Source organism: Camelus ferus, chromosome 1 (genome assembly GCF_009834535.1).
Source record: "Camelus ferus isolate YT-003-E chromosome 1, BCGSAC_Cfer_1.0, whole genome shotgun sequence".
Lineage (NCBI taxonomy): Eukaryota > Metazoa > Chordata > Mammalia > Artiodactyla > Camelidae > Camelus > Camelus ferus.
The window spans coordinates 57,363,243-57,630,984 of record NC_045696.1 but is presented as its reverse complement, the minus strand read 5'-3'; the positions used below and the strand labels follow the sequence as shown (position 1 = coordinate 57,630,984).

At 37.3% G+C, this 267,742-nt stretch overlaps 5 protein-coding genes across 11 annotated transcripts; 3 read left to right on the top strand and 2 right to left on the bottom strand.

Moving 5' to 3' along the window:
- The first annotated feature begins 18,701 nt into the window (after positions 1-18,701).
- Positions 18,702-64,335, top strand: ILDR1 (immunoglobulin like domain containing receptor 1). Of its 3 annotated transcripts, none has more exons than XM_032480240.1 (8): positions 18,706-18,917; positions 30,595-30,765; positions 32,110-32,259; positions 35,569-35,688; positions 35,981-36,127; positions 41,892-42,023; positions 42,243-43,028; positions 53,054-64,335. In XM_032480240.1, the coding sequence occupies exons 1-8, from the start codon at positions 18,863-18,865 to the stop codon at positions 53,071-53,073; spliced, it is 1,581 nt and encodes a 526-aa protein (XP_032336131.1). In that variant the 5' UTR covers positions 18,706-18,862; the 3' UTR covers positions 53,074-64,335. The 3 variants fall into 3 exon arrangements, with proteins under 3 accessions (XP_032336138.1, XP_032336131.1, XP_032336121.1); XM_032480230.1 differs by having other exon boundaries at positions 18,707-18,917; positions 42,243-43,069; XM_032480247.1 differs by lacking the exon at positions 35,981-36,127 and having other exon boundaries at positions 18,702-18,917; positions 42,243-43,069.
- Positions 63,746-95,270, bottom strand: SLC15A2 (solute carrier family 15 member 2). Its single transcript, XM_006189865.3, has 22 exons — positions 94,688-95,270; positions 92,794-92,881; positions 92,082-92,223; positions 86,332-86,424; positions 85,081-85,180; positions 83,169-83,259; positions 82,835-82,912; positions 78,011-78,093; positions 77,503-77,589; positions 77,249-77,338; positions 77,112-77,156; positions 75,885-75,917; positions 75,082-75,170; positions 73,865-73,946; positions 73,153-73,287; positions 72,044-72,208; positions 71,845-71,891; positions 70,194-70,304; positions 69,408-69,504; positions 66,719-66,865; positions 66,027-66,131; positions 63,746-65,691 (listed from the first exon to the last, which is right to left on the bottom strand). Exons 1-22 carry the CDS (start codon positions 94,823-94,825, stop codon positions 65,515-65,517), a joined length of 2,223 nt encoding a protein of 740 aa, XP_006189927.2. The 5' UTR covers positions 94,826-95,270; the 3' UTR covers positions 63,746-65,514.
- Positions 95,271-111,809: 16,539 nt separating this feature from the next.
- On the bottom strand, positions 111,810-150,181 carry EAF2 (ELL associated factor 2). The gene is made up of 6 exons (XM_006189867.3): positions 149,970-150,181; positions 142,605-142,699; positions 132,702-132,838; positions 130,804-130,949; positions 119,132-119,389; positions 111,810-112,270 (listed from the first exon to the last, which is right to left on the bottom strand). The coding sequence occupies exons 1-6, from the start codon at positions 150,076-150,078 to the stop codon at positions 112,224-112,226; spliced, it is 792 nt and encodes a 263-aa protein (XP_006189929.1). The 5' UTR covers positions 150,079-150,181; the 3' UTR covers positions 111,810-112,223.
- Positions 150,182-150,292: 111 nt separating this feature from the next.
- IQCB1 (IQ motif containing B1) lies at positions 150,293-189,704 on the top strand. Of its 5 annotated transcripts, none has more exons than XM_032480185.1 (15): positions 150,293-150,399; positions 150,885-150,967; positions 154,848-154,959; positions 155,193-155,355; positions 157,311-157,440; positions 161,049-161,142; positions 165,166-165,265; positions 168,294-168,472; positions 170,374-170,483; positions 171,079-171,188; positions 176,550-176,692; positions 178,314-178,462; positions 182,052-182,183; positions 183,665-183,821; positions 184,667-189,704. In XM_032480185.1, the coding sequence occupies exons 3-15, from the start codon at positions 154,860-154,862 to the stop codon at positions 184,894-184,896; spliced, it is 1,797 nt and encodes a 598-aa protein (XP_032336076.1). In that variant the 5' UTR covers positions 150,293-150,399; positions 150,885-150,967; positions 154,848-154,859; the 3' UTR covers positions 184,897-189,704. The 5 variants fall into 5 exon arrangements, with proteins under 5 accessions (XP_032336076.1, XP_032336106.1, XP_032336080.1 ...); XM_032480189.1 differs by having other exon boundaries at positions 150,295-150,347; XM_032480215.1 differs by lacking the exon at positions 182,052-182,183.
- A 5,520-nt stretch (positions 189,705-195,224) lies between these two features.
- Positions 195,225-266,848, top strand: GOLGB1 (golgin B1). Its single transcript, XM_014563608.2, is given in 25 exon segments — positions 195,225-195,374; positions 210,190-210,284; positions 211,036-211,188; positions 211,381-211,533; positions 213,590-213,718; positions 217,089-217,214; positions 219,078-219,200; positions 220,335-220,448; positions 221,913-222,315; positions 223,870-223,985; positions 233,292-233,406; positions 236,044-236,117; positions 239,118-239,813; positions 239,815-241,731; positions 241,733-244,317; positions 245,202-247,116; positions 252,547-252,725; positions 258,080-258,242; positions 258,444-258,581; positions 263,309-263,464; positions 264,210-264,307; positions 264,745-264,879; positions 266,215-266,320; positions 266,562-266,597; positions 266,599-266,848. Coding segments are annotated over 24 exon segments (9,822 nt in total). The 5' UTR covers positions 195,225-195,374; positions 210,190-210,191; the 3' UTR covers positions 266,698-266,848.
- Positions 266,849-267,742: the final 894 nt, after the last annotated feature.

Genomic DNA, 267,742 nt, shown 5'->3' with positions numbered 1-267,742 from the left:
TGAAAAGATTGCAGAGTAGGAAGCACCAGGAATCTGTCTCACTAGACAACTATTGCACTGGCAGAATGTGTCTGATGTACTATTTTGGAACTCTGTAGTCTATTGAAGTCTTTCAATTTCCATAGGAAGGCTTGGACTATAAAATGTGGTTAATTTCAGTCAATTTCAACTCTTGGAAGAGGAGCAGCTGCCCATCTCCCACTCCCAGGTCCACTGCAGGTAGTTGTGCACAAGTTCCTGGAGCAGCTGCATACAGCTTGCATGATTCAGGGTGGACAAAATAACCCTGTATTCCAAATATTTGGGATCTAAATTCTGATCCCTGACTGCTGCTTCTGATAGGAAAGTGCAGACAAAGAGATGAGAAGCCATTGTTGTTGCACCTGCCCCCATTGTTGAAAGTTCCTCCCCTGCCAGTGAAAGTGACTTAGAGGGGATTTAAAGGGCTGGAGCCCTTCCTCTGCCTTTATTTTTCTCTTCCCCCACTTTGTAGAGCCAGGCATTAAAGACTAGGAAGTTCAAAAGCAATAGTGTATGGGGGAAATTAGAAAGTGACCATGCATGCCTAGAGAAAGGCATAGACTCACAAAAGACCTGAGAAAATCCTAAGTTTATACCTCAGTCTGATCCTTGGCACAGAGATAGCCTACAACAATCTAAAAACCAAAAAGAATAATGAAAAGCAAACACTGGGAAAGGTGGATAATCTGATTTCCAGAGTTACCACATTATTAGATTTAAATGTCCAGTTTCAACAGAAAACAATCACAATGTATATAATGAAATGGAAAGTATGGCCCACTCAAAGGAAACAAAAAATCGACAGAAACTGGTCCTTGATAAAGACTTGATGGCAGATCTGCAAGACAAAGACTTTAGAACAACTATCTTAAAGATGCTTAAAGAACCAAAAGAAGCTGTGAAGAAAGTCAATAAAATGATGGATGAACAAAATGGAAATATCAATAAAAGAGATAGGAAACCTAGAAAAAAACCAAAACAATTATAGAGCTGAAAAGTACAATAACTGAAATGAAAAATTCACAAGAAGGAATCAAAGGAAAATTTGAGCAAAGAATCAGTGAACTTGAAGATAAAACGAAAGTAATTATCAAGATGAGATACAGGAAGAAAAAAATGAAGAAAAATGATCAGAGCCTAAAGTACCTATGGAACATCATCAAATCAACCAACATATTCATTATAGGACTCCAAGAAGGAGAAGAGAGGGAGAAAGGGCAGAAAACCTTTACAAATTTGATGAAAGACATGAATATAAACATTTAAGCAGCTTAACAATCTCTAAGTAAGATGAACTCAAAGAGACCTACCCTGAGACATATGATGAAACTTCTGAAAGCTAAATACAAAGAGAGATTCTTCAAAGCATCTTATGAGAATCACTTGTCATATACAAGGGATCCTCAATTAGATTATCACCATATTTCTTGTTAGAAACTTTGGAGGCCAGAAGGCCATGGGCCAATATAGTCAAAGTGCTAAAAGGAAAAAAAAAAAAAAAAAACCACACAGTCAACCAACAATCCTATGTATGGAAAAACTATCTTTCAGAGGTGAGGGAGAAATTTAGTTATTCCCAGGTAAACGAAAGCTGAGAGACTTGGTTACTACTAGATTTTCTCTTCAAGAAATGCTTAAGGGAGTCCTGCAGGATGAAATGAAAGCAAACTAGATAGTAACTCAAAGCCATGTAAAGAAATAAAGATGTCAATAAAGGTAAATACATGGGCAATTCTAAAAGCTGGTATTATTTTAACTTTGGTTTGTAATTCTACATTTTGTTTTCTATGTAATTGAAGAGACTAATACATTTAAAAGACTTATTAGTTTATGTTTTGGGGCACACAATGAATAAAGATGCAATTTTGTACTGTCAACAACTGAGTAGGGGTGGTTACACAGCTATAAAGGAACAGAGTTTCTGTATATTACTAAAGTTAACCAAATTAATTCAAATTAAAATACTACAACTTTAGGATGTCTAAATGTAATCCCCATGGTAACCACAAAGAAAGCAGCTATAGAATATATATAAGGACATAAGAAAGGACTTTAAACATTTCACTACAAAAAAAAAATCAACTAAAGGCAAAAGAAGACTAATATAGGAAATGAGAGACAAAAAAAAAATCTATGAGGTAGATAGAAAACAGATACCAAAATGATGAAAGTAAGTCTCCTTATCAATAGTTACTGATAGTTGGAGACTTCATTAGACCACTCTCAATAATGGATAGAACAACCAAACAGAAGATAAGTAAGGAAATAGAGGACAAAACAGACCAACTAGATCTAACAGACGTACACAGAACACTTGGCCCAACAATAACAGCATACATCTTCTTTTCAAGTACACATAAGACATTTTCCAGGATAGACAATAAGTTAGGCCACAAATTAACTTTCAATAGATTTTAAAAGGTAGACATCATACAGAGTATCTTCTCAGACCACAACAAGAAGTTAGAAATCAATAACAGAGACAAAACTAGAAAATTCACAAATTTGTGGAAATTAAGCAACATAATCTTAAGCAACCAATGAATCAGAGGAGAAATCACAAAGGATATTAGAAAATACTTTGAGATGAATGAAAACGAAAACACAACACCAAAACTTGTAAGACACAGTGAAACTAGGTCTTATAGCTATAAACACTGACATAAAAAAAAAACAATGAAAATCTCAAATTGACAATGTAAGGGACTAGAAACTTTACAACATAAGAAACTAGAAAAAGAAGAACAAACTAAATCCAAAGATAGCAGAAGGAAGGAAATAATAAAGATTAAAAAAGAAATAAATGAAATAAAGAATAGAAAAGCAATAGAGAAACAAATCAAAAATTGGTTCCTTTTTAAAGATAAAAAAATTGACAAAAATTTAGCTAGATGGATTCAGAAAAAAAGAAGACTCAAATTACTAAAATCAGAGGTGATGAATGGGTCAAAGAAGAAATAAAAAAAGAGATCAAAAAGAATCTTGAGATAGACAAATGAAAACACAAAATACTGAAACTTATGAGATGCAGCAAGTGCAGTTCTAAGAGGGAAGTTTATAGCAATAAATGTCTATGTTAAGAAAGAAAAGAAGTTCCTTAACTGAATCTTTTAAGAACTTACAAGTAAATTTTATAATTGTGGTATTTTTGTCATCTATTTTACTTTTATTCATGCTTTAAACACAGTACATTATTATTTTGCTTTACACAGTTATTTCTAGCACATTAAATTTAAGGGAAAAATATTTTTTTCTTTCATTTATTCCATTTCAAAATTTTTTATGTACAGCCATACCTAATTTTATTGTGCCTTGATCTATTGCACTTCAGGAATAGTGTGGGGTTTTTGCAAAATTAATGTTTGTGGCAACTCAGAGTTGGCAGATAATGGTTAGCAGTTTTCAGCAATAAAGTATTTTTTAAGGTATGTACATTATTTTTTAAGACATAATGCTATTTGACACTTAATAGGCCAAGTATAGTGTAAACATAACTTTTATATGCCCTGGGAAACCAAAAAATCTTATGTGACTCACTTTGTTGAGGTGGTTTGGAACCAAACCAGCAGTAGCTCTAAGGTATGCCTGTATTTTTTAAACAATACATATTCCTTCTACCTAAAGGGTTTTTTTTTTGTTTGTTGATTGGTGGGTTTTGGGGTTTTTTATATTTCTTGGGGAGTATGCATACTGGCAATGAATTTTATCAGTATTTGTCTGAAAAAGTAATTCTCCATCATTTCTGAAGAATATTTTTTGCTGGGTAAAGAATTGGGTTGACAATTTTCTTTCTTTCAGTACTTTAAGTACAGCACTCCATTATTTTCTTATTTGCAAGGTTTCAAGGGGGAGAAAAAGTCTGCTGTAATTCTTATCCTTCTTCTGTGGGTAATTTTGTTTCCCTCTATGTATTTTCAAGATTTCCTCTTTGCTTTTGGTTTTCAACTTTGAATATTGGCATGGACTGAATTGTTTCCCCCTAGAATTTATATGCTGAAGTCTTAACCCCAGGTACCATTGAATGTGACTGTATTTGAAGATATGGTCTTTAAAGAGGTGATTTAAGTTTAGATGAGGCTGTTGAGATGGCCCCTAATCCAGTCTGACTGATGTCCTTATAAGAAGGGAAAGTTTGGACACAGAGACACTATGAATAACATCCATGGACAGAGGGATGACTATGTAAAGAGACAGCAAGAAGACAGCCATCTGCAAGCCACAAGGAGATGCCCCAACCCTGCCACACCTTGATCTTGAACTTGCAGACTTCAGAACTGTGAGGAATAAATTTCTGTTGCTTCAGCCACCCAGTCTGTGGTATTTTGTTATGGTAGCCCAGCAAATTCATATAAATATAGGTAGGGTTTTTTTTGTTTGTTTGTTTTGGTTTGGTTTGGATATTTATCTTTCCTCTGAGCTTCTTAGATCTGTGGTTTGAGTTATGGCATTAATTTAAAAATATTCTTGGCCATTATTTCTTCAGATATTTGTTCTGTCTCATGTTCTTTCTCTTTACCTCTCCTGGGATTCCAGTTACATGTATATTATACCATTTGGTGTTTTCCTTCAGCTCTTGGTTGCACTGTTCTGCTTTTTACCCCCATCCTATTTTTTCTTTTGTTTATTAGTTTATGTAATTTTTATTGACCTATTTTCAGGTTCCATGATTCTTCTTTGCTCCGCCAAGTTTATTGATGGGACTTTTTTTAATTTTTGGTTTTTCCTTTGATTTGTTTATTTCTTTGTTCACCTTTCTTTAAACATTTTTTTATTCAGTTATATAGTCATTTTACAATGTTGTATCAAATTCCAGTGTAGAGCACAATTTTCAGTTATACATGAACATACATATATTCATTGTCACATTTTTTTTGCTGTGAGCTACCACAAGATCTTGTATATATTTCCCTGTGCTATACAGTATAATCTTGTTTATCTATTCTACATTTTGAAATCCCAGTCTGTCCCTTCCCACCCTCCCGCCCCCTTGGCAACCAAAAGTTTGTATTCTATGTCTATAAGTCTGTTTCTGTTTTGTATTTATGTTCTTTTTTTTTAAGATTCCACATATGAGTGATCTCATTTGGTATTTTTGTTTCTCTTTCTGGCTTACTTCACTTAGAAAGACATTCTCCAGGAACATCCATGTTGCTGCAAATGGCATTGTGTTGTTGGTTTTTATGGCTGAATACTATTCCATTGTATAAATATACCACCTCTTCTTTATCCAGTCATCTGTTGATGAACATTTAGGCTGTTTCCATGTCTTGGCTATTGTAAATAGTGCTGCTATGAACAATGGGGTGCAGGTGTCTTTTTGAAGTAGGGTTCCTTCTGGATATATGCCCAGGAGTGGGATTCCTGGGTCATATGGTAAGTCTATTCCTAGTCTTTTGAGGAATCTCCATACTGTTTTCCACAGTGGCTGCACAAAACTGTATTCTATTGATGGGACTTTTAAGGCATTTTTCATCTCTGTTACTGCATTTTTTTTCTGGCTTTTTCATTTGATTCTTTCTTATAATTTACATTTCTCTGACAGAATTATCTTTAAAATATCTTTTCCATTAGATCCTTTAACCTATTGAATATAATTATTTTAAGTCTTCTGTAAAATAGTTCCAACGTCTGTGTCATATTTGTTTCTGGTTCTGATTATTGTTTTGTCTCTTCAGATTTTTATTTTTCTTGCCATTTTTTATGTCTCTGCTATATAAATTCATATGTTAAGGCCTTAACACCCAGTGTGATAGTATGGGCCTTTGGTGGTAATTAGGCTTAGATGAGGTCATGAGGTCTATGAGGGTGGGGCTCTCATGATGGGATTAGTGCTCATATACAAAGAGACACCAGAGAGCTTGCTCTCGCTCACTCTTTTAACATATGAGAACACAGAGAGAAGACAGCCATCTGAAAGCCAGGAAGAGAGCTCTTACTGGTACCAAACCAAACTTTGTTCCACTTGCCCGATGCAGTGCAAAGCCAATCCACTGACACTGGGTTGTGGTGAAGGAAAGTATAGCATTTATTGGAGGATGCCAAACAAAGAGAATGGGAAGGTCATGTTTAAAAGACCTGCACTCCCCAATGGCTTTCAGGGAAGAGTCTTTAAAGACAGTGTGAGGGAAAGTGTTGTGGGGTGTGTGATCAGCTCATGCACAATATATGCACAGTTTTTTGATTGGTTGATGATAAAGTAACAGGGTGGTATTTCAGAAATCTCAATCATCAACCTTCTGGTTCCAGCCAGTCTAGGGTTTCCTTGCTGGTGGTCAGCATGCAGCTAATTTTTTCCCACCTGATGGGGTTAGTATCTGCAAAACAACTTAAGGATGTGGCTCAGGATATTACCTATATAGCCCTTGAGGAGGAACTAAAGGTCCTTGACTTTGATTTCTGGCTAAAATAATTATTTTGTTTTCCTTGATTGTTTTTCTCTGTTTTTTTCATTTTCTCACTTCTCTGATTAAATTTATTCTTTGGAACTCAGGGAAGACCTAGGAAGCTAAAGCAGTTTTACAAAGAAGAGGTGGGTGACACAGGGGTGGAGCATGACCCCAGGAAGGCCCCACAAGGTTCTGCTTGGTTTCATTATCAGAACCCAACTATGCTAGCATCCTGATCTTGGACTTCCCAACCTCCAGAACTGTGAGAAATAAATTTCTGCTTAAGCCACCCAGTCTATGGTATTATGACAGCCTGAACAGATTAAGACAGCCTCATATATTTTTTTTGTTCAAAATCAGATGTGTTATATAAAATAATAGCTACTGAGGTAAATATGTTTTATTTATTAAATAATATATCTATTAGATATATCCATTCTCTTTTAGGTTGTCTGTTAGAGATAAGCATGCTTTTCTTTCTACTAGGTCCTTAGCAATGAGGGGATTTGTGTCAGTTTTGTCTGGAGTTGAGTTGGGTTTGAAGTTTGTTGTTGGTATGATTAATTAACCACAGTGAACTACAGGCTTCAAATTTCTCTGATGATACCTTGTGTGGGCTATTTGCCAGTGTTTCTCTCAATATCTTCTCTACACTTGGCTTTCTCTCTTTCTGCTTTTTGTTGCACCTTCCCTTTGAACTGCTCCCGAGGAAGAATCTGTCTTTTGCAGCTCTCCTAGCTATGTTCCATTCTTATTGTTACTTGACACTTATCAGAGTGGTTGTGGCAGAGGGGACTGAGGAAGGCAGAGTTCTCTGATGTTCTAATTGTTTCAGCTTCAGTCAGACATTGTGACCCTGCTCTTGTGGGCCTTCATAGTGTTCCTGTCCCTCCGCCAAATCTAGTGCTAGGCCAGAACCTATTCCTGATTTTTTCCCAGGGTTAAACATGTTTTTCCTGTTTTCCTCCCCCAGTGGCAATGGGCTTCCACCAGTGCCTTAAAATGTAGTTTTTGTTTCCAAAATCTCTACAGATTAAGCCTTTTGTTCCATAAGGTTTAATCTGATAGATAGGATAGATGGGTTTGGGCAGAGTTTTGGCAGCAATTTTTTGTCCCCATCATCTATCAATCCCTATGAGGAAAATTTCCTCAGAATTTTCTCCAACTTTCCTTGTGAGCTGTTGGTGATGTTCTCACAGAAAAACCGTGCAAGAAAGTGCAAACCCCCAGGGGGCTTCATTGTATCACACTAGCCTATACTCAGCCTTTAGCAACTTATTTTCCAGCTGACTCTTGTTACTGACATGTGGCATCTGGAGGCCTCTGCCCAGGTAATCGAATGCTTTGATCCTGTTTTTCCATATAGGAGCTTGTCTCTCCCTAAATTTGGGGTTACATTTTTGCCCTATCATAGCAGTTCCCTAAAGGATTCAAGAGTCTTCATTGATTTGCAGTTTGTCCTGCATTTTCTTGCTGTTAGGGTGGGAACAACTCTTATATAGCTCTCTATATCTCTGAGTTGAAACCAGAATTAATCTCTATAATTTTTCATGTACAATTTCTGGGGCTTAAAAAAATGACCAGACACACAAGTTTGCTGAATACAAAGTTAATATACACAATCAACTTAATGTCTATATAGCGGCCACAAATAATAGAAAATAAAAAATTTTAAATGATGCAATTTGCTATCAAACCATATCAATACCCAGAAATAAACCACATGAAGATGTGTGGAATTTCTTTAAAAAAAAAAAAAACCTTTAAAAATTATTAAAAGAAATTGAAAAATACAAAAAATAAATAGAGATATACTAAGTTCATAAATTAGAAGACTCAATAATATAAAAATGGCAATTCCCCCCAAGTTGACCTATTGATGTAAGGCAATCCCAATTAAGATCCTAGTAGATTTTTGTGGAAATTATCAGGCTGATTCTAAAATGTGTGTGGAAATGCAGAGCTAAAAATAGTCGCATCATTCTTGAAGAAAAAAATGAGGTAGAAGGACTTGTTCCAGCAGATATCAAGACTTGTTTTAAAGCTCTAATTAAAAGAGTGTGGTATTGGCACGAAAGTTGGCAAATAAATAGGCCAATGGAAAAGAATAGTGAATCTGGAATCAGATACACATGTGTATTGACACTTGACTTTCGGAAAAGTTGACACTGCTGAGCAGTGGGAAAGGAATCAATTTTCAATAATTGGGCTTGGTCAGTTGGATATCCATATGAGAAAAGGTGAAATGTAACCCCCTCTACCACACACCTCAGTTCTATGCAGACTGAAGACCTAAATGTAAAAACCAAAATATAATTCTCCTAGGACACAATAGAGGAGAATATCTTCATGATCCTAGGGCAGGCAAGTGTTTTATCTTAAGTGAAAAGCTAAAATCTTAAGGACATTAAAGGAAAAGATTTATAAATCAAACTTGATAAAATAATAAAATATTAGTTCATCAGTATCATTAAGAGAGCAAAAAGGCAAGTTACAGATTGGGAGAAGATATTTTCAACCTATATACCACAAAAAGGACCATATCCAGGATATACGAGAAACTCCTACAAATCAAGAAAGTAGTAGAAAACTAAATAGAAAAATAAGCAAAAGAGTTTACCAAAGCCAAAAAGAGGATATCCCAAAAGTACAAAAGGCTAGTAAACATATGAAAAAGTGCTCAACTTCATAGTCTTCAAGGAAAAGAGTTTACCAAAGCCAAAAAGAGGATATCCCAAAAGTACAAAAGGCTAGTAAACATAAGAAAAAGTGCTCAACTTCATAGTCTTCAAGGAAATGCAAATTAAACCACAATGCAATACTATTACACAGCCACCTGTAGAGCTATACTTGAAAAGACTTACCGATTCCAAATATTGCCAAGGATATGAAACAATGAAAACTTTCATACACTGGTGGTATATAGGTAAATTTGGGGAAAAATTGTCATTTTTTACTAAAGTTCAACATATGCTTACTTTACTGGTAATCTATTGCTGCAACATTGTAATATTGTTTTAGTGGATTAAAATAATAAATATACATCCTCTCACTCTTTCTGTGGGGAATTTGACAGTAGCTTAGCTGTAGGGTTTTTGGCCTAGGGTCTCTCATGAGTTTAGTCAAGATGTCAGCTCTTTTGAAGACTTGACTGCAGCTAGAAAATTTCCTTCCAAGATGGCTTACTCACATGACTATTGGTAGGACGTCTTAGTTCCTCAGTATGTGGGCCTTTCCATAGGACTACTTGAGTGTCCTCGTAATATTGCAACTGGTTTCCCCCAGAGCAAGCAAGGAAAAAGCTGTAGTGCCTTTTATGACATGGTGTCAAAGGTAACACCTTGTCACTTCCGTTATTCTATTCAATAGAAGTGAGTTACTAAGTCCAGCCTATACTTGAAGGTCATGAATTTACGCTCCCCCTTTTGAAGACAGGAGGTCAAAGAATTTATGGACATATGCTAAAATCACCACACATACCCTATGACCAAATAATGTGACCCTAAATTATAGAAGCAAAAATGGGCAGGTGTATGCCCCCCTAAACATTTACTGGTATGTTTATAGCATTATTATTCATAATAGCCAAATAGTAGGAACAAATCAAGTGTCTATCAACAATAGAATGGATAAATAACTTATGATATATTCTAACATTGGAAAACTATTCAGAAATGAAAATTAATAAACTACAAATTAAGTATACTACAGGAACATGCAAAAACCATGGATGACTCTCACTAATTCTTTCGGTCACTAATATTGAGCAAAAGAGACAAACTCAAAAAAAACTGTACTACATTCTTTCCTTTATATAAATGTTAAAAGAGGCAAAACTAATCTATAATGTAAGAAATCAAGATGGTGGTTGCCTTTGGAGAGGAGGAAGGAGGGAATGACTAAGAGGGATCATGAGGGAGAGCTTCTGAAATGGTATTAACTGTGCTATAACTTGCCCAGAATGGTGGTTGCAAAGGTATGTTTACAACATGATAGTTCACTGGGCCATATACCTCTTATTTGTGCAGATTTCAGACTTGTCTTACCCTTCAAATTTGGAAAATTTTAAAAAAGATACCAAGGAAAGAAAAAAGTACTCTTCAGGCAAGAACAAAACAGGACTGTGTGCTGAATTTGGCTTGCAACTAGCCTTAGTTTGTAATATCTGCATTAAACCAGGGTTGGTAAATTTGATCTTCAGCAGGCCTCAAAACATTTGGGTTATGGTAGTCTTTGGTGGTGGCATAAATCTATTCCTGTAGAATTTAGAATTGTTGACTGTTGTTTCTGGAAAAGACCTTTTGGATCATTTGACACAGTGATTTTTTAAACCAACCTCTGGCAGAGGCAACCCCTTAGGTGTTCCACAGAATGACAGGGTTTCTCAGAACACAGTTTAAAAACCACTGATCTCGTCTAACTCCCTTTGCTACAAGTAAAGATACTGAGGCTTAGAGAGACTCAGTGTTACCTGTTTAGAGTTACAGAACTATTACTTGGTGGTAATGACCTGAGAGTCACTGCCATCTGAAGGTAACATTATGCTGCCCTGATGGAGAAGCCAGAACAGTGTTTCATTTAGGGGCTGCCCTGGGGAATACCCTTTTTGGTAACAAAGATGTGGGGCATTTTCTCATCTAGCTCACCCTTCAAGTAGTTTCTCAACTCTGGCTGCACATTAGAACCATCTGGGAACTTTTTTAAAAAATACTGCTTCCTGGGCCTCCCCATAGACTAATTGAGTCAGACTCTCTGGAGTGGGCTGGAAAGAACTGGATATTCTCACCCTTATTGGGCATTACTGAGATGTTCATGGACTGAGCTCATCATCTCAGAGGAGCTCTGAGTCTGAACAGTAAACTGGGCCCTGCCACAAGAGGAATAAACACTAGAGAGAGAGAGAAAAAAAAAATCCCAGTGATGGTAGCAAAACTCCAGGCTCTCTGCCTTTGTTGCTATGACCTGAGGATGTGGACCTCTTCTCCGTGGCTCCAGGCTCAGGAATGCAGCCCCCTATTTGTCTCTAGCTTTTCTCTTTGTAAAAAAATATTGAGGTAACCAGATCCTTAGGACTTGCATGACAAGTGCAATTGAAGTACATTGGTTTCAGGCATGGTTTTGGCAGAACATGGATTTAACCCCTCTGCTCAAGAGCCCAGCAGGACCCTTCTCTGAGGGAGGTCACCCTTAGAGATGTGTTAGTTCTGTATTCCTCTGTCCAGCCAAGGGACACTGACATCTTCTTAATCTGGGTCCTTTTCACCTTTGAACTGTAGAATTCCAGAGGTGGAAGGACCAAGGAGGTTATCTTATCCAGTTTCCCATTTGATAGATAAAAACATTCTAGGCCTAAAGTGACTTACATAAGGTCACACTGAATGTCAGTGGAAATGTCCTGACACAAACACCCTTGGTCTGATTCTACACCCAGTACTCACTCTTTTTTTTTGGTTTGTTTGTTTCAAAAGTATTTTAAAATATAAAATATGCCCAAGATACAGAAAAGCATACAAAATACACAATTGGCACCACTTATACCACCCAAATTTAACTGATTTTACATTTTTAGCATATTTGTTTCAGATATTTTTTTTTAATGTTACAGATTCAGCTAAAATCCCTCCCAACCCATTTCTCTCCTCCTTCTCTCTTGGGAGTAACAACACTCTAAGACTGGTGAATCCCATTCCCATGAATGTTTTTATGCTTTGTTCTACATATATGTGAACCTTCCATAACACTAGACAATATTGTGTCTTAACGTTTGACAAAATAGTATCTTGCAACTTCTTTATTCATACAACATTATGTTTTTAATACTCATTCATGTTATAGATCTGGTCAATTCATTATAACAGTGACAGATTATCTCAACCACTGATAAGCTCCATCTTATTTATTTCCCTCCAGTGGAAAGTTGTTTCCAAGTTTTGCACAGATTGCTTTGTAGTGAACATCCTTGCACATGTATCTGTGTACACAAGAGTGAGAATTTCTATAGAATGGAGACCTAGAGGGGAAATCACAAAGTCCTAGAATATGTGCACCTTCAGATTTATGAGGTTTTGTCAAATTGTTTTCCAAAGTAGTTGAACCAATCTGTACTTCTCACATCTTTACCAACACTTGGTTGTCTCAGACTTTTATGCTTTAATCATTTGGTCAGATGTGAAACAGCATTTGTTGTTTGAAATTTCCAATTTCTGATTACTAGTCAGTTTGAGCATCTTTTAATATATTTAATAGTGAACCAGATTTCTTCCATGTGAATTGCCTATTCATCCCCCTTACTATTGGGTTGTCTCTTACTTGCTTTCCAAGGGTTTTTTTAAATTTATGCTGGTTATAATTTTTTTGCCTTTGAAATACATGGCAAATATCTAATTCCAGTTTGTGGTTTGTTTTTTCACTTTGTATATGTTGTCTTTTGTTTATAGAACTTTTTAATTTAGTATAGTCTGATCAGTTTTCCTTAATGAATAATTCTTTTTATTTTCTGTTTAAGAATATATTCTTTTCTTCAAGGTTATATGGGTATTCTACCATATTTTCTTATAAAAGCTTCAAATTTTTGCTTTTAGCATTTAGAGTTTAATCAGTTTGGAATTTTGTATGTGGTATGAAGAAAAGATAGATATTACATTTTAATATAATAGACACTAATTGTCCCAGTATCACTTATTGAATAGTTTATGACTGTACCATTGAAATATAATGCCATCTCTGTTATGTATCAAGTTCCCATTTATACGGATGTCTATTTCCAGAATCTCTTTTACGCTCCACTTGTTTGTCTATCTGTATGCCAATGCTACATGTTTTAATTGCTCTAGCTTTATTGGGGCAAATTCCCCCCTTCCTCCTTATTGTTATTCAAAATTATCTTGGCTAATTACCACCTTATAATTTCCACTTAATTTTAGAAATGGCTTGTGAAGTTCTGGGAAGATTTTTTCAGAAATTTGTTTTGAAATATGTAGAATTTATTGATTAATTTGAGGAAAATTATCATCCTTAGTGATATTGAGTGTTCTTATCCACAAACATGGTGCATCTTTGCATTTGTTTAAGTCTTTTAAAAAGTGTTTCCAGTAACTTTTTTCAAATTTCTCCATAAAGCTATTCCACATATATTGTTAAAGATTTATTCCTAGTTACGTTATCAATTTATTGCTATTGCAAATATATATTTTAAAGTCCTATCTTTGAAATGGATGTTGCTGGTATATACAGATGACATTGGCATTAATATATTGGCCTTGTTTCCAGCAATCTTTCTTGTTAGTCCTTATATATAATTTGTAGATTCTCTTCAATATTCTATATAAGTAATCATAATACAGTGAATAACATCTTCATTCTTCATTTTCAGACTTTTAATTTTTATTTTCTTATTATACCAGTAATAACATCCTGTAAAATGTTGAATAGAAGTGGTAATAATAAACATATTTGTTCCCAGACTCCTTTCACTAGATTCTACCACCTCTTGCTTTTAGCCCTACTCCAAGATAAATTGTCTTGTTCTATTCCACTAACCAAGAAATAGGTCTCCCAATCTCTACTGACCCAGACCTCCCTAGACAAGTGTGCAGCTCCTACACCCCAGTCAACCAACTGCACTTAATAAAGATGTCCATTCGTCCACAGGAGTTTCCTTTGGATGACCCACTCTTCTCTCAGGTGCACTGTGTTTGAAGTGGTTCAGAACCTTTCTGTATTCCACATATAAGTGATTAAAAAAAACCACACCCTGTTTATATGTCTATATTCTTTAAAGGCATCACCATCCACCCAGGTGCAATAGTCAGAAACCTATATTCTTCTCTCAATTCCCACATCTAATTTGTCACCAATCTTGTTAATTCTATATTCTAAATATCTACCAGAGTATCCTCTCCTCTCCATGCCCAACACCAGCGACTGGCTTAAGGGTTCAGTATCTCCCACTTTGACTACAGTGGTCTCCCTGCCTTTCATCTCAATTCCTGCCTATCATTCTTCTCACTGCTGCCAAGTTTATCTTTCTAAAATGCAAGTCTGATCATGCCTCACCTGGCTTAAAACCCTTCACTGGCTCCTCCATGTCTAATGTATGAAGTCTTAGTTCTCCAGCTGGTCATACAAGGCCCTTTATTTACCCTGGCTGGCTCTCTAATATACTTGCCTACCACTCCCCACCTTTCTCTATTGTCTGGTAAAACAGAAGTGCTTATTATTCAGCTATGCTATTTCCTGGTGCCATGGTTTTTGCACATGCTGGTCTCTTTGGTTGGATTACTCTGGCAAAATCTTACTTGTTTTCAAACCTAGATCACATGTCACTTCCTCCAGAAATTATGGATAATGAGCTCAACAAATATTTATGGAGCACTACCTATATGCCAAGTACTATACTGTATGCTAGGCATACAAAGATAGATAAGATATACTCCAAATGATGTAGCATCAGTTAGCTGCTTTCATTTCTTGCCCTCCTTTAAATTTAACTGCCTGAAGCATAACTTTTATTTAGATGTTCTTTTCTCCATTCTTGATAAATACACATATAGATGTACAAATATCACATTATTCTCAAATACAGATACACATGCACCTTATAGACACAATATTCAGATACATTCATGGATACAGTTTCAACTTGGAAGTATGATTGTAAATGGTGAGATCATAAGCTCAGTACTGTATGGTTAGACCCTTGACCAGTCAACACAAAGCAGCACAGGATGCCTAGGGTAGGAATTAAGGGTGTGTTCTCTGAACACGGATTGCCTGAGTTTGCATCTCAGCTCTGCTACTTACAAGCTGGGTGACCCTGGGTAAGTAACTGAATCTTTGTACCTCAAGTTCCTCAGCTATAAAATGGGGACAATGACAGTTCTTGCCTCACAGTGTTGTTGAGGGAATTATTGAAGTTAAAACAAGAAGTGCTTAGAGGGGGAGGATATAGCTCAAGTGGTAGAGCGCATGCTTAGCATACACAAGGTCCTGGGTTCAATCCCCAGAACCTCCTCTAAAAATAAGTAAACCTAATTACCTACCCTGCTAAGAAAAAAAAAAAAGTGCTTAGAATATAGCCTAGCACAATGGAACCATTTAAAATATTACAGTTATTATCATTTTGTATATGTGGACACTTTTGTCTCAGTCACTATCAGCAGGTCAAGTGATATTTTCTTCTATATCCAGCAATGAAAGAACTGTTGTTCTGAGCCAAATGTACACTCCTATCTAATCTCTATTGAATAGTGGCACATGTTGGCAGAATGACTGGCTAAGGAGAGCTCATGGCACTGGAATAGAGTTTTTCTTTGTGTGAAACTAAATGGCATACGTGGGAAGAAACTGCATTAACACACACTGATAGAATCAAATAGCTGTAAATACACATTGAGGCATAGCTAGATGAGGATGTATGATGTAATAACTAAGAGCACAAGGTCTGGAATCAGACTGCCTCACTTAGACCATAACTCTGCCACTTACTGGCTTTGTGACTTTGGACAAGTTACTTCTTTGTACCTCAGCTTCCACATCTGTAAAATGCGATTGATAGTAATAGTTCTTATTTTGTATATTTATTGTGGAAATTTAATAATATATGTACAGCACTTAGAACATTACTTGGAATGCAATATATAATAGGTGGTGAAGAAAAAAAAAGGTGCATGTAGTAGACAGAGAACCATATAAAGTTAACCTAAGTGTTCTTTCCAAGAGAAGCAATGGAGGTAGATATTCAACTGAATGAGTAATTCCCAAGAGAAAAAAAGGAAATTCTAATTCTGCTGCACTTGGAATAACCTTTTGAAAAGTCATTTTTGTTGTTGTTCCTTTAGAAGTCTCCAGTATAGCCCTCTAGTTATGTTTGGTCTAGCCACCAGAATTTCCCAAAGAAAATTCCTTGGGACATCTGTCCTAAGATACGTATGAGGAAAATAGGTTTTGTGGTTGAATAATGCTGGGAAATACTCATGACATATTCGCTTAGAAATTCAAATGTATCGTAGTACCTTAAGGGTTTGCTGGATCTTGAAAAAATGCTCCATTTAGTTTAATCCAGCTTTTCTTGTATATATTTGATCAAAGAGTCCTTTATCCATATGCTAGTTATTAACATTCCAAGGAACTACTGTTCCATGGAATAAACATGGAGAAATGCTGCCTTCAATGAATATTAAAATGACCTTAATACCAAAGCAAGGGCTAAAGGAGGTAGGTGAGGGAAGATGAGGGCTCATAGTTTTTTAGACTGGGATTGGAAATTTGCCTAGAACCCCTGGACTTAAGTCAGAGGACATAATGGACTCTGGGCGAACTAGGTGTGAGAGGTAACTGAAGGTTAAAGCGATGTAGTGTTTTTAAAAAGTCTGATTTTGCTGTGTTGTCTAAAAATGTCAATAAAATAAATTATCACATGCAAGCTTTGAGTTGCCACTGTCATTAGCCTCTGGACATGTTAACCAAGAAGCTAATAAATATAATAGATGAATAGTTAGGTTTTACTTTCTGGATGCATTTTTAAGTCATTAAATTATAGGATATATGTCTTGAATCCTCAGGCATTTGCTCTTTGAGCCAAGTGTGTGAACTTTATGATGAAAGAAAATGGTTGCAGGTATGGTGGAGCACTCTTGTCCATTTTGTCCCTCAAGTTTTGGGGAAATGTTTAAGTCTACATAAAGTTTTCTCACAGCTATGTATTGTTTACTTACAAAATCCTGTCATGTAGAAGTCACCTTCACTGTCATTGCCTAGTTATTGTAAAGAGGCACTAGGCCATTCAATGACTAACCAAAAATTCTGAACAATTAAAAAAAAATTTTAATTAAAAAAAAAAAGAAAATTTGCCTAGAAAATTCTCAAAGCCAGGAACCACAAATCTTGCAGGGTCACAAACACTCAGATACATACAATGTTCCTGGGAGCATGTGCAGGGTCTCTGGAAGGGGTCGGGGAGCACACCCCACTCACACTGTATCCTGCTACTGCTGTGGTGCAGGGACCCCACTGTGGAAGATTCAAAAGCTCCTAAACATATGATGCCATGTGTCTTCCACCCTGCACTTCCTGATCTTACTTCCTACTCTTTAGAAGAAAAGAGGCTACAAGAAAAACATTTAAAGTGGAGAAGCTCTACTGGAGAAACAGAGGCCACGCCCAGGAGTGGAGGGGGAAAGGGGGAGCTGAAGAGAAGAGACAGACTGGTTTGAGACCTCCAGTCAGATTCAGGACAAGGATACTTCCCTGGGCAGAGGTGAGATGAGAGGCACACTAACTAGCACCAGGCGAAGAGGACCCTTCAAGGCAGAGCTGGGCAGGAGATACACTTATGAGAAATAATATTGACTTCTAAGGTCAGTGACCAGAATGGGAGCTTTCTGAGGACAGAAACCATGTTTAATGCATCTTTATAATTATTTTCTTCAGGAAAAAGGTGGTGGCTGGAAGGAAGGGGAATTGTGTCTGTTACAGAACAGGGAGCACAATGAGAAATCCCTGATAGGGAGAGGTGCATAAAATGGCTTGCTGTGTATTTTCATTGGCCAGTTTACATGTGACTTTCCAAATTAATGTCATTGGTTGGCTGCCTGAAGGCAAGTGAGCCTTCCTTCTCTGTTTTGCTTTACCCCTCCCTGTGGGTTCCTACCAAGGAAGGAGACTAGGATTACATCTTAGGTGGCCCGGTGCAAAGAGACCTAGAATCTTTGACCTTGAGGGGCTGCTGAGCTACATGCAGGATGGCAAATAATAAAAAGGAATAGACCAAAGTTAATAATGCCTAACTATGGATTTTTTTCTTATTTCCCTAAATTTATATTTTTCTAACTTTTCTATAAGAAGTATCTGGTTTTTTTTTTTTTTATAATTACGGAAAGTTAAGTCTATTGCTCTAGTTCATATCCTACATATCTAGTTCATATCCTCAGAAAACCTGAACAATCATCATGTGTAAATTTCCTATTAGTGTGCTTTTCGTGGGAAAAAAAGCTTTTTCCAAGCATGTATAATTGCCTGGGAACTAAGGCAGGAAATACTCCCTAGAAAGTTATAGCCACGTTTTTCTACGAGGAGAGTTGGGGGAGAACTTTGCTTGGGGTGAGATTTCCTGAGAACTGCTGGGTTAAATGGTTACGGGCAGTTTCGGCGAGGAGAATCACCTGGCAGCCTGCAAGGGGGCGGTGGCAGATAGGAAAGGTGGCCGCGGCCCGGGCCCAGGGGCGGAGCAGGAAACGGCGGCGCGCGGAGCGGGAGGCGGAGCGGCGGGCAGCGCCCCAGGTGGGAATGAGCCGGGCGGTACCTGCCCGCGGGCCGGTCCTCCCGCCGCGCTGCCCGGAGCGCGAGGAAAGCCGAGGGAGTCCTTGGGGAAGTGGTGCGTCCTGGGCCGGCCGCTGATGAAAGAAGACACAGTGTCCCCGGCGCCCCTGAGCTGAAAGGGGGCGCAGAGGGGCGGCATGGGCCCCGAGCTGCCCACACCTTGGCTGCTGCTCTTCACCTGGCTCCCAGCAGGTGAGCCGGGGGAAAATGGGTCCCGCCTCGGGCCGAAGGAGACAGGAAGCCATTGTTGCCTGGCCTTGCGGAGCTGGCCACAGGCAGGACGGCGGAGGCCTGGGCTGCGCTCTAGTGCCTCTTGGCTCGGGTGCCAGGAGGTCCGGGGACCGGATCGAGTTTCCGCCTGTGGGAACCTGTTGTTTTCCTCTCGTTAGCCCAGCCCCTTCTGAAACAGGTGCAAGAAAGAAACCCAGAACCTCTGGGCTTCTCATCCTGCAGTCTTTAGGCACTTCTTTGTCCCTGAAGCGGAATCCGTAGCGGCGGAAACATCACTCTTAAAATTCCTAATTACTTTTTCCTTTCATCTGATACTTGCTCTAGGTTTTAGATATGGTGAGAACCATACTGGCCCAGGAATGCACTTATTTCACTCCTGAGAGGTATATGTCTCCTCAGTATATGATGGAATGTTCCGTATGATTCACAATCCATTTTACAGGATCACAGCAGGAGGCTCTTTGCTAAACAGGTTCGGTGTCACTTTTCGGCCTTGTATCCACTCACTTCTCGAACTTTCCCCCTTGCTTATTATCTCACCATCAGGTGCCCATCCACCCACCCTTTCCTTCATGCGCTTAACCTCCAGGCCAGTCCCCTGTCTGCTTTGGAAGCTTGGTTTTGTGCGTCTCAGTGTATCACTGAGAAAAATGGCAGGAGACTGTATGTGCATGGGTGAAACTAGATAGGAAGGACTAGCTGAGGGACAGAAGGTCTTTCATGCCGTTTCAGTTAGGATGTAGGTGTGACCTTGCAAATCAGAGTGTATGAGTTCTCTTGCAAGGTCTGCCGTTTTATTTCATTTTACCTTTTTGCCTTCCCTCTTTTAGGAATAGCTGCTCTCACCTCTAAGTCGTCTGTGGGAGATCAGCTCAGTCTGCTCACAGACCAGCTTCGGTCTTGTATTTTTCTGTGGGAAAAGAAGTAATAGGAAGGCACAGGTAGAATTCCATTTTTACAAGCTTGATAGGCATGAAAATAGCTCAGGTGTAACCAAATCTCACTCAGACAAGATGCCACAATAACTTAAGCTTAAGGCTGAGAATAAAAGGGAGGGAGTGTTGCAAAAGGCTAGGAAAACTAGAAAAATTGGTATCCCCAAGGTCCTCTGGATTACCACATTTCCTGTAGGATGTAGATCCTATAAATTATCTGAAGCTGACAAGTCTGGGTGTCAGACACCTATGGTACACAAGGAAATGGACTAAAACTCACCTTAACTGAAGTGCCCCAAATTCCACCAGAGCAGTCAGCAGCTTAGACTGTGAAAGCAAATTCATAAAAATCCCACAGCTTTGCACAGTCTTCTCTCCTATGCCTCACGTGTTTAGCTCCAGCTCCACAGTAGCTAGGCATTTCTGAAGCTGCTTGAACTGACTTTTCAGGAAAATAGAAGTCTACTCCCACCTCTGCCTTGGGCACCGCATCCTCAGAATTAGGACTTCGTAGCCAACAGTCATCTACATCAAAAGAATAAGAAAAGAAGCCTTATAGACAAAAATCCCATTAGGGTGTAAACCCCAATCCTTAAATCACTGGCATGATATTTTAAAAGCTGTTCCAAGATTATACTGTATAGCACAGGGAAATATATACAAGATCTTATGGTAGCTCACAGAGAAAAAAAATGTGACAATGAATATATATATGTTCATGTATAATTGAAAAATTGTGCTCTACACTGGAATTTGACACAACATTATAAAATGATTATAAATCAATAAAAAACGTTAAAAAAAGTTTCCAAACCAAAACTACATTTGCATTTGAATAGGTGGTATATTAAATGCATGCTCCAGATAGTAGAATAAAAATTACAATCCAGAAATAAAATAAAATAAAATAAAAGCTGTTCTATTTTTATGAAGAATATTGAACACTGAACATTTTTCAAATATAGTGATTATAACCAACGGGTATATTCTTACAGTAAGCAAATTGCTAAATGGACAGAGACTTCAAAAAGTAGAGCTCCAGGTGTTCATGAACCAGCCATGCAGTGTGAGTAGCCAGGATGTTGAGGGGGTCAAATAATACAGACTGCTGGGTTTGCCTGGCATTTGTTAAATGGAAGCTTACCTGCATGACACATTTTAGAACCAGAGAATGCTGAACACACAAAAGTCCTAAGTCCAGTAAGAAATACAGTTTATATTGTGACATGTGCACACATATATAAGATTTATAAATTAGGAACAAAGGGTACACATACACACAGTGACTATGTTGGATAAAAGAGTAACAAATTCACATCAAATATTATTTTAATAAAATTTCAATCCATATAAAACCATCCCCAAATTAATATTATTAAATAGAAAAATCCGGTAAGTTGATTTTTTTCAAGATCTGCTGCAAACTTTAGATAGGAACTTTGGAAAACCCAACACTAGAATGTGTTCATTTTGGCCCATCATCTTGTCCTTTTCTGTTTCTAAAGAAGAGTCAACCCCACCCTCTGATTAGCACCCAAGTTTCTGCAATTGCAAAGTGTGGGCCAGTAGTGAAATGATGTCAGAGGTGAGTACTGGCTGGTTAGTGTGGCTTGGGGCCTCTCATGGAGACTCTGGGGTCAGGAGGTCCTGTGAAGTTACATAGTCTGTATGTTTGGAGCAGTGGAGAGATTAGTTGTCAGAGGGTTTGTGTGTGTAATTCTCCAAACTTCATTCCTTTAAAAAGAAAAAAAATTTATCACACAAGCTCCTTAAAACAAAACATTAAGATAAGGCTAAAGTAAGTTCCTGTAGCCCTTTGCATTACTGGCTAATAACTCTGGTTACCTTCATCCAACCTCAAAGTTTATTCCTGGAATGAAAGTTTATGTTTCCCCCCAAATTCTAAAAGGTTGTGTGTCATTTTGTGCTTTTGGGGATTTTAAAAAATATCTTAGAGTGATGTTAACTTATAGATCCACACAGCTATCAACCTGTATTATCATTCTTTGGGAAATCAGACAGCTCTCTCTTAAGGGACAAGAATTTTTGGAGAGCATCTAGATCAGTAGCTCTCCCTTAGTGGTGAGGGTGAAGGTTGGGATCATACTGACAATTTAATGACATCTTGGTCCTTGATATAGTAGATAGTAAAGTGGAGCTTCTCAGGGGGAGGGGGAGGTCAAGGGTGGAGGACGGAGGACTGTCCACTCAGTGCCTCCCTTGCCCCTACAAGGCTCCCTGAAATACCTCCCAGAATCCCAGTGCTCTGCCAACACAAGGAGGAATCACTCCCATTCCCTATTTCCACCTCCCAGCCAGTTTTACAGATAAAGAAATCTGTGTCCAGGGAAGTCAGGTGTCTCAGATTGTCACGGTGGAGTTGGTTTGAGAGCTGGGACTAGAACCCTGGCATCTTCACTCTTAGTTCACTGCTCATTCACCTGTTTCATACCTAGAGCAGGTTTGTTTTGTCTAATCGAATCCTGGTAGAAATAGAAGTTGACTACCTCCTGGATGTCTAACTAGATGTTAATTATTAAACACCTTGCCCCAACAACAATGCAGTGGGGTGAGATGCTGGGTTGTTACTGCTGTACTGTCTGCCTGGGTTCCTTTCAGCCTAATACTTTATTTCGTTCTTTGAAGTCCTTAGGGGAGAAATAAGATTGTGTGTTTAAGAATTGGGAGGACTCTAATCATGTCTCATCTTTCTCTAGTCCTCATTTCTGCATCTTCTAATCTCCAGATCTTAGGGTAAGGTGGGGTCAGAGGAAAGCATTCAACACTTCCTTCATTTCTGAAACCAGTTACTCACTGTGTTCTGTTGCTTAAGCCCAGCATCTTAACCATCTCCTTGCCTCTAGGCCTGCTGCCTCTCTGTCTAGTTCCAACCATCCTCTACCTAGATGATAGGTTAACCTACCTGAATTAATCTTTCCCACCTTCACTTTAATCCTCCAAGAACTTCTACTAGATCCTCATAGTTTATAAGAGTGGACTAAAGCTCTTTGTTTGTTTCAAGGCTCCCTCATTCTGGCCTCACGAACTTGGGCACCCTGGTGTCTGCTGCTCTGGGCATGCTTTTGTACCCCTTCTCCCTCCAACACACACCCTTCTTCCTTGCCTTTTGTCTGGCTGTACCACAAGTAGTTAACTTGAACCGCTTATTTTCCTTACTTTCAGAGAACTTAAAATTTGTTCTAAGCAGTTTAGACTGTCTCGTATGAATTTATTTGTTCTTTTATTCAGCAAATGTTTAATGCACACCATGTGCCAGGTGTGCTGTCAAATGAAAGTGGACATGGCCTTGGTCCCCATGGTGCTTACGATCTAAAGGAAATACAGGCAAATATAGAGATACAACTATGACAGGGACCATGAGGAAGAGATATAAGGTAGCCCAGGAACATGTAATAGGTGGGGTTTTGCTCATTTGGAAGGCCCTCCCTGGAGTAATGATGCTGGAGTTGAGAGCTGAGGAATGATCGTCCCAAACTAAAGGAACAGCATGTGCAAGTTTGCTGGATGGGAGCTCAGTGATAGGAGAGGTGGCAAGAATGTCAGCATGACTGAGAGGAGGAAGTCAACTGGCGTGCATGTGGTGGAAATGAGGCTGGGGTGGGTAGGACCAGGTCTGCATGGCTTCATGGTAGGAAGCTTTGTATTTATCCTAAGAATAACAGACAGCTTTTGGAGATTTTTCAGGAGAATGAGTTGGGAGACTGACAGCAGCAGGTGGAATCCACATGGAGGAAAACCAGAGTTTGCGCTGGTACAAGTTAAGCTGATGCACTCTCCAGACTAGAAGTGATGGTAGCTTGTGCCTGGGCAATGGTGATGATGGAGAGAGAGAGAGGATTCCAGAATTACTTAGGAGATAAATAAATCCAGTTTGATAATAGATTGTATATGGAGAGTGAGGGAGAAAGATGTCCAGGACACCTCCTAGTTTTCAGGCCTGCCCACCCACCAAGATGGGAAGTGTGGGAGAGGGCCAGGTTTGGATAGGATGAGAAGAGCTTAGAGCCTGATTTAGAATTGGAAACAACCAAGAAGAGCTGTGAGGAGGATTTGGACCCATGTATCTATCTTGTCCTTTATTGTACATTAGTAGGATTTGCTCTTCAAAGCTCTGGCAGTTTCTGAGCAGTCCTCTGAAGCTTAGCCATGACCACAAGTACTTGTTGATGGGTTTACTTGTTGACTATTGACTTTCTCTCCAAGAGTGCAGGGACCTTGTCTCTCTCATTAGCTACTTCACCGCCATCCTCTGGAACAGTGCCTGGATCATAGCAGGTATTCAATAAATGAGTGAATAAGTGACCGCTGAAGGTCCAGAGCACATAGAAATTTGTCACTCTGGTGAGACTTAAATTTGCATATGCTCTGAGATTAGCATGTGGGGACACAGATGAGTCACTGACCTGAGCGACTAACTTTGGGAAACCCCAAGCATCTGCCTCTCAGCCAGGTCTTGTTGTCCTCTACCTCTTATAACCAAAGGATATCAAATTCAAACCACCTAAGGGGCTATTTTTTTCACCTAGTAGTTTATCAAAATTTTTTAAAGATTGATATTTTCCCCTGTTGGAAAGATTGTGGTGAAACATGGGAGTGTCACGCAGTGTTCACAGGAATATAACTTCCTTTTCTGTATTATCTATTAAAATAGAAAAGCCTTATCGCATTTGGCCCAGCAATCTCACTTTGAGAAATACATCCTCCTGGAATAAAAGCACGCGTGTGAAGAGATACTTCATATAATATAAAAGTATTCATTTCAATAAGTTATTTCAACATTGTAGTAGTGAAAAATCAGAAACAGGCTAAATGCCCATCATTAGGAAAATGAGAAAATTATGGTTCATCCATGTAGTCACTTCATGCAACCACTAAAAAAGAAATTAAATTTATATATACTTATATAGAATAGAGTGGTATCTTATTAACTTGAAAAAAAACAAAGTTGCAAGTCAATGTACTTAATATGATTAATTAAAAAAAACAGCATAGGAAAAGATGTGGACGACAGACACCAAGTTATCAAGAGTGGTGCCTCTGGACAGTGGAATTCATGGTGAGCCAGGAAGAACTTTTTACTTTATTCTCTTCTCTATTGTCTTAAGTTTCTTATTATTTAGTTTATATTTACAAATTTTAAAAAGGAAAAAAGAGGTTTCTATACAGAATGGTATAAAATAAATTTGTGAATGTCCCTTAAATTTGTGAATATCCCTTAAAGGGTTAAACCTCCACCATTAGAAAACTTATCCAGAAGGCAGGTGGTGCACTGGAAGCTGTGGGCTTTGGAATTTTAGAGGTGTAAGCGTAAGTCTAGTTTTGCTATTTACTAGTCTAGTTTTGCTATTTACTAGCCGTGTGCCTTCAAACCAGGTACTTAATCTCCCTGAGGATTTTCCTCATCTATGAAATTGAGATAAAAATAAGGCTGATCTCAAGGGTTTCTTGCAAAGGTTAGTGAGATACTGTGTAAAAAGCACCCAGTACCCTGCCTACCAGCATCTAAAGTGCTCAGTAGTTACCAGTTTCCTCACCACGGTCACCATAGGCTTCTCCCACCCCAAGCCTAGTGCTGTTGAGTAGCACAGTCAGATCTGTGTTTAACATGTCACATGGAGATGTAATTCCTCCCCGCCACCACCCCCACCTGCTTCTCTTTGTCCCCTTTTCTCTGCTCCTAATTTTCTCTACCCCTTACTTCATATATGCACATTGCCAGGCCCTTTTCCCCTTGATTCTTCTGTTTGCACTGTTATCAAAGGAAATGTAACAAGCACTGATGGTAAATATACTTGGGGAGATAACTTGCCCTGACATAAACTCTGATAGGATTAAACCTGTGTACTTTTTGTTAACCGGCTTAGTGGAGCAGAGGTGCCTGGGTCCCTGAAAACCGGGAATCAGCACCTCCCATCAGAGGCAGCATTAGGCCACTGCCCCTCGCCAGGAAAGGCCTTGCTCTCCCTCCCTGACTGCCACTCCCTTCCAAGCAAGGCCCTTCATGTGGTAAGGAGTGGAAATGCCATCCGGTCCCCTGAAAACGGTTCTTAGTTTAAAAAAGAAAAGAAGTTTTGTACCTATATACCTACGCTGTATGGATAATATGTTCTAGAAACTAAAACATCTTGTCCACACTGATGCTACACAGGGAAGGCAGGCTGAATAAATAAATGTACGAAGATAGGTATCTATTTGGGAACACATGGCGCTTAGTCGTAAATATACTCTTCTTTCGTTGGTATATTTTCCTTCCACTTTAACGCAGAATGGTAGTCCCCACCCTGCACAGCAGTGAAGTCTTGGAAAGTACCTCATGGCGGGAAACAGAGAATCCCCTTCCCTTTCCCTCCTTCCCGTGAGCTTTGATACCTCATCTGAAGTCACTTTTCCACCCTTAAATGACAGATCTCCCTTCCTCTTTCAAAGAGGGGACAATCTGAATGGGTTTGCCAGGTAAGACACAGTTTTAAAAGCCTTTAATGCACTAATTCATTTTGCAAAGAGAAGACAGTAATGATAGCTTAACATTTGTAACATTTTAATTCTTTCAAAATGCTTTTACATGCTGTTCTCAGTTGACCTCAATTTCTCAAAGTATGATACAAATAATCGCTGATGTTCATTGAGTATCTATTATGTGCCAGGCTGTTTGCTGAATGCTGGACATATTTATCTGATTTAATACTCACTATTACCCCATCAGGCATATATTATCATGCCAGTCTTGCCTATAAAGAAACAACTGTAGTTTGGAAATAACTTGTCAGGTTTTTTAGCCAGCGGGGGAGTGGAGGCAGAATCTCAACTCAGAAAGTCAGTCTCCAGAACTTAAAATTTTTGAGAGAAAATGATAGACACAACTAGCAAATTAGATGGTGATGAATTCGGGAGAAGGAGATGCCATAGGATGAAAGGCATTTAAGAACAAAAAGAAAATTTAAGAATTTGAAAACACGTAGTATGAGGTTTAAAAGAGCAAAGATGCAACCAGGACATCTATAAACAGAACACTTCTCTTTTTGAATCTATTCATATTTTCAGCCCACCTTCTGCTGCCCTTAATCTCTTCTTGAAAACTTTACCTGCTAAGTAGTGTGTGTAACCAGTTTGGTTAGTTGCACAGAGAAATTAGAAGCTAAAGGAAAAGAAAGATGGGAAGTTTTTGCCTTTGACATGAGCTGTCTTACTACTTCCTTTCCCTTCCTCCCAATCTGGAAAGTCCTCCTGCTTTTTGGGAGTCTGGTGCTTGACTTCTACTTGGAAGGTCAAGCTTGCCTGCTTGGGCAACCTCTGGTTCCAGCCAAGTTCCCTTCTCTGACTCCCAACAAACCCACACTACATCCCTGCAAATATTCCACCTCTATACGAGTAATGTTGACAAGAGTCTTTTGAATAGACTGCTATTTGTGTTGAATTACCGTTCAGTTATAAAGGACATCTAGTTTATTAATCAAAGTATCAGAGTGACTGCTGCCCATTGTATATTAATTATTGCTCCTATGGCCTGGCCCCATGCTATGATTATTTGCAAGTTAATGAATCCCAAACATCTTCCTTTATTTAAAGAATAGACAGGGAGAGGACAAGAGCCTACTCAGGGGCAGAATCCTGACTTTGACCCCCTTAGAAAATAAATGACCATAGACAAGCCACTTAATCTTTTCCAACCTCAGATTTGCTATGTATTCAATGGCACCATTTTCTCCTCCCAGGGATCATATCTAGTGAGTCAAAGAAAATATATGGAAGTGCTCTGTGAATCTAGGATTTTGTTTAGACCACAAATCTGTGTTTTTCTCTCTATTCCAATCCATACGTGTTACTGAACAAAATAAGCTAGTGTTGACAATACCATCCTATTCTTTGCCAAATCTTACCTGTAGCTGCTTCTACTATTCAATTAAAGCTGTGTTGGGTGAATGCGCCAATGTCTATTTCAGGTCAGTTGTAGAAAAAGGGCAAAGGGTGGTGAGGATGGAGAAGCAAAAATAAAAAATCAATTATGAAATAATCCACGTTAGGCTTGAGATGCCAGTCATTGGCTCTTGCATTCAGACTGGACTGATTCCCAGGAACTCTATAGCTGGGAGAGAGAGCAGCTATTTTACCCCAAACTCCTCAATGCTTATTTTCAAAATGATGTTCTTTTTCTATTCACAGCTAAATAAGGAAGTCATCCATCTTCCAAAAAACACCACTTCACCTTCTCCTTCCTTCTTTCTTCCTCTGCTTCCTCCTCGTCCTCCTTCTTCTTCCCCTCCTCCTCCCCTTTAGTGATTATCCATTAACTAGAAATAGACGCTGAAGTGCAATTTACGCTCCACCCCATCTCCCCACTCACCACCACCAGCTCACTTTATCCCCTGTCTCCCATAAAGTCAGAGGCACCAGCGAGGTTGGTTCCCTCCAGATTCCCCAAGGAACTGCACCTTCCTCATAAGGACCTTGGCTCACTCTTTTCTTCCATCCTGAAGCAATGAATTTCTCTGCCCTCTCCCTAGTTTTCACGTGGAATCTTAATCCTACCTGGGTTGTAGGGCCTAGTTTAAAATCTCTTCCCTCTGTGACATCTTCTCCACCCACAGGTCTCCCCCACACTTCTGCAGGCCCACCCACTAGCACGGCTGTCCCTGGCACACCCTCTTTACAGCCCAGCCCTGGAAATGGCTCAGGTCATTCCTGGGCTCCAGAGCCTGCCCTGAGCAGCACCCTGCTTTCTCTCTGTGGCCATGAGAAAAGTGGGTGCTGGGACCCACTTTCACAAACTGCCACAAACCACAGTGGACTGACTTTTGAGGGCTGTGTCCAAGAAGCGAGGCAGGACCCAGAACCGTGTGGCTCTGACCACTGAGCCAGGCTCACACAGCTGCTCTGTAAGGGCGTGACTCTATCTGTTTTGTTTGTGGAAGTAACTCGGTCAAAATGAAGGCAGCTCCACCTGAGAATATTGGAGAGAATCCCAGCTTGAACCCCTTTCTCCTTGGCCCTCATAGTAAGGGAAAAAAGGAAGGAGACATGCACTGACACTAATGCGGCAGCATACATGCCAGCACCAGCACCATGGAGGTAGACATCTCATTGCATTGTTGCCAGGATCTAATGCGGTTAGTACTATTATAATCTTCATTCGTAGCTGAGGGAAACACAAGCTTAGAGAGAATAAATAACTTGTCCAATGTCCAAGTAAGTAGTAAAGTTTGATTTGAACCCAGTTGTGGGTTCAAATTTGAACCCAAAGCCTGGGTTTATTTTAGCTAGTCTACACCAGTGGTTCTCAAAGTACACCACCCAGAGCAGTAGTGTCAGCATCTCCTGGGAATTTGTTATAAACGTAAGTTCTTGGATCCCACCCAAGTCCCACTGCTTTTGAAATCCCTGCTGACAGTGATCTGGGCTGGCACGAGTCCTCCTGGCGGTGCACGCTCAAGTTTGAGTCCTACTGTTCTACACTAAACCTCCTAAGAGAAGACCCCCATGACAGCCTAGAATTGGTATTGACATAGGAATGTTCAAAGATGCTGGTTACGTGTGGACCTCTGACCATGCCAGAGTCACACCTGACATTTCTGTGCCACCTGGTTCCTTGTCAGCACGGAGCTGGAGCTTTAAGTGTGTCTGTAGATTTGGTGGGGAAGGGTGGGAAGTTTTTAAAAAGTGAAAAGAAAAAATTTTAATTCCTTCAAGTCTTTTTTGATAAAACTTGTTACAGTCTGATCATTTTTGTTTTCTTTGCTTTATGCTTATGTTAACCAGCTGTACTGCCAGTTTGCACTGGTTAATGTATTCTTGGTTATTCATTCCATCATTCAAAGATATTTGTTGGGTGACAAGGAGGTGACAGGCACAGTATGAGGCTCTTGTGTTTGAACAGTGAGTCAGAGACAAACCCAGCCAGCTTTCTCAGAGCCTACAGGAGCCAGGCCATTCCCGAGAATTGTGAAAAGCACTGCCTGGGCATCAGATGAGGCACTTTGGGAAAACAGAGGGAGGCCCCTTTCCCAGGTTATCAGTCAGGGAAGGCTTCTTGAGGAGGTGAGGGCACAGCTGAAGACCTAAGGAGTAAATAGTACTTGGCCTGGTGAAGGGAGTGGAGTGGTGGCTGGTGACATGGAATAGTGCTCCGGCTGAGAGGTCCCCATGTGGGGAGACCTGGGGAAGACAGCAATCCTACCATGGGAAGGACTGAGGCAAGTTCAGGGTGGCTGAAACCCTGAGTGTGGGGTGGTGCGTGAGAGGGATGAGGCCGCAGAGAAAGGCTGAGGGCAAACCTGACTGGCCAGGGTACAGAAGTTGAACTTTACCCTTAGGAAAATGGGAAAACATTTGAAGAGTGACATGAAAAAGCACAAACATTAACAAATCATTCCAATACGTATATGGCCTTCTTCTAATATCATTTCTTGATCACTGTTGGATGTGGTAACACTCCCTGTGGACCATGTGCAACTTGGGAGTCATCTTCCTTTCCCGTTTTCTCTGCCTTCTCCCCGAGGAGTCTGTGCAGTCTCCACCCCTCATCCTGCCCAGGTTCAGGAAGAACTCAGACTGCCTGTGAGCTGCTCCCAACCAGTCAGGCAGTGTGTTTGCTTGTGTGCACTGCTTTTATTGCCCCGTGTATAGAAGTAGGTCACCCTGTAGAGACTTGGTCTGCCTTCAGCATTTTCTTCTGCTCTTGGCTGCAGGGTGTGTGTCCTTGCTGGTGACAGTCCAGCACACAGAGCGCTATGTCACCCTGTTTGCCTCCGTCGTCCTCAAGTGTGACTACACCACCTCTGCCCAGCTCCAGGATGTGGTGGTGACATGGCGCTTCAAGTCCTTCTGCAAGGACCCCATCTTTGATTACTACTCTGCATGTGAGTCCCCCCAGCCTGCTCTCCCAGGGCCCCTCTGTGAAGTACTGCCCTTAGGGTGTAGGAATTATTTAGGATCACAAATTCTTACAGTAAGAAGAAGCCAGAAAGATCACTTAATGCAAACCCCTCATTTTATAGATAAACAAACAGGCCAGGTAGATGAAGTAACTTGTTCAGGGTCACACACTATTTACTTTAAAATTTATGACCCACCTTGTTCTAAAATGATTTAGATTTAGGTCAGCTTAGACATTAAGTAAAAGCAGAGTGAGTTCTGGTTGCAGTGCTGAGGACGTAGCCCTGCCTCCCATGCCGCTCACCACCTAAGAATGCAGACAAGAAGACTCCTGCACTCCCCAGGATCCATCAGTGGTCACTTGTGAGCCTCCTGCCCCTGCCACATTCCCTACTATAGCCAGCCTTCCTGATGGGTGGTCATTCCTCCGCCGACTAAACACTCTTGGTGATGGAGTGCCCTCTGGCCACAGGCAGCCCGTTCCTTGTTGGACATCTCTAAGTGCCGTGCAGCCAGGTCCTACCTCCCAGTAACAACTGCCCCACTCCCGTCAGTTCTGCTGTCTGGACCCAAAGCCTTTTCCTAGCCTCCCACCTCTGCCTCTTTCAAGGATCAAAGGAACCCAGATCCCCACCACCAGCCTGGAACAATGAACCTTTAGACATTTTACAAACAGAAGTAGACAGCCTGTCTGAGCTTCCTGACATGAGGAAAAGGAGGGGGAGGCATCAGCTTTACCTTTTTCAGCCCCAACTAATATCTTACAATGTGAACTCCAAAACTTAACTCTCTGAGCCACCCACTGAGCCTAACGTCCCCAAAGGGGACATGCCTCTAAATTGAGGAATTGCTTGCTGGGGGATTACTCTTAAAATGCCTGGGTTAAGTGGGAAGGTAGGAGGGACTAGGGTGATAGGCATTTGTCACTAGCAGATTTGACAGCTCTCAAAACTTTTATTGTAAGGGCACATGGATGAACAGTATGGGAGCAGATTCTGGGATTACTTTGACAATGAGGCAAGGGAAATTGAGGTGAGAGATGGGGATACAGTCAGGATTTGGAAATGAGGGCCTATCAGAGGGGTTTGGAGTCATGCTGCTCAAAGTGTGGGTCATTGGTATCATCTGGGAGCTTATTAGAGATGCAGAATCTCAGATCTCCGCTCCAGACCTACAGAATCAGAATCTTCACCTTTAACAAGATTTACAGGGGATGCATAGGCTCAGGAAAGATTGAGAAGCATCACTGCTCCAGGGACCAGTAAGGACACCTTTCTTCATGGGAATTCCCCACTGCTGTGTGACTCAGGTGGGTCCTCTTTCCTCAGCATACCAGGCGGCTTTATCCCTGGGCCAGGACCCATCCAACGACTGCAATGACAGCCAGCGGGAGGTTCGCATCGTGGCCCAGAGACGGGGGCAGAATGAGCCCGTGCTGGGGGTGGATTACCGGCAGCGCAAGATCACCATCCAGAACCGTGAGTGTGGAGGAGGCAGCACGGAACTGGGGGGTGGAGAGATGTGCAGACACCGCACCCAGGAGGCTGAGTCATTGTGGGGATTTCCCCTTTTTTTTTTTCCCTGCTGCCTGATGGTCTGCTTGGTCACTTTCATTGTTTGAGGAAAGTGCCAGATGCACAGAATGTGCTACACCGTCTGAAGTCACTGCCCTGGAAGTTGGTCTCTGGACAAGAGGGTGTCCTACAGCTTTGGCTAAAGATCTGGAAGTGGATGGTTTCCTTTGCTTCCCTGATACTCAGGGCTAAGGTGTGGCTCAGGTTCCCTAGATTCCTTCCACAAATTGTTCTGAGGCCCTAATGGAACCCCAAATCCCCGAGTTCCCCTCTGGCTACTCCTGTTGCCCAAATCTAAGGAAATAGGAGCTTCCAAGTAGATGGCCACCTTGAGACCATCACCCTTCATTGGTAGAAGAAAGAACATTGGGCTTAGAATTAAAAGATGGGGGTCAGGATCCTCATGCTCCCACTCCCTTGCTTAGTAACCAGCGGCAGACCAGTTGTCTTCTCTGGCCTCTGCTTCTGCATCTGAAAGATGGGCATAAAGGTCTCTGTCTCCCACACTGAAGTGAATATCAAATGTGATATCTGAGAGCCATGCCTAAAGCATACCTACTCTCTGTGGGAGCACAGAGAGCGGTGGTCAGCCCCGGTCTGGAGTTAGACTCAGGTGTAGGTCCCCGCTCTGCACTGACAGGGTGTGTGAACTCGGGCAAGCCCCTTCCATGTTTTCAGCCTCAATTTCTGTATGATGGGACTTGCCCTAGTACCTATCTCGTGGAGAGTTGTCAGGATTGAGATGATGTGTGTAAAGCACTCAGTGAGCAGTAAGTGGGCAGGGAACTTAAGTTGTGATGGATGGGTTAGGGCCCCACATTCCTGTCTTGTAACCCAGGACTGCTGCAGTGGGTTACTGGCACAAAATTCAGAGCCTATTTCAATGAGCTTTATGTGCTGGTTAAATAAAAAAACTGAAAAAAGTGGGGTGGGGAACACCCAGTAGGCCACCCAGGGAACCAGTAGCAACAATGTGAGGAAATCAGTGCATATTCTATGATTGTTCAGAGGTAGATCATCCCACCTTACAAATTACTTCCAACTTTGTGTATAATACTTTGGCTGTTAAGTCTGATCCTTTTACATTCAACCTCTGATTTTCCCAAGCCTGTCCTTGAACTCTCGGCCTTAGGGAACATCTATCCTTTTCCAATCTCTAGGTGTATCCTCAGAGATTCAGGGTGGCTCTATTTTCTCCAGAGCCTGCAGAATTAGCTCTGATTGACCCCAAAGTTTAAAGTCTCTTTAATTAGCAAGTCTCCCTTACAGTTTTTGAAGGATGAAAGTCCCCACACGTGACAGTCCTGATTTTCTGTCTTCTAATTTTGAATAGCACTGCTTACTACCTCCACTCCCAACCGCCTTTGGGTCAAACTCTGCCGCCTTTTCACTCCCATGGGAAAGTGGTATTCCCCTCGGTTTTAATTCCTACCTCCAGGCTCACTGTAACTTCTTAGAGCCCTTGTTTTCTGATATTTTTATGCCCTTGCTTGCATCATTTGAGATGACCCTGTCAAATCCGTTCTTGGATCATTTAAAATATTAACATATCTGATATCCCTAAAGTAATTTTTTTGTCTCTAATAAAAATTGGGTCGGATTTATAATACACATTAACCTTAGGGGGAAATTCCTCCAAAAGCACTTTCACCATTCTTCCAAGTCTGGGGTAAGCTTGTTTCTGGGAAAGGCAGTGGGTTTGGAAAATCATGGGTAGGAAAAAATCATAGGGATTGACGTAGAAAGAGAAGAAACAGAAGTCGAAGTTAGCTCCAGTGGTGCATGACCTTGTGTGTTTGTTTCATTTCCTCAATAAATATTTCTTGACAAACAGATAGTAAAGAATTGCAGCTATGACTGCCAACTAAGCAGGAGCAATTCTATAATGCTACGGTCTTTAAGAATTTAAAGGTGTTCCCTGGTCCTTACTGTGGTCAAAGTAGCAGGGACGTGGGGCTACCCTGATGCCTCTGACTGGACTTTAAGCCCTTTCAGGACAAAGACAGGTCTTACTTGATCTTCCACAAGAGTCTGACATAGTGCTGAACCCACAAAAGTTCTTTAGTGAGCATTTATTGCATTTACTAAGCGTGAACATAACATTCCTCTATCTTAATGGGGTAGCACAGCACTTGGTGCTCACGAGAACTGAAATTCTTTTCCTGAGTAACATTTACTCATAAAATATTGGCATTTCACCCTGACTCAAGTTCATCTTATAATCTGTCCCTTCAAGATTCAGAAGTATGTGTTCACAACTGGTGAGGAATCCAGGCTGTGGAGTTTTCCACTCAGCTTGGGGAGGACAGTAGAGCTTAGTGGTTAAGGGCACCAGGTTTGAGGCATAGACATGAGTTTGAACCTACCTCTGCTACCTACCTCTCTCTGTTCTAGCTTCCTCTTGTCTTGGTTTCCTCATCTAAAATGCAGCTAATAGTCCTACCCACTGGATCAGGATTAAATTTGATTGTGAGTAAGCAAAAGCCTAAAATATTAGTGGCTTAAACAATAAAGAACCTTATTACTCCTCATGTATAAATTTGGAGGTAGACAGACTGGAACTAGTGTGGTGGCCCTGTTCCATTAAGTTCTCAGGGACCCACGCTCCTTCCAGCTCACCAAGAAAGAAGGTCATCTTCTTCCTCATGGTCCAAGATGGCAGCCAGCACATCTGCCTCCCAGATAACAGAGTGGAAGAAGAGGTAAAGAAGCAAAGGGCAAAGGAGTTCCCACACTGTTTTTAAGAAAGTTTCTGAGAACCAACCTGTGACATGTCTGCTTACATTCTGTCTGCCAGAACTGAGTCACATGTCCATGTCCATCTGTAAGAGAGGAAGGGAAATACTGACTTTATTCTGGACGGCCAGGTACATGACCAGAATTCTGTGACCATGAGAGAAAGAAAGAGTAGACACTGGGAGACAGCTGGAAATCTCTGCGTCACCACTTAGGGAGTCATGGTGGGAAGTAGTGAGGTGCCACATCTCAAATCTTTTCAAGGTACCTAATAGGGCTCAGTGAATGGTCAATTCTATCACCATTATATCATTTGGAGAAAGAGGGTCTGAAAAGAAGGAATTGAGGCCTTTCTCTGAACTACAAGAGGCCCTCTTAGGATGTGGAAGTATAACGCTGGGGTCTGGAAGCTACCATAGGTCAGAAACGATGTGCCCTCTCCTTTAACCACTGGGTCTCTCCCCTCCCTCCTTGCAGGAGCAGATCTTGTGATTAATGAAGTGATGTGGTGGGACCATGGAGTGTATTATTGCACCATTGAGGCTCCAGGGGACACGTCAGGAGACCCAGATAAGGAAGTGAAGCTCATTGTCCTGCGTAAGTTCTTCTGGAGCTTTTTCTTTTGCCACCCCACTATGACACTTCTACATACAGAAAAAAACAAAAAGCAAAACAGAAACAGAAACAAGAAAACCTAGGCTATTGTTGTCAACTGCCAAACTCTGGAGTTCTCTTACCAAAGCTAAACTCTTTTTTTTTTTTTTGGCCTGTATATTGCCCAGCCTTAACCTGTAGCTCAAGAGCTTCTGTGTTAGACCTCCAGAATGCTCCAGCCTGAAGCATGCCCCTGCATATGTAGTTCAACCCCTGCTCGGCTTCTCCGCTGCAGACTGGCTGACGGTGATCTTCATCATCCTGGGAGCCCTCCTCCTGCTGCTGCTGATTGGGGTGTGCTGGTGCCAGTGCTGCCCTCAATATTGCTGCTGCTACATCCGCTGCCCCTGCTGTCCCACCCGCTGCTGCTGCCCCGAGGAAGGTGAGAGGGGACGAACGGGCCGAGGGATGGGGTGGTGCAGGAGCCTGCGCCCCAGACGGATCGGTTTCACATGCCCAGCTCAGAACCTCGCGTTCTTCCAGGTTCTCCTCCATGCCCTTCTCCCATCACAGGCCTAGAGGTCTTTGGCCTCAGACCACAAAATGATACTCATGGAAGCTGTAGAGCCAAGGGGAGGGCTTCTGTCCTTTCACATCCTAGCCTGCCTGAGGCCTTCTTCAGATGGCTCTGCACACCACCGGCCTTTCCTCAGCAGCCCTGATACACCTGTGCTCCGGTATTTGCTCCCAGCACTGACCTTGCTTGGACATGAGGTGGCTGGAGGGAGTGGTTTGCATGTAGCAGTGAAAGATAAGTCCACTCCTTAGAGATGACTGGAAAAGAACAGATCAGCAAAGAGAGGTGTTGGAGTGGGGGTTCTCAAACTTAAGCATGTCCAGAGATTCTGATTTCACCAGTCTTGGGGGAAGGGGCTGAGAATTTGTACTTCTCAGGTGATGCAATGCTGCTGGTCTGGGGGAACCCTTTGAGAACCTCTGTTTTAGACAAAAGAAAGAGGGGGCAGAAGATCTTGCTCTAACGTGATCTGTCTTTGAGCTGAAATTTGACCTTATAAAACAGAATTATGACATGTCCTAAAAAATGTGGCTGCAGAATGCATGGTGAGGGCAAAAGAATAAAAATTACTCTACAAAGATCTTTTCTTACTAAATAGATGGAGCAGAGTCAACAGCTTTAAATGGAAGGATTTTTTGTGTGTTTAAAATGATTTTTTGTGTGTTTAAATAATATTTCCCTTTCCTGATGATGTAAGTAAAGTGTTACATTGTATAAAATTTGAGAAATTCAGGAAAATGTAAAGACTAAATCTGAGCACCCAGATATAAGCACTCTTATTATTTTGGTCCATTTGAAAGGAAATTTTTTAAAACAAAAAATAAGAAATTGTCTCTTAAGATAGAAACAAAATCTAATCTACAATGTCAGGTGGGTCAGTGGTCTGAGTCTGGTTTCAGGCCTATGTTCTGAGGTTGCTGTGTTACAGGAAAAGAGAACTAACTTTTATTGGATGTCCGCTGTGTGTGGGCCCTTTGCATATATTTCCCTTTTGAATCCTCACAACCCTAGAAGGCAGGTATCATCATTACTTAACAATGAGGAGACTGAAGGTCAGAGGAATCACACAGCTGGTAAGTAGCAGAAGCAGTGCAGTGTTGCATTCATGTGACTTACAAGTGCCTGAATTTCCCACCAGGGAGGCTGCCACAACCTCTGTGGGTAGGTCACTGTGGGACTGGCTGAGATAGCAGTGAACTCCTTAAAGAGACAGAAAACAGCAGAGAACTCAGCATCAGGCCAGGGAGCTCTCTACTTTTCAGGGGCCTCTGGGAGAGCAGCCAGGGAGAAGCCACTGTCACTGGAGTAGTAATATGCAGACTGAGATGAGAAAAACCCTCCCAAGATACCTTCTTAGAACCCCTAGGTCAGCAGAGCCCTCAGAATAGGCAGCATTAGGGATAAAGTCAGCACAAACAATAAACGTATCCACTGTCAGTAAAGCTGAAAAACAGGTTCTGGGAGAAAGTGGTTTCTCCTAAGTGGTTAGAGTTCTTTTAGGAGAACTGGTAAGATAAAGAAAAGTAGGCCACAAATAAAGATCCCTGAACTTGAGCAGATGAGATCACTTTCAAAGTGAGTCACTTGAGGAGACTGTCCTGAGAAATTTGGTGACAAGAAGAGATTACACAGAGGGGGCAGAAGTTGTAAAGGAAAGTGCTTGGATGGGGAAGAGGGTGAGTGTATATGATTGTTGATTTTTTTTTTTTTTGGAATAAGGTAACCCTAAGCATATTTGTAGACAAAGAACCAAGGCCAATAGGAGAGAGAAGTGAAGCATTATGAGTGAGGTGATGACTGAGGAGAGATGGAGCCAGTGGGAGTGACATCAGGCTTGCAGTGAAAGGACTGCCTTTAGAAAGGAAAGGAAAAGGAAGCCTGACCTCTGCCAAGGAGATAGAGGAAGTTGTTAAAATGTGGAAGATGATTAAAGTATGAGGAAAGAGACTGTGGGAGTGAGCTCACACTGGCCTGTCTCTATTTCAGCAAATCAAAATTCTAGGTGCAAAGGACAGCTTCGAGGATGTCAGTGGTTCTTGAACTTTCATGATCACAGCCCACCTCCCAGCCTTCTCCCACTTTCCAGTGAGAGTTAATAGAGGACCAGAGAAGAGAAGAATGAATATGACACCAAATTTTAGTAGCCTTGATAATTCACTTAATACTAGTAGACAACCTGCAGTAGAACTCCAAGATGAAAGTGATTGACACTGAACCTTATCTTTTTTGTGAGAACTGGAGAGACAACTTCCATCCCTAGGTCAGTTGCTGGCTCTCCGCCCAACAGAACCTCTGGGCACACCCTGCAGTGGGCCAAGGGCCACAGGGAGAATGTCTGACCTACACCACCCACTTCCCCAACCCCTCACCTGAGGGAAGTGAGACCTCCAGAGGTTTTTCTGCAGTGCACAGCTTGTTAGTGAGCCCTGGACTAGACCTAGAGCTCTTGACTCCATGTCCAGGGCTGGTTCGTCTTCCTCAACAAAGATATGCCATCAGTTCATAGGGAGGGGAAGACATGAAAAGTGGGGAATGTCTACACTGGTCACCAGGTCAGTCAAGGAAAGGCACATTGGGAGAACGAGGGTGGTTGCCTGCCTGTGCAGCCAGTGTGGTTCCAGGAAGCATCAGCTGGTGGTTCTCTAAAGCTGAAATGGCAAGAGTTCAAGGGACATGAGATTCTAGGATGCTCCTAAGGATGTCACTGAAAGGACCGACAGTAAAGTCAGCAGGGACTACTACTATATGTAAAAAAGCAAAAGAACTGTGACCATGGGTCAGAGAGGGCAAGGACACTCTGTAGGAGTGGAGAGGGGGTGGTAAGGAATGGTAGGAAGTTGGTGCCCACAGATGATGCTGGCTGTAGGGGAGGAGAGGCGCGGGTCTCTGGAGGAAGGGAGGTGTTGAGTGTTATTTCACGAAGGGGACATCTTAAAGAACATCCCCCAAGTTTTCCTCAGAAATGAGGATAAATATGCTTTTGGTGGTTTAGTCTCCAAATGTGTATGTTTTGTCTCCTGTGGGATCTAAGGTGAAAGAAGCAATTATTTTAGTAATTTATTAAAACAGTGAGAGCCACCACCTATTGACTGTCCTGTATTAGGCATTTCATGTGTATTACCTCATTTAACTTCAGCCACCTTCTGAAATAGGTATTATTATCCCCAGCTCCTAGATGAGGAGATTGGGCTCAGACACTCTGGAAATTCACTCAAAATTACCCAGATAATATATGCTGGGATTCAAGTTGAAGTCCATGTGACCCTCAAAGCCTGTGTGTAAGGAAACTCATCCCTGAGGACCGTAATTCTCAGAATGTTGTTGCGAATCCACAACAGTCAATTCCAGTTTTACTCCCTGCATAGAAGTCAGGGTGCTTGTTGAAAACATGGATTTTCACATGTGGTATTAGATTGAAGGCCAGTCTGGGAGTGGGATCCAGGAGTCTGTATATTTAAGTAGCTTGTTAAAGGTGACCAAGGCAGACTTTACCCCATGGCAGTTCAGAGGTAACTTATTAGGAATCTTTTGATGCTTTGTTCATTTCTCCATGTTTCTTATTTTATTGCCTGTCTGAGTCCCCATTAGGTGAACAACAGAAACCCCTGATGGTCTAGACTTCCCACAGAGCTGTTTACAGGGACAAGAGGGCAAGGGACAAGCTCAGATGCTTAATTTTTCTATTCCCATCTCATCAGTTCTAGTCCATCAGGGAAGGAAGGGGCCCTGGGAAAGTTTTGTGGCAGCTAAGAAGGGAGCAGGTGGGTTAATCTTGGAAGTGCATAAAAATTTGACAAGAGAGCTCATAATGGATCTGGAAGGGTCTCTAGGGAGTCATCTGTGCAGGGGGTCCCATTAATTTAAAAGTTATTTGGGGAGCAAGGAGTAAGCCCAACTCTCCCTTTCTCTCGTATTGAATTGGGGCAGTTGGAGTAGGAAGTGGCCAAAAGCGGGAATGGTACCATCTAGAGGAAACCAGGATTCAGTTAGAGGGGTTGGGGGTGGGTAGGGTTGTCCCAGTGGAACCAGATCTTGGCAGGTCTTTGCAGCAGAGGTTAGTCTGGAGTGGGTTTTGAAAGATGTGGTGCTGAGGGAGAGAAATGAAGTGAGGAAGTACCACTGGGGAAGGTTTTTTGGGTTTTGGTTTTTTGCTTTATCACATAAATAAAGGAGTCTGGGGACTCTGTGGTTTGGCAGAAAGACTACAGGCTTGGGCGTCAGACAGACACAGGGTCACACGCTGCCTCTGCCAGTCACCAGTTGTGGGACGTTGGGTCGGGAAGGTAGCCTCTCTAAGCCTAACTTCCTCATCTGATTCTCACATTAAGAGATTTCTCTGAGGATTAGCTCCTGTGAAGTGACTGGCACATGCTAAGCAGGGCCTTATGTGTGCTGAAGGCAGCATGTGTAGAGAGCTGGGGGAGGCATCTGTTAGCAAGAGGGAGAAGAAAGAGCCGGGCGAGTGGACTTTTCTGCAGAGGGCCTGGAGTACTGTCCGTTGGCAGGAGGGTGTGGCAGCTCAGTGAGCTGCTCTAAGTTTGCATCTGATTTCCTCCGGGCTGGGCTGTGACTCACCATCAGGGCTGGAGCTCCAGACATTTCTGGGGGCTTGGCTGCAACCACTTCCTGTTGTGCTGGAAGTTGGTCTCATACTGGAGCCACTGGGTAGCCTTCCAGATGGCCCTCTAGCTGCTGGCCTCAGCAAATCCCCTACCCTATGCAGCTGGGTCCAGAGTGCCTGTCTTCTGCCCCCTCCTACAGTGGCAGGAGGCAGCCTCTGGCAGAGCCTTGCTACTTTAGGGATGGCCACAGGGCTTGAGGAACCCAGGAGGAGTGAGAGTGCCAGGCTGGGGGCACCTAGGGGACTGGAGAAACATGTCTATGGATCCCTTGTGCTGCTTTTTCATATCATTTTCTTTGCCCTGAAAGGAAATGGTATCTCTCTTCTCCCTTCTCAGCCTCTACCCCACCCCTGAGAGTCCCCCTACTTAGGGAAAACCCCAGTACTTAGTAAAGTGAGGAGAAGAGCAGAGAGGATCCACTTCAGCTTTTTGCATTCTCTGCCTACTTCCCCCTGGTTTTCTCCCACCCAGGGCTGGCATTACCAGCTAGAAGAGTTCCTCAGTCCCTCTCTCTTTACCAGTAATTCGGCCCATTGACCTCAGCATCCCTCTTGTTTTCTTTTTCCACTTTGAGCAGGCGGTCCTGAGCTTCTCTGGCAGCCCCTGACTCACAGCCTCCTCCAAGCCCTTTCCTTCTCTATTTGGCCTGTTGCCTGAAATTTTCATTGCCTGCTAATGTCTATGTGTCTACCTATACATTTTAGGTGACTTTTGGGATGAGCAGGATGATGAAATGTTTTCAAGACTAGGAAGCCAAGCTTTAAGAGTGTATTTTCCTAGGGTGCAGGAGTTGCATCTTGCTTAGGGAATTTATTCCCAGCTCCTTCCCAGGGGAACAGTTGATTCACTACTTCCCTTAACTCTTACTCCCAGGCAAGAGAAGTCACAGTAAAACTGGAGGAGAGAAAGTGGCCTCTTGGTAAGGCTACTAGGTGGAGAGAAGTGAAGTGGGAGGTGTGGGCCTTGCTGTGGCTGAGGGTCTGCATTTCTCCTTTTCCCCCCTGCAGCCCTGGCCCGCCACCGCTACATGAAGCAGGCTCAGGCGCTAGGCCCTCAGATGGTGGAAAAACCCCTGTACTGGGGGGCGGACAGGAGCTCCCCGTTTTCATCTTATCCAATGAACGCACTGCTGCAGCGAGGTAAACCTTGCTAGAGATTTGGGGTGGGAGAGGGCAAAGGGCAAGGGTAGAAGCATGGGCTGCATCGGGACCTTCATGACCAATATGGTGGGCATCTTTATGACTGACGATGGGAGGGGGTGTATGCAAGCCAAATAAGGTGGCATTTTGGTGCCCTGATTCTGAGGAGCGTGTTTTAGGCCAGAAGTTCTGCATGTTCTTATCCTTATTTTCATTCAGATTTGTCCCTGCGATCCAGCCTCCCAGAGATGCCGATGACCCAGACCACTGCTCACCCTCCCATCACCAATGGTGTCCTAGAGTATTTGGAGAAAGAGCTGCGGAACCTCAACCCAGCCCAGCCTCTGCCCCATGACCTCCAAGCCAGATCTGGCCATCCTTGTAGCATGCTGTCCTCCCTGGGGTCTGAGGTCGTGGAACGCAGAATCATCCACCTGCCTCCGCTCATCAGAGACCTGCCATCTTCGCGGAGGACCAGCAACTCCTCCCGCCAGCAGTGGCTCCCCTCGCCTTCCCCTGGACCCTGGGATCTGAGAGAGGGGAGGAGGCAGCACCACTACTCTGATTTCCACCGGGAGTTTCAGGACCGGGAGCCCAAGCGCTGGGCGCTGGAGCAAAGGGAGCTGGACCAGCCGCGGCGTGGAAGGCACCGCGGCTCCAGGCGGCGTGGGTCACCCACGCCCTGGTTGGACAGGGACAGCCTCAGCGACGGCTCCTTGTCCAGTGAGGCCCGCTGGCTGCCCAATCGCCCCCCTCTCCGGAGCCGCTACCCAGAGAGAGCCCGCAGGCCCAGCCCTCGGGGGAGCTTCCAGGGGCATCCAAGGCGCAGGCACCGCAGCTACTCCCCGCCCCCGCCCTCGGGCCTCAGTTCTTGGAGCTGGAGCTCGGAGGAGGCGAAGGAGGAGAGGCAGCCCCGGAACCGGGGGGCCCGCCGCCGCCGCTCGCGTTCGCCAAACTGGCCTGAAGAGAAGCCACCCAGCTACCGCTCACTGGATGTCTCCCCAGGCAAGGATGGCAGGAAAAAGGGGAGTGTGGAGAGGCGCTCGGTGAGCCTGGGGCATCCTGCAGAGGGTCGGGCGTGGGCGGAAAGGACACCTCAACCAGGCTGACACAGGCCAGCTCACTTGCCGCCTCTGCAGAGGGTCCCTCCTCCCTCCTTTGCAAGCTCGCCCCGTGGGCTTGGTGAGACGCCTCCTGCAGAGCCAGAAGGGAGCAGGGGGTGCCGAGGGCGGAGGAGCAGCTCAGGGCTTGATGCTTAAGAAGCGCTTTCTCACCCTTCGGCTCACCCCAGCCCTCATCAAAGTCCCCAGAGGCCAGTCGGGCAGGGTCACCCCATTTCACGGGTGAGGAAACCAGGCTCAGAAAAATTTAAGCACCTTGTGAGTAGTGGAGCTGGGACTCAGCGGGTCTTCGCGGCTAAGGCGCTACTTCCTGTCTTAGCTGCTTTGCTTTTCTTAGCAGCAATTTCCATACCCCAGATTAGAACACCCCCTGACAGGACATTCGTGCCACTTCTCAGCGCTGCAAGTCAGTGTGCAAGGGCCTGTTGTATTAAAGGACGAGGCCCCCCACCCCGGAAAGTATCATTAAAGTGATTTAGAAAACAAACAAACAACAAACAAACAACCCCCCCACACACACACACACAAACCCTGCTATCCCAAATATGGGTCAAAACTAGAATTCTGTGAACAGGCAAGGTGCCAGTGTCAGAACTTACAAGCTTGAAAGGGGCATGAAGAAGGATGTAGTTCTTTTGGGCCTCTGAATATAGGCCTTTTTTCCCTTTAAGATGTGATTTTAAAAAATCATCTTGTAATTAATATACCCCAATAATGGTATTCCTTCTGTGTTTTCACTTTGCAAAGTTATGCTGGCCATTGCTCAAAAATATTCATGAACTGCCTTCAAAACCAACTTATAAGCTACCCACTAAAATCTGTTTCTCTATTTGACAAAAAAAAAATTTTTTTTCTGTTTTGCTTCTGTTGAGATAAAGGGATATGTAGTAGGTTCTGAGGGAAGTTCCCAGCATAGAGCGATATCAGAAGAACAGGAATTTTAATCTCTCACACGCTTTGAAGGACACAGCTCTCATTTGGAAATGTAAGTTCTGCTGTGATTTGTTTTAAAACGAATCGCCTGGATAGTGTGTGCAAAGAAACAGGCATCTTATGAAAGCCCCGGTTCTGGTCTTTCTAGGGAAGAACCTTGGTGAGAGTGATTCGTGAGGAAGGTAAACAAGGCCCACAGGCGTTTCTGAAATAATCAATGGCAATTATATTCTCACAGATATCCCATGAGAGAGGCAAAGACCAGTAATAATGAAACCTGGTAGTATCCTTACTAAGTGGTGCTGAGCCATGGACATTTATGCAACGTCTTATTTAATCCTTTCAGCGCCCTATGAGGTTTACACTATTACGTTCATTTTACAGTGGATACCTCTCTTTCTTCCATGTTACCAGTAAGAAAATTACATCCTGAAAGAAAATACAGAATCAACCAGAGACAGGACAGCCGCTGTTACTTTGGTTATATGGTGACAACATAGTCTCTTATCTTCATTTTAACAGAAAAACGTAATTTAAAAGCCAGCTTTTGGCCTCAAATCCAAACCCTATTTTCTTGTAAATCTTTTCTTTATAGTCTTCTAAATTAAATTATGTGGTTTCTTGTAAGTGAGACTAGGGAACACCAGTTATGTTCTGGATGCTGGGATAAGCCCTTTCTAAGCCTTATTTCATTTCTTCCTTGAAACAGCCCTGTGAGGCTCAGTGAGGTTAAGTAACATGCCCAAGGTCACACAGCCATTAGAGAATAAAGCCAGAATCTGAACAAAGCCCTCTGACTCTCAAGCCTTTGCCCTTTTCAGTAACTCATGCTGCCTCATTAGAGAGAAGAAAATCACGTGGGGAAATGATGTTTTCTTGTGACTTTATTTCTTCCTTATTTTCTGAAACTATTATAATTTCCTTTGTCATCAAGTTGTACCCACCCATAATTCTATCACAAGCAAACCAAATTTTCTATTATAAAGTTGCTTGTGAGAGGCAGTTTCACTTAAGATAATTTTAAAGGCCTTCATTGTTTTGGATCTCTGAGCTTATCTCCAAAAGAGTTATCACTTTATCACATTCAGCTGTCCACTCATATTCTAAGTGACCAGCGGCCCAGGACCAAAGCTTGATTTGGAAGATTGATTTGTTTGAAGGGCATCCTGTTTCATTTGTAATTTGAACTTTGAATGCCTGTAGTGAGCTCAAAATCACACTCCTTGCTCCTCTCCTTGGTGGGGCTGGATGCTTTCCACACACCTTCCTAGCCTCTGAAATCTTTGGAGCTTGTAGCTAACTGTAGAAGTTATAATACAATTGGGCCACTAGATGGTGATCTTTGATTATGTATAACTTGAAGTTTCTCTATTTGAATTGGTAAGATGTATCATTATTTTCTTAAATCAAGCTTTCAATAGTTACAGCTTTACAGTAAATGTTTACAAAATACTTATTAAAATACTTTATTAAATATTTAGAGTAATTATCAATTAATAAAAAAATCTTTTGGCTCACATGAAATCTTCTCTCTCAAGAGTAATGTTTAACAAGTAGACACCAAAAGACAAGGCCTTCCATGTAAATAATCTCATGGGAACTGAATTAGGTAAGGAGTATTCTCTGCCCAGTGCCCATGAGAAAAGGGAGGTTGTGTTGAGGCATCTCCCATTTGACTCCAGAACCAGGACTCCAGCTGAGATCTCACTGTGGGTCTGGTGGTCTTTTCATTCCACCAAAGGCTACAACCTCAGAAATATAAGCAGTGATAGCAAGCTTTAAACTCCAGCTGTTTCAGACTGAGTTCCTGTGTTCCTGGTCTCCTTCAAATTGATTATTTTTCTCTCCGATCTTGTTCTATCAGAAAGGGCTTCCCAGGGCATTTCTGATTTCTGCCAAACTTGGCCTGTGCACACCTCTTCTAACACAAGAGAAAACTACTGCATTCTTTCCTTTCCAAGCTAAACTGAAACTTTCTGTAGAGAATCTAAGATTTTGTTTTCTTTTTTCTTGACTTTTAATTTAATAAGAATTTTTTTTTACGTTGGGATGCTTTTTTCTACTTTTAATAAAATGTCTATTCTTTGATGTCTTTTCTTCAGAAACCCCTGTCCTTTTGCCCCATTTTGTTGCTTTCCTTTGTGGCAGAGAGCATTCATTCAACATTTCTTTCCGAGAAAAACTTTTTACTGAGTATAGTTGATTTACAGTGTTTCAGTTGTATAGCAAAGTGATTTAGTTACATATATATATTTTTCCATTTCAGATTGTTATCCTTGTAATTTATAGGTTATTACAAGATATTAAATATAGTCCCCTGTGCTATACAGCAGGTCCTTGTTGTTTATCTATATAGTAGTATATGTCTGTTAATCCCAAGTTCCTAATTTATCCTTCCCCTCACTATCCCCTTTGGTAACCATAAGTTTGTTTTCTATGTCTGTGACTCTATTTTTGTTTTTTAAGTAAGTTCATTTGTATTATTTTATAGATTCCACACGTAAGTGATATGTGATATTTATCTTTCTCTGTCTTACTTCAATAGTATGATAATCTCTAGGTCCACGCATATTGCTGCAAATGGCGTTGTTTCATTTTATGGCTGAGTAGTATTCCATTATATATATATACACCACATCCTCTTGATCCATTCATCTGTCAGTGGACATTTAGGTTGCTTCAGTGTCTTGGCTTTTGTAAATACTGCTGTAAACATTGGGGAGCATGTATCTTTTTGAATTGGAGTTTTTTCTGGATATATGCCCAAGAGTGGGATTGCTGGATCATATGGCAGTTCTATTTTTAGTTTTTTGAGGAACATCCATACTGTTTTCCATAGTGGCTGTACCAATTTACATTCCCACCAACAGTGTAGGAGGATTCCTTTTTTTTCCCACACCCTCTCCAGCGTTTATTATTTGTAGACTTTTTGGTGATGGCCATTTTGACTGGTGTGAGGTGATACCTCATTGTGGCTTTGATTTACATTTCTCTAATAGCGCTGTTGAGCATCTTTTCACGTGCCTGTTGACCATTTGTATGCCTTTTTTTGAGAAATGTCTATTTAGATCATTTGCCCCCTTTTTTTTATTGAGCTGTTTAAGTGGTTTGTATATTTTGGAAATTAATCCCTTATTGGTCACATTGTTTGCAAATATTTTCTCCCATTCTGTAGGTTGTCTTTTCATTTTTCTTATGGTTTCTTTTGCTATGCAAAAGCTTTTAAGTTTAATTAGGTCCCATTTGTTTATTTTTGCTTTTGTTTCCATTACTCTATGACACAGATCCAAAAAAATATTGCTGCAATTTATGTCAAAGAATGTTCTGCCCATGTGTTCCTCTAGGAGTTTTAGAGTATCCAGTCTTACATTTAGGTCTTTAATCCATTTTGAGTTTATTTTTGTATATGGTGTTAGAGAATTATTTTTGGTGGGGGACATAATTAGGTTTACTTATTTGTTTATTTTATTGATGTTTACTGGGATTGAACCCAGGACCTTGTGCATGCTAGGCATGTACTCTACCACTGAGCTATACTCTCCCTGAGAATGTTCTGATTTCATTCTCTTACATGTAGCTGTCCAGTTTTCCCAGCACTACTTATTAAAGAGACTTTCTTTTTTCCATAGTATATATTTTTGCCTCCTTTGTTGTAGATTAATTGACCATAAGTGCATGGGTTTATTTCTGGACTTCCTATAATGTTCCATTGATCTATGTGTCTGTTTTTGTGCCAGTACCATACTGTTTTGGTTACTGTAGCTCTTTAGTATAGTCTGAAGCCAAGGAGCATGATTCCCCCAGCTCCATTCTTCTTTTGCAAGATTTTTTTAGCTATTTGTGTTTTTTTTTTTGTTTCCATGCAAATTTAAACTTTTTTTTTTTTCTAGTTCTGTGAAAAGTGCCATTGGTAATTTGATAGGGATTCCACTGAATCTGTAGATTGTCTTGGGTAGCATGGTCATTTGAACAATATTGATTCTTCCTATCCAAGAACACCAGTGTATCTCTCCTTCTGTTTGTGTTGTTTTCATTTTCTTTTATCAGCATTTTACAGTTCTCAAGAGTACAGGCCTTTGCCTCCTTAGGTAGGTTTATTCCTAGGTGTTTTGATGCAATGGTAAATGGGACTGTTTCCTTAATTTCTCTTTCTGATATTTCATTGTTAGTGTGTAGAAATGCAACAGATTTCTGTATATTAATTTGGTATCCTGCAACTTTACCAAATTCATTGATGAGCTCTAGTAGTTTTCTGATAGTGTCTTAAGGAATTTCTACGTATAGTATCGTATCATCTGAAATAGTGACAGTTTTACTACTTCTTTTCCAATTTGGGTTCCTTTTATTTCTTTTTCTTCTCTGATTGATGTGGCAAGGACTTCCAAAACTATGTTGAATAAAAGTGGTGAGAGTAGGAATTTGTCTTATTCCTGATCTTAGAGAGAATGCTTTCAGTTTTTCAGATGGAATACTCTATAAATCTCAATTAAGTCCATTTTGTCTAATGTGTTCATTTAGGCCTGTATTCCCTTATTGATTTCTCCGTCTGGATGATCTATCCATTGATGAAAGTGGGGTGTTAAAGTCCCCGCTATTACTGTGTTACTGTCAATTTCTCCTATGTCTGTTAATATTTGCTTTATATATTGAAGTACCCACATGTTAAGTTCATATATATTTATATATTTACCACTGTTATACTTCTTCTTGAATTGACCCCTTGATCCTTATGTAGTGTCCTTCTTTGTCTCTTGTAACAGTCTTTATTTTAAGGTCTGTTTTGTCTGATATAAGTATTGCTACTTTGGCTTTCTTCTGGTTTCCATTTGCCTGGAATACTTTCTCCCACATGCTCACTTTCAGTCTGTATGTGTCTCTAGATCTGAAGTGAGTCTCTATGTAGGCAGCATACATACAGGTCTTGTTTTTTTTTAATCCTTTCAGCCAGTCTGTGTCTTTTGGTTGTAGCATTTAGTCCATTTACATTTAAGGTAATTATTAATATGAATGTTCTTAAGCCATTTTGTTAATTGTTTTGGGTTTGTTTTTGTAGGTATTCCCCCCCCCACACACACACACCTTCTTTTTTTGTCAGTTTGATTACTGTGTGTCTTGGTGTGTTCCTCTTTGGGTTCATCCTGTATGACACTGCCCTTACTGGACTTGCATGACTGCTTCCTTTCCCAAGATAGGGAAGTTTTCAGGTATTATCTCTTAAAATATTTTCCCAGGCCCTTTCTCTCTCTTTTCTTCTGGGATCCCTTTAATGTGAATATTCGTGCACTTGGTACTGTCCTGGAGGTCTCTTAAACTGTCCTCATTTCTTTTCACTCTTTTTCTCTTTTTTCTGTTCTGTGGCAATGATTACCACTAGTGTGTTTTCCAGCTTACTGATTCATTCTTCTGCCTCATTTAGTCTACTATTGATTCCTTCTATTTTTCATTTCAGTTATTATAGTTGTCATCTCTGTTTGATCTTTGTATTTTCTAACTCTTTGTTAAAAACATGTAATTTCTCACTTTGTGCATCCATTCTCCTCCTGAGTTCTTTGGTCATCTTCATAATCATTACTCTGAACTCTTTCTCACGTAGATTGCCTATCTCCACTTAGTTCTTATTCTGAGTATTTTTTAAACACCTTTATTGTGGAATGATTCCTATACAGTAAAATACACATATTTCAGATGTACAATTTGATGAATTTTGATAGATGTATATACCTATGAAACCACCACCACAATCAAGATAGCTAACATTTCCATCACTCCCTAAGAGGTGCAGATTTCAAATTCCCAATTTATCCCTTCCCACCCCTTTTCCCACCTAGTAACCATAAGTTTATTCTCTATGTGCGTGAGTCTGTTTCTTTCTTTTTTTTTTTCTTACTTTTTTTGGGGGTAGGGGTGATAATTAGGTTTATTTATTTTAATGGTGGTACTGAGGACTGAACCCAGGACCTTGTGCATGCTAGGCAAGCACTCTACCACTGAGCTATACTCTTCCTCCTAGTCTGTTTCTGTTTTGTACATAAGTTCATTTGTGTCCTTTTTTTTAGATTCCACATATAAGCAATATCATATGGTATTTTTCTTTCTCTTTCTGGCTTACTTCACTTAGAATGACAATCTCCAGGTCCATCCATGTTGCTGCAAATGGCATTATTTTATTTTTTATGGCTGAGTAGTATTCCATTGTATAAATATATCACATTTTCTTTATCCAGTCATCTGTCAATGGACATTTGGTTCGTTTCCATGTCTTGGCTATTGTAAATAGTGCTGCTGTGAATGCTGGGTGCATGTGTCTTTTTGAATTATATTTTTCTCTAGATATATGCCCAAGAGTGGGATTTCTGGGTCACATGGTAAGTTTATTTTTGGTTTTTAATGAACCTCCATGCTGTCCTCTATAATGGTTTTGTGTGTGTGTGCGTGTGTGTGTCTTTTCGAGGGGTTGGGGAGGAGGTAATTTGGTTTATTTATTTATTTTCAGAGGAGGTACTGGGGATTGAACCCAGGACGTTGTGCGCTTGTGCATGCCAAGTATGCACTCCACGACTTTAACTATACCTTCCCCTTGGGGTTTTATCTTGTTCCTTCATCTGGAGCATACTCCTCTGCCATCTCATTTTGTCTAAGTTGCGAATTGTATTTTTATGTATGTGGTAGGTTAGTTACGTTTCTTGACCTTGGAGAAGTGGCCCTCTGTAGGAGGCATCCTATGTGTCTTACTTAGCAGTGCAGCCCCATCTTAATATCCATGCTATATGCTCTAGGGGTACCCTTTAAGAGGACTGTGAGTCCTGTTGTGGTGGGCTATGTGAGCGGTCTGGTAGGCTTGGTTGGTCCCTAGTCTGATTGGTTGCCAGGCTGTGCCTTGTGCAGATGCTGCTGGCTGCTGTTTAGTGGGGTCTAGTCATGAGGTGGCTGGTTGCAGAATCTTAGGGGGCCCTGGGGCTAGTATTGGCTCACTGATGGGTGGGGTCAGGGTCCCAAAGACTCTGGGGCTGTTGCCCACCCATTGGCAGGTAAAGCTAGATCCTGGGGTTACTGCTGGACTGCTGGCAGGCAGAACTGTTTCCTGGAGTCTGGCTGCAGGACCCAGGAACACCAGAGCTCATTTTAGATTGTTGATGGGGGAAGGTGGTTCCTGACACAGTTGGGTATGGGGTCCAGGATGTCCCGAAGGTTGTGTTGGCCTGCTCATGGGCAAGGCCAGGGCCTGGCTGGTCAGAGTGGGGTCTGGCCTGTGTTGCAGGATTGTAGTTTTCTTGCTTGTGGTGTTTGCCCGTTGGTGGGTGAGGCTGGTCTAGAGGCTTGTGCAGGCTTTCTGGTGGCAGAGGCCAGTGCCTGCCCACTGGTAGGTGGAGTTGGGTTTTGGCCTCTGGTGGGCTGGGCCATGTCTACAGGTGTGTCTAGAAGTGCCTGTGGGCTCTTCAGTCTTTAGGCAGCCTGTCTGCTGATGGGTGGGGCTGTGTTTTCACAGTTAGTTGTTTGGCCTGAGGCATTACCCTGGATCCTACAGGTGGTTAGGTGGGGCCAGGTCTTGATGCTAATAAGCCAGTATGGCAGCTATCACGTGTTCACGCAGTTGAATGTTCCCCAGCATGTCTGCCACCATTGTCTAGGTCCCCAGGGTGAGCTGCAGCTGCCTTCTGCCTCTGCAGGGAACTCTCCAAGATGAGCAGGCAGGTCTGGCCCAGGCTTTACTGCCTTTACCCTGGGTCCTGGTGCACGTGAGGTTTTGCGTGCACCTCTTAAGAGTGAAATCTCTATTTCCCTCAGTCCTGTGGGGCTCCCGCAATTAAGCCCCTCTGGCCTTCAAAGCCAAATGCTCTGGGGGCTCGTCTGGGGAGCCTGATACAGGGCTCAGAACTCTCACTCCTGTGGGAGATCCTCTGAAGTATAATTATTCTCTAGCTTGTGGGTCAACCACCCGGAGGTTATGGGATTTGCTTATGTTGCGAGTCTGCCTCTCCTCCTCATCTCATTGTGGTTCCTACTTTATGTCTTTAGTTGTAGAAGATCTTTCTGGTAGATTCTAGTTTTTTAAAATCAATGGTTGTTTTGCAGATGGTTGTGATGTAGTGTGTTCATGAGAGGAGGTGAGCTCAGGGTCCTTCTTCGCTTTCGTCTTGGCCACTCTCCCTCATCCTACAGCATTTTGATCAGAAACCATGTCCCCCTAAAACTCACTTTCTTGATAAAATGGAAATACACAAAAATTTTATAACAACATGAGTATAGGACATACATATACAGTTTGAACAGTATGTTCTGGGACACATACCTTATCTCACCATTTCAAACAAGAAAGGTCACATTCATTGACTACAGCTGTAGATGTTCAAAATTGAAATAAAAATATCCTATAATATATAGTTATAAAAATATGGGAAATGTAAATTATAGTCCTTGAAGCCCTATAGATCAAGATAAGAAAGCTGAAAGATCAAGTGTAATAACTCCTGAAGAAAAGGCACTGAGTTTGGTCAGGAAGAGGTAATTAGTGATCTTTGAAAATAACTTCAGAGAAATGCCAAGGTATGAAGCTAAACCTTTTAGACAAGGGCTGAGAACAAATGGTTAAGGAGAATATAAATGGGGAAAGGAGATCTGGGCCATGTCTTTATGAACAAATGGTAGAGCAGGACTGATGAATGAAATAGGGTACCTTCTTTTTCTAAGAGAGACTTAAAGATATTAAAAATCAGCAAGAGGCTGAGTGAATGAGACTCTAAGAAAGTTTCAGAAATTAAAGGTGTTTGAGGGAGGCTCCAGAGAGGTAGGAAAGATGAGAAACCTAAGCCAGGGGGCTTCACAAAGAATCAAGAAATAATTTTTAGATTCAGATCTGCTGTCCCAGAAGCCACCACTCAACCAAGGATTTGCACCAAAATCAAGCCCACATGTGTACTGTATACCTAGACAGCAGAGCCCAGCTGACTGGATTTTCTGTGTTCTTCTATTCCCCAGGAGAGAGAGAGCTCCCATAGTGGAAGGAGTGTGGTCATTTAGTCACTGAACACAGCACTACTTCTGCGGCTGCTTCTCAGCTCCCGAGTGTCATCAGCATCACCGAGATGTCCAGCTGACTTGGGAGGGACTTTCCAGCTGACTTGAGAGTTTGTATCTAACCATAAGTTTGTAGCTAATGGTTTTGGGTTAGATTCTGAGAATCAAATAGAATTTTTTTAAGAAGTTTGAGGAATTAATGGTTCTAGTTTTATCCTTGTTTCACACTCTGATATTTAGATAGTCTCTGACTTGTAATGAACCCTAACTGGGATGTGATCCCTCAGGAACTTAGTAGCCTGGGTCTTCAACTACATTACACTGCTCAGAACCATGGCCATTCTCAAAGTGAGGAATCTTTAAGAGGAAATCTATGGAGTATGACAGGGAGATTTCCATGGAAACTTGTCTCTCCCTATAGCATATCTAGAGGATCCTTCCATGTTATGAGTCTACTGCCCCCAAGACTGGTCCTGAGTTCCTCTGAGGGTCCACCCAGAGATGGCGCAGGAAATAACTCCAGCCATGTGCCCTCTCATGGGCTACTTCTTATAAGTGTAGAAAGTCACAGAGGAGCAATTTTGTACCAGTCTTATTCCTGTCCTTTGTTTTCCTCTTTTTTTCCCCCTACATCTAATTTATATGTTCTTATATAGTATTTATCCACTAAAACCATTTTAAATGCTTCTTGGGAGCAACAGTCATTAAATTGTACACTTAAAAGGAGTGACTCCTATGATATGGCTACTATACCACAATAAAAATCTGAAGTATAGTAGATGAACACCATTCCAAAATTTTTTCTCTGCACATATAGTGATAAAAATCCTTTTAAAATGTGTTCAAATGAATTCTAATTTTAATTAAAAACTTTTTTCTTTAACAGAAGACAAGAAATTGAAGTGAAAGAAACTAGAGGTTTTGTTAAAATCTTTCATTTCCAGGATTTTTTCTAAAGAGCCCCCCTCCCCACCTCAGACTATGAAAAAAGATAAAGGAAAATGGTGAGCAATTGGCATCCCTGTGCTTTAAAATCCCAGGTTTCAAATGGACTTCTTGGTATAAATATGAGAATGCTAGCAACTCTCATATTTCCTCTAATCTCTCTGCTCCTCACCTCCCAATTTAGTCTTGTCAGAATAAAGTTCCCAGTTATATTTAATTTATAAAACCTGAAAAAGAAATAATTTTTATTCAGGATGTTTTCCAAATTCTGCAGAAGGATGACCATATTAAATCAAAAGCTGTTCTGGTCTTTTATAATTCTGTAGAGATAAATGCTGCACTTCTGTTGGGGTGTGTCATGGACAGAGTTCTTAAAGTTCATTTTAAGTTCCAAAATATCAAGACAGGAACTAGCCAGGTGTTTGGACTTTTCATTATCTCAAACATATTTCATAATTCTTGACAAAGATTTGCATTTCAGATTAATCATTAGACAGTTTGATAGCACAAGAGTCTTCATTTCCTTACCTTGAATAGCAGGAAAATACAGGAAAGAAATCGTAGGTAAGATAGGGCGTAGTCAGGTTTTGTATTACTGGAGACCTCACCTGAACCTGAATTAGTAAATACAACCTTCCTTTCGATACTCAGGTCATAAATTATATATCGTTCCCTCTAGATTCTATTAGCAGAAAAAAAGTGATTTACAACATAGTGTCTGAATTTAAAAAGTACTTTTAGGACCTGTTATTGATCTTGTTTAGTTTCCTTTTAAGTTAAAGTTGATGATGCCTTTCTTAAAGAGAGGCTCAAATTTTGGTTTACATATTTCATCCCTTATAGATGAGATATATTATTCTATCTTCATATACATAAGTATTATTTTACCAAAGTTTATATTTATAACCTGCTTTACAGTCATCTTTCTCATAATTAGTATTTGTTTTATATTTAACACAGCTTCTCCATCCCCGAGTTCTTTATTTTTATTCATCTTTTCTTATCTGGATTTCATCACACACAGCTTTTGCAAGAGGTTCTCTCATAAAGGCAATCTTCCTTAAGTTCATTCATGTTTATGAAAGCTGTCAGTGACCCTAAAAATTCAATCAAATTTTGATATAATTTTTTTCTTTAGAATATTGTACCAACTTCTCCATTATGTTTTGGTATTGAATGCTGCTGTGGAAAAACATGAGGACAGTCTACGGGGATTTTTTCTTTTCTTTGTAGATCAGTGGCTTTTAAAGTATGGTCCCTGGATCAGCAGCATTAATATTACCTGGGAATTCATTAAAATGAAAATTTTCAGTCCCCACTTTGTAGCTACTGAATTAGAAACTTGGAGCATAGAATCCAGTAATCTGGTTTAACAAACCATTCAGGTGTTTCTCATGCATGCTAAAGTTCAAGAACTGATTAAATATTTACTTTTTCTGTCTGAACACCTGAAGATTTCTTACTTTGAAATTTAATAGCCTAATCCAGGATATCTTAGAATCGAGAGTTCTCTATCAAAATTTCCTGGATTCATCTTTCAGTGTGCACTGATTGGTCACGGACACGTAGTAAACAAATTAATCATTTGGCTCTTATGACTCTGGATGGCCATACAGCTCAAGATAGTTTTAATTTATGCCTGCCTGTTGTCCCAGGATACTTATTACTAGTGTCTCCTTTTACTCTCAGAACTGTCCTAGTTTGGATGATAGACTGCGTGGTCACCCCATTTATGACCATTGAGTCCAGTGGCTTGCAAAATACCTATGACTGATCAAGATGCTGTGTGGACTCTGTGGAAGCCCTGATGGGAGATGCAGAGTAGAGGCCCAGAGGATTTTGGAGCAAAATCTTGCCTATTTTGAAAATTATCCTTATTTTGAGAGGTGGCTCTTGGCTTGCTATTGGGCTGTGGTAGAGACTGAACACTCACTTGGCTGTAGAATACCAGCTGCCCGACATGGTCTACCAAGCCATAGGGTCAGGCATGCCCAGGAACACTCTTTCATCATGTGGTATATTTGGGACTGGGCTTGAGCCAGAGTAAACTGGATGAGCAGGTGGCTCTCACTCTTGGTGTGCTACTCCAGTTGCATTGCCATCCTGCCCTCATTTTATGCTTAAGCCACATGAAGTGCTCTCTATGGCCAGTTGACTGAAGAAGAAAAAAAAATCTGAGCCTAGTTTATAGACAGTTTTTCATGACAGCTAGAGCTGGCTTCTGCAATGCAGCAGCCGTACCAAGGAGTGGCTCTTTAGTAAAAGAATAGGGAATTCCATCCGGTGGGCAGAATTTTAAACAGGACGACTTACTGTCCATTTTGCCCACAGGAAAGCTGGCCTGTGGAGCAGCTCTAGACTAATACATGGATAGGGGCTAATGATTTGGCAGGACAGCCAGGGCCATGAAAGGAATAAGCTATGAGGATTGGTAACAAGTTGGTCTTGGGAAAGAGGTATGTGAAGGGATCTCTCAGAATGAACTTGGAGTGTGAGAATATGTGTGTCCTGTGTAATGCTCACCAAAAGGCCTTTACTTCAGAGTTTTTCTTTACCCAGGTAAGCATGATGACCCTCCTAATTTCAGTGCTAGGGACCTTATGATCAATTATTCAGTGCCAAATATTCCTGTGGGTCAAACATTATGATTACCCACACCAGTCCTTCTTATTAAAGTAACCAGCCCAAGTTGTCTCTGGTAATTTGGTGCTACTTATCTCTGCCAACCCAAGATGTCATCATCCTTATTGAAATAATAGAACCTATTTCAATATCAGTATTTTCCACCTTCATCTCTGACCTACAGAAGACAGCCACTGTGGTGCTTTTCAAATATGTTGGTACTACCTTCATTAATGCATTTCTCAATGTTCTTCTGACAGCTGTGTCCTCAAACTGGGATGGCTTGAGTGGCTAATACATAACAAGTCCACTTTGACATTGTCATCTCCCTAAGTCTTTCTGTTCCTTCTTTTATAAGGGATTTCTGGTATTTCAACTCATCATAGGCCAGAAGTGAATCCAATTTTCAGTCTACAAAAAGATAAAATAATTAGAATTCTACCAACTGCATGTGATAGCACACTGAATCCAGAATCTCTGGTAAGTGCAACTATGTAATAATGTCAGCCTAATTGAAATGATTTTCCTCCATTTCTGGTGTAGTAACTTCATAATTTGGTTCCATATACTTTCCTCCAGGTTTTTGCTGATAAACATTAGTGCAGTTTTGTAACTCGTTTATCATGCAAGCCTTTTGCTCCCAAATTTGACTTGGTAATTGGTCCCACAGGCATTTCAGGATCTTCCTCTGGCCGCAGATGTGGCGGCAACAAAGGGGAGTTGGGTAGGGCGTGAAGAGAACTGGCACTCACTTGCCCGGTAATTACCTCAAGTAGGGTCATTACAGGGTCTTCAAGCAAGGCGGGATCACCATCAATCAGGAGTGAAGGGGCTGCTCTGCTGGCAACAGAGGCTCTCAGTGTTTGCAGTTAACAGATTCCTAGAGTCATCTGAATTCTTCTAGGATAACCGTTCCAATTCCTGGGTCCCCTGTGTTCCTGACAGCCTGTCCCCTTTTCTTTCTCACTGTTCCCTTGTCTGTTTTTGTCTCTTCCTGTTATTGCTCTTTTTGTCTCGCTTACAAGCTGTGTGCCTTCATACTTCAGCTTTTCTCTCTGTATTTGCTCATCTGTCCTCTCAGCTGACCACCTTCTTTTACATGATTCTAATCTCACCCCTGTGTAACTTTTGCTTACACAAAACTAGCTATGCTGCCAACACCCCAGCCCCCCAACAACCTACGCATCCTTCAGTTTGAGTGCCCTACACCATCTGACTGGCTCTCTGAACCTTTGCCTCAATTCTAAACTCTTGAGAGATTCTGATGAGCCCTACTTGGGCTGATGTTCCACCCTTGGTCCCATCTCCAAAGATGGCAGAGTCACTTAATACCTAGGGCTTCCCTTCCTCTGGGTCGTGGCTGGTGAGGTTCTGTAAGAGAGGTTTGGGCTGGGAGGATCCTGTGGAGGATGTGAAAGAAATATGATACAATCCTTGTCTTTAGGGAATTTAATACCATGGCTGACAGCCTGCTGTGCTTCATTATTAGTATTCTGCCTCCTTTTGAGTTTCTGTAATTGAATACTGTAAAGATTATAGTTGGAGTTAGGTAAGGGTAGATTTACAACAATAAAGTTCTAATTTACTGAAGATCTGAACTTCCTTTCCTACGCGTTAAAGCTTAACATAGTAGATTGTAGTATTTATGGAGTCCCTACTGTATCCCCAAAGCTTTGCACATATTTTATTCTCTGAGAAACTCTATTAACACTTATTATCACCCTCTACTCTAGTCTCAGAGAGACTAAGAAACTTTGCAAAAAGACCCACAGTAGTAAATAGAGATTCAGACTAGAGTTTGTCATTCCAGGCTCCGTGGTTTTTCTAGTAACAATACAAAGCTCTCTCTCCAACCAGAGCAATAAGGAGCTTACCTTTAGTTAAAATGAAATCCACTTCTTTTAGAGATCCTAGTGTCTCAGAGGCACCAGAACAAAGCAGAAAACAGGCATGTTAAAGGAGAATTGCGCTGGCGTTGTCTGTTATGGCGCAGCCTAGAAAGGAGGCCACTCCTCAAGCTGCACATTGCAGCACAGTCTGTGTGCCACCATACAGGACGTGTAATTTCTCAGGGACCATACAGGACCTTATAAATCCTCCCCAGATGCCATATGAAGCGTTAATCTTACCCTTGTGAAGACCTGTACTATAGTCTGTGGAAAAAAGAAAAGGTCAACAAAACAAACACATTGTGCTTAGATTTCTAGAAAGCAGACTCACAGGAATTCCTAGGTTTCTTTTTGTTGCCTATGTATCTCAGACAGGATGTAGAGAAGCCTACGAACTGGAACCACCAATAGGTGCAACCGAAAAAGTCCTCCATAATGGCTGTCCTCCTTAGCCAAAGAACCACCAGAAAAAGAGCAGTATAGCAGAATAGAAAACTTTTTTTTCTTCTACTACCAATCCTACTTCAGCCAAACACCAATGGAAAAACTATCTCCCCCATTATAGTTTCTGTGGGTCTGAGCCGGGAGTTGAACGTTCATCTGTCAACCAACGACAGCATTCTGATTCCCCCACCACAGCGGTGTTCACAAGGTCAAAGTCCCAGAAGGAGAGAGAAAGAGACAGGAAGGGAAGGAGAGGGGGAGAAAGAAGGAATGGAAAGAGAGAAAGAGAAATAAGACAGAATCAATAGTCAAAGAGATAATGGCTAAAATTTTTCCAAAACTGATGAAAGATATCAAGCCCCTGATTCATGGTGACCTGCAAACCCCAGGCAGGTTGAGCATAAAGAAGAGCACGTCTTGGTACATCATGGTAACAAGAATAAAAACCAAGATCAAAGGATAAATTTTATAGCAGCTAGGAGGTGAAAAATACTACCTTCAATTTAAGTTGATTTGATGTTGACTTTTTAACACGATGATGGAAGTTGGAATATAAGATGTAAAAGAAAATAACCACTAATCTGGAAATGTAGGCCCTCAAAATACATACAGCAAAAATATTCTTCAATAATAGAGGATCTGCAGATCTGCAGATACTAACTACTATATATAAAACAGATAAAGAGCAAGGTCCCACTGTATAGCACAGGGAGCTATATTCAATACCTTGTAATAGCATATAATGGAAAAGAATATGAAAAAGATATATATATATATATGTCTCTCACTATGCTGTACACCAGAAATTAATGACTCCAGGGGATAGGGGGAATAGAGGAGAAATACTTTTTTCAGACTAACAAAAAATGAGAATGCATTCCCAAAGAAATTGCACTAAAAGAAAAACTAAAGAGTTCTTCAGGAAGAATGAAAATTATCTCAGATAAAAGCATGGAAATGCAGGAAGGAATGAAAAGAGAAAGAGTAAATACATGAATAAATCTAAATGAATATTGAGCATATGCAATGATAGTAATAATGTTTTGCGGGGTCCAAAATATATGTAGAATTAAAATCCATAAAAACAATACAAAAAGAAGAGAATAAATGGAATTATAATGCTCTAAAATCCAAGAATTGCCAGGGCAGTAGTTAAATTAATCATGTGTATTTACTATAAGAAGCCCAGGGTGTATGTAATAATCTGAAGGGTAATCACTAAATACATTTTTTAAAAAAGAATGTACATAACCAAAAAAAAGCCAATAGTAGGGGAAATGGAACAAAAAATATTTGATAACTCAAAAAGGAGGCAGAAAAGGAAAGCAAAAGAGATATTAAACAGGCTAATTAAACAGAAAACAAACAAAATGGAAGACAAAATCTAAATATACCAATAATTATATTACTAAATATGAACAGACTAAATATTCAACTGAAAGACTTAGATTGGATTTTTTTTTAAAGCATATGGTACCTATAAGAGACACATGTTAAATATAAAGCCAAAGAAAGATAGAAGGTAAAAGGATGGGAAAAAATATCCCATGCAAATGTTAACCAAAAGAAAACTGATTTAACTATATTAGTATCAGACAGGGTGGATTTTAAGGCAAGAAGCTTTAGCAGAGATAAAGAAGGACATGACATAATAATAAAATAACCAATTCACTGTAAATAATATAATAATTATAAATCCACATGTAATACAACATAGCTTCAAAATATATAAAACAAAATTAAAAGTAGACAAATCTACAATCACAGCAGAGACAATTGCTCTGATATTTGTAGAGTATAGCATCTGACAGGACAGAATGTGTATTTTTTCAGGTGTACATGTACTGTTTACCAAAACCGAACTGGATCATATACTGGCCTTTATACAAGCCTCAACCAATTTCATTTCATTCAGAATATATTCTCTGACTCCAGTGGAATTAAGGTAGACATCGATAATGAAAGGATAATTTAGACTATCTTGAAATGTATGAAAATTAAGCAATACTTATAAATAACCCATACGTTAAAGAAGAAATCACAAAGGAAATTAGAAAGTATTTTAAACTGATAAAAATGCAACTCACAGGATCCTGCAGCTGAGCAGAGGAAATAAAACAACACAACATACCTGTGCTACAACATAGAAAATGATAACTATCTTCTACAAAATAACACACAGACCACTAGTTAGGTTGAGAGACTGGAGCAATCATGTGTATCCCAGTAGTGCATCAGAAAAGACCTCACCTAGATAAAATGGAGATCATTGGCATTAAAAAGGGGTTAAAGAATTGTGAACCTTGATATTAATGTTTATGTCTATGGATGTGGAAGATGCCAAAAGTGATTGCAGAAGATAAGCCAGAATAAGACTGAGAGTCAGATACTACAATTAGGAAGACATAAAGTTTTTGAAGAAAAAAATCTGAAAACTGAGAAGTTATGTGTTCATTGATGGCAAGAACTGTGTTACATTTATTTTTACGTCTTTCATGCATATAGCACATTGGGAACATAGCAAGAGCTCAATAGATATTTGCTGACTGAACTAACTCTTGTGTCCTCAGAAATTCATATTTATACATGATATGCTAGATGACTATCTCAAATTGAAAGGTCAGGTGATGTAGAGGTGACATATTAAGAACTGAGTGACAGAAAATGCCAGCCAAGATCTGGGGAAGAACTTTCCACACAATGCGAAGATCCTAAGGCAGGTTCAAGCTTGATATGTTTCGAGAATCAGAGAAAGTCTGAAACAATGCATGTGAAAAGTAAGATGCTAAACAATTACGCTCATTTTTATTTAGATGATAGTTATTGAGGTACATGCCTTATCTTCCTTCTGCAGACTTCTTAAGAGTAGGGGACTCTTTTTATTCATACCCATTTATTTCTCCCATAGCTTCTGATATGCCTTTCAGGTTTAAAAAAAAAAAAAAAAAAGGTCCATTAAATTAAATTAAATTGTGGAGGCAAAAGGATTTGGGCAGAACTTACATAGGAATTACCAGAACCCAGGTTTCCTAATAGGAACATGTGCTTCCTTTAGGTCAAAGAATTTTTTTTTCCATTTTAGTTTTGTCTAATTGTAATAAAGAATGTATAATTAAATCACATGCTCCTGGTTTTCCTCTTACTTCATAAATCACCCATTCTCATCACCTTTTCTGGATCTTCTTCCTCTTACAGATTTTTAATGTTGGAAAACCCCAGGACTAGTCCTTGAACCTCTTCTCTGCATACATTCACTTCCTAGAACATCTCCTCCAGTGTCATGGCTTTAAATACCATTTAAATGCTGATGACTCTCAAATTTACATGTCCAGCTTCAGCCTCATATCTGAACTTCAGACTCATAAAACTGCCAGCTCAACATTTCTAATTGGATACCTTATTGGCAACATGCACAAAACTCTTAGTTACTTTACACTCTAAACCAATTCTTACCCTAGTCTCTCTGCTCCCAGGAAATTGCACCATCATTCTCATTACTAAAGCCCCCAAATCAAAGGGTCAACATTGATTTCTTTCAAACCATATATGCAAACCATACTCAAATCATGTCAGTCCTACCTTAAATTCCAAGTCAAACCACTTCTCCCTACCTCCACTGCTACCACCTTGTCCAAATAACAATCACGTTTTATTCCTGGACTATTATAAGCATCTCCCAATTGGATTCCCTGCTTCCATTCTTTCCTGTCTACAGACAGTTCTCCACTGAGTAGCCAGAGTGATCTTAAATAGAGAACCAGATTATGCCACTCCTATAGTCTAAACCTCCAACGGTTTCACATCTTACTTAGAATAACATCAAAATGTCTTACCATTGTCACAAGGCCCCCCATGATCTGGCCCCTGGCTTCCTCTGCCCGCATCCTCCACCACTTCACACCTTGCTTACTCCAGTCCTGCCATCTAGTCCTTCTTGCTCTTCCTCCGTGTATCATTACTTCCTCAAGCCCTTTGTACTCTCTAAAATCTTAACAGTCAGTCAAGATTAGTGAGGTAAATTTGCACACAGATATAGTAGGTTATTCATCTTTGTTTTTTCAATATCTAACTCGATGAATGGCCTATAGTGAAACACAAAGATGTATTTGAATAAAAATATGACTCTCCTTTAAAAAAATGAGGTTTTAGCCAACCATATGATTAAAATGTAAGCCTTCACTGTGATGTAGTTGCCAAAAACATCTAAAGTTACCTAACGCTGCATTAACAGAAGTGCATTGTTTGGAGACAGGCAGGTTCTAGTTCTTCTGGTCTGATCATTTCTGGAATGTTGTACATATCTGGCTCCAGATACCACATATTAAGAGAGATTCTGACCCACGCTTGCAGTTCAGGCAAAGGGTATTTTTCAGAAGAGGTAAAAAAAGAGTGGTCAAAAGACTAGAATATGCCCTGTGAGGGGCCATGAAAGGAACTGAGAATCTTTAGCTTGATGAATACTGACTCGACTGGGGAGGTGACATGAAAATTCTCCCCAAATAGCAAAAAGTCTGCTACATAAAAGAGGGGTTTATGCTTATTCTTGTTAGCCATGAAGGAAAGAAGCAACGGTAGATTTCAAAGAGGAAGCTTTTAGTTCAACATAAAGAATTGTGTACCAGTTTTTCCCAAGCCAGTATTCTGCAGAACATGTGCCATATTAGGCGAAACAAAGTGTCTTTACTGCAGGATTTCTCAGAATCTTTAATATGCAAATGTTAAGAAGAGGATATAATATGCTTCATTCCCAAAATTCATTTATCCATAGAAACTTTTATTCACAGAACACTGTTAAGATCTCTTGAAACAATAGTTCACAGAATGGATTGAGTTAAAGCTGCTCAAAAATGAATAGAATATCTTCTAAAGAAGTATGGTCAAGTTCACATCAAGATATCTGTGGAAAAAGGATGGTGGTGCTGCCACTTCAGTACTTCTGAAAACTTGGTAACTAAAACTAAAGTATTAAAGCTTGGGAAACTGGAGCAACTTTTCTCATTACGTTTACAATGGGAGACTGACTCAACACAGTTCTAGATGAGAATAATGGAGCAAAACCAATGGAAATGAGACTGTCTAGGACAGAATATTTTTCCCTAGAAATACACTGTAGAGTCATGATATTCCCATATCTGTCCACTGATTCATTCATTGTTTGCAAGGTAGTACTTCTCAACTTTTCTCGCCAACACAAACAAAAACCCCTCGTGTTCTACCACTCCTTCCTTCAACCCCCAGATTTTGGCAGAATCCTGATATGGGACCATTCCCCCCACCCTCATTGAGCATTGACATTTTAGAAGCTCAAATCTAGAGTATTAATATAACTTTTTTTTTAATAAACAGGGAAATCCAGGCCTAAATGAAGAAATGGCATTTTAAAATTATGAGAAAAGTAAAAATTACCAAAACAGATCTACTACTTTGAGGCTGAAGGGAATACTACTAAAAACAAGAGTTGTATTCATGAAAATAATGTTATTAAATATTTGTTGCAATAAGCAAGATGATATAATAATAAGAAAAAGCTGTCTGGAGGGAGTATGGTCCTGCCCACCCTTGATTTGGGCACAGTGACAATGATTTCAGATTCGTGGCCTCCAGGATGGTGAGGGAATAAATATGTGTGGTTTTGAGTTTCTAAAAAAAAAAGAAGGAAAGAAAAAAAAGAAAAAGCTGGCCCAACAACATTGAAAAGCCAGGGTTGGAAAATTATAATTAGTTCCTGCACAATTGTCCACAGGAGGGCGTAATCTAGGGCTGAAACATCATAGTCCCTAAGAAGACTATACACTGTAGAATGGCTCATCAGAACTTGCACAATTTATACTTGTTGTTTTCCAGAACCATGTTTACTATCTTTAATTTAGTTTCCAAAGATCTGTCAGTACTGAAAAGGGGGTGTTTGGGTTAGTAGATAAAATACTGTAATTATCAGAAAGATGTATCTTCTGTGTGTTAATAAAATGTCATTTTGTCTCCTACTATCTGTACTGAAGCATTTACTAAGGTCTTATCAAACCTGGATAAGCTGACAAGCCAGCCCCTGGGCCAGATCATACCAGACATATCAATTCTTGAGGTCCTTGTAAACAGAACACTTGCAATGGTAATGAAGAAAATTGAAATACCATTTCTCTGTTATCTTGCAATTTTGCCCCTAAATCAGCACTTCAAAAAGTAGTGTCACCAGTTCTGAATGGCAGGTAAATCAATTCCCACATACTTCTGATAACCAGGGACTAACCTCAGTTAGACATTTGTGTTTTTCTTGGCCATTTGGAGATACCAGGCCAGCTTCAGCAACACTACACAAGGTTTACTGAGTTCACTGATAGACGGGGGGACATGGAGTCTAAGTGGCCTAGAAATGCCTCTATCATGGGAGAAAAGTGGAGGAGATCAGCCCAGATATGATTCTACTTCTCTCTTCTAACCACATCGGAGTGAAAAAAGGTTGAAGATGGGTAATGGCCAAGGCCAGAGCCCGGAACTGGGGTCTAGGCAGAGTCCAGGGGGCCATTAGAGCTTTGTCTTCTTGGTCTCCAGGTTGATCATGTCCCCTTGGATATGAGGAATCTGCTTATCTGCTGAGCCCTGAATATCCTCTGGCTTTATAGGAACATAGTAGTAGCCCATGATGGAGAAGATCAAGCAGACCACCAGCAGGAGGCAGGAAAACAAAATGAATTCGGCCCACTGCAGGAAGAAATACATAGAAGAATATGGGGAACCTGACACTAAAGATATCTTCATAGGACGAAGACTGGGGACAGAGACCCAAGGCCACCAGTTTAGGAAGAGGTTTGGTAGGAGAAAATGGGACTCACTGGCCTCTCCTCACGTTGGCCCAACATGGACTCTACTGCCACTTACATATGCCTATTTCCTTGGCAATGTCTGTGTGTATCTAATCCCACGTCAGAGGGCTGAGTGGGGAATGAGGAGGCAGAGAGTTGGGGGAAGAGGGGAAAAAGGAAGCTGGACAGAAATCCTTGGGTAGTCACGAGCTCCTGCTTCCATCAGATGCATACCTGTACCAGGCCACTGAACTGGGCCACAATAAGCACGATGATATTCCCAACTGCAACTGTCAGCAGCCAGGCTGCCTGGAGTACAGACTTCATGCTAGAGGGAGCCTGGGGAGGATACGGATTTGTGAGTACTCCTTCCTCAAACCGCATGCATCTATCCAGAAAACTTCTCCCACAAAAACTTCCAGATTTGAACTTCCCCCAGTAAGTTCAGCTGTCACATTGATTCATGGGATGGTAAAAATGTTAATAGTAATATAAGATGGGGCTCTTAATTGAGTATTTAAATTCATTATATCATATCATCTTCATTACAACCCTGAGATAAGTCCTATTAGTATTATTTTATACATAAAGAAAAATACCATTAGAGAGATGACAATGCACTTGCTCAAGGTTACACAACATTTGTGCAGCCAAAATTTGAACATGGGCAGTTTGACTCCACAACCCTTATTTTTCATGTTAAAGTATCCTTTGCTGGATCACGGACACAGGGAACACAGCATAGGGATCCATCCTACCAAGATCCTGGGAGTCAAGCTTACACTCTGTTCAGGATCATGAGGAATCGAAGGCCAAAAAATATGCAGGTCTTGGCCAGGGTCACATACCTAACTAAGGCAGTGCCAGTATTAAAACTGTTTTCTGAGCAATAGCTCCCCCTCCACTTTCCACTTGCAAAAACCTACCTGAGAATAAGAGAACTCAAGTCCTGTGACAGAGAACATGACCTCCCCAGCTGTAACAAGGGCATATTGTGGTAGCTGCCATGCAATGGACATTTTGTTGGCTGGGATGTATTCCATCTTCCAGGCCTGAGGACCCTGACTGGTGCTCTTGGTGAAGGAAAGAAGAAATGGGCTTGTTAGCAGTCTCAAGTAAATATTCCTGGCCTACAGCATTTTATGACCTTATATCTATACCCTCTTTGTATTGTCACCCTTTTGCCACCATCAAGAGATTAAGCAGTTTCTACACAATTTCAGTTTCCTGAAATTCATTTTGTAACCCTGCACTCATTTACCTGGCTTCAGTCAATCAGAAACCATTACTGCAGAGTCCTTAAATGGCAGAATATTTTGATACTATAGTTTGGATACCCACCATTTTGACCTATTGGGTAGTTTGATCCTGGTAAACATTTTAAATGTAAAACAGCATCTGAATGATACAAACACAATGACTTTTCTGAAAGCATGTACTTAAGAAAAGTTTAACTCCTTGTTCAATTTTCTAGCTAAGTACAATTAAACTGTTTCTAACATTTTCTAATTAAATATTTATTTTATTAAAATTACTTTTATCAGAATGGATTATTTTCTTGGTAACCCTTACATTGAAGATTTTCTTGATCAATTTTTAAAAATACATATCAAATTCTACCTGCTATTTTGAATTCTATTTACTGGCCATTATTTTTGAACTCAAATCTTACACATTCAAATTATGTCAAAAAGGTGCAATTTTTCTGTAAAATTTTGGTCAGAATTTTTTCAAGTTCTCTTTTTTGGTCACTAATGTTACCAAGTATACATGATTCTACAATCTTTTTTTGTCTAAAATTACATTTACTATATGCAGGCTTTTAGTTATAGTTGGTCTTATTTTATATAGATTATATCTACTAATATTTCTTATTATAAATGGAATTAAATTTTTGAAATTATATATTTTTCCTGAAGTAAAGCCAAGTTATTAGGTAGTAGGTGTTTCTAGGTATTAGGTATAATATCTGGATATATCATGAGATAAAAGTGGCAGAGTTGAAACATCAGGGTCAAAAGTCCTTGAAATCAAAAGTCTTTGATGCCCAATGCCCTTGATTCTCTGAGTCAAAGGGCCACTGTGTTCAAAATATGTAAAGCAAAGTTGCTTTAGTTCATATTGTGAACAATACCTGGGCATATGTTTGGGTTTTCTTAGCCTAAGAGAAGACCATGACCTGAGCTTCTAAACCAGAGCCACATTCTCAAATACCCACAAGCAGGTAATTGAGTAAACAAAGTGGGCTGAATAGGAATGAGAGGGACCATGGTGAACTGGACGGTACAGGCCCCATCTAAGGGTGCAGCCACTACAGCACCAGCCAACTGACATGGTAATACCTGTTACAAAATCTTCTGATTTTGCTTTTAAGAAATGTTTGGAATCCATCTTCTGAGGTGAAATCTTTTGAATTTTAAATATTGTCAATTAATATTAATAATGACTATTTTGGTCAAGACTGCAGAATGAAGAATACTGGGCTACGTGAGGAACTGGGCCCCCAGGCCTCTAATTTACGACCTCTACTCTAGATAACATATTAGATCCTGGCATTCAGAAACAATACATATGGCCTGTTTCTTGAGCAGTATATGAGAGACAGAGTAAATAAAAAATGGAATAACACCAGGAATGCAAGTGGTATGGGTTGAGTTGTGTCCCCCTAAAACTCATATGTTGAAGTCCTAATCCCACAGCACCTGAGAATGTGATCTTATTTGGAACCAGGGCTGCTGAAGATATAATTAGTCAAGTTAAAATGAGGTCATTAGGGTGGGCCCTAATCCAATATGACTGGTGTTCTCACAAGAGAAATTTAGACATTGACAAACATAAAGGGAGAACTACAAGAGAGAATGAAGGCAGAGATTGGGGTGCCAGAGAAACACCAAATAATTGCCAGAAAACCACTAGAAGTTAAAGGAAGCTAAATCAAACAGGTTCTTCCTCATAGCTCTCAGAAGGAACCAACTCTACCCACACTTGATCTTGGACTTGTAACCCTTCATGACTATAAGAGAATAAATTTCTCTTGTTGAAGCTACTCAGCTTGTGTACTTTGTTACGGCAGCCCTAGAAAACTCATACATCTAGGTTGGCTTAATATCTGAAAATCAATTAATATAATATACCATATCAATAGGAAACCACACTAATATCTCAATAGACACAGAAAAACCACTTGACAAAGTTCAACACCCTCCTTCATGGTAAGCAAACAAACACCTCAACAAACTAGAAACAGAAGGGAATTTAACCTGATACCTGATAAATGACATCTATGAAAAACCCATAGCTAACATATTTAGTGATAAAATATGTCTACCATTCCCCAAGACCCCTGTGCCTGTGGCCAATGTGTTCACTTTTAACATCCCACATGGAGACCTTAGTCTAAAGTCACTACAGAACCTATCACCTTACACTAGAAATAAGTATGTAATTCTGTCTTGCCACAGAATCTTCTTTGTATCTCAGTATAGATACAGATGCAGATATACATAGACTATAGATATAGATACATATATATATGGTATAAATACTGTTGTATAGATATAAATATAAATACAGTTATACGGAAGGAGATGGTGAGGGTAGCCATGAGCTACTTACATTAGAGATAACAAACAGATAAGCTGCACCGAAGTCTAGTAGACCCAAATTGAGTGAAAAGTTCTCATCTTTTGTTCTACAGCGCACCGCAGGATATCTGGAACAGGACAAGTTTAGGTTAGAATAAACATGACAATTTAGAAAAGCACTCCCACCTCTGGGGGAAAGAGTGATTTCATCTCTCCACTGATGGTGAATCAAGCAGAGAAGCTACCATTTCTCTTTGAAGAGAGGAGTCTCAGAGTAAATTATTGTCATGCCAGGTTTTTCTACCCCTGATCTGAGCTCTTCAGTGCCTGGTCTGGTATTCTTTTTTTAACCTTAAACCTGAATGAAGAAGGCACAAATTGCCTTTTTTTTTTTTGTGAACTTCAGACTTTTAAGTCTTCTCATCAAAATCTGAATTTTTCTCTTCTAGGTCTTATGAATTAGTGCAACAGCATAAAAACAAAACAAAACAGTGAACCTGAAAGGATAAGCTCGAAGTGATGAGGTGCCAGTAGGAGTTCCCAAAGGGCAGGGGAGGGAGCCAAAATAAATTTGGCAGACCTCCCATAGGTGGCCTTGTTAACCATACAGTATGGCCTTCACGGCAGTCATGGCCTCAATGTATTGGCGCCGAAAAAGGTGAGACTGAGGGAAGGGGGCAAGGGTTGAGAAAGAGCAGGAGACTGTAATGTTCAAAATTAGCTGAGATGTACCCAATCCTCCCACCCATATGCAAAAAAAGCACTTAAAAAACAGTTGTTGCTAAAAGTAAAATGTCCACAAGGGTAATGCTCTTACTCTCCTCTTCGCACAGTCCTGTAAGCAGACACGCCGTAGTCTTCATCAACACTAAGGAAGGTGTCTGTACTGAGGGAGATGTTGACCTCTTCATGCAAAGTGTTAACAAACCTAAGTGTGGAGACATTGTTACAGATCAGACAAACTCTCCCAAGCAGGGACACGTGGTAAAAGGGCAGGGGCCTTTTCTGTTTTGTTTACCACTGTATCTCTAGTGCCTAGAACAATGGCTGGCACATAAAAGGTACATGATATATATTGTTAACTGGGTGAATAAATGAACTCACACATAAGAAGTAATCAGTAGTCTTAGCTGTCCCTCACATTCTCTTTCCTTGGGTATTAGCTTTTTATCTGTCATATTCTCACCTGATCTCAAGCTGGGATGGACACTACCATGATCACCCACGGCAGTCTGAGTACCCTCACTAACCCATCTTAGGTGCACCCAATTTCTCTCCCTCTTATAATAGTGGAATTCATCAACTGAGACCCTACTAAGAAAAATAATTAGGTGTATATAAATGTATACTGGTATTTACATAAAATTGATACTTTATTCTCTTACAAATGAAGTCTGATTTGACTTTCACAAAACTCAGACTCTCAGCCCACAGTAGGTTGAGTTATCATTGTTTGGCGTCTGCAGACAACCCTGGACTCTTCCAGAATCATCTTTCTAGTTTTTGAACCTGTGCCCCTAAATTGCTTCCTCAGTTTGGGTTTTTGGTAGCATTTGCCTTGGTCCCTGACCCATGTGGATTAGAAGGGCAGTTCCCTCTGGAATCCTTGATATTGATTCCTGGATTTCTGATCACCCTGCACTAACCTAGAAATAGCCCCCTTTCACCCCTCTGGAGGTTCCTATTGCTCTCTGACCCAGGGAAGTCCTGTCCTCATTGTTGTCTTACTTCTTTTGATTTGTATACTTTTTCTGAAGCATATTCAATAGCAAATGATTATGACTATTCCACCCATCAGTGAAATTCTAATTTTTCATTTAAAGTTCTCTAAAATACTATTCTCAACAGCAACCATCTAACCTTGATGGCCACAGGCACATGCATCTATTTCATGTCAGATTCTTGCCACAGAGAGCAGGTGACCTCTCAGGGCTCCATCTCTCCAACTGTTCCAGGCTGTCTAACGAGACCTTTAGCCTTATCTAGATTCAAAAACAAATCTTTTGACTCCAAGTATGTTATCTTTACTATAGCATGATGCCCCTATAGGTTTATTTTAAGTTTTAAAAACATGGTAACTATACAAGATATTGAACTACCAACAATGAAGGGACGAATATTTGCTCACTTCTGAATTTCTCTCTGGTGATCACAGAGAAGAAAGTACTCAATTATTTTCCTGACAGCAAGATGAGCAGATAAAATTCAGCAGAAGGGATTTAAATACCAGAGCACAGGGGGCATACCTAGATACAGGGTCATCTTTGAATATCAGATGAGAAAGCAAGCCTATTTGCCCCTCACAGTCCTGAAATGGCTTCTGACACCAATGCCCCTAACATTCTAGGAGAGAGAATCCCTGCACAAAACAAGTAGAATGTAAGGCCTCTTCATGTGAAGCCACACAGATTAGAAGAGACCCAAGATTCAAGAGAACAGAGTGGTCTGGGTCTCCTTGACATCCGAACCTCACAGCTGTCATCCCACTGGTTGTTTGGTTTTCTGCATCCTTCACCTACAAGAGAGGGAAGTAAAAATCAGTTACAGCTGAAAGAGGGAACTGATAATCAGAAAATCTGATAATCAGGCATATCCTTGGTAAGATATTAATCAGCCAGTCATCATACTCTTAAGATAATTTGGACACTAGGCCATTCTTCAACTTACCATCATGCTAGAAATATTTTTTCCATCTTCTCGAATGATCAGACTGTACCATTTTTTCTCCTCCACGGAATGCTCAGTGTAGACAGACAAATTTTGATATTTCAGTTGGAAGTGGAAATTCTGGCTTTTTGTCTTCAGGTGGAGTTTGGAATAGTGTGGCATTTTCTGTAGAATGAAGAACCTGTCACACTCAACTTCTACCCTATCTTGGACATCACAATCTCATAGCATCCCAGGGCAGGTGCCCTCATCAGATACTTTCACCATTACCCTTTAACTTAGTAATTCTATTTCTAGGACTATACCCTAAGAATAATTAGAAGCTTGTATGAAGATTTATGAGTAAGGATGTTCATTATAGAATTATGTATAATAATAAAAAAAAAACCTTAAATACCTACAAGGAAATATTTTACTAAACCGTGGTATATCCACAGAATGTAATATTTTGTATCCATTAAAATTAGGTTCTCAAAATTTATTTAAGGACATGGAAAAATGTTTATAATGCAATTAATGTTAAGAAAGAAATCAAGGTCGATACAGCATACAGTCAGCACTTTAAAAAATTAGTTTATTTACGTATTTATACAAAAATGTGAACTATGGTTATCTCTGGGTGATGGAGTTATAAGTGGTTTTTAAATCTTTCTACATACTCCCCAATTTTCACAATAAATGTATATTACTTTTATTATTTAAAAATATTTTAAAATAAATATTTCAGAATATGTATAGCATAGTAGTGAAAATATACAAGCCAAATTCTTCCAGAGGATGTGTGATTAGGAGGCAGTTTGAAATATTAATACACATTACAACCTATTGATAGCTTATAATGTCCCAGATACTATGCTAAGCACTTTACATATAATATTTATCTTTACAGAAGCTTATGACATAAAAATTATTGCCATTATACAGATGCTAAAACTGAAGACTAGAGATAAAAATAACTTGTTCAGGGTCCTATAGCTAAGGAGTGGTAGAACCAGAATTGGCGTGGGGAAGTCTGACTCCACAACAGCATGCTTTTAACTGCAGTATTACACTGCCACCTTGGTGCATAATCTGAATGTGTTTCTAATTCATTCAAGTCCATACATCACCTGAAAGGGTCTGATGGACTCTGCTGACAGAGAATTGTTTTTATCTCCCAGCACTGTCACCTTCACCTCATCATCTGCCAGATTCAAGACTTGTAGGAACATCTCTTGGGAATCTGGCTGGAGTGGGGCCATTTCCTTAGGACAGAGAACACATGTCAGAATTACCAATAAATAACCCTTCAGATACAATGAGAACACATACCTCAGTCCTACCTTGACAGCCTAGCTCATCTAATCAGGAGGACACAGTTTTCTACCTCTAACGAGCTTTTGGCTTAGAAAACTGTAAAGGCAATTTGGAGGGGGAATCACCAGCTTAATGTAGCAGGCACTGATGTCAGGTAGCAAACTCCATGATTTTTGACTCAACTGTGGCCTCATACATCATTCCCCAATAGCAGCAATTCAATAAGCCAAAAGGTATTTGTTTCAGTATCTCATAAGGTAATAAAGATACGGTTATATATCTTGGATATTGGTGTTTTGGAAATTCCTTGACAATATATTCTGAATCACTCAGGTGGGAGGTGGGCCTCATTTTGCACTGCTGCTCTACCCCTGTATCCACTCATTTGCCTCAAATACTTCTCATGCACCTTCTTTAAAACAGGTACTGTGCTAGGGCTCAGGGAATCAAGATTGAATAAGTCAGAAGAGTGAACAAAATAGACATGGTCCTGCTCTCATGAAGCTTAAGATTTACTGAACTCACATTAATTTTTATCTCTACAGCTGCAGCAACTGCAAATGCCAGGCATGCTAGGATCATGCCAACAGCCATTTTCCTAAGCGATCTGTAGAGGAAAGGGAGAGACAATTAAATCTAAATTCTAGACTCTAAAAGATACAATCTAAACCCCCTAAGCCTACCTAATTTGGTCCCAATTACTTTTCAAAGTATTTCCTAGAACTCCCCTTCACACATTCTTCCTTCTACCCCTGCTTAAGTCACATTGTACTGTTCTCTGTAATACACTACATTTTCCCACCTCTACCTTTGTTTATGATGATTTTTCTATCCATTATGTCATAATAACAAAAATAATAGTAATATACCCAGATTTATTAAACACTAGCATATACCAGTCACTATATATTATTATCTTCTTTTCCTAGTCTTCAGAAGCCTTTCTTGAGCCTGGCCGCAGGGAGCACTCTCTTCCATCTCTACATTTCCTTGGCACTTTGCCCCCCTTCTTAGGGCACTTAACATATTTCACCTTGTGCAATAATTAACTGCAGTATTTTCCAGCTCCCTTCCTAAAGAGTAAACTCCTTAAGAGCAAGGTTTGTGCTCTTACATCTGCATAGCACTTGGTGCTGGATTAAAAAAATCTGCTCCATGAATGAGTGAATGACAAAAGGTCATTTGAATATGACAATGGTTAGCAAAAGGAAATTGTTATTAAAGCAGAAATTAGGAGACTTAAGACCCTCCTCTGTCAAACTTCACAAAGAATAACACTTCTCTATTTAGAATGAGGGAAAGCAGTAATTAGGGACAATTCTATCCCACTCTTAAGAGGTCCTCCATTTGTTTCATAGGGACAATAGGAGATTTAATGGAATTAGTTATCATCAATGGCTTTAGACTTTGAAGAGGCAACATTCAAGAACAAAGTAACAAGTTGGTTTCAGAGCCTAATCTCACATAATGTTGACTTTCCACCAAGCTTAGTCTTGGTCCTAACCCTTCAACATCATGCAGGTAAGTCTGCAGTAATGGCTCGGGCTCTCTATAATAAGAATTAATTAGATTCAATTCCCATCCTCCACCATTAATAGGCATTTAAACTAACATGGATAATAAGAAGCAGAAAAATGATAAACCCAAACAAATCATCATGAAGTAGAAAAGACATTGAATCTTTATCAAACTGGGCAAGTATTGAGTCAGTTTGGAGAAACACAGACATAGTGAACACTTACGTGAAATTAATTCCACACTTGGAAACCAGACGATAAATGACAAGGTCAAACAATGGGATGAAGATAAGAACCAGAAAGGGATTTAGTACCTGTAATGTCACAGTGAAAAGGGATTAGTCACAAGCTTTCTATGAGTGTGAATATGTGCTCTCATTTGCACGCGCACACTCTCACATCCAAACACACTTTCATCATACTAAGCACAGAAAGATTCCACGTCTCTCAATCCCTTTACACCCAAGACTGTTTCCCTTGCATAGCACATTAGCTTCCAAATATTCCAAGGAACTAGTTTCACTCTGAACCTGTTTTTCTGCCAATCAGTTGGGAGTTCTCCCCTTCCATTTTCACTTATCTTCTCCAGTTCCACAGCTCAGGGGAAAATGTCATGGCCAGGAGAAAGGAAGGAGAGAAGGAAGAACTGGGCACTGTTGAATAAGGGGTTAAAAAAATAACTGGGAGTCACCAACAAACAGAGATTCCCACTTTGCTGCTCACACAACAAAGTCTTACAATTTCTTTGACAATATTTCCATGATACTTAACATGGGGGGAGGGGGGAATCCAGTGCTTATACTCTTCCTGTGAGCTCAAAACTCAGTCTCCCTGAAGTTGGGCAGGATGTAACAGAGGATGTAAAAGAGAACTGTGGAGGTTAAAGAGAATATTTTCATCCATATGTTTACCCCTTCTCAGCATACAAGGGAAAAAACTTCAAATTATGGCTAGTAATCCTATTACTACTGGTAGAGGTATAGATGAGGAAAGAAACACGTCCCAATGACTATGCACAAGTCTCCTACCTGCATCTGGTCAGGCTGAAGCACAAAGAAACCCTGAAATGTTACAACAAATCACAGTTAGATGGTGGCCTGAAGACAGAAAGGGCCTAGATCAACAATCTTGCTAATTAGCTGGTGAAAGGCATAGGATAAAATCCAACAGATCTTCGCTTCAGGGCCTATTGTCCCTTGTAAGGATACGTGGGGAAACAGACTGGGAATAGTTTAAGGCTATGTTTGCTGAAGGCAGATGGGCCTAAGGGAGAATCTTATTTTTTGTGAACCATCCTTTCCTCAACTTGAGAGAAAATAGAGTCAGTGTGTTTTTATTAATCACAGTAACTGCAGTCATAGGTGATAATGATGTGAAGGACAAGACATCATGGCTGGGGGAAGACTCCCACTGACACATATTGTTTCTGAAGTTTTTCTCCAGGGGGTCAAAAAGAGGACAACCATGGTAAATCCTGGACAACCAGAGGAAGGGAAAAGGTGAAATTATATTAGGCAAGCTCCAAATAGATGGTTTATAAAACCCTGGCATCATTCCACCCTCCCTCCTCACAAATAGTAGGAAAACAATACAGTAATCTAGGAAGTGGAACAACTGAGGGCAGACTTTGCCAAAGAATGGAAATTGGAAAAAGAGAAAATAATGTTTACAATTTTCTCGTTATTTCCAAATCCATGTACAAAATATCCCACTTCCGGTCCTCTGCCGTGAGCCCTGCCTGAGAGATGGGGACAATTGTGTAGGAGCAGCAATCAAACCTGTCCCTGCTGTGCCCTGGTCAGGTTTAGATGAAAGAAAACAACCACTCCCCCAGGTACTCTATCACTTCATTTGCTATCCTCTCAAGGCTTCCTTGTATATGTTTAAATCTCCCCCCACCTTGGGGGTGGGTATAGCTCAGTGGTACAGCCCATGCCTAGCATGCACGAGGTCCTGGGTTCAATCCCCAGTTCAGTCCCCTGTTTAAAAAAATAAATAAACAAATAAAATCTAATCAACTTATCCTACAAATGAATAAATCTTTCCCACCCTATGTTCCTGATTTTTAAAGATAAGATTCTGGCTTTTATTTCTAGACTAGCTTTCTTTACTTTGCTTACTCAGTACTTTCATGCTAATGGCATCTCTCTTATGACCTTATGTCAGTTTTCAGGCGATAACACAAAGAAGTTTTTTCTTAATATGGATTATAAAGAAAATGATAGGACTTCTCTGGAAAAATCTCTTCTACTCACCAAATTCCCATTCATCCTGGTGGCTTGCAGAGTCCACCGTGAGCCCTAGGGCAAACAGACGCTATTATGAGAAAACTCTTTCCTGTAAGAGGGAAGGAGTTAGAGGAAGGGGTAGCTTTCAAAAGAACTATTCTTACCTGCTGATCCAAAAGAGCCCAGAACATAGGCAGTGGGATATAAAGGAATAGTACCCTGGTCAGTGCCTTCACATCCAAAATGAGCTGCTTCTACAAGAAGAGGGAAGATGGAACAGGTTGAATTGCCAGATAGGGTTTTCTTGCTTAGAGTAGAAGTGGCCCAGAACAGTAAAAGAATATAGCAGGAGGGAATCAGTTTGGACATTAGGAAAGATTCCATGGAGGCATCAGATGTTTCTGCAGTTCCAACTTACTGGGTATTTCTCAGCTGCCCAGTCCAGCCAATGCTCTCGCTTTGGAACGTCCCCAGAACGGTTCTTGAAACGGTTGGAAATAGCAAACTAGGGCAGAGCATAGATATCAGAGGAGAGACACAAAAAAATATCCCCTGCCTTTTCTAATTTATTATCCCTCCCTCAAACACACATACTCTGACTTGCTCCAATCCTTTGATTTCATCAGACATTGAATTTCAGAATATTTCAAATATAATTTTATCTATCCTTATTTTCTATTGGCAACATATATAACTACATTTCAGAAGACTTTTGCCAATTAAAAAAATAGTTACCTTATCTTTTTAAGTTAGTGGTTAAGTAGAGGCACATGGGGTAAGACCAGTTAATCTGTTTTCCAAAAGGCACAGAAGTAGAACAGAGATCATTGAGAAAGGTGTATATCCATGTTTGAAGGCCTATATGCTCATCACACCATCTCTTTCCCTTTGATTGAGAAAGGTAGGTAAATGATTCATGGACTTACCCAGATACATTTAACAACTTGAGTCACTATGTTTCCTTCAGGAGGTGGTTTTTTGTATATTTTGCTTCCCACGGCAAACACAACTGCAGTTGATACACAAACAAGGATCTTAGCTTCTCATTCAGCACATTCAGTATGTCAATGCTAAAGACAGACTGCTGAAGTGTAGGAATGACTGGAAAATCTCATAAAGGGAGGAAACTGACTTACGTTCCCTGACTTTGGAGTTACAAAACTATGGGAGCCAAGAGAACAGTAACATTGTTGAGATTCTCTTATAATCACAGAAACGGAAGTCATCTCTGAATTCTCACTCTTCTTTCTCCATCTCTACATCTGATATATTACCAGCTTTCACTGATCCTCTGTCTTCAGTGTATTTCCCTTCTACCCGCTTTTTTGCATCACCATGACTCCTGTTTAGGACCTCACAATTTCCACCCTACATTATCAAAAGGGCCATCAACTACTTTCTCATTCCCTAGTGTCTTCTCCTTCTCTCATCTGATGCCAAATTAAAATCTTTTTTCTAGGACCTACTTAATAAGCCCAAACTCCTGGCATGGAAAGCCTTCCCAAGTTTATTATTATCCTGTGGTTATTGTTATCACTAACCATCTCTTGAAGGTTTATTATATATGTAAAGTGTTATGCATTTTACATACAGTACTGATTTAACCTGACAAAATGTGTATTACTGTCTCCATTCTATACATGAAAAAATCTAAGATTAAAGAAACTAAGTAATTTGTACAAGATTTCACAGCTAGAAACTACATTTTTGACCTGAGGCCAGTCTGAGTCAAAAATCGATGCTCTTTGCGGGGCGGGGGGTGGGGGGGGGGAGTAGTAGCTCAGTGGTAGAGTGTATACTTAGCATGCACAAGGCCCTGGGTTCAATCTCCAGTACCTCCAGTTAAAAAAAAATCTACGCTCTTAACCACCATAAAGCACCTCATTCATTCATTCTTGCATTACACACCATGCTAGACACTACTGGGAATAAAGATAAAAAAGACATGGCCATTGTCTACAGTGGAGCTCCCCTCAACCCACTATGTTCACTTTACCTTCTTTGCTCTCCATTAGGTACCCTGTGCTCTAACTACTATTCATCATCCCCTCAAAAATTTCTTTTCTGTACTATTTCTATTCTTGAGCCCATTCTCTTTCCCTTACCCCCCTTGTTTATTCTTTAACCACATCACCACAGCTATCTATAGGTGAATTTAATTTTGTTTTTTCTTTTATTTTCCAAATTACCAATAATGAGATGTTACTTTTCTAATCATAAAAAAGTACAGTTTTTAAAAAGGATTATTAAATGTAATTAAAATCAGTGGGAGACCTCCATCTTGGTACCCTCCCAGATGTACTTTCCTCTTGAACGGGTTTCCCAGCTCCAGCAAGATGCCCCTCTCAGAGATCTTCTACCAGAGATGCCTTTCTCAGTGACCAGTAGCACTTTCCAATATCCTTACATACCAGAATGCCTGACTTATCTTACTTTTCTCTATCTTAACCTTCTGATTTCTGCATTCCTCTCAGTCAGATTCACTCTATCACTTTTTCTTTATTTATCCTCTCAGTTTCCCAAAGCTTCTCCAAATAGTACCCTTTACTTACCAAAGCCTTTTTACTGTTGACAGAAAAAAATAGTTCAGAGCAAGAATGCCAGACCTGGGAGACTACTGGGTAAATAAAGCGGTGTCTAGACAAGAGGAAGATTTTGGATCAGAAATAGGCTGCTCCTGAAACTTGTTTTTCTTCAGTTTTCTAGGAAGAGGCTGGAATTCTCAGGAATTCTGGTCTAAAAAGTGACAGTGGAGTGATAAAAGGCCAGGTGATGAACTTGACAAGGTCACACTTAAATTTCAAAGCCACTTAAGATGAGTAGGGACCTTGAATTTCCCTACTATCTCCTCCCATTCGTATGGATTGTTGCCTCCCACTTCACAGAGAAAATAAAAGACTTCAAATAAAAACTCTCTCAACTTCCTGCCCCACCCATCCTTTCCTCCATTTAGGTTAAGGTGAGACTCCTCCTCCTGTACAAAGGCAATTCTGCCATGTGTGCTTTCACAATGATTATACTGTCTTCTCTTACATCTTTAACTTCTTTCTCTGCTGGAGTCTTCCTAATAATATTCAAGCAATATCCTCTCGGTTCCATGTCACCTTTCAGCTATAAATAGGTACTGTTTTCCCTTTCTTACCTCTTATTCACTGCCCAGTTGACACTAATTAGTCTTGAATCTTTACCAGTCTACCATAACTGACATCACCAAATCAATGACCTTGTTGTCACTATATTTAATGGACATTTTCTACCCTGTCTCACTTTCCTAGTCAGTAATATTTGTTACTCTGAATGTTTCTCTTCTTGAAATCCTCTCGGTATCCAAGACAGAACTACCATGAGTTCGGCCACTCCTTCTTAGTTTCATTTGTGGGCTTTTCCTCTTTGTTTGTCTCTTAAAAACCTCAGGATTCTATCCCTGCTCTCTTTTTACCCGACTCTTATTATCTCTTAGTTATTCCATCTATTTTCATGACTGAATTGCTATCCATATACTAACAGCTTTAGATCTTATTCTATAGCCCAAACATTTTTTCTGAACTCTAAACCTGTATTTCCAAATAAATGTCTGATACTCCAGTTGGATGTTCCAAGGACATCTAAAATGTGACATGTCCAAAACTAAATTAATTATTATTGCACCAAACCTGTTCTCCCTTACTATCTCAATTAATGACCCCCCCCCCCCCATTCAACAGTTTGCTCAAGTCACAACCCTACATTCAATCTTGGCTTATCTTCCCCTTCAGTTTCATATATCTAATCATATCAAGTTTGTCAATTCTGCCAGGGCCAACTAGGGTGAGCTTAGTGAGGCACTCACCTTGAGCACAAAATTGAAGGGAGTACCAAAAATTCAGTAATCAAGACAAATATATCCATGTCTCACTTTTAACCCATTCTTTTACCACATTATAGTCAGAGATACCATTGAAAAATAAAAATCTAACATTCCACTATTTGAAATCCTTTTGTACCTTTCCACTATCCTCCTGATAAAGTTCTAATTCCTTATGATGTAAACGGTCCTTCATTATCTGGTTTCTGTCAATTTCTCCTCTTTATCTTTTTTATTTCTGTCCCAGGCAATCTGAATTCCTTTAAGTCCTTCAAATAGGTCATACTATCTCTCATCTCCTTGTGTTACAGATACCATGTCCTATTTCTGTTTCACTTCCCCATCTCTTCTTTGATTAACTGCTGTTAAACCTTTAGGTTTTATCTTAGATATCATTTCTTTAGGCAAACCTCTTCTGATCCTCAAAGTCTTAGTCAGACATCCCTCCTGTGTGTTCCTATAGCTTTCTCTGTTTCCCCATTTGTGACACTGATCATACTGTACTGAAAGTTCTCCCTGTGTACTTGTCTGTCTACCTCCTCCTGCTGGACTATATAAGTTCTTTGAAAGCATGAATTCTGTAGCTATCTAACTCACCAATGTGACACCACTACCTAGTACAGAATCTGACACACAGAAGGTTCATTAAACAAATGTTTGCTGAATGAATTAATGAGTGAAATAAATCAAATGAATATTTTAAATTATAGGGAAAAGCCAGAGAATTGAGTTATTAGTACCCTGAAAACCGAAGCAGCTGACTAATGACAGCTAATACTTGTTTAATGTTTCATAATTTATACAACATTTCAGCATCTCTTTTGATTTTCATAATCATTCTGGTATTATAAATATTATTATTATGCAGTAATCCAGAGAAAGAGACACAGTATTAATCAGTAGAAAACAAGGAAAATATTTAGGAAAATGTTTAGCTTCTAAGGGAGAAGGAAGCAGAAAATGTATTATCACAGGTCTCCTAGAAAAACACATAAACCTCCTTAGAACTGGAATTGCAGTCTGAGTAATACTATGAGCCCCCTCTCCCTGGTAGAAAATAATCAGATGGGACATTGAGTCCCTGGGCTCCTTTTCCTCTATTGAGCTCTTTATACATGGACTGGATATCTTCCAGGGGGAGGTGCTACCCAAAGGCCCAGTGTGAGAACAGGTTTCCAGGTCAATGATTAGAAACAATCATGTCCAAGTTTCCCCTTAGACTGTATAAACTAAGCTACACACACATCCCCCTTCCTCCTCCATTGCTGGATTCTTGGCGGTAAAGAGACTGCCACTTGATTTAAGTTGCATCAGTTTCCACCTACTTATCCAACTCCTCTTATTCTCTTTGCTCAAGAGCAAACTTCTTGGGAGCATTGTAGAGCGGGGCAGAAATAGCTAAACTTGGAAACTACTTGAAAAGAATCAAAGAGTTTTAAAAATCTTCCAATTACCAGATAAATAACTATCAGATGAAATAAACTAGTTTGAGAGAAAGGATTAGTTATTTTCCTTGCCTCCTTACATATTATAGTGTATATCAGTACATCTCATATTATGACTGCACATTTGACTACACATTAGGATCACCTAGATATTCAAAAAATTATAGATGTCAAGGCCCTATCCCACCATAAATCTTGATTTAATTGGTCCTGCGTGGGGTCCAGGGATCAGTCTTTCTTAAAGCTCTCTAAGAAAGTTCTTATTAGTTGTATAACCTTGGGTACTTTCTTTTTTTAAGGTTTCTGACTTTATTAAGTTAATTTATCGCCAATATCAATAATGTTTACCTAATATATTAGTGTGAGGACTGAATGAAATAGTTTGTGTAAAGTGCTTACATCATGCTTTACATGTGGGAGGCATCAGTGGTTATTGGTTTCCTCTGCCCTGCTGCACTTACCAAGAGCTATCACCATAAGCAATCCTGGAACTCCAAAAGCCAACGCATAGCAGTCTTTCCCAAAACATTGTATATCTCCTAAAGAAAAAAAAAAAAGCCATCCTGAACCTCGAATCTTTGATGTTCTATTCTGCCAGCTCAGGTTTTTGAGGTCATAGACATGACCTTCCATCACCTGATCTATAATCCTTCTTTTGGGCCAGACAAATCAGGATTAAAAGAAGTTCTCTCAGATTTTCAAACACTTATAAAAGGAGAAGATGGACAGGAGGAAGCCTTGAAGGGATTTCTGGGCCAGAATAAAGCCCTCAGGCCCCTCAGACAAGATCCTAACCTCTCAGCATGGGGGTGACAAATGTAGAAATCAAGCTCCCTGCATTGATGGAGAGGTAGAAGACTGAGAAGTATCTAGTCCGTTCCTCTGCCTGAAAAAACAAAACAGAAACAAATACAGGACAAATCATCAGTGCCATGTGCCTCCAAGCTCCTACCCCTCATGTCCGGACTAACAGAGAGGTACATACACAGAGACAGATTCAGATATTGCCTCCATGGTATGTGAATATTATATTAGATATTTTAACACATATCTGGCTGACCCCATCTTTCTTTCAGAACCTACAACAAACATCTTTAACATTCTTTTACCCTTTTATCTTGGCAAAAATGATCATCTTATCTTACCGTCTTATCTTACAGACTATGCCACTACTGTGTTCTATACATATCCATTCTAATATTAATTTATTTGCATTAAATGTCTGTTCCTTTCAGTGGGTTGAGAGTTCCTTTAGGACACAAATTGTATCTTACTATTTTCTGTAATCCTCACTATCTAGTATAGCACCTGACCTATATTACAGACTTAATATTTACTGACTGCATTAATTAAGTGAATAAATAATTGAATTAAATAACAGATTTTGTGGAATATGTGGTAGGAATAGGACCAGAACATAGGACAGTGGAGTAAACTGTTGCTCAAACAGGGTAATTTACCCAGTGTTTATGGGGAAGTCAGTCAGAGAATATAAAAGGAAATCTGTGAGCTTAGAAGTGGCTGTCCTGTTTTTGAAATATCTTTGTGGAGTAGTTACCAAATGAAGCAACCTGCAAGTAAAGTTGCTGATGCTTTATTCATTAGGAACTTCTGTGCTTTATTCTGGGACCCCAGATCTTTTCCTGACACATTAATACAATCTTCATTTTCTATTTATGGTGTGTTTTGCTTCCTCTTCTAGTCCTCATTTAAACCTATTCCACTCATCTATGTGTACAGTTTATTGTGGATAGAACCCCACTTGCCAAAGGTTGGTTATTTCTCCAAAGTCAGCAAGCAATTATGATCTATGGATCTTCGGGCAGATAAAGAATATAAAATAACTCAAATGGTCTGAAGGGTAAGAGAAACACCAGAAGTCAGGACACAGAGGAATAACAGAGAGGAAAAAACCAGAAACATGATAAATAGCTGTAGAAGAGGGAATAATACATGAAGACAGACAAAAAAGAAAACTAAGAGGAAAAAGAAGAAGCTAGAAATGTTGGCTGGTCTAAGAATAGACTATTTCCCTTGTCTAGTTGTCACTGCTCTTCATTCAGGCCCATTTTTACCTTTACTCATACCAGGTCTCCCCCCACCCCCACCCCCATTGACAGTGAATAGTATTTAGGAAAAGAAGGAATGATCATCCAGACAGATTCATCTATAGAAACTCAATCTGTTTTATTCTTAATGGTCATTTTCCCTGTTCACAGAATCTGAAAGCTAGAGATGCTTAAGTCACCTCTACACTACTCATCACCTCCCATCCCCAGAGAGACCACCATGTTTCTTCTTAAATACCTCAAATGAGAGTAAACTCACTGCTTCCAACTCTAATTATTTAAAGTTTTTCTTCCCATCAAGCAAAAAGCTAACTTCCTGTAGTTTTACTCATTGATCTCTGGTTTAATTACTGACGTCTTTCCAATATCTATGGACAGCTATAATATTCTCTTTATTTCTTATCCAGGTTAAATATATCCATTTCTATCAACCTTTCTTCATAATATGTGTCTTTAGTCCATCTACCATCCTGGCCATTTTTCTCCATATTAATGACCAGTACCTGGCATTGAACACAACTTCTCAGATATGATCTGACTAGTGGATCACTTCAATCTTGGCAAATGGCTACCTGCCAGGTACCTTATTTAATGACTGTTCTACATTTTTGAAAATACAGAAATAACAGAATTCTTACATGTTTCTCTTCAAACTGGTCTCCACCAAAAGCTGCCACACAGGGTTTGATACCTCCTGTCCCCAAAGCTATCAGACTCAAGCCAATCATTGATAGGACTCTGAAACAGAGAGGTGAGAATACTAACCATATTGATACTAAACACAACTGTAGAAATTGAATATAGAGCTACAGGTGGAAAAAAATGTACACAAGGGTAAGGACCTCCTTCACATTTCTATACCGTGGGCATTTTCCACATGCTTTCACTCCTAGGGGAGAACCAGGGGCCATGACATTCTTTACAACTCTTGAGCTTCTGCCAGAAAGTATACATTACACGGGAAGATTTTGTCCCTGATAGTTTCATTTGCCCTTTGTGTGCAACAGATAGAAGCAGATACTGCAGGAACTCCAAAGGTAAAACACTGGTTCCGAATCTTGTCTTAGTCAAAGGTACACTTCAATGGAAAGACCTTATGAACCCATATCCCATATATCTTTACTAATCACAAAAGAAAATGTTGAAATTAATCATAATTAATAGGAGAATCAACAGTAATTTTTGATGGAATGACAGTAAGGGGGTATCTAATATTTATCAAATTTCAAACAAAATTCTTAACTCTTTGGAAAATGCACATATAGGCACATTATAAACATGAATATATATGATCTGCTTTTTTTTAATTAAAAAAAAATTTTAATCATCTGCTTCTTGAACAACTCTAACCCTCCCTACTAACTACAGCAAGAGACATGAGAATCTGTCAAAAGGCTCTGGCATCATAACGTCAATAGCTTAAGTAAAGAGGAAGAGAGCAACTGGAATATGGAGAGCTACACATAAATGGAAATAATCCAAGCTTTGAATATAAATTCTACAACGTATTATAAGCAAATATTAGAGATTTTTTTTAACCCAAGTAAAGTAAAATGCATGGGTAGGTGAATAGGTGAGGGAATATGGACGGCATGAAGGTTTTAATGATTGTCTTCAAGTATATGAAGAGTTTTTATGAGAAGGATACTAACTAGGCATTCTACAAGTCCCCAAATGTTTGATAAGAACAAATGAGCTCAGACAAAGCAGGAAAGAGTTCAACTGGTCACAATCTTTTCTTCTTAACCAATTTTGTAATAAAATAGTGGGTTGGAAAAAAAAGGGACATCTCTGGTAAGAAGACAGAAAAACATCTGTAAAGAATGCGTGAGACATTTACCTATCCAATGGAAGAAAAGTGGTTCAGTTTATTACATGGTTTTACTCACGTGTGTACCACTGGTCCCCCCAGTATTGGTAAGGCACCCATGGATTTGATCACATGGCCAAGCACATACACCAAGGAGAGATAGATGATTGTCCTGTTGAGAGAGTTAAGCCAGTCAGTCTACAAACAGAATTTAGAGATTTGAGTAATACAAACAAGGAGTTCATACTGTTCTCAGTGCCAGGATAAATGAAGTGAAAGGAGAAAGGGGTGGAAGAGGAAAGAATTACCTGAGAAATACAAATAGAAATAATAATGGTGAACAAAGCAAATGGACTAGAAAGGTAGACAGCAACTCTTTACCCTCTAGTGTTAGAGATAATGGACATTTCTCACACCTGCTCTCTCCTTTTCCCCCCACTTACTCCACACATACACAGAATTTCCCTGATCTTGTAGAAATATGTCAAGAAATGGATTTGTAGTGAGTGACAGTGTTTGTACTTTGACCTGATTTATTTTTTCCCCAAGGAATGTCTTTGGCTCTAAAAATCCATAAGGGTCAAGGAAGAATGTCATGTAGACATCAAAAAAAAGGATTGCTAAAACAAAGAACTTTCTCCAAACACAATCACTGGGATATACAGAGATGTAAAGGGCTCACAGGTTCAGTCTGGTCTTGAACTCTTGGGTTAATTGCAGTCCCTAACACAGTTTCCTCATGGACAAATTACCAAGGGTAAAAAAGGAGTCAGGGACTTTGAATAGACTGTCCAGTGATATAGCTCATGCCATTGGTAGGGACTTCTTGTGTTGTTTTTCAAAAAAAAAAAAAAAAAACTGAATGGCAAATAGGGAGTAGAAGAGTGAGGAATTCCAGTAAAAACATATGTAGAGATATACACACTGAAACGTGGCACACTACCACATACACAATATGCTCCTTATGTGTATGACCACACCAGCAGTCTTTCTCATATAAGTAGGGTATTAGTATAAGAAGGAACCTTGAAAATTATACAGTTTACTTCTGTGATTTTTAAAGTGATATATGCTAATATGGAATATAAAGAATGGAAAGGAGGTAGTGGAGAGACGCTGGAGGTGCCAGAAATCTCAGAAAGCGGATTTCTCATTCTAAATACTTAATCTTCCTAGGTTGGCTCTTCAGGATGAATAGATCTTACAGGGTTTATAATGGCAAGCAGGGGATAAGAAGATGAATGACTATTTCAGGGGTAGTTAATACCAGGGGAGGGGGCAGGCTTTCCCAGAAAGCCTTGTAGTATCTTCTGGAGAAAAGTTCTCTTTGTTGGAATTTAAAAAATGAGTAGAAAGAAAGAGAATAAAAAGGGACTAAAACAAGGCCAGTTATTATGAACCCGAAAACAAATGATTTATGCTAAATCATCACAGAGAAAAAATAAAAGAATTCTGAGCTGGAGGCATAGAGTCTGAATAGGGAGATCAGAGCGATACCAGCTTGTTGGACTAAATGAATGAGAGAAGTTGGACTAAATGAATGAGAGAAGTGTAGATGGCTTAGGAGGAAAACAGGCAACCTTCTAGGTGAAGGATTTGGGGAACTAGTCTAGAATATGAAGAATGTAAGAGAGGAAGCTAATGACAGGAAACTTTAACAGAAGGAAAGAGCAGTCAAAAGAGGCCTGAAAATTCTGCATTTGAAATGGAGTCATTGGGGTCATTATAATCCCAACCACAGGACACAGAACTGTTTTAGATAGACCAGACTTCCCATTTGCAAATAAGGAAAAGAGAAATCCAGAGAAGTCAAAGGATATTTCTAAAGTGACATTCTAATTAGTGTTAGAATTAGGTCTAGAACTTCTACTTTCTTACAGCCCAGTTTTCCTTCAGCTTTATCATGAACAAGTTTTTTTTTTTTTTTTTAATGGAGGTACTGGGGATTGACTTGAACCCAGGACCTTGTGCATGCTAAGCATATGCCCTCATATGCCCTACCACTGAGCTATACCCTTCCCGCTATCATGAACAAATTAATGTGGAAAAAAGAAAGCGAAGAGGAAAAAGTTTTCAGTTTTATTTCACAATAAGAATGTCAAAATCCAGAGCCATTTTTAATTAGAGCTTAGGAGCTGAGAGGACTATGTGCAGTGATGGCAAAGGAAGAGGCCTAGCATAAAGAGGGTCAACTCTGACCAGATAAAAAAGATATGAGAGGGAAAGGTCATGGGACAGAGCCCCATGGAGAAAGAGAAAGGGAAAGTGTAGCAAGGACATCCAAAAGTACATTTGGCAGCAAACATATTGAAGAGAGTGGTTTTAAGGGCTTGCCAAGATCAAGCGTCCAGACTGATAGAGATGGGTCACAGGGTATAAAAACCAATACTAGGGACTATGACTAAAAATGTTTTTCTCTCTTAAAAGTAACTTAGCATCAAAAATAGCAACCTAGCATATAATTAACCCTCTTAGTAGATTTTTAAAGAAATCATGAAAAGCCAGTATCCATGCTTAATAAATTTTGTTTTCTATTGTCTATCTATTGGCTACTCTTTCCTACATGTAGCCCAGGAGGAAGATTCACTTCTCTCCTGATACAGGGAGTTCCTTACATAAGAGTCAGGGGTCCTGGGTGCCCATTTTCTCTGAACAAAACTATGGTTCTGGGACAACAAAGAGAGGAAGAACTTTTAATAGAAGTTGTTTACTAAATTGAGAAAATTGACCCTTGAAGGTGTGAACAATCTTTCTAACGTTATAGGATGTTTTTCATCCTGAAAATAACATCTGAAGAAAAGTAAACACATAGATGCAGACTCATGCAGGGGAGCACAGAAAAGGTGAGGAAAAACTTTTAGTTTGAAACATTTAATCTACACCCTTTTTCCTTTAGCTAATGAAGAAAAGAAGACTATAGGTTCAAATCAAAAAAGAGAGTGAAGACAAAACCTGCTGTTTTCCTGATTTTCCGGCCTAAGAAAGCAGGGTAAAGTATGATGGCAGGGTAGTTGTAAACACTTATTTTCTTATGTTGCTGTCATCACTGTCTTTGTACATGTGAACTTGTACATACACACATAAGCTATTCCTGTTTTCTCAAACCCACATCCTTTCTGAAAGAGATACCAATTCATCCCCAAAATAGTTCTATTATTTAAAAAGCAACCATAATACTCACTACAAAATAAAAGTCATCTTCATGCCTGCCCACACCTACCCTCAGACGTGTGCTTACATTTGAGTATCTGAGAGTGATAAATTTATTAACTGAAACACTTATTGCGGGCCTGCTATGTACCAGGCACTGTTCTAGGTGCTTTGGATAAAAATATAAAGGAGATTTTGTCTTCTAAGTGTTTGGAAGAAGACAGTAGATTCATATACAGGTAGTTATTAATAAGACAGAATTGTTAAATGTTACATTTACCAAGCAAAGAGTAAAAACAAGGGTGAAAAAACAAGGAGTTCAGAGAATATTAGATTACTTCCAGCTAGTGGTGAAAGGTGAGGGGCAGAGAATACCCCATAGCATAAGTAACATTTGAATTGAGCCTTAAAGAGTTTGCACGTGGAAGGCTGGCAAGGAAGGAGATTCCATGAAGTAGAAACTGCAAATGGACATACAAAAAATGGCCTGGCTATCATTAGGGAAATATTAGCATTCCATTTTTCTCTAGTGAACATTCTTGAAAGGGAGTAAGTTTGACAATAAGAGCAGAAAGGTAAGTTGGGATGAGATTAATTAGACAATGGGTTAGTCAGCAGAAATTTTTGAGCAGAGTAGTAATGTGAACAGGGATTTCTTTTAGGTAGATTAATTTGGGTGTAGGGCATAGCCCCAGTTGTGAAAAAAGGATATAGAAAGCAATGAAAACATTTTAGGTGTCCATTTCAATAGCCCAGTTTAGTGGCTAATGAAAAACAAAGCTAGAGTAGTGGCAATTAATGGCAGTGGGATTCAGTGTTGAAGACGGATAAATGTGTCAGATATTATAGAAAAAGTAAGGTAGAACTTGAGAACTGATTGGATGTAGGAGTATAGGGAAGCCAGGAGAGAGGATAAGGTGTAATTGCTAGTGTGCAGTTTTAATGCATACCAGGGATAGGATTACAGATTTCAAGGAGCTATCAGCATAGAGCTAAAATTGACACCTCAGGGCCTGCTGAGGGAGAATCTGGAGAAAGGGAAGAGGGTCAAAGGTAAACACCAGGGAAATGCCTACATTCAGGAAAGAATGAAGTAAGCCAAAGGCAAAAGGAAAGCCAAATAAGAAAGAATCCAAAAAAATAAGCAGAAAAGAACCAGAAAATACAGTGCTAGAGAAGCCCAGGAAGTTTCAAGAATACAGGCGTGATAAACAGACGGAAATTTTAAAACAAGTTCAGAGTGAATAAGAATATAGAAAAGACCTCTGGAACTTGATAACAAAGAGATCATTATCAGTGATTTTAGAGAAAGGAATTTCAACAGGATAAAAAGATAACATATAATACATTTTTGTACTTACCACAATCTGCTCTGTATTAAAGCTAGTTGAACATGAGCAATGTGAAGCAGGTATTATGTCTCACTCATCACTTTATCCCTCATGGTTCTTTGGACAAATAGAATTTACTCAATAAACTTTTACTGAATTTAATTGGACTCTATTGCATTGCATTATATTACTCTGCCCTAAGGGGTGATACTGAAGAGTGAGAAAGGATGGTAACAAACATAAATAAACCTTTGTAAGATCTGGAGGTAATGGTCACAAAGGAAGGTTAACAATAGTTTTGTTTGTTTAAAGTTACCAAGAGATTTTCACATGCTTTAGATACAGGAAAAGACTGTCTCTGAGGAAGAATTTAAAGGCAAGAGAGGAAAGTACTAAGGTTACAAAGACCCTAAGGAGAGTGATCTAGGTGATGGTGATACATATGTAAAAATTCATCCAGCTGTACATTTAAGACTTCTGAATTTGTGTACTTTACCTTCTTTTGGCGATTTTACAGTGTGAATTAGCTTTTTAAAGTCTATAAGAATTCATCCAGTAAAGAAACCTTTTTAGCTTTATTCAGCCCTGCATTTCTCAAACTTATTTGACCATGAGAGCTTTATGCTCCAACATAATATTCATTCGATCCTATACAACCAATTTTCAACACTTTGAGAAATGCTAATTTAGACAATTCCATAAATGACAAGTCCGTAGAAAATAAGTGAGCGATGGGTATCCAAGATCCTTCTCCAGCCTATGAGGAGGATGTTGTAGGGAACAACTATAACATTATCCCATAGACATCTCTTGGTGCTATTTTCAGAGACATAAAAGATACTGAACTGAATAGACCATTAGTCTAATTCATGAAAATACTTACTATAGTCTTAAGAAACTACAGAAGGAGGTTAGAGAAGAGAAACAGAGATGGCAAGAGAGCTGAAAAGAGAGACACCTAAGAAGATACTAAAAGAGTTAGGATGGCTCAATCTGGAGAAGAGATGGATAGTATACCAAATAACTACACTGAATTATAAATTTTCTTGTGGGTAGTAGCAATCGCTATCACACCTGAGATCAGAACAAGAATTGGTCTTAAACTACCAAATGGAGGATTAAAATTAGATAAAAGAAAAAAAAAAACCCTCCCAAATGAACAGGATGTAAAAATACTAGAAAAACTGATAATGAAGAGACAAAACCTTTCTGTGTTGTCTGAGAGAGATTCTTATTTGTCATGGATGACATAAGTATGTTCTTCTTTGGAAGCAAGAGGCTAGAAGTGATAGCCTCTGCACAATTAATCTGTGAAGCTTCTTGGGTTGAGACCTCCCATCGTTCTTACTTGAATTTCCCCAGCCATGAGTCAGCAATGGCTGCTCCCAGGATGGGAGTGAAATAACAGAGGCTGCTGAAGGCATGGTATACAGATGTGGAAGTGTTTTCACTCCAATGCAGGAAATACAGGAAATACAGGGTCAGCACAGCTGAAGCAAAAAAAAAAAAAAAAAAGGAGACAAAACAAGATAGATGCATTAAAATGACTTATGGGAGAACATTTGATCTGGTCTTTGAAGGTGATCTTGACCTTCAATACTCCTATCAGTGAAGCGACTTTGGATTTGGGGAAAGTGAATGGGGCTATGCATAGTGTATAAATGCAATATTCCTCCCTTTAGTGTATGTGTACAGAGCATCATTTAGCCCAATCCCAAAGAACATGGGGTTTCAATATCCCTTCCTTCTCCTTCTCAGCAGCAATATAGTTCATAGACCTGAAGAATAGAAATGAAGAATGGAATGCCGATAATGCGAGTTTTTCCACTTACGTTCTCATAGGCTGTGTTCTGGTTTCCATTAGGCCTTTCTGTCCTTGGCCTGTGTAAGTTAGTAGGTAAAATCCTATGAGGCATTTATTGGAGGTTTTGGTGAAAGAAAAGGACCAATTGGGTGAAGGCAGAAAGAGTGGATAAGGGAAATAAGTGCATATAAGACCAGGTTGTTACAAACATGGGATGAGAGTGAAGAGCAGGACTCTGGGACACAAAATTACCTACCTTTCATGCCATAATAGGAAAATCGCTCACAGAATTCATTCACCACAATGAAGGCAATACTCAGTGGATAGTTGGAGCCACAGATTTTCTATGAAACAAAAAGGCAATGGTTCAGCTGTGAGATATATTTCCCTATTTAAACCATTAGATTGCTCCACTGAAAAATTATTTAAGTCACCATGATAGGTAATGTGAATCAATGGTCCCTACTCTTCATGAAACAGACAGTATCATACTAAAAGTGCTTGCATTCTTGATTTAGGAGTAAGAGAAACTATTCTGAATATTACTTTATTCCTCGTTCATTTAACATGGAATTGCTCAGGCATTCCTTGATTCTGGACCCAGGACCTATTCATTGTCCCACAAGTCCTAAATGAAAAGCTTAGGGTCCTGGGCAGGAGAATAATCATTCTTATTTCTAGGAACAGAATGAGAAGTTGACTCCTGGACATGAATTCATGTCCAAGCAGCTATACTCAGATGTCAGTATCCTGTTTAGCTCCACTGTGCAGATTAACCTCTGTCCCCACCTGCCCTTTTCACCATGCTGGGAGGAATCCTGGCAATATGAAGGTTTACCATTTAGAGGCTATTGGAGCTGGGCACAGAGCTCAATACAGATTCCTAAATGTAAGCTGACAGATCACTCTGAACTTGGGGAGAGAGTTCTTACATCTTGTTAAATTAAATGTCCATTTTTTCTACGAAAGAGAGATTCTATAACATTTTCATGCTAATCCTATTGGGCAATAAAAGGACTAAACTATTTCATGTACTGTATCAGTCAGAGTATAAGGAATATCATGTTTTATTTCAAATCCCTACCCCTTATGACAGCCCAACTAACATGTCAGGGAGATGGAGATATCCATATTTGGTTCAATAAAATTTTATCATGAGATTTTTATTGCCTCTTCTTATTCATAACATGTATAGACATCTTTGTGAGCAACTTTAAATTCTGTGGGACCAGATGATATAGAACTAAGTAAATAATGTACTCATTCTTTTATCCAATGGATATACATAAACATCCCTCCTAAATATTAATACACATTAATGTATGGTTGAAAACTTGCTTGAAAGATACAATGAATTAGGCTTCTTACCTTCCCAGCTCTCAGCTTGAGAATTATGCAACCTGGAATTTAGTTGACATACTTTGACTAGCTATGTAACACCGTCACTGGCTGTGTTAACATACTGACCCTGGCCATGTCACTATACCTGTCTTTATACTTCAGTTCTATTATTTCAAAGAAACAACCACCTCTAGAATACTACCACCTCTTTGCGGAAAGTAAGAACTCAGTAAATATTGGCTAGTTTTACTATATCCTCTCCACTTACAGGATTTTGATATGAGGATATGAGACAATGAATTTGATAGTGCTTTAACAAGTGTATAAAGTAAAATATTATTATTACTTCTTCATTTCTCTGTCCTTTGTCCCACTGTAAACTGGAACATACAGTAATAGAGACTAGATCTATTCTAAAACTTCTCTTGGTGTCCAGCATAGACTCTGCGCACCGGCGGAAGTTTTTAAGTTGGTAAAGAAAGAACAGTCACACACAGTTCTCCAGAAAGGAGTGCCTGCCAAGTTTCCCTGGACATTCAAGTAGCTTTTATTTCCACCCCAGAGAAACTCAGAATTTACAATGAAATACAGCAGAATCCTGGATACCAACTGAAGAACTCTGACGACCTCTTCCTGCTGCTTCCTCTCCTAAACAAAGGTTTAGGTTTAGTTTACAGGTTAATTCTAACTCCAAGCGAGAATAGCTTCTAATACTCTAATACAGCTCAGCCTGAGCTCCAGAGGCCAAGGAAGAGACCAAAAGAGCAAGTCTGTTCCTGTCAGAGGCAGAACTGAATCTGGGAACTCACCGGAGATGGCTTCTTTGGAAAGCTGGGGGGTCGAGGTTGTACCTCTTCAGTGGAGACAGGTGAAAAAAGAGTTTCCTTGGACTCATTTTTCTGGAAGGGATTCATGGCTAGCTCCTTACTCTCTCTCTCTTCAAGCATTTGGCTTCGGTAGGCAGTTGGGACAGCTGCCAGCCTACAGTGAAAAGGGGGACTTGGGAGGGGAAGAGGGGGTGGCTTCAGCAACTAGGTTTAACCCTGTGGGTGTCAGGCTTCAGCAGCTGCCTGGCCCAGAGAAAAGCAAACAGCTACAGAAAAACAAAGGGTTGGGCCTCAGAGAGTGGGTCAAAAGAATGATTATGTAAAAGGTAGAGCATGGGGAAGTGAGAACACATCATGAGATAAAGCTGGGGAATTGCAAGTGAATGAAAATTAGTTAAGACTACAATGCCTGGAGCACAGCCTAGAGCACAGATTTAAAAATAAATTTCAAAGTAACAATAGCTGCCATTTATTGCACACCCTATTATAGGCAAGGTTAATACATATATATCTATATGTTCTAATTCTTACTACTATTCCCATTTTACAGAAACTAATGTCCCAAGAAGTTACATAATCTGTCCAAAGTCATGTGGCTATTAAGTGGCAGATCTGGAATTTTTACTATGCCTTGACAGAGAGATTAGTATCAGTAATGCCTGTGGTCATTACTCAGGAATGAAGACTATGGGAATGGAAACACAGGAATATGGGGAAACTGAGATGCACTGAAGAGGAAAAGTCATCTTCAAATTGAATTTGCAGAGACAGCAACAAATTTTGGTTTTCAACATAACTCAGTTCAACTAGATATTTTAAAATGTACCTATATCTATATCTCTATATATCTTATATCAATTAAAGAGGCAGAGCTCAAAGAAATGAAAGTAAACAGTTGGTGATGTACATTTGTGAATCATTCTTCTCCTTTGCTAAATTCATTCCCTGTGTTTTCATTTTCTCACTTCAAGATGAATCCATCATTTCATTAGCAAGTAAAATTTAACTTGTGTAAAAATTATAAACCAGTTATTTTCTAGGTACTAATATAAACATCATTTTCCTTAATTTTCAGTGAATGAACTCCCAAATGGCTCCAGAATATAATATTTAGTTCTTATCAGAGGAGGAACAAGAACAAACATGGCAGTGACAGATGCATTTTATACAGTATTATTTTTGCTAAGTCAAAGAGGTAAAAGAAGAGTAAGTGGCTTGTCTAGCTGTCAGTCAAAAGAAAAAGGAAAATAATGGCTAGAGAGTGATAAGAAAAATGAGAACTAAACCAACAAGGAAGCCAGAAACAGGAGAATGAATTATTTTATTTAAGAACACAAGAGAGAGAGAGAGAGAAACTGTGACTATCTCTCATACTATTTTAACATTACCTGTTTGAGCAATTTATTGACAAAAAGACCGTGATAAACTCTACCCTTTTCTCCCTAAACTCTATCTCAGACTTTGACCATGTTTTCTCAGCTTCTATTACACTCCTCGTCCCGCTTCTATCCCACCAACCTTTACCCAAAGAAGAGTCCAGCTTCATTTCTGACTGAGACATTAATGATTAAGCTGTAGTTATTCTTTCAGAAAGCACTGCCCTTTCTGACATAGTTTGGTCAAAAACAAATGAACAGTCAGAAGTTACTAGTCAAGTTAACCACTAGAGGCACAGATGCCTTTAAAATCTAATTATGTCAGTGGCTCCCCCTGCTCTGGCCTCGTACCTCTAGAATTTGATCTGGCAGAGCAGATGGAATAGCACATGTATGCAAGGCACCAATTCATTTGCACTCATAGGTGCCCTGAATACCAAACTTTAGATAGTTGACACTAGTTCTCTGATACTCCTTTGTTTAGATAAAATTCTTCTTGGGTTATGGCAATACAATGCTAACATTCATAGAATCAAATAATGTCAGAGAGGGAAGGAATCTTAATCTTGTCCTATGGAAACTAAGCTTCCCTGATGATAGAAATCATTTAGGGATATATATATGTATATTTATATTTATATAAATTTACAGAGCAAATCACACACACACACACACACAAACTTATAGGCCTTTCCTTTGAAAAATCTTATTCAATAGATCTAAATAGGGATCTAAGAATTTGTATTTTTAATAAGCATCTCCAGTAATTCTTACAACATGGGTTTGGTGAACACTGGTTTGAAATCCCTCTGCTAGTCTAGTCTGAAGAATATTGCATAAGAGTTCAGAGGGACCAAGAAAGGACTAGAACCCCAGGCTCCAAGACCTATTCTAGAGCCGTCCTATCTTATCAAGGTGGCTCTTACACACCATTAGTTTTGCCAAGTTGAATCAGATAGCGGATAAAAGGCAAAAGGCCAAAGAGAAAAGCAAGTCTTGAAGAGAGTATAAACTCTTCAGAGACAAAAAATATAAGAAAAGTAGAAGAACCTAAATCAGTGAGAAAAGTAAAAAATATTTGTGACGTCAATGATTATGATAGTCTACAGTTGTGTACAAAAAGGAGACTGCGGCTCTAAAATGATAGTGTTGGCTGAAATAAAATGCACAACCTAAAAGTTGAGAGTTATGTTTTATTCTGTGGATATTTCTGAGGACTCAGCCCAGAATGACAGCCTCTCAGATCGCTCTGAGGGACTACTCCAAAGAAGTAGGGAGGAGCCAGGATATACAGGAGTTTTACAACAAAGACCAGGTAGTCAGAACATTAAAAGATTACTGTCAACAAAAGAAAAACAGACATCTCAAGGTAAAGAATTTAGTGCTTTTCTGTGTATGGGAAGGAGCAAATGTCTGGGCTCACTGAAATCATTCCTTTGACAAGCACCTAGCTATCTAAAGCCAGTATCCTGTCCTCTTACATTCTGAGTCCCCTCAGAGGACCACTGTGGAGGGCTGCAGAGGCTGGGCTGCCTGCTTGTCTGCACCCTGAGCTGACTGTGGGGGGTGGTGGCAGCTTGATGACATGGTGGAGTCAGCATTTTGTTTACTGATGTTGCTTGCAGTATTTTTCATTCACGGTGCTCCTCCTTGGTCCTAAATTCGACCAGTATTTTGGGAGACATTTCATGACCAATTTTGTCCCATGGCACTAGGAAGTCTCATTCCTAGATTAAGTGAAGATTCTGTTGACATGCCACTCAAAGTGCCAAATTTTGGGATCAGTCCTGTTGATAACCAAAAATTCTCTGGATCATCTGTCTTACTAGTTTATTATGATCCAGTAAATGTTTTCCCCTCACTGTTCCTTCCCATACCTAGAATCACACATCACAATTATACTATGCAGGGTTATAAATGTGATCTATTTGCTCAAGGTGTTTAGCCATTGTTAATCTTGTTGGAGGTCTAGTTACACATTGGGAAATCTGAGAGAAAACAATCTTATAAAATAGACAGGATGTAAGTAATACAGCTAGTAACGTTAATAAAGTCACATGTAGGGATTTAAGCCATGAGCTTCCAGAACCAAATCAGCTTCCCAAAAGATCACCAAGGCTAGGAAGTGGGTCATCTTAGGAGCAATCTGATTTTGCATGTGGGTCATTAAATGTGTTATGTTGGAGGACTCATCTGGTATAAAAACACAGCATTCAGTTTGAATTATGGCACAGGTGCCTCCTTGAGATGCTGTAAGGATGTCAAGGGCCATAAGATTTTGTAACACAGCTTTCCTCATCATAGAGATCTCAGAATTCAGTAAGCTAACAGCCTGACTGCTGTCATTTAAGGCCTTTTGGGTGAATTCTGTTAAGGCTCCAATATGAGAAATCACATCTTCCAGTCTTACTGAAGGCACAAAAATAGCTGCTAAATGATCATACCAGTGAAATACAGATCTCTTGATCCACTGGGCTTGCCTTGATGGTTAAGTTTGATGGGGTTGTATCTAAATTATCAAGTAAGTGGCCTCTAGCCCAAGGGAATCCTAAAGTACATCTTCCTATCCACCCTGGTGGAAGCCAGGGCCAAAGTTGGACTCACAAAGCCATTGAGTTCCATTAGGTGTGACCCAGTGTATTTCTGGTCACCTGACCCAATCTGTCCCATACCAGTCATTACCTTTAAAGGAAATGACATACTGGCATTTTTCATAAGGCACCCAGGCTAGTTTTCTACTGTTGATAGGCTGATTATCTTTAGTATGATTTAACTCTACCCAACAGAGTGGGGCTTTTAAACTTAGGTGACCATGGCCTGGTGTTAGCCAAATAAATTCATCCCATAACTAAGGGAAGGTCCCTTCTAATAGATAAGAGGTTAAATTTGGGGGTTGAAATTTAGCTTATTTTTCTGACTAAGCTTGAGTAAGGGAAAACTCATAATTATGGCCAGGGTCAGAATAAGTATGAAGCATGTTTGACTGGCCAAGTAAGGGGATCTCATCTAGTTCTATCAGCAGTGGCCCTGATAGAACTGTAATTTCATTCTTCTAATATAAATTTTCTAAGGGCCATCCAATCAGAGCCTTGGAGAGGAGAAACCCACCAAGGTAACCCAGAAGTACTGGATACTGGTAATTGACTACAAGCCCAGCAGTTAGATTGATTTCTAAAAATTGCATAGGATCATGACCATGATAGAAAAACATTTGATTTGTGTGCAAAGGTACAAGAAATTAAGAAGAAAAGTTTATAGATAAACATACGGGTCAGGTCTGGCATCTTGGGATAGCTGTCTACTTCTGATGTCTTCTTCTCATCCAGGCATTGATGTTTCTTTTCTATTAGAGAGTCACTTTAAGATGAGTTTGAGGTCAGCAGTTCTCTATACAGATCAGTTTGGTGCAGGGGCTCTTTTCAGGTGGGAAATACAAATCCAAGAGTCAACTCCCTTTAGTTTTGCTGCACATGAGCTAGTTAAGAGAACCTGATAAGGGCCCCTCCATTTAGGTTGGAGGCAGTCCTTTAAATGATGTCTTTTCCAGTATACATAATCTCCTGGCTGCAAGTCATGAGGTATCTGATCTTCATTTGAGGTAGATTAGCTTCAGAAACAAACTTAGAATGTCTAGCTAATAGACATTTGCAATAATGTCATATATCCCCCTTTAATAATATAGGTTTATATAATCCTTCATCTAATCTCCCCATGATAATCTCAAAGGGAGACAAATGATGTTTTCCAAAAGGGGTGGATCTGAGGTCGAGGAGAACCAACAGAAGGGCCTTAGGCCAATGTGAGGAATAAGCATCCATAATTTTATCCAATTGGGTTTGAATTTTTCCGTTTGTCCTTTCTATTAACCCAGAAGGCTGGGGATGATAAGCACGATAGAAATGTTGCATATTGGCCAAAGCTTGCAAATTTCTTTAAAAATTTGTCCAGTAAAATCAGTTCCTCTATCACTATGTAGTTCTGAACGGACTTCCCAAATAGGAGTCACTCTTTCTAAAATCAGTTTTCCTACTGATTGTGCCATGGCTCTTCTGCATGGGAATGCCTCAACGCAGTGTGAAAACATACAAATCATAACAAGAACATACTGATGACCCTGGGAGGGAGGCATTTGTACAAAATCAATCTGCCGCATTTCAAAAGGAAATGGAAAATTGGTAATGGAAAATTTCCTTGAGAACTATGTAATGGCTTCCCTGGGTTATATTTTGGACAAGTATTGCATCTCGAATAGACCTTCCGAGCTATAGTGAGAGAAGGTTTCCAAAAATATTTGTTACCCCAAAACACCATCATATCTGGGTTCCAATGGGTTAATTCATGAACATATTGTAAAATATGGTGAGTACTGAGCTCCAAATGGAAGGATAGGCTCCCTATTTGGGCCTATCCATAGCTATTTGTTGGAATTGAATTTTCCTCCCTTCTGCATCCAGATGTCCTTTTCTTAGTTGGGTGCCATACTCTGAAATTTTAACAACATATCAGTAAGGTTACTGGGAAGCTGAAAGGGAAAGATAATGGTTAGTTGGTCATTGTTGCTTTGTAAAGCTGTTGTCCTTTTGCTTCTGCAGTGTCAGCCTTTAAGTAACCCAGCATCTTAATAATAGCAGGTGCAGTTGGCAGCAGAATTGCATCTAATAACTCTGCCACTTGTTCCCCTTTTTTGTTGGGCTGTCCTGAGGATGCTAAAAATCTCCTTTGTTTCCAAAGCCTAACAAAGAAAGTCATGTTCAACTCCAAAAGCACAGCGGTTGTTTGTGTAAATACTAGCAGATTTTCCTTTTGCCAACTTTTTAATATATATTTTTATAGTATAGTCAGTTTGACAGTCTCTTGTCAGAGCTATTAATTCAGCCTGTTGGGCAGAAGAGACATTAGGCAAGGGAGCATTTTCAAGGATGGACACTAGAGAAACAATGGCATAGCCAGCCTGGTACTTTCCATGAGGTCCTCGCAGATATGAACCAGCAATAAATAATATAAAATCAGGATTATCTATTGGGCTTTCTCGAAGATCAATCCTGGGAGATAAAAAAGATTGTCAGTTACAACAGTACAATCATGCTTTTCATTATTGACGTCTGATTCTTCTGGGAGCAAGGTGGCTAGATTAAGTTTGTTACACCTGTGGAGAGTTACGTTTGGTGAGAGCAAGACAATCTCATGGGAAGTTAAATGGCTTGTTGAATAATGTTGTGTGTGATGAGAGTTTAGAAAGGCTTCCACAGAAAGGGGAACTTAGGGAAGGCTTCCACAAAATGGGGAACAAAGACTGAGAGGGTGGCCCATGACTATCTTCTGTGGTCTGACACAGCATAGCTGTTGCTGTGACAGCTTGGAGACGAGGGTGGAGGCCTTTGGCTACTGAGGCTTGTTGCTGGCTGTCATATCCTATTGGTTGGTAGTAACCACCGGGTTGTTGGGTTAATACTCCTAATGCAGCATCCTTGTTTTCATGTACAAAGAGAAAAAACAGGTAAATCATAATTTGGTTGCCCCAAAGCCAAGGCCTTTGCCAGGAGGTCCTTTGGGGTCTCCATGGCTTTAGAATGTTCTGTTTTCCAGCAAAGAGGTTCAGTTTGGTCTTGTTTAAGTAAACTATATAGTGGTTGAGTCACTAAAGAAAAATTTGGAATCCAATTCTTGCAGTGACCTGCAAGACCTAGAAATCCCCTTAGTTGTCTTTTTGTTTTAAGGTCAGGGAAAGCTAAAATGCCCTTTACTCTGTCTAGGTAAATTAAAAGCCCCTCCTGACATCACATGTCCTAAATATTCTGCATTAGCTTTACAAAGTTGTAATTTTTCTTTGGACACTTTATAACCCTTAGAAGCTAACTTCTGAAGCAAGTATAGGGTATCTTGTTGGCTATTTATCAAAGAATCTCAACATAACAGCAAATAATCTATATATTGTATCAAAACTGATTTATGAGGAAAAACTAGATAATCTAAGTCTGCTTTTAATATCTGAGAAAAATAAGTGGGGCTTTCAGTGTAGCCCTGTGGGTGGCATCACAGTCCACATATATTGTCATTCATTCCAAGTGAAGGCAAAAAGATACTGGTCATCAGGATGTACAGGTACACTAAAAATTACACAGAAGAGATCAAAGAAAAGAGATCACTTTTTTAGGGATATAGGACAGTAAGGTATGGGGATTAGATACTACAGAATGACGAGGAATAATAATAGCAGGAATAATAATAGACCTCAGATCTTGTACAAATCTCCAACCTTTGCCATTAGAATTTTTAACTGGCAGGATGGGAGTGTTACAAGGGCTGGTGCAAGGGACAATAAGCCCTTTCTTAATGTAAGCTGATATTAAGGAGTTTATTCCCTCTATAGTCTCTTGTCTCAATGAGTACTGATGAATATTCAGCGGGGGCATATTTTGATCTATGGTAATTTTAATCGGTGATGCAGAATGTATTCTCCCTATGTCAGTAGGATCAAATGCTCATAATTCTTCAGGTACTAAGCCTAACAATTTATCTTGTTCTACATCACCTTCATCATGGGTCACAGATACTGTATGATGAAGAAAATCTGATTGCTCTTTTAGGTCTAAAAACATTCTCCCTTAGGAGTAAAAGAGATATGGACTTCATAAGTTTCTAATAAATCTCTGCCTACTAGGTGAATAGGGACACTTTCTACTAGAAAAAGTTCTCCTAAGTAAAATTCTAAAGATAATGACTTAAAAGTCTTAATATTGCATTAGAGACCCCCACCATTTGCATTGAAGTATTACTCTGAGGGAGGGAGCCTTTGATTTTGGTAGGGTTTAAAACTGAAAACGTGGCCCCTGTATCTATTAGAGCCTTAACTGTTTCTCCCTGTATTTTCATTTCTACTTCTCCCAGAGTGTTAGAGAAGATGAAAGCTCCCCAGTGTTCCCTTGGGGCAGCCCTAATTTTGTTCAACTCAGTATTCTGGTCTGAAATCTAGCCTGTCCTCAAAATCTTTTTTCATTTTTCTGCAGTCGTTTTTTTGGTAGCTTGTTTTTTTACAGTAAAAGCAAATGCTAGTTTCCTCTGTCAGTCATGGGGATGGGGGTTTGTTAATCATCGACTGACCTTGCTACTTAATTGGCACAATTGGAAGTTCATAATTTTTATAGATGTATTCTGTTGGGCCAACTAACGTCCTTCAAAGTCCAATGACCCCCATTTCTGGGCTCTCAGATAAAGTACATTCTTAACTGGGCATGTTTCCCCTAACGAACTAATAGCCTCAGGTAATGCCTACCTTATCAGAGTCAAATCCCACTGCCCTTCACGGACCCTAAACCTCTTACTTCACCTACGGCCATTCAGAGGCTTGGGCACAAATTGATCAGGCACCTTCTGACCCTACCTTATAAAAGACCCCAATAACCGACCCTTGGTGCTCATGCAGGCACCCCTCGCCTGTGTGGCCCGCTGTTGCCTACAGCAGCATAACTACTGAAGCTTTCCCTTGGTCTTTACCCCGACACTCACACAGACACCTCTTGTCTGTGTGGCCCACTGTGGTCTATGAGAGTGTACCCTGATAAACTCCTTTCTATTCTTATACTTAACCTCTGGTAAATTGTTTTTACTAAACTATATGTCACCATGCCACCAACTGGCCCTGTTGCGGCCCACAACATTTGGTGCACACATTTGGTGACCACACTGGCTCCCTGAATGGGCTGCCATGTTGTGTCACACAACATATTCCTTTCCTTCCTCCTAATGGTTTTGGAAATTTGGTTGGCCAGTGTGACAAGGGCATTTGTATGTAATGCAGACCAACCTAAATTGTGTCTTTTAATTAGAGTAGCCAATTCTTCACCTATGCCTTCTAAAAAGGAAGGGTTAAGTAAAGGGTTGTTTTGGTGGTTAGAGAATGATTCAGGTGTCATACCTGAATATTGTTTATAAGTTTTCTCAAAACTCTTATAGTCATCCGGAATTGATTCATCTAGCCTTTGTTTGCATTGTTGAATCTTTGACCAATATATGGCTTTTGGTAAAAGCTCTGGGATAAGTCTAAGTAATTTATGAGCTAATTCCTTGCATTCAGCTCAAGCTTGTGGGCTATGTAAATAAAAATCTGTTAAGGGATCTTTCCACCCTGCTTTCTCTACCCATTCCTTTGTTTTACTTTTAGAAACTAATAGCTATATTAATTTATATATATCTGAAAACTCAGGCTCATAGGTTTGGATGGTTAGCTCAAATTCCTTAGCAAATCCTAGCGGATCTTGGCTAGGTTCGGAAAATTCCTTAGCTAAATCTCTAAATTCTGCTTGGGTCCGGGGTGTATACGTAAGCACTGAGGATGATTATCCTCTTCCCGTAATGGGTTTCTCCCTAAAGGGAGCTATGATTACCTCTGATTTTATGTCTTCCTTTTCTGGGGAAGGGGGAGGGGCAGTAGGCAGGGTTGATGGAAGAGAGAGGGGAATAGCCTCTGGATTGGGCAATTCAGATAAAAGAGATTATACAGGAGGAGCAGAGGGAGAGACAGGGTTAATGGTAGTGACTTCTTAAAATTCCAATGTTGTTTCAAGCAACCTTTTGCTGGTTTCCTGCAAAGAAGTCACTTTATCATTTCCCCTTTTAGAAGCTTCTAAATATCAATGAAAATAAGCATTCTATTCAGTCTTTCATTTTATAGCTGGCTTTTTCTAGCTACATATGCAAAAATATTAGTTTTGGAATATCAAAAGAGCCCCAATTTGAATGTAGCCATTATGGAAAACAGTATGGAGATTCCTCAAAAAACTAAAAATAGACTTATCATATCATCCAGCAATCCCACTCCTGGGCATATATCTGGAGGGAACTCTAATGTGAAAAGGTAAATGTACCCCAATGTTCACAGCAGTACTGTGTACAATAACCAAGACATGGAAACAACCTAAATGTCCACTGACAGATGACTGGATAAAGAAGTAGTGGTATAAAAAATGTTAAAAAAAAAAAAAAGAAGTTGTGGTATATTTATACAATGGAATACTACTCAGCCATAAAGAAATAAAATAATGCCATTGGCAGCAACATGGATGGATCTGGAGAATGTCATTCTAAGTGAAGTAAGTCAGATAGAGAAAGAAAAATACCATAGGATATCACTCATATGTGGAATCAAAAAAAAAAAAAAAAGAAAGGAAAAAGAGGACACTAATAAACTCATCTACAAAAGAAACAGACTCGCAGACATAATAAACAATCTTATGGTTACTGGAGAAAGGGGGTGAGAAGGGATAAATTTTGGAGTTTGAGATTTGCTCATGTTAACCACTATACATAAAAATAGATTAAAAAATTTCTCCTGTATAACACAGGGAACTATGTTCAATATCTTACAATGATCTTTAATGAAAATGAATATATGTATGACAGGGATATTATGTTGCACACCAGAAATTGACACATTGTAACTGACTATACTTCAATTGAAAAAAATAAAAGCCCCAATTTGTCCATTTTAGGTTGAGACCTCCTTTAATATAATTTCCCCAATCAGGTAAGTATTTACAAGTATAATTCCCATATATATTGTATATGAACCTGGCTGGGGTGTTAGCTGGAGGCTGGCAATCTGTTGTTCCTTTTTCTTTGGTTTTGAGAACTTTATTACCCATTCTGAGGTTGGTTTGTTGAAATAAAATTGCTAGTGACGATGGTGTGATGGGCTCGTGTGCTGCTTGAAAGCTTAACTCCTCTAGGTTTTTACCCAGAGTTGTCTCAGCTCCCTCCTATGTCTCAGGTTCCCCCTTTGGTGGTATAAGACCACCATGGGTGCTCAGATCACTGAATGACCAATTATTATTCGAGTCCCTGGTAGAGCAAATTTTAATTAAAATGAGTGGGTTTCCCTACAGGGACAGTTGCATGGCATGAGGTCTTTGCCTCCATCACTCCTGCAAGTTTCTCAGTCACCTGAGAAAGCTGTTGCTGGCCAGAAGGAGGAGTCCCATCTTCAGAGGTGAAAGGCCCTCATAAGATTTCAGTTTTATTTCAACAAACTCTATTAAAGTAGCCAGTTCAAGGAAAAATGACAGGCCAGCCTTCCTTTATTTACTCAGTCCAACCCTACTCAGTGTTCTCTTAACTGAGCAAAGTCTTTTCAGTCTTTTAACTGAGGATAACCCACTCAATGTCTAAACTGAGCACAAATCTTCCTAGTGGCTTTCACTGAGGATAACCCAGGTATCCCTTATTGAAACTAAGTTTCAAGGATAACCTACTCCTCCAGAGAGGATTTTAACACCACCAAATAAAACTTAGGATCATCAACCAATAACGGGAGAATCTAGAATCAGGACTCACAGAGGAGGAGGATGGGTGCAAGAGGCCTCGGCTGGTACCAAGGTTCTGGATCCTTGTAGAGTTCAGGTGAAGGACAGAAGTCTGCTCTGGGTCCCTTCACAATGGTCACCAAAACTGCTGACTGAAATAAAACGCACAACCTAAAAATTGAGAGTTATGTTTTATTCTGTGGATATTTCTGAGGACTCAGCCCAGAATGACAGCCTCTCAGATCGCTCTGAGGAACTGCTCCAAAGAGGTAGGGGAGAAGCCAGGATATACAGGAGTTTTACAACAAAGACCAGGTAGTCAGAACATTAAAAGATTACTGTTAACTAATGAAAAACAGACATCTCAAGGTAAAGAATTTAGTGCTTTTCTGTGTATGGGAAGGAGCAAATGTCTGGGTTCACTGAAATCATTCCTTTGACAAGCACCTAGCTGTCTAGGGCCAGTATCCTGTCCTCTCACATTCTGAGTTCTCTCAGAGGGCACCACTGTGGAGGGCTGCAGATGCTGGGCTGCCTGCTTGTCTGCACCCTGAGCTCACTGTAGGGGGTGATGGCAGCTTGATGACTTGATGGTTTCAGCATTCTTTGTTTACTAATATGGCTTGCAGTATTTTCCATTCACAATAGATATTAATATAGTCAGAGAGGGGAGGCAAATATGAAATTAAAAGAGAACATGTGCTTAAGCAAGGTGTATGAATGTAAAATCACATAAAAATAAACTGTAACAAGTATCAGCAAAAACAAATAGAAAAGGGAATTTAAAAAATACCAGCTACAATAGCATAGAAGATACCTAGGAATAAATCTAATGAAAGATGTTTAAGAGATCAATACCAAACACTCTAAAACTTTATTGAAAGAAATTAAAGATCTAAATAAATGGAGACATACCATGCTCATGATTTGAAAGGTTCATCTTGTAAAAATGTCAGCATTTCCCAAACCAATCTACAGTTGCAACACAAAATCCAACAGGGTTTGTGAGTGTAGAAAATGACAAGTTGATTTTAAAAATTCATATGGAGATGCAAAAAAACCAAGAATAGCAAAGGCAATCTTGAAGAACAATAATGGAGGATTTGCACTACTCAGTAGCAGATCTACTGAAAAGCTACAGTAATGATAATAGAGAGAAATTGACCCAAACATAGATACGGCAGTCAATGGAACAGAACAGAGCACAGAAAAAGACCCACACATACACTGAGGCATCATTTATGACAAAAGTGACACTGCAGTGCAGCGGGGGAAATGATGGTGTTTTCAATTTAAAAAACAGTATCTGGATACTCATATGGAAAAAAATGGTTTTACTCTCATCTTACACCATGCATAAAAACCAGTTCTATACAGATTACAGGTCTAACTGTTAAAGTTAAATAAAAATAAGGCTTTTAGAGGAAAATATAAAAGAACATCTGTATGACTGTGGAGTAAGCCAACATTTCTCAAATAAGACATAAACAATGGCAATCATAAAAGAAAAACAATTGATACATGACTATTAAAATTAATAATTTTGTCATTCATCAAAAGATACCATTAAGAGTAAAAAGATAACTCACAATGTGGGGGAAAATATGCATATTACATACGTCTGTCAAAGGGTTTGTGTCCAGACTATATAAATAACTTCAAAAATCAGTAACAAAAAGATCGATATTCAGATTTTTGAGTCTTTTGTAATTATAATACTGCAATAATAACCTTGCAAGTAAGTCAAATGTATCTGTAGAATATATTTCCAGAAGTGAGACTGCTTGACAAAAGTATGTTTCTATAATTTTTAGAACTGCCTATTCATTTCCTTTGTCCACTTTTCTATTGAGTCATTTGTCCCTTTCTTATAAGTTTGTAAGATCTACTTTTATATTAACGCTTTCAACCTCGACATTGCAAATATTTTTTCTATTGATTTCGTTTGTGGATTTTAAAAGGCACAAATCTTAAGTGTAAAACTCCATCATATTTTAAGTATGTGTAATTCACACAACCACCACTCAGGTAAGATATTTGTAGTAAATACTTATTTATAATAAATACATTATATATAACATTATATATTTATAATAAATAAAATAAACATACATATTTGTAATAATATAAATAAATATGTATCTCTAGCACCTCAGTGCTGGAAGCCCTTCAGAGTAATAACTGCTGCTTCCCTTCCGTCTCTCAGCCAAACTATCCTCCCTCGTGGTAACCAGTATTTTGACTTCTATCACCATAGGTTTGCTTTGTCTGTTCCGAATTTCATAAAAATGAAATAATGCCATTTACAACGTTTGTGTTTGATTTCTGTTACTTAACATTACGTCTGTGAGATTCATCTGTTGTTGCCTGTAACAAGATTCTTTTCTCCATTGTTCAGTAGAACTCACAAATATGCCACAATTTATTTCTCCATTTTTTTGTTGAAGGACATTTGGTTTGTTTTCAGTTTTAGGGTTGGCTATTGTTGTCTTAGTTTAAGCTAGGAATTATGCTTCCCAGAATCATCTAGATCAGAACTTGAGTGAGATTTGGGAGGTAGAAGTGAAGTAGCAGGTATTACTCTGAGTGGTCACAGACTGGGTGGAGGTCATGGTCAGATACCTTGTGCCAGTGAGGCTTTGTCCTTTGCTGATGAATCTGAGTGTATAGGAGAATGCATTCAATGTACAGGCTGTTTATATAGCCTCAGGGTTGGGCAGGAGCGTGTGAATAGGTTGGGGCATTTTTGGTCTCTGCTGCACATGTACACAGCCTGAGCCCGAAATACCATTGCCTTCACTAGGACTGCAACCTCAGACTAGTAGGGCTAAACTCTTGGCCATTCCCCTCTGGTCAGCACTGAAGAGGTCATTCCTACATACAGCCTTGCTGTGCATGGGTGTTACCTACTCCTACCAATTGAGAGAGTCCTCATGAAGGAGCGAGCTCTCAATCTTTTTAGAATACATTTTTTATGATTTTTTTTGATTCTTGAGCTGTTAATTTTGATTCATCTCTTAAGAAAACTGGAAATTACTGGAGTAATTATTATAGGAGTAGTATGTGAATGATATAATTCCTGAATTCTGACATGTCTAAGAATGCCTTCTTACCAAACTGTGGATACATAATTCATAGGTCACACTCATATCCTTGTGCAGACGCAGCTTTACTAACTTCAGAGGTATGGAATAGTTCAGAGCCCACTGATTTTTGTTCCTTTGTAGCCAACTTAATTTTCCTACTTACATGCTTATATTATCATCAGTCTCATCAAACCACTCAGAAAGGTCAAACTGAAAGAATATGAGCTTATGTTAACTAACCTTACTTTAATAATCATTTCATAATATATTCACGTTTCAAATCATCACACTGTACACTTTAAAACTTACACAATGTTATATGTCAATTATATTTCATTAAAGCTGGGAGAAAAAAAGATATGTGCTTAGAGTCATGTTAGGATGGTTCTGACAGAGAACCTCACATCTGAGAACTTGTCTCATCCATGGCTCCCTACATTTCAACATCCGAAAATGCATCAAATAAGGAGATAACATGAGCAAAGGAGATATTATTTCATTATTCTCTAAACTACTTATGTTTTCCCTTAAGGGGTATAGAGAATGATACAGTAGGTATTCAATCCATAAAAAAAATCTTTAAGAACATGTTTCATTTATGGGGGAAATAATAACGGGGGAAAGAGTGGAGCTGGGCTTTTAAAAAAAATGTATGGGTGAAATATGTTTCATTTATTAAAATTTTTTTTAATTTTTATTTTTTGATTTACAATGTTGTGTTAGTTTCTGGTGTACAGCATAGTGATTCAGTTATACATAAATATATATACATATTCTTTTTCATTACAGGTTACTACAAGCCATTGAATATAGTTCCCTGTGCTATACAGCAGGACCTTGTTGTTTAGCTATTCTGTAATAGTAGTTTGTAGCAGCCAATCCCAAACACCCAATTTATCTCTCCCTCCCTCTCCCCCTCCCAGTAACCAAAAGTTTGTTTTCCATGTCTATGAGTCTCTTTCTGTTTTATAAATAAGCTGTAAATCTAAATAGCTCAAGGATGAGCTGTTTAGATTGCAGGAGGTATACTTTGAGAACATAATGTGTGTTATGTATTCAGCATTATCAGCTCATATCAACATGTACTCATTTCTGGCAGAGTAAACACTAAAAAAAGAAATCAGCAGTAAAAGCTATTATAATTTGTATTCCTGTTAAAATGATAAGCATGTTTTACTAACACTTTGAATACTCAAGCTTGCTTTAGTTAAGAAATAAATAATACAGTTGTGGTATTGATGAATAAATATATATAAAAGTGAGAATACAAAGAAATTGTAACTGAAGGTAGGCCAGAGAGATAAAGGGAGAGAGAAGACAGTGGTAGAGATTAAAACTAAAACTTAAGAATTAAAAAAAAAAAATAACTACAGAACTTCCTATAGTAAGAGGTGAAGTTGAATAAAAATTTTTTTCATAGTTGCCAAAACTTGGAAGCAACCAAGATTCCTTCAGTAAGTTAGTGGATAAATAAACAATAATACATCCAAACAATGTAATATTATCCAGTGCTAAAAAGAAATGAACTATCAAGCCATGAAAGAGATACGGTGGAAATTTAAGTGCATATTACTAAGTGAAAGCAGTAAATATGAAAAGGTTGTTTACTGTATGATTCCAATTATAAGACATTCTGGAAAAGGCAAAACTAAGGAGACAGTAAAAAGATCACTGATTGCCGGTGCTGGGGTGTGGAGGAATGAACTGGCGGAGTACAGGATTTTTAGGGCAGTGAAACTATCTTGTATGATACTGCAGTGGTGGATAAAAGTCATTATACATTTGTTAATACCCACAGAACGTACAACACAAAGAGTGACCTCTAATGTATAGGACTTTGGGTGATGGTGTGTGAATATAGGTTCATGAATTGTAAAAAACAAAACAAAACAAAAAAAACCCGTACCACTCTGGTGCAGGATGTTTATATTGTAGGGGAGGTTGTGCATGTGTGGGAAGAGGGGTATATGAGGATCCTCTGTACTTTCTGCTCAGTTTTGTTGTGAACCTAAAACTGCTCTTAAAAATAAAATTTTAATTAAAAAAAAAAAAGACCTTGCTGCTGGTCAGTAGTTTTCAACTATAATATTTATCATTTCCTACAAACTCAAAAATGTTATAGGTATAAATATTAATTATGTATCTCATTAACACAACTGCTTATTTTTACCTCAAAAGCAAAATAAAATAAAAATATCTAAGAGATAAAAGAACATGATAAAATATGTGAGAGATAAGAGAACAACTGTTTCATTAAAACAATTACTTAGCTTCACCTTTACCCTAAGTTATAACTTACTTTTCGACTAAAATTTAAGAAGCAACAGATAAAAAGGCTCAGAGATATAATTAAAACAATGGACATTTATTATAAATCAACAATTTTGACATTTCACAATTGAAAACAGCAGTGTGGTAAAAAAAGAACACTGAACTTGAACTTTAGAACACCTGATCTGCCACTTGTTAACTAACAATATGTGGGCAAGTTACCTAACCTCTGGGTTTGTTTTCTTATCTGTTAAACTTCATAAAAGTTTTAAGATTAAATGAAAACAAATGAAAATGCTGGTACTCATAAAAGGTAAGGGAAAAAAAGTAATATTAACTGAACCAGAGTTCAAAAACTCTGAACTGGATTTAATTTCTTATCATCAAAAGTTAAGATTCCTTTTCCTCAGTCTTAGGAATTTTTATTCTTAATATAAAATAAATTATCACATGTCTTGTAAATTTATACTTAGAGCTCAATATTTCTTCAGTCATCACTGTCACTTCCTGATTCACTCAGCTGCAAATCATTTCCTAAAATAAAAAAAGCAACACTGTAACAATATTTTAATATTGAATATTTTTGGAAAACATAGATATTATGCAAAATATAACCCCAAAGTGATCCTCATTGGCCAGTATTTTGTCTTTAATAATCATAGATGCTTATCCTATAATTTAGTCACATCATTAGTAACTCAAATAATACTGCCTATAAAGAAAAAAATAAACCATCAATCTTCAGTATAGTTTTAGTATTAACTGACATCTATTTTAATCTTTTTTCATATACCAACATCACCTCTTTTTTATACCACTGATTTAATTACATCAGGAAATGAGAAGAAAATGTGGTTTAGAAGATCATTCTATTTTGAAGAATGAAATAAAGTTATATAATTTTTTAAAGTTTCAGCCAAAATCATTAAGTAGTATATGTTAAGAGTAACTCACATTGATTCTTTTGTAATACATCCATGTGGTTATAGTCATGGAACTTACAGTCCAAATGGGGAGACAGATAGTAAACAAGTAGACAAACATATAATGTAATATTTATCTCAAGTAGGGATAAGTACTATGAAAAAATGAAGATGGGTGTAGGGGAGTGGTGGAAGGAGCTATTTAGACAGAGCAGTTAGGAAGGCCTCCTTGAGATAGAACATTTGGACAGAGATCCAAATGTTGAGAGAGAGTTGTGAAAATATGGAGGCGGAGAAACTGCCCAGGCTCAAGGAACAGAAAATACAAATGCTCCAAGGTAGAAGCATGCTTATTGTGTTCTCTGACAGCAAGAACACCACTGTGGCTGGAGTGGAATGAATGAGAAAAGAACAGTAGGAAATAGGTCAGAAAGATACCTAAAGACCATGCTGTAGAGGTCATGGTTAAAAAAAAAACTTCAGATTTTGTTTGAAATGTAATGGGAATTCAATTCATTGGAAAATTTTAAGCAGGCAACTGAATTGAACTCTATCGCATATCAGTGAATAGGCTATAATAGTGTGGAAGAAACATGGAATCAAGTAGAGCAGTTATGAGCCTATGTAGTTTCTTACGCAAGAAATAATACTGGCTTTGAGATGGACAAACACTGTATGATTTCACTTATATGTGGAATGCAAAAAACAAAGCAAATGAACAAGCCGAAACAGAGTGATGAATGCAAAAAACAAATAGGTGCCAGAAGGGAGAATGGTAGGGTGAGGAGAGAAATAGGTGAGGGAGATTAAGCAGTACAAACTTTCAGTTATAAAAGAAATGAGTCACAGGTATGAAATGTACAGTGTAGGGAATATAGCCAATAACTATGTAATATCTTTAATTGATGACATATTATAACTAGACTTATCATGGTGATCATTTTGAAGTATACAGAAATATCAAATCACTATGTTGTGTACCAGGAACTAACATAGTGTTATAGGTCAATTATAGTTCACAACCAAACAAACAAGCAAGCTCATAGAAAAAAGATCAGATTTGTGGCTACCAGAGGTAGGGGGTTGGGGGTGGAGATCAAATGAAGGTAGTCAAAAGATACAAACTTTCAGTTATAAGATAAATAAGTACTAGGGATGTAATGTATAATATGATGAAAAGAATTAACACTGCTGTATGTTATAAAAGGAAGTAAATCCTAAGAGTTCTCATCACAAGGAAAAACATTTTTTTTTCTATTTCTTTAATGCTGTATCTATATGCAATGATGGATGCTCACTAAATCTATTGTGATCATTTCATGATGGATGTAGTCAAACATTAGTTGTACACCTTAAAATTATACACTGTTGTATGCCAATTATATCTCAATAAAACTGGGGAAAAAAGAAAAAGAAATAATATTGGCTTAGACTCAGGTGGTCCAGGTGAAGGTAATGCTAAATGGTCAAATTTATAATTTGCTTTGAAGATAGAGCTTACAGGATTATCAACAGTATTGGATTTAGTGCATGAGAGAAAGAGAAAAGTGAAGAATGACCTCCAAGGTTTCTGGTCTAAACAACTGAATAAATGGTGGTATCATTCACTGAGATGAGAAACACCAGAGGAACAAGACTGTAAGAAAAATCACAAGTTCAATTTTCAACATGGTACATTTGAAATAGCTAATAAACATTCAAGTATATATGGTACAGGCAAATGGATATATGAGTCTGAAGCTCAAGGTAGAGGCTAGAGCTAAAAAAGTGGTGCTGGGAAAACTGGAAGCTTCCTGTAAAAGAGTGAAATTAGAACATTCTCTAACACTATACGCAAAAATAAACTCAAAATGGATTACAGACTAAGTGTGAGACCAGATTCTATAAAACTCCTAGAGGAAAACATAGGCAGAACACTCTTTGACATGAATCACAGCAATATTTTTTTTGAACCAGCTCCTAGAATAATGGAAATAAAAGCAAAAATAAACAAATGGGACCTAATTAAACTTAAAAGCTTTTGCACAGCTAAGGATACCATCAACAAAATGAAAAGACAACCTACAGAATGGGAGAAAATATTTGCAAATGATGTGACCAACAAGGGACTAATTTCCAAAATATACAAACAGCTCATACAGCTTAATATTTTTTTAAAAAAGCAATCCAATTAAAAAAAATGAGCAGAAGACCTAAATAGATATCTCTCCAAAGAAGATATCCAGATGACCAACAGGCACATGAAAAGATACTCAGCATCACTAATTGTTAGAGAAATGCAAACCAAAACTACAATGAGATATCACCTCACACCAGTCAGAATGGCCAACATTAAAAAGTTCACAAATGATAAATGCTGGAGAGGGTGTGGAGACAAAGGAACCCTCCTACATTGTTGGTGAGAATGTAAGTTGGTGCAGTCCACTATGGAGGACAGTATGGAATTTCCTTAAAAAACTAAAAATAAACTTACCATATGATCCAGCAATCCCACTCCTCGGCATATATCCAGAGGAAAATATAATTCGAAAAGACACATGCACCCCAAAGTTCACAGCAGCACTGTATACAATAGCCAACACATGGAAACAACCTAAAAGTCCATTGAGAGATGACTGGATAAAGAAGATGTGGTATTTATACACAACGGAATACTACTCAGCCAAAAAAAATAATGAAATAATGCCATTTGCAGCACAATGGATGGACCTGGAGATTGTCATTCTAAGTGAAGCAAACCAGAAAGAAAAAGAAAAACACCATATGATAAATATGGCTTATATGTAGAATAGATATGGCTTATATGTAGAATTGAAAAAAAGGACAAAAATGAACTTATGTACAAAACAGAAACAGACTCACAAACATAGAGAACAAACTTATGGAACTTATGGTTACCAGTGGGTAAAGGGGGTGGGAAGGGATAAATCAGGAGTTCAAAATTTGCACCTCTTGGGGAATGATGGAAATGTTAGCTATCTTGATTGTGGTGGTAGTTTCATATGTGTATACACCTATCAAAATTCATCAAATTGTATATCTGAAATATGTGTAGCTTACTGTACAAGAATTATACCACAACAGAGGTGTTTTTAAAAAGTATTCTTTTACACAGATTTAAAATTCTCTGAAACTTACAAGGATGCAACTATCATGTAAACTGAAAGACTTTACCTTTTTTTTTAGAACTTTACAAGGATTTTCTTTTTTTAATCATTTTTGAAAACATCAGTGATATCAATGCTGCTCATTGTATTTGGATCAGCAGTATAGTACCTCAACACTTCTCTGCGTATGCAATTCTATGAATATATATGTACATACTTTTCCAGCCCTTATTTGAACAAGTTAAATAAAAAGAAAAATTATCGACATACGAGTTGAATGCTGTCTTGCTTCTCTTAGTTTCAAATTTATTCATTAAAAGTAAGTGCAATTTTCTGGCACTTTGTTAGGTCTTCTGGTCATACCTGAACATTTTCAAAGTAGAATATATGCTATTTTTATTTTGTCTTATTATATTAATTATTATCAAAGATGTATGTGCCTAGATGATACTTAGCTATGAAATTCATTTCAACATAATAATACCATAACATAGTATGTTATTAAAGAGAATTCTGAGTCTGAAAAGGTTGAGAAATGAGATGACTGCAGTAACAGTAAAAAAAAGAAAAAGGAATTTATTTCCTCTTATTAGGAAACTTACAGTTTGGATAAAATGTATCAGGAAAAGAAATTCACTAATTTTTAAAAAGAAATCCTAAGTGGTTATTACTGGTATAACAAGATCACTGCTAATTTTTCCATATCATTTTTTAAAATATGCCTATGTTTAGAAAGGGAAGATGTTCTTTCTTTGGATTTTTTTTAATGTAGTAGTGAGTTTACAATGTTGTGTCAATTTCTAGTGTACAGCATAATGTTTCAGTCATACATATACATACATATATTCTTTTTCATAATCTTTTTCACTATAGGTTACTACAAGATATTGAATGTAGTTCCCTGTGCTATACAGAAGAAACTTGTTTATCTATTTTATACATAGTAGTTAGTATCTGCAAATCTTAAACTCCCAATTTATCCCTTCCCGCTCTCTTTTCTCCCTGGTAACCATAAATTTGTTTTCTATGTCTGTGAGTCTGTTTCTGTTTTGTAAGTAAGTTCATTTGTGTGTGTGTGTGTGTGTTGTTGTTTTGTTTTTTTTTTAGATTCCACATATGAGTGATAATTACATGGTATTTTTCTATCTCTTTCTGGCTTACTTCACTTAGAATGACATTCTCCAGGTCTATAAGCACCATTTAGGTGTACCCCCAAACTGCTGAGATATTTCTGATACTGCTTACTTATAAATATTTTATAATTTCATTATAATTTCCTTTTAACATGTAAGTCACTAAGTCTATGTGCTCTGACAGTTTCTAAGCATGTATTTTAAATTATTTTTGTTATTTATTTTTATTTTCATTGTATTATAGTCATATGATATGATTGATAAAATATTAATTCTTTTAAATGTGTTATTTCCTTTGTTCTAATGGAAAGTAATTTCTATAAATGCTTTATATTTATATTCTTAAAAGAATGCCTAGTTTTCCTTTTTAGACTGTAAGATTCTGTGTATTTACTATTAGAATGGGCATGTTAATTATGTTGTTTGAAGATTTTATACCCTTACTAAATTCTATCTGCTTGATTAGAGATACATTAAATCTACTATTATGATAGATTTGTCAGTTTCTCCTATTTCTGTCAAATTTTGTTTTAAGTATACACACATATGTAACTACATACTTTAATATATGTACATAGATTATGAAGGTGTATTATTATGGGCATACAGATTCATAACTGTTTATCCCTCTGGTAAATTGAACTTTCGTCATTTGTCCATTCAAGAAATCAGATGCTAAAATTTCACCTCTCAGGTTAGGGATAATAGCACTAAAGACAAATAACTAGAAGCTCAAAAGACCTCTCCTGGTCCCTAATTAACTCATAGTTTTATATTAACTCTCTACCACCCATTTGTGGCTCCTCCCTTGTTTAGTTCTGTTATTAGGCTACAGCTATTCAGTCTTTCCTAGCTGCTCACTTTATCATTATTAATTAACATAGTGAAATTAGTTTTAACCAAACAGAAAGTCCCATTCTCCCCCAGAGTATCAGCCTGCATGCCTTCATTAAAAAGAATTTATGGAGCATCTACTATATATCAGGTACTGTGCTAGGTGTTAGTACTAGTATTCAATGATAAGCAACATAAACAAGATCACTGTCCTTCCAGAACTTATACTTTAGAAGAAAGCAAATCACACAAATATAAATGTATAATTGTGACAACTGATATAAAGAAGACATTGCTCTGAAGGTCTATAACAAGAGGGATTTGACCCTGTCAAAAAGGTCAAGAAAGTCTTTGTTGATAAAGTAAACCTTAAACTGTAACCTTAAGGAGAAAAAGTTAACACATGAAAAGAAGAAAGTGCTTCTGGCTGAATGGACAGCACATGTAAAGGCCCTGGGGTAGGTTAAAGTATTTGAGAATGGTGACAAAAAGAAGGCAAATGTTGCTATAACAAAAGGAGCAAGACCATAATGTTAAAATGTTTTGTTTCTATCCTAAAAGAAATTATAAGCTACTGAAAAGCATAAAGTAGGAGAGACAAAATATATTTGAATTATGCAAAATACATTTGACATGGCTGCAATGTACTTAGTGATCAAAAATGGGTTTGAACTGATAAGAGGTGAACTGGTTAAGAAGTCACTGCATAGTTTAAAGCAAAAAAATAATAGGTTTAACTACAGTGACAGTAGTTGAGATGCACAGAAGTAGATGAATTTGAGATTAAGGAGGTAAAATAAATAAGACTTGGTGAAAAATTGACTAAACTATATAAAGGGAGAGGAAGTCAACCCTTGGATACAATCAGGCTTCTGGTTTGCACAATTAGATGAATTCTGCCTTTCACTAGAAGGAAACACAGTTAGTCAAAGATTATAAAATGGTTTTGGACAAAGTGAATTTGAAATGTCTTTTAACATGAGATAACGTTGGATTTATGTGCCTAGAGGTCAGAGGTCTGGTCATAGATGCAAATTTACAAGTTATTTACACATAAGTATTAACCAAAATAGAAGTATGAAGATTATCTGGGGAAAGAAAATAGAATAAAAAGAAACAAGGAACTAGAATTACACCTTGAGGAACCCCAGCTCCAATGACCGAGTTGAAAATTATAAACCAGCAAAGAAGAGACAGAAAAGTATCTAGAAAGATAGGAGAAACACCAATAAGGCGTTATGCCACAGAGTAAAAAAAATGAATAATTCAATAAGAAGGTAATGGTTAATCTTGTCAAATGAATAAAAAAGAAGTCTTCCTTTTTATCCAGTTTTTAGACCATAATGGCTCCACTGTGAATTCTTACTTTTCCAGTTACTCACGCTTATGTATACTTACTTAAAGTATTCATCAGAAGGCCACTGTTGTCATATTTATTATGACTGGCATCTATCTCAGGAATCCTGGGCTGTGGCATGGCAGACATGGTAGGATGTCCTGAGATATAATTCCCTGGATCAGAAGGAGAGGATCTGCACTCTTCATCTTCCGAATCACTGGAACTATCCTCACTGCTTGATGATGATGAACTTTTGGAATCTGATGAACTATCGCAACTACTCATCTGGTCCATTAGACTAGCCTCTGCCATCAGTTCTGAAAATAAAAGAAAAGATAATAGAAAGGTTAAATAAATGATACTAACTGTAAGGGGACAGGGTATAGCTCAGTGGTAGAGTGCATGCCTAGCATGCACAAGGTCCTGGGTTCAATCCCCAGTACCTCCACCAAGTAAATAAATAAATAAACAATTACCTCCCTCTCCAAAAAAAAAAAAAAAAAAAAAAAAAAAAGATGAATAATATGAGCTGTAAATATTAAATAAATATAATAAAATTTGAATGTATGAGTTTCTAAAAAACTATTTATGAGGCATAAATAAGACTAAACACACATTTACAGCATTCAAAGCATTTTATTTAAAAAGTTCCCCTACAAGTACAAAAGGAAAAGCAAAAATTGCTCTTTCCTAGCCCCTCCTCAAGTTTCTTTAATCCTACTCCCCAGGAATAATCACTGCTAACTTTTTTGTGACCATATGCTTTAAAATTCTGCTTGGAAAATGGTATTTTAGATTTTGACACCCAACTTATCTATTGTTAGAGATTGAGCGTGCTCTTTGTTACCACCCAACCAAGAGTTGAAAAAAAATGGGGGTGGGGGGCAACTTTTCTAGCAAAAATTGCAGCCCTGGACCCAAGTCTTCCTTTCTTTCTCAGCAGTTCTCTGGTAGTACTTCTTTCTCCCTGTCCCATCTCTGGACAACATACATGCACAGGCCTAGGACCTCCCCCACCACCAAAATAAAATAAAAACCTCATCTACCATTAAGTGAAGCCATATTCAATTTTGGGATTATGAAAGGTAAAAGATATAGGCAATATCTAAATGTTAACACTAGATTTATACCATTATACTTAAATACACAAGTAATTCAAATAAAATATACAAAAAAGGAAAATTAAAAAAATGTAAAAACAGTATGGAGATTCCTCAAAAGACTAGGAATAGACTTACCATATGACCCAGTAATCCCGCTCCTGGGCATATATCCAGAAGGAACCCTACTTCACAATGACACCTGCACTCCAATGTTCATAGCAGCACTATTTACAATAGCCAAGACATGGAAACAGCCTAAATGTTCATCAACAGATGACTGGATAAAGAAGATGTGGTATATTTATACAATGGAATACTACTCATCCATAAAAAAGAATAAAATAATGCCATTTGCAACAACATGGATAGACCTGGAGAATGTCATTCTAAGTGAAGTAAGCCAGAAAGAGAAAGAAAAATACCTTATGAGATCACTCATATGTGGAATCTAAAAAAAAAAAAAGAACATAAATATAAAATAGAAACAGACTCATAGACATAGAATACAAACTTGTGGTTACCAAGGGGGAAGGGGGGTGAAAAGGGACAGACTGGGATTTCAAAAGTTGTAGATATTGACAGGTATACACAGAATAGATAAACAAGATTATACTGTATAGCACAGGGAAATATATACAAGATCTTGTGGTAGCTCACAGTGAAAAAAAAAGTGACAATGAATATATGTATGTTCATGTATAACTGAAAAATTGTGCTTTACATTGGAATTTGACACAACATTGTAAAATGACTATAACTCAATAAAAAAAGTTAAAAAATGTAAAAATTAAAATCTATTCTGATAGAAATCATCCTCTAATACTTTTCTTATTTCCCCAATACATGTAATTCAATGCAACACATACAGATGAATTTTTTTCAACTTTATTGAGGTATAATTAGCAAAAAAACCCTTGTATATCTCTACAGTGTACATGATGCTTTGATATACATATACACTGTGAAATGATTACCATAATCAAGTTACTTAATACATTGGTCACCTCACATGGTTACCATTTTGTTTGTGTGTGTGTGTGTGTATGTGATGGGAACACTTAAGATCTCTCTCAGGAAATTTCTAGTATACAATACAGTATTATTAACTATAGACACCTTACTGTACATTAGATCCCCAGAACTTATTGACATTAAAACTAAAAGTTTATACCCTTTGACCAATAAGCTCCTCTTTTTCCCTTACACCTGGCTCCTGGCATACTTTCTACACTCTGTTTCTATGAGTTTGACTTTTTTTCTTTTTTTGGATTCCACATACAAGTGATGTCATACAGTATTTGTCTTTATCTGTGTAGCTTATTTCACTTATTTCTCTTTCTGATAGCCTATTGTTAGTAATAGAAATGCAACTGACTTTGTACGTTGATTTTGTATCTTGCACTTTGAGTTTATTAGTTCTAACAGGTTTTTTTAGTGAAGTTTTTAAGGTTTTCTATACAAAATTGTGTCACCTGCAAACGGAGACAAAATTTATTTCTTCTTTCTCATGTGAATGTCACTGAATTCTTTTTCTTGCCCAGTTGCACTGGCTAGAATTTCCAGTACTATGTTCAATAGAAATGATGAGAGTGAGCACTCTTGCCTTGTTCTTGATCTTAGAGAAAAACCTTTCAGCTTTTCACTGTTGAGTATGATGTTACCATACATGGTCTTTACAATGTTGAAATACATTTTTTCTATATATAATTTGTTGAGATTTTTACCATGAAAGTATGTTGAATTTTGTCAAATGCTTTTTTTCTGTGTCTATTGAGATGATCATATAATTTTTATCCTTTATTCTGTTAACATGGTGTGTTACATTTATTGATTTGTGTATGTTGAACCATCCTTGCATCTCAGACTAAATCCCACTTTATCATGATGTATAATCTTTTTAATGTGCTGTTGAATTCTGTTTGCTAGTACTTTGTTGATGATTTTTGCATCTATGTTCATCAGAGATACTGGCCTGTAATTTTCTTTTCTTATAGTGTCCTTGTCTGGTTGGTACCAGGGGAAAGCTGGCATCATAAAATCAATTTCAAAGTGTTCCTTCCTCTTCACTTTGTTGGAATAGTTTGAGAAAGATTAATTATTCTTTAAACAGTTGGTAGAACTCACCAGTGAAGCCATCTGATCCTGGGCTTTTTCTTTGCTAGGAGTTTTCTGATTACTGATTCAATATCCTTACTAATAATTGGTCTGTCAGATTTTCTATTTCTTGATGATTTAGTCTTAGCAGGTTGTGTGTTTCTAGGAATTCATCCATTTCTTCCAGGTTATCCAGTTTGTTGGCATATAATTATTCATAGTAGTCTTATGAATATGTGTTTTTCTGTAGTATCAATTTAATGTCTCAGTTCTGATTTTACTTATTTGAGTTGTCTCTCTTTTGTTCTTCATTAGACTACTTAGAGGTTTGTCAATTTTGTCTTTTTAAAAATTCAACTCAGTTTTATTCATTTTTTGTATTGTTTTTCTAGTCTATTTTTATTTTATTTCTGCTCTGATTCTTACTGTCTCCTTCCTTCTGCTAACTTGGGCCTAGTTTGTTCTTCTTCCAGTTTCTTGAGGTATAAAAGTGGTTTCTTTGAGATCTTTTTTCTCATGCAGGCATTTATTGCTATAAATTCCCTTCTTAGAACTTCTTTTGCTGCGTACCATAATTTTTGGTGTATTGTGCTTCCATTTTAATTTATTTGAAGATATTTCAAAATTTCCTTTTTGATTTCTTCTTTGACCCACTGGCATTCGGGAGTGTGTTGCTTAATTTCCACATTTTTTCCCGGTTCTCCTCTTATTAATCCTAGTTTCATACTGTTGTGGTTGGAAAAGATACTTAATATGATTTCACTCTCTTTAAATTTCTTAAGATTAGTTTTGTGACCTGACATAAGGTTCCACTTGTCATAGTGGGATTCCACTTATGAGTGCCTTCTGGCCATGTGGTATCTCTGATTGAGGAGAGGAGTATCAGGCCAGGCAGAGAAAGAGAGAACTTCCAAGACTGGAGCCACTCGTGGCATGATCTCCCTTGCCAGTACTCCTCGCTGTATGGTGTCTCTGGGTGGGGGAGGGGAGTCCCAGGCCTAGGAGAGAAGAACAACACTTCCCATGCCAGGGCTGCTTTTGTGGCATGATCCCCTTTGCTGATAAAGTAGCCCACACAGTGTCTCTGGTAGGGAAGAAGAGTCTCAGGCCCACAGGGACAAAGAAAATTCCCAAGCGGGTTGCTTGCTGTGGTATGACTCCTCTGCCACTAAACATCTCTCTCCAATAAACATACACACAAGATGTCTCTGGATGGAGAAGGGGAGTGTTTCTTGGGGTGTACCCTTTTTATGGTGGGATCTCCCTTGCCATTTTTGTGGTGGGACCCTACACTATCTTTTGCCAATATCCTCTGGGTAGGGAAATGGAACCTCAGGCCTGGAGAGAAAGGAGAGTATTTTCCCTGGTGACAAGTTGTCAGCAGATCTATCCCTGCTGTTTGTCTTGTCTGAACTAGCCTAGTGTTGGATACTTCTTTCAATCTGGGGGAAGAATGAATTTGGGATGCCTTATATAGCTAAGTTGGGGGTCAAGACATGTTAGGCCTGAATTGTCATCTTCTGGGAGGGGAAGGTTATAAGATACCCTGACTATACTGTTCCTCTAGTCCTTCCTGGGGTCCCTAACCAGATTACCTTGCTCTTTCCACCTTTCAGAGTTCTCCTTTGGTTGTCTTTTGTGTTATTTCCAGGGTTTATAGTTTTACTTAGTGGGGAGAAGCAGAAAGAGATAAGTCTACGCCATCTTGTCCCACAATACATTTTAAAACACTGGATTTATACAGAGTATGTCCTCTACCAAAACAAAATAAAATTTAAAATTTATAAGTGGAACGTACATAATCCCCAAATATTTGATAAGTAAATACACTTCTAAAAAACCCATGGGTCAAAAAAGAAATCAAAAATAATTTAGAAAATACTTCTAATCGAATGAAAATGAAAACACAACTTATCAAAATCTGTGGAATACAACTAAAGTATAGCCTAGAGAGAAATTTAAAACATTAAATGATTATATTGGGGGGGGTCTCAATTACATGAAATAAACTGTACCTTAAGAGGTTAGAGACAGAAGAGCAAATTAAAACTAAAGTAAGCAAAAGGAAAAAAATAGTAAAAGCAAGAAACAAAGACAACAGAGAAAAGTAGTGAAAATAAATGAAACCAAAAACTGATTGCTTGAGAACATAAGTAATATTGATAAAACTCTACAAAGTGTGTCAAGAAAAAAGATACTAGACATGAATTACTAATATCAGGAGTCAAAAGGGTGACTGCACAGATCCTACAGAATTAAATGAATAGGAAGGAATACTGTGAACTACTTTATGCCCAAAAACTCAACAAATTAGATGAAATGGATCAACTGCATGAAAGGCACAAACTATTAAAGTTCACTCAAGAAGAAACAGATACCTGAAAATTCATAAGTTTTCTTTAGACAGTTGAGTTATAGTTAAAACCCTCCCTATTCCCCCCACACATATCTCCAACTACAGATGACTTCACAAGTGAATTCTACACTCATTTAAGGAAGAAATAATACCAGTTTGATACAAACTCTTCCATATAATTAAAAAGGAAGGAATACTTTTCAACTCATTCCTTAGGGCTAGAATTACTGATACAAAATCCAACAAAGACATTACAAAATAAATTACAAATCAACACTGTCTTATGAACACAGATACAAAAAATTTAAAGAAAATTTTAGCAAATCAAATTTAGTAATACACAACAGTGGTTCTCAATCAGGGATGATTCTGTCACCTAGAGAGACATCTGGTAATGTCTGGAGATATTTTTGGTTGTCACAACTGGGCGCAAATGTTGATACTAGAATCAAATAGGTAGAACCTAGCAATGCTGCTAGACATTCTACAATGAGTGAGACAGCCCCTGACAAAGAATTATTCAACTCCAAATGCCAATATTGCTGAGGTTGAGAAATGCTAATATAGTAAAAGGATAATACAACATGACTAAGTGGGGTTTTCTAAGGCATATAGACTTTCAAAAATCAATGAATATAATTCACCATATTAAAAACTGGAAATTAAAAGCCATCTCAAAACAGTAGAAATTTTAACATTCTTGATAAAAAAACTCTTAGCAAAATAGAAACAGAAGGGAAGTTAATCTGATGAAGGACACCTAGGAAAAGCCTACAGCTGAAATCATACATAATTGTAAGAGGCTAAATATTTTCCCTCCAGCATCAGAAATACGAGGCTTCTCAATTTGACCACCTCGAGTCAACATCATGTTGAAGGTTCTAACTCATACAGTAAGTCATGAATAAGAAATAAAAGCCATCCAGATTGGAAAGAAAGAGGTAAAATTGTCATTATTCACAGATAACATGACTGTGTATGTAGAAAATTTCATGGTATCTACAAAAAAGCTACTAGAATAGTGAGTTTATTAGCAAGGTTAAATATATAGGAACAATATACAAAAATTAATTGTATTTCTATGTACTAGCAATGAGCAATTAGAAATCAAAATTATATAAATAAGAGCATTTATAATAGCTTCTCAAAATTAAATAATTATAGATAACTCTAACAAAATATTTGAAGAACATGTATGCTGAAAACCATAAAGCACTGCTGAAAGAAATTAAAGATCTAAATAAAGGGAGAGAAATATTCTGTTCATGGGTCAGAAGACTCAATACTGTTAAAATATCAATTTTCCTGAAATTGATCTATGGGTTCAATGCAGTCACAACAAAAATTTCAATAAGATTTTTAAGAAATTGAGAAGCTAATTCTAAACTTTATATGAAAATGGAAAAGTCCTAGAATACCCAAAACAACACTGTAAGAGAATAATAATGTAGTAGGACGAAAACTTCCTGATTTCAAGACTTATTATAAAACTACAGTTATCAAGATAATGTGGTGTGCCTGGCATAAAATAACAAATGTATCAATGTAATAGAATAAAGAGTCCAGAAATAGACCCACACATATATGGACAACTGATTTTTTTAAAAAAGGTGCGAACGTAATCCATTTGAGAATAATTAGCCTTTTCAACAAACGGTGTTGGAATAATTCAATCTCCACATGCAAAAAAATAAACTTTGATACAAAAATTAACTTAAAATGTAACTTAGACCTAATTGTAAAACTATAAGACTTGTAAAAGAAAACATAGGAGAAAACCTTTGTTACTGTGACCTTGGTTTAGTCTTCAAAATTTTTTTTCAACATGACACCAAAAAGACAATCTAGAAAAAAAACTGACAAAATGGGTGTATTCAAAAGTAAAAACTTTGGCTCTTCAAATGTCACTGTTAAGAGATGAAAAAATAAAATTCACAGTCTAGGAGAATACATACATGCCTTCTGTTTTCAAAAATGGTACACACACACACACACACACACACCCCACACATTATATAATATGCAAAAACTAACTTTTTTGCTTCACAATATATCTGGATATCCTTCTTTGTTCCTAAAATGTAGTCTAACCCCTTTTTTAAATGGATGTGTAATATTGTAATCCCTTCTTGATGGACACTTAAAATTTTTCCATTTTTTCCCTTAGAATGAAAAATGCTTCACAGAACATTCTTATGTGATTGATACTGATATATCTATGTAGATATCTACCTATCTGTACAAGTTTCATTATAAGAGGAATTTCTAGATAAGGAATAGGCACATTTTTAATAGTTATTAGCAAATAAGTATGATGATAATGATAGCAAAACCTTTTATAGTATTTTCTAGGTACTAGACACTGTTCTAAGTGCTTTGTAGAAAAAATGCCTCTACAAAAAATAAGTATGTGCCAATTTATACTTCCTCAAAAATGTATGAACATATTTGTTTCCCTTTATATCCTCACCAGTACTGGCTGTTGACAAAAATTTTAGCTACTGCCAAGCACATAAATGGAAAAATATGTTTCCCTATCAATATACCCATGGCATTTTCCATAGAACTAGAACAAATAACCTAAAATTTATATGAAACCACAAAAAGACTCCAAATTGCCAAAGCAATCTTGAGAAAAGAGAACAAAGCTGGAGGAATCAAGCTCCTTGACTTCAGACTATACTATAAAGTTAAAAAAACAGTAATCAAAACAGCACGGTACTGGCACAAAAACAGACACATAAAACAATGCAACAGAATAGACAGCCCAGAAATAAACCCACACACTTACGGACAACTAATCTACAACAAAGGAGGTAAAACTATACACTGGAGAAAGGACAGTTTCTTCAGGGAAACTGGACAGCTAAATGGAAATCTAAAAGAATGAGATTCAAATGTTTCCTCACACCATCTATTAAAATAAACTCAAAATGGATTAAAGCCCTAAATATAAGACCTAAATCATAGAACTCCTAGATAAGACTATAGGCAGAACAGTCTTTGACATAAAAATTGCAGCAATATTTTTTTTTTTGGATCTGTCTTCTAGGGCAAAATAAACAAAAGCAAAAATAAATAGGACATAAACTTAAAAGCTTTGCACAGCAAAGGAAACCATCCACAAAATGAAAAGACAATCTACTGAATAGGAAAGAATAATTGCAAATCATATGACTGATAAGGGGTTAAGATCTGAAATCTATAAACAGCTCATACAAGTCAGTATCAAAAATAAATTAAAAACCCGATTAAAATATGGGTGGAAGACTTGAGTAGACATTTTCCAAAGAGAAGATATACAGATGGCCAAAGGCACATGAAAAAATGCTCAGCATCACTAATCATCAGAGAAATACACATCAAAACCACAATGAGAAATCATTTCACACTTATCAAAATGGCTATCATTAAAAAGCCTACAAATAATAAATGTTGGCAAGGATGTGGAGAAAAGGGAACCCTAGTACACTGTTGATGAGAATGTAAATTGGTGCAGCCACTATGGAAAACAGTATGAAGATACCTTAAGACAGAACTACCATGTAATCCAGCAATTCCATTCCAGGGTATATATCTGAAGAAAACAAAAACACTAACTCAAAAAGATACATGCACTCCAATATTCATAGCAGCATTATTTAAAAAAGCTAAGATATGGAAGCAATCTAAGTGTCTTTCAACAGATGACTGGATAAAGAAAACGTGGTATATACATACACAATGGAATATTACTGAGGCATAAAAAAGAATGAAATTCTGCCATTTGCAAAAATGTGGATGGACCTAGAGGGTATTATGCTTAGTCAGGCAGAGAAAGACAAATACAATATGTTAATACTTATGTGTGGAATCTAAGAGATGAAATGAATGTATATAAAAAACAGAAATAGATTCACATACATAGAGAACAAACTAGTGGTTATCAATGGGGAGAGGAGAAGGGGCAGGGGTATGGGATTAAGAGATACAAACTACTATATATAAAATAAACAAGCAAAAAGGATATATTGTACAGCACAGGGGAATACAGCCATTAATTTATTATAACTTTAAATGGATTATAATCTATAAAAATATTAAATCACTATGTTGTACACCTGAAACTAATATAATATTGTAAAGCAATTAAACTTCAATTTAAAAAAAGTTTTTTTTATGAGATGCTTTGCTATATAGCACGTGGCCAGTTTTTTTTTTTTTTTTAATTTCACGTGGACTTGAAAAAAACTGTATATCTCAAACTGTTCATGCAGAGTTCTATATATGTCTACTTAAGTCAAGCTTCTTAATGATACTTTGCAAACTGTATTAATTTGGGGTCTCCTGAATCTATCAATTTCTGAGAGGGGTATACTAGAAATCTCCTACTATGAAATGAATTTATTAATTTCTCCTTGAAATTATGTTAAATTTTTGGCTTATTCATGTCTAGGCATACTCATGTAACTCCTTCATAGTGTCAGATACTGTAGGAATGAAACTATTAAATTATTAGAAAAAAATCTTTTAATCTTAAAATTTGCATTTTGAAAGCATTAGTGGGTCTGATCAATTTTTCATATATTTACTGGCCATTGCATATCTTATACTGTGAGACAGACTTAAATCCAGATAGAAATTTTGCAGGTGATAAAAATGGCTTTTTATACCAGAAATAGAGGCTTATTCAATAAATGAATATTGATATACACTCTTTACAAATACCACATTTGTCAAGTCTCTCTCAATACCTATTTTAAATATACTGCTGCAGAGGAGGGAAATTTAGATTCTTAAATCCTAAACTAAAATTCCAGACATCTCAAACATGAAAATGTAAAAATTAAACCACAGAAACACTAGTACAATTGACAGACATCTAAAGATAAACCTGAAAAAATAATTCAACCTGAGCAGTAAGCACTGGCATAGCAGGGTCAAGAAAATATTCAAAAGAAGACAGTCTAAGGAACATCCTATACAAACATCTCAAGGTAAATTCTTATTCAAAGTTAGATCTTTATGCTTAGATAATGTTAACTTATCCTCCACAATACAATGCTTCAATACAATGTTTTTATTAAGATCTCTGCTAAAAAACTGCCATATAGCGGAACCTCTTTTTGTATTGTAAAATTATTGTTGAAGATACTATATAGTTTAATGCTCCAAACAACAGGTTCTATATGACAAATTCCTTTTAAAATTTAGTAGGAGGAAAGAGTCTTGAGTCTTTGGAACCTATCTCTTAAATAATACAAAATATGCTACTTAGGTCTTCATTTTTGCATTAGTGGATAGGAAGCTCAGATATAAATTCAATGTGTTAATAATTGGCAAATTTGCTTCCTCTTCCCCTTCAAAATCTTGATTTTCTGTTCTAGTATTTTATTATACACATGCATAAAATGACACCATGATTCAAATCCATTTTGGAAACAGATATGATATAATAATAAAATAAAATTCAGGATCCCTTCTAGCAAAAAGGTTCTGAACTTATATCTTCTTTTCTGTTTGTAAAGGGAACACTAATATATTAGGGAACTAATACTACAGTGGCCTAGAAAGGGGCAAGTGGAAATAGCTATATGCAAGTTATGAAGGAAAAATTTAGAAGCAAATACACTTTGGTGACCAGGGTCTTACTCTTACTACAATTACCATAACACCAACACCCAAACTGCAGCTAGGAAAAAAACGGAGATTTAAGTTTTCTTACTTTCAAAATGACTGTGCCTCTCTAGAAACATCTTCCTTCTGAGAAGTAAGCAGCAATTCAGAAGAACTTGCCCGCTGCTTCAGCTTACTACATCTCCTACTTCACTATTGGTTTGGTGACATCTTAGACATCTACAGTCTGGCTCTACACAAAAAACTTCAATAGGAAGATGCTGTGAAGAACTGAATTTGAATCATCACTACTGTCAAAAGGAAGAAAACTCCAGTTACACATATCTAAATAGTTACTGTTTTCCCCTGAATAATTAAAAAAAATATAAATTCTCATATAGGTATAGGCTTATGCACATAATACTCCAAATCATAACCTACACTCTTCCCCAGGAAAAATCCATGAAAAAGACATTTTGCTCTCAGTAGAATTTTAGATTCCTTGTCAATTAAAATGAAAATTTTCACTTAACATTTCTTAATAATTTCTTGTAAAGGGACATTATATACACATAGATTTTACCTCTTTCAATATCATCCATTGGAGATGCTGGGGACATCTTGTTTTCGGATGGAGAGTGTTTTACAAGGTTGGGAGTCCTAGTTGAATTCCTCATTTGTTGCTGCTGTTGCTCTATACGATACTGCATTTTACTGCTTCCTTCAACTCTGCAATTAAGAATATCAAAAGGTCAAAACAAGTATAACAGCAATATAACAACAATTTCAATTCACAAAGTTACTGAAGTTGACCACTTATTCTTTTCCCTAGAGATCTTTAAAGTGATATTCAAGGATTAAACATTAATTTAATTCATTATTTAACAAATATTTATTGAGCCTTGCTATATGCATAGCACACACACAAGTCCACTGAGGGATACAAATGTGAATAAACGCAAAATCACTACTCAAAATTGAATACATAAGACATACACAAGTGACTAAAATAAAATGAAATTATACGTAAGTGTATAAGGTATAAGATAGACCTTAAATTCTGAAGTTATCATTTCTGTTAAAATTAAACCATTTTACCATTTTTCATTCATAACGTTAAGACATGTTACTAAAGGAGAGTCACATAATTTCCCTTCAATACTTTTAAGAAAAGAATATGCAATACAATTATATTGAATTTGCCTCTCCCATTATCAGTCACCACATCCTCTTAGTTCTTCCTTCACAAGGCATTTAGAACTTCACTTTTCTCTTCATTCTTAATCTCAAAAACCATGATTTATGCATTTTTGTTTCACACATTGTTTCATTTAAGTTAGTTTGTTTGGTGGATTCATACTTTAAAACAAGAATTAGATTCTTGGTAAAAAACACTTTAACATGTAATTACTGCCAATAAGGCAAGGTCCTAATTTCATAGTTAATATTGAAGGCATTAGCCTCAACCTACCTTAATAACCTCTAGTCTACTATCAACCACGATCCCCACTTTCTAATAGTCTACAAAGGCACAAAAACAAATCTGTGCTCTATTCAAGTAAGTCTTACTCATAGGCTCCAAGTAAGTCATATATATCCCTGCCTTCAGGCCTTGCTTACATCCTCATGGTCTCTCTGATCATTTAAATCAGTAGTTTCCAAACTTTCCTACAAATAAAAATCACCTGTGGAAATGGGTAATTTAAAAATAGAGCTTCCCAGGTTCCTTCTCCGGTCTGTACTTAGATTTGGGAACTAATATGTTTAACAAGCACTCAAAGGTAATTCCTACCATTAAATATATTTGAGGGGGGAAAAAGCCCTAAATTTTAACTTCTTCTCAAGGTACATCAATAAGGGCTCTCTGAATGCTCCAATCAATCATAACCTCTTCCTTCCTTTAATTCCTAGAACAATTTTTGTCTATACTATTTGTATGGCTTTTAGAGCGTATCCCTCATATTACATGTTAATTAATGCACTGCCTATTTCCAAAAATTTTTTTGAGATGGCTATATTCTCTTATTGTCTTTTCTAGTGGAACTGTCTGTTAATCCAATTAAAATGTTTAAGATTTGAGGTTAGTATTTGTAAAGGAAACTATCCTTTTTCTAGTGCCTTACATATCTAGATGCTTGATAAATTTTTACTAATGAATATGAAATTATTTAAAAAAGTATATAATGACTTCTTTCAGTCCAGTTCTATGAAAGCACCTACAACAGAATAAGAGATACACCTATACATACAGAAAATATTCAGAAGCAAAACAAGCTTTGCATTATCACAGGGGGAAATGGTTAAAGCTTTTGGATATAGATCTCCATCAAATTTAAACTTAGAAAAAGATAATAACATTTTTATACCACACAGAAATAATCCTTATATAATAATGTGACTTAATCCAATAGCTTTTTCCACTGACATTTCCTTAGCAATTTATGTGTTGATAAAATAAAATTTATTTTATTAACCACATACCTTGTTTTTTTAACAGTGATGTTGCTGTTGAGTTTTTCTAGTCGACATTCCCCAGTATCATGGTTAATAATCAAAATGCATTCTTTTAAATAAGGTTTCTTTGAACCTTTGAAAACAGTTACTGGTGTAGTTGATCCCTGTTTAAAAAGTTAATTATTATTACTTGAAATTTATAATAGAAATTCAGTTGGGAGGGCCACTGAGATCTTCTGTCTTTCTCAATCTATTTTATACTTCAAGTTACCTAACTACCTAAACTTACTACTCTGGCAACAAGTACTACAGTAAAAAATACAGATAAAGACAGGCTGAGATCTCAAAGCTGCTGTCATTGAGGAAAGAAAATAGAGGAAGTACTTGCCCTGAGGAAGAATTTGCAGATGTGTAGATGTGATCTGCAATAGGCAATTGGGATTCAATTCTAATGCAACCAATATTTCTTACAAAAAAGGGAAAAGAAACCCTGAATCATATTTCCTACCCCTCCTCTTCTTCCTTCCTAAGTTTAATTTTTTAAATCTGGCATTTCATTAAAGTGGTGCTTCCCTATGCAGATTAAGGAAAATGAATGTATCAAGAAACATGTTACACTAAACCTACTGGTTAATTTTAGCATCATTAAAAGTGGGACAATCAGACATTATATGCTTCATGATGTGATATAAAAGGTATGCAGAATCATCTATAAAAGTATTTTTGCCTAAAAAATCCCCACAAAGAATCTAACTCTCGTCAAGCCTTTAGATACAACTACCAGTTTATAGGAAATATGAGGAATAGAGGAACAAGTTGAATAATACCAGAAAGAAGTAATTTGAAATCCAAAATGTGGATATTTTCTCTGGGACAAGTAACCTGATTTCACCAACAAACCAGTGGCATGAAAGTGGGGAGGGACTTTTACAGAAGAAAAGAGACTTAAGAAACATAATATCAAAATACAATAATAGGACTCTTAGATGGATTCCGAGGGGGAAAAACTGAAAAAAAATTTTTTGAGACTATCATGAAAATATGAATATGGACTAAATTTTATAATTAATTCTGCTATGGGTGATAACAGTCTGGTTAGTATGGTAGTTAGGTAAAAATAAAAATATCCTTATCAGTTAGAGATGAGTATGTAAACATTAATGTAATGGCATGTCTGGCTGGGATTGCTTTAACATATGTCAGGAAAAAAAAGTAGTAGGAAATGATATAAAAAAGATTAGCAAAATGCTGATAACTATTAAAGGTCAGTGATGAGTACCTGGTGGAGTTCATTATATTATTCTATTTTTCATAATAAAATATTTAAGAATCCTAGATTCTTACTAATAACTAACATCTACCTACATGCTCCTCCTCTGTCCTTTGTCTCTGCCTCCCTTAACCCTGAAGGAATTTTATGTTTCTCATTCTCTTATTTTATCCCACATATAAGTATCCCTAAACAATATATCATTATATTTACTTGGTTTTGAAGTTTACAAAAGAACATTAAATTTTTAGAGCACTGACCGATTATAATAATTTTGTCAAATACAATAGTAATATTAGATCAGGTTAGAAAAAGGTGATTTCTAAAAAGATTAAAGGGCATATCATATTTAAAAGTTTTTATGATAAAAACTCTCACCAAAGTGGGTACAGAGGGAACATATCTCAACATAATAAAAGCTATATATGACAAACCTACAGGCAGCATAGTACTCAACAGTGAAAAACTCAAAAGCTTCCCACTAAAATCTGGGATGAGACAAGGTTGCCCACTATCACCACTCCTATTCAACATAGCCTTGGAAGTCCTAGCCACAGCAATCAGGCAAGAGAGAGAAATACAAGAGAAATCCAAATTGGAAAAGAAGAGGTAGAAGTGGCACTATATGCAGATGACATGATACTATATATAGAAAACCCTAAAAGATCCACACAAAAACTACTAGAAATAACTGAAGAATTCAGCAAGGTAGCAGGTTACAAGATTAACGTTCAAACATTGGTTGCATTTCTTTACACTAAAGATGAATCAACAGAACAAGTAAAGAAACAATCCCCTTTAAAATAGCACCCAAAGTAATAAAATACCTAGGAATAAATCTAACCAAGGAGGTGAAAGACTTATACATGGAAAACTATAAAACACTGATTAAGGAAATTAAATTAGACTTTAAAAAATGGAAAGATATCCCATGCTCCTGGATTGGAAGAATCAATATTGTTAAAATGGTCATACTGGCCAAGGCAATCTACAGATTTAATGCAATCTCTAACAAATTACCCAGGACATATTTCACAGAAATAGAACAAATCATAATAAAATTTATATGGAACCACAAAAGACCTAGAATTGCCAAAGCATTACTGAAGAAAAGGAAGAGGCTGGAGGAATAACTCTCCCAGACCTAGACAATACTATAGAGCTACAGTAATCAAGACAGCATGGTTTTGGTACAAAAACAGATATATGGAGCAATGGAATAGAATAGAGAGCCCAGAAGTGAACCCACAAACTTTTGGTCAACTAATCTTTGACAAAGGAGGCAAGAACATACAATGGAATAAAGACAGTCTCTTCAGCGAATGGTGTTGGGAAAACTGGATGCGGCATGTAAATAAATGAAGCTAGAACACTCCCTCACATCATACACAAAAATAAACTCAAAATGGATCAAAGACTTAAACATAAGACAAGATACAATATCAGTGGTTTATAGTTTTCTGTGTATAAATCTTTCACCTCCTTGGTTAGATTTCTTCCTAGGTATTTTATTACTTTGGGTACTATTTTAAAGGGGATTGTTTCTTTACTTTCTTTTTCTGTTGATTCATCATTAGTGTAAAGAAGTGCAACTGATTTTTGAACGTTAATCTTGTAACCTGCTACCTTGTTGAATTCTTCTATCAGCTCTAGAAGATGTGGTATATTTATACAATGGAATACTACTCAGCCATAAAAACTGACAACATAACGCAATTTGCAGCAACATGGATGCTCCTGGAGAATGTCATTCTAAGTGAAGTAAGCCAGAAAGAAAAAGAAAAATACCATATGAGATCGCTCATATGTGGAATCTAAAAAAAAAAAAAGGACATAAATATAAAACAGAAACAGACTCATAGACATAGAATACAAACTTGTGGTTACCAAGTGGGTGGAAGGTGGGAAAGGACAGACAGGATTTCAAAATTGTAGAATAGATAAACAAGATTATATTGTATAGCAGAGGGAAATATACACAAGGTCTTATGGTAGCTCACAGAGAAAAAAATGTGACAATGAATATATATATGTTCATGTATAACTAAAAAATTGTACTGAACACTGGAATTTGACACAACATTGTAAAGTGATTATAAATCAATAAAAAATGTTAAAAAAAGACAAGATACAATAAACCTCCTAGAAGAAAATATAGGCAAAACATTATCTGACATACATCTCAAAAATGTTCTCCTAGGGCAAGCAATAGAAATAAAAGCAAGAAAAAACAAATGGGACCTAATGAAACGTACAAGCTTCTGCACAGCAAAGGAAACCATAAGTAAAACAAAATGACAATCTATGGAATGGGAGAAAATTTTTGCAAACGATGAAACCAACAAAGGCTTGATCTCCAGAATGTATAAGCAGCTCATACGACTTAATAAGAAAAAAAACAAATAACCCAATCCAAAAATGGGCAGAAGGCCTAAATAAGCAATTATCCAAGGAAGAAATACAAATGATCAATAGGCACATGAAAAAATGCTCAATATCACTAATTATCAGAGAAATGCAAATCAAAACTGCAATGAGATATCACCTCACACCAGTCAGAATGGCCATCATTCAAAAATCCACAAACGACAAATGCTGGAGAGGCTGTGGGGAAAAGGGAACCCTCCTACACTGCTGGTGGGAATGCAGTTTGGTGCAGCCACTGTGGAAAACAGTATGGAGATTCCTCAAAAGACTAGGAATAGACTTACCATATGATCCAGTAATCCCACTCCTGGGCATATATCCAGAAGGAACCCTACTTCAAAAAGACACCTGCACCCCAATGTTCGTAGCAGTACTATTTACAATAGCCAAGACATGGAAACAGCCTAAATGTCCATCAACAGATGACTGGATAAAGAAGATGTGGTATATTTATACAATGGAATACTATTCAGCCACAAAAAACAACATAATGCTATTTGCAGCAACATGGATGTCGCTGGAGAATGTCATTCTAAGTGAAGTAAGCCAGAAAGAGAAAGAAAAATACCATATGAGATTACTCATATGTGGAATCTTAAAAAAAAAAAGAACATAAATACAAAACAAACAGACTTATAACGTAGAATACAAACTTGTGGTTGCCAAGGGGGAGGAGAGTGGGAGGGGACAGACTGGGATTTCAAAACTTGTAGATACTGACAGGCATATGTAGAATAGATAAACAAGATTATACTGTATACCACAGGGAAATATATACAAGATCTTGTGGTAGCTCACAGCGAAAAAAAAATATGACAATGAATATATGTATGTTCATGTATAACTGAAAAATTGTGCTCTACACTGGAATTTGACACAACATTGTAAAATGACTATAACTCAATTAAAAAAAAAAGGAAAAAAAATTAACAATCAGTAGAGATTTAACATATGACCACAAGGAGGAGTATGAGATAAATTTGGTCATTGAGAATGCCATAAAAGAGGCGTAGGTTAGACTTCTGAGAGGCTGGGAGAGAAATTGATGAAACCAAAGCAAGGAACAGGTTTTCCCCCTTATTTCTAAGATGAAAATGATCTACAGGAAGTCAAGTACGCATAGCACACAGATGAGGACACATCCAGAGCAGTCCTAGAAGAGGGAGATGTGGAGTACTTAGCTGAAGCCCTGGTCAGGTAGAGAGCCAGGAGCACGATCATGACAAAACTAAGTTGGGCCTACCTGGCTGGTAAGCTTATTTTTAAGATGTCTTGACTGAAAACAAGTAAGAACTCCAAAATAGCAATCCAAGGACTCCAAATTACATTTAAAAGACTCATACTATATATATATCTATGTATATATATAAATACACACACACACACACACACACACACACACACACATGTATTTTAATTTGTATTCTTACCCAGAATAGGATACTTTTTTAAATTATAATACATTATTGTACTCTGAGTTTCTGAAGAATAAGTACTGGATCAGAATTTTTTTTTTATTGCTCTTAGCACCTAAAGTACTAAGCTCTTCACAGATACTCAATGAATGCCAAATATGAACAATGTGAACATTTTTATCATAAATAACAAATGAAATAAACCTTTCATATACTCTCTACCTGCCTTTTCCACTTTGAACAAGTTTTTTTTAATTAAACTTTTTCCTCATTAAAGTGAGCATCTTCTTATTTTAAACTTCAATTTCTTGCCATGTCCCTGATTCAATTCTCCAAATAAAGAGTATTAAAATATCAAGGTACCAGGAAACTTCTAAGCATATGAACTTTCCTTGCCTCTAAGTAACCACTGAATACATCCTACCATCTCCATGTTAACTGCTATAACCCAACTTCAGAACTCAATCATTGTCTCACCTAGATTACCATCATCCTCCTTCCTACTCTCCTTCCAATTTTGTTTCCTATCTGTTGACCGGCAAATCCTGATGATGCCTGATTATGAATACCACAAAAAGAAATAATCATAATGGAATGGAAGAGTACAGTAGCGCTCCTAAACATGAGGGAAAACAAAAAGAAAAGAAGAGATGTTTGATGAAACCAATAAAGAACAAAAAAGAGAAAACAAATTCAAATAACTAATACATATAAGATGATAGAAATAAAAATCAAGTATATTGACTTTGAACTAAATGTGGATAGAATTCTCCTAACAAAAATGGAAAGCATTACACCGGGTTTAAAAATGAAACACAGAATATTCTGTCAACAAAAGATATACTTAAAACAAAATGTAAGCTAAAAAAAAGTAGAGACACTAAGATTCCATGAACATGCAAACAAAAAGAAAGCAAAAGTGGCACTATTAATATTAAATAAGGTGGTATTAGGCTTAAAATCACAAAAACAGGATAAAAAAGGTTTATTATACAATGATAAAATATATAATTCATTTAAAAGTATACTAGAAATAGACTTACAGACACAGAAAACAAATTTATGGTTATGGGGGAGCGGGTGGGACGGGATAAATTGGGAGTTCAAGATTTGCAGATACTAACTACTATATATAAAATAGATAAACAACAAGTTTATACTGTATAGCACAGGGAACTATCTTTAATATCTTGTAGTAACCTACAATGAAAAAGAATATGAGGAGTATATGTATGTACATGTATGACTGAAACATTATGCTGTACACCAGAAGTTGACACAGCAGTGTAAACTGACTATACTTCAATTTGAAAAAAAGGGGAAAAAAGTATACTGTAACAGGACATTAAAATAGGATTCTGGTCCTAAAATAAGCTGAAGTCCCAAGAATGTGTTATGCTATCTTCCCATGTGAGCTAAGTAAACTCAATGGAAAGAATCAGACTAGGTTCACCTTGGATTGGAGGGTTGTCCAGAGTGGTATAGCAATCTGTCAGACATGTGGAACTCTCACAAGTCCAGGGTTTGAGGGCTAAAGTTGTTAAGCAACCACTAGAGATGCATTCGTTGCATAACAGGAAGTATAGTTGGAAGGCTGAGGGCTATTTAATCCAGGCCCACAAAAGTACCCCACAAAATAGAGAGCCAGCACTAACAATATGACAAATCCTAACAATCAAGTAAATTTTTTCCTTTCAAAATTCAACATTTTGAGATTTTATAGCAGTCAACCATAGAGAATTGTTTGTAAAAAGGAGAGATTAGCAAATGCTCATTATTAATCCCCTTAACAGTCTTCATTTTTATTAGTTTCTTCTATTCGATACTACCAAAGAAAACCTAGAGGAATGAGAATTAGAAAATCTACCCTATCAAAGAACCACCAGAACCTGAAGGTACTCTTAAAAGTATAAAATTTCTATCTTATGGAATGTCTCCAAGCATCTAGGCATTTTTACCAAGATATGAAGGCAAGTTCATAAAGAGAATCAGAGAATCTAAACGCTTCAAACTAATGATCATTATATTTCCACAAAATGCCCACAAAATTAGTAACACTGAAGAAATGTAAACCTCCTACTTATTTAAAGAAGTTCTTTAATTTAGGGGAAAAATCCACAAAATTTAAGAATGTAATTTCTATTCTTATTTACAATTGTTTAAGGACTCTAACGCCCAGCAGGAAAAAAAAATTGCTCTTAACAGGTAGTAATTTTAACAGTTTTCTTTCATTCCAGCGATCTGAAAGAGTCCCAGGATAAAATTCAAATTTTTCTGCATTACACATTAGGCCCTTCTTTATCTGATTCCTAAATACCTTTCCATCTCTCACTATGTCCCCATATGTCCCCCTTCTTACCTAGCCACTGTTTCTTACCTAGCCACATATAAATACAAGAATACTTATATGTGGTTCTTCAAGTGTAACAGACTCTTTTGTTGCTTTGTCTTATTCCATGTCTTTTTCTTTCTCTGCCTAAAAGGTTCTTCCCTCTTTCTTTCACATGAGTAATTCCAACTCATCTTTAAGACAGCATATCCTGATGTCTCCTCTCTCTCCCCTCTCCCTCCCACCGCAGGCTGAGTTACCTCTCTTTTATACTCCCATAATATTCTGTGTATTCTCTTATGATAGTCCTTATATTACAAAATTTTTCAGTTATCTCCTGCCTTCCTCATTAAATGGTAGTATTTTTTAGGACACTGACCATGTCTAGTCTACCTCTGTATTCCCAAAAGCTACCTAGCAAAGGACTTGCCACACAGAAAATACATGTGTATATGGTCTAGCTATCTGTCTCTTTCTCATGTACACATATACACACCCAAAAATATTGAGGCATATTCATTTTGGACATATGTCTGGTGGGCTGGGGAAGGAGTTACTTTTCCACAAATGATTTCTTTGCTGTTTCAAAAATTTACAATTTGTAGGCTTGAAAATTTCCTCCTATAGTTGTCATTCCTTTAAGAAGTATTTTTAATTGAGACCATAATCAAACACATGGTGGATAACAACTCTGGATTATAGCAGGATCATGTGTGAATGAAAAAGGTTTATTAATAAGTGTAAGAATCCCCATCTACTTGGAGTAGAAAAGCAATGCAAGAGATGAGGATGGGAGGAATGTTATTTTAGAAAACAATATTCTACATGGCAAAGAACTCAACTAAGGTTCTGCAAACCAATCATCACTGGTCAATAATCCTATAATCTGAGACTAGGATAAAAGGTGGTACCTGTTATCTACTTGATGCTTTTTAATAACTTTTAAAATTAAATGAATGATTTAGGTTTTCCTTTAATAAACCTCATAAAGCAAAAAAGCCTTAGATTATTAGGTACTTAATTTCCAAACTATTTAAGAGGCACCAGAATCTGAACACTTTTTCATAACACAGTAATACAAAGGCTAACTTATCTACAATGTCTTGTACTGAATTGATTTTTCATTTCCTTCAATTTCAAAGGAAGCAAATGAGAAATATACAATAAAGTGCCCCTGCAAATTTAATTAACCTTAGGGAAACCGTCAGAGGCAACTGATACACTCTGACATAAAAGCAGGGTCTCAATATATAGTGTTGACTGATAAAAATAAGAAAAAGATGGAAGACTAGATAGAGAATAGAGTTTGTTTGCTATATCTCTGAACATGACAAGCCATCTCATAAATGCTTACAAGAGAATGTGGATGATCTAGCACAAAACCATTCCTATTACAAAAATTAAACAAAACAAAGGGGAAAAAAATCTCAGAAAGTCCAGTGTTCTCTACAATAAAGTACAAAGTTAAGTCTTGGTTTTCTCTGAGAACAGATCAAGTCAATACAGAAGGAAAAAAAAGAAACAACATGAAAGCTAAGAAGTTTCTAACTCAAGGACTGAGGGAAAAAAGCATACAACAAAGAATTTGTGTATTTATGTAAACAGTATTGAACAGTGTTACTGTGATACACCGGAACATTTTAAAATGGGTGAAAATTTTGGTTAAGGCCTCCCTGACCTAAACTTTCTTTTCCAACCCATTCCCCAAATTATTGCTAAAATCACTCCCAAAGCACGAATCTAATCTTGTTAGCTCTCTGCTAAAAAACATCTAATGGTTCTCTAATACCTATGAGATAAACTCCAAATTCTGTATTATAACATAAAAGATTCCTCATAATATAATGCCCATCTACCTTTCCAGTCACTATTCCTATCAGTCATTTTTTCATTACCCTGTAATTTACTACATTAATTCATTTATTCCACAAAATTCTTGTTCTTTCTCATTGGAGTCTTTCAGATACTGTTACTTTGGCCTAGAATATTCCACTCCCTTCTACACAATGAAATTCTACTTGTCCTTTAAGTCTCAGTCAAATAGCATCTGCCTTTTAAAGCCTTTCAAGATTCCACCAGGCAGAGTATTTAACTCCACTTAGGTGCTTAAACAGAATTTGTCTATGCTCTAATCTATAGCACTAGATGTTTGTGTCTGTCTGCTGTGACAGATTAGGACTAGAAGGTAGGGGATATGTTATTATTCCTAGTTTGGAATACAAAATTGCTCATAATAGTGATTTAATAAATATCTGTTTAGACCTCTAATTATTTCAAATCACTTAATATGATAGTTCTCAAAACTTACAAAGTAGAGTTTAAGTATTTTAAGATTGCTTTACCTAAAATAGTTGAAAATAAGATTTTTTGCTGTTCTGTTTAATTACTTTAACTGACTACACTACATGAATTGTGCAATTGTTTTCATTTAAATTTAATGGAAATCCTGCAAAAAGATCTCTTCAATCTAAATATATAGAAATACTCACTTCTATATTTGGCAGAGTAATTGTCACTTGTTCACCTTTGCCGACTTCAAGCTCTCCTTCACAAGAAGTGTCAATAGAGGCAGGTTTGAAGTCATCTAAAAATAGATACAGATACAGATTTTTATGAGATGGAACAATATCTGAACATCTGTATATCAAAAATATGAGCATGCTTCAGAGTGATAAATCATTTTTCAACAGCCAGTAATTAAAAAGGGTTAGAAGGGTCTTAATGTTACAAATAAAACACAGTACAGTTTATTTCTGTATGTGTAATTCTGAGAAAAAAAGAAATAGCTATACTCTAAAACAATATTCCTCAAATCATGATCCCTTGGGATTCTGTTTACATCAAGATGAACTAGACTAAGGTGTTCTACTGCTAAAAACTAAATAATGTCAGTATCTTCGCAATTTGCTAAAAACTGTTATCAGTAGAACATTTTCAATTTTCAGCCTTATTCTCCCATACATTTTTAAAAACCATCTTCGGCACCTACTACCACTTGCCTGTTGTCCTAGCAGAATACAAAATGAGTGAAAACACAGCACACACATACTTAAGGGGAAACTTTTTAAAAAAATTTATTTAGTTTAACAGCTTGAGTTTTTCATAGAAATATATGCCACTAAAAGATGTGTAAATTTAACTAAATCTGCCAGAAGAAATTAAAAGAAGTTTTTGTTTTGAATTAAATCATAATTCAAATGATATTAAAATATATCACTGAGAACAAATTTAGGGTGCTGAGATACTTCATATGCTGAACAAGCTTAAAAACCACTAAGATATGAAAGTTACTTGAAAAATAATTCACATCAATATGTATCAATGACTAATAATAATTCTGATATAGAATTCCTTTGCTATTGCCAGATTATCTTCTGTTTTTTTAAAGAGAGGCCGGTAATCCAGATTTTTGTATAAAAGATCTTGATTTTGGGGTATTTACAACTAATTCATGTTAAAACAACTGTGTGAGTCAAAGAAAGCATCTCTAAATTCAAAATCAGCTGATAGGCTGTTAATCTATAACCTCTGTTCAGTGTTTAAAAGCTGATTCTTTTTCTTTATATCATTACTTTTGATTTTTATAACAACTCTTTGAGTTGAATATTCTCATCCATATTTTACCAATGGTGAATCCCTCTAAAGTAATGAACTCAAGTCACATACTCTACCCACTCCATATTATATAGTCTCTTTGCCTTAGATCCACAGTTCTTTTTTAAATATTTATTTTTTTTTTGAGGGGTGGTGGTAATTAGGTTTACTTACTTATTCATTTATTTGTTTAATGGAGGCACTGGGAATTGAACCCAGGACCTCATGCAGGCTAGGCACATACTCTACCATTGAGCTATATCCTCCTCCCTTGATCCACAGTTCTGAATTTGTGTGTGTATGTGTTGGGGCAGCAAGGGTGGTGTTAGATGAGGGACAGTTATAAGTCCCTATGGGAATCTGAAGAAATTATAGACCAGCCATAGATCCTCTCTGCAGAAAAATGCATTTATTAACATACATATCAAATACTATGTAATTTCAAGGGATTCACAAGCCCTTGAAGCCCATGCCATAGATGTTCATAGGATATTATAAGATACCTATAACAGACAGAAATGTACTCAAAGTATCTGCAGCTTTACTTAATGATAAGCAGTAATTTATAACCAGTAAGTCTAGCAAAATTATTCTGAATCTATGTTTCTAATTATTTTTACTGTTAGAATTAATAAATTCCAGTTTTTATTACTTGTTATATTAAGTAGTGTTGTCTTCTATTTACCTTCATACAAGTTTCTTTTTAAGAATACAACTTATGAAACTGTACAGCTACCTGTGAAAGACAGAAATTAGAACATTCTCTAACACCATGCACAGAAATAAACTCAAAATGTATTAAAGACCTAATGTAAGGCCAGATTCTATAAAACTCCTAGAGGAAAACATAGGCAGAACACCCACGGACATACATCACAGCAGTATATTTTTTGAACCAGCTCCTGGAGTAATGGAAATAAAAACAAAAATAAACAAATAGGACCTAATTAAACTTAAAAGCTTTTGCACAGCTAAGAATACCATCAACAAAACAAAAAGACAACCAACAGAATGAGAGAAAATATTTGCAAATGATGCAACCGACGAGGGACTAACTTCCAAAACATACTAACAGCTCATACATCTTAATGTCAAAGAAACAAGCAATCCAATCCAAAAATGGGCAAGAGACTTAAACAAGCAATTCTCCAATGAAGACATATGAATGGCCAATAAACACATGAAAAAATGCTCAGTATCACTAATTGTCAGAGAGATGCATATCAAAACTATGAGATATCACCTCACACCAGCCAGAATGGCCATCATTGAAAAGTCTACAAACGATAGATGCTGGAGAGGGTGCAGAGAAAAGGGAACCCTCCTACACTGCTGGTGGAAGTGCAGACTGGTGTAGCCACTATGGAGGACAGTATGGAGGTTCCTTAAAAAACTGAAAATAGACTTACCGTGTGATCCTGCAATCCCATTCCTAGGCATATAACCAGGGAAAAATAAAATTCAAAAAGACATGTGTATGCCAATGTTCACAGCAGCACTATTTACAATAGCCAAGACTTAGAAACAATCCAAATGTCCATCAACAGATGGCTGAATAAAGAAGATGTGGTACGCATATACAATGGAACACTACTTAGTCATAAAAAAGAATAAAATAATGCCTTTTGCAGAAATATGGATGGACCTGAAGATCATCATTCTAAGTGAACTAGTCTGGAAAGAGAAAGAAAAATTCCATATGATATCACTTACATGTGGAATCTAAATAATAATAATAATAATAATAATAATAATAATAATAATAACTAATAACAATAATAATAATAATAATAATAATAATAAGGATACAAATGAATTACTTATTATTTATAACTTAGATGATTGATTTCTTGAATATGTGTAAGCACATTTGACTGTCCTGTATGATTGGATCACCACATTTTTGTTGATTCTAATTTTATGGTTGGCTTTACTCCTTTGATAACTATGTAAGTTTAAAAAGCTAAAGCTCTAATCTTCTCTTAGAAACAACGATTAGTAAATATATATAAACTAAAAAAAGTACAGTATATTGTATATATTGTATTTACATGCAATATAATGTATATGTGCAGTCAAACTGTAATAATTCTACCTAAAAAACTGAAAAAGGAAAGAAAAGAAAACAAAAGAATACAACTTATGAGTGTCAAGGGGTTAATAGCTCTAGAATTACAGAATTTGTTGAATGATTTTCATGTTCATGCTTTCCAAATGCTTCCAAATGTCAAATATATTTTCTTCTAAGTTGCTGATTCCAGGCCAAATAGTTTATTTCTTTTAGTTTTTCTTGGTTTGGAAAACTCACCACTAATTTTATCATTTATTTATTCTCTCTGGCTTTCCTTCATCTATATTATTTTCTTCAGGTTTATAATATAATTACTTATATTACATAAAGAGTAGAAAAACATTTCCTGCTTTGTACTTAATATTTTTCTGTTAGTGTTGCTCACTTTTCTGACTACTTGGCTGTAGCATCACACAATGTCAATATCTTCATGAAAGAGTCCACAATTAGTATCATAAATTTATTTCCTGGGATTTGAATTAATTTAACTAACTCTAAAACCCACACCCTTTCCAATATACCACACTAATCAGAGAACATTAACTGTAAATATAATTTTAATCCTATATTTCATTAGCGTATTTTCTAATATTTGCTCACACCAAAGCTTAACAACCACTTTTTTTGGGAATGGCTCCCCTTGATGTCCCAGACAATCTTTCTGTAGTCAATGCCCATGAGCTCATTATTTTGTGACAGCAAAAAGTGGTGTCATTTACAGCCTTAAGAATTTCAATCTTTATTCCCTTATATGATATAAATTGTAAAACTAGTATTAGCCCAAACCAAAATTTATTTTAGTGAGTCCTGTTGCTCAAGGTCTTCTACTGAGTGAGGCATCTGCTGCTAAGCATTTATTTTATCATTTATGGAACATCCCACGTCCTCCCTACCACACGCCAAGCTATCTTTTTGATAGGTTTTATTGCAAAGCCCTGATAAATGCTTTTTGAAAGTCTAAGTAAATTACATGTATTGGTACTCCTTATACACACATGAATATAACCCTTCAAGAATAATGGTGACTACTATTTATTCTGTCCAAATACTGTGCTAGGTTGTCAATACTATCTTATTTAATCCTGAAACTCTGAAATGTAGATATTATTATCACTATTTTACATATAAGAAAACTGAGGCTGAAAGCTTAGATAATGTTACCGAAGGTACACTGCATATATAGGTGGTAAAGGTCAGAATTCATACCCAGGTTTTTCCAAAGCCTCCGCATACTGAACAGGTACAATTACCTAAGTACATAAAGATAGGATATTACTTTCTTTCAGGTAACACTGTTTTGAGTGTTATAAATTAAATCCACCCTGAACGGGATTAAGAGGTACAAACCTCCAGTTATAATAAACAAGTCACAAGGATGTAATACACAACATAAGGAACACGGTCAATAATATTGTAATAACTCTGTGGGGACAGACGGTTACTAGACTTATTGTGGTGATCATTTCATAACTGTATGCAAATGCCAAATCATAATGTAGCACACCTGAAACTAACATAGTATTGTATATTAACTATGTTTCAAAAAAATTTAAAATAAATAAATGTCATGCTAAAATATATTTGAATCATCCTTACGAATTATCATGATACTTTCAATATTTTCACACCCTTCCTGTTAAAAAACTTAGATTATAACAATATTTACATTGAGTGAATGAATGAAAATTGTGAGCATTATGTAAAACTGATACTGGAAACACTGTATTTTTCACATACCTATCAATTTAAAGGCATTTAATAATTTTAATAAAAAATGAGAATGGTTGAATTTATTGCTTCATTCTATAGGTAAGATGAACTTAGCATCTTAAAGTGAATTGTCTAAAGTTCCACAGTCTATAGAAAAGCTGAATTAATGTATTTGTGTATTTTCTGTTCTACTTCATTACAGAGCTTAAACATGAATATATTTTTTAAAAAACAGAAACAAGGTCTTATTTATTCTCCCTGAAGAAAAACATACTTTCACATGTAGTACTGATAAATAAAGTAAAAATAATAAATATTCTTTGTTTCCAGAAAGAAAAATGTACAATTAAAAGGAAACAAATTAGGTTCACCTGTATCAAAGTCAGAACTCCTATTCTATAGTTTCTATCCCTCACTCTGAGTCTTTAAGAGTAAGAATTATATGGGAAATGAACCTATCCTCAAGAATAATGATTGGTTTTATTTTAATAAATCTAGAAAAGTTCTATCTGCTTCAACAAGAAGAATAAAACTAAGGGCTGAAAACTTTTATAATGTCTTCCATAGGACTAAAAGTGTATTCAAACATCTGGGTTTATTGTGGTTATTATTATTGCTGTTCTATTTTCATTCTTGTAACTAGATCATCCAATTCTCTAATTCTGAAGACACAATTCCAGCATTTTGAAAATTTTTGTTTCTTGAGCAAAATTGTGTAATCTTAAACCTTGTAATTAAAAAAATTAATACTAAGACTACTGCATACCTAAGAAAGAAGAGGAAAGGAGAGAGAGAAGATATTATTTAAGAGAAAGGCACGGAGAAACCAGATAAGAACTATATCATATTTTTGGAAAACGAGACTGAAGAAAGAGAGAAACTGCACAGCCAGCACTAGCTGTCTCACTGTGGTAAGCCCTGGACCACAAAGTATGGTAAAGAAGAACAAAAAGGAACACTGTTGAGATCTGTTTGCAAATGTCTTCCCATTTATTCTATCAATTGGATATCAATTTTGCTAAATAAAACCCTTTTATAAAATGTAAATATATCCATAGAGAGTTAAACCTATTGGTTCTTCATACCTTTACTGTGAGTTACTGTAATTAGATTGTGTCGAACTTAAGTAAACTTCTGTAAAATGTGAATTTTAATTGGGTGTTCTGATTGAAGCATGAAATACTTCAGAATAAAAACCATAAAGATCTTTGAACAGTCTAAGGCCAGAATAACTGAAAAAGGTGGAGTGATGAGACACTAAGGAAGGGCAGGGCTAGCAAGAGGAAGTGAAATAATACCTACTTTACAATTTGCCACAGAAAAATAAGAGGTTATGATTCAATGATCTCAAAGTTTCCTTCCCACTCTATAATTCTATGAGGGCAAAGAATGAATGTTTTACATACCAAATCATAATATACTATATTTTTCTTCCTGAAACTTACATCATCCAATTATTAAAGCAAAAGAGCTCCATTTTCTACTTCAACAACATAAAATACAAAAATGTATCAAAACTAGTTCCAGAAGACAACCAAAAGGAAACCAAAAGGATAAATCATAGGGGGGAAATATCTTTCTAATAAATTAATAATACATCCTTCAATACTTTGATAACCAGTATTTGATGATTGACTGAAATTGGGAGTCCAAAAGAGATACAGATTATTAAAATGGTCCAGAATCTCTCTCTGGGAACACACTTAAATAAGAACCCTCATCAGCCAGAAATACCTAAAGTAAAGAGACTATTTCCCCACCAACCTAAAGGCAATCCCTTTCCCCAGCATAATAATAGTTCAGTCCTTCGCTCTCTTCCATTTGTCACCTTATTACTGTTGTCCCTTGAATAACAAGGGTGTAAACTGCAAGGGTCCACTTCCTTGCGGATTTTTTTTCAATACATATAGTATCTGTATTTTCATCTTTAGAGATTTTAAATTAACGAAGTGTGGGAAAAGTTTGTTCGATTAGAGATCACAATACGCGGAATTAAAAGAACTAGGGGTTGAGTCCTGATTCTATCCAAATGGTTTCAGCTTCCGGACCTTGGGTGAGTCACGTATCAATTCTTTAGTTTTTGAGGCAGAGAGAGCAATATGTGGATTTTCCACTGCGCGGGATCCACGCCCCTAACCCCTGCCTTGTTCAAGGGTCAATTGAATTTTCCCTTCCATCTCTGCATCATCCACCCGTCATGTCTATCTCCTATCCATAGTCACTCCTGCAGACCTCCACAAAATACCCCTTTCTGCCTGTTGGTCTTAACTTAAATTTCTGCCCCAAATTACCCACAGCTGCTCCACGCAGCTGCTTCCACCGATACCCTAGGACGCGGGACAAGGCAGTGGATCACGTTGGGCAGCCACTTTCCTTCAGAATAAGAAGGTATGTGCGAACACGACTTGGGGAGGGTTGTCTCTCTGCACCCGCATAACCAGAGCTCCCCCTTTTCCCTCCCGGCGTCGTCCGTACTCACAGCGCACTGTGTGGAAGGCGCAGCGCGGCTGCTTCTCAAAACTCTCGCCTAACTTGAGAATCCGCTCGCGACTGTCAATATGCGAGGGTCTCGCTACTCCATTCATCATTATCCTCCAGCTCCGACTTGGCTTCGGCCACCAGCGCTCATTACCATCTGCCACCTCAGCCTAAAGCAGCTGCACTTGCTGCAGCCGGGGCAGCCACCACAGACCCCGCCCCGCGCCGGACAAGCGCGGCCCCTCCGGCGCCCCTCGCGTGCTGATTGGCTGCCTGGAGAGGGCGCCCCGCCCCTTGGCCCCGAGGCTCCTGGTCCCGTAGCCCCGCCCGACTTCCCGCGTTGAGACGCACGCCGCCCGAAGAAGGCCGCGCTTCTGAGGTGCGCGGTGGGAGTCGGGTCCTTTGGTGGAGGAACGTGAAGCGGGAATGAGGTAGCGGACCTGAGGTGCCAGTTAGGGAAGCAGAGGGTCCCGGGGTACCGGGAGGCCCGGATACTTGGCTTCTGGACCAAGTGACCTGGCATTTAGGCGTTCTTAAGAGAAGAGTCGGCCTGCTCCACGCCCTTTCTGTGGAGATCTGGGGTGGAAACTGAGGCCTGGGGAGGGGCGGGGCCTGGGCACGAGGCCTGGTGTCTTGCCCAAGGCCTCGCAGCGCCAAAGCGGGGTCTAGAATCTGGAGTAGAGCTCCGCGGTCCTTGGACCTGACCCGAGCGACGCCGTTACCTCAGCAGTCGTCTTCTGACTATGTTCCAGAGCAAGTTCCCGGTGGTATTAGGACCGCGACAGAGAGCAGGGGTGGGGGTGGGGGTTGGGGGGTTGGGGGAAAGACGGGAAAAAGGTTCAGAGTTAGGAGCTGCAGATATTTAGGCTCGTTTGCAACTAGATTGGGTTGCCTTCTTCACTTCTTTCCTTCACAGTGATCCGTGGAGGCAGTAACCGCACGGCCACGGAGACAAACTTCCCAGAAGGTCAAGGCCGGAGCTTGTGCTCTGGCAACAGGGTAATAGCATTAATAATTGAAAAATAATTGTCTTTTTTTCCTGTCAAAAGTTCGTGAGTTTAAGGGTAAAGATGAGAAAAGTGCTGTATTAGAGGAGAAGCACCCAAGAGAATTAGTTTACAAATGGTTGCCATAGCAGTGGTGGTTTTTCAGGGTAATCACAGAATCAGACTACTCCCTTACTTTACCTTCGCGTATTGTAATTTATTATTCCAAGTAGGTAGATGAATGAGTCTCCCTCAACCTATCTGTTTGTCTAAATTCTACTCTTTTAAGGCGTATTAAGACTGTTTCCTTGGTAGTTAAGGGCTCAGGTTCTGGAGCCAGAATCTCTGAGTTAGTACCCCAGCGTCATACTCTACAGTGTGACTTTGTGCAAACCAAAGTTAAATGTGCTCATCATTAAAATTGGGGGAAAAATAATAGCACTTATACCTTAGAGTTGTTGAGAGGATTAAATGAATAAACACATGAAAGCATTTAAAACAATTCATGGGCATACAGTAAAAGTTCTCCAAATGGTTATTGTTTTTGAGAATTTACTGTCATGCAACACTTTAGGACCATCCTTGGTAGCTGCCTTCTATTCTAACTCTTGAATTATTCTAAGAGGTAGTAATTATTATTTTGTTTACAGATAGAAAGCTTGTTCAGGGAAGCCCAGTCCTCTGACTTTGTGGTCTTTATCCTCATCATCTGTGTCATCTTTATGACATTTAACATATTTTACATAATTAAATATTTTATTTTACATATGAGTATATATGGGTATGTGTGTATACTTTTCCAACCAGAACATGAGTGAGGAATCTGCTGTATAAAATCTTTGTGACCCTTGCATCTAACATAGGATTATGCACACTTTTGGTGATGATGATAATGTTTCAGTGATGTTTTGTTACATTAGCCAGTGGGCAAGAACAGAGTTTTAAGCCTGTTTTATCTTAAAAAGGCTTTCAACTAGAAATCTGAGGTTTCCATTTACTAACAAGGAGAAAAGCAGAGCATCAAGAAATTGAGGTTTTGGAATGCCCAAAGTTTGTATATTTATTAATTCTTTCAACATTTATTAGTATTAAATACCTACCACATCCCAAGCACTAGTCTAGCCTTTAGGAATATACCAGTGAACCAAAGAGATAAGAAGGTGGCCACCGAGGATGGTATGAGTTTTGCCCTCATGAAGCTTACCTTCTAATGAGAATTTTCTCTCATCATATGTTGAAATGAACTATATTGTACTAGCCCAGGAATAAACAGATACATTAATGAACTAAATAGAATCCAAAAATATACCCAAGTGATGTTTCAGGTTGTTTCTGTTGTATGCATTCATGATAAGTTACCTCAGGAATTTATGACAGTTACGTGCACTTGTTCTTTTCCACCAATCTGTAACCTCATCTAACTTAAAAAATTTAATTAGCTTCCTTACACCATTCACAAAAATAACTTACATGTGAATTGAAGATATAAATAAAGCTATAAGTAAATGAAGATATAAGTAACACAAAACCATAAAAACAATTTAAAAAGTGAGAATATATTTTAACTTTTAAGATAGAAAGGACCTTTCTAAACATGACATCAAAGGCAAAAGCCATAGAGGGAAAGATTGTTATACTTGACTACATAAAAATTGTAAAACTATGGTAAAACTATAATCAGACTTAAAAAAAAATTCAGGCAAGGAGAAAATGTTTACAGCCAGTATAAAAGATTAAGGGTTCACATCCATCTGTGAAAAGCTTAAAGCTTCTACAAAATAATAAGACAAGCCAATAGAAAAATTGTTGGGGAATATGAATAGAAAAATATATAAAAGAAGAAATGGCCAGTGAACATGAAAGCTTCCTAACCTCCCAATTATCAAAGAAATAGAAATTAAAACAAGATTATAACCATTTTTCACCCAGCAGATTGGCAAAAACATAAAATATAACATTATGTATTAGTGAAGGTATAGTAAAATGATCACCTTTGTACATTGTTGGAAATATAAATTGAAACACTCATTTTGGAAAAAAATTTGGTATCTAATCAAAAATTTCAAAATATGTATCCTCCTACCCAGCCACCTGACTTCAAGGGAAATTCAGCCTGCAAAGTACTATCATGAGTACGTAAAAACTTGTACTTTGATATTCATTGCAGCATTGCTTGTAATAGCATACACTAAATGACTTCTAATAGAGGAGATGTTTAAATATATTTTGATGCACTCTAGAAAGAATGCAATATCCATTCCCTTGGAAAGTTTTATGCCTACTATGTGCCACAAGTGGTGTTGGGCTTGCTTTAAAAATATTTCCAAAAAACTTGTTTTTTGATGATTTATATTTTACCTATTAAGGAATGATCTTTGGATCCATGTATTATGGTCAACTCTTCAGTATAAAGAATGAACTGTAGTACCAGTTATGAAGAATAATAGCTTAAAAAGTGAGTTAGGGAAAACAAGTGAGTCAGAAGTTGGTCATTTGGGAATATGTTTTGTGTTTCTTACTCTTTTACATGGGAGGCAATATAATGAACATTATATAAAATGGTAAACTAATCTGGATTTGTATACTGACTCCACCACATCATGCTGGTAGAACCATGACAAGTTTATTAACTTCTTTGAGCTTTACTTTTTTTAAATCTGTAAAATGGAGATGATTACAGGCCCTACCTCATAGTCCTGTTGTGAGGGCTAATAAGATAATGCATTGCAAAGCACTTAGCACAATGCTTAGTTCATAGTAAACACTTAATACATGTTAGCTTTCATTAATTCTAAGTAAGTAAAGATTTTACTTTTTAAAAAATGATGGTATCTTTGAGGTTTGAATGCCTTAAATTAAAACTTTTATGAAGAAAAATTTTAGCAATAAATTAAATTGTAATGTGGATTTTTTTAAAATTTTAAGACAATTGATTTTATTCATTATGCTATTTATAAACAAGCTTTGGTTATCTTTTAATAACATTTATGAGTTGTGTGTTGGAGATCCCCAAGACCTACTCCATGTTCAGTGATTTGCTAGGAGGGCTCATAGTTCCCAGGATATAATTACATTCATGGCTATGACTTATTACAGTGAAAGGATAAAAGCAAGATTGGCAAAGGGAAAAGGCACATAAGGTGAAATTCAGAGGAAATAGGTGCAAACTTCCACGGGTCCTCTTCCAGTGGAGTCACATAAGACAGCTTAATTCCTCCTACAATGTGTTGTAATAACATGTTGAAGTGTTGCCTACTAGGGTAACTCACTAGAGACTCAGTGACCAGAGTCTTTATCAAATGGTGGTCATGTGGGCATCCTCTGCTACCACATACCAGAATTCCAAACTTCAGGAAGGAAAGCAGGTGTTCAGCATAAACCATGTCGTTTTTACAAACGGATTAGGCCAGTTGGTCACTCTTACTAGGAAACTGGTGGAAACAGTTCTGAAATCCAAGTTCCTAGACACCAGCCACGGGCCAACCTTGTAAGGTGATCTTTAAAAAATGATAGCAGTCTTAGGCTTGTGTTAGCTCTTTTCTGTACACTCAGTTTCTCTTTTATGATAAAAGAAAATTAATTCCTAACCTAGTATTGTTGTGCAGATTAGAGAGAGTGAATGTTAAGCACAGTTTTTGACTCTTAGTGAGTGTATAATAAACAGTACCTCCTGTAGCTGTTATGACAAGGTATGATGATCTCTAGCTCTTTTACAGATACACTAGTTGGGAAAACCAGAGTTTGCTATAAGGAAGAAATGAGAAAAATCTACCCTTCACTTCTCAACCAAGCAAAATGGTTTTCATTTATACTGAAACTGTATTTCAGATATATAGAGGGTGAATATATGAGGGCTGTTTGATCTTTATTTTTCTGATTCTGCTAAAATATAGGTGGTATGAGAAATGAAGCCAACAGGTACAGACCCAAGGATCTTATCTCTAGCTGCTGAAGTTGCAAACAGTCCTGAGCAGAATGTCCCTGTTATACTGTTGAGGTTAAAAGGTAAGAAAATCTTTCTGTGATTGTCTAACACTTCTTAAGTAACAGTTCCATCATGGATACAATTTTAGAATTTGTTTTTAATTTGTTCAGTGAAATCTTAAAGTTGAGATAAAGCAGTGATGGCTTTTTCCTTTTTTAGTGTATTTTTAGTTATTATTCAACCTATAAAAATACAGATAGCTCTTGGTTTTATTGAGCAAAAAATAAGTATATCTTATTTCCTTTTGCCTTAGAAATAATGAATAACACACCTTTAGGAAGCTCAGAGTTGAAGAAAATCAAACAAGATATATATTGTTATGATCTCATTCAGTATTGCCTCTTGGTCCTCAGTCAAGATTGTTCTCGAATCCAGGGTGGTTGGACTACTATTTCCCAGCTTACACAGATATTAAGGTAAAATGATGTAGTAAGTTAGCTTGTTCTTGAGGGATATAGTAGTATATTCTTACGTTCAACATTTTCTTCCTTTTCTTCATCTGCCTAACAAGCATTGGCAACCTTCCATGGTAGGTTATGGTTGTACTTTTCCTTCATACTCTGTGTTATTTTTCCTAGCTGTGTATGGGAGTATGCCACTGTCTAAAATTTTACTCCATGTGCTGGATGAAGATGGTGATCTTGTCTTTTGCTCATCACTGAATCTCAAGTGCCTAACAGACTCTTTATTGACTAAGAAATATTGAAAAAATGAGAAGATTAAGGCACTGACTCTTATACTGAAAAAATTTACAATAGAGATGAGATGACAGTCAGTCATGTGAATTGATCATACAAGGCCGAATGAAATAGGTGCCGAAATGAAAGGCATAGCAAAGTACTATGGGAGAACAGCTACAGAAACGATTCATTTCACAATATATTGATTTAGCTATCTTAACTGTATATTTCATTAAATAACCCAAAATCCTATCAATAAAATTTAGAAGCATCATTTACCGATCTACTGCCATTCTAGAAATTAAGATAAAAGAGATCAAAATCTTTTTTTTATAAGAAGCAATAAAATAAACCAGCTGTTCTCAGTGTCTAAGCCACTTCCTAATTAACTGAAAATGTACATTACTAATTGGATCTTAGCTTTCGAAAGCGCTTACTCATAATTTGTTTTAGATAAAGGCCAGATTCAAGGTGTACAGTTAGGAAAAACAGTTAACAAATGTATATAATATTTTTATACTTTAATTTTCAAGGTTAATTATTTCCTTAAGTAAATAAAGCCTTATGGCTTTGTTTTGTTAGATATGTTTGCTCATGAAAATATTGATTGAGCTTGGCTTTCAGAAGTGGAATCCAAGTCTTAAATCCCCATGTTTGTGAATGTACAAAGAACATAATTTCATTTATTAATGTTCTTAATCAAAATAGATATTCTTAATTAACTTTCAAACCAAAGAGAAAAGAGAAACTGATACATGTAAGTCTGTTGACCTTGGGAATTGATATGCAAAAAAAAAAATGACACATTGAGCATTAGTCAGTTTTTAGCATACTCAATATATAGTCAATGTTGCTCATCAGTGTCTGCACATTTTGTGGAAGAGCCTTAAACAGCAGTACCTACTCATTAGAGTACACACATAGAGACCATTCTTTGCATGGGGACTTTCTTTGGTATTAGTCTGTACAAATTCTTTTTATTACTGAAACTTCTGAATATACTCATTTCATGTCCAAGGAATGACTACGTGTGGTTTCCAGAGGACTCATTTCTCTAAACGACGTATATTGTACACCTCTCTCTTCTCTTTTTCAATGTATAGTCTCTCTTTCAATGTATATTGTAGAGTGTTCTACTAGAGTTTTTGCCATTTCCTTTTCAGATGTAGGGAATATGCAATCAAATATTTTGCAGATTTTAGGAAAGTAGATCTATTGGAAAGAATTGGTATAAAATTAGAGTTTTTGATTTCCTAATCTATCCCTTACAGACTAATACTACCCTATTTTTCAGCTAACAGATGTCTAAAATGTATCAGTTAACACAAATGTTATTCCTGAATTAGACTTTCAAGGTATCCTATTGCTTTTAGGTGTTTGTATGCCATTCACTGAAAACTTGCCTCTTTCTCTTTATTGTGAGCCAGCTGTGTTTTGTTTCCTGAAGGATTGACAAGTAGGTTTTTAGGACATACGAATTCTGTCTCTAAGTACAGGCATGGTTCACACCACTGTTTACTTTTCTAGAAAGTTGTTGTATTGATTTTCCAGCAGAAGTTCTTTATTGCCTTGGCAACAAAAGAGAGATGCTAAAAGTTCTCATTAAGGCATGGTGTCTATAAAAACTTTAGCATTCAACTATAATTTACAATTAACATAAACTGAGTCACAAACTTGTGCTCTCATTTCAGCCATTGCTGTGTGGGCTTGGAGCCAGGAGAAGATGCAGAGGAATTTTACAATGAATTACTTCCATCGGCTGCAGAAAATTTTCTGATTTTGGGGAGGCGATTGCAAACATGTTTCATCAACGCATCTAAGGTATATGTATTTATTTAGGGTTTTGTGTCTTGTAGAAAAAAACAATTGAATTCTTGAGAAGATGTTCCACATTGTTTTTCAAATGTGCAATATTTGGCTGAAAGTACAATTAGAGTAATAGATTCAAACATTTTTAAAACTGCAACCAAATAAAAAAAAATCTTTACATTTGAAAATTTTGAAGTGCTGACTGAAACATCCTGTATAACAGTATGCTTTTTGAAGGATCTGCTTTAGGACTGAATTTTGAGCAGCACTCATTAGACACATATTTCCACAGCATCTTCCTAAAACGTACTTTCTACTTAACAGTAGAGGAAAATATTGTTCTCTGGGCCCAAGGCTTTTCTTCATAGTGCCAATGGTGAAGAAGAAAAAAGGTGAACTTTCTGTTTGATCTTTCAAATCCTCTTTAGTCGAAATATTTCAACCCAAACAGGATTCATTTCAAGCCAAGAAGTATTTCTTGGGTGAATTGTGCTGGATGCTATGTTTCCCTTTTTTTTTGCGGGGTGTGGGGGGCATGGATTATTTAGAAGTATGTTGCTTAGTTTCCAAATATTTGAGGATTTTCTTTATGTTTTATTGTTATCAATTTCTAATTTTGTTCTGTCATAGTCAGATAACATACTCTGTGTCATTTCAATCCTTTGAAATGTTTCCAGACTTATTTTATGGCTCTCCATATGTTTTATATTGGTGAATGTTCCATTACAAACAGTCCTTGATATCCAGTGCTATCTTAACTGGTATCAGAACCATGTAAAGGTTTTGATATACACAAATTTCGTTTAATGTGGTACCATGCAAAAGCAAGGATGCCCTGTATACTTGAATGTGAACTCTGCAGTTGTTGTGTATAATGTTCTGTGAATGTCAATTAGATCAGTTTGGTTATGTAGAATTTATAAGGGGTGATAAGTCTGCAAGGATGAAACTCCTTTACTTTGAAAGAGTTCTTGGCTATATATATTTATAGGCATATTGCCACCTCAGAGATTGAGCAGATTGACAGCTTTTGTGAATTATGAAGGGAAATAACTTGTCACTGTGGGATGTTAAGTTTCATTTGAGATGCTTTGAGTATATAAGGAATTGACAGTCTTGCATTTAAAAAACTCTCAGACTAATGAAGTAGGTAAAATCTTTAGATATTTCTTATGGAAAACCTAAGACAGATATATTTTTGATTCAAAAACAATAAAAAATTGTAAGAGTGAAACTGAGCAAGATGTACAATAATATGGAGAAAAAAGTGGTTTGAGTGTGAGAAGTATTGTCAGCAGAGAATTTAACTTAGTGATAGAGCATACAGGTCCCAAATACCACTTCTAGCATCTCCACTGACATTTTGAGGGAAGCTAGCAGTAAATAAACATTTGCATATTTGCTGGGCTTAATTCAGTTCAGTCCAATTAAAGCAACGTGAACTATGGAAATTGTGTTGGGCTTGATTTCTTTTTCTGGCTGTGTCACCGACTGACTCTGGGTTCTGAGGCAAACTACTTGATTTCACTGTACCTCAGTCTCCTCCTTTGTGAAATGAATTTCCATCTCATGAATAGTTCAGACCATTATGAAAACTTTATGTTTTTCTCAAAGTACTTTTATTTAATATTCTCCACTTAAGAGCAATAATAATTATATTCTTTTCATTTAAATAGTCCTTCAGTACTTTTCATAATACTTTCCTACTCTTTATTATGGAATTTGTGGAGAGATAAAAAATCTTTAGTATATACATCAAAGGGAGTAAATCAGCTACAAAAAAGAGGGCCACTTGACCCCAGAGCAAAGTAAAATGGTGGATAAAAAGATGAGAGAGGATTCAGTGCACAGACACAGGCCGGGCACAGGGAAAGTGTCCAGAATCCAGGCAGGAAGCTGCTTTCTCAGTTCATGACTCAGGTTCCTATGGAGCAGGTGCTGGTGTGATGGACAAGCTGGTTGGGCAGGAGGACCAACTCTCCTTGCTCTGTAAGCTCAGTTTCTGCCCCTGAGCCCATATGCTTCCCCCCATAGCACTCATTTCTTGATAGGTTATCGTGGCAAAAGGGAAGCACAGAAAAAGTTAATTATCAATACAGAATAAAATAAAACAATTTGGACTTTGGATTACAGGTAATTAAAATTCTGTTTCTAATGTTGAAAAAAAAGATGACAAGAAAACTGAATTTATCTAGTAGTTCTATCTACCTAGGTGTTTCCCAGTCATAAATGTATTTTTTAATTGTCTGGCATATAGGTAAGTAGAGCGTATGGTGGGACATACACAGGATGTTATAGCCTAAATTGCAAACTTATTAAAATATACTTACATGTATACATGCACACACACACAGACACACACATACAGACACACACACACACACACACACACACACAGTCTATCTATAAGAATAGAAGAATACCCATGCCAGAATTTTGAAGAGGCTTAAGGGTAAATTTTGTTAACCGAGTCTCAAAGGCTGTGAATTTATGCGTGACATTATCTAATGGGTTTTTAAAGGAAAGTATTAAGTATAGGAGCTCAGCACTATCTTTTGAGGTTATCAGCAATGAGGATAGCTGTGCCCTTTCTGCTGCTTCCGTGAAACTGGCTAAGGCAGTTTATTGGACTAAAGGGATTCTTGGTCTAATCTGACACTTCTTTCTTTTTAAATTATTGTAATATTTGTTAGTACTTGTCTGTTAAAGCACTTATCTAATCCTGTGCTAGAGTAATAGAAAGAAAATACTTTGATTATTATGAGGAGTAATCATAGCAATCATGTTTTTGCTGTTGTCACTACTTTTGTGCCACAGTACATTCAGGACATGGATAAGATTGGTGGCCTTTATACAGCTTTCCACTGAAGTTTCATGGCCAGAAAAGACAGAATTGTGAATGGAATCTGTTTCTTATTTCCCATTGTGTTGCATACTCTAATCTAGAATAATTTCTGACCCTACTTTCCAGAAAGAAAGAAGCAGAAATAATTGTCATTTATTTATTGGATAAATATTGATTGAACATTTATTGTATGTCAGAACTGTTTTAGACACAGGGTGTATACTGGAGAGGTAAATAACATGGTCTCTGCCCTCATGGAGTCATAGAGTAGAAGCTGCAACTGAAATGCACTAATAATAGTGCTTTACATGCTAACATCTACGTTTGCATACTGCAGTGATTTTCAGCCTTGGTTGCATAGCCAAATCACCCACCTAATTCAGTAAAAATTTGATGTCAAGACTTTTGACTTTGGAGATTCAGATTTCAGTATATTTGTGCTAAAGCCTTTACATAGGAATATTTTTTAAAGCTCCTGAGATGATTCTTATGTATAGCTAGTGTTGAAAAATCCTAGCATATAAACTTGTATTTCTTATACTAATATTGTCTTATTTGACCTCTGGATAACAACCATTTCTGTTAAGTAGAGCAAGTATCATAAGCCTGTAACCACAGTTTTTTAAATTAAAAAACTAAAAGCTACAAGGTCATGGACCTCATAAATAGCTACGATAGATCCAGAAACCAGGTCCTGTGATTCCACAGAGTGGTCTTTAAAAAAAAAAAAAACAATTACAGAAAAGTAAATTGGGTTTTTTGTGTATATGTTAAGGGTGAAGAAAAAGATGCATTACTACACTTTTTCCAAATTGTGACTGATTCTCTCTTCTGGCTATTGGGAGGCCATGTTCAACTCATCCAAAATGGTAAGAGAAAAGATTTTTCATATAACTGATAGTCATTGTAGAGTCACCTGCTAACAGTTTGATTTTTTTTTTCCTAAAAATAAATACCTCATTAACTACAGATAACCACAGTTAAATGAAACCACATTGAAATAACCCCACACACAAAAAAATAAAAGCGCATTTGGAGGTTCCAGCTTTAAATAGACGACATTAACAATGTGAATATTATATTAAGGGGAAATTTGCTAAAGTATGACTTTCTTCTTAGCTTTTTCTATTTAGCAAATCTAAGATAAGGATTAATAATTTTATGTCCATGAATGACTGAAAAATTGCGCTGAACACTGGAAGTTGGCACAACATTGTAAAATGATTATAAATCAATAAAAAATGTTAAAAAAATTAATTAAAAGAAAAAATATGACCAACATAAAAAAATAATAATTTTAATAATTTAGGGAAAATTTTTTATGTTTCAAAGATTACAATTGTGTTTTAGACTCAGTATGAGGGTGAGAGAAATCCTTATGTACAGAGTATATATATGATTTAACTCACAGCCTAACTATTGATATAAGAGTAAGCTTTTATATAGTGACATTTTACTGAACTTCAAAGTTCCTTTCTATACTTAGCATATTTCTATACTTACACAGAGAAATGTAAATATATGTTAGTTTCCTTAAGACTGAGAAAGTAATCCTTAATAATAATCATGATAACACTCCTACCTTCTTGGGGGGGGGTTATAATTTGGTTTATTTATTTAATTTTTTTTTTTTAACGGACGTTCTGGGGATTGAATCCAGGACCCCATGCATGCTAAGCATGCACTCTACCACTTGAGCTATACCCTCCCCACAATTCCTACCTTCTTGAAAGATTTAATCTAAGAAAAATGTAACTATATATGAATAATAAAAGAACATTGATTTTTTTAGAGAGTAAAAATTGAACTAAATATTACTATTTTATTTTTCACTCAGAATTATGCATGCACACAATTTAAAGAGTCAAATAGTTCTATAAAGATTGTTTAAAAAAAACGCAATCTCTGGCCCTTGGGCCTCACTCCATTTCCCACTTTCCAAAGGCAGCAGTTTTCAATTAGGATAACTAATATTTTTGGTAGTTATATCCAAAATCTATATATGGATTCTATCTATAGAAATCTATCTATTATAGAGCTAAGTAATATGCTTAAATAGTCCCTTTTTTAAAAGCATTCTCTTTTCATTTCCCAATATGGAACAAGTATATAAAGTTCCCAATTTAAAGAACTATTTTAACAAAAATATAAAGTACTTAGACTCACTGTAGTGAGATATTAAAGACCTAGTAAAAAGAGAGACAGGGACAGAGAGAACCTTAAAAAATTTTTTAAATATACCATATTCCTTTTCAATGATAATAATTGTAACAAAAGTGACAGTACTCCTCAGATTAATCTGAGGAGATTTAAAGTATCAATAAAGTACATATTAAAACTAAATTAAACTGGGTACAAAATTAGGATGTCCAATAACCTTTTCTCTCAAAAGGGTCACCTCCTTGGGGAAATGGCTGACTATAGGTCTGGGGTCAAAAATATGCAAGATAAGCCGGAAGTATCTTCAATACTAGATAGGAAGGAAGCAGTCAAAGTCTATTAGGATTCTGTGAAAAGGACTCAGGAGCCAACATAAGAAGACTTCTAGCCAAAAGTGGGAAATTTGAACAGTAGTAAGGATAATAACTACAGTTGATTAGAACACAACAAATATAGTGAGGCTATTAACCTTTTATGGAAAAAGTAGAGTAGTATAATGAACCCCCATGTACTCATCACTGAATTTCAACAACTATCAGCACTTTGCTAATCTTTTTTATATATTCCTCTACCACTATTTAAAAAAATTACCATTAGAATCTGCTAGGGAACCAGTTCATTTTGAAAACTGGTAAATGAAGAATCCAGCATTTATCCTGCCTTTTCTTACATAATGATGAGGAGAAATTTCTGTCTATAAAAATATTCCAATAAGTGAAAAATGTATGATAGAATAGAGCCATTTTGCAACCTTCAGTGAATTGACAGATCGAGGAATTAATTATCCATCACTGTCAACATCTCAAAAGGAGAGACAACCAGATATTAGTGCCTCATCATAATGGCTCATCACAGCCTCACATATGAAATGTATATGCCAAAAAATTCAAACCTGAATCATTTCAATCCTTCAATAGCTCCAATTACCAATTTACAGAAGGTCAGAGAAATCTTAAATTATACCCCAGGAATGCAGTTAGCAAAACTAGACTTTAGGAAGCTTATAGGACAATTGTAAATTGCAAGGGGGAAAAAGGTAGAGTAGGAACCCATAGTTTAAAAGAAATTTAAAAGATAACCAATTACAATATGTAGGTATTATTTGGATCTTGATTTAAACAGACTTATAAAAGTTTACAACAAAACAGTTGGATATGGGAGCACTGGCTAGATATATGATGAAATCAAGGAATCATGATTATTTAGGTTAAATAATGGTTATGTTTTATTTTTTAATAATTCATAGCTATGGGGAATATATATTGAAATATTGGTGGATATGAAGATTTGATGCCTTGTATTTGCTTCAAAATAAAGTAGGCAAAAAGTGGATGGGGCGGGCGAATCAAGATTAGCCTTGAGCTGATCATTGTTAAAGTTGAGTGACTGGTATATATTAGGTCATTACACTATTCTCTCTACTTTTATGTATGTTTGAAACTTTTATGTATGTTTGAAACTTTTATTTAAAGAAGTGAGCAAAAGTACCAGTTTTTGTTTGGGGGACCAAATAGTTATCTGACTGCACTTGAAAAACATAATAGGGGCTCCAAAAATAAGTTATATAAGACAACTAGTATAAAAAGTAAGATGGAATGACTTTAATAAATTATTTTATCATAATCTTTTCCAATGTAGAAAAAAGATAAACTTATATACACACTACATACTACATGATTTCAGTGAATCCAAAATGAAGAGTTGTTAATAAAATATCTTTAAGGAGACAAAAGTGGAAAAATATACTTATCTCAGCTACAGAAGAGAATTTTGCTATTGAATAATAGAAAATAAGAAGCCATAAAAATATTTAATAGTAGTAGAATTGTTTTTTGAAGTTGTTAAACATTAAAGGAAAATTGGTGTCTGGTGAAATATTGAAATATTGGACTACGTAAATACAAATGAAGAACAGTAGTTGATATGTGAAAGAAATCAAATATATTCACCAAGGAGATTGAAAGAGGAAAGTTGTTTTGTAGAAGCTAGTGTGGTATTCACAGAGCTGCCTTGCTAGCATCCCTGATCCCACTTAAATTTAAATTCTGATCCGCTAGTGCAGAAGGGAATAGAAACAGACATTTACTGGAAGTCTGCCCTGTTGTAGGACATTCTACCATAGCCTGTGAGAGAGCTGTTTATTTTACAGATGGAGAAATAGATGTTCTGAGAGGTTAAGCAATTTGCATAAGCATTTAGTGCCAAGTCTTCATAACTGGCTGCTTAGAGCCTAAAATTTACAAATCAATTAAAAAAATTGTTCTGTAGTTAATGATTTTATTATTGCTTAAGATACTACCAAACATGACATATTATATAACAATTAAATTTTTTAAGTCAAGAGCCACTGATTATAGGTATCTGTATCATTTCTGTTCCTTCATATTCTCTGTTTTTCACAGAAAATTTGATTTTGTTTACTGAAATTGACTGCTAGAAAAAGATTCAGATTTAGGATGTGTTACATCTTATTTTTAATTTAAAGGGAGATAACAATAGATTCTTAACTTAGTATTTGTGGATATTCTTTATTTGTTACTGTTTATAAAAGTGGAATAACTGTCTATTTTTGGTTATTGAAACTATCTTAAAATCATCTTTTTATTGTAATGAATACAAAGGTAGGAGGTTTAGCTGAAATAATTAAACTTTGGTTTGGTTTTGAAAGGACAAGTAAATCCCAATTGAATCATCATAGAATCTTAATCTTTTTTTTTTTTCTCTTTATTTAGTATTGCAAAGTGATCATTTCTTGCACTTACTGCAAACTGACAATGTTCAAATAGGATCTACAGTCATGACTATGCTACAGAGCATACTACAGATCAAAAGGTGACTTGGTTTTACAAAATACTTAAAATTTTTTATGTTTAATCAGAAGCATTACCAGTTTTATTCCAGTTTTCCTGAAATCATTGATTGCATATGACTTGTACTTGATGTTTAAAAAGCTCTATTATTACCATTGTATTTCAGAAAAAAAAATGAATATACAATAGTATAAAAGACTGCAGATTTACTATAAAATTGGTATCTTATCTCAGTGCTTAACAAGATTTTAGACCAAATCTCAGGCTTAGAGAAGAAAAATTACTGTGATATCTGAAGAAAAATACTGTGATCACAATAAACAATGCTTTAATTGTGTATTTATTTAGCGGTCTACAAGCTCAGTATTTGACAGGTGATATAAAAGGGCATAAAAGAAGTAGTAGACAGTTCTCCCAGGTTAAAATGGGAAGGCAGAACAAATCATTAAAATCATTGATTCTTTTAGTTTAATATGGATTTATTAGGCATCTGCTATATGCCAGGTATATGTCTGTCATTGGGTTTACACAATTGATCAAAATATGAACCTCTTTTTCAGATAGCTTACAGTATAGTGGAAGAGATCAACACAACACAATTATGTTACAGTGTATTAAGTTACAATGTTTGAGGGTGCACAAGTATTAGAGCTCCTAATCCAGACTGAGGGGGGGATGCTTTCTGGAGAAGGTAACACCTGAAATGAAACATTAAGCATGAAAATTTGGCCAGAAAGGAAGAAAAGAAAGCAGTATTTGTAGGTAGAAGTAACAATATAAGCAAAAGTACAGAGATAAGAAACAACATGCTGAGGGTGAAAAGTAGGCTATAGTTCACAAGACAGAATACCATGGAAGAGAGAGCTCCAGAGATCTGCAGAGTCCCCTTCAAGTATTCAGTAGTGTACTGATTGGCACATGCGTTTGAGGAAACTACCTAATGCCAAGAAAAACAGTAATCCAAAAGGATTTAGAGGAACAGTACCAGAAACACACAAAGCCAGGGGTACTGCCTGATTCCAACAGCCAAACTGGAAAACCTCATGAATAATGGAGCATTGGGTAGAGTACTCAGGTTTCATCTCGGTAGTGGGGGATAATTAACATTAGACTGAGCACTATTCTGAACCATCCCAACAAAATGAAAACAAAATCTGAAAGGATCAAATTATTTCCAAGCCAGTTAACTGCATCTGGTAATTGAAACTGCCTACATCTTAAAATCTTCTTTATTCTAAAGTATACAAAGGCAGGAAGTTTAGCAGAAAAGGTCATACTTTGATTTGGCTTTAAAAAGATGAGAAAACCCCGCTTATGCCATCATATAATCTCTTTGCTCTCTCCCCCTCTCCCTGCTTCCTCTACTAATACAAAGTAATTATATCTTGCAGTAATAATTTCTGCAAACTAATGATGTTTAGATAGAATCTATAATCATAACTATATGTAAAATTCTTGAAGATGTAAACTAATTTATAGTGACAGCAGATCAGTGGTTGCCTGGGAATAAGGTACCAGGGAGGGCAAAGAGGGAAGGACTGCCGTGAAACAAAGGGAAACTTTAGGGGGGTGATGGATATGTTCATTATCTTGATTGTGGTAGGGAAAAATATCAGAACTTATCAAATTGCACTTTTAAATATGTACAGTTTGTTGTATATCAATTATAATTTAATGATGCTGTTCAAAATAAAAATCATCAGGCCTTGAGAAGTATTTTGATAAGGGGTAAGATAAAAGATGCATTCAGGTATCACAAGTTTTCTATATTGGGTAATGAGACAGTGGTATAACCAAAACAAAGAATATATAAAGAGTTGATTTGGAGAAACAGGTGATAAATTCAGTATTGGTTTTGTTGAACATAGATATGTTCAGCAGGAAGAGAAATAAGAGTCCATGCATAGACTTGTATACAAATATTCATAGCTTTATTTGTAATACCAAAGACAAGACAACTTAGATATCCACTGACTGCTGAATAGATAAACTGTGACTTCTGGAAAAAATCTGGACTAGAGTTATAGATTTATGAGTTATCAGCCTACAAATGATAGTTAAAAACATGAGAGCTTAGTGGAAAGTATGAATCCAGTGAGAAAGGAAGTAGGCTGAAAATGAATCCTGAGGAGTAGCCTTTAAGGGGTATGTTGGGGAAGGGGAACCCATGAAGAAGACTGAGAAAGAATGGTCAATAATCTGTAAGCGGAGGATGGAGGGGGACCAGAAGAACATTGTATCACAGAAGTTGAATGGTAGAGTATCAGGTAAAAACTTTATGATTACTTTTTCTAACTGAATGCAAGTCATTTATATTGTTGTTGAATAAGAATCTATTTGCATTGCTCTCAGATAAGAATCATTGCCATTATTCATTTTCTACAGGCCAATATCTATTTTTACAGAATTGCAAAATATCCTAATAAGTAGTAAATAGATAGTCAAAGGTACGCACCCCTAGAAAATGACATGTTCCTTAATGGGATGAGTAAAAGGACGCTCAGTAATCCCTTTTGATTATTTCTAAGTATCAGGTAATTTTTCACGACATCAGTAATGCAAGATGAGGTTGCTAGTATAATAAAGGAAATACCAAAAGAAATTAAAGTTCCTTCTACATTAAGTACATGATAATTAAATTCCTGTAGCATGTTTGTCTTCATACATCATTAAACAATGAACCATGTATTTACTGTCTTGTGATTTTCCTCTTATTATTACCTTGAATTCTTTTGAATCATCTATTTAATATTTTGTACATTTATCTTTCCTCCCCAATTTGATTGCAGGTTTCTCTGAGGAGAGGGCCTTTGGCTACTTTGTATTCCCTATTTTACTTAGCATGGTGCCTTATATACAGTAAGAATTCAATTAATTGGTTTAATGTGGTATATTCTTGGAACTAAGCTATGCACTTAAAATTTGGTTATCTTCTTGGATCAAACCACAGTCAGGCATCAAGTTGCTGAACGTTTTATGTTTAATTTGTTGTAATACTTATGCATCAAGCAGTAATGGTACTTTTTATTTTTTTTATTTTGTTCTATTAGTGGTGATTTACTCAGAATAGAAGTGAAAACTCTGCATTCAATTTTAGATGAAGTTGTTTTCAAACTTTTATCAACAACTAGTCCGGTTATAAGAAGTACTGCTACAAAACTCCTACTGTTGATGGCTGAATCCCATCAGGAAATTTTGATTTTACTGAGACTAAGTGCCTGCTACAAAGGTAGTGCTTATATATTCTTTTTTCTCTTGAGGTTTTCAAAAAGAACATTTTTATTGGTGGTTTATGGAAAAAAAATACCTGTGTTTTAAAAAAATACTGAAATGTGCAGATAAAACTGTCACAACAGGAAAAATGAGGAGAAAAATCTTGATGTTATCCACCATCTTCATGTCTCAACAGATGGCATATGATACTTTATTGATGAGGTTACAATGAATATTGCTCCCTCTCTGACAAAAAGGTGTATTGAATATGCCACATAGTGTAGTAAAATAATGACCAAAAAGATTAGTGATCTTACCTAACTTTACTGAGAAAATAGAGCTATGCTTGAGAGATTGACAGCCCTTTTGATTTTTACATCAATTAATAATTACTCTTCAGCTCCTATACTGCCTTTCCTCAAAACAAACAAAAACTTTCCCTCACCTCCAAAACCAAACGTATATGTGAATAAAAAGTCAGAAAACCTAAGAAGGAAAGGACTCAGTGTATGACCATTCCCATATAATAGTTTTCTACTATTCTACAAACTTTACATGTGTTAAACTATTTAATCTTCATAACAATCCCATGAGATGTTTACTCTTAACCTCATTTTATAGCAGTAGAAACAGAGGCATGGAAAAAGTAGGTAAATTACCCAAGATCACTCAGTTTTTTTTAAATTACCTAGTAAAGTTATGTGTTAGCTTAATTTTATTTTTTTTGCTAGCCAGAGCTGTGAATTCATTACAATATATTTTCTTATTCAGTATGGTCAAGGACTAGGTTTCTAGTTATTATATGTACTTATTAATACAGGGTTATATGTAAATTTTCAAACATTAGAATATAATGTGATGCATTTAATACCAAAACAATTACAGTGGACTTCAGTCATTCCTGATGATTTGGAAGGCACTTTAGTGACTTAGCTTGCATTACTCATTACTGTGAACATAATTATTTTATGTATTATAGGAATAGATAGGGAGAGAAAGTGCCAGTTAAAAAATTCTGTACATGATATTGTGCCAGATACATATTTTTTATCTTTGTAATTAGATTTCTTCTATAGAAATGTGACTGTCCAGCAGATTTCATTATAAAGGAATTTTATCTTAACAATATTTCTCTTTCTTAGCAGTAGAACTTACTCAGTTTCCTCAAGATATTTTACAGTTGTTAATGCTGCTGAGAACTTGAGTCTTGAAGAAAGTATTAGACATGGAAGGATCTATACAGTGGATTCCCCAGTTGTATACTCCAAGGCCATTTTCCCTTGTATATTGAATACATACATTACAATGCATCAGTCCACCATGCCCTGGAAATAATACTTACTTTGTACCTTATATTATTGCTCGGTTTTGTTTTGGGATGAAAGTGTAGTATTCTAGTGTTACAGCATTTCTCCTATAATATATATGCTCAGGGAACCTATTGATTTGCCCCAAATTACATACATTACTGTACATTTTTGTTTAATAATAACTTCCTTTAATTAATAGTAACTAGTAACCTGCTTAAATGCTTCCATAGGATAGGCATTTATTTACTCAGTATGTATTCATTATCTTTTAAAAAATGTTTTGGTTTAAGGTATTTATGTTCAAACAGGAAAAAAAAACCTGTATAATTCTGTTCCTTGACTTATCACAATGATTTCACTCCCCTTCTTTTTTTTAATTAAAAAGAATGACTAGACAGATTTTGCATCAGATCTCAGTTAGCACATAAAAACTTTTAGGATAGAGGAATATCCTTAAAGACCTCGGTCTAGAAGTTTTTGAGAAAAGGAAAAAGAAAAATGATGTGATTAGTCTTTTTATTGTGTTCATTTGTTTCTAAACTAGACTTCTTAACCTCAAATTAATTCTGGTTAGATAACAAAATCATATTTTGTTATTGCATTTCAGGACTCAGAAGTCTACTAAATAAACAAGAGCCTGGGACAGAGTTTACTCAAGAACTTAGACAGCTCATTGCTCTTTTAAGCCCTAACGTCTATCAGGAAGTAGAAGAGCAGGTATCAAATTATAAAAATAATTTGCACGGTATTTGCTAACATTTCAGTAAACATTTTAATTTCAAAATATTGGAGAATGGTAGCCTCTTGAATCTTTTATTTGCTCTCTCTCCCCTTTCCTTTACTTATTTCCCCCAAACATCCAGAGCAGCAATAGTTTGATGGGAGAAGGAGTTGTTTATGGACTAAATTCTTAACCCTAGAGCCTTTTTCTATTTTTAAGCATGTACAGAGTCCTTCATACCTTTGAATCCTTGATTAAGTGAAGCCATGCAAAGAAGTCAGGCAAAGATGTTAAAGCATTAAATAAGCAGGACTAAAAAATCCTTGTAATGGGATTGGAAGTGAGATTAGTCAGGAAGAATTTGGAGCTAACCAGACTATCTTGAATATGTTCTAGATATTGCCTAAGTGAGCCTCCTTTGGGAAGTCAGGTTTAACATTCTTAGGCCTTCCCTGTCCTGGACCTATGAAAATGTTGCCTTCTGCCCAGCTTATTAGAGGTGGAGATTAATACCTGATATTTTAAGAAGTAAACTTCTAAAAAAGACTTCCCTAGAGATGTCTGTAAATTAATTCTGGGCTTTAATTTCAGAAACTGCATCAAGCAGCTTGCTTGATTCAAGCTTATTGGAAGGGTTTTCAAACTAGAAAGAGATTAAAGAAGCTTCCATCTGCTGTGATTACTTTGCAGAGGAGTTTCAGGTAAAAAAATTTTGGTGAGAGGAATGATGTTCTTGAGAGGGCTAGATATGTTTTATTAGAGCACAGCTGAGTGAAAACTTAAGAGTCTGGGGTTCTTTTTTTCTTTTTCAGTTTTGGTAATCTATTTTATTCTTGCTTTCATTCTTGTTCCATTCATTTCTGAGTACCAGCATTCCATTAACCAGATGTACTTTCAAAGCAAAGGACATACTGTAAGACAGGAATCTAATGTAACAAATATATAATCCTGTTCACTTAATAAGACTTTTTTTGTGTGGGCCAAGCCTACAGAGGGAGCCAGTGATGGTCAGTTACCTTATTAAACCCTTAAAACTTTAAAGTTGCCGTAATCGTTCATATGTTAATTATGGTAAAAATACATATGAGTATATAAGTATGTCAACCTGATTTTCCTCAGTAAATATGGCATGGATATATATGGTCATTGAGATATGACATAGTTTGTCATTTATCTCTATTTCAAGTGGACTAAAAGTCAAATACTGAAGACATAGCTCAGTTTACATATAACTAACCCATCCAGATTCTTAGAGGCACTAAAAAGAACACACACACAAATGAGTTATCCCCTCATTGATGATAAAGTAGAGCCATCTCAGAGGTGATTTTTCATGCAACCTAACTTAGCTAAATTTTAATTCACTAAAGTGAAACTTGCATATTCCAAAAGTCAGTGTTTTTTTTTTTTTTTAAGAAAACTGAAACCTTTCTTTCAAGACTGCAGCTGCATTTCTCAGTTAGAAACATGTTTTAAAATAGTGAACTAAAATTCACCTTTAAGTTAGGCTGCATGAGGAAATCACCTTTGAGATGGCTCTACTTTGTCACAAATGACCTCAGGAGCTAAGTCATTTGTTCTGAGTGTTTTCTTTCTATTGTGTCTAAGAATTTGATGGGTTAGTGGTAGATATTTAAGCCACTCTGGCTAACTGTGTCCCTTAGTGGACATTCTTTTCATAGATAAAAGTTTCCTTCAGAGAAGACTTATAAAGTTATTGATATCATTGGGCATGAGTTTTGTTGGTAGCAAAAAAAATTAGTATTTTTAAACATGCTGCAAGTGCCTAATGTGTGCCAGGAGCTATGCGTGGTAGTGGGAGAGTTAAACAGACTTGAATTTGTATCCCTCATCAGAAACTTAAGGGCTGAATCACCTTGGACAAGTTGTCCCACCTTTCTCAGCCTCTAATTTCCCATCAATAAGATGGGGATAATTGTCTATGTACCTCACAAGATTAAAAGAATAGAAAGTTTTTCTAGCATGTTACTTAGAAAGTGGTAGGAGGGAAAATGCATATGGCATATTTTTTGCTCTTGAAGATTTACAAATCTAGTTAGACAGACATCTGTTAAATAAGCAGTTCTCATGAGAGGCACGTGTAATCCATTCCAACATTGCTCAAAGTTTATTGTCTATCTACTAGCTGTTTTCTTAAAAAACACATGTAAAGTATTTCTTTGGTCAAATAAATTTGAGAAGTGATGAATACTTTGAGAGTTACAATGTATATTCTTTTATTCAGGAGTCTCATATGTTCTTGGTATAGCCTTGCTTTCTGTGGTGAACTCAAGTGGACTATTTATGACTTACAGATTTTCTACTTGGCTATCATTCTCAGCTGAATGTGCTCTTAACATTTAAGTGTCCCTATGCCATGAATTCAGACTGTTAATGTTTAGCCTTATAGTAGTTGCTAAATTTGCCAGTTTACTTTCCTTTGCAATTAAAATCTTTATTTAATAGTATCTTAGGATGACAGATTTTGTCCATTTAGAAGGATATCTATGGAATTTAATTAATATTCCACTCTTTAAAAATAGAAGTTCCATTGCCTATGTAACAAAACCAGACTGGGTACAAATACATCCATTAAAAGACGTTTACCTGAAGCCAAAATTATTTAAATCTCATATTATGATGTGTTTTTAATTTTTTAACCTCAAGTTTTCTCCAGGTGTCAGCATCTTTCCTCTTCTATTAGTTGCAACGTTTATGCAAATTTCTCTTACTTCCTTTGTAGCTGGGCTTTCTGCAAAGGTTATTTCTGTCTATTTGTGGTCAGGTCATTATCTCAGAGTAATTTTCCCCCTCCCTGATTTTTTGGGGAGAGACTGCCCACCACTCACAGTTATGGACCTTGATTCATCAGAGCTCTTCAGATTCAACAAGAGGTACATTTTTACTGTCACATCCTTGCTAAAGCACTTTCTTGGTGGTTTCTTTTTATTTAATCATTTTCTTGGTCAGAAACTTTGTTTTCTGTTAAGTACCCTTCTCCTCAGCAAGGTTTTCTAAAGGAACAGTTATTTCAATTACCTTCGGAAAGCTCACAATTTACCTACCTCTATCATGGTGCTGATATTAGGTCTTTTATTTATAATTATTTGACTTTGTAGGGGAGAAATAATTGTTCCCTCTACCCATTTTAGGTTCATTGGCTGGGGCCCTGAAAATTATACTGACCAAAAAATACCAGATTAAAAAGAGAAAAAGTTTATTAATGTGTGCAGCACTCACACAAGAAACTTGATGTGATGGGTAACTAAAAGGGGTGGTTAGAACTTGGGCTTATATAGATATTAAAAAAGAACAATACATTTATAGAAAAATGGCAGGTGAAAAGAAAAAGATTTCAGGCTTCCAAGGGCAGCAAACTGTGGGAAGGTAGATATATTGGGGAAACTCATGGAAGATATGGGTTATTTCTGTAGATCTGTCTTGGCACCAGCTTTCCATCTTCATGGCCATGGCATCTATGGCAGTCTTCATTTCTCAGATGTTTCTGTTTTTAGTTAGTTAAGGGAAGCTCTGGGAAGGCTTATTTCTGCATTTTTTGATTCTCATTTGCCTCCAGCACAAAACAGTCTTTATGCCAAACTGGCATATTCCACTACCCTTCAACTTCTCCTTGAAACTAAGCTCAAGGGCTGTATTTCTTCTCTCTTCACCTAAGGCAGCAATCACTCAAATGTTTGTTGAGTTAATAATGAACAGAACCCATGACCTACTTTGCCCATCAACTATATGGGTCTCCTCTGGTTCATACTTCGTATTCTATGACAGAGAAATTTCTGGAGAATTCCTGATGTCTTGGCAGCAGATACTTAGGTCAGCTCTCTCTTTGATGGTAAAGGTTCATGTTAATTAAATGTAAATCATGAAACATACTTAGGTAAATTATTTTGAGAATATGATATCAGTCTTCCTTTTCAGAAGTGCAGTACAAATTCCAGATAGTCAAATGGCTACTTTTTCTCACAAAGAAACCAGTTACATTAATAATCTTTTAATTTTTGAGTGATTATAGAAACCTTTACCCACAGAATACCTAGAATATCCCTAAGGGGAGTTGGAAAATATGCAAAATCACATTAATTCCTAATAAATGTTTTCAAAACAGTAGGTTAAAACACATGAATTCAGAAGCACATATATTTATAATTTATTGTCGTTATTCAATCACTGAACCTCACTTGTCTACTGTTTTCCTGGTTTGTATTTTACTTCTACCTGTATGCTACATGGTCTTTGCAGTTTTGCTAGTTTCATAACCTGCATACCTATGCTATTTCTCAAACCCAGTTTTCTGACAGGTTAAATGTCTTAGCAATGTGGTTTTAATGATTACTATGTTTCTCATACTATAGTATAGTAAAAATATTAGTAATGCAGTATTAGACATTATAATCTATAATCAATTAGAAATTAGAAACAGGTGGTTTTTTGTTTTGCTTTGTTGTTAATCAGTTTGAAAGTAGATTCTGTTTAGGGCTTGTTCTCTTTTACCCTCTATAAGTAGGTAAAGGGCAAAACATTCTTATCTATATACTATTATACAACCCAGTTTTGGAGGGGAGTTCTTTGGGCGAGTCAAGTTTCCGTTAGCCATTCTTTAAGAAGGAAAGAGCCTTTCTTTACTTGATCCCCAGCACTTCGAAGGGAGCAGGAGAGATAGTTAGAAACTATTCAGCTTGCCCTACATCCTCTCTAGAACCCCTTCTCCTTCTGGTACACACACATACTTGAGGTCTTCTCTACCTTTGATAATAGGGTTAAGAAAGATGTTTTGACACAAATAAATCCTCAGCTCAACTCTGGCTTAAGTAGAAAGCCAGAGAAAACTTAAATTGTAATTGGTAGCAGTTAAGAAATTGTAAGAAAACAAAAACTATACATACAAAATATTATCAAAATCATTTTGTAGTTTTCCTTTTAAAGTTGTGTTATACTTAATTGTATTTGCTGTTTCAAAAGAAATTGAGTTAAAATCATTATAACCCTCTCTAACTACACCAGTATGAAGTCTGCCTGTTAAGACTCCAAAGCTGTAGCCAAGGTACTACATTTGTTGGCCATTTAATTCTAAGAATCTATAAGAAAGCAAATGCTCTTGAGTGGATACATGCAAATTAAATCTATAGAGATAGATTGCAGTCTGTTTCTCATTTTAATTGTCTGATTTCTTTTTGTATGGGTATCTGAAGGCATTTTGAGTATATTTACTGTATACTAACATTTGTGATCTCCTTACATAGTGATAATAGGAAGTAATAAAAAACTATAGACAGAAAGAGCTGAGGAGAAATTTTGGTGAATAAAAGCAGATAATATAGAAATGCTAACTGAATAAAAATTTTGCAGCCACATGAAAAATTCTATGATCGGTTATAAAAATAATTAATAAGTGATAAATAGGTAAACATATGAAGAAAATTAAAGCCATCTATAATCACATGCAGTGAAAATCCCTGTTGGAATTTTAATGCATTTTAATTATTTATTTTTCTATATAAGTAAATATATATTTTTAAACACAATTTGAATCTCATAAATTATCCTGATTTTATTTTCACTTGACAGTAGATTGTGGGTATATTCCTATATTACTAAATATTCTTTGAAACTATTTTTCTCATAGTTTATAGAGTTTCATCCAGTGAATGAATCAGTATTTATTTATATAACTCACTATTGTGGGACATATGGTTTATTTTCAACTTGTTACTGTTGTAATGCTGTGGAGAACATTCTTAATTATTTACATACATACTGGATTTTTCCTTAAGAAAATTATTAGAAATGAAATTAATTGGTTAACATTTTTAAGGCTGTTGATACATATGTTGATGCATATATCCAGATATTTCTCTAGGAAGGTTGTACAGCAGCAGCACATGAAAACTTATTTCATCACATTCTAACTACACTTGGAATTATCTTTAAAGTTTTTTTTTCTGTCTGTATTTATATGATTACTAGTGAGGTTGTCTTTTTTCATATACTTCTTGAGTAGACATATGATTATGAAAATTGTGTGTAAGGTAATGTTTCCATCACAGATCTAAACGAACAAAGATGTTACTGAAGCTAAATAGGCAGAAGGAAGAAGAAGATCGCAGATTACAAGTGCAACTTCAAAGGCAGAGAGCCATGAGACTTTCCCGAGAAATACGACTGAGTATGCTCGAAGTAGTTCATCCAGGTGCGTGGCAGTATCAGTTTTATAAGTGAAAGACTGACTACAGTATCTTAATAAATAAATTTCCTAGCTACCTGATGATTTCTTATTTTAAATGTGGACCTTTCCCTGTTTCTCCTTTTTTAGATAAACCTTAAATCTCTCAAGTCAAAAAAAGTTACTGATTTTTCTAATTAAGGCCTATTAGTTGATGATGAGCAATCTCTCCACTAGTTTTTCTTTTCTTTCAGATAAATTAGTGAAACATAAAATTTTATGCTTAAAGATAGCTGTCAGTGACATAAAGAAAGAACCCCTTGAACTTAAGTAAGGTGTTAGACTATTGCTACATTCTGCCCTCAGAACTTTACCTATACCCCAGGATAAGCTTTGTGAACCTTCTTACCACCTTTGACACACTAAGCTGAAATTAATATTAAAGTATAGTCTGGAAATCTGAGTTGTTTCAGCATTCTTTTTTTGTTCTTCCCCTCCCTTCTTGGTACTCATTCCCAGTATCCTTTATAGCCTCTTATTTCTCTTCCTTTCCCTTAAATATAGATGTTTTCCAGAGTTCCATCCTTACCCCATTATTCTCATGTTGCTCTTCCCATCCATAACTGTAGCTTCAACTACCAACTGTGTGTTTAGCACTCTGAAATCCTATCTGCATTGTCATCCTTTCTGCTAAGCTGTAGACCAAACCTGCCCAGTATAACTTTTGACAAAATGAAATATTCTATATCTACACTGTCCAATACAGTAGCCAATGACTACAGGTGGCTATTTACTTGAAATGTGGCTAGTGCACATGAAATTTTAATTTTACTGTATTTAAATTTAAGTAGCTATTTGTGGCTGGTGTCTACTACATTGAATAACACAGCTCTGTAGCCAGCTGCCTGTTGGTTGATTTTACTTAGCTATCTACAAGCATCCGTAACACTAGTCATTATCTGCCCCCACTAACTTCCTCTTCCTGTATTCCTCATCTCAGGTAATTCCACCAACAGTCTACTCAGTTTCCTATCTGTAAGACACCCTAGAGTTATTTTCCTCTCTCACCTACATGTCTAGTTCTAGTTGGTCACTAAATTCTATTAATTTGTTGTACTATTTCTCAGATATATCCTTTTTTATTATTACCTTCTACTGCCTTATTCTCTCACTTAGCTACTGTTAACCCTGGGTTATATGCTGACCAACTCCCAGAAAGTAAAAATAAAATCATCTGTAGAATCAAATGAGTGACTAAAGAGACATTTAGAATCACACAGAGTAGGTAACACATGTACATGATTTGCCCTTTCCCTCTGGTGGCACTGAAAGTCTTCTTAACTATTTACTTGTGTATCTTTTTTCTGAATGTTTTTGCTATCAGATTTTTAGCCCTTTTCTCATTCCTCTGACACAAAAAAATTATATGAGTCTTTTTTTCTAAAGAAGATGCCTAATCTGGGGAAGCTTTTAGAGCTCTTTGTTTTTAAAATCTTACATTGTAAAATAACAAAGTTGGGAAAATCAGTGAGCAGTATTGAAAAAAATAAAAAGACTGCAAGACTGTTGTTACTTTCATTGTCCTGATTCCAGAACTTCAGAAAGCATAGAAGTGAGTATGTTGTAATAGTGTCTGTCATCTTTTTAGGTCAGGTGGAAAAACATAAACGGGAAATAGAAGAGAAATCAGCATTGATTATCCAGAAACATTGGAGAGGGTACAGGGAAAGGAAAAATTTTCGCCAACAGAGGCCATCTCTTACGGAATATAAAGCAGCTGTCACACTTCAGAGAGCAGTGAGTCTGATGTAGTACAAAGAGTACTGGACTAGGAGGCAAAAACATGGGTTCATACCTGACTTTGCTGTTTATCTGCTGTAAAGTCCTGGTCAAGTAACTTAGCTTTTCTGAACCTTACTTTCTCCCTCTATAAAGTGAGAACCTCCTTACCACTGGCCAGAATGATTTAGACACTCAGTCCTTAGTATTTCCATAGACCTTATACATTATTTACCATAATGCAGTGTTGTTTGTTAATTTTTTTCTTTCTTACTTGACCTATGGGCATCTCAAAGATAAGGACTTAAGTTTTATTTATTGTCAGCTTTTAACATGTGTTTGATGAGCAAAGTCTACCCTATCTTTTTCACTCATCTGCTGTGTAGATTAGATGACCTAATTTATGGCAAGGTATTTTGTCAACTGCATAGTCCTATGCAAATGCCTATTTGATGTTTTTTAATGCACAGATAATATATTAGGTATAATTAGATCATTATAATTCTTGAATTGTAGAATGGTGGTATTAAATGCTAATTTTCCTGGGATTTATCTGGAGCATAGTAATATTTTATTGCCTTGGAAATACATAGCACAAGGCTGCCTATTTCACTTAATGACCAGTTTTCCTAATATCCAGTTATTTACTTATACATAGTTATAAGTGGATCCTTTCATATTAGGATTTTAGGTCATACAGCATTTAGTTTTATAATCCCTTATTAAACCAGATCAATTTCAGTTTTTCACAGTGATAGATTTTGAACAGTCTCTTTGTTGAATTCTCTGATTAACCTTTTACAAAGATTTTTTTTAAAGCCATTCAAAAAACAGAGTAAATACTAGGGAAATAGGAAGAGATGTCTGCTACCTCCTTCTTCCTCAGGCTCTTCGAGGGATATCAGGCCATATCTGCAACAAACAGTCCTGTACCATCACTGAATCACATCCACACCTACTATTTACCCTCTGCTAAATAAGGCCATCTAAGCATTAACCTGTGATATCAGTGTTGCAAACTGACAGTGGGTCCTTTCTAATACCTTTACTTCATGGCTACCTTCTTTTTAAACTCTTCCCTGTCAAAGAATCAGCCTGGCCCTTATTGAGTTGTCTTATTATCTTGCCTAATTTAGATAAGTCCAATACTTTGTAAAAGGGTCCTCTACTGTAAAGTGAGATACTCCAGTTTGTTCACCATTCCCTAGAGAGAGAAGCAGGGGACATCATCACAACAGGATATCTGAGGGCTATAAAGGCAGAGTTGTTCTGGCTTTCACACTTTCCTTTGGAATAAGAGGGGGGAAAGTAGTCACATTTACCTCATTTCTTCACCCAGAGAATGGAATATGAGTCTCCATTGAAGTAAAAACAAAAACGATGGGTCTAGGTCATGTTTAGATGGCCTTCATGTCTTTGAAACTCACTACTGAAAATAACAGTGAACTGAAAGCAGAGCTAGTCAGAAATAGGAAAGAAGAGGATTAGTTTCAAAGAGGGAAAAGAAAAAGTAAAATGACAGAGTACAGAAAAGGGAGGAAAAGGAAAATAGAAAAAAATTACAACAGGGCAATAAAGGACACATTTTGCCACATTTTGAAGCATCCATTTCTAAGATATACTACAGACTTGCACTAAGTAGCCAGTAACCACTTGTGGCTACTGAGTGTTTGATATGTGATGTAGCCAGTACAAAGTTAACTGTGCTGTAAGTTGAAAATACCAGATTTTGAAGACTTGGTATGGAAAAAATGTGTAAAACATCACCTTAATTTTTAAATTTTGTTTTTTTTTAATTTTTAAATTTTGATTACCTGTTGGAATGCTAGTATTTTACATATACTGTTATGCTTATGTAACTCAGTATATGCAAAATATTAATTTCACATGTTTCTGTTTACTTTTTTAATGTGCCTACTGGAACATTTAAAATTATATATTTGACTCCCTTTATATTTCTATTAGTACTGCAAATGATCTTGATAAGAAAGAAAAGAAAACAATAATTCATCAGTTTCACAGAAGGAAGTAGGAATATCATTTCATTGAACTTATCCCTCAGGAGGAACTAGTTATTAGTGTCCTTGGCACAGGAAGGCCAAGAACTGTTGTTTACCTTCTGTCCCTTCTTTTGTGCAAAGGCAGAGGGCTCATTTGTCAGGTAGCTAAAAATCAAGAAAACTCTATGTTAACTTGCTAGTTTCAAATTACACATCCTTACGTAGATGGGTTGGAGTTCTTTGTGATGGTATAGTATTGGAATTAAATTAGAAGAATTAGCTGCCTTTTCCCTTTCAATGCTCCAGGATATTCATTTCTTGCTTTCTCATTTCTTAAGAAGCTCAGAAGGAAGCTGATGTTTGCTGGTGTCTGCTCTCTAGAGCCAGAGTGATGGCTAATTTTTGCTAGTTGATTATAGCACAAAGTACTATAGCACTAATATACATATCCGTTAAAGACCAACCACAAAAGCACTTACTGAAACAAACCATTGGTAGTTGAGAAAAAAAAATTGGGAGATAAATATAATTTTAGAGAGTCCTGAAGTGACAAAGAATAAAAAAAGACAGAGAAGTCAAGGTGGACTTTTCTGATCTTAAGGGCAGAGAATCCTCTGTTCTGGAACCTTTATTCTGAAGTTCCCAGCATAGTATTGTAAGCCTAGGGTAGTACTAAAAGCAGGAGGTAGAGGAAAGATAGAAGGAGAAACAAAGAATAAAAATCAAAAAAAGGGAAGAATAGAAGAAAAGGAGAAAATCTCTCAAAAGGAGGATATAAGTACAATTGAAGCTGTGGACAGAATGTAAACAAATGAGATACACTGTGTTTCAATAAACATTATTTGTAAACACTGAATTTTGAATTTTATATAATTTTCTCATGTCATGAAATAATTTTTTTCCTTTTAAGCTTTGTAACCATATAAAATATAAGAAACTATTCTTAGGTCATTCAAAAACAGGCAGCAGGCTGGATCTGACCTGTGGGCCATAACTTGCCAATCCTTGCCTGAGACAATGTGAACATGTAACTTTAATGAAAATAAAAACTACAAAGAAAGGAGAGAGTGAAAAAAAAATTGGACAGAATAACTTCAAATTTGTCTCCAAATCTTGCCTGTTACAAGATTTCTTCTTTCACCAGGAGTTTATTCTGAAGGGCATGAGAAAGAGTATTCATTTACCAAACTTTGTCTTATATATTGTCTCTCTGATCTTTACAGTCCTTTGGCTAAGTAGAATTGGAGTTCTTGTTTTCTGTGGACATAGAACCTGTCCTATAGAGATCAAGTGACTTGCCCAAAATCATACCGTTTATAAGGGACTAGAGTTAAAGACTAGAACCCAAAGCTGATTTTCTACTTTTTTCTCTTTATGGCTTACTGTACAAATAATACATGAATATATCCTTGTAAAAATATTAAAACACTACAGAAGAATATAATTAGAAGGTCACTGTCCTCTGTCACCCCTGTCACAACCCCATCCTTCTCCCTATATACACTAAGAGTTAACAACTATTGTAGTGTTGTCACTACCATATGTTATTGTAGGAAGAAAATAGTTCTATTAGGGAAGAAAATCACAGATCTTTTTTCTTTCTTCAGACTCTTAAGTTCCTAGCAAAGTGCCATAAGAAAAAAAAACTATTTGCTCCTTGGCAAGGATTCAGAGAACTCACTGATGCACGCAGAGTTGAACTGAAGCAGCAAGTGGATGACTATGTCAGAAGACATCCAGTATGTAGGCTTCTGTGCCATGGTATTGGTGTTACATTATTGTGGTGCGTGATATTCACCAACAAAGAAGTGTCTCAGCTGTATTATGTACCTTTATTGTTGATACAAGGTAGTGCACTTGCTTTACCATAGAGTTAATGGCTTTGGCGTCTTCTTATAATTATTACATGGACCATAGAAGCATAGTAAAGGAGACTTCTCTTCAAGTCAGTCATTTTCCACGCTGCATGAGCAAGACTGTCTACACATCCTTACCAACATTTATTATTTTCACATCGTAATGAATGTGAAGTGCTATTGTGATTTGGATTTGCATTCTCTAATAATTAGTGACTTTGAGCCTCTTTTCATGTGTTTATTCGCTATTTGTGTGTGTGTATATATATATAATCTTTTTTTTTGGCAGAATGTTTCAAGTCCTTTGCCCATTTTTTAATCAGGTTATTTGCTTTTGTGTTGTTGAGTTTTAGAAGTTATCTGTATGTTCTGGATATTAGTCCCATATCAGATACATGATTTGCAAATATTTTCTTCCATTCTGTATACTACCTTTTTACTCTATTGATAGTATCCTTAGATGCACAAAAGTTTTTAATTTTGGTAAGTCCAATTTGTCTAATTTTTCTTTTGTTGCCAGTTCCTTCAGTGTCATATTCTAGAAATCATTGCCAAATCTGTCATTAAACTCTTCCTGTATCTTTTGTAATAAGAGTTTTGTAGTTTTAGCTCTTAGGCTTTGGTCTTTGATCTCTGGTTTTTCTGATGTATTGTGTGTGATTCTGATGCATACTCCTATTTAAAAGAAGAGCTGCTTTAGCCATACTCTAGTACAGCTGCTTAAAATTCTGTGGCTGAAAAGTAAGGTGTTAGCTGGAACAGGACTGCATCAAAGATCCAGGAACTGGAATATTTGAGAAACCTGTGGTGTCAGAAGCTTTATCAGCTTCAAAGCTTTACTTCAGCTTTATTTCTTCCTTGTCCAAACTAATTAGTTAAGTTCCCTTTAAAGTAGCTGACTACGAAAAGAATATGGTCCATTGAATGATTCTATCTCTTGTTCTGTGAAATTATGGCTTGGATAAGTGGGGATAGGATAAGAAGTGAGATAGTCTATCAGGTGGGGTCCAGAACAAAAGGGCTGGTCTTGTTACTCCTTTTCCAAGCTAGTGTCTTTACCATGCCGTTTGTAATTTTCTCTGTGACTTCTCATTCTTATCCCTTCTCCCAGAATACCATATGGTGTGAGGAAATGAGGCATGAGAGCATATCAGAAAGAAAGTTGCCCACCTGCATTTTCATTTAAAGCTGCTTTTAAGAGGCTATAATAATGCTTGTTCAAGAGTACAAGATTGACATCAACCATAATATTCCATTGATGAGAGACAGCTAAACATTCTGGAACCTCTACTAAGTGGTGGGGTGAAACGTACTTTGACATGTGTGTCCTTCATGTGACAATTTTTTCTGTCCTCTGTTCCCAGAGCTCTGAGGTATCAGATGTGACCAGCAGGGAGCTCCATTCCCAGGCACAAGAACAACTGCAACACTACTTCATGGGTCGGGCTCTGCAAGAGAGAGCCCAACAGCACAGGGAGGCACTGATGGCTCAGATCAGCACCAACATTGAACAGTTGATGAGTATGTGCTCTTTCCATTTTTTTCTTCCGTAAAAGAACAGCCTATTCAAGATTTTGTGACATCCAAAATCTTCAGAAGGAAAACACCATTTCGTGGTCTATTAGCCATCTCTTACCCTCAGAAATTTCTACTTCTAGATCATATCAGTACACAGTGCTTTTAAATGCTGCAGAACCTTCTTGACTTCTTCCCTCAGCCTTGCTGTCTTTCATATGTATCAAACTCAAAGTTACTGATTTTAAAGATGCTGAACCCTACTAACAAGATTCTACTATATAGTCTGAAAAGCTTTTGATCACATTTTAGAAGTAGATGATGACAGTCGTTACACTGCCATTTTATATTTTTAATGAAGTATTTTCACAAAAATTAATTCATCTGCTTCTCACAACCACTAGTACATTCAATGAGAGATCTCATCCATGAAGCCAGTGTTTCGGTCAGCCTCTGAAACACTTTTAGTATTTGTGGAGCAAAATGGGCAGGATCCTCTGTTTAGTGCCATTACTTGCAAATTTTGTATTTTTGAATGGATAGGTGGCTGTAACTGAGCCTGTCATCTATAAGAGATGGTTCTGCTATTATTTTTAAAATTCTTGTTCTTAAAAAAAGAAAAACAAAACCTAAAAAAATACCCCTTTTTTTATTCTTTCCTTTTAAACACAGAATGGGGGCCTACAACCTGTGAATAGTCACATGCCATCTACAGCTAGCAATATAATAGATTTAGAATTGGAACCTTGTTCCTGCCTGCTAGTGCAAAGTCCCAACTCTGTAGTTTGCAAATCCCTGTTTGTTTGCTACAGAACTCTTCTACTCCTCTGTTTATTTTCTGTTTACTGCAGAAGCACCAAGTCTGAAGGAGGCAGAAGGGAAAGAACCTGAGCTCTTCTTAAGCAGATCCAGGCCTGTGGCAGCCAAAGCCAAGCAGGCCCACCTCACCACCCTGAAGCATATACAAGCACCCTGGTGGAAGAAGCTTGGGGAAGAAGCAGGAGATGAGATGGATGTCCCAAAGGATGAACTTAGTGTAGAATTAGGAACTTTATTCATTGGTGGAACCAAACCCCCTTAAGGGAGGTGGAATGATACACATCTGTATTTCAAGAGATTAGATTGGTCCTGCCTCTGACATACTAGTAGACTAGCACTATCCTAACTTACGGTTTTCCAGAAGTTCCTCTCCAAACAAGACTGGAGGGAGTAAGCAAAAGAGTTATCTTCTACCTCTATCTCAGTTCTCTTTTTCTTTGTCCACACTCCCATTCTTGGGCACACATACAAATTGGTGTGGCTTTTATTGTGAAACTAAACTCAGCATAGTATTCTGTTGCTTATATGAAATGTGATTTCTTTTTTTGTTTCTGCTATTTTCCAACTAACAGTGTTTTCTAAATAAATATTTTCAATTATTGTTATGAAAGCCTCCCCCACTTTCCCAAACCCTTCTCTTAAAAGCTTTAAGCCACTAGAGCAGGGGCAACAAGCCCTCTTACCTCCAAGGCTCACACCTTCCATTGCATGTAAGGAAGGAATAGAAACAAAACCTGTCTGTTTCTGTGAGTGTGTGGCAGGGGCAGGGGGCAAGGGGATAGGAAACATTCTAGTCCCAGACAGAAGTAGAGATTTTTTTTGGTGTTGCTGAGGGAAGGATAGAAATAAGAACCTTCTCTCATGGGAAAGGGAGTAGGAAATGATCTTGGGCCCAGAAATCCTACACCAATACAGAGCAGATGTCTGCTAATGCTGCTAATGAAAGACAATGTTCCTGCTAAAGACCAACCACAAATATGAGGCAGTTTGGGTGCCATACGGTAGAAGGGTAGGAACCTTGAAAAAGCCCTACTTCCAACCCCAGGAAGAAGAAACCTGGCCTAAAATTTAGGCTGGATCAGGAAAACAGACCACCCAAGACCCAGCAACTAGCCTAGCACCAAGTAATAAGCAATAGCAGTTTACCACTGGGGTTGGGGAAGGTGAGTGGCGACCCCCCCCCACACACACACACACTGTGGCAAAGGCATACAGGGATGGCTAAAAGTGGAGGTAGAGCAGAAACACAGAAAAACTTCAAGCTTTCCAGACCCCTATAAGCATAAAGTAACAGCAGCTGAAAAATAAAGAACTTGAAGCCTATGATAACTCATCATTTTGTATATCCTCCATGGGGAAACTGGGACACTGGAACATTGTGACTTTGTTCCAGGCACTCCAATCACATTAATGTTTGAATGGAAAGACACAATGAAGTGCTCAGAGACAGCCTAGGGCTCAGCATCTTAAGGGGAAGGGCAGTGACACCAACAAGCTCAGGTTTCGCCTCTCTTTCTGACACATTCTCCAGCCAAAACAATATGTCCAGAAAGTTTCCCTTTCTTTTCCTGTTTTGTGCCTTCTCTGCCTCCTAATTCTTTTACCAGCTGGATTTTCTGCCTCAAGCTTTGACAGTCACTAGTCAATCAAAGCTTGCCCCACCCTTCTACTGCCCAATGTCCCAAAGTTTCCATGTTGACAGCAAAGCTACAGACTGCCTGTTGATGTCAAGAGACAGATGGAGGAGTTCTGCTCATGTCTGAGCAGAAACGCTGGAGTAACAGAACCAGAAACAGGGAGGAAGTGAATGAAAGGCAGGTGGTAGGTAAGTGAGGGGAGGCTCTTGAGTGTGCAGGTGAAGGGTGTGGGATACTTAGGGCATCTATGCTTGAGGTTACATGTGTGTGTGTAAGATGAATGTGTCATCATTTTCTTTGTCTTGCTTTATCATGTTCAATGTCCTCATTGCTGCCGGACAAAAAAAAAAAAAAAAAAAAAAAAGGAATTAGGCCCAGAAATTTATGTTCAGATCCTTGTATCTTCTTCCTCAACCAGTAGGGCTAGTGTCTATAAAGGCTACTACCCCCTTTCCCAAAGTCTTTCTGTAAATCTTCCTCTCTGGATCTTAACCCTGAGGGTCTGGAGATGGGTTTGGGCTCATTGTCCTGCCCTCACCTGTGCCCACTTGCTTGAGCACTGGGGCTATCCTGGCTGAATGGTTCATCTCTCTTCCATTTGATTTGCTCTCAGAGTTGGGTAAACGGCTAGATGGTGGGCTGCAGAGGAGCTGAGAGGGTCTGGGCTTCCATTACTCCTTTTATCTTTTCTGACATAAACCAAGAACCTATAATAGCTTATAATGACCTTAGAGTTTCTCTGGTCTCATTTTAAAACTGCAGACAGACAACAGTCATCTAAACTTTAAAATATCTAATGTGGAGATTATTGCCTTTCTTAATTTTACAGAAAGGATAGTCCTCAATTTTTATTTTAGGAAGGTAGTTCTTAATATCTAACTTAACTCAATAGCATTCAAAGGCATTCTCTGGTTTAATCCTTTGGGTAGATGAGGAAACAACTGTACGGCAATTTCCCTCCTGCTGGAATCTTTGTTTAATGGCATGTTTCAGCTTTAGACAGTATCTATTGACTCTCTGCTATAGAAGATTAGCACACTTAAATGGTTTCTTTTCCCTTTAGTTTTATTTACCTTTAAATTCTAAAGACATTTATGTTCTGTTCTATTACTTTAACCTCCACATTGTTCAATCTCTATATTACAATAGATTCAATGCTTACGACTAGTCTTTTATCATTATGTCTCAATGTCTGAGTATTCTGATTCACCTCCTTAGTTGGCTAGGCTGGCTGGCTGGCTTGCTTGCTTGCTTGCTTGCTTGCTTGCTTTCTTTCTTTCTTTCTTTCTTTCTTTCTTTCTTTCTTTCTTTCTTTCTCTTTCCTTCTTTCCTCCTTCCCTTCTTTCTCTCTTTTCTCTCTCTCATCTTTTAAAGGATAGCATACATAAAGTGCACTAATTGTGTACAGTTAAGTGAACTTTACATAGGTAAAAACTCATTCAGGGTTAGCATCTTTTTATTTACAATTCACTATAAACTAAAGACTAACAAATGCCTCATTAATGTCTCTTCTTCAGGCCAAGCAGTGCTTGCTTGGTCTTCTTTTTCTTTTCTCATGAATACTGTTTAAATTTTTACTGGCTGTTCTGTATAGACTTTCGAGTTTTTTTTAATTTCAGTATACTTCCTCAAATGTGTTGGAGCACTTGTCATGTCCCAGTGACTGTGCCAGCTGTTGGGGATTCAAAGAAAGTAACAAAAGTCTCTCAAGAAGCTCTTTGTCTGGAGATGGAGAGACATATGAGCGAGTGAAAATGACATAGCTTGGTAACTGTATAATCAGAGAGAGCAGAGAGGGGCCATGATTAACTGCCTATAAGTAAAGTGTTTGGAAAATTAGGGGCTGGGCCTAAGAATGTGAGTAGGAGTTTGGTGGTGGAAGAATAAGTTAAACTGGGGGAAAGGAACCACCAAGAGTTTGATCAGGAAAAGCTAGTCAGAGTTAGAAATTCAATGGCTGAAAAATTATGTGATACTTTAGTGTTAATTCACAATATGGCAAAAAAAGATGTCTTGTCAGATTTGTAATGTTAAAATCTGGTTATACAACCCAGTATTCTTTTTTATATCCTCTAAAATAGCTGTATTTTCAATTTGGTCCACTGACTTCTTAAGCCTTGATTTGTCCTCATATGTCATAGTTAAACATCCACCAGTGTTATAGACAGAGATTCCAAGTTCTTATATAAAAAATTTGGAAAGAACACTCTACTTTTATTAATTCGTTGTTAATTATAAAGTAGACTCTACCCATCACTCTCCAGCAATAACTGTTGACAGCTTCAGATTGTTTTTTGGTGAAAAACATGAATATAAACACCCAAGAACCTCAACTCCAAGTAAAATAAACTGAGATAGACCCACACTGAGACACATTATAATCAAACTTTTGAAAGCCAAAGATAATCTCAAAAGCCACAAAAGAGAAGTAACTTGTCACACACACAGGATCCTCAATAAGACACCAGCAGGTTTGTTACCAGAAACTTTGGAGGCCAGAAGGCCAGTATATTCAAAATGCTAAAAGAAAAAACCTGTCAACTGAGAATCCTGTATCTGACAAAACTATCTTTCAAGAGTCTGAGAGAAATTAAGACATTCACAGATAAACGAAAGCTGAGGGAGTTGGTTATCACTAGACCTGCCCTGCAAGAAATGCTCAAGGGGAGTGCTGGAGGGTGAAATGTAAGGACATTAGACAGTAACTCAGAGCTGTATGAAGAAATAAATATCTCAATGAGGAATCTGAGTGATGACAGGCGTCTGACTGATTTCCATCTGAATGGAAACCCTACCATTTGGATGATTCAGTGTACATACCATGGATTCATGGCTGTGGTTTTCCCATAGACTCTTTGTTTTATTTTTAGTGAGAGAAGGTAATTAAGTTTATTTATTTATTTTTAGAGGAGGTACTGGGGATTGAACCCAGGACCTCATGTATGCTAAGCATGTGCTCTACCACTTGAGCTATACCCTCCTGCCTTCATAGACTCAATCATTTATTTAGGACTGTTGCAAAATAATTCATATTTGTAAGGGGGATATGTAAAGTCTCAAAGCATGCCAGAAAACTTACACATTTAAAATATCAGGAAAACAAAAGCATTTATAGAAATCATTCTCATAGATCCCATTTACATTTAAAATAAAAGCAGCCATATGGAAATATTAGGCCAATTTGTTTTAAAAAGTCTATTTCTGACTTCTGAATGTATTTACTCGAGTTTATAAGTGTCTCAAAGAAATGAGGGAAGCATGACGTTCCCAAAGCCTATTTCTTCTTTGCCAAAATATCAAGGGTGTTCATGGCAACAGGACTACAATTGCATAGCCACTCTAATGCACTCTTATGAATTAAAGGGCTTAAAAGTTATACTTCCAAAAAATTATGTTTTCTATTTCTTAATAAAATTTTAAACATTCTCCTTAATTCTTCAATTGTTTTTTAAAAGAGGGTCTACAGTTTCTTTGTCAGCCAGATAGAGGAGGAACTGAAGATCTTGTGTTCTGTGAGCAAGAGTTAATTGACACATACCTATGTGACTGACATAATGTCTGTAAGACTAAAAAATGTTTGGAGCATTATACATTTGCTTGTTGTAATTGGGTAAATGAGTTTCAAATTAGGGAACATAAAGAAACATAATTTTTAAAAAGAAAATTAAAGTCAATCTTTTCCCTTAAGGAATCTGTAATGTAAAACAATAATTTACAATGTGTAGTTCATGCAACCCTGCAGGGGGTGGTCCTGAGACCCTTTCAGTTACCCAAGTGTCAAAACTATTTTTGTAATAATTCTAAGATGTCATTTGCCTTTTATACTGTGTTGATATTTGCACTGATAGTACAAAAGCAATGGTGGTAAAACTGCTGGCACAAATCAAGGCAGGGGGACCCAAATATTGCAGGAACCACTGTATTCTTCATAGCCACACATTTGCAGTACTGAAAACAAAAGATGACTTTCACTTAAGAATGCTTTTGATGAAGCAGTGAAAGTCAATTTTATTAAACTTCAGCTCTAATATATTAATATGAATTCACAGCAGGCACACTCGAGCCTCAGAGCCTCTGTATTTCTCCATCTCTAAGCCTACAAAACTCTTTCCCTATTTATCCCCATGGTAAGACTCTTCTTTCCCATGCTTTCATTGGAATATCACTTTCTTTTGACTGCCCCCTCCTACCCTATCCCCTGGGACCCCATAGTCCCCTTCCCTGACTTATTTTTTCCATGGCACTTACTCACCTAACAGTGCTTCCAGTATTGTTAAAATGCTGATTCTGATTCAATGGGTGTGGGGCGGGGCCTGAGATTTCTCCATCTCAACTGTTGTCCCAAGTGATGCGGATGAGGCATGTAACATACAATTTAGTTGAAAAATATGGTCTCTTCCATCTTACCACACTTGAATAGAAATTCCTTACTGAGCAGAGATTCCTTATTTACTGCTGTCTCCTCATCATATTAAACTGTGCTCGACATAAAGTTGATGCCTAATACACATTTGCTGAATGAATATGAGAGTGAAGAAGGCCCTGATCTCTCTCCACACTTCACCTCCACATGCCCAGTTACCCTGGGAAGCCTAGATCCAAAGAGTCCTACCTGCCTCAGCCATGCTTCCCACCCTATCTCCCCATTTGCACCTCAAGACATCTTCCTTCCCAACTAGCACCCCAAATGCTGTCAGCCAAACAGCACAAAAGAACAGCATGTTTGTTTCACCTCTTACCATGCACTAGTTTACTGCGAGAAATTTCCACAAACAGATGGAACCCTCCCTTCCTCAAGCCTACAAGTCTTTGAGATTGTGTAAGTAAAAGTCCTGTGGACCCACAGAAAGCAGAGGATGAAAGGAATAGAGAGAAAGGCTAGGGCTGCATTCTCTTTAAGGATCAGAAGAAAGGCCGTTGACTGCTGGTTAGACAAAATCTATTAATAACTTAGTTTAGGTTGAATAAACCTTCCTAAACAGCATGATTAGAACTCTATGAACTAGTAAATGCAGAAAATCTCCTAACTGTTAGAGGACTCTAGTAAAGATCAAGGAGAGTTTATTGAGCAGGACACACCTAGGACAGTTTAGAGAAATTTAGGAAGTCTGTAGACTTTCTCAAAATACCTGCTTTACATGCAAGTCATCAAATTTTTTATATCAGCAGTGGTGGGGTGACTTTGTTAATCTGGTGATGTTCTTGGCTTGGAATACTGATGAAGGTAGGCTTCAGTGATACAGTCCTTGAAAGTACCTATGAAGCATATCAGAGATGTCAGTTTGATATGTAACTTGGGTTCTAGTGGTCTCTGTGCTAGTATATTAAGTCTTTAAATATATTTGTATCCTGAGGAGCTTTTATAGTACTTGGGAGTTCTCCAAAAGAGGAGCCTAACAACACCCCCTAAGATGTATGATAAGAACATTCTTCAAATTGATGGACTATATAAGTCCCCTTCCCAAAGCTTGCTTAGAGGCCTGAGAGTTATTCTTAGATCTCAGATAAAAAATAAACCACATTAGTGCCTGACACAGTCTGTGCTTAGTATTTGCACAGAGTGAATGCTGAATAAGAGCTTTATGGTTATATCTCTTAAGAATTTTCTTCTCTTTGATTTCAGATTCCTCATGCCCTCGGCTCTTGGTAGCTCGGGATGAGAAAGTCACCATTTTCCCTGTATGACTTTTTCATATGTTGTAAATGCTCAATAATAATTCACATAGAAATAGTACCTGAGTTCTTGTGGCATGAATATTGCTTTTCCTCTACAAAATATCCTGGCTTCATCCCCTATAGAGAATAAGCCTCTTGTTTGAGCCATTCCCCACCCTTTGCCTACTGGGCTTCCAAGATTTTCTGCCTGGCTCCACATGCTCCATGAAGTACACAGAGCCTGCTGAGTCTGTTGGGTAAGACTCTTAAGTCAGAAAAGGCCTCAGTTCGCCTGGAGCCTGGGCTATTCCAGGCCTTTCAGTCAAACAGTGTTAGCATCTCTAGCCCCTGAAGACACAGTGAGAGTTTTAACAGGGGTCTCTTATTCACTTGTCAGAGGAGCAGCTCCTAGCAAGACCGTGGCTGGGAGACAACTCTTGCCATCTGCCAGGCAGGGATGCCTAGCCTCTTTAGCTCTCCTGTTCTCCCATATGCCAGGGTTCCTGCGTAGCTCAGCTCTTCCTTGAGTAAACTGCTGCTGCTTGAGAATGCTCAGCAAGAGCTAAGACAGGCACCAGGGCCTTAACATCAAGGTAGGAGCAGAAACTGACAAGTTTCTGTATCCCTCAGGCATCTCTGATGCCTCCTCTGAGAAGCCTAACATCTCCTCTGAGATGTCCTAACCAGGACATCTACTCACCCCACACTTACAGCCCTCTCAAGATACAATCTCCCATCCCTGCTCCCCATCCAAAGTTCATCCATCTGGAGGCAAGGAGACACCCACAGCTCCAGAGACAGAAGAGTTCCCCCAAATCCCAATCTCTTCCACCTTCAAAGATAAACTATATATAGGGAACTGTGGAGAGCAAAAACTGGAGCTGGGCTGGAAAATACACATCAAGGGCTGCTGTAAATACCAAGTTTTAAGGGGGACAAGAAGATGAAACAGAACTTATCAGGCCTGGTCTCAGTTTTCCTAAAGCCAGCTCAGTCTTTCCATGGGCCTAGTGCCTAATCAGGATTGCCAACATTCCCAGGAGGAAAGTCAGAACAAAAGTCCCAATTCCTGTAGAGAGCCTCCTCTGGCATCTGTTTCTAGGAGTCAATTGGTATGAAAGATGATCACCAACTGCGACATGAAGACAACTGGCCTGAAATCCACCCCATACCACACTTGCTTCCTTGGGGCACAGAACAAAGCCCAAATAATTCACAGAGCAGCAGTCCCTCTGTCTTCAGCATAAGTAGAGGAGACATTTACTGACACTGTATTCTGCAGGCAAGCCTTAGTCAAGAAATGAGCACAAAAGGGTGGACAAGTATTTTTGCCCTTCGAGAGGAGATACCCTCCTCACTACTGACTCACTACTTGTGAGGGCCAGGGATTTCAGAAGAACAATCTTTTCTTAGGCTTTGGGTATGGGGTATTTGGTGCACTCTGGATCCTTCCGGGATTTTTGCTGATGTAGGGGAACATAACTGATAAAGACCCAGACCTCTGATGGCAAGTACACACATATCCAGATCTTATAATTTAGACTCCTTCACCCCTAGGGAATCCTGATTCATGAGGATTTTATTTAATGACTATACTTAAATATAACCCAAAGACCAGCTACATGAGAGGTATGTACATCATCAGGGAGCAGTTTCAGCTGTTGATGCAGTCAGCTGGGTGCCTCAGTCCTAAACAGTTGCAGTGGGTATTCAGCAACATTCCCTTGCTCACTGACCTCAGCTAGCATCTCTCAGAGAGCCTGCAGAAAAAGCTCTGCAAACCTTGGCTCATGTCAGGCCCTGGAAAGACTGCTCTGTACATTCCAAGTTTTAAGAAGTATAAGAGAATGAAGCATCAGGCTTGCTCTCAGTTTTTCTAAAATTGCAGTTCCCTGAACCCAGTATCCCCCTTCTATGATTATACTTTCCATAAGCATTTTTGTTATCTACCATGTTACAGCTGACTCTTGAACAATGTGGGGATTAGGGCCACTGTCTCTCTGCAATCGTAAATCCCAGAATAAATTATAGTCGGTTCTCCTGGTAGGTGTTTCTTTGTTATAGGTGGTTCTGTATTCCCAGGTTCAACCAGCCACAGGCCAGATGGTGTAGAACTATAGTATTTATTATTGAAAACAAATCACTGTATAAGTGGAACCCTGCAATTCATACCTGTGTTGTTCAATGGCCAACTGTATGTTACTAATCTTTATTTTCTCTCTCCTCACTAGATTATTAGTTTCAAAAGGGCAGGAATGTTTGTCTCTTGATCTCAGCTATAACTCTGGGTCCAAGAACAGTACACAGTAAGTACAGGGGACTATGATTTTTAGATGGGTAGTCAGCAAAGGCCTAACTGAGCTGATGTTTGAACTTCAAAGGATTATGTAAGCATTAGTGTGAGGATGCATATAGTGAGTGAGCAGCTCAGTGCCTTGCACACAGTATGACTCAAGAATAATTCAAAATACTATTCGTTGTCAAGAGAGTGCCTGAAATCACAGGACCTGACTACTTTTTCCCTTTTCCTTAGGGGCTTAAGGAGAGCATGCATATTTTCTGTGACTGTTACTGAAGCTTCTCACTGACTCCTATTCCAGGACCGGAGCCCTCCACTCTCACTCTCTGCTTAAGGGATAGTTCAAGCACCATTTTCTAAAAGGTATTTCCTAGTATTCACTATTCTCTCTCTCTCTCACTCATGTCCTTAGAAACATCTCTGATTCTTTCATATAGATGCCAGGTTCTAGTCCGAGTTTCATTAGTAAATCGCTGTTTGTCTTCGGGCGAGTCACTTTAATCTGATTCTCATTTGTTATCAGCAAAATGAAAAGATCATATTAGACGACCTACCTTCCTGGCTCTAATATTTTAAGACTCTAGAACAAAACCCACACCCTCACTCCCTTCTCACAGCTCATTCAACAATTCTTATGGTAGTTGGTTCCCGCTGTGCGGTGTCTCTGCAAAAGCCCAAGCCATAGTTCAGTCACCGCCAACCCTGCCGAGGAATTAAAAGAAATCGGCCGACCCACTTCACTTTGTAAACACCTGACCTTTCCTAGAACGCCCGCCCTTTCCCCGGGCATTTCCGGCTCTTCCCCACATTTTCTTCCGGAGCACTTGCTTGCGTCTGACCCCGCCCCCCTCCACTCTTTAGAGTCTATTGGCTGTTTCTTTGAGGAAGCGGAGCATTTCCTGACGTTGATTGGTTTCCGTTATTGTTGATGGGTTAGTTACAAACAAGGCGTGCCTGGTCTCCCTGGTAACGCTCTGCGGATAGTTCTGATTGGTCCATATTCCAATCCCATCTTCCGTCCCAGCTGCGAGTGGTTGAGTCCCTTGGCGGGGCGCGGCGGTGGTAGGTGTCGCCTACGGGATTCCCGAGCTGACGTGGCTTCAATTTGGGAGGGGGGTAGCTGGAGTCTCCGGCGACAGTCTCTTCCAGGTGAGTGGGGGACGCTCCCCAACTCCTCCCCTCCTTGAGTCTTGTAACGGTCACCGCTACTACAGGCCCCGCGGGGCTGCCAAAGCAGCTACACTCGGGTACCCTCCCCTCCCTCCTCTCCCGATTCAGTCCCGGATCCGGCCTTTCAGCCTGCCTCCCTTCACCTAGCAGGCCTACTTTTAATAGTCCACACGCCAGCTGGCCCCTCCGGAGGGCTTCGGCTGCCTCCGGGCACATATGCTTGGTCTGCCCCCTCTCTAGGACCTTTCTCCTCCAGGAGCGACGGAGAAAGGCGCTTGGGTCAGTCCTGTCCGCACGGCCTTGTTCCCTGAGCGGCCTGCTCAGGCCGACCTGTGTACGCAGCAGCTGACGTCGGAGAGAACCTGCCCGGCCCCTGCGCCCAAGCCCTAAACAAACTTAGTGTCGGGAAGGGGAGGCGGGACCCAAACAGATCGAAGGTCTTGAGGGCGCAGATCACGGAAATATTGGAGATATTAACGCAAACGAGGGCCTGTCGAACAATCCTACTAATGCGTTGCTGAAGAGATTGGAGAGATTCGGAGAGAGGGATGATCTTTGCTACCCTATCAACACTAAGATCCGAGGAGTCAGAGGTAGGCAGGCTGTAAGAGGAAAGGGAACCCTGAAGAGAGTTCTGGAGGAAAAAGAACTTGACATGGTGGTGTGGAGGATGTTAATTCTGCTGGAGCGGGAGTGTGAAGGAGAGGATAAACCCCTCGACAAATGAGGAATATGTTTGTCTGACTTATTTAAAGGGCTCCAGCTGGTCTGTAGGGGGAGGACAATTTGCGAGTGGGACAGGGATATTTAAAAGTCTCTGGATACGTACTTTCACTTTTGGAAATAGTTGGAAGCTTTCTGAGCTTGTAAAGAATCTCACAGTTCTATGCAAGATGGCAGTGGAGAACTCCCTACAGAAAGACCGGAGGCCTTTTCAGAAACATGAAATATTAAATCTGGATAGTCAGCATGATTATGAATGGTCAAAATGAGGAAATGTTCTTTGGAAAATGGCAGGATATGGTCATGGAATAGATATAGGAAAAGTTGAAGAGAATTCAAAAATTGCAGACATTGTACACTGTTTCACAGCTTTTATTTTTCATCTCTTGACCATGAAATGACTATTTAATGCTTTCCTTTTCACTGCATTAAGTTTGTTGGACTACATCAGTAGTTTCCAACTTTTTAAATTGCTTGCCCTATCAGTAAAACATTTTGAGCAACCATCTTCTAAGTACTGTATATTTAATTATGAATAATATATAAATAGCACTGTAAATGTGTTACTTATAAAATATACAAAAACATACATTTAAAAGGATGAAAAAAATTCTTGTCATTTCCTGGGACACTCCCAGCCCAATTTGGAGATCACATAAAGGTGTTTCCTTATTTTCTGAGAAGATGTTTGCGTCTCTGAGGATTCCAGATTAGGGGAATCGTTTTTTTTTTTTTTGTTTTGTTTTGTTTTTTTTTTGAGGACCTCTATTCCTCTGGGATCCAGCCTCTCCTAAAAATAATCATCTTTTGGATATTATTCTTTTTTCCTTTTGCTTGAATCTTAAGTGTCTCTTTTTTCCCCTTTGCATTAGAAGATTAGTTAAAGGGATGTTGATTTTATTCTTGTTTATAAAAAATAAATCATTCATAAACTTCTCTAGCTTAACTACTATTATAAACTTGGGGGGACATATCTTACCACTGATCATTACATACTAGTCTATTGTTAGGAACCACTATATGAAAGGATGTTAGCTCTATAATACTGTATCTTTAATTAAGCCACTTTATTTTATTTTTTAATTTAATTTAATTTTTTAATATATATTTTTATTGAAGTATAGTCAGTTTACAGTGTTGTGTCAGTTTCTGGTGTACAGCATAATGCTTCAGTCATACATGAACATACAAATTCATTTTCATATTAATTAGCTATTTTAAAATTAGTGATATGTGCTTTTGGTAAAATTAAATTCAATGCAAAAGGATAAAACAAAAGTCTCTTTCTCTTCTATGTACTGACCCTTTTCCCCATTCCCTACTTCCCAGAAGTAAGCACTGTAAATAATTTGTTCTTAAGAAACTTTCTGATCATATTCAACCACATTCAACTGCTCCTTTTCTTTCTCACACAAGTTGAATTATAATATACCTGCTACTCTACACCTTTTGGTTTTTTTTGTGACTTTATACTTAAATTAGGGTTTTTTTTCCATATTCGTATGTATAAAATTCTCATTCTTTTAAAAGACTGGCAGCATTCCCTTCTAGAAATATCAAAATATAGTCAGCCTGTCCCCTATTGATGGACATTGAGATTGTTTTCAGTCATTAGCCATCACAAACACTGCTGAAGTGTCTGTCCATGTACATTTATCTTTGTGTCCTTGCATGAGCCTGTGTATGGTATAAACAGTATGGAGTTCTTTGGGGCCCTCCTACTCTGAGTCATCTCATTTTAGTCTGTGTACTGCTGGGGAAACAGTGCTTATATAACTGTAAGTATACATAAGTATATGAGTGCCCTTATGCCTCTAGCTCTGTTTTAAGCCCCAGTGAAGAATGCTGGGTGATGAAGGTACTCAGAAAATTGGTTATCTTCTGTATCTCTACCAGCTAAGAAGCTTTGTTGAGCTCTGGGTCTGGGAAAATTACTTAACCTGCCTATGCCTTAGTTTACTCACCTTAATACTGGGGATATTGATAGAATTCCTCCTTGGGGTTGTTTTAATAATAAAATGAGTAAAATGATGAGATTTGATCAGTTTGTAGTGCATGGTACTGTGTATATCAGTTATAGCTACTATTTACTTCTAAATTTGGTTAATGAAAACAGTTTTTTTATGGCATAAAAAATAGTTTTTCATTTTCTAATTGTAAAATTATAATGTTGCATATGCTTTTCCCAGCGATATAGCACCATTTCCTATCAGTTTCTCAAACTGGTTGAGAATCACTTAAAATTAACGAAAACTACTGAGACTCAACTAAATATGCATTAAATAAGTTTGAGGAGTGACCTGGAAATACAACCATTTCCTGTGTTGTTGTCTTTGTGGGAAAAATGTGATTTAAATTCCAAAGCAAATTGTGCGATTGCATGTAGCACAAGCATGCGCTCACTGTCTTCAGTTACTTTTGTTGTCCTATGTGTTTGTACTAAGTTCTCTGTGGTTAGGGACATGCCTTGTATTTCTTTTCAGATTTTTGTGGCTCCCAGGATAATGCTCTACACCAAGTAAATATTTTGAGAATAATTATTGACAGCAGTGAAGACAGAAAATAAGACTCACTGAATTTTAAGTACTGCCTCAACACACAAGTGTCCAGATCTTGTGGCAGGGTTTGTAGAAGGTGTGGCCAGCACTGACTCTGAGGGATTGTTTTATTTGCCTAAATATTTTATGGAAGGGTGGATTTGGCATGAAGCTCTTTATTTTATTCTTTCCCCAAGTTGCTACTCATGACTCTGGTGCTTTATAAAACAGTAGCAAGAGCATTGCATGTCCAGCAGTAATAGATATTCCTTACATGAATTTATTACTATATATTTTCCCCTTTACTAATTTTTATATATACATCTGCCCATTTCTGTCCTACAGTGAGCCTATCAGAGAGGGAGATCCTTCCTTCTTCATTTAGCTTAAGCATGGCTGCTTAGTGGCTCTTTTGCCCTCAAGTTCCCAACCTCTGAGCTAACTTAAAGCACTTAACTGTGCCTGGGATGCCCTTCCCATTTACATTTCCTTGTTATTCCTTTAATGTCAACAGCTATAGAAATCACTCTTGCATCATTGGGTCATAATACTGGGCAATAGAATGCTCCTTGCTACTATTCTTTATTTTAAGGTGAGGAAACTGTAAAGTGACTTACCCAGTATAATACAACTTTTTTGTGTTGGAGACAGGACTGAAAACTCAGTTCCTGGCTCCCAATTTGGTGCTCTTTCCACTGTGCCATCTACTTTCTCATGGACCTCTCAGATTGTTGACTCAGTCTGTGAGAAATTCCTTTTACTTTGGCCTGAAATGGTCCTTCCCTGATACTGAACTTTCCTTTCTTCAAATATACAGATTTTTAAACAGTTATGTGAGAAAACCCATCTTCCATTGAAAGACCGTCTATCTTATTCAATAATGCTTATTTAGCTGAGGGACCTTGAAATGTCAGTTTCTCTGAGTATCAGTTTTATTCATCTATAAAATGGGGATGATGATAATACCTACCTTGCAGATTTTGTAAGGATTAGAGAGAAATGTATATAGAGTGTCTGATACATATTGCTCGGTAGTTGTTACCATTCATATTATCATTATCCTGTGTTCATCTGTATGTCCTTCATGTGCAGTAATTCATAGGATGCTGATGGAGACACACCCTTCTAGGGAGGATGCCTCCGAATCTTATGTGTGGTAATGGTGGATTGTTGGGGGCAGTTTTAGTTTGAAAAAACATTCAGGATTTTAATTTTATATTTGGAAAGTGATATCATATTTTCACGGTAGAAATTACGTATCCATCACAATCTTCTTGGTTAATGGTGACATGCAAAAGATTTGATCTAGAGCATACCACTCTGAGGTCTTTTCAGTTTCTGTTGCAGAACTTAGGACTCTTCACCTGTGTACTTTCCCACAGTCTGGGAATTGCACTTTCAGTGGGGCAGTTCAACGTATTCCTCTGTCTTCTCCATTTCCCGGAAATTGACAGCCAATCCAGAGGCTTCACCAGACTGATGGTCAGTCCCTTTGGCAAGACTATACAGGTGGTGGTGTTCCTTCATCAAGAGGCACAGGGTATCTGGTTTTGCTCTTTTTTGAGGATAGCAGCTGTGGCTGTTCAGTGTCTAGATTCATGAATTTATTAGGAGTTACAAAATATTACATGAGATACTCCAGTTCTACCATTTGTTTTCATTAGCTGGAATAATTTTACAAAATGTGTCCCCTAATCCACTATTTGCTTCCTAAATGGTTAAGTCCCGATAGAAAAGGCAATATAAATCCTTGTACTTACCTCGTTTTTTTATGATACTTAGTTCAGATGACCAGTTTATTATTATTATGAACCTGTGGATTTAAATATGTTTCGTAGATTTTTAATCTGTTGCAGTTTAGCTCATATTCTTATTAGAAACTCAGTTGTTCCTTTGGCTTGTAAGAACCGCTTCAGTTTGTCTCCTGGGTCCTTTGACATAGGCTATCTTTGATAGCTTCCTTGCTATTTTGTATGACAAGATTTTTCAGGCTCGTTTTATTCATTTCCTGGTTCAGAACTGGAATCAGCCATTTGTCTTAGAAGCCTTCCTATTTAAAAAAAATTTTTAAATGGGGAATAATATTTCAAGACCCTAATCTAGGTGCTAAAGATGTTTATTGCTTCTCAGTTTGTCATCGTTTTCAGCCTTTTCAGTGGACAGAGCTAAGAAAATATATTTACTAAGGTAAAATACTTCGTAGGTTCATATTGATATTTTTGATTCAAATTCAAGGTTTTTATTTTGGGTTTCATAATTTCATCTGTATTATATGTGTATCTCCTTTTTCATAATGAAAATATGGTAGAATTACTATGCTCGTAATTACTCACTTTAATTCCACATGACACATAAAATAGTCCAGGAGTAATAACACTGTTGATAACCACTACTAATTTTGGTTGTTAGAAACAATTTCTTAAGTTTTTTTTTACATACACTATTCACATTTTCCTCAGTTCTGTTTATTGGAGCTGTATATATTGTCAGTGCATATAATCATTAAATAAATACTCTACTCTCTCTATCCCGGTCCTAGTCCTATGAGTAACATGTTTAATGCTCACTACTAGATCTTATGATGATGTTTCTTCAGTCATTTTGGTTGTTTCAAGCTTTCTCTCTAATAGATGCCTTAGGAAAGGCTCCTAGGAAATTTTTTTCATGAATTTTCTTGCAAGTTTATAACATTCTGTCTGTGCTCTTTATATCTGAAGGTCACTTTTGCTGGAAATAGAATCCTTGGCTCACATTTTCTTTTTTTAAATATCTCAAATCTATAAGTCCATTTTTTCTGGCAAGCATTTGCTGTTGAAAAGTCTGATTATAGTCTTTTTTGTCTTTTTTTAAACTTACAAGTCATAATATTTTGGCCTAAATCTCAAAGAATTTTTTTAAGTCCATTAATTTTACTAGAATGCCTTATTGGTCATTCTGGGTTGGTATTTTCAGATACATGGTGGCCCTTTCAGTGTGTAACTGAAAATCTTTTAAAATTCAGATAAGTTCTCTTGGATTTTGTTTTTTTGTGTGTATTCTGTATCTTTGCTTTGGTTGTCTTTTTCAGGGAATCTGATTATCCTCATTGCTTATCTTCAACATTTATCACTTTCTCTTGATTCCTTTTTTACTGTCTATTTTTTGAATTTTTTTAAAATAAACAATTGTGAGTAATTTTAAATTTATTAGAAGATATGCAAAGATAGTTAAGAGTTCAGTAAGCCCCTTACCCAGTATTCTCTAATGTTTACATGTTACAATTGCAAAGTGCATTAATCAAATTTAAGAAACCAACACTGACATGTTACTATTAACTAAACTCCATACTTTGTTTGGATTTCACTTATTTCTCCATTGATGTCCTTTTTCTGTTCTGGGATACTATCATAAGATATCACATTTAGTTCAATTCTTTTTCTTTTTAAAAACTGAGATAATTGTAAATTCACTTGTAGATTCAATTACAGATTTTATAGAATTGTAATAAATAATACAGAGAGATCCTTTTTGTGCATTTTGTTCAGTTTCCTTCAGTGGTAACACTTTACAAAACTGTTGTATAATATCACAACCAGGATACTGACATTAGTACATTCCCCAGTTTTATTTGTATATGTATGTGTTAAGTTCTATACAGTTTTATTACCTGTGAAGGTTCTGTGTCCGCCACCACAGTTAATGTTTTGAACGTTTCCAACACCACAGAATACCTTGTGTTGCTGTTTTATAGCTACAACCACCTCCTACTTTCCCACCTCCAATTCCTCCCTAAGCACTGGTAACCACTAATTTGTCCTCCATTTCTAAAATTTTGTCATTTCAAAATATTATACAAGCATGGAATTATATAGCATGTAACCTTTTGGAATTGGCTTTTGTTTTTTCATTCAGCATAATTTCCTGGAGATTCATCTAAATTGTTGGGTGTATCAGTAGTTTGTTTCTTTTTATTGCTGAGTAGTATGCCATGGTATGTATGTAGGTACAGGCATACCTTAGAGAGATTGTGGGTTCAGTTTCAGACCACCACAATAAAGCTAATATTGCAATAAAATGAGTCACACAAATTTTTTGGTTTCCCAGTACATATAAAGTTATGTTTACACTATACTGTAGTCTTTTAAGTTGAAATAGCATTATGTCTAAAAAATGTATGTACCTTAATTAAAGAATGCTTTGTTGCTAAAAATGCTATCTGAACATTCAGCCATAATCTGTTTGCTGGTGTAGGGTCATGCCTTGTTGGTGGTGGCTGCTGACTGATCAGAGTGGTGGTTGCTGGAAGTTGGGGTGGCTGTGGCAATTTTAAAAAATTAAGACAAAAATGAAGTTTGCTGCATTGATTGACTCTTCCTTTCATGAACAATTTCTCTGTGGCATGCAGTGTTGTTTGATAGCATTTTACCTACAGTAGAATTTCTTTGAAAATTAGAGTCAGTCCTCTAAAATCCTGCTACTGCTTTATCAACTAAGTTTATGTAATATTCTAAATGGTTTGCTGTCATTTCAGCAATCTTCATAGCATTTTACCAGGAGCAGATTCCATCTCAAGACACCACTTTCTTTGATCATCCTCACCTGTTCAAGATTTATCCTGAGATTTCCCCAATTCAGTCACATCATCAGACTCTGGTTTTAGTTCTAGTTCTCTTGCTATTTCCACCCATCTGCAGTTACTTCTTCCACTGAAGTCTTGAACCCCTCCAAGTCATCCATGAGAATTGGAGTCGTCTTCTCCCAAACTCCTTTTAATGTTAATCTTTACCTCTTTTCATGAAGCATGAATATTTTTAATGGAATCTAGAATGGTGAATCCTGTCCAGAAGGTTTTCAATTTACTTTGCCCAGATCTATCAGAAGAATCTTTGATAGCTGTAGCCTTATGAAACATATTTCTTAAATACTAAGACTCGAGAGTTGGGATTACTCCTTGGTCCATGGAGTGCAGAATGGATATTTTGTTAGCAGGCATGAAAACAACTTTAATTTCATTGTACATCTCCATCAGAGCTCTTGAATAACCAGGTGCATTGTCAGTGAGCAGCAATAATTTGAAAGGGATCTTTTTTTCTGACCAGTAGGTCTCAACACTGGGCTTACTCAGTAAACCATGTTGTAAATAGATGTACTTTGTTGTTCCATTTATAGAGCACAGAGAGAGTAGATTTTACATAATTCTTAAGAGCCCTAGGATTTTCAGATGGTAAATGAGCATTGGCTTTAACTTAAAGTCTTCAGCTGTATTAGCCTCTAACCAGAGAGTCAGACTGTCCTTTGAATTTTGAAGCCAGGCATTAACCTCTCTCTAGCTGTGAAACTCCTAGATGGCATCATTTTCCAATAGAAGGCTATTTTGTCTGTGTTGAAAATCTGTTGTTTAGCATAGCCAGCTTCATTAATTATCTTTACTAGATCTGGATAACTTGCAGCAGCTTCTACATCAGCATTTGCTGCTTTACCTTGTATTTTTATGTTTTAGAGACAGCTTCTTCCCTTCAGTCTCATGAATTAAATTCTGCAACCTTCAAACTTTTCTTCTGCAGCTTCCTCATCTCTCTAAGCTTTCATAGCATTGACGAGAGTTAGGGCCTTTGTCTGGATTAGGCTTTGGTTTAAGGGAATGTTATGACTGATTTAATCTTGTATTCAGACCACTAAAACTTTCTGCATAACAGCAGAACAGTAGTAACATCAAAGATCACTGATCACAGATGACCATAACAAAGAACAGAGAATAGTGAAAAAGTTTGAAATATTGTGAGAATTATCAAAATGTGACAGACATGACATGAACAAACACTTTAGGAAAAATGATGCCAGTAGACTGGCTCGACACAGGGTTACCACAGACCTTTAATTTGTGAAAAATGCAGTATCTGTGGAGCACAATACAGCAAAGCTCAATAAAACAAGTTATGCCTGTACCATAGTTAAATTAGCCATTTACTTGTTGAAGGATATCCTTACTGATTCCAGTTTTGGGCTCTTAAAAATCAAGCTGCTGAGAACATTCATGTACAGGTTTTTGTGTGAATTTAAGTTTTCACTGCTCTGAGATAAATGCTTAGGGGTAAAATTACTGAGTCATAAAGTAGTTGCATGTTTAGTTTATGGTTAATTTCTTTTTGATTTTTAAAGTTATCCTTTATTTCAACATTCTTTTTTTTTCTTAAGGCATGCTTTGTTTTGATTATTCATACACTTATTCCTTTCAGTTTCATCTTCATTTCCAAAATGAATTTTTAAAATTTTAAATTATTTCTTGTTTCTGCTTCATTTCTGGGTTTTTCTATTTTTGATGAGGCATAATTGATAAACTTATTTGTTTTAATTCATATGAGATATCATCATATATATCTGTGTGTTCAGCAAAGTTTGCATCATAGAAAATGGTGAGAGTATCAAAGTTCAATTTTTCTTTTGTAAAAGTAAATATGATACATATCTCTGTCATATATCTACTGTTTGTGTTCTGCTGTACATGTTAGGTGCTGTAAATACATTTAGCAATTATTAATTTTTGGTAAGTAAGTGTTAATATTGAAAGTAGATATCATTTTTAAGCTTTTTGATGTATAATTAATAAAAATATATATTTAAGGTATATGTGATATGTTGATATACAATACATTGTTAAATGATTATTACAGTCAAGCTAATTAATATATTTATCACCTTACATGGTTACCTTTTTTGCATGTGTGTGGTAAGAACATTTAAGATCTACTCTGTTAGCAAACTTCAAATATACAGTACAGTATTACTGTCTGTAGTCACCATGATGAACATTAGATTCTCAGAACTTACTCATCTGGCATAATTGAAATTTTGTACCTTTTGACAAACATCTCCCCTGTACCTGCTGGCTACCACTATTCAACTCTCTGCTTCCTTGCGTTTGACTATTTTAGATTCCATATATAGGTAAGATCAGGCAGTATTTGTCTTTCTGTATCTGGCTTATTTCACTCAGCATAATGTCCTCCAGATTCACCCATGTTTTTGCAAATGACAGGATTTCCTTATTTTGGGGGGGGGCAGTGAATAATATTCCATTGTGTGTATCTACCACATTTTCTTTATCCATTCACCTGTTAATAGACACAGGTTGATTCTGTATTTTAACTATTGTGAATAATGCTGCAATAACCATAGGAGTACACATATTTCTTCAAGATATTAATTTCGTTTCTTTTGGATATATATACCTAGAAGTGGAATTGCTGGTTCAGATGGTTGTTCTATCTTTAGTTTTTTGAGGAACCTCCCGACTGTTTTCCAAAATAACTGTACCAATTTACATTCACACCAGCAGTGTTCAAGGGTTTCTTTTTCTCCACATCCTGGCCAACACTTATTATCTTTTGTCTTTTGGATAATAGCCTTTCTATTAGTGATGTGAGGTGATACTGTGATTTTTGTTTGCATTCCCTTGATGATTAGTGATGTTGAGCATTTATCGTATACCTGTTGGCCATTTGTATGTCTTCTTTTGAGAAGTGTCTATGTAAATCCTTTGTTTTCCCATTTAAAATTCGGGTTATTTGTTTTCTTGCTGTTGAGTTGTTTGAGTTCCATTATATTTTGGATATTAATACTGTATCAGATGTGTGGTTTCCAAATATTTTCTTCCATTCCATAGGTTATCTCTTCATTCTATTCATTGTTTCCTTTTCTGTACAGTAGCTTTTTAGTTTGGTGGAATATCATTTTTCATTTTTGCTTTTTTATCTGTACTTTTGGAGTCATATCTAAGAAATAATTGCCCAGATCAATGTCAAGAAGCCTTTTTTCTGTTTTTTCTTCTACTAGTTTTACAGTTGCATGTTTTAAGTCTTTAACCCTTTTGGAGTTGATTTTTGTATATGGGGTGAGATAAGAGTCCAGTTTCATTCTTCTGCATGTGGATATCCAGTTTTCCCAATACCATTTATTGAAGAAACTGTTCTTTACCTGTTGTGTGCTCCTGGCACCTTTTTTAATGATCAGTTGATAGTAAATGTGTTAATTTATTTCAGGGCTCTTTATTCTGTTCCATTGGCCTGTATGTCTGTTTTTATGCCAATACCATACTGTTTTGATTACTATAGCTTTGTAGTATATTTTGAAATCAAGTAGCGTGATACCTCCAGCTTCATTCTTGCTCAAGATTGCTTTGGCTATTCATGGTCTTTTGTAGTTCCACATGATTTTAGGATTTTTTTCCCTCTTTCTGTGAAAAAGGGTAATGGAGTTTTGATAAGGATTGCATTGACTCTGTACACTGCTTTGAATGTTATGTACATTTTAACAATATTAATTCTTCCAATCTGTGAACACAGGATATCTCTCCATTTATTTGTGTCTTCTTTAATTTCTTTCAATGTTTTATAGTTTTCAGTGTACAAATGTTTCACATCTTTTTAAATTTATTTGTAAGTACTTTATTATTATTTTTGATGCTATATAAATAGGGTTGTTTTCTTAATTTATTTTTTTGACTAGCTCATTGTTAGTATATAAAAACACAGTAATTTTTGCATATTGATTTCGTATCTTGCAACTTTACCGAATTCATTTGTATTAACAGCTTTTGTGTGTGTGAATTCTTTAGCATTTTCTATATGGAAGATTATGTCTTCTGCAAACAGAGATAGTTTTATTATTTCTTTCTGATTTGGATGCCTATTATTTATTTTCTTGTGTAATTGCTGTGGCTAGGAATTCTAGCACTATATTGAATAGAAGTAGTGAGAATGGGCATCCTTGTCTTGTTTCTGATCTTGGAGCAGAAGCTTCTAGCTTTTTGCCATTGAGTGTGATGTGTATATAACCTTATTATGTTGAGGTGCACTCCTTCTGTACCTAATTTGTTGAGAGTTTTTATCATGAAGGATTTTGGATTTTGTCAGATGCTTTTTCTGCATCTATTCAGATGATTTTATGATATTTATCTTTCATTCTGTTGATATGGTATATCACATTGGTTTGTAGATGTGTTCCCTCCTCTTCAATTTTTGGGAAAGAGTTTGAGAAAAATTGGCATTAATTCTTCTTTAAACATGTAGTAGAATTCACCAGCGAAACCATCAAGTTCTGGATGTTTCAGTCTCCTTACTTGTTTTTGTTCTGTTGAGATTTTCTGTTTCTTCACAATTGAGTTGTGATAGGTTATATATATCTAGGAATTTATCTGTTTCTTCCAGGTTGTCCAATTTGTTGGCATATAATTGTTTATCATAGTCCCTTATGATCCTTTGTATTTCTGTGGTATCAGTTTTAATGTCTTTTCTTTCACTTATACTTTTATTTGAATCTTCTCCCTTTTTTTCTTAGTTGATATAACTGAATTTGTCAATTTTGTTTATCTCTTCAGAAAACCAGTTAGTTTCATTGAAAAATGAAACTTAGTTTTATTAATCTTTTCTATTGTTTTTGTACTCTTCAGTTCATTTATTTCTGTATTGATCCTGGTTATTTCCTTCCTTCTGCTAACTTTCAGCTTAGTTTGTTCTTTTTCTAATTCCTTAAGGTGCAAAATTAGATTATTTATTCAAGGTATTTGTTTTTTCTAAATGCAGGAGTTTATTGCCGTAAGCTTCCCTCTTAGAACTTACATTTTTGCTGCATCCCAGGAGTTTTGGTTTGTCATGTTTTTATTTTCATTTGTCTCAGGATAATTTTTTATTTTCCTTTTGATTTTTTCTTTATCCCATTGGTGGTACAGAAGTGTGTTGTTTAATTTCCACATGTTTGTGAATTTTCCACTTTTCCTCTTGTTACTGATTTCTAATTTCATACCATTGTGATCAGAAGTGATAAAAAAAATCTGAAGATAAAGTGATTCTGTTTGATAAGTTAGGTTCTGTTATGACTTTTTGATTAGTGCAAATTTCTGTGCCTAATAATGGCTCTTTAGTTGTAGTGTTCATTTCCTTCATTAATAGTTACTATAGAAAATTGAATCTCTAGAGTTGAAAGTCTAAAGAGTCTTTGTCCTGGTGAATTATGATTTTTATTAACTGACTGTTGTTATGCATCTCATAGCTTGAATGAGTGATTATGATGTCCCTATGTACTTACATATGACCCTGTGTTGCCCTTAGAGTAGTTATATGTGTAGTTGTATATGGTCCTATGTTGCCCTCCTAGTTGTGGTTCTCTTTTTTCTTTCCCGTTTCATACATCTTTTCCAAATGCTATATATACTGCTTATCCAATTAACATGTTGTAGAAACAGAAGTCTTGCCATTTCTTTCTTAATGAAGGACCATGGCTGCCCTAAACACTATTACTACCGTGAGTAGAAGAAAACTATAGCAGAGACTAGTTTTATTGAAGTGCTTATTTTGTACAACAGCTTTTGCATTTCTCCCTGCTGAGGGTTTTAAAAGCTTGATAGTATTTTGTCACTATGCATATGATTTAGCATAATCACCTGTCTAATGCTATGCACAGTCTAATTTATTTTGATTTTTCATATGAAAACATTACAGTTTTCACTTTCAAAGGGTTTATGGACTGGCTGGTGACACCGGTCTGAATGAATGAATGATTAAATAAAGACAGGGAACGAAGGAAGGAAGGAACGAAGGAAGGAAGGAAAGAAAAAAAGAGGCAAAGGATGTGTATATGGGGGTTTATTTCTTCTTGAGTGAGTTTTGGTGGCTTGTATCTTTCAAGGAATTGGCCCATTTCATCTATGTTGATGAATTTATGAGCAAGAGTTGTTTGTGATGTTACTGTATTACCTTTTTATGTATGTTAGGTCAGTAGTAGTGTCTTCTCTTTCTTATCTGGTGTTGATATTTTGTATCTTTTCTCTTTTTTTGTTGGTCATCCTGACTGAGCTTTATACATTTTATTCATCTTTTCAAAGAACCAACTTTTGGTTTTATTGATTTTCTCTTTTTTTCTATTTCCAATTTTATTAATTTTTGCTCTAGTACTTTCTTTTTTCTGCTTATATTTGTTTTAATTTGCTCTTCTTTTTCCAATTCCCTATAGAAGCATAGGTTGCTGATTTCAGTCCTCCTTCCTTTTTTTTCCTGTAGTATATGCATTTAATGCTATACACTTTGAGCAAGGATTACATTTAAATTTTAGTGAAACCACATAGAATGGGGTTCATGGACACATAAAAGAAAAAATTTTTTGAATCCTGGGTGTATTTGACAACATAGAAGAAAGTAATAGTCTGGCAGGGGAAGGAATAGTTAGATGTCCATGTTTGTAAATGAAATTATGATGATAGAAAAAGCATTAAAGATAACCTTAAGGTGTATTATTTTCCACTAAACAATTATGTATTTGTATTTCATTTAAAAAATATTAGTGATGGTGAGTAAAATCTCTGTGCAATTGCCACTGAAAAGAACAGAGTGTGATTACACTGTATATACTCAAATGCCTTTTTAAAGACATCACCATGCTGGAGTCTGTGTTGAATATATATTACCTGCACAGTTTTCTTATTTCACTTAGACATAATACAGTTACCATCATAGGAGAAGCCTACGTCCATTTTACTGATTCTTATGTTTTCTTTCCTGCAGAAATGCTGAGCCGATTGTCAGGATTAGCTAATGTTGTTTTGCATGAATTATCAGGAGATGATACTGATGAGAATATGAAGGCTTCCTTAGAACCTGTGAGTAGCTCTGTTCTGAATTAAGCTGATGAGACATATATTCCATGTTCTTCTGAGGACAAAAATGTAAGATAGAAGGATATAGGCAGCTTCCCTTGTGCTAAGTGGAAGACAAGATTATGAAAAACATGGAGACTTTATAAATGATCCTTTTCCTCCAAGTCTGTAGCCTGTGAGCCACAGTGAGGGGAATCAAGTTCTGGATGAGGTTAGAAAGATTGTTCTCGTTTGTCCCCTTGTTTAGTGCTAGATTGTTTTAACTCCTCCAGTATGTATTCCTGTTCCACAGGAAAGGTTTGAAATGACAAATGGTGGAACTGGAACACCTTTTGGGTTTGAGAATATCTGTTTGTATTGTATTTTCTGAGGGCCACATAGGGATCAAAAGAAGTCGTTTTGCTTTCTGAAAAGACAAGCAGTATTGCCTGTTAAATTTTAAATTTTGGCTCTTCCACTTAATGGTTTGTGATCTTTGCTTCCCTTTATTTTTATCTTTGGTGAAATTACTATAATAAGATTATAAATGAGATAATGTTTATAAAATGGTTAACATTTACAAAATATGTAATATATTGCTATGATAGTATGTTCTAGATAATAATAATTATTGGGTAATAATTATTATTGGAAAGATTTCATAAGTAAGGATATGAATTGAGCAAGAGATAAGATGAAGCTGGAATGAAGGAACTCCTGTTGGATGCTAATACCTTTTCCCTCATGCACTGGCAACTTTTTGTCTAAATACTAGGAATTACCCCAAGAACCTGACATGGAATTTAATGATAGAACACAGGAGGATGTTCTGGAGCGCCTGGCTTATGCAGAGCAGTTGGTGGTGGAACTAAAAGAAATCATCAGAGAGAAGGATGCTCAACTGCAGCAGAAGGATGAAGTTCTACAGGTATCATTGTTTTTGTCCTTTCTTGCCAAATATTTGATGAAAGACAGATGTAACAGTCACTTAGATTATTAGAGAATCTGATTCTTATTTCCCTAATGCTGTAGGATGATGTCTACTGAGAATACCTTTTGTTATATGCTAGATAACTGATGAATAAACATTTGTTTATTTACCATCATTGTTCTCTGACAGGAAGAAAGAAAAGCTGCTGATAACAAAATAAAAAAACTAAAACTTCATGCTAAGGCCAAGTTAACTTCTTTGAATAAACACATAGAAGAGATGAAGGCACAAGGAGGGACTGTTCTGTCTGCAGAACCTCAGTCAGAGGAGCAACTCTCCAAGGTATGGTGATTGGGTATAATACATATTTTCTGAGTAGGAAAAGCCTCCCATATGGCACATCTTCACTAATCACAAAAATTTATGAGGCTAAAGTAATCTAGCACTAAATGCTATCCTTTCTTATTGAACTTGCAGTCTAGCTGGGCTGTGGGCCATACACAGAATAAAAGACCAACAGAAAACATGGAAATTCAGTATCAGTTGTGACCTAGACTTTCAAAGAATTAAAAAGGCTAACAGGAAGAAATAAATATTGTAGTGAGGCATTTGGATAGGAGAAGCACATAGCTTTTAGAGAAGTTTCATCACTGCTTCAAAGATTAAACTAGGTGATATGTAAGGTTTCTCTCTCTGAAATTCTCTGGTTCAGTGACTTGATACAGAATATTCTTTGTCTTCATATAGTGACATAATAATACATTAAAGTTTCATACATCTTGGGCTCCTATAAGGGATGCTCTCTAGGTTTATGACTGCCACCAACAAGACAGTTTAAGGTTGGGGGTGGAGAGAGAAATAAGTAAAGTGTTGCCTTTTGAGGAATAAAGCATTGTCCCAATACTTGTTCTTATTACCTTTCCTCTGTGGTTAAACCCTACATATTCACATTCAGTCAGCTCTTTAGAGTACAAGAAACCTCAGGGTTTTTGTTTTTGTTTTTGTTTTTGTTTTTTGGAGAGTTTGGTATAGGACAAAGAGAGGCTGGCACATCACGTGCACGTTACAGTTGGCTTAGATGTCACTCTACATAAGAAATCTTTAAATTTTTTTTAGATTTCATCCTGTTTTACCTTATGACTCACTAATATTCTTATTCACAATGTTTTTACTCTTAGGAAATTAGATTTTAATCAATTCTAGGCATAATCCTTGGGGTCACTAGTTAGCTCACGAGTACCCTGGTTAGTCTTTCTTTCCTGGGTCTAATGCTCAAAAGGTAACTCTTTTCCTGCAATGATAGCCATATTTAACTTCTCAAAGCTTATTTTAGAAGCTTCTCCTATTCTTCTTAAATAATGTCTTCATCTTGAGTCTTCTTTATTTACTTTTTGGGTTTTTTTTTTTCCTTTTTTCCTCTCACAATTTTTCCTTCCTTTGGCTGTGGTAGCACCAACCTATCTCTCCCCATGTTGCTTTGTTTCCTCTAAACATTTCCTTCTGCTATATTGTTAGATTTTTAGATGATCCACTTTATACTCTGCCTTTTTTTTTTAAAGTTTAGAGTCCTTAAACAAATCAACATTTTATAGCTTCATTTATTTCCTCTGTTAAATAAAAAGGTTGGATTAAATGATTTCTAAGTTCCAGCAATCAGTCATAGCAGCCTTTCAACTATTGTATGCTCACTACAAAGCTGATGTTCTGTGGAAAGTGTAGTTGAAGAAGTGGTGGCTAGCCTCAGATGCTTGACTGACTATTATGTAGAAGAAAGTGAAATTATTTGGTGTAGTTCCAGTGAACAGACTAGGTTCATTTTGGGGTAGGTGGTGGTGAATTCAATTGGGAAGCAGAGTCTAGTTCAGTCTAAGGACGAACTTTTGGGGGAAAAAAATAGAGTATTTGAAAGAGTTATACTTCCTCCCCACTGGCTCTTTTATGATGTTTTGCCCCTCACTTAACAGCAGCCTTGTTTTCCTGAATTCTGTCCTCTAGTTCTTCAAGGCAGTGAGACTGTGAGCTTTCTATTAAGTTTTAATCCTTTCAGTCACTGACTGGTTTTGCCCTCAGACTAAAAACCATAAAAATGGGGAATTTGGTACCATTTCTTCCAAGTATCTACTCCCCTCCAGCATCTTCCTGCTTTGGGTTGCTCTGCAGCATTTTCAGATAGCGATTTTACTATCTTTTCCAGAGTTTACAGTGGTTATCTGAGGGAGGATGGGTCTAACGGGAGCTCCTTGGCCACACTGAAACTGGAAGACTCCAGGATTCCTTCCTTGTTGTTAGGTCAGGTGTTATTTCTTGCTCCCAGCAGTTGGATAAAACTATAATAAACTGGTTGTATCGGGCAAATTAGATTCTTTTAAATAAATGACTTTATCTCCTATGTTTTCAGCATGACAAGAGTTCTACGGAGGAAGAGATGGAACTAGAAAAGATAAAACATAAACTCCAGGAGAAGGAGGAACTAATTAGCAGTTTGCAAGCCCAACTTACCCAGGCACGAGCAGAGCAAGCCACACAGGTAGGGGTGTCAGTCACTTTATAATCATTAAGTTAACATATCACTAAAGTGCTATGACTAATACATTTTTCTAGATGCCCAATAGATATTTGTCTATGTATCTATCAATTTTCTTCTTTGTTTCTTCCTTTCCCTTCTCTTCCCTCCCTTCCTTTCTCCTCCACTAAGTCTAGTGATTTTACTAGGCTGGGCATTAGTGTTTGTCATTGATGGCTGATATTTGTAGATACCCAGTATGGTTTTTCAATATATGGTTTCACACATCTTTTTTTTCAGAAGAGTTTCTTGAATTATATAGCTTGTAATATTTGGTATGTTTTCTTCTTTAGGGAATTCTGTTATCCCTATGTTCCACCTTTGATTATCTTCAATATTCATCAGTTTTTCTCAGTTCCTTTTTATCTCTTCATTTTAAAAAGATTTTTCTTTTTTTTCCCTTATTTTATTTAAGGCATTCTATTTTGTGTTTATTTGCTTTTGTGTTTCTTCTTGTTTTGTCTTCTTTTCTGAAATGATATGTCAGAGTTCATTTTGATTCACAAGAATCAAATTCTTCTTGAATTCTGTTACCTTGTTTCTGAGTTTTTCTAGTTCTGATGTTTAAAATTTATTTTCACGTCTTATATAATTTTCTTAATGTTTTTTTAAACACCTGTTGAAATAGATTGCAATTTTGATTTGTTTTTTGAGCTGATGGTACTCTCTTCTCACATGTTCCTTAGTTATTTTTTCTTTTTTAATAGTATCTTTGAATGGGATTTGACTTGGATCCTTTTATGTTTTTTTATTTTTGTGTGAAATTAATTTTCCTAAATTTTTAGAAGGAGGCTTAGTTCAGGAAAACTGTGTTTTATTAACAGACTTATCTCTTTTGTTGTTGTTTTGTGTGTGTGCTCAAAGATAGGGCAGGTGAATTTCTGAGATTTCCTTGCTTTCTTCCCCTGACCTTCACTTTGGTCTATACTAACATTGTCCAACAGTAGTATAATGTGAGCCACATGTATAATTTAAAATTTTTTTAGCAGCTGCATTACAAAAGGTAAAAAAGAAACAGGTAAAATTAATGTTAACAATATATTTTATTTAATCCAATTTATTAAAAATATACTTTTAAGATTAACATAAAAATTATTTTTGTGTTAATTTAATTTTTTTTCTGTACTAAGTCTGAAATTTGGTGTGTATTTTACATGATATCTCAATTTGGATGCTTAGTTTTCATTGGAAATACTTCATCTGTGTTTAGATTTCATAAAATTTCCAGTTGAAAAAAATAGATTCATGTACTCAGGTTTTTCCAGTACATATTTAGAAACTTCCTAATAACTGAACCAAGTGCTGAAACATCATTTTCCTTTAATATTTGCATCTGTGTTAAGAAACTGCTTAATTATTTTTAGGACAATTAATTTGACTTTGAAAAGCATATTAACTTTAAAGCGACATCTGTAAGAAATGAAAGCATATGACCACATAGACTTGTATGTGCGTGTTCATAGCAGCTTTTCTTGTAATAACCAAAAACTAGAAACACCTCACATGTCTATCAGCAGGAGGATATTTAAACAAACCATGGTATATCCACACAATGGAATACTGCTTAGAAATCAGAAGGAATGAACTATGCATCAATATTACACTTTTATTTTAAACTTAAAAATGTATCTATACTTATTTTTTAACATTTTTTATTGAGTTATAGTCATTTTACAATGTTGTGTCAAATTCCAGTGTAGAGCACAATTTTCAGTTATACATGAACATACATATATTCATTGTCACATTTTTTTTGCTGGCAGCTACCACAAGATCTTGTATATATTTCCCTGTGCTATACAGTATAATCTTGTTTATCTATTCTGCATATGCCTGTCAGTATCTACAAATTTTGAAATCCCAGTCTGTCCCTTTCCACCCCCTGCTGCCTTGGCAACCACAAGTTTGTATTCTCTGTCTATGAGTCTGTTGTTTCTGTTTTGTATTTATGGTGTTTTTTTGTTTGTTTGTTTGTTTGTTTTGGTTTCACATATGAGCAATCTCATATGGTATTTTTCTTTCTCTTTCTGGCTTACTTCACTTAGAATGACATTCTCCAGGAACATCCATGTTGCTGCAAATGGCGTTATGTTGTTGGTTTTTATGGCTGAATAGTATTCCATTGTATGAATATACCACATCTTTTTATCTATATTTATTTTTAACTAGAAAAATAATTTGACTAAAATTAATAATAAGTGTTTGTATTGTAATTTAGTTACCAATTATGATTTGCATAGGTTATCAACTGGTACTCCTACTCTCTGCTTAAGGTATTCAGATAAACACATTACAGGGTTACATCGGTATGTAGGAAGAAAGTGTTTAAATTGAATCAATCCTTTGACATAGACTAGATAGCTGGTATGTTTATTATAGCACTAGGAACAATGTGCATACTTGTTACTTGCACAACAATTCAGCAGTATCTTATGTGATGCAACAGGGAAAGTGAAATATAATCATACTAAAACATAGTTGTATTTAATGAAAAAGTATTTTATACTTAAATTAATTTAAATTAAATAATATTAATAATTAACTTCCTCACTTACATTAGATATATTTCAAGCCCTCGATAGCCACACGTGGCTAGTTGATAATGAATTATATAGCACATGTGTAGCCCTTGTTTTTCTTCTATTTCTGTTACCCCTATTCTGCTTAATTTCTATTTCACACCTAGATGTTTCTTCTTAGTGTAGTTTGTATCTTGGAAAAAACCCCTGATGAGTTAGTTTTGAGAGTTCACAGGGACTAGATTGGTCTAGCCTGTTAGTCCTTTCTACTACGGACCCCTTGCATTCAGCCAGTATTGGAGAATGGGAAGGCCCTGCCAATATAAGCTGCTGTTTTAAGATGGGCCAACAGTGCTACGCAATAAGAACTTACTGGCTATTTGGGCGTTGTTCTCAAGGCCATCAGATGTTGCTCTGTTGCTGACTTCTTCCTATAGCACAAACGCTAATCCCATGCAAATCTTGTCCCTTTTGGTTGTTTATCCCTACTTACTTGTATTTTGGGGTTTGTAGGATTACCTTCCTAATTTTATTGTAAATATTGTCCATGGATTTTGGTTTTATTATCTATTTATGCTTTCTGTTTCTATGTGAGGATTCAGAGAAACTGAAAAACTTCTGCTATTGCTTCTGTTTTCCTCTGACAAATAATTTTGACAATTACTTTTTTAAAAAACCAACATATATGGCAATTCTCTTTAGTTTGAAGTGGAAATTAGAAGGATACTGTTAGGTATTTAGGGCAAATGAGGTCAAAGAATTAAGAGTGTTAATTCTTTTGCTTAAATATTTTTTTTTTCCTTTTGTGTTTTCAGTTTGCTAAGAGTTCAACAGAGATGGAAGAACTTTTAATAATGAAGAAACAGCTCCAAGAGAAGGAAGAACTCATTAGCGCTTTGCAAACCCAGCTCAGCCAGACACAGGCAGAGCAAGCTGCTCAGGTAGGGTGGAAGTTACCTCACAATCACTGGAATAAAGACTCGCGAAAGGCCAAGATTATGACATGACAAGTCAGTTCAGACAATCTGTTTTTAAAACTTTAGCACATGAAAGTGTAGTAGCTAGAATGCTACAGTAGAAATTACAAGGGTGTGGTAGTAGAAGAAATTGGAAGTGTTATTTACCTTGATGAGTATACTATAGCCTAATTGATGGCTGTTTTGTAGTTCTACAGGCCCAGAAACTTGGTTTTAATAGCACATGGCCTTTCAGTCTCAGGAAGGAATGGGTTTGTGCTAAGTTCAAGAGACTATTAGATAAACCAAAAGAAGTACAAATGATTAAATCCATTCTTTCTCTATAGTAAAATCTTAATGGGAAGTTAAATTATAATCAGAAGATTACTTAGTGATTATGTAATGAGAAAGTGGTATAGGTTATGTGATTCAGCGTTAAAAGTATGTGACTTTCTTCTTCATATTTATTTCTGCTACCAGGACCAGACTGTTTGGACTGGCATCCTCAACTCTATTTTTCTAAATTTCCAGTTTGACCATCCAGTCTTGTATTTTTCCTTTGTGAAGGCCTTTGATTCACAAAACATTTTTTTCCCTAAAGTGCTTTTGTACAGTAGCTAATTTTATCCATTGGGTGTTTGGTGTTTACTTTATTGATAACTTGTACTATTAGTGGTCTACTGCTGTGTATACATTTAAAGTTGTCTATCCTAAAATCCTTAGTTTTGCTTGTAAGCTTTTATTGTGTCCTTTTTATGTACAAACACTTTATACAGGGTTGGATAAAGAAATATAAAATATTTTTACTGAGTGGCTTAATACATAGAAAGCCAAAATATATATATCAGCAGCAATAAGAACTGAAAATATTTTGAGAGGTGAAGGAGCTTACTGTGCGTGTGACCACCAAGGGAGGTTTCAAATTCATAGTGATACCAAAATTCAGATAGTCAAAAATATGGAGTTTTTTTTCCACCTAGGAGAGCCAGAGTCAATTCAAGGTGTCACAAATTGAGAAATCAGCAATAGTTGAAGAGTCTGTGCAAAATGGGCAGGGTAAGAGCTGGTTGATGTGCTCAACCACAGATTTCAAGGAAATGAATAAGCGCGTGCGTGCATGCGCGTCCATGCACCCGCGCACGCGCGCACCCCCCCCCCCCAAGAACAAAACAAAATAAAAACACTGATACTGAGCAACTCACAACCAGTTAATTTATTTCCACTTCATTCTGTTAAGAGCCAGTTTGGGTGATCTAGAAGCCAGCAAATAATGGCAGCTGAAAATAGCTGTCCTGGGGAGGTGGTGTAGGTTTGGAAATATACCAAGTTCTTTGGTAGAAGCAATTCTTTGGAAATAAGACTGGAAAGAGGATTTGTATTTCCCTATTGTAGAGAATCTTGAGTAAAAGATACATTAGTTTTAAGTTTATATTTATAGGGCATGACAATTTCACTGAGAGTTTTCTTCGAGCATAAGTGTAGTATTGAAGTGCCCAGGGCTTAACAGGAATCTAACTTTGTCTGCTTAGTATTCTAATCTCCTTAGATCTTTTAAGAATATACCTCTGTGTATTTAAACACTTCTATTAAACATGCAAATATAATTATTCAAAATTTATATATAGGTTGACTTCTGAATTTGGTAATAAGCTTCCTCTCACATTTGGAAGTTACCATCAGGCCTGTATCTCTTGCCTAACATTCTCATCCTTGACGTTCTAAATTTAATTTAAAAAGCCTATTGTCTATCAGTTCCCAGTGTCTGTCTTTGGAGAATAGTCTGTGAGTTTTGTCTGTGTGATATTCGGGGAGTGTAACTTGTATAGTTTCTCTGGTGTGTGTCTTCAGTTGAGTTCCATGCAGCAGGTGGTCCGAGAGAAAGATGCCCGCTTTGAAACACAAGTTCGTCTTCATGAAGATGAGCTTCTTCAGTTAGTAACCCAGGCAGATGTGGAAACAGAGATGCAACAGGTGTGTTGCTAAAACTTAGTAGAATGACTGTCGTTTTAGTTAACTTTGATTAAGTTATCACAGCACCTCTTCCATTCTCACCCACTGCTCTTCACTTGGTTGGGGTCTGCTCATCAGTTGGCTTATTTTTGGTGTTCTTCTCTTCTGTTGCATATTAATTATTTATTTCTCCTTACCTCGCCTCTTACCCCTCTCATCAGGTTGCTGGTACTCAAAAGCTGAGTTGAATTGGCAAATGTATGTGGTAGTCGGAAGTTGGTTTCTCTTCAGTTTGCCTGTCATAGCTACCTTTGTGCATTAAAAACCTGATCCAAAGCTTTAAATCAATGAAGTCAGTTTTAAACTTTAAATAATTTAAAGGTAAAAAGAAGTGATTTTGAAGCCATAAAGTCTTCTATTAAATCGATAATTCTTTTTTTAAAAAGTTCACTGAGTAAGTTTTGAAAATTGGCTTCATTGTTTTTAGCTTTATCATCTACTAACTCAAAAGTATTTCATTTCTGTTCAGTGCGTAGTACAGTGTGGTACCCGAAGGCACTCCAGTGGTATTTCATGGTTGATCCATTTAATTTTTTTCTTTTTTTTTTTTCAGTAAAAACCTCTTCCAAGTTCTAGGCAGTCCTTCAGAGTACACCACTAAGTAAAGTTTCAGAATATGGCACTTTTTAAAGTAGCATATTGATATATACATGTATCATTGATTTATTCATTCAACAAATATTTATCCAGTGCATGTCCCATGCATGAAACTGGAAGAGAAATGGTTCTTACCTGTAGAGAATGTCCTCTTTGGTGAGTGAAATACACATGTACCTATGTTATTTAGGTACAGCACATTGACTATATAATTTTAAAGGTGGATATGTGTAATAAATATCTAATTATTAAAAAGGCTCCCTAATTCAGGGGCTTGCTTGTGTCCATTTGGTTGTTGGTGGTGTTCTAGAGAAGACATTTTTGGAGATTCTTTGTTGCTGCTGGATGAGGAGCATGGCATGCTGGTGTCTCACACTTGAATGTATCATCCTCAACATCCAAAAATCCTAAGTAGACCATGCTGTGTGACATTTTGAAAGGTAAGCAGATAACTGTGCTCATTTGTTAGCACATCATGTGGAAACGTTTTCTCCTCAGAAACTGAGGGTGCTGCAGAGGAAGCTTGAAGAGCATGAAGAAGCCTTGTTGGGCCGTGCTCAGGTTGTGGACTTGCTCCAACAGGAGCTGACTGCTGCCGAACAGAGAAACAAGGTACCGCCTTATGATCTCTACTGCCTGCTGTGGGAGGGTTCCTTTCCACCTTAGTTCGCCAGGCAGCAGGTATAAAATCCTATTAGAAACCTTCAGAGAATTGGTGCCATTTATTCATTCTTTCAACAAATTCCCTGTGCTTAAGTGCTGGTGATATTCTGATGAGCAAAACAGATACAGTTCCTCCCTCACGAAGCTTACATTTCACGTCTTTTACTGTCTCTCTTTTCCTTTGTGATTTTGGGTCGAGTCCTACTTTCTCTAGAATGTTGCATTTTCCTTTTCTTTTCTTTGAGTTTCTTTTCTGTCAGTTTTCCCTTCTCTGTTGTGAATGTTTCTTGTGCATTATATACTGTCCCTTCTTTGCTTGTTTTTGTTGGTTAATTTTCTGTTGGATTAAAATAATCCCACCATGCAGTGTTCCCTCACATCTAAAGGTGATTAAGGATGCTCGTGTTCCAAAATCTGAAACTCAAGTATCCCATACCCTGACTGTAACCCATCCTGTTACTCCCTTTCTCAGGCTGAACTCACCTTCATTCTCATTAGGATTTCTTGATCCTTTCAGTTTGTTCCTCCAGTGTGTTAGTTCGTTCTTGGCCTCTCTCCTTTCCTTGTCTAGTATAGACTTGTAATTGACCATCTGGACTACTCTTTTACCAGCCCTTGGATCCCCTGTGTTGCTGCCCCTTCACATCCAGGGAGCCAAATCCTAACGTGGAATGAATGCTGCAGTCCACATTCTCCACTCGTTCATCTGGGTGCTGCAAGAAAATCATCTCCTTTCTTAATTTTCAACTCCCCTTGAGAAGGACTGTCTTTCTTGCAGAGAAACATGTTTCCGTATCTCCAGTGCTAACAAAACCCATGCCCTGACCCTGAGTTCCCTCTCTGGCTGTCATCAGATTGTCAGGTTCAAATCCCAGTTGTGTTACTTACTAGATAGGTTCTATAGAGATAGTTACATATATGTGACTTTATGGTAAATTTCCCTTCTCTGCTCCTTTTAATACCTTGTAAGTATCTCTCTCATGGCCTCAATCATTTTATATTACTATGATCTTTTAAGTGTGAATCTCCCAATAAACTCTTGAGTTCCTTGAGGGCAGGGACTGGATCCTTTATTCATTCATTTATTCAGTATTTATTGAGTAACATGTAGTCAATATGCCATGTACTATGTTGGGTGCTGGAGAACAATGATGATAAAACACACAGTCCCTTCCCTTATTGAACTTATTTTATACTGGGAGACACATAAGTGAGATGATAATGCCACAAATAAAAAATATATGAATAGAAACTGTCAAAAGTATCAAGAAACAATAACAGAGGATATTATGCAATTATAGGCTTGGTCTTGAGTGTCTTGGCCCAGGCTTCACCTGGAAGAAGCACTTCACTATGCTTATTGAAATGAAAGAATGAATTTATGGTTCACGTGGCTTCATCTTTTTTTCTTAGATTCTCTCTCAGCAGTTAGAGCAGATGGAAGCTGAACGTAATACTTTAAGGAACACTATAGAAACAGAAAAACAAGAGTCCAAGATTCTGATGGAAAAGATGGAACTTGAAGTGGCAGAGAAAAAATTATCCTTCCACAACCTGCAGGAAGAAATGCATCATCTTCTGGAACAGCTTGAACAAGCCAGTCAAGCCCAGGCTGAACTGCAGTCCCGGTACAGTGCTTTGGAACAGAAGCACAGAGCAGAAATGGAAGAGAAGACCTCTCACATTTTGAGTCTTCAAAAGACTGAACAAGAGCTGCACACTGCCTGTGATGCCCTAAAGGATCAAAATTCAAGTCTTCTCCAAGAAAAGAGTGAACAGGCGGTTCGTTCAGCCCAGACCATTCAACAGCTGGAAGGTCAGTATTTTGTTGCTTTTGAAGCTCACCTGTCTACCAGAGTGGCTCCTACTTTAAAATTCTAGGGATGACATCATTTGCTTAAATCAATTGAGTCAATAGAAGGATTAAGAAAAGCATCTCTTCTGAGCTCTGTTTCATTTCTCCCATCTCTGACTGAAGTTATAATCTGGCTTAGCATTGTAATTATCATAATAGTACTAAAAACTATTGACAGTTATGTGTCAGGTATTAAAAAGAATGCTATATGAGACATGACTGTGGTCTGAAGGATTCACTGACTAAAAAGAGTAGGATTTGAATTAATTTGTCAAAAACTCAGGCCAGATCTAGTTGCAAACATTGGGAAGACTGAGTTGTATGGAGTCATCCTTACTTCTAAAGATGGATCTGAATGCTTTTCTAATAGCTGAAAATTTCTTTTTATAGAAAACTTTTATCTTTTAATAAGCTTTAAAGAAAACTTATTTTTCAATGTGTTTTATTACAGTAGTGAAGAGCTGAACATTAACCAGAAAGCCTCGAGGGGCATTACCTGGGAACAGTGTGTTACATAAGCGTGCTGTTCTCTGTTTTTTTTTTCTCCCAAGTTTCTTTAATTAATTTATTTTTTAAAATTGATATACAGTCAGTTCCCATGTGTCAATTTCTGGTGTACAACACAATGCCCTAGTCATCCATATACATATATATTTTTCATATTCTTTTTCATTAAAGGTTATTACAAGATATTGAACATAGTTCCCTGGGCTATATAGAAGAAACTTTTTTTAAAATCTATTTTTATATATAGTGGCTAACATTTGTAAATCTCAAACTCCCAAATTTATCCCTTCCCACTCTCTATCCCTGGTAACCATAAGATTGTTTACTATGTCTTTGAGTCTGTTTCTGTTTTGTAGATGAGTTCATAGTGTCCTTTTCTTTCTTTTTGTAGATTTCACATATGAGTGATGTATGGTATTTTTCTTTCTCTTTCTGGCTTACTTCACTTAAAATGATGATCTCTGGGTCTATCCATGTTGCTGCAAATGGCATTATTTTATTCTTTTTTATGACTGAATAATATTCAATTGTGTAAATATACCAGAACTTCTTTATCCAGTCATGTGTTGATGGACATTTAGGTTGTTTTCATGTCTTGGCTATTGTATATAGTGCTGCTTTGAACATTGGGGGAGCATGCTGTTCTCTTAACTGAGCCATGTTCATGTTTAAAACTGTGCTAGTAGAGTCTCAGGAGGATTTACAACGCTTATGTAGAGAGTGAAGAAAATAGACACTAAAGGTATTTTCAAGGGGGGAAGAAAAGAATGACTTTTTAAAAAATACCTAGGCATGTTTTATTTTACCTTTGAAGGAAGCTTACTGAGATGTCCTTTGGTTCTTGTGAGTATTTAAACAATTTAAAAAAATGTCCTTGGCATCATAATTTTAATTAAGATAACTGAACTAGCGTAAACAGCATATGGTATATCCCTAGATGATAATAACTCACTAAGTTTCAGACTTGAGGCAAAGAACATTTCAATTTACTTATTCTCATTTCTTTAGATCAACTCCAGCAAAAATCTGAAGAAATTAGCCAATTTCTAAATAAACCAACATTGCAAAATCATGAAACAGCATCTCAGACTTCTTTCCCAGATGTTTCTAATGAGGGTACACAGGTAATTAAATGTATACTTCTTATAAATATCTGTTTGTCTTTGCTGTATCTATGCTTGAGTGTTTTAATAGAATTTATTCCAGGAAGCAGTATAAGCCTCTTCTGTCTGATAAAATGTTTTTTTGGAGGCTATTCCATTGGAAAGGTTCAGGAAAGACATTAAGGTAGTGTCCCAACAACGAATAATGAGAAAAAAGTAGACAATAAGCACCATGATCTCAGGAACCTTTCTGATTCTACAGTCTTAGAAATCTGTGTTAGAGATGAATCATTATTTTTAATTTTATAATCAGTTTCTTCATTTGAGAAGACACTTTTGCTTTTGGTATTCTGAGATTTGATCAGGTTTAAAGTATACAGTTCAGTCTAACCTAACTTAAATGTCTATTATAGAAATCATAATGCTCACATTAATTAGCTAACAGTAAAAAATTCAGCTGCCTGTTGATTGGCTAGTATGTTCTATCTGCCTTTGGTAAAAATCTCTGTGGGAAGCTAGATTTTAATCACTAGAAGGCTGCTTATTGAGCTTGAATATCAGAACAAGGAGAGTTAGTTTGATGATCTTAATTAGCTAGTGTAAATCTGGGATAACTGGATTCGTTCATCTCCATTATAAGATTATACCCTTCCAAACTGACAGGCATACTGGTCAACAGAGCCCCATGGTTCCTGGGCAGTACTGTGCACTGATAAAAATTTTTGCTTCCTGGTTTTTAGCATCTAGGCTTTCCAGTCTCTTCTGTTCTCCCATTCTCAACTCAACTTTCCTCCAAAGTTCTAAGACATTTTTCAGCAACTCTAGAAAAATTGAATTTTATAGTGAACACCTGTATACCTACCATCTAGATTCTGTCAACATTTACTGTATTTTTTTAACCAAATATCTATCCATTTATCCATCTAAGAACTCATCTTAATTTTTTATACAGTTCACAGTAAATTGTAGACATTAGTCCATTTTTCTCTAACTAGTTCAACATTCATGTCATTGACTAGATTTTAATATTTGTTTATAGTTCTTTTTCTTTTGAAGTAAGATTTACAAGACATGAAATGTACAAGTATTAAGTGTACCGTTCATTGAGTTTTGTCAATGTACACCTGTGTTACCCAAATCCCTATCAAGATATATCACCCCACAAAGTACCCTTTTGCAGTCAGCCCCATTCTTCCCCTCCAGAGATGATCAGTGTTCTGTTTTTTTTTGCCATATATTAATTTTGCCTGTTTTATATCCTATAAATGTAATCATACATTTGTGTTCTTTTGTGTAAAACCTCTTTCACTCAGCATGTTTTGAGGTTCATTTATATTGTTGCATATATCCTAATTTATTCTTTTATATTGCTAAGAAATATTCCATTTTGTGAGTATACTGCATTTTCCTTTTGCATGATTGTGCTATAATTTTCTTTTGATGGATACCTGTCTTTTTCATGCTTTGGCTATTATGAATTAAGCTGCTATGGATATTCTTATACAAGTATTTGTGTGGACATATGTTTTTATTTATCTTCATTAAATGCTAGTTGACGAATTTCTGGGCCATAGAGTAAGAATATATATAGCTTTATAGGGAAATGCCAGATCTTTTTCCAAAGTAGTTGTATTACTTATACTCTCATCTAAAATATATGAGAGTTCTAGTTGCTCCATATCTTCTCTAAGATTTGTTATTGTCCATTTTTGAAATTTTAGCCATTGTAATGGGTGTGTAGTGGTAGGTCATTTTGGTTTCAACTTGCATTTCCTTCATGACAAATGATGTGGAACATTTTTTGGGGGGATTCTGGGTCATCTGTATATCTTCTTTTTGTGAACTATGTGTTCAAGTCATTTCACCATTTTAATAATCAAGTTCTTTGCCTATTTATCAAGTTGTATTAATTCTGTATATATCCTGAATTCCAGTTTATTATCAGATATATTTAGTGAGTATTTTCTATCATGCTGTGGCTTGCCTCCTATTAATTTTCTTCAGGATATCTTTTAATTAGCAGACATTTAAAATTTTGATAAAGTCTATTATTTATCGGGTTTTTGGGAGGTTTGTAATTTTCTGTGTCCCATCTATGAAAACTTTGCTTAACTCCAAGTCATGCAGATATTCTCTTATGTTTTCTTTCTTCTATATAGTTTTTGCTTTCACAGTTAAGTGTCTGAATCTCAGTAAATTTTTGTATGTGATGTAGGATAAAGTTAAGTTTTTATTTTTTTCTATATAGATATCCAATTGTTTCAGCACCATTTCCTGAAAACATTTTACTTTCCTCATTGGATTGCTTTGGTACCTTTGTTGAAAACAAATGATTACTAGGTCTATGTCTGAGCTTTCTATTCTGTTGATCTTTTTGTCAGTTCTTATGTCAGTATTACACAGTTTTCACTACTGTAGTCTGTAGTTAGTCTTGAAGTCAGGTAGTATAAGTCCTCTAACTGTTCTTCTTTTCAAGATTGCTTTGATTATTCCAGGTCCTTTGCATTTCCACAGAAATTATAAAACCAATTTTCTCAAATTCTATTTGGAAAAAAAAAGCTGGATGGGATTTTGAATTGGCATTATGCTAAGTCTATAGGTCAATTTAGGGAGAATTGACATCTTAACACTACTGAATTTTTCAATCCATGAGTATAGTATTTCTCTTCACTTATTAAGATCTTCTTTGATTTCTTTCATCAGTGGTTTATAGCTTTGATTGGAGGAGTTGTGCACATGTTAAAAATATTCTGAAATCCTTTTTAATGCTATTGTAGATGGAATTTATTCTAATTTCATTTTCTGGCTGTTTGATGCTTATATGTAAGTATACAATTGAATTTTGCTTATGTGAGCTTGATAAATATTTGTTTTATTAGTTCTAGTCTCTTTATAGAGTCCTTAGGATTTTCTACATAAATAATCATATCGTCTGCAAATAAAGACAAGTTTACTTACTCCTTTCTAATCTTTATGCCTTTATTTCTTTTTCATATAATGGCTAGGACCTTCATTACACTGTTTCATAGAAGTGGTAAGATTGGCCTTCTTGCACTGTTCCTGATCTTAGGGGAAAGTGTTCCTTATTTTACCACTAGCTGTGCTACCAGCTTTCAGTTTTCGATGTATATCCTTTATCAGGCTGAGATCATTCCCCTGTATTCCTAGTTTGATGAGAATTGGTGTTGGATTTTGTCAAATGCCTTTTCTGCATTTATTGAAATGACCATATGAGTTTTCTTTACTCTGTTAATATGGTACAGTACTTTAATTTTTAAATATTAAACCAACCTGGTAATGTTAGGATAAACCCCACTTGGTCATAAAGTATTATTGTTTTTATATATTACTAAATTTGGTTTGCTACTGTTTTCTGAAGCATTTTTGTATCCGTATTTATGAAAGCTATTGGTCTTTGTTTTGATCATGAAGGTTTTCCTTTGTTTTGTAGTACCTTTGTCAGATTTTGCTATTAGGGTTATAATGGTATCAAAAAAGAAAAAAAATCAGTGGGGAAGTGTTCCCTTCTATTTTCTGAGAGTTTGTGTAAGATTGGTATTATTTTTCAAGGGTTTGAAAGAATTCACTAGTGAAACCGTCTGGGCCTTGAGCTGATAATAAATTGATTTTCTTTTTCATCTTGTGTCAGTTTGGATTTTTTTTTTTTTTTTTTAGGCTTTGTCTATTTCATTGAAGATGTCAAATCTTTGTTATGTTGGTTGGTTATGTTGGTTATACTATCCCCTTTTTATCCTTTTATGCTTGTAAGCTCTGTAGTGGTACCCATCCCTACCCTAATCCCTATTTTTTTTTAATTAAGATGTTATTGACTTATTGTATAAGTTTAAGGTGTTGCTTTGACACATTTATACGTTGCAGTAGGATTACCACCGTAACACCTCCATTACAGCACATAATTATCATTTCTTTTTTGTTGTGAGAACATCTAGTCTCTTAGCAACTTTGAAGTATAGAATACAATATTGTTAACTGTAATCACAATGCTGGGTATTAGATCTTCAAAAGTTGTTCATATTCTAACTGCAAGTTTGTGCTCTTTAACCAGCATCTTCCCAATTTGTGCTTCATTTTCTTGACTTAACTAGAAATTATTTGACTTTAAAAAATCTTTTTAAAGAACCAAGTTTGGGGCTTGTTAATTTTCTCTATTGCTGTTTTTTTTTCACTTTTATTAATTTTGGCTCTTTGGTATTTCTATTTATTTGGTTTTACTTTTTTCTAGCTTTGTAAAGATCTCTTCTCATATAACTTAAGATCTTCTTTTCTTATATAAACATTTAAAATTATAAAATTCCCTCTTAAGCACATGGTTTGATATGTTTGTTTTTTATCATTAAGTTTTTGAAGAGTTTTCTAATTTTCCTTGTGACTTTTTCTTGGATCATGGATTATTTAGAAGTGTGTTGTCGGTTAACTATCCAGATATTTAGTTTTGTTTCTAGATATCTTATTATTATTAATTTCTAATTTAATTTCATTATAATCAGATAATATGCTGTATATGATTTCAGTGCTTTGAAATTTATAGACTTGTTTTATGACACAGTATATTGTCTGTCTTAGTGAACATAGCTTGTGCACTCATAAAGAAGATATATTCTGTAGTTATTGGATGTAACATTTTATAAATATCACTTAAAATCATAGTGTTATTCAGATTATCTTTTTTTGATTGATTTTTGTCTAGTTGTTGAAACTAAACTGACTTTTGTCTAGTTGTTTTGTCTGTTTTATGTCCAGTTGCTAAGAGGAGATAAAATCTTTAACTGTGATTGTGAAGTTGTCTGTTTTTCCTTTTAACTCTGTCACTTTTTGTTTCTTTGTATTTTGGATCTCTTTTAATAAGTACATATGCATTTATGATTTTATGTCTTCTGATAAAACGTTCCTTTTTGTATTTATGAAATATTACTCTTATCTCTAGTAATTTCTTTACTGGAAGTTCTGTTGTATCTGTTACGTTTACTGTTTGCATGGTATATTCTTTTCTGTTCTTTACTTTCAACTTCTTTCTTTACAGTAAATGTCTCGAAGGCAGCATATAGTTAAGTTTTGCTTTTTTATTTCTTCTCATAAGCTCTGCTTTGTCATTCAAGTGGTTAGTTCATTTAATGTAACTATTGACATGATTTGATTTGTCTTCCATTTTGGCCATCTTTTTTTTCTTCTGTTTTCTGTTTCTTTCTTATCCTTTCTTTCTATTTAATAATTTAAAGTTTTTTGAATTTTATTTTCACTTATCTACTAACTTACTTTCCTTTTAAACATCTATATTAGAGTTATAATTGACATACAATTATCTATAGACTTTTAAAGTGTACAGTTTGATGAGTTTTGACATATGCCTGAAGCCATCATCACTATCAAGTAAATGAACATATTCATCATCCCCCAAAGTTTCTCATGCCCTCTTTTAAGTTTTCTCTCACATCCCCACATCCCCATGCCCTGCCACTCTTTCTTTCATTATAGATTAGTTGTATTTTTTAAAATTTTATATAAATTATATGTACTCTTCTTTTTTCCTGGCTTCTCTCACTCAGCGTACCTATTTTGATATTCATACTATTATTGTATGTAGCAATAATCCATTCCTTTGTATTGTTGAGGATATTGTACATACCACGGTTTATTTATCCATTTCCTTTTTGATGGACAAATTTGGGTTGTTGACAGTTTTTATCTGTTACAAATAATGAATATTATTTTACAAATCTTTGGACCTGTGCTTTCTTTACTCTCAGTAAATATCTAAAAATGGAGTGTCTGGATCATGTGGGAAGTGTTTGGAAGTTTTTAAGATACTGCCAGACTGTTTCCCAAAGTGGTGTTACCATTTTCTATTCCCACCAGCAGTGTATGAGATTTCCAGGGATAAAGCTCATTTGGTCGTGATATATTATCCTTCCACTTTCTTGGATTTAATTGCTAAAATTTTGTTTCAAAGTTTTACATCTGCATTCATGAGGAATATTTGTCTGTCTGTAATTTTATGTAATGTCTTTTTCTGGTTTTGCTCTGAGTAATGTTGGCCTTTTAGAAGAATGGGGAAATGTTCTTTCCTTTTTTGTTTCTTGGAAAGATTTTGTGTAGACTTGGTATTATTTTTTCCTTAAATGTTTTATGAAAATTCACCAGTAAAGCTGTCTACTTTTGGAATTTTCTTTGTGGAAGCATCTGTCTGTACAAATTCTATTTGCTTCATAGCTATTTGATGATTTAGGTTATATATTTCTTCTTAAGTGAGTTTTGGTGTTTTATATCTTTTAGGGAATTTGTCCATATAAAGGGTCAAACTTAAAAGCAAAAAGTTACTCTTAAGAATCTCTAATTACTCTTTTAAAATGTATAGAATCTATAGTGATGTTACCTTTTCCATTCCTAATATTGGTATTTATACTTTCTTTATTATACAGATTAGACTGCCCAGAGGTTTATTAACTTTACTGATCTCAAAGCCAACCTTCATTGATTCTCTCTTGTTTTCTGCTTTCTATTTTATTGATTTCACTTTGATCTTTTTATTTCCTTCCTTCTGTTTGCTTTTGATTTGATTTCCTCATTTCTTAGCTTCTTAAGGTAAAAGCTGAGACCATTAATTTGAGACCTTTTTAATTTCTAATATGGGCATATTGCATTATAAATTTTCCTCTAAAATCTGCTTTAGTGGTATCTCACAAATTCTGTTGTATTTTCATTTTCACTCAGTTCAAAATAACTAATTTCCCTTTTGATTTCTTCTTTGCCCCCTTGGCTACTTAGTTTCCACATATTTGAGGATATGTCTAGTAGTCTATTATTAATTTTTATTTTAATTCCATTGCGGTCAGAGCACATACCTTATATGACTTTAGTCTTTTAGAAATGATTGAGACTTGTTTTATGGCCCAGATTATTGCCTATTTTGGTAAATGTTCCATGTGTACTTGGAAATAATGTGCAGTCTGCTGTTGTTGGCTGAAATGTTCTATAAATGTCGATCATGTAAGGTTGGTTGACAAGAGTTATTCAAGTGCACTGTATCCTTGCTGCTTTTCTGCCTATTTGTTCCCTCAGTTATTGAGAGGAGAATTGAAATTTCATATTATAGTGGTGGATTTATTTATAGTTCTGTCAGTTTTTACATCATGTATTTTCAGTCTGTCTTACTGGAGATTCAAACTTTTAGGGGTTTTATGCCATTTTGATTAGAGATATTTTGATTATGAAATGACCTTCTTTATCCTTGGTGACATTCTTTGCTCTGAGATGTACGTTTGTCTGATACTAATATAGCAATTCTACTTTTCTTTTGACTAGTGTTAGCATGGTGTATCTTTTTTCCTTAACTTATTTGTATCTTTATATTTAAAGCACATTGCTTAAATGCAGCATAGAATTTGATCCTACTTCTTATCCAAATTGTCAATCTCTGCCTTTCAGTTGGAATGTTCAGACCATTTCCATTACTGTTGTCACTGATACAGTTTTAAAGTCTCTCACCTTGCTATTTGTTTTCTATTTTTCCAACTGTTGTTTCTTACTTTTTTACTTTTCCTTCCTTTTAAAAAATTGGTTGAGTATTTTTTATGACTCTGTTTTTCCCCCTTTTCATCTTATTAGCTATAATTCTTTATTTTGTTAAGATAGTAACTGCATTAAGGATTATAGTTTGCATTTTTATCACGGTTTACCTTTACATAATACTGTGTGGATTCATGTGTAGAATAAAACTTTTACAATCATATACTTACATTTCTTTACTCTTGGGATTTATGTTATTATTACTTTACTTATTAATGTCTTATAAACAAAAATATAAAAATATAACATGTTATAAGCAAAAATTTTTATTTTTGTTTAGTCAGTTATCTTTTAAGGCGATTCAAATAATATAGTAAATCTTAACTACCACTGCAGTTATCATTTCTGGTGCTTTTCATTCTTTAAGGTAGATCAAGAGTTGGCAGTCTTTTTCTATAAAAGGTCCAATGACAAATATTTTAGGCTTTTTTTTTTTTTAACATTTTTTATTGATTTATAATCATTTTACAATGTTGTGTCAAATTCCAGTGTTCAGCACAATTTTTCAGTCATTCATCGACATATACACACTCATTGTCACATTTTTTTCTCTGTGAGTTATCATAACATTTTAGGCTTTTAGGCCATAACTGTATTTACAAAAATAGGTGGAAGGCCTCCAAAGTTTGCCAAGCTCTGGTGCAGTTTCATATTTCCATCTAGTGTCATTTTCCTGCTCCCTGAAAGACTTCCTTCCTTTAATATGTATGTGTGTGCTCTCTCATGAGTGCATGCGTCTGCTGGTGATGGGTTCTTATAGCTCTTGTATGTTTGAAGACATTATCTTTCTGTTGTTGCTAAAAGATACTTTTAAAAGCTGACTATAGAATGCTACATTGATAGTTTTTTTTTTCTCTTTCAGTACTTTAAGGCTATTACTCTTTTTTCTTGCATTTTGTTTTTGACAAGAAATCTGTCATCCTTGTCTCTTTCTTTCTTTCTTTCTTTCTTTCTTTCTTTCTTCTTTCTTTCTTTCTTTCTCTCTCTCTTTCTTCCTTTCTTCCTTTCTTTCTTCCTTCCTTCCTTTCCTTCTTTCTTTCTTTCTTTCTTTCTTTCTTTCTTTCTTTCTTTCTTTCTCTCTCTCTCTCTCTTCTCTCTCTCTCTCTCTATCTCTCTCTCTATCTCTCTATCTCTCTCTCTCTCTCTCTCTTCCTTCCTTTCTTTCTTTCTTTTCTTTCTTTTCTGGCTGCTTTTGGGATTTATCACAGGTTTTGAGCACTTGGGTTATGTTGTGCCCTGGCATAGTGTTCTTCATGTTTCTTGTGCTTGGAGTTTGCCTTTTAAATTGCTGTGGTTATAGTGTTCATCAGTTTGGAAAATGTTCTACCATTAGTTAGCCAAATATTTTTTCTGACCCTCTCCCTTCCTTTGGAGACTTCAATTACACATATGTTAGATTATTTGAAGCTTTTACAAAACTCATGGATGCACTTTTAATTTTTTGGATTCTGAAAATGTTCTTTCATGTGCAGTAGACTTGGGATTTCTCTTTTTGTAATCCAGTCTTCAGTCTTAAATTCAAAACCCAGTGAACTGGAAATTTGTATGAAAGATTTTCTCTTTATATTTTCAGATAAGAAGCATTATTCTAAAGGTTACCTAGGGAGATAAAGTAGATAGTATTTTTAAAGTATTTCATGGCTGGAGAACTTTTAGAAGACAAAAATGCCAGAAGCTTTCTGGACATTAGTATGAGAGTTTTACACTGGAGAATCATTAATTTGTTGTCTTTCTACAATTTAGGCAGTCACTGAGGAGAGTATTGCCTTTTTGCAGAAGAGAGTGGTAGAACTAGAGAATGAAAAGGGAGCCTTGCTCCTTAATTCTATAGAGCTGGAGGAGCTGAAAGCTGAGAATGGTACGTATAAATGAAAACCATAATCCTCTGTCTTCTTAACCTACATATGCCTACTTTTATCACTATACATGTATAACATGTAGATTGTCTGATTCTATGATAGTAAAGATCTTAGCAGGGCTGGTAGTTGCTGAAGATAGGAGTAATATACATGAAACAATTTGAGCACAATATCAAGGTTTACATAAGTATAACATTTTGCAGTATGAGCTACAAGTGCTGCAGGATATCTGTGTTATATTCACTTTGGAGTAGTCAAGAAATCTTCTCAAAAGTGAGTCTTGAATAATGGACCTTAATAAAATGATAAATTCCTAAAAAGGCAAAATTAAGAGAGAAAGGACTTTCCTAGTAATAAATTTGTGGGATGAAGTAACAGAGATCAGTATAAATAAAGGTAGAAACCATTTTGGATTTTGCTCATGCTGTATACTGCTTGAAACCTTATCCCTTTCCTTTCGGCTGGCTAATTCTTACTCATCTTTCAGGTCTCAACTAGGGTATTGTCTTTTTCAGGAAATCGACCCTCATCCCCCAACTTGGGTTAAATGCATTTTGGGGCTTCTGAAACATCCTTGCATTCCTTGAACATTGTATTAAGATGATGTGTTATATGTTTATATTTTATTCTTTAAGCTCTTCAGAGATAAAGTATAAGCTCTTCAAAGGCAGGGGCCTTTTTTTTTTTCCATCTTTGCTTCACCCTTTACCAAGAACTAGAATAATAGCTGGCAAATGAGTGGTTGCTGGATAAAGTTTTGTTGGATTGAACTAAATTTAGCACTTTATTCTATTGGACTGTGGGTGAGCAGTTAATAAGAATGAAGATATACCTCCTTTCACTTATCACCTGCTTCACAATGACCTTATGGTTTTAGTAACAGGTAGTTAATAACACTTTACTGATCTATTTTATCCTGGAGTAACTGACTAATATGCTTTATCTTTAAGAGTGAGAACGAATACCAAGTAAAGTTTGTACAATTTCCTAAACTTTACAGCCAATATTTCCAACCTAACCATTTTATGACAGTTCTACTTAGCTATAAACTAGGGATTATATACCTTTTTCAGTCTAGTCCCACCATTGCTAATAAAGAACACCACAAATTCAGCTCATTATTTAACCCACTCAAACCACTTCTTTCAGACCTTATCCGTGGTGCTTATTTTGTAGTTTTGCAAGCAGTCCCTCTCACTTTCATGTGGCTCTTATGGTTTTGAGGTCACATGCGTTCCATTCTCTTGGCTCTTTCCTGCAGGGATCCCTGGCCTTAAGGTTTTCTGTATTAGTGTTCGTGTCTAGTCTCATAGGTTACCTTTGCTTTAGGAGTCTGTATTAAACTCACCTTTTGCGCTTCCATTTCTACCACTGTGCCCTTCCTCAAATAATCTTGTGAAATGTGTAAACACATTATATATAGTCTTGAATTCATTCATTCATTCGTTCATTCAGCAAATATCTATGGTGCCTTTCCTGTGAGCCAGGCAGTAATCTAGTTGCTGAGGATACTGCTCTGAACATGTTAGAGGGGAAGACAGGCCATAAACATGTATATAAATAAGAAAATTTCAGTGAGTGATTCGTATTAGGATAAAAATAAAACAGGTTCCTGCAGGTGTGCCTGGGGGAAGAAGAAAGCGGCAGTAGCGTGATCAGGGTTGGCCTCTCTGAGCACTTAATGATGAAAAGGGGACAGCCACGCAAAAAGAGGCTGAGCAAAGAGCGTTCCAAGTAGAGAAGAACAGTGCACATACCCTGAGGTATGAATACATTTGATACGTTTGCAGGCAGAAGGAAGGCAAGTGTTCTTGGGATTAGAGTGAACAAAAAAGGGGCAGTGAGAGAAGAGAAGATTGGAGAATAAGTGGAGTCAAATCACATAGGTCATGTTAAGACATTTAGATGTAGTGTAAAACATGCTTTTTTTTTCTTTCTTTAGTATATTTGTCTTAGCTTCTCAGAAAGAGTACAAACTTCTTGGAGGCTTATTAATACTTAACGTTTTTGATCCTCCAAGGTGCTACTACCCTTTTTAGATACACACCCTGTAATAGAACACGAGTTTGAACTCAGAAGATTGGATTATGATCCCAGGTCTCTGAACTAACTGTAGGTCATGTCATTTCTTTGTTTCCTCATATGGTCATTGAGGAGATTGGATAGCTCCACTTCTAGTGCTAAAATTTGATGTCCTTATGAACATATGAAAAGAACATTGAAGAAATTTTAAATGCTGTATTAATGTGTGATGTATACTATGAACACAGAAAGGTTGTAGATAAATTAAAGCAGATTTATTGCCCTAGAAGTCCCAAATTCTGCCACAGAAATAGCTGCTTCTTATCACACATTCTGGCATTTTTTTCCTTTAAAGCCTTCCATTATTTTTTGTACTTCACTAAGGTTAATTATTAACACTTTGTCACATTCTATCTTATATCTCATCTTCTCATCTTCTTTTGCCACTTCTTTATTTTAATAAAATAAGTGTTTCATCTCCTCCAAACTATTTTGTCTATTTCTTTCTTCTTGGTTATTTCATGCATCTCAAATAGCCTCATACATAATCATACCTTTGTTTTTTCAAATATTCTACATTTTTCTTCTAAGGATATTGATTTTGTGACTTTCAGAAAAACTGTCCTCTCAGATTACTTTCCTGGAGGCTCAGAAGAGAGCTGGAGAAGCAGATAGAGAAGTCAGTGAGGTAAGTGATGCATTCTTGAAATGATCAGAATGTAGTAGATCAAGGGGAGGTAGTTTCAAATCTAAACATTTCTGCAGTTTTCTGATGTTGACAGAGAATTGCATTATCTAGAAAGTGAGATTTAAGAGAGTCATAATGGTTATTTCTTCTCATTTATTCTCATTTGTTTCTGACTATTTGGAATTTTTTATTTGTCCTAAACCAACGCAAGTACAGTAGCACTTATTTGAGATTTGATAACCCATTTTTCATACTGGGTTATCATTTATCTCTACTTCTTTGCCCGTCTCAGAAAAGTTTCTCGGTGAAGAGATTAAATAAAATCTCTGTTCTCCACCTACCCCAGGCCTCCCCAGTTGGCACAGTTTCACTTTGGATTATATTGAAAAGGGTATCTTCAGAGAGTGGTGTTTTTTATTTTATAACCTAAAAATTACTACAAGAAATGTATGGTTGCTCAATATTCTGTTGATTCAAGATTATTATTAGCTGTTTTGTGTTTAATTGTTCTTCCAATCAGGAAGTCAGTGATAGACTCATAAATGGCCTTGAGGAATAACATAACTTCTTAACAAAAGTATCTGCTTGCTTATTGCATTAGAGTTCTCCAGAGAAATGGAACTAATAGGAAGTATATATAGAGAAATTTATTTTAAGGAATTGGCTCATGCAATTGTGGAAGGTGGCTAATCCAAAATTGCAAAGTGGAGACCTAGGGAGGAGTTGCAGTTTGAGCTTGAAGGTAGTCTGCAGGCAGAATTTCCTCTTTTTGGTGGATGACAGGCCTGTTTTGGCTTCTAGCCTTCAACTGATTAGATAAGGCCCACCCACATTATGGAAAGCAAGGTACTTTACTCCATCTGCTGATTCAAATCTTAATCTCATCTCGAAATACCTTTTCAGAAACATCTGGAATAATGTTTGACCAAGTATATGAGTACTGGTGGGTAGCCAAGTTTACACATAAAATTAACTTCCACTCTTATATTCAGTACTTTTTCATGGGGCTGCTGCTGCTCTGTTCATAAAATTGTCAGAAGGGAACTAAATTTTGAAAATTATAGCATTATATGGTTATTGACAAAAATTATATGGTTATTGACAAATTATGAATCTTGTTTGGCCAAGGAGGTGCTTAATGTTTTAAGATGCTTAGCAGTAGTGTCTAGTGAAAACAAGATAGCTCAAAAAAGAACAGATAAGAAAGATGGGGACTTGTTAAAAACAAGAAAAACAAAACAGCCAGAAGGGAGAACAAATAAACAGGAAACAATGAAGAAAAAAAACCCCACAGAAATTGCAAAAGGTAGAGTGACTAAGAGAATCCCTGGGATAAAAGAGAGTGAGTAGAAAAGGTCCAAGGAAAGTGTAAGCCCAGCCAAAAGGAGAAGACTAGCACTAGAAGAAAAAGTAATTAGAGTGTCTGAAAATAGCAAAGTTCTCTGCCCTCTCATTATGGGATAAGTTTTTTTTGTTTGTTTGTTTTTTAATTTAAAACTCAAGCCAAACTCTGTAGATAGCATAGGGAGCAGCTAAGGATGAGACTAAGGGAAGGAAGAGCGTGAGTAAAGTGAAAATGACAGTAAAGAGGAAGTAAGAATACTTTGGGTATGAGAGAACAGAGAAGGAGCTAGTTACATTGAAGTCTTCTGGCAGAAGTGATGCCTTAACTATATCAGATTTTTAATATATGTAGGGATGGATAAATAGGAACATGACATGAAGAAATTATAAAGGAACTTTTCCTCTGCTAAATAAATATTGTGTCCAGTTTTGGCTTTAGAAATTTGAGAGAGTGAGAAATGCAGAGAGCAAAGAATTTTCAATGATTAAATATAATGCTTATGGAAAATGATCAGATAATTTTTCATAAAATAATACATAATTCTAAAATAATGAATTTTTTGAGGGAGAGATATTTAGGTTTTTATTATTTTATTAATTTAATTTAATTTATTTATATGGAGGTACTGATGATTGAACCCAGGACCTCACACATGCTAAGCATGCACTCTACGACTGAGTTATATCCTCCCCCTGCTAAAATAGTGAGTTTTTTTTTCACTCAGTGGCTGAGAATGATACCAAGATAATAGCTGACATTCACTGAATACTTACTATGTGCCAGCATCTGCTAGTAAATGGCTGAGTGAAGGTGTGAACTCAGGCAGCTGGGCTGCAGAGCTTTGCTCTTGGCTACTACATTATTTGACAGTCCCTGGGGAATTTTTCCGCATATCAAGTTGGAATTTTTTTCTGGGGAAAGAAAAAGGAGCTATTGGCAAAGATGGAGATTTTACTGTGTACACCGTCCCCACACTCATTTAATAAAACACTAATTAAATTTACCATGAGATTCACTGATTTTGTTTCCCAGGAAAACAATTATAGAAATAATTTATATGAATTGAGCAGTCTAACATAGTAATTTTTGTAATAATAACTTGGTTAATATTTTGTCGAACAGGTCCATAATATCATACCCAAGTCCCAGCAGAACTTCCTTTTGATGATTTTATCCTGATAATTTATCTCAAGCTGCTTGTTTGATCATTTACTTGTCTGTTAATGGCTGTCTTATCTAATATTTCCTACTCCAATAGATAGTTTAGGAAAAGGAATCCCATGACTTCCTTCTTGGTATGGGAATGAAATAAAAATTTAATTTCCTGCTTCCCTTTTTATTTTTAAGAAGTTCTTAGGAGAAACAAAGAGGAATTTTAATTTGAAGAAAAAGTTTCCAAAGTGAAGAATATTTAGAAAATGAGTCTCAGGTTTCTTTAAGTCTTATGATTGTGACTTGAGCTCATTGCAGAATTAACAAGATGCCCTCAGAGGTCTAATTTGAGAGATGAAAACTGATTTTAAAAGTATTTAGCAGTTTTATGGTAAGAAGGTTTGGACTGAAAAGTTTCAGGTTTTGGAAAATGCAGTTTTCAGTTAGGCTATTTCTTATAAAACATTTGATTGAGGCTTTTTCTTTCTTTTTTTTAAAAACAGATCAGCGTGGTTGATACTGCTGGGCTCAACAAGAGTAGCTGTTCCACTGAGGAAAGTGGACAAGATGTCCTAGAGAACACATTTTCTCAGAAGCATAAAGAATTATCCATTTTATTGTTGGAAATGAAAGAAGCTCAAGAGGAGATTGCATTTCTTAAGTTGCAGCTTCAAGGCAAAAGGGCAGAGGGTGACCCTGAAGTCCTTGGTCAGAAAGAAACGAAACAGATAGAGTGTGAAGGAATACCTCCAGTTGAAATGACAGTATTGCTTGAAGATACAGGGCAACCATTACCCCCAGTGCCAGATGAAGAGAGCAGTCTTCCAACAACTGAAAAAGAAGAGCAGATGAGCACTAAACAGCAACACAGAGCATCTGAGGAAATATCTTTAAATGATGCTGGAATGGAATTAAAATCAACAAAGCAGGATGATGAGGATAAACCCCCTTCTGCCATACAAGATGTTTGTCAGTGTCACCAGGATGAACTGGAAAGGCTAAAAGGTCAAATTTTGGAGCTTGAGATAAACTTTCATAAAGCAGAAGAAATCTATGAGAAAAGTTTAGATGAAAAAGCTAAGGAAATAGGCAACCTAACCCAGATGATTGAAGAGTTTAAGAAAAATGCTGAAAACACCAATAGTGCACTCACTGCTTTGTCTGAAGAAAGAGACCAGCTCCTTTCTCAGGTGAAGGAATCTTAGTGTGGTAACAGAACTCAGGGCTCAGGTACAGCAACTGGAAGTGAACCTTGCAGAAGCGGAAAGGCAAAGAAGACTTGACTATGAGAGTCAGACTGCTCATAGCAGCTTGCTTACTGAACAGATCCACAGTCTCAGCATAGAAGCTAAATCTAAAGATGTGAAGATTGAAGTTTTACAGAACGAACTGGATGATGTGCAGGTTCAGTTTTCCGAGCAGAGTACTTTGATCAAAAGCCTGCAAAGCCAGCTGCAGAAGAAGGAAAGGGAAGTGCTTGATGGAGCGGAACGTGTGAGGGACGTCTCAACTAAGATGGAAGAACTGTCACAGGCTCTTTCACAGAGGGAACTTGAAATAGCAAAACTGGATCAACTCTTACTAGAGAAGAAGAAAGATGTAGAAACCCTCCAGCAAGCTATCGAGGAGAAGGATCAGCAAGTGACAGAAATCAGCTTTAGTATGACTGAGAAGATGGTCCAGCTTAATGAAGAGAAGTTTTCTCTTGGGGTTGAAATTAAAACCCTTAAAGAACAGCTGAATTTATTATCCAGAGCTGAAGAGGCCAAAAAAGAGCAGGTGGAAGAAGATAAAGAAATTGTTTCTGGCATCAAACAGAATTATGATGAGTTGAATCCAGCAGGGCTAATAAGTAAAGAAGAACTTCAGCGTGAATTAGACCTTGTAAAGAAAGAAAGCGAGCAGAGAAAGAGAAAACTCCAGGCAGCTCTTATTAACAGAAAGGAACTTCTACAGCAAGTCAGCAAATTAGAGGAGGAATTGGCCAAAGTGAAAGACGAACCCAGGAAAGAGATTCCCCTCCATGAGAGTGAGAGGAAGGAAATGGAGGAAGATAAAGAAAACAAAGAAGACTTAGAAAAATGTGTGACTTCTCACTGCCAAGAAATGGAAATGTCTTTGAAACAGACAGTATCTGAGAAGGAAGTGGAACTAGAGCGTGTAAGGAAGGATTTGGAGGAAAAGGCAGCAGCTGAAGAACAGTTACAGGCTGTGGTCAAACAGATGAATCAGAACTTGCAAGAGAAGACAAACCAAATAGATTTGCTCCAAGCAGAAATCATTGAAAACCAAGCAGTTATCCAAAAGTTAACCACAGATACTAAGGATGCAGGTGATGGTGACTCGGCAGCACCTATAAAAGAAGCAGTGGCCATCAGTCCACATGGTTCAGGTAGTGGTGAACACTGGAAACCGGAACTGGAAGGAAAAATATTAGACCTTGAAAAAGAAAAGGAACAACTTCAAAAGAAGCTACAGGAAGTATTAACCTCTCGCAAGGTGATTCTAAAAAAGGCACAGGCGAAAGAAAGACATCTGAGGGAGGAGCTAAAGCAACAGAAAGATGAATATAATCGCTTGCAAGAACAGTTTGATGAGCAAAGCAAGGAAAATGAGAACATTGGGGACCAACTAAGGCAACTCCAGAGTCAAGTAAAGGAGTCTATGGACAGAAAATTCCCAAGCAGTGGCCAGCAGGAACCAGGCTCTCCTACCCAAGGTTTAGAAGAACCTTTATCCAAAGCTACAGAGCAGCAACCTGCTCAGCCTTTTTCAGAGTCTGACTTGTGCCCAGACTGGCCCTCCCATTCTGGAGATACAAGTGCTCTGCAGGGCAATGCGGCTATTGCCCAAATTAAGACCCAGCTGGAAGAAACAGAGGCTGAGAAAGAACAGTTAGAATTGAAACTCAGCTCTACTACAAGTGAGCTGACTGAAAAATCAGAAGAGGTGTTTCAGTTACAAGAGCAGATAAATAAACAGGATTTCGAAATCCAGAGTCTCAAGACAGCGTCCCGTGAAGCTGAAGCCCATGCAGAAAGCCTAAGGCAGAAACTGGAAAGCAGTCAACTAGAAATCGCTGGGCTGGAACATTTAAGAGAATTACAGCCTGAACTAGGACAAACTGCGAAAACTCATAAGCAAAAAGGAAGAAGAAGTTACATACCTTTCTGGACAGCTGAGCGAGAAAGCAGCAGCCCTTACTAAAGTACAGACAGAGAGAACAGAGCAAGAGGATTTAATGAAAGCTCTGCACATGCAGCTGGAAATGCAAGCTAAAGAACATGATGAGAAGATAAAGCATTTACAGGTGGAGCTCTGCGAAATGAAGCAAAAACCAGAAGAGACTGAAGAAGAAAGTAAAGCAAAGCAACAAATACAGAGGAAATTGCAAGCTGCTCTTATTTCTCGAAAAGAAGCACTAAAAGAAAACAAAAGCCTCCAGGAGGAGTTGTCTTTGGCCAGAAATACTATTGAACATCTCACTAAGTCTCTGGCAGATGTGGAAAACCAAGTTTCTGCTCAAAATAAAGAAAAGGATGTATTCTTAGGAAAGTTAGCTCTTCTTCAGGAGGAAAGAGACAAACTCATTACAGAAGTGGACAGATCTTTAATGGAAAATCAAAGTCTGAATGGTTCTTGTGAAAGTCTGAAATTAGCTCTAGAGGGTCTTACTGAAGACAAGGAAAACTTAGTGAAGGAACTTGAGTCTTTGAAGTGTTCTAAGATTGCAGAAAACACTGAGTGGCAAGAGAAACACAAGGAGTTACAGAAAGAATATGAAATTCTTCTGCAGTCCTATGAGAATGTTAGTAACGAGGCGGAAAGGATTCAGCATGTGGTGGAAACAGTGAGGCAAGAGAAGCAAGAACTGTATGGCAAGTTAAGAAGCACAGAAGCAAACAAGAAAGAGACAGAAAAACAGTTGCAGGAAGCTGAACAGGAAATGGAGGAGATGAAAGAAAAGATGAGAAAGTTTGCTAAATCTAAACAGCAGAAAATCCTAGAGTTGGAAGAAGAGAATGACCGGCTTAGAGCAGAGGTGAACCCTGCAGGAGGTACATCTAAAGATAGTATGGAAGCACTTCTTTCTTCCAATTCTGACCTGAAGGAGGAACTAGAAAGGGTCAAAACAGAGTATAAAACTCTTTCTAAGGAGTTTGAGGCTTTAACAACTGAGAAGAACTCTTTAATTGAAGAGGTTCAAGATTTAAAACATCAGATAGAAGGTATTGTGTCCCAAAAAGCTAGCCTAGAGGCCACTGAGAAACATGATAACCAAATGGACGTCACTGAAGAGGCAACCCGATCTGTTCCAGGTGAGGCTAGTAAGCAAGACTCTCCAAGTATGAGCACAAGGCCTGAAAATTCAGAATCCGTTCTGTCAGAGAACAGTGCCAGGGTTGATATACGTGAGAATGTCAGCTTACATGATGAAATTAATAACTACTTACAGCAGATTGATCAGCTCAAAGAAAGAATTACTGAATTAGAGGAGGAGAAGCAGAAAGACAGGGAATTTAGCCAAACTTTAGAAAATGAGAGAGATGCTTTATTGAGTCAGAAAGCAGCAAAGGATGATGAACTAAAAATGCTTCAGGAAGAAGTAAACAAAATGAACCTGTTAAATGAGCAAATCCAAGAAGAACTTGCCAGAGTTACCAAGCTAAAGCAGACAGCAGAAGAAGAGAAAGATGATTTGGAAGAAAGGCTTATGAATCAATTAGCAGAACTTAATGGAAGCATTGGGAATTATTATCAGGATGTTACAGATGCCCAAATAAAAAATGAGCTTCTAGAATCTGAAATGCAGAACCTTAAAAAGTGTGTGAGTGAATTGGAAGAAGAAAAGCAGCAGTTAGTCAAGGAGAAAACTAAGGTGGAATCAGAAATACGAAAGGAATATATGGAGAAAATACAAGGTGCTCAGAAAGGGCCTGGCAATAAGAGCCATGCAAAGGAACTTCAGGAGCTGTTAAAGGAAAAACAGCAAGAGGTAAAGCAGCTGCAGAAGGATTGCATCAGGTACCAAGAGAAAATAAGTGCTCTGGAGAGAACTGTTAAGGCCCTAGAATTTGTTCAGACTGAGTCCCAAAAAGATTTAGAAATAACCAAAGAAAACCTGGCTCAAACCAATGAGCAGCGCAAGAAGGCAGAAACAGAATTAGCTAGCTTCAAAGTACTGCTCGATGATACTCAAAGTGAAGCAGCAAGGGTCCTAGCAGACAATCTCAAGTTGAAAAAGGAGCTTCAGTCAAATAAAGAATCAGTTAAAAGCCAAATGAAACAAAAAGATGAAGATCTTGAGCGGAGACTGGAGCAGGTAGAAGAGAAACACCTGAAAGAGAAGAAGAATATGCAAGAGAAACTGGATGCTTTGAGTAGAGAAAAAGTCCACTTAGAAGAGACATTTGGAGAGATTCAGTTTACTTTGAACAAGAAAGACAGGGAAGTTAAGCAACTTCAGGAAAACTTGGATAGTACTGTGGCCCAGCTTGCAGCTTTCACTAAGAGCATGTCTTCCCTCCAGGACGATCGGGACAGGGTGATAGATGAAGCCAAGAAATGGGAGAGGAAGTTCAGTGATGCTATTCAAACCAAAGAAGAAGAAATTCGACTTAAAGAGGAGAATTGCAGTGTTCTAAAGGATCAGCTTAGACAGATGTCCATCCATATGGAGGAATTGAAGATCAACATTTCTAGGTAAATGAAACTTATTGTTTACACTTCCAAAGTAATTGAAGGCAAAAGAAGTCTCTATTTAAACTATTTCTATTCCCTTTAGTATTATGGAACTAATGTTGGTTTAAATTTCCCCAGAAGATATATTCTCTCTCACTTCTGACTCTCCCCCCCCCCCCCATTTTTTGGAGGGGGCAGCGAATTACTTTTTGTTACAACTTGTACTAAGATGAAAAATTCACATCTGCTTCTCTTCCCATCTTTCTATTGAGAGATCTCTTAGATTTCTCCCTTTCTTCTCATTTCCATTTCCATTATCCATGTCGGAATGTTTTACCATGGTACAAATGATTGTACTCCCCAAATTATTGCCTTAGCCTCTGAAATGATTGCCTCTTTTTTCTTCCCCACATTCCACATCAATTCATACTGCATATACCTGCTAGAGGTATTTTCCTCAAACTCCAATTTTACATCACTTTTCAAACTTGAGAACTGACAATGTCCCCCACACTTTGCATTCTTTCATTTTTATTAGAATCCTTCTGCTCTGAGAGAGTTTTCCTCATTGTCTCTCATTCCAAGATTATTCTTTTAATAGGCCAGACAATATCTTGTGTAAAGCAAAGTAAACCCAAATTTGGGACACTTTTCAGAGTGTCCCAAGCTTTGTCACTAAATTAGCAAGATACTTTGGAGTTTATGATTTAAATATGTGAATTCTTAGGTGCAATATGCCTTTAGTACAAAGCATTCAGTAGAACTAATATCTCTATTAAAAAGACGAACACCTTCAATTATGAATATTTGTTCATTGGCAGATCTGAGTACATGTTGTAGTATGTGTTCTTTAGACAGCAAGTACTTTTCCCTTGAAATCTGTAATTAATGACCTGTTTTTCCAGGCTTGAACATGACAAACAGACTTGGGAATCCAAAGCCCAGACGGAGGTCCAGCTTCAACAGAAGGTCTGTGATACTCTACAGGGGGAAAACAAAGAACTTTTGTCCCAGCTAGAAGAGACTCGACATCTATACCATAATTCTCAGGATGAATTAGCTAAGTTGGAATCTGAACTTAAGATTCTCAGAGACCAGTTGACTGATTTAAATAACTCTTTAGAAAAATATAAGGAAAATAAAGAAAATTTGGAAGGGATCATAAAGCAGCAAGAGGCTGATATCCAAAATTGTAAGTTCAGTTATGAACAACTAGAGACTGATCTTCAGGCCTCCAAACAACTGACCAGTAGGCTGCATGAAGAAATAAACATGAAAGAGCAGAAGATTATAAGCCTGCTTTCTGCCAAGGAGCAGGCAATCCAAGTAGCTGTTGCTGAACTACATCAACAGCATGATAAAGAAATTAAAGAGTTAGAAAATCTGCTGTCTCAGGAGGAAGAGGAGAATACTGTCTTAGAAGAGGAGAACAAAAAAGCTGTTGACAAAACCAATCAGCTTATGGAAACACTGAAAAACATGAAAAAAGAGAACATGCAGCAGAAGGCTCAGTTGAGTTCCTTCGTTAAGTCCATGTCTTCTCTCCAGGATGACCGAGACCGCATAGTAGGTGACTACCAAAAGCTGGAAGAGCGACACCTCTCCGTGATCTTGGAGAAAGACCAACTCATCCAAGACGCTGCTACTGAGAATAATAGGCTTAAGGAAGAAATTCGAAGCTTAAGAAGTCATATGGATGATCTCAATTCTGAGAATGCCAAGCTAGATGCAGAGCTGATCCAATACAGAGAGGACCTGAACCAAGTTATATCCAGCAAAGATTGTCAGCAAAAGCAGCTCCTTGAAGCTCAACTTCAGCAAACTAAGGAGCTGAAAAGTGAATATGCTAAATTAGAAGAAAAGCTCAAGGAGTCTGAAGAAGCAAAGGAGGATCTTCAGAGGTCCTCTCTTGTCCTACAGGAGGAGAAACAAGGTTTATCAAAAGAGATTGAGAACTTGAAAGGGTCTATATCCCAACTAAAGAAACAATTGACAGCCTTGCAAGAAGAGGGTACTTTAGGAATATTTCAGGCCCAATTGAAAGTTAAAGAAGAAGAGGTACAGAAGTTAACTACTACCCTTTCCTCCTCTCAGAAGAGAATTACAGAACTGGAAGAGGAACTGGTTCATGTTCAGAAGGATGCTGCCAAGAAGGTAGGTGAAATTGAAGATAAACTAAAGAAAGAATTAAAGCACCTCCATCATGATGCAGGGATAATGCGAAATGAAACTGAAACAGCAGAAGAGAGAGTGGCAGAGCTAGCAAGAGATCTGGTGGAGATGGAACAGAAATTACTCATGGTCACCAAAGAAAATAAAGATCTCACAGCACAAATCCAGTCTTTTGGAAGGTCTATGAGTTCCCTACAGAATAGTAGAGATCATGCCCATGAGGAGCTTGATGAACTGAGAAGGAAACACGACTCCAGTCTGAAGGAGTTGGCACAGCTGCGAGAAGCACAGGGCCTTTTAAACAGAGAGAGAGATGTTCTTGTTGCTAAAGCTGCATTTCCAGTGAACTCCACTGAGGATAGCAGCTTGCCTCACCTTGAGAAACTTAACCAACAGCTTCTATCCAAAGATGAGCAGCTGCTTCACTTGTCCTCACAACTAGAAGATTCTTACAATCAAGTGCAGTCCTTTTCCAAAGCTATGGCCAGTCTGCAGAACGAGAGAGATCGCCTGTTGAATGAACTGGAGAAATTCCGCAAATCAGAGGAAGGGAAGCAGAGGTCTGCAGCCCAGCCTGCAACCAACCCAGCTGAAGTACAGAGTTTAAAAAAAGCTATGTCATCTCTCCAAAATGACAGAGACCGGCTAGTAAGTGTCTAGTTTTCTCTTTCCAATCTTCGTTAGAGAGTTTTTGAACCTTTCTTTAAATTGATTTTCATTTTTATAGAAAAGGATAAACACATTTTTATACATATGATCTGGGCATATCCCATAGGTTTGATCTTGGAGAAACAGAAACATTATTTAAATTACTTTAAATCTGCCATTGCTGTTTTAAAAAAATTACAGATTTCCTTTGCATAAAACCCTCCATTGGTTATAAAAGTAGATGGGGTAGGAGATAGAGAACTATTTTATATAATTTATACATGCATGTATAAATGTGTGCAGAATTTGTAATAGTTTAATTGAATGAAAGTTTCAGGATCACTTAGTCCCTTCTTAGGTGACAGTTTAGCAAAATCTGGTAGAATTAAGGGTAAAGAAGACTCAGCTTATCTCGTATTTATGTATAACTCAGCCCTAATTTGTCAAAAAAAAAAGTATAAATGACTATAGTAAAGCTTTATTTGCAGATTGAACCATTTATCCACTTCCCTTTAATTACCCAACTTTTCTTTAATCTGAGAGAAGGATAAGGAGATCTTTCATGCTAAAATTGTGCTGCTTCTATTAGAATCCAGACTTTACTCCAGGTCTTTTTTTCCTGAAAACATCTAGGTCATCAAGATTTAGAGGCAAAAGCTGAAACTATATATATGCATTCAGCCAGGTTGTCAGGGGATTCTACTTTGTGACGTTACTCTCTTCACTTTAAAGACGATCTCTTAACTCTGTCAAGGGCATGTACTTAAGCCCAAATAGGAAATAAATTGAGCTTCAAAGGCTCGATTTTCTATTTTTAAATCTAGAATATGAAAATTCTAGTTTTGAAGATTAACCTTAAGGGATAAGATCATTCTTCCTAACTGTAAAATCTTATGCAAAATTTTCTTTTTCTTTGTAGGTAATGTGTTCATTCATGTTACATTTAATATTGAATATTTATAGAGTCTTTTTCCTTTTATAATCTGAACAAAGTCCCCCATTTCAGCTGTGGTTTTGACATCAATGCAATGTAGGCATATTTGTTTATATTTTTAAAATAGTTTAAACTTAGCTAACTTTGTCCCAGGAGCTTAACCTTTTGTCATCACTTTCAGAATGCAAGTGCAAAAGACTTTTATCGGACAGTGTATACCTCAAAGCTCTAATTTATAGCACCCAGGTGATGATTATCTTCTAAGTCGAACTCTTTTTCCTGAACACTGTTAGGATAGATTCTGAATTAGCTATGTTTCATTCAGTGAATTGCTTTACTATTCTTATCTGTTTAAACACTAGGGACTAAACTTTGTCTCTCAACTGCTGTTTTACATTTTTGTTTGCAGGATATTTATAAGCCAAGCCAGCATTTTATTTCTATATAAATCATAGTAATGTTCTTCTGTTCCCTAAGGCTCGTAATTTTATTTCATTTAATCATCAAGGTCTGTCATTTCTTTATTTGCAATGTGCCTCAAATATTTCTTTTTTCTTTCCATCCTCAACATCTTAGGATAAGTTCCTAACACCTTACCCTTGTAATACTGCTGCTCCCAGTTTGTTACCCCTTCAATACATTGTATATATCATTTCTGAATAGACTTTCTGAAATGACTTTAGTACTGCACTGTTCAATAACCTTTAAAAATTGTTCTAGCTTTAGAGCAGGTTTAGAATTGAAACCTCTTAGTCTGGTTTTTAAGACCCTATAATTTGTATTTGCCTCTTTCCAGCCTTCCCTTTTACTGCTTTCCTCCTCATAGTCTTCATTTCAGCCAAACTGATCTACTCACTCTGCAGTAGTCATATCCAGTACTTCCTGCTTACCCACATTACTAATCTCTCAACCAAAATGTCCTCTCCATTTTCCTTTTTTGGGCAAATATTTCCCACTCTTCAAAGGTCGCCCCAGAGCATAAATCCTCTGGTTACATTTCTGGGTCACTTGATTGTCCATTACCTTCTGTTTGTGCTTCCCTAGTGCTTCTCTTTTCATTGTCCCATATTGCCTTGATGTGTATGGGGGTGTGTGTGTTTAATTTCTATACCATTGTTTTTTATTTCCCCAATTAAATTGCAAACTTCTGGTAAGTAAGTGTCATATCTCCTACTTGTTCATACTTCGCATGGTTTTTAGCATAAGGGTAGTTAATTATATGGTAGATAAACAATTGATGGGCATTCTCTGTATGTGTGCTTGTTATTGAGAACACTGTGTTCTCCATTTTGTAAAATTGTTATATAGGGATTATAGGAACTTTTGAGACTGAGGCTTTTACATCTGCCATGAGTAAATCATAAAGCCTAGGCAAGGGTGTAAATCATGTGAAGGCCCGACAGTCTGCCTCAGCAATATTGCATACAGGGTCTGCTACAGTCTGCTGAGGCCCTTCTGCATGCTAACTGAATGTATTACTAACTGTCCATCAACTCTTTCCTTTTCCACATATCTTGTTCTCAGTCTGTCTCATGAGCGTTGATGTTTCTGGTCTCTCAGTCACTGGCTGCATATGCAATAACTTACTTCAATCACTATCAGTTTAAATATTCAGCCTAGGCCATCAGTTTGTCACCTCTGCTTATACTACACTTCCCTCAGGACCACCCCAGAGATGAGCTGGATGTGAAAGGAGTTTAGGTTACTTTGGTTCTCTTCTTTACTTAGTCAAGGGGGAGTTTCCCAAATAACACATGAGGGTCTGAGTGGCAAGGAATTAGCCTAGGGTATTCTACTAGTGTGTAACAAACAATTCTGAAAACATTCCAGAGTTTTCATATCTGTCCAAACTTTCTTAGGACTCTCCCATAATCCAGTGAATCACTTAGGTAATTCCTGCCTAACGGCTGGAGAGCAAATCTCAAGAGGTACCTTTTTGTTTATCTGTACTCACTTCATTCTCAAAATGATTTGAGGTAGCATATAAAGATATGAACAATTTTTCAAGGTAAGATAATACAAGGAATTGGGAAGGAAGACAAAAAGATTAAACCAGGAGTAAGTTCAGTGTCCCAAGGAGATATCATAATATCCTATTAGAAAGATGGACCACTAATTTTGCTCTGAGCTCTGGCAGTCATCAGAAGTGGGAGATTGCAAAACTATGTGCATAAATTGCAGTATCCATATTTTACAGAAAAGGAAAAAGGGGAAACTACTTGGAACAGATAAGAATAGTTATTCTTTAAGTATTGAGGCCTGCAAGAAGTTTCTTCTGTGTTTCCATAGAGAGTACACTATGAAGTTGTGAAACATTCTTTACTTCTCTGCAATAAATATAGCTTTGTTCTATAGGGATTTTATTTAGCTGTTCCTTAATGTAAGCACGTAGGGAAAGAATTTTGTGTAATTCACTAAAAAAGTACCTCTACAAGTGACTAAAATGCAGTCCCAGGCACACAGCTTTCTGATGATCTTCGATTCCAAGGATAACATTTAGAGTATCTGGACTAGAGGAATGAGTGGATTGCATAAAGAATATATGTTTGCTTTAAAACAAAATAAAAATATGGTTTCATTTTAGTTTTTGGTTAAAAAATAAAGCTATACATACATATTTAACAAGTCACTACATCCTACAATGTTTGATGAGAAAAACAAGCAGTAGCATTTGCAACCCTGTTTCTCCTTCTGAGGCAATTTGCTTTCAGCCCTTTTATTATTTTGGTGTTTCTTCAATATCTAAATATCATGCTTACAGTGCATCTTGGCTTTTCATTCTTTGTGTTAGCTATTAACTTTCTTTTATGTTAACAGGGTTTAGTTCTCTTAACCCACTCTTTGTATGCTATACTGTACTTTCCACAGTATATGTGCACTTTGTCAGTATACAACCTCTTCCCCATTCTCCTGGTGTAATTTAATCTTAGTTTGATTAATCAGTATTTGATGTTTACATTTCTATGACAAGAGCTATTAGACCTGAGACGTGTTACTTTTATTTTCCTCAGTATCTTTGTTTTTCTTGGAGTTAATAACTGCTTTTGTTGTCACTACGTACTTAGTTTTCTTTGTGGCATACTAATATAATGTAAGCCCACATTTACTGCCGTTTATCCACATCTATCAAGATGTTTATTCCTATCTGTTTTGTCCTCAGGAAGAAAATTCTATTGAAGTCTCTTTGTTGCTCTTTTATGAACCAGCTGTCCTGTATTCCTAGGACAGTTTTCATCCTAGAATATCTCCATTCATTTCTCTCCTGTATCTTGTATTCCATGTTTTCCTTGTCTTGGTTTTGTGCCATCATTATATTGGAATAAATCATTTAGTAGCTCTCTAAGAAATGATATGGGGGAGGTAAATTTATTGAAAATGTCTTTTCATCTCATACCTAATTGGTACTCCGGGTATAGAATTATAGGCTGAAAATAATTTCCCTTCAAAATTGTTAAGACATTGCTCTGTTCCCTTTTAGCTTTCATTGTGGTTCAGGAGTCTAGAGCTTTTCTGATCCTTGATCCTTTTTACGTGATCTGTCTTTGTCTCTGTCTCCTTCCCTCCCTCATCTCTCATCTACCTCTCTGGAAATACAGTTGGACCTTGAGCAACATGGCTTTAAATCCGTGGGTTCACTTATACATGGATATTTTCCTCTGTCTAGTAAATACTACAGTACTACACCATCAGGGATTGGCTGACTCCCTGAATGTAGAACCACAGAAACAAAGGAACTGCATATACTGAGGGCTGGCTATAAAGTATACATGGATTTTTTATTTTTTTTTGCTATACTTTGGGGAGATTTTCTCACCTTCATTTAAGAATCCTATATTGAATTTTCATTTTTCTCTCATGTTCCTGATTTCTAAGGATTTTTTTTTTGTCTCATGGTTATATGTTTTTAATTTCTCTCTCAAGAATAGTGGTGATAGTTTTGTTCTTTGAAATTTTTTCATAATGAATTTTTCTTTATAATTTTTTATCTCTGCTATGTTTCTAACTTCCAATATTCTCTCTTAAGTCTTTGGATGTATGATAGTCTTTATAATCAACATCAGCTAAGCTAGAATTAAGGTTGGTATCCATGTAGGAAAGTTTAGAAGCCTCGCCAGGGCACATGACTAAACAAAGTCATTCTATCTTTACACTTCTTGTTCTAGGGAGCTATCACCCACCAAGAAGCTGTAAGTCTATCCCATCTCAGAGTTATAGATCTAGAGTCAACTTAGGACTTAGGGCCAGGGGGCTGGGATAGAAGTTGCAGAAGTGGTCAGGCTCTGCAGCCTTGATGGCCACTCCATGGGGAGATTCCCACCAGCCTGGCTGCATGTATTTCACCATTTTGGAGATTTCGTGCTGCAGGGATGTCACTGGACTGTCTGGTGCTGGAAGTCCGTTGTGGTGTTGACTGACTTAGTAGGGAACTGCTGATGACTTACAGCTAGGTGAAGGAAATGTGGTGAATCAACCTTCTACTTTCCTTTTGGTTAAAGCTGAAGGAACTGAAGAATCTGCAGCAGCAGTACTTACAGATTAATCAAGAAATCACTGAGCTACGTCCATTGAAGGCTCAACTTCAGGAGTATCAAGATAAAACAAAAACATTTCAGATAATGCAAGAAGAGCTCAGGCAGGAAAACCTCTCCTGGCAGAATGAGCTGCATCAGCTCAGGTATGGTAATCCCTGCTTTTTAACTTTCTTCTTTTTGTTTTTTAAAAATTATGGAATAATTATAGATTTGTAGGAAGTTGCAAAAACAGTACAGAGAGCTTTCACATACCCTTCATCTAGCTTCCTCTAATGGTAACATCTTACATCACTGTGGTACAATTTCAAAACCAGGACCTTGACATTGGTAGGATTCAAAGATCTTATGCAGGTTTCACCAGTTTACATTCACTCAGGTATGTGTATTGTTCTGTGCAACTTTATCACATGTGCAGCCTCATGTAACCACCACTACAACCAGATATACAGCTGCTCCATCATCACAAATATGTCCTTGTGCTCCTAGTTTATAGTCACCCTCTTCCCCTCCCCTTATCCCTAACTTCTGGCAACCACTAATCTGTTCTCTGTCTCTATAATTTTGCCATTCTAGGAATTTTTTTTAAATAAGCAACATTTTGAAATTAACTTTACTCATGCATAATACCCTTGACATCCATCACCATCATTGTATCAATACTTCATTTTTTTTGTTGATGAATAGGATTCATGGTATGAATGTACCGCTTTAACCATTCACCCATTGAAGGACCTAAGTGTTGTTTCTAATTTTTAGTTATTATAAATAAAGCCACTATAAACATTTATGTATAGGTGTTTATGTGGACAGTAAGTTTTAATTTCTCTGGGATAATTAATTGCCCAGGAGTACAAATGCTAGGTTGTATTGTAAGTTTATGTTTAGTTTTTTTAAGGAATTGCAAAACTATATTCCAGAATGACTATATCATTTTTCATTCCTACCAGCAGTATACGAGTGATCCAGTTTCAATATCAAATGCTGCATCCTCATCAGCATTCAATATTGTTACTATATTTTAGATTTTAATAGGTATGCTGTGCTGTTGTGGTTTTAATTTGCATAATGGCTACTAATAGTGAACATTTTTATGTGCTTATTTGACATCCATATATCCTTTTTGACAAAGTATTTGTTCATTTGTTTTGTCCATTTCCTAATTGGGTTGTTAATTTTTACTGTTGAGTTTTGAGAGTTCTTTATATATTCCAGATACAGGCTCTTTGTAAGATATGTGGCTTGCAAATACTTTCTCCCAGTCTGCATTTTATTTTTTTCCTCCTTCCATTGAGAAGTTTTTTTAAATTTTGATGAAACCAGTTTATTGATTATTTTTCTCTTTTCTCCTGATACTGCCAGAAAGAAGTGGAAGTTCGGGATCCCCACTTGTGCTCCACTGACACTGCAGTTAGTGGGGAGCAGTGCCGCGTGACTGTTAGATGAGAGTAGAAGCCTAAGCTCCGCACATGGCCTCCATTGATACCACTGAGGGGTGTGGAGAGGGGCACCTGATTATCACTGAGCAGTGGTGAAAGTCCAGGCTCCCCACTGAGTCTCCACTGACACTACAAGAGGGCGGTTGAGGAGGGGCACCTTTTTACCACTGGCTAGCGCCCAAAGTCCAAACTTCCCTCCTGACCTCTTCTGTTACCACCTCTGCAGGGACAGAAAGGAACGTTCTCCTTTGTTATGGGTGGGGGTGGATGCGCAGGCTCCACGTGTTGTCTCCATTGACAGCACAGTGAGGGTGAAAGTGGGGCTGGTCAGAGAGGCAGCTCTTCACTGCTGGGTGCTGTTGACGGTGTAGGGTACAGCCTTGGCCCCTTCTGCCCCCACCCAGCAGGGAGGGTGAGGGGCACCTAGTTACCTCCAGGCAAGGATGAACCTAGTCTGGCCCGCTAGGATTTTGTTAGTGGGGGTGGGGAAGTACTGTAGTTTTTCCATGGTGGTCTCCTGGAGTAGGGTGGTTATTGTCATTAATGTTTCTGTCTCTAGTCTGCCCCTTTCTGGTCCTTGGGCAAAAGGGAGCAAACTTTTCTTAGCACTCTTTGGTGCTCTAGGTTGTTGGATCCTCCTTTATCCAGTTTGGGATATATAGAATTCAAAAAGAAAAACCAGTGAATTCACCTCCATGTGATTCCTCAAGTCCCAGGGTCCCCTGCTTCTCCACCTTCTTCTCCGTCTTCCTAAGTTATCTTATGTTCATTTTTACATATAATACCCAGGGTTTTTATCTATATTTAGTGGGAATAATAAGGAGAAATACATCTACTCCATCTTGTGTGGATCCAGAAATCCAAGCCCTTTTCTTTTAAAGATGAATAACAGTGCTATATGGTTCTATTAGAGCAGAAAAAAATTATGATAGGAACAGTAATTCTGGTTGGTTTTTAAATTTAATGTTTCAAACAAACTTGATCCAAAGAGAAAAAGGTAAAGAATAAGTGCTTAACAATATATAAAAACAGGTCCTACTGTTGCAACCCCATTCTTGGGGACTTTATTACTTTAGCTTAAGATGATGTATGTCACCTATTTAATAAAGTCAAACCCAAAGCTTTCAAAGTTTGGTACTAAAGAGGGAATCCCCATGTTAGAAAATTCTGCTGCTGCTGAAGCAGCACCTGCTTTGTCTCATCTGCTGCTGCAGGACAAAAATAGGCAAGTGAATAAAGAGAGTATGAGGTGGAGGCTAGATTCCTACCCAGCCTATAAAGGGGCTTCTGTGATGACAGATAACAGTATAGCAAGACTAGTATTGTGATGTCCCTAAGAGAGCCCTTAATGTGCACACGCAAGCAGTTTGTTCCTTCAGAGATCCTAGATGCCATGCACTTTACTAATATGATATTTCAAAATAAACCTTAAGCAAAGTTTATAGAGCAAAACTTTTTAGAATTTTGTCATTTAAATTTTATGGAGTGAAATTACATTCAAAAGATTTCCATACTAACATCTTTATGGACTTTCTTATAAGTGAAAATATATCAAAGTTATTCCATGGAGTTGGCAGCTTTCCCAGATAATACAATAACACATTTTTTTTTTAATCAAAGGATAACTACTGAGAAGGTAAAAAACTGAATTTTTGCTCTCTAGGAATTTAAATTTCTTCTCTTTCTTCTTTCTGGAATTGAACCTCCAGAAGAAAGATAAATTGCTTCATTTCAACCTGATCTTCCCCACCCTTCCTGTCCAGGGAATAGCTGCCCCAGCTATTTTTCAAATTCTTTTTAGAATCTCAATTCATCATCGAGAAATCAGGCTCTTGGTATGTCTTCCTCCAGGTGCACATTAATCCTGACCGTTGAATTTTAGGTCCTCCAAAGGTGATTGGGAGCACACGGAAGTATTACCTTGATGTCTCCCGTATTACCTCCAGTCACTCGGAACCTCAGAAGTACTAAGTGTCTGGTTGCTAGTTAAACCAACGACGAGCTGCAAAGCTCTAAAGGCTTATTTTCTGTAGCAACTTGTTCCTCTTTTTTTTTTTGAGTTATAGTCATTTTACAATGTTGTGTCAAATTCCAGTGTAGAGCACAATTTTTCAGTTATACCTGAACATACACTTGTTCCTCTTTAAATTTCCTCAAAGGACATTCTGAAAGGATACTTTCCTTATGAAGTAGGCACTTAAGGAAGAGAAAAAGAGGGAGAAAAAATGATTTCCGGTCTGTTGATTTTTTTTCCCCTAATTTTCTCTCTTTCCATCTTTTTCTTAGCCTTTCTCTCTTTACCATATTTTTACTTTGTACATTTTCACTTTCCACATTTGAGCAGTTTTGAAGAAAGAAAAATTATGTATCAAGTGAATGTGAGTAAATTACAAGACAGAAAGGAAGACATTTTCACTTTTAGAAGGAAATGAGGACACAGATTTGATTCACTGGCTTTAGAGCCAGTTTCTTTAGCTGAGTATCTTTAAGACTCCCTGTCTTTTGCCCTTGAAATACTTGGGAGAAATGAGCCTTCCAAATACTAAAAAGCTGGAGCATTTTGTTCAGGCTTCTGTTGCCCTGAGGTTGGCTCATCAGAAGAACCTTTCTCTTCCTCTTGTAGCTACTGGCTTGCTTATTCTGCTCTCTCTTCTGTGCTCTCTTACGTCAGGGATAACTGAGGTATAGCCTTTTTATGGTTGAGTTCTATTAAGTCAGCAGGTTTGTTCCTTAGCCCCAGTTCTCCATTGAGGGTCTCTCCACGCCTTAACCACGTGTCCATCTTTCCCCCAAAAATGGCAGCTTGAAGCTTTTTATGGAAGATTGTTATTTTTTGTGTGTGCCTTCTTACTCTTACACTCCTTCCTTATTCTCTCTCATTTTTCACAAATATCAAAGGAAGTGTATTAGAAAATTTCTGCGTCTTTTCCACATAGTGACCTTGTAATAAAAATTTATTTTAGTTTCTAAGTTTCAGCTCTACCTTTTTGAAAATATTTTGACTGTAATCCAAATCCCCTCTTAGCAAAGCAGGATTATTTCATAATGGGTTTATGTCATTCAGAAAAGAAGGGACCTTTTTACCTTACTTATATAGAAAAAGACAAAAAGTCAGATGCAATTCAAACAAAGCCTTGTATTATAGGGAAAAATTTGATTACAGTCCTAATGGTTTTTTTTTCAAGCATAGCATAGAGAGAAGTAGAATTAAAGACTATGACAGAGAGTCAGTTTTTGCTAGTGCTATAGAAAGTTAACTGGGTCAGATAGAAGCCTCCCTCTTGGCCAAATTCAGGGAATAAATAAACAGCAGCAGCAGCTAATATTATTGAGTAATTATGACATGCCAGGCTCTGTGTTTGATGCATGATGTATAGTGTCTGATTTAATCTCAAAATAATCCTAAGGAATAGATCATTTATTCCCATTTTACCAATGAGACGCAGAGACATTAAGTAACTTTTACTCAGGGTCTCATGCCTAGTGTATGACAGAGCCAGCATTTGAACCTACGTCCTTCATCCTCTACAATTGGATTCTCATAGCTGTGATGTTATACTGAATCATGGCACTGCTTTTCTGAAGGATTACAGTGGTTTCCCGTTGCTTACGGAGTAAGCTTTATTAGCATGGTGCTCAGTGCCCCATAAAGTCTGACCCTTTCCCTCTCTATCCTCATTCCCTGCCCTATCCACTCTATACACTATTTACTACAACAATTCCAAAAACTCACTACATGTATTCATTCCTGTGCCTTTTGTTCTGTTTGCTCCCTGAACCTGGAATGCTTTTCCCATTGTGGAAACCTGACTCATTGTTCAGGGTTCAGACCAAATGCCTGCTTTCTTGTGGTATCTTCCTTAGTCCTACCAGTTACAATTCCCTTTTAAGTTCTACTCCATCATCTTATTGCACAGTTCTGTTTATAATACAGATTTCCCTCTGGTTATGTATTTTCTTTACTACCTCTCTACAGCCTATAATACTGTTTGAAATATGCAGTTATTCATCCTTGTCTCACAAGTGTATTTTTGCCTGTGATTATTTCATGTGTTTTCTAGGATGGAGAAGAATTCCTGGAAAATTCACGAGAGGAGAATGAAGGAGCAGTACCTGATGGCTATCTCAGATAAAGATCAGCAGCTCAGTCATCTGCAGAATCTTTTGAGGGAACTGAGACCTTCCTCCCAGACTGAGACCGTCAAAGTGCAGTACCAAAGACAGGTGAGTAATTTCAATACTGACTGCTAGTGAGAAGTAACCACTACCCAGGAAACATCAGCTTCCTGCAAGCTAAGTGCTTATCTAGCACTGTTAGGTAAACCCTCTTAGGACTTCCTATGAGGTGGGCAGGGTTTCTGGAGGGAAGGAGTTAAGCATGAACAATGTTAGGAGAGAATTTTATCAGTGTTTGTATCCTGACAGGCACCCCCAGAGACATCAGCTTCCCTAGATGGATCACAAAACCTAGTTTATGAGACAGAACGTCTTAGGGCTCAGCTCAATGACAGCTTAAAGGAAATTCACCAAAAGGAGTTAAGAATTCAGCAACTGAACAGCAAGGTAGGTGTTTCCTGCTAGCCTGGAATTCAATTTCTTATTTCCATGACTAGAATTAAGAAGGTAAGTAGAAGCTGGTTAAAGCTAGGCTCTAGCTATATTAGAGGCCAGAAATTTTACCTTTCTCAGAGCCTGTGTTGCTCACCCCATAGCATTGGACACAGAGCCATTTCCTTTTCCTTGCCCTTGGAGAGTCCTTGGGGATGATTTGTAGAAATATATTCAGTAAGAATGAAAAAGGCAACTCCTCTAGGAAACCGTCCTCTCCAGCATCCTCCCTGCCTCCCCATCTGTACCACTTGTTAGTAATACTGAGGTAACGCCCCACAAATCCTCCAGCAGGCTCCTCTGTATTTCCCACCAGTAAGCAACAGAGAACAGGGGTAGAGGTGAGAGGTCTGCTCTTCATTCCACTCTTTGTAGGCTTCCTCATTGTGTGTCTAATGTTCTGGAACTAAAGAAACCAGTTTTCTTTTTTCCCAAATCCCAGCCTTGCCACTCCAGACACTCTAGGGAAGCATGCGGGAGGAGATGGACCTGTTTCTATAGGGAAGAGCTGCTTTGCCATCTGGTCCCCAGAGCAAAGGCCAAGGCAAGATAAAAGGAAATTATTCTTGGTGCCTTCTCACATCTCTGTCTTCTCTCCTCCTCCTCTGTTCTCTGGCTTCTCCTTCGCCTGCTTCCCCTCCCCCACCCCTTATGGATCGTTGTACTCCTGTTGCTTTCTCACTGGTCAGGGTATTCTCTAGTATTCTTGGCACCTCCCCTAGTTCTGCCTTCTTCAGAGGAACCCAGCTAAGTAGTTTATGTTGGCACTGGAAGGAATTTCAGTCATCATCTAGACTCTGGAATCCAAAGATTGGCTTTGAGGAGAGCTGTTAGTGTCCAAAAATTATGTGCGAAATGTGTATGTGTGTGTGTGTGTGTATACATAAGCTTCTCATCACAAGAACTCCAGAGTTCACCAAAGGATCTGTGATCCAAAAATGGTAAAGATCAGTAAGCTGTATCACAGATGGGGAAAATAAGGTCCAAAGGTATTAAGTAATTTGTCTAAGGTGTTAGGAGGAGGTCAGTCTGAGATAAATATAATGTATATGAAAAAGCACAGTGCTTGGTTTATGTAGAAGATACTTATTAAATATTTTTAAATTTAACTAATTGACACTGAAGTATGGAAGACTGATTACACTATTAACTTTGGCAAAGAAATTTGCATTTTTAAGGTAGGTTTGTTGATCAAAATGAATTGGTTAATTTGCAGGCCCTTTGTTGGGGAAGTTGTCTGGGAGTTTTCAAGGTGTGAAGGCGGGGGCACCAGAGCAGATCCTAGCCAGTTCCACTTCCAGCCTAGTCAGTTGTTAGCAGAAAGTTCTGCCTTTCATCGCTCTGTAGCACCTCCTCTTTCTATAAACTAGACCCATCTCAACCTTGTTATATTTGCTCTCCTGAACATTAGACTGTGAATCACTCTGGGCATTTGTCTCAGTACTTTAAACTGCAACCCAGGGCTGTTAGTAGATGATGAAGTCATTTAGCGGACAGCAACTGAAGAAACTTTAATGTAAATGCGTTACTGAAGTAAAACACAGAAAAGCATACAGATCATAAATACAGTATGGCACATCTTCGTGAAGTGACAACACCTATATAAGAAGCACCCAGATCAAGAATCAGAACACACCAGAACCCCAGAAGTCTCTAGTGTCCTCTTCTATTCTCTGCCACCTTAGAAGCTACATATCAATAGATCATGCCTTCTCTTCTGTGTTGCTTCATTTATTTTGTGAGATTGATCCATGTTGTTGTGTGTAGTGTGATTTTTCTGTTCTCATGCTGTATGGTGTTACATTGTAGGTGTATAATAATTTCTCTATTCTGCTGTTAAAGGACTTTTGGAGTTTTCTGGTTTTGAGCCGTTACAAGTAGTGCAAATAGTGTTTTTTTACAAAACAAAATAAAAGAGATTGGAAATATGTACTATGTTATATATAATATAGAGTATACTTTGTTTTGAGAAAACTTTTAGCTTCAATTACATATATTTATGTTCTGGGTCCTGGATCATTACTGAAGTTATGTTTTCTTTAACTGCTTTATTGAGATATACTTCACATACCACTTAATCAAAGTATGAGGAATACCGCTGTCGGTCACTGTCATTCTGCGTGAGAAAGAGTTCTTCCTTTAGGAATCAGCTGTAGGGGGCATCTCTGTCCCTGGGGTCGGTCGTTCTCTTACTCACTCGTTCATTAAGCAGATAACTGTCACCTGCCTTCTGTGAGCCTGGCCGTACACTAGGTGTTGAGGTATTGTGACCTTTCATGGAGCTAATAGTTTGGTGAGGTTAGAGCCTCATTCTAAATGGGTCCCAGCTAACTAGGAGAATTGTTTCTTGAGCCCTAGCATGGGATTTAGGAGATGGGCTGTCAGCATAGAATGTCTCCTCTTCAAGCTGCTACCTGAATTCTTTCTATGTATACTCAGACTTTATATATATTTCTACCAGCATGGTTGGATATATATATGTAATGCAAACTTAAAGCATGAAACTTAAAAATATGAGAGGAATGGTTACTGTTATAATGTAGTCTAGATTATTTGCTCCTATTCTGTTTTTATAAGTGTAGATATGATGAAATACAGTAGCTTATGAGTTAGAGCAAAGGTCAGCAGACTTTTTCTTAAAGATTCAGACAGTAAATATTTTGGTTTTGTAGGCTTTGCCATTTTTGTTACAACTATTCAGCTCTGCAATCATAGTGCAGAAGCAATCACAGACGAGACATAAACAAATGGGGTAGTTATGTTCCAATAAAGCCTTATTTACAAAAAAAAGGAAGTGGGGGCAGGAGGCCCTGGGTTGTAGTTTGCCAGCCCCTAAACTGCAGGGATCTATGTCTATCCTACACAAAACCATGTGGACATTATAAAAGGTGGTTTACATAAGGGTAGCTTAAAAGCAATTAGACATCTCCAGTTAAAGGAGTTTTTGCTTCCAACGAGTTTTACTGGTCTGTACCCCATCCTCTTGATCTTCCAAGGAAGAAAGTGTTGGATTTTTTCAATACTGAGGGATTGGGGGTTTTGTTCTGTTGGTTTTTTGTTTGTTTTGTTCTGTTCTGTTTTGGTATGGTTTGGGCTGTTCACTGTGGCAAGGAAAGTGAACTGTCTCCTGTGTTAGGAGAGGATTGTATTACTCCTTGTCTCAGAACCCAGTAGTTGTCATTGTACCCAGCTACCTCTATCTTCCAATTAGTATTGCTTCTTAAATATTTATATCCTCTCCTTTACTGCTCCCCCCACCCAAAAAATCCCATAACCTGCTTAAGTTCCCTTCCTGAACTCAGATGCGACACCATCTCTAGACTTGGAATCAGGAACCATACTTGAGTCCTGATCTGCCATCTTCTAGCCACATGACATTGGACAAGTCACTGCTCATCTGTTTTCCTTTGTCATTTGTAAACGGGGACAGAAGTCCTTCCTCTATCTCTCTCAAATAAGATGATACTTTCAAAAGTGCCTTGTAAACTGAAAATTGCTCTTCAGAGATAAAGTTATTTGTTATATTTTTCATTCTGGCTATGCAAATATTTTTCTTACACCACATGGATTTTTTTTCTAATTTTCTGTTTGTATCAAATGTCCTTCTCAGTCAGAGTATCTTTAGAAAACTGTTTAGCCTTTCTTCTCTGAACATCGATTCAACCTTTTTATACAAACATTAACCCAGAATACTTACAAAAAAAAATATTCAAGAAAAGATTGAACACACAGCCAGGTACACCAGTTTTCTTTTATATAATGTACATAGACCTACAGAAGTACTTCAGAGAAACATCTCTGTATTGTTAACTGGGTATAGCTAGAATCCGGATGTTAATCATAACTAAAATTTAAAATCTGACAGCCTTCAAGTGAGGAATTAGAGTTATAGTTCCAGGGGAACTGAATTCAAATCTTTGGGTAGAAGCTACGATTGGTAAATTTTTCATTCGATATAAAAAATAATTTTCTGTTTTTGACGTGGTGAGAAACGGCTTGGGCTGCTTTGTCAGGCTGTGAGTGCCCCTGACGCTGGACATGTTCAAGGGAAGACTGAACAACTACCTGTTACTCATACAGTAGGGGAGACCTCCCACTTTGAGTAACTGAAATGTTTCCACCTAGGAGAGTCGATGCTCCCAGTATAGTTTCTTACACACAGGAGTATATAGGATTCATTCTGTTTCTCCCTCTTACCACATATTATAATTTCTACTTTCTTTGTGACTTGTAACTCTCTACAGCGTTGAAGAATCTGCCCAGTAATATTATTGCATGAATCTTTAGGTGATAGCTCTGTCTCCTGCCATATTGAGCTCTGAGGATTATAGTCATTTATTAGTAATCTCAATTTAGACCCAAACTATTGCCATTTCTCCTCTTACTGACCTGGGTTAGCCTAGCCTATTGGATTGCTTGAGAGTTTCTGCCTCCTGGTTTTTCAGTTAATGTACTAGGCACCATAAAGTTTCCTTCCCTTTCCCAGAATTGTTTTCCTTTCTCAGTTGAAAAATTCTGAGTTTTTTCACTTTGGAGGAACACATAGTACTATTGTTACTATTATTGAAATAAAAATCTTGTAGTAAAAAAAATTAGATCCTTAAAACTCAGAAAGTTTGCCTGAGCACTGCCCGTAGTGAGACAGTCCCGCAGGCTGGTGCTTATCCTCTCTCCCATTTCAGTTCTCTCAGTTACTGGAAGAGAAAAATACCCTTTCCATTCAGCTCTGTGACACCAGTCAGAGTCTCCGTGAGAACCAGCAGCATTACAGCGACCTTTTCAATCACTGTGCAGTCCTGGAGAAGCAGGTGCAAGAACTGCAGGCGGTGAGTGAGAAGGTAAAAGTCTGGGAAGAGTGTCAGGAATCTGAGTGCAGGTGATAAAGCAGAAGGAACAGCGTGGAAGAGGTTGCGGTCTTTACGCTGAGGATTAACTAGGTGTGATGGAGAAAGAGAAGAGGAGAGTGGGAATAAGGTCCAGGAAAGACTAAGGAATGGAGGGATTAGAAGGAAAAAGATCCGTGAGGTGGTGAGAAAGAAATCAAAAGGTGGTGGGAAACTGTGATGCGTAGGGCTCTTGGAACACTGAAACTAAGAAAATTTGGACTTTGCTTCAAGAAGTAGGAAAGCTGTAGAAAGATTTGGAGCTGAGAAACAAAGTAGGCAGAGCTGTTAGCAGTGGAGAGGGGTGGATCTTTGACATTGGAGGAGACTGAGAATTAGCATGGAGGTGAATAGGACATGGAAGGAGGAGGAGGGGCTGCGGAGGGGTTGTGGAATAAGGGAAGGATCAGAGTAGCTTCTGGTAAGTACGTGAGCCTTCACTAGAAGAAAGCAGACTTCAGTGGTAAGATTAGAGAATGAGAACCTGGAAGAAAATGTAATAAAGAGTTTTATGAGGGAGATGAGTCTGTCACAGCAGAAGATTCTCACTTCTAAACCTGTCCTTGGAAAGAGTGATAACGGAGGTATTCCTCTCCAAGATTTCTCAATCTCTCTGACACCTCAGCGAGGTCTCATTTTGCCTAAGTACAGTTTCCTAAGGGCTTTCATCACTGAATTACTAACCTTTCTCTTCTTCTAGGGGCCACTGAATATAGACGTTGCTCCAGGAGCTCCCCAGGAAAAGAATGGTGCTCACAGGAAGGGTGATCCTGAGGAACTGAGGGAGCCACAGCTAAGGTGGGGGAGCAGCTCTCAACCCCGGAATGTGTGCACAGAAACTGGGTGGTCATGGAGTTTGAATGGACATCCATTGTATGGATTTAATATGTCTTCTTATCTTACTGGCTTCACAGAATTGACGTGAAGATTAAATAGGAACAATTATGGTAATAAATTGTCCGTGAAAAGTTTGCAAAGCAGCAACAGCGACACCAAGACACACACACCTTACTAATATTATGATACCCAAATGAAAGATATTCAGTCAATCCCCAAAACCTCTTAAGGCATTTTCTGCAGCTTTGTTTAATCTCTTGACAGCTATGCTATTAAAATATTTTGTACAAGCTTCTATAAATTTTCATGCTTGATAACCTTGCAAAGACGTCGAATCCCTTGTATCAGCAACTGTGTTCTACACCTAGTGATGCTGTCATTCTGCTTTTATCCTGAAGCTTTTCTGAAGCCCAGCAGCAGCTGTGCAACACTAAACAGGAGGTAAATGAATTGAGGAAGCTGCTGGAGGAAGAACGAGACCAAAGAGTGGCTGCTGAGGCTGCACTCTCCGTGGCTGAGGAGCAGATCAGGAGGTGAGGGGCTGAGGGACACGGCCTCTATTTGCTTCGGACCCTTTCTGATCATACTGGTGTGCATTTTAGTGGCCAGACTTTGGAATAACTAGGTGCTAATTCTCATCCTGAGATGGTCCTGCAGTGGGCGTAGGTCCAGACAAGCCACATTAATCCGAGTTTAACCCCTCCACAGTCCCCTCTTTGGCCCTGATGCAGAGCGGAAATTAAGGCAGCTAATCGAGTGCTGCCTACCCAGGCCCAGCACTTGTCGGGTTAGTGCTTCACATGTGCTCTGTAGTGCTGGTGGAACTCAGCGGACTTGCTATTTAAAAGCAGCTCACCAATGCTTAAAACATCTCATCCTTCCTCAGCCTAGCCTACAGAAGTTTACAGACTGACCCTCATGGTACCAGACCATGCTGTTCCGTATCAAGGCTGCCCCTGAGAAGCTTATCGGATGGAAGGACAGACACAGAAGGGGTCCCATGCAGACAGCCTGGTTCTCAAGAGGAAAGCAAGCAGGATGGAGCTAGGCTGTGTGTGTTCAGTTTCTCTTTCCTGGCTCACAAATCAGATTAAAGTATTCCTTCTCTCCTAGAGAAAAGTGTGTGTCCTGTAAAGAAAGTCAAGGAGTATTGGGCTAATGGATATCCCTCATATGGAGGAAACATCAGGAGTAAAGAGTTCCATCCTCCCCACCACAATTAAAAAGTGCACCCCTCTAGACAAAGGCTTGATCAGATGTGTGCTGTTACTTGCAGCCCCTTGGTACATTTCTTGTTTTTTGTGAGAGATTGTTGTGTGGATAAAGGCAGCTTCTTCATTAAATGGAGAAGTTCCAGTATTAAATAAATAAGCAAATGAGCAAAAATTGAAGCAGAAAACAGCAGTTTAACTGTAAGAAATCTTTCTTGGATGCTTCTGCCTATCAATCTTTAATAAATGAAAAAAAATTAATGTGCTTCTCTGAGTCAGACGTGGTGTAGCGGAAAAAGGGGACACACCTGGGTTTTGAATTCTGGCTCTACATCTTACTGGCTGTGCCACCGTGGACAAGCCTTACTTTGACGATAGTAACACCAACCTCAAAGCTGAGGATTAAATGTACATAAAGCACCTGGTCCAACATCTGACCCATAGTAGGCAGTTGGTTCCTGGTCGTTATTACCACCTCTACTGCTGCTGAAAGAAACCTATCTGCCCGCACACTCCTTTCATGGGGCGGGGCTGTGAGAGCAGCCTTTGCTGCAAGTCCCTTACGCGGTATCGCACGGCAGGACGGCCAGGGTAGGGTGACTTCACCTGATCAGCCTCTCGTGCCGTGAACCATGCCTCTTTTTTTTCTCAACACAGGTTGGAGCACAGTGAGTGGGACTCTGCCCGGTCTCCCATCATAGGCTCCTGTGGCACTCAGGAGCAGGCGCTGTTAATAGATCTTACAAGCAACAGTTGTCGAAGGGTAAGAAGGGAGGAGAATAAAGAGAGGGTACTGTGCTGTCCGACAGGGCCGGCTGCTTTGAGGGCAAGGGGTCAAGGAGAAGGAGCATGGGCCTGAGACTGGAAGGATATGGAAGGTTGGAGGAAACCAGTGGACTTTGCCAAGTTGTTGGCCCTGAGGAGACTTTCTGCTGTGGTTGGGGAGGGGATGGGGACACATCCCTATAGGGTGAAACTCTCTGACTTTCAACGTTTCCTTTCAGACCCGGAGTGGTGCTGGATGGAAGCGGGTTCTGCAGTTCACTCTGTCATTCCCGGACCCGGGTGCCTCTGCTGGCAGCCATCTACTTTGTGATGGTTCATGTCCTACTCATTCTGTGTTTCACAGGCCATCTATAAATTTAGTCCTCACCTTTGGACCTCTCCCCTTAGAACTTGGAACGCCCTCACCTCTAACATCAAAACCATCAATTCCAGTGGAGCAGTCTTCCCACTACAGGTCCTCTCTCCAACTCTCCACAGAAAGTGCCTGTAAAAACTGCAGTGGATATGAGCACAGGTTAGAGCTGCAGGGACAGTGAGTCTGCTTTCTACTGCCCAGGGCCTGACACTCCTGCATCATCTGAGGAGCCCCCACAGTTGGTTGTTGAGCCCAGTATTTGCTCAGATCTTGCAGGGCCCTGATCTTTTATGGTCCTATGAAAGGTGCTGAGGAATGTCTTTCAGCCAGGAGGATGGTTCCACTAAACCTAGTAATCAGAAGTCCACTATGATTTTGATTGATGCTTTCTTTGCTTCATGTACCTTATATTTTCTCCTGCTTCAGAGGGAAGGTGGACCTGCTATAAACAATGTTCTGGGCAACATTATCTCATAGGATATTTGACTAGGTCTCTCAGAGTGGAAGAACCCCCCAGGGGTTTTAGCTATTGGATCACAGTGGAGGACAGCATCTCCTTCCCCAGCTGTTCAGACATAATTGGAGTGAGAGTCATGGTCCTGGACTGTAAGGAGAGGATCCCATTGCTTATCCCTTGATCACATGTTACTGAGGTATTATCGTGGCCTGTGCTTTTCGTTTTGCTGAAAGGCAGGAAGAACTTGACTGTGGACAGTGGGATTCAATTCTTATCATTCCTATTTTATCTGGATAAGCCTCGAATGTGGGCCCTAAGACAATACATTAGGAACCAGTCCCAGGGAGGCACTGGCTTCCAGCTGGGGAGGTCTAGTGGGTCTGACACCCACTCCTAGCCTCTTGAAGTACGAAGCTACTTTGCTGTTGGTGACAGTTGTTATTCCAGTTTCTTGGCGTGTAGTCATGTGCCCTCTGTGATAGCAGAGAGCTGAGGAGAATGGAGACTCTAGAGAAGACAAAATATTTAAATCCAAGCCTGAGAATGGCAGCCAGGTTTGAATTCCCTTTGTGCCTGTTCCTCCCCAC

What these genes read in the sequence shown, in the direction of transcription:
- ILDR1 (XM_032480230.1), top strand. Translation starts at nt 18,863, where the DNA reads ATGGGCCCCGAGCTGCCCACACCTTGGCTGCTGCTCTTCACCTGGCTC. An exon ending in CTTTGATTACTACTCTGCAT is followed by an intron (nt 30,766 to 32,109) that starts GTGAGTCCCCCC and finishes CTCTTTCCTCAG; the next exon opens with CATACCAGGCGGCTTTATCC. An exon ending in CAAGATCACCATCCAGAACC is followed by an intron (nt 32,260 to 35,568) that starts GTGAGTGTGGAG and finishes CCCTCCTTGCAG; the next exon opens with GAGCAGATCTTGTGATTAAT.
- EAF2 (XM_006189867.3), bottom strand. Translation starts at nt 150,078, where the DNA reads ATGATGAATGGAGTAGCGAGACCCTCGCATATTGACAGTCGCGAGCGG. An exon ending in TTACTCTGCCAAATATAGAA is followed by an intron (nt 132,839 to 142,604) that starts GTGAGTATTTCT and finishes CTTTTTAAACAG; the next exon opens with GGATCAACTACACCAGTAAC. An exon ending in AATGGATGATATTGAAAGAG is followed by an intron (nt 119,390 to 130,803) that starts GTAAAATCTATG and finishes TTTTATTTTCAG; the next exon opens with AACTGATGGCAGAGGCTAGT.
- SLC15A2 (XM_006189865.3), bottom strand. Translation starts at nt 94,825, where the DNA reads ATGCTTGAAGAGAGAGAGAGTAAGGAGCTAGCCATGAATCCCTTCCAG. An exon ending in ACCAGTTTGAAGAGAAACAT is followed by an intron (nt 83,260 to 85,080) that starts GTAAGAATTCTG and finishes TTGTTTTTTCAG; the next exon opens with GCAGAGGAACGGACTAGATA. An exon ending in AGTCCATCAGACCCTTTCAG is followed by an intron (nt 72,209 to 73,152) that starts GTGATGTATGGA and finishes TTCATTCTACAG; the next exon opens with AAAATGCCACACTATTCCAA.
- IQCB1 (XM_032480185.1), top strand. Translation starts at nt 154,860, where the DNA reads ATGAAGCCAACAGGTACAGACCCAAGGATCTTATCTCTAGCTGCTGAA. An exon ending in AGCATACTACAGATCAAAAG is followed by an intron (nt 165,266 to 168,293) that starts GTGACTTGGTTT and finishes TTGTTCTATTAG; the next exon opens with TGGTGATTTACTCAGAATAG. An exon ending in CAACATTGAACAGTTGATGA is followed by an intron (nt 183,822 to 184,666) that starts GTATGTGCTCTT and finishes TGTTTACTGCAG; the next exon opens with AAGCACCAAGTCTGAAGGAG.